Genomic DNA, 288358 nt, shown 5'->3' with positions numbered 1-288358 from the left:
AAGGTCTTCCACTAGTTTATTATACATATTTTTTGGAAAATTTGCCATATAAAACAGCTTCAGTCTATGTGCGATCATCCTGAAAAAATAGATTAATTTAAAAACAAAACAAAGAACAGATGGGACCGTCTCAATTACTATATTTCGAATCGTTTAGCTAAAGAACAGGTCTTTCATTCAGGCTCAGCGTAAAGCCCTGCTGGCTGGACAATGCTGCTTTTACTTTATGGCTAAGCGCAATCTGTTGTGCCTTTTAAATTTTTTTTAACATACTTTATTAAAATGTAGGTTGATAATCAGTGGGAGACACACTATGCACTTTGAAAATCATCCACCACTAGTGCAGGCGCATTGACTGGACATCAGAGGTTGCAATTGTACAACGGCAGTGAAACCCTGTCTATTCCTCACCTCTCTCAGGCACAGCAAATGTGCCTGTGTGGCCACCTGGTTAGGTTGATAGCACCATTGATTCAAATTTTTGTTCTGGTTACTATAAGTCCAGACCTGTTAAATTAGTTGACTGTTTTACCAGGTTTGCAGGTGAATGCATGTGTGAACAGGGTTTGTGTTTGTCACTATCTCATCTTCTGTCTCAGTTAACTTTATAGCTAAGGATGAAACCCTGAGGTCCAGACAGGTTGTTGTTGCTGACCACATGCTAGATGGATTTCTGCACATTGGCTATTTTTTCTTCTAAAATTGGCCTAATGTTTTGGTGCATTATTTTTCATAATGAAAACGATTTCCTCAGGGTTTAATCTGGTACGCTGATGTTTACCTACACATGATCTGGACTTTGGCTTGCATTAGCAGTTTAGGTCGTAATTGTACAGCGGCAGTGAAACCCTGTCAGTTCTCCACCTCTCTCAAGCACAGCTAATTGTGCCTGTTTAGATGCCCAGTTAGGTTAATAGCTCCACTGATTCAAATTTTAGTTCTGCTTACTATAAGTCCAGATCCAGTAAATGAATGCACATTTTGGCCTACACATTTTTCACTCTGCCTTGCACTTCTGCCCATTAGTTGACTATTTTACCAGATTTGAAGGTGAATGCATGTGTGAACGGTGTTTGTGGCTGTCACCATCTCATCTCCTGTCTCAATTAACTCTAGCTAAGGATGAAACCCTGAGGTCCAGACAGGTTGTTGTTGCTGATCACATGCTAGACTGATTTCTGCACATTGGTTCATATTCTTTTTTTAAATTGGCCTATCGATAACCTTCCTGTCCAGCTGGATAGATATTTCAGTGCATCGTTTCCCCTAATTAAAAAAAACAAATTCCTCGTGGTTTAACCTGGTAAACTGATGTTTTCCTACACATGATTTGGACTTTGGCTTATATTAGCAGTTTAGACTAGAATTCATGTTTAAAAATGAGCTTTTAGTCCTAGTCTCTCTCTCTCTCTCTAATCTCTTGTCTCAGTCACTTTTGAAACACTGCTGTCCAATCTATGCAGCTTTATTATCTATTTTTAAGCTACCCATTAACAATTAAATTTGAGGCATTTAGCAGACGCTTTTTTCCAAAGCGACTTACAATTATGACTGAATACAATTTGAGCATTTGAGGATTAAGGGCCAGCAGTAGTGGGGCTTGAAGTGGCAAACTTCTGATTACTAGTCCAGTACCATAACCACTAAGCTACCACCTGTACTAACCATGGGCTGAGCAGGCTGTTTTAATTCTGCTGGAACAGTGGTATAAATAAATTGTCGCTCGTACATGTGGATAGTCCAAGGTTTGGGTTTGATTTATGTCTTAATGTAGTAGCTGCAGTCGCAGGTCTCAACCCAGTACATTAACTGCTTGAACTTAAATCCTACTATCGCTCACGTTTAATCCTGATCAAAGAGCACACGTCAAAGTGGATTTTGTACGTTCCTGGTCTATAGAGATGGTTTTATTACAGGCCGTGTAAAAGGGGTTCTTTCTCCATCTTATCTTTTTAAGACCTTTGAAAAATGAGGACGCATGAGTTCAGCCATAAGGTTTTCATTTCAGTTCCCTTTTTTTGTGATTCATTCATTTGTATTTGTTTCAATAATGGTTTAATTGGTTTCCATTTGAAATTATACAATGGTAGGAAGTCTAGGTTGATCATTTGAGATCACAAAAACAATAAAACAGTCTTTGAATCATAAGGAAAATGAATGTTTGAAAGGGATGTCTGATTTGATACAAAAAAACTCCTCCAGGATGACGTAGAAACCCTTCGATTCGATTGACACCGATTCCTCTTCTTTTTCTAGCCAATAACAGGCCTTCAGAACCTGCCTTCACTTTTCCTAAAACACATTTAGTTGTTAAAATTGGAATGTAATCCGGTTCAAGTGTTGACAGCATTCTGTCGTCCTGCTGACAATTCTGGTCTTGGATAATTTTTCCACTCGTTTACTGGGTCTGGTCTTGACCCAGTGAAATGTGGCTTCGTTCTACCTGGGGTGTTCACATTAAGCTCCTGCACCATATATTACTGTACTAAATGACCTTGAAGTTCATTCCTATTCCAAATGTGCATTTGTTTAACTAGTTAGCAAATCTGACAGGACAATGGATGATTTTTTTTTCTCCTCTTTCTTCTCCGGCTCTTTATGATCTTCGCTGCTGAAAGCTGTTGCTTTTTACAATTTTTTTTTTTTTTTTACTATTTTTCTTTTAAATCATTTTAAATGTTAGGGGACACAATTTAACACACGTCTGACAAAATGTATACATAGTGTAGATACAGATACATAAACGCACAAACGTGTATATAAGCTCTTTTCATAGTATGCATGAGTTTATATGTGTGTGTATGTGTTTATGTATGTGTATATATTGTATGTATATATTTTATAAAGTGTCAGAAATTTCAAAATTGTGTAATTTTTTATCTTATTTGTATGACATTTATTTTGCTTTCCAGTGACAACTAGATTGTGTAGGGTTTTTTATTAGATTTACCCAGTGCTAAAAATTTTATTTAGGTGTGATTATAAGGGTGTACAGCCAGATGTTACACAGACAGCATTTTCGTTTTCAGCTTTTACGTGTATAAGCAGTGTATGAGTGTTTTCTTTTCTCTGTATTGCTATTGCAGTCTTAGACAAAACCAGCTCTTTTCTCACCAGTATGAGTAGGTGCACGTTTTGGAGTAAAACATAATGTACACACCAATAAATACAGGTTGTAGTTCTTGCTGTGTGTTGACTAGCATCTGTTTAGTACTGTCCCTTGTTTATCAATAAAAAGTCAATCTTTTCTCATTACCATTGTACACTGATGGTACAGTGTCTGCTTGACTCAATAAACTCTCTGCATTTCATATACTTCTGCCAAAACAGATATCTCCTACATACCGAAATCTAAAAGTCATCACACCAGGTTGTTCCACTCCAAATGAGCCATATAATCAAGCCTTTTTGTCTGAGGTATAAAAGTACACTAAAAGTAATCAACATTAGCTTGCTGCATTTTTCCTGATGAAAATTTCTAAGCCGAGTGCGTCAGCGATCCAACAACGTGTGAATCATGTCTACGTCAGTCACAGAATAATTTAACATTCAGTACAGAGAAAAATTAAAACAAACAAGCTGCTGTAGCAGGTAAAGGTGCATAGTTCAGTTTGCATTGTGAGAAGAAACTAAAAATACTCAAATTCGCCGCTCAGGTGGCGCAGCGGTGAAAAGAGACGCGCTGCAACCAGGGCTGGACTCTGAGAAGCGTGGTATCGAATCCAGCCTTGCTTTACCGGTTCGAAGCTGAGTGGCTATATGAGCAACGATTGGCCGGTTGCTCATGTGGGGGGTGGGACAAAGAACCGGATGTGGGTCTCTCTGTCAGAATGCGATTGCGTTCTCTGCCGGCTGATTGGAGGCGCTTACACAGAGATGGGAGAGGGTGCCCTTAGGGTGTGTCTCTCCGCATGCAACGCTAGGTGGCGCCAAAACTCGTCAATGTGTGGGTGGCAAAGATGCATCTGGCTGCTGCTCGTGTTTCGGAGGGGATACGGGTTAGCTTCAATCACCTCCGTCAGGGCAGGGTTCGGCATAGACAGAGAGGAAGCACGATGCTAATTGAACAATTGGATGTGCTAAAAGGGGAGAAAAAGGGGTAAAAATTTAAAAATAAATATAAAAAAAAAAAAGAAAAATACTCAAATTCCCTTGAATGTCACTTTCAATTACCACACACAATGACTTGACTTTGGACTTATACACTGATCAGCCATAACATTAAAATCACCTCCTTGTTTCTACACTCACTGTCCACTTACCATATAGAAACACTTTGTAGTTCTACAATTACTGACTGTAGTCTGTCGGTTTCTCTACATACTTTTTAGCCTGCTTTCACCCTGTTTTTCAATGGTCAGGAGGCCCACAGAACCACTACAGAGCAGGTATTATTTAAGTGGTGGATCATTCTCACTGCAGTGACAATGACATGGTGGTGGTGTGTTAGTGTGTGTTGTTTGTTTGTTTCAAATACCGTGTCCACTCACTGTTCACTCTATTAGACACTCCTACCTAGTTGGTCCACCTGGTAGATTAGTCGGAGACGATCGCTCATCTATTGCTGCTGTTTGAGTTGGTCATCATCTAGACCCATGGGGTGCTGTTGGCTGGATATTTTTGGTTGGTGGACTATTCTCAGTCCAGCAGTGGCAGTGAGGTGTTTAAAATCTTCAGCAGCGCTGCTGTGTCTGATCCACTCATACCAGCACCATGGCAGTGTCACTGCAGTGCTGAGAATGACCCACCACCCAAATAATACCTGCTCTGTTGTGGTCCTGGGAGAGTTCTGACCATTGAAGAACAGCATGAAAGGGGGCTAACAAAGCATGCAGAGAAACAGATGGAGTGCTTCTATATGGTAAAAGGAGCTGAAATAATGGACAGTGCGTGTAGAAACAAGGAGGTGGTTTTAATATTAGGGCTGATCGGTGTAAAATGGTGTTTGTGTGAAATGTCTATCTTATGTCACACCCCTCATCAATATAAATTGTTTCAGATTTATTTCCAGCTTTAATCCGATCTATAATCATAGAATACAGTTTAACTAAATAATGTGGTCACATAAGTGTACACCTGGGGGTGTGGTTGTGCACAGAATTAACCAATCACATTCAAACTCGACTTAAATCCTAGTCAGTGACACCTGCCATCAATTAAAGTGATTCTAATTTACCCCATATAAAGTTTGGCTTTTCTAGTAGGATCTTCCTGACATTTACTGAGTTGCATCTTGAAGTAAAAGCCACAGTCTGCAAAGAGCTTACGAAGTATCAAAGAGCTCTTATTGTTGAAAAGTGTACAAAGAATTTCCAAGGCATTACATATACCATATTATTCACTGCATTTCACGGCACAACAGTGACATTACCAAGAACTGGACGTCCCTCTGAAATTGACAAAAAGACAGGAAGAAAACTGGTCCGGAAGGCTGACAAGAGGCCTACAGTGACGTAAAAGGAGCTGCAGGAAATGCTGGTAAGTACCGCTTGTGTGCTACATATTACAACAATCTCTCATATTCTTCATATGTCTGGGCTGTGGGATAGGGTGGCAAGAAGAACGTCCAAACCCAGGTACATGTTTGCAAAAATCTAAATCAAGTCTGACTTATCTATCCAGATTGATAGTCAGACAGACCACAAATGTACTGTATAACCTTATATATAAGACCCTACCTAAAATCATGTCACAGACATGAAATGAGCCTTTTGCTGTGATAGTGAAATGTAAGGTTAGTGTTTAGCGATTTAACATTGCATAGTGTTTTAAATACAGTATAAAGTGCAATATGAGGCAGTCCTAGCAATCATACAGCAATTAAGTTAGTGTAACAGACTTTTGTGTGGTGTAGTGTGCTGACAATGTTTGATGTACTGTATGTGTTCACGTATTGAGTGCATTTTGTCACTTTGGGGATTCCATAGTCAAAGGAAAAGTTTGCTTCTCTACACATATGATCATCTCTGTGTAGTCTGTGCTGTGCCTCAAAAGAACAAGCCAGTAAAGTGTTATGTTCCTGATAGTTTGTCTATGTACAGTTTATTTCTTTCTTTATAAACTCGGCAAACTCTAGACATTTGGTTACACTAGTAAACGGTTTGACAAAATGTCCCAGATGTTGAAGTGTAAAGCAGCTAAAAACACGACTCGGGTAACTGTGTTTAAAAAAACTCCCACCCAATTTTGTGAATTTAGTAGGGCCCTATTTATTTATTCTGCATTATAATACTTGTTTACAATATTTTTGACATATACAGTAAGAAGTAATTGTAAGTTTGTTTCATTCCTCTTGCCAAATTGTTAATAATTTCCCAAGGTCACGGGGGTTCATTCAATAGACTCATTTATATATTGTACACTCTCCCCCACCTCCCACCCCCCCAATTTTTCTTCCCTAATCTAGTCTTGTCCAGTTACCCTGAATGCGTCCTCTGCGTCTGATATTTGCTGTAATTAAAAGACTGCATTACTGTGATAACAATTGCGGTAAAGTGATTACTGCTGTAATAAGTTACAGTAATGTGGAATTACTGTAATAAGAGCTACAATACTGTGATTATAACTAATAAATATTACAGTATTTTAGTTACTGTAATTAAATTTTGCAGTATGTGTACTGTAAAATGTATTACAGAAACTTAACGGCTAATTGCTGCCAGCAAGTTACTGTACATTAGTCTCCTCTTAACAGTGTACCTTTTAATACATAATAAAAAAAAGATTTTTATTCATGACTTCAATAGCATTTAAAGTATTCAGCATATCAATAACTTCAATAACTTTTAATATATGCATCCAATTGCTCCAAAAAAGCTGTATTTTATTAAGTGTAAACCACATTACAACTCATAAACTGACAATTTTATCCTGTTTTACATGATAAACTGATTTTTGTAGTCCATCTGTTTCTCTGCATGATTTTTTAACCTGCTTTCACCCTGTTTTTGGTCAGGACCCCCACAGGGCCACCACAGAGCAGGTATTATTTAGGTGGTGGATGATTCTTAGCACTGCAGTGACACTGACATGGTGGTGGTGTGTTAGTGTGTGTTGTGCTGGTATGAGTGGATCAGACACAGCAATGCTGCTGGAGTTTTTAAATACCGTGTCCACTCACTGTCCACTCTATTAGACACTCCTACCTAGTTGGTTCACCTTGTAGATGTAAAGTCAGAGATGATCGCTCATCTACAGTGGGGCCAAAAAGTATTTAGTCAGCCACTGATTGTGCAAGTTCTCCCACTTAGAAAGATGAGAGAGGTCTGTAATTTTCATCATAGGTACACTTCAACTATGAGAGACAAAATGAGAAAAAAAATCCAGGAAATCACATTGTAGGATTTTTAAAGAATTGATTTGTAAATTATGGTGGAAAATAAGTATTTGGTCACCCACAAACAAGCAAGATTTCTGGCTCTCACAGACCTGTAACTTCTTCTTTAAGAAGCTCTTCTGTCCTCCACTCGTTACCTGTATTAATGGCACCTATTTGACCTCGTTATCTGTATAAAAGACACCTGTCCACAGCCTCAAACAGTCAGACTCCAAACTCAACCATGGCCAAGACCAAAGAGCTGTCGAAGGACACCAGGAAGAAAATTGTAAACCTGCACCAGGCTGGGAAGAGTGAATCTACAATAGGCAAGCAGGTTGGTGTGAATAAATCAACTGTGGGAGCAATTGTAAGAAAATGGAAGACATACAAGACCATTGATAATCTCCCTCGATCTGGGGCCCCACGCAAGATCTCATCCCGTGGGGTCAAAATGATCATGAGAACGGTGAGCAAAAATCCCAGAACTACACGGAGGGACCTGATGAATGACCTGCAGAGAGCTGGGACCAAAGTAACAAAGGCCACCATCAGTAACACACTACGCCGAGAGGGACTCAAATCCTGCAGTGCCAGGTGTGTCCCCCTGCTTAAGCCAGTACATGTCCAGGCCCGTCTGAAGTTTGCCAGAGAGCATATGGATGATCCAGAAGAGGATTGGGAGAATATCATGTGGTCAGATGAAACCAAAATGGAACTTTTTGGTAAAAACTCAACTCGTCGTGTTTGGAGGAAGAAGAATGCTGAGTTGCATCCCAAGAACACCATACCTACTGTGAAGCATGGGGGTGGAAACATCATGCTTTGGGGCTGTTTTTCTGCAAAGGGGACAGGACGACTGATCCGTGTTAAGGGAAGAATGAATGGGGCCATGTATCGTGAGATTTTAAGCCAAAACCTCCTTCCATCAGTGAGAGCATTGAAGATGGAACGTGGCTGGGTCTTCCAGCACGACAATGATCCCAAACACACCGCTCGGGCAACGAAGGAGTGGCTCTGTAAAAAGCATTTCAAGGTCCTGGAGTGGCCTAGCCAGTCTCCAGACCTCAACCCCATAGAAAATTTGTGGAGGGAGTTGAAAGTCCATGTTGCCCAGCGACAGCCCCAAAACATCACTGCTCTAGAGGAGATCTGCATGGAGGAATGGGCCAAAATACCAGCTACAGTGTGTGCAAACCTGGTGAAGACTTACAGGAAACGTTTTACCTCTGTCATTGCCAACAAAGGTTATGTTACAAAGTATTGAGTTGAACTTTTGTTATTGACCAAATACTTATTTTCCACCATAATTTACAAATAAATTCTTTAAAAATCCTACAATGTGATTTCCTGGATTTTTTTTTTCTCATTTTGTCTCTCATAGTTGAAGTGTACCTATGATGAAAATTACAGACCTCCCTCATCTTTCTAAGTAGGAGAACTTGCACAATCAGTGGCCGACTAAATACTTTTTGGCCCCACTGTATAATAAGTCTGAGACCACTAGTCACCATGCTTTTGTTTTGCATTTTTCCTAATGTAATAGTGTTTTAAAGTGAACTCGAAGCACAAGCCATCTGAAAGAGCAGGTCATTGTACTTTGTACTTCTCCTCCTATATACAGCGGGGAAAATAAGTATTGAACGCATCAACATTTTTCTCAGTAAATATATTTCTGATGGGACTATTGACATGAAATTTTCACCAGATGTTGGTAACAACCCAAGTAATCCAAACATATAAAGAAGTCAAAACAAATAAGTCCATTAATTAAGTCATGTGTAATAAAGTGAAATGACACAGGGAAAAAGTATTGAACACGCTTACTGAAATGTATTTAATATTTAGTAGAAAAGGCTTTGTTGGTAATGACCGCTTCAAGACGCCTTCTGTATGGAGAAACTAGTCGCATGCATTGTTCAGGTGTGATTTTGGCCCATTCTTCCACACAAACTTCAGATCATGAAGGTTCCGGGGGCCTCTTCTATGAACTCTGATTTTCAGTTCTTTCCATAGATTTTCAATTGGATTTAAGTCAGGTGATGGACTGGGCCATTCTAGCAGCTTTATTTTCTTTCTTTGAAACCACTTGAGAGTTTCCTTGGCTGTGTGTTTGGGATCACTGTCTTGCTGAAATGTCCACCCTCGTTTCATCTTCAGCATCCTGGTGGATGGCAGCAGATTCTTATCAAGAATGTCTTGGTACATTTCTCCATTCATCCTTTCTTTAATTATATGAAGTCTGCCAGTACCATATGCTGAGAAACAGCCCCACACCATGATGTTCCCACCTCCAAACTTCACTGTTGGTATGGTGTTTTTGGGGTGATGTGCAGTGCCTTTTTTTCCTCCAAACATGGTGTGTGCTATGACATCCAAAGAGTTCAATTTTGGTCTCATCTGACCAGACTATATTCTCCCAGTATTTTCTAGGCCTGTCCAAATGCTGTGTAGCAAACTTTAAACGAGCTTTAACATGCTTTTTCTTCAGAAATGGAGTCTTGCGCGGTGAGCGTACATAAAGGCCATGGCAGTTGAGTGCATTACTTATAGTTTTCTTTGAAACAACTGTACCTGCTAATTCCAGGTCTTTCTGAAGCTCTCGGCGAGTGGTCCTTGGCTCTTGGACAACTCTTCTGATTATTCTTTTGACTCCTCTGTCAGAAATATTGCGAGGAGCACCTGGCCGTGGCCGGTTTATGGTGAAATGATGTTCTTTCCACTTCCGGATAATGGCCCCAACGGTGCTCACTGGAACATTCAGAAGTTTAGAAATACGTCTGTAACCAATACCATCAGTATGTTTTGCAAAAATAAGGTTGCGAAGGTCTTGAGAGAGCTCTTTGCTTTTACCCATCACGAGATGCTTCTTGTATGACACCTTGGTAATAAGAAACCTTTTTGTAAGCCATCAATTAGGACTAAACCAGCTGATATGTGCTTTCTAAATACTGACAGATTTCAGCTGGTGTTTTAGCTTTCCATGCCTTTTTGCACCTCCTTCTCTTCATGTGTTCAATACTTTTTCCCTGTGTTATTTCACTTTATTACACATAACTTAATTTTTGGACTTATTTGTTTTGATAGATGTTATCGCTGTCTAAGTAGTGCGTTCGAATAACCTGCCTTATGGGTCGATGACTTGGATGAATTGGAATCCTCTCTACTGAGGCAGCTGCCTATGTAGAGAGTAAGACAGGAAGGCAGCTCCCTAGGTTTTCAAACACACCCATTGTATAATGTTCTTGGGATAATTGTGCGTAAGTATTATTAAGACTTAGGGTGTGTTCAAAAACCTAGGGAGCTGCCTTGCTGTCTTACTGCCTACATAGGCAGCTGCCTCAGTAAAGAGGATTCTAATAAGTCAATGACTTATAAGTCAGGTTATTCGAACACGCTACTTAGACAGCAATTTCATGGGGATTTGCTAACTAAATTTACAGTTAGCATCTTGCCATTCAAACCAATGGGATGGGGTGGCACAGCGTGCTAGCATGTCAACAAACATCTCCCTTCATGTACCGAAAATAGTAAAATTTGCTGACAAGCCCGAACTTGCAAAACGACACTTGTGCAAGTTAAAGTTAAAAATCAATAATAATTTATTTACGTTTGAAAATAACTCACTTTCTCCGCACCGTCAGCCATGTTTTTTTTTTTTTTTTCTGTGAGAGAAGAGCTGCCGCACTGAATGCTGGGATTGCCTTGATCACTAAGGACGCTTCCGATGCTTACTTGTTCTTGAGTAAAAATAATATGGAACTGTTAAGATGCCTAACAAGACAGCTTATTAAGGCATCTAGGATTTTGAATCCTTTTGGGGGGGTATCAGCACATGGGACTCAAAATGCCACTGGGCAAAAATGGACCACCTGTTAATAAGGTCCTAATGCCAAAGCATATTTGGTTTATGTTTTTATTTACTTTCTGTTTTCTCAGCATTCAGAAGTTCTTCAGCCCAGGTTGCTTGTGCCAAATACATCTGAATCACTAGGTGGCATCTGTAACTCTGAGAAGCTGAAAATCTTCATGCAGCTGCCTGTGGTTAACAGCTGAATTAGGTGGGGAGGCCTCGGTCGATAGAACAGCTCAAATTGCAACACGTTTGCATGATTCATTCTGTAGAGCTGCTGAAAGTAACTTAGTATAAATCACCCAAATGGTGGAAAGCAATTTTTGCATTGCATGCTCCACTTTATTTCTAACAAATGTTCCTATTACGTTTCCACCTGAAGAGATGTCGAGAAAAGTACCTCCTAATTAAACTTGGATAGAACTTTTTATATCAGCACCTTTTGGTATTTTAAAAAAGTATGTAGCCCCCCAGTACCCCTTACTTCCACATAAATTATGCAACATTCTGGAATTTGAACAAGTTTGACTTTTTAATCAGCCACTTTTTACGTCTTCTTACTGACAAAAGAGCACACTTTCTTTAGTACAGGTCTGTGATAAAGCATTTGTCTTTTTATTTTTGCATGTCTAAGACCACAAAGGAACATGTTTCTATTTTGCATTTTATTTTAATTGAATACAATTTTTTTTTATTATTATTCCCAATCATCTAATTATTTATATGATTAAAAGTAAAAAATTATTCCTGGAAAAATACATAGTTACACCCAGGTGGTGCAGCGGTATATTCCGAGATTCTGAACTCCTCGGTTTGAAATTTGGCGTTGCCACCGGTCGGCTGGGTGCCATCTAGCGGGCATAATTGGCAGTGCCTGCAGCAGACACTAATTGGCTACCGTGTCTGCTGGGGGGGGATGACCGGACTATGTGGGTGGATGACCGGACTATGTGGGTGGGGTGTTCAAACGCTGTGCAAGGACCCTGATTAGCAGATAGAGGCATCTGTGCAGAATGCAAGGGGTCCGCTAGGACTGCGCAGGTGTTGGAGGAGGCTTGAGCAACAACATCCCCTCCTTGAATGCAATCAGGGATCCACAGCAGCGGAAGACAGATTGACTAGGCTAAATCAGGAGAAAATAGAAGAAAATGAATAAATAAATAGAAAAAAAATACATAGTTACAATTAGAAACATTGGCCGCTCAGGTGGCGCTCAGAGTTGGGGTTTCAAATACATCGTATCGAATCTCAGCTCTGCCTTTCCGACTGGGCTGGGCGGCTGCATGAACAATGATTGGCTGTTGTTTATAGGGCTAGGGGTAAAAAGTCGGATCATAGGTCCTCATAACTGGTGCAACTGCAGCCCCTGCTGGCTGTCTGATGGAGCCTGCACAGGGTTGAGGAATAATGCTGATGGGAGTGTGGCCCTCCATACACAGTGCCCATTGGTGTATGAACTCGACTCGTGCAGGTGGAAAATGCAGTCTGTACTAACTGTACGTGCCGGAGGGGGCGTATGTCAGTTGAGTTGCGTCCTCAGTCAGCGGTGAAGGGTCGAATCAGTATAGAGGACGCATTCAGGGTAATTAGACACGACTAGATTGGCAAAAAAAAAAACCATAATAATAATTCATAGCTGTTAACGTTTCTGTTTCAGCCAAGCCAAACTTAAGAAAGTCCACATTAGTTCAAATATACATTTGGTATTTTAGATTAGCAGGGTATTTTGCAAGGTGAAAAATCATAAAACATTTTTTCAAGTACTTATAAGATTTTATAAAATGCTTTAAGACTAATAACAGGGAAGGTAAAACGTTGAAGGATGACCTGAAAAGATCAGGAACAATTGTTACAAAGAGAACAACAAGCGAGAGAGAACTGCATCATTCACTGCATTTCCATTCCTACAACTGATGTAAAAATTATTTCTAAAAAAGATGAACCATTTAAACAAATCAGAAAAATGGAAATAACTTGGCCCATCCTGGCTGGAAAATGAAAGATCATGAGAACACCAAACTTAAAGTGAAGTGTGGTAGGAGCATCATGATATGGGGCTGCTTCTTTCCAAACAGCACTAGTGCATTACATACCATAGAAGTGATGTATTGGAAAATATTGCAGAAAAATAATATTCTGGGTATTTCAGCAATGCAACAATCTTGAAAATGAAGCCACTTGGCCCAGCCAATGTCCTTTTGAAGGAGCCTTATTCCCTCAGGAAATTATAAACAAACTTTTTTTGCTTAAATTTTGAAAGTACATCGATAAGCCATAACATAACAACTATCAGCCTAATATGCTGTCAAAACGGCTCCAAACTGCTGAGCAAGGACTCCACAAGACGTCTGAAGGAGTCCTGTGATATCTGGTACCAGGTATATAGTGAGATGGATTTTCAGGCTGTACATTGTTGCCCTCTGTTCCGTGGGTAAATGATGTATACATGCTTTGTCATTCTCTTTACCATAGGGACAACAGGATTAGTTTAATCAGTTGGTCTTCTTTTTATTGCTACGCTGCCCAGTTTTGATACCTTTGAACATGTAGGTTCTTTAGATTGTAGTCAGAAATTAGCATGAGCACTTGGGCCTACAACAAATGCCAAGTTCACACTACATGACTGGATCTCTTGCACTCAGGAATCTTTTCAGTCGTTGTAGTTTTCGCTGATCAGCGATAGGGGGTTTCACACTACACAATCTACCATGAGGAGGAATCACAGGCGAGTCTGTCTGGTCTCCCAAACTACTGTACATTTTGTCACGAAAACAAATGCGAGAAGTGATGAGAGGTTTAACTATTCTACAGCCAAAAATGCTCGTCAGCAATAAGCGAGCAGTCAAAGTTGTTTGTGTGCTGATGTGCAGCGTAAAATTTAGGAGAAAAAATAAATGAATCTGAGTGGATTTGGCTACACGAACAGCATGGATTGTTCTGTACATTTACAGCATTTAGCAGATGCTTTTATCCAAAGCAACTTACAGTACTGTGACAGTATACAGTCTAAGCAATTAAGGATTAAGGGCCTTGCTCAAGGGGCCAACAGTGCCAACCTGGCAGTGGTGGGGCTTGAACCAGTGACCTTTCGATTACTAGTCCAGTACCTTAACCACTAGGCTACAGTGTCCCTGTAGTGTTCTGTAGTGAGTTGGAGGTTAATAAATATTTTTTGCAATGCAACTTTGGTATTGTCTTTTGTCGATAAGGTCAGAAATACTGTAAAACGTGTGTGTGCCAATGTATTCTGATAGAAACTATATTATGCCCTCGGATCGAGTTGTTGAACAGTTCACACGTAGCGATCGAGAGCCAAGTTTCGATCACCGAGCGAACACTGAGTTGCCTCTGAGCCGGCAAATCTAGCAGTGACCAGTCAGAGAGCAAAAATCAGGGCAAAAATTATGTAGTGTGAATTCGGCATAAGCAGCCACATACACATAAGGCTTCAATATGCTGTGTGTTGGAACACTTAACTTATTAAGATTAAATTTATACACAATTTTAGCCCCAGTACCATTTCTGCTGGATGCCAGACAACTTTATGTCCTGTGGCATTAGTGAGTCTTGACTGCCCAGCAACCTTTCGGTGGTTTATGATTTATCCCAGCTCAGACCGCCTCTTACTGTTTTAGAAATACTTCAACCTAGTCATCTGGTTATAACGATTTGACCCTTATCAAAGTCACTCAGGTCTTAATGTTGATCAGATCTGCTGCATTCAACACTAGAACTACGAGGGTTCTTCAAAAAGTTTCCACACTTATTTAAACTCTATTTATTAAGAATTTTAACCCTTTGATGCACAAGCTAAGCAAACCCCTTCTAATGCACAACATGGGTCAAAAATGACCCATATTCATCCATTCAAGAATATTTTCATATGCACATTTGTCAGTTATTCATGTATTTGCTGTCTTAGCTAATAAAAGCTATCTATACTAGAATATGTAAACAGCTAGCAAGCAAATAGTATTGGACATATTCAAGATTCAAGAGCCTAATCTTTGGTTGTCTTTCAAAAGATCAGTAAATATGTTTTTGACTACAAACACTTACAAATGTCAGTAGTTTCTGTGAAATTCCATAGTAAATACATAAGGGTCATTTTTGACCCATGTTGTGCATTAGAAGGGTAGTGATACAAAATGATTTTTATTAAAAAAGTAAAAAATATAAAACTGAAATAAGGATTTGTGATGATCAAAAACAAGTTAACTGAGGAATTCATGGAAGCTTGAATGACGAAATAAATTTATTGCAAAGATATAGAAAATAAAAACTCAGTTGGGTCACTTTTGACCCAGGTTGTGCATCAAAGGGTTAAAAACAAATTAGATCACTTTTCTACATAGTCACCTTCTGATGCATTTTTTGCCAGTCATACCATTTTTTTAATGCCATCAGCAAAAAAGACACTTCTGCTTTCACATCATCTTCAGATAAATCCTCTTCCCCTTAAAGCTTCTTTAAGCATCCAAGAAGGTGTTTCCAATGAACTGTTCCCAATGAAAATATAAAAGTGCGGAAACTTTTTGAAGATCCCCTGTAGAAGTAACTACAATCAACCCAACATTTAACATCTCTGTCTAACAGGTAAAAAAAAAAGCAAAGATTATTTGTTGTGTTCCAGATCTTGATACTATGAAGTACACAAACACAAAGGCTGTGAGAGAAGAAAGTTGCCTTCATTTTCTATTATATTGACCACTTTCCGCGTAAGTAGCTCTGGTTTGCACTTCAGAAAGTGCTGGTATCCTGTTGGTATGGATGTCAGGGCTGAGTTGCCCAAGATGGCCAAAGTTTAAACTCACTTATAGCCTACATACACTTAGCCATTCTAGCGAGAAATGCATTATCATGTGCACTCTATCTTCCTCCAGGCTCTTATACGGCAGAGTGGGGGCAGCAAGTCGAACGCAGAGTGAAATATGAAATATTGGTCTGGACCAGCAGCTATGTAAGAGGGTCAATCAATGCTTTAAAATGAGAATGAATGGGCTCGTTTGTGTAGTCCTCAATTCCCTTTGTCCATTCCTTAGGCGTGAGGAGTTGGAAAAGTACCGAGGGAGGGGAAAAAAAGGAAGATGAATGTGGGTGAAATTTGCAAAGAGTTGAACTTTGTGTTTCTGGGTTTGGTAGGCCCTCTGTTCTTCTGATTTAACTAGTGAACTACAGTACGGACAGCCCTTTTAAATACTCAAATGAGCTATTTTAGCCACAATCTTCACTTACAGGTCAAGCATAGAGGCACATTTTGGCGTATGATGGGTCATACACTACATAGCCAAAATATTTGGACCCTAACCATGAGCTTGTTGGACATCTCATTCCAAAACCATTACCAATGAGACCGAGTTACATTCTACAAGATTAAATCGTTAAAAGAAACTTGTACCCATTCAGCATTTACGTTGGTATTCATTGGGGTTAAGGTCATGGCTCAAAACCTACTGCAGTTGCTCCACAACAAATTCTTCAGTCCAGTGTCACTGGCCTTGACGGACACTCAACAGACATGATTGGGCCTGTCTGAGAAAAGGAAGGACACATGCTGAATTCTAGGGGGTTTTCCTCTGAAAATTCCAACCTTCACAACAACTGTCACAACACAGCTGTTAGTAAGGTCAGACTACAGAGAATATAAAAAGTCTACACGCCCGACTAGACTAGAACGGCACAGACATGCTTCAAGATCTTCATGATCTTGTGGAAAGCCTTCCCAAAAAAGTGAAGACAGTCATTGCCGTAAAGGGGGAACAACCCCATTTAAAGGCCATGTTTTGGAATGGGATGTCCAACAAGCTCATGGTCAGGTGTCCACATACTTCTAAACATATTTTGTATATTAAGTGTCAGTGGTTGTAGCTGTCTTCTTATACAGTACATTGTAGAAATGAGGATGGTGCACCATCCTATTGCTGTGCTTTTTCAGATCCAATTCAGACCCGGTTTGATCAACCATGCAAAATATTAATTAAAGGAAATTTGACTTGGCAGTTGTTAAATGTCACATGGCATGAGTTTAGTGTAATGAGTGTAATGTTCAGATCATACAGCTGAATGCTTGGTAGTTTGAGCAGATGGCAGGCTCCATAATGATGCTGTTCATCTGTAACGAAAGTGCTTGTCTGAGATAGAGGTTTTCCCCAAAACTTAAGTGTTAAAGGTGCATGTGATTTTAAATTTAAGCTCTAGTAATTACAAGGTAGCAGTAATGCCGAGATAAAGGTTCAAATCTCAGCAGTGTTTTCGGTCACTTGGGCACTGACATGACTACTACACACTAAACTAAACTAAACTAATACACACACTTTACAAATATCAGACATAACATTAAAACCACCTCCTTGTTTCTACACTCCATACTATGTAATTTTTATCAGCTCCACCTACCATATATAAGCACTTTGTAGTTCTACAATTACTGACTGTAATCCATTTGTTTCTCTACATTTTTTTAACCTGCTTTCACCCTGTTCTTCAATGGTCAGGACCACTACAGGACCACCACAGAGCAGGTATTATTTGAGTGGTGGATCATTCTCAGCACTGCAGTGACAATGACGTGGTGGTGGTGTGTTAGTGTGTGTTGTGCTGGTATGAGTGGATCAGACACAGCAGCGCTGCTGGAATTTTTAAATACTGTGTCCACTCACTGTCCACTCTATTAGACACTCCTACCTAGTTGGTCCACCTTGTAGATGTAAAGTCAGAAACGATCGCTCATCTATTGCTGCTGTTTGAGTTGGTCCTCTTCTAGACCTTCATCAGTGGTCACAGGATGCTGCCCACGTGGCGTTGTTGGCTGGATATTTTTTGGTTGGTGGACTATTCTCAGTCCAGCAGTGACAGTGAGGTGTTTAAAAACTCCATTAGCGCTGCTGTGTCTGATCCACTCATACCAGCACAACACACACTAACACACCACCACCATGTCAGTGTCACTGCAGTGCTGTGATGGTCCTGTGGGGGTCCTGACCATTGAAGAACAGCATGAAAGGGGGCTAACAAAGCATGCAGAGAAACAGATGGACTACATTCAGTAATTGTAGAACTACAAAGTGCTTGTATATGGTAATTGGAGATGATAAAATGGACAGTGAGTGTAGAAACAAGGAGGTGCTTTTAATGTACAGGTGCTGGTCATAAAATTAGAATATCATGAAAAAGTTGATTTATTTCAGTAATTCCATTCAAAAAGTGAAACTTGTATATTATATTCATTCATTACACACAGACTGATATATTTCAAATGTTTATTTCTTTTAATGTTGATGATTATAACTGACAACTAATGAAAACCCCAAATTCAGTATCTCAGAAAATTAGAATATTGTGACAAGGTACAATATTGAAGACACCTGGTGCCACACTCTAATCAGCTAATTAACTCAAAACACCTGCAAAGGCATTTAAATGGTCTCTCAGTCTAGTTCTGTAGGCTACACAATCATGGGGAAGACTGCTGACTTGACAGTTGTCCAAAAGACAAGAACCCTGAGAACTATAGGATACATGGCATCATGGAGTCCATGAAGTACCGGGAGAATTTACCTACTCTGTTATAAAGTTAAATCTGGATCAATGCTAGAACTTCCATCTGGATAGTGTTCCAAAATGTACATCCAAATTTGCACAAATCTGTTCAGTTTTTTATTAATAAATGCATTTATTGATTAATTTAAAATGACTTTACTGAAGGGACGACAGGATGTTTTGGAGACAAAGTTAGGGAGGCCAGATTGATAAGGTTTGGACATGTGCAGAGGAGAAAAGAGAGTTCTATGGCTGGAGCCTCCAGACAGGAGGAGGAAAGGAAGGCCAAAGAGGAGGTTTATGGATGTGGTGAGGGACACTAGACAAAAGGTAGGAAACACCCTGGATAGTTCGCTTGTCCATCACAGGACACACACATTCACACTTGGGGCAATTTTAGTAACACCAATTAACCTGACTTCATGTCTTTGAACTGAGCAAGGAAACCAGAGCACATGAAGGAAACCCACACAGACACTGGGAGAACATGCAAACTTCCGAATGGGTAACAGGAGAATAAAAATAATAATATAAATTATATACCTCCAACTTTATGGCAACAAGTAGGTAATGTATTTTCCTGTTTCAGCATGACTTAACCCCTGTGGACAACAAGCTCATGGTCAGGTGTACACGTAACATACAGAGGCAAGTCTTGGACAATTTACACAACCTGCGAGAGGAACATTGATTTTCTTATGTGATGCTATTAATGACGACATAAAAGTGATTTAAACATGTTTGTGAACACATTTATTTACATTTAAAATGCCACTCAGGGCTCAATGTCTCTCTATACACAGCTTTGTGTGGGAAAGGTGTCGGAAAGGGGAATGTAGTGATCCAGAGCTCCTTGATTTAGTGATTGTGCAAATCTACACTATACAACCAAAGAACTTTATGTCGAAAAATATTTGGACACCTGACCATGAGCTTGTTGGACATCCCATTTAAAAACAGATGGTATTAAAACTGAGTGGGACAAAAGCCACTCTTCTGAGAAGGCTTCTCACAAGACTTTGAAGTATGTCTGTGGAAATTTGTGCCCCTACAGTCAAAAGAGAAATTGTATGGCTGGGTACTGATGTTGGTCAAAAAAGCCTCAATTGATGTTCCAGTTCATTTCAAAGCTGTTCGGTGGGGCCGAGGTCAGGGCTCTGTGCAGGACACTTGAGTTTTCTTAAACCAAGCTTTTATTTATGTCTTTATAGAGCTAGCTTTGTGCCCAGGGGAAGAGTCATGCTGGAACAGGAAAGGGCCTTTCCTAAACTGTTGCTGCTAAATTGGAAGCATATAGTTTCTATTAGATGACTGATTTATTATACTTGGTAGCAAATGTTGTAGTTAAAAAGCATGACTTCAAGTATTGTAAAATGTCCCAATACTTTTGTCCACGTCATCTATATACATATTTTACACACATACACAGTCATGCTGGAAAAGGTCATTTCGAAAATATAATGGACAACAGTAAAATTAAAAACTATAAGTTTATTGAAACTTATAGTTTCAATATATATATTGAAAGGTGTACGGACACCTGATTCTGACCTTGTTGGACACCCCATTCCAAAACCATAAATATAAATGAATATATAAATATTATCAACATGCAGTTGCTCCCCTTTTTGTTGCTGCAGCAGCCTCTACTTGTCTGGGAATGCGTTGCACAGTATTTTGGAGAGCGTTTATGGGAATTTGTGCCTTTTTAGTCAGTGGTAGCCTAGTGGGTAGAGCTTTGTGCTATCAATCGGAAGACTGTCGGTTCGAATCCTGACTTTGCTATGCATCCACTGTTGTGCCCTTGAGCAAGGCCCTTAACCCTGTCTGCTCCAGGAGCGCCGTACAATTGCTGACCCTGTGCTCTGACCCCAGCTTCCAAACAAGCTGGGATATGCGGAAAAACAATTTTGTTGTACTGTACTTGAGTATATATACTGTATATATGACAAATAATGGCATTCTTCTAACACAGCATTTGTGAAATCAGACACAGATAGTGGACAAGAAGGCATGGCTCGCAACTGACATTCCAATTCAACCCAAAGGTATGCAGTAGGGTTAAAAATGGGGTTTTGTGTAGACCAGTTTGCTTTGTGCACGGGGCACAGTCCTGCTGGGACAGGAAATTGTATTTTTATACAACCCCAAATCAGAAAAAGTTTTGAATAAAAAAAAAAACCAACTGAAATTACTCCCGATTCCTTGAATCGTTTAATGATATTATGCACTGTAGAAGGAACCTTGCACCACTGCTGAATTTTCTAGGTTTACATTCAACTATTAAGAGAGGCTGTGATGTGTATTGTAGCTTACATTTGTTCTATTGTTTAATTTATGAGTGTAATTTAATGACTCTTAAAATTAATAAAAATCTGTGAAATCTGATTTTTGAAAAGCGAGGTCTGTGAAATTAAGCACATTTTCCCATGAATTTAGTAGGGCCCTAAATATAATACACCTGTCAGCAATGGGTGTGGCTGAAACACAAAATAATAACGTATATACGTTTGACCATATAGTGTGCTTCAAAAACTCGTATTTGCAACCCGCAGTAGAAGCAGTGGGGTCAGCCTGAAAGCCCCTAGTTTAATCGGAGATCTGCAAATACCCTCCCTAGATGGAGCACTTAGCTCATTGCTTAGTAAACGTGCATAAATGCCTTAATCATCAATGCTTTAATAACTTAAGTGGCCAGGAAGGCCATTGTTGTCCCTAGCTTAGGATTGCTATATGTTTTTTTTATTCCCTCTTTATTACTCCCATTATTATATCATTTCTAAATATCTAGAAAAGACAGTTAAAGACCTTTGGGATGTTGTAAAGCAGCTTTAAATAAAAAGAGCACCTCGTGAATCTTAATGCACTATCAGAGCATTGTGAGAATGGACAGGGTGGAGTGGGGTGCTGATGAAGCAGAGAAATTGAGTGCGTGGGCAGCAGGGGAGTCCATTAGCGAATGTGGAAAGCGCAGAGAGTTCTTATGGGATAGCAAGCAAAAGAAAAGTGTGTGTTTATTTCTCTGAAGGGTAGAAAGCGGTTGGGGATGTGTTCGTGAGTGCATGTACGGCCGTGACAGCTGCATTAGCATAGCGTATGAAATACGGGTGTCTTATTAGCATCTCTTCTTCAAAGGTTGCGCCTGTTTGCAGGCTGGAGAATTTGTTCCACACCACTGCCTTTTCCAATTTAATTAAATGTTGTGAGAAGGGCTTACCTATCGCTGGACTTCCTGCTCTCGCTCGTTTTCTTCCATCTGTAAATGAAATTTGAATAAAGAAGTCTGGCTAATGGCGCCATTCCTCAAATTATTGAACGTTTTCTCATTAGAATTTGCATAAGCAAACCTTAATGCTTTCTAATCAGACACGACATTTTAACCCGCACTCGGTGGTAGTCTTGCGTGGCCAAACTTTTACCTTGTCTAGAGAAGTCTAGAGAAGTCTAGAGAATGATTTTGACCTAAAGACAGGTGGGAATTAAGATTATTAAGGATAAAACAAACTCATTTTGCTCTTTATAAACCTCCCGAAAATTCACCTCAAAAAAAAAAAATGCACCTCGCATGCTACTGTGCTAAATAGTATGTTAAATCAGTGCACTTCGAATGCTTTATTTACACACAAGCATGCAGCCAGGAAATCACTCATAAACAGTGGTAGTATTGCAGTATTGCCAAATCTCATTAAGAGAATGCTGACTGACCTGGTGAGACTGTAAAGGTCCAGAGAGAGTTTGGAACACCAAGAACGCCAGCATTATAACTTCTTGTTCTTCTTCCTCGGCCTTTGTCCCATTCAGTTGCGGGGTCGGCTCTCGGCGGATCATGATCAGCATTGATTTGGCACAATATTTACGTCAGATGCCCTTCCTGAACCAACCCTCCCTATTTTATCCGGGCTTGGGACCTGCACTTCAATGCACTGGTTTGTGCATCTAGCGGCTAGGTATCTATAGGACAGTTCAGTGTTTCCAATTAGCCTGGTGGCATGTTTTTGGACTGTGGGAGGAAACCGGAGCACCCGGAGGAAACCCACACGGACACTAGGAGAACATGCAAACTGCGCACAGAAAGGACCCAGACCACCCCACCTGGGGATCGAACCAAGGACCTTCTTGAACGCAAGCATTATAACTATATATCTATAATATTTATAATGATATAAATATTTGTGTGTGTTATAAAAAAGTATTGTCATAAGTGTTGTTACTATTATTAGTAGCAGCAGTACAACCCCAGATCAGTTGGGACAGTATGGAAAATGCAAATAATATAAAAACACAGAGTTTCTTACATTTACTTTAACTTTTATTTGATAGCAGACAGGATGAACCTGATATATTTCATGTTTTATTTGGTCAACTTCATTTCATTTATTAATAAACATCCATTCCTGCATTTAGGCCTTCAACACATTCAACTTCAACATTTACCACTTTGTAATGTTGCCATTCCTTTTCACCACACGTTTTGGCACTGAGGATACCAAGTGATTTAGTGTTTCATCTATTTTGTCCAATTCTTCCTGCAAACACGTCTTAAGATGTGCAACAGTACGGGGTCGTTGTTGTCGCATTATTCGTTTCAATTCGTTCTCCACACATTCTCTATTGGGGACAGGTCAGGACTGCAGGCAGGCCAGTTCAGTACCCATACTCTCTTCCTCTGCAGTCATGCCTTTGTAATGTGTGCAGCATGTGGTTTTGCAAGGCAAGGCAAGGCAAGTTTATTTGTATAGCACCTTTCATACACAGTGGCAATTCAAAGTGCTTTACATAAGGAAAAAAATAATTAAAAGCATTAAAACATTTCTGAGCTCTAGAACCTCAGAAAGACTTCTTGCAAACATTTAGTTACAATTAAGACAACATAAAATTCAAACGAGAGATAAAAAATTAAGGACATGAAAAATTAAAATAAAATATTGTAAAATATAACCTACAATTTAGGGAATATGAAATTAAAACAAGAGATAAAAAATTAAGAACATGAAAACTAAAAGAAAATATAGTAAAATATACACTACAATTTTTAGAAGAGCATGAAAAACTAAAAGAAATATGGTAAAATGAGGGTAATAGCAAAAATTTCAAGCTCAATCATAGGCACAAGAAAAAAGAAAAGTTTTTAACCTGGATTTAAAGATTTCTACATTTAAGGAACATCTAATATTTCCTGGCAGTCTGTTCCAGTTATATGCAGCCCAACAGCTAAATGCTGCTTCACCATGTTTAGTTTGGACTCTGGGCTCAACTAGCTGACCTGAGTCCATCGATCTAAGAGATCTACTGGGTTTATATTCTCTAAACATTTCTGAGATGTATTCTGGGCCGAACCCATTCAGTGATTTATAGACCTGTTGAAAAATGCATTGACAAGATGATGTCTTGAAGGCAGCACATGTTGCTCTAAGATCTCAATGTACTTTTCTGCATTAATGCTGCCATCACAGAAGTGTAAATTACCTTTACAAAGGGCACTGACACAGCCCCATACCATGACAGACCCTGGCTTTTGGACTTGTTGCTGATAAAAGTCTGGATGGTCCTTTTCGTCTTTGGTCCGGAGCACACGGCGTCCATTTTTTCCAAAAAGGCCTGGAATGCTGATTCATCTGACCACAATACACGTATCCAGTGTGTGATGGTCCATCCTAGATGCCTCCGAGCCCAGAGAAGTCGACACTGCTCCTGGACATGGTTAACATGAGGCTTCTTTTTTGCACAGTAAAGTTTTAAGTGGAATTTGTGCATGTAACTCTGTATTGTAGTGCTTGACAAAGGTTTGCCAAAGTAATCCCTCACCCATGTGGTTATATCAGCTATTGTTGAGTGGTGGTTCATGATGCAGTGCCGTCTGAGGGATTGAAGATCACGGGCGTTCAGCTTAAGCCTTTACGCACTAAAATTCCTCCCGATTCTCTGAATCGTTTAATGATATTATGCACTGTAGAGGGAGAAATATGCAAATCCCTTCCAATCTTTCTTTGAGGTACATTGTTTTTATACATTTGAATAATTTTTTCACACATTTGTTGACAAACTGGAGATCCTCTGATCATCTTTGCTCATCTTTACTCAGCCTTTCCTGGATGCTGTTTTTGTAACAAACCATGATTACAATCACCTGTTGACATCACCTGTTTGGAATCACATCATTAATTAATTTTTTTACCTCATTACTAGCCTTAAACTGTCCTCGTCCCAACTTTTTTTGGAATGTGTTGCAGGCCTGAAATGCAGGAATGGAGGTATATTAACAAATGAAATGAAGTTGAGCAGATAAAACATGAAATATATTGGGTTCAAACTGTCTGCAATCAAATAAGTCAAAGTAAATGTAAGGAACACTGTGTTTTTATTTTATTTGCATTTTCCATACTGTCCCAACTTATTCTGATTTGGGGTTGTAATTATTATTGATTTGTTATTGTTATTGTTATTATTATCATTATCATTACCATTTTTATTATTATTATTATTAGTAGTAGTAGTAGTATCATTATAATCATTGTTATTAGCAGTTTTAATAAAATAATAACAGTGATGATGATAGTAATATAATCATTATTATTCTTATTATTACTATTATTATTAGTAGTAGTAGTAATTATTATTATTGTTATTATTATTATTAGTAGTAGTATACTTTTTTATTATTATCTTTATATATTATCATTATTATTAATAGTAGTAGTTTTAATAAAACTAATAATAATAACTATGATGATGATCAATTATATAAATTATCATTATTATTATTATAATCACTATTATTATCATTAATTAGTAGTTGTATACTTTTTATTATTATCTTAATAATAATCATGATAATAATATAAAGATAATAATAAATCGTATACTACTACTACTGTTAGTAATAATGACTACTACTACTACTAATAATAGTGATAATAATAATCATGATAATAATATAAAGATAATAATAAAAAGTATACTACTACTACTACTGTTAGTAATAATGACTACTACCAATAATAATAATAGTGATGATAATAATAATAATGATGATAATAATATAATCATTTAGTAGTAGTAGTAGTAGTAGTAGTAGTAGTAGTAGTAGTAGTAGTAGTAGTATTACTATTAATTTTAGTATTCTTATCATCACCATTATTTTTATTATTATATCTGAAAGACTGGCGAATCTACCTTTTCTCATTTCTTGAATGTGAAAGAGACCTGAGTTCTTAGAGAAAACCCAACTTAATACCTTAAGTAACCCAGAGGCCTGAACTTGTGGTGGATTGGTTACACTACATTACCCCTAGGTGTGAGTACAAGTGTGTTACACCTTGCAGTGGACTGACACTGCTTAGGTTTTTTTACATCTTGCACCCTGTGTTTTTGGGATAGGTTTCAGAGCTGTCGTAATCCTCAACAGCTTAATGCATTCCTGAAGATGAAAGAATGACTGTAAGGTGTATTCTTCTCCTTAATGAATTTACTGTTCAAAGCAACAACTTGTAATGCAAAGCTGTCATTACTCCACACTGTCCCCACCTGCATTTTTTGCTCCTTACTGATGTGCCGACCAGGGTGAAAATATACTTTAATCGCAATTTAAAGTCCTGCATCTGAAACTCTCAGACACACTGCTAGATTTCCTGTCTAACCACAGCATCTCTATCAGACTAGGGTCAGAACTTTCACCAGACCACTCTAAAAGCTTTACCTGCTTGTTTAAGCTATTTAGATAATGTCCTGCTTCATAATGTGTTACTTCAGCTCACGGACAGATAACTTTACATTCTGGACAGGAATTTTCTGGAAGAGAGGCCTTTATTATTCTTTAAGTGATGGCAATTTAACAAAGTCCTGACACAGCAAAATACCCTCTAACCTTCACAATACCACCACTATGTTGGTGTAAAGTTCTCAATATGACATGATGTGTTGGCTTTTTGCCAAAACTACAAGATTCTTGTTGTCCAAATGCAAAATGAATATGGGCAGTTTTTCTTGTTAAGCAGTGTTATCTTACAATATGAGCATTGAGTTATAAGCATTGACCTTAGATAGGGCTATCATTTTATGATGCCACTCCTAGGTACAGTATATCCACATTCATTTAATGTTCCTGCATAATAGATACCAAGAGATCAATAATGTTCCCCAAACCTCATTAAGAGAAGGCCGAACTCCAGGTGTCCAAGAGAAGTTTGAAACAGCAGGAATGCATGCTTTATAACTATATACAGTATCTATAACTATTACTACTTATAATTATATCATTGTGAATATTAAAGTATTTATAATGTATACTATTATTATTATATACAGTAGATATCTTATAGATATAAGAATAAGAATAATTAAATCAATAATAATGACAATAATGATGATGGTAATGATAATAGTAATACTACTACAATAATAATAATAAGTCATAATATTGATAATAAAATAAAGATAATAATAATAATCATGATACTAAAATAATGATGATACCTATGATATATAATAAAATATAATAATAATATAACAATATTAATAATAATAGTAATAATGAGGATGTTGATGATGATGGTGATGATGGTAAAAATAATAGTAATACTACTACTATAATAATAATAATAATATAAAGATAATAATAATAATCATGATGATACTAAAATAATGATGATACCTGTAATAATGATGATATATAATAAAATATAATAATAATAATATAATAAATATTAATAATAATAGTAATAATGATGATGATGGTGATGATGAGGGTAAAAAATAATAGTATTACTACTACTATAATAATTATAATAATGATAATAATATAAAGATAATAATAATAATCATGATGGTGATATTAAAATAATGATGATACCTATAATGATGATACAAATTATTATTATTATTATTAGTAATAGTAAGAAAAATAATAATGATGGTGATGATGATGATAAAAATAATAGTAATACTACTACTATAATCATAATGATAATACAAAAAATAATGATGATATAAAAATATAATAAATATTATTATTAATAGTAATACTAATAAGAATAATGATTATTTATGTTGATGATAAAATAATAGTAATACTACTACTGTAATAATAATCATGATGATAATGATACTAAAAATGATTATATTAATTATTATTATTGATAGTTATAATAACCATAATAATAATAATAAATAATGATGATGTGATGATGATAAAAAATAATAGTAATACTAAACCTACTACTACTACTGTAATAATAATATTGGTGATGATAATAATAATAATATTACTCATAATATAAAGATAATGATGATAATGATAATAGTTTACACTATAAATACTTTAACTATTACTACTTATGATTATAACTATATCATTATTAATATTATAGATATATAAAGCATGCATTCCTGGTGTTCCAAACTCCCCTTGGACACCTACAGTCTCACCCGGCCAGTCAGCATTTTCTTAATGAGGTTTGGAGCACATTATCTTATTATTATTATTATTATTATTATTATTATTATTATTATTATGTATTTTTATTATAGATGCCAAGAGATAAGATAATGTTACCTCAAGTTCATTCACACCAAAGCCATTAAAGCCATCTCTAGACGGGTCTCACTTTGCTGGAACAAGAAAGTGCCTTTCTCAAACTGCTGCTACAAAGTTGTAGGTATATAATGAATATTATACCCCTGTAAAATGGGTGTGGCTTTAGTGGTGGTAACACAAGGAAGCAGTGGATAGGTTGTAACACTGGTCCTAATTTTCTTCTTTAAGCAACCAGGTTAACAGAACTACAACAAAAATTGCAGTTTTCAAGGGTCAGGACTCTCTGATCAAGTCATTTAAATTGATTTATTTGCTCCATCATCTCTCATAACCTTCATAGAAAAAACAACAAAAAATAACTGTACACTCAGAAAATCATTTCATACATCCACCACTTTGAATTATGTATAGTCTATATTGGCATATTTCCCGACTGGGTACTGACTGAAGTCCTCCTATTCCGTATGAATAATTGGAATAAAAGTCCATACGCCATGAAACCAGTGGATTAGAAAATGTATCCAATCGGACTCACAGAACAGGAGCTGATGGTCGAAATCATCAAGGTGACCACACACAGATGCACATGAAAAAACCCTTATGAGTAGATGAGCTTACTAGCTCCTCAAAAGGGTGTATCAACAGGCTATAAGGCTAGGCCTCCTGCTTTTTAATCACAAATTCTTGATTGTTTAAAAGTTCTTTTAGGAACAAAACTTCACCTCAAACATTGCCACATTTGTGAAGGCCTCACCAAACAATTGATCCCCCCTGCCCATTACTCCTTCTCTCTTTAGGTACAGCAGAGAAATAGAAACCTCTATGCCCCCTATAGGCTTGGAGAGGCTTTGCAACCTTTCATAAGCTAAGGTAGGGCCTACTACTGTGACAGAGTCTATTCTGTTACAAGGTCACTTATGCAGATAATCCATCCTGAAGAAGGATGAATGTCCCATTAAGGTTGTGTTCATAATGTTCCATCAGTGTGATGGGGAAGAATCTTTGACTAATATGACCTTAACACGGTTGCTTAGGTAAGACTAAGCAATTTTAAGCAGGTTGAAGAAACAGTACCTTCAGGGAAATCTGTTGTTTAATTTAGAAACAGATTTTACTGTAAGGCAGCAGATGTAAAATAAATGTTTGATGTTTTTTTTTCTTTAATGCTTTCCCTGATGAGACTGAGTTGCTAGCAGGGGCCAAACTGTGCAATTATCACCACCCAGCTGCTGGTGATTCAGCCTGGTTCTACCTCATGTGTGCATGCATTTATTTTCAGTGGTGTTTCACTAGTAAGCATCCTTGTCCACAGGGACATTCCAGAATTTGGATGGTCATTATATAATTAGAGCCTTCACCTCCTATGTCCACCTCCAGGGAGTTTGTGGACTTCTCACACTGAGTGTGTTTGACATCCCATTCCAAACCCATGAGCATTAATAAGAAATTATACAGTTTTGTGACTGTAACAGCCTTTACTCTTCTTAGAAGGCTTTTAAGTTCGTTCTGGAGTGTTTTGTGTGGGAATTTGTGACGTCAGCCACTAATGGTGGACATTAGTTTTACATTGACATTTTCAGCATTTAGCAGACACTTGTAAGTGACTTACAGTACTGTGACAGTATATTGTCTAAGCAATTGAGGGTTAAGGGCTCTTCTCAATGCCCAAACAGTGTCAACATGGCAGTGGTGGGGCTTGAACCAGCAACCTTATCATTACTAGTCCAGTACCTTAACCACTAGGCTACAACTGCCAAGAAGGCCTGGCCTGCAATCGACATTCCAGTTCATCCAAAAGATGGTTAGTGGACCTTGCTTTATGGACCTTGCTGTGCGCACAGGGATACAGTCATGCTGGAACAAGAAAGGAGCCACAAAGTTGGAAGCATTTTATTTATATTAAAGAATTGATTTTATATACAGTACCTGTAAGCAATAGGTGTGACCTGAACTAAAAAAGGACATTGGAACACAAAAATATATATAACAGGGTCAGTGTGAACTTCTGTGAGTGCACACAAACAGGAGGCAGTCGATATTGGATAAATACAGTTCTTTAAAGCCACACAGTTGTGCTCATTCTGCTTGTTAAAGTCCTGAAATAGATATCAGAAGGTCACTGGTTCTGGATCTCACCACTGCTACTTTGCAGACCCTTGATCCTCAGATGCTTGGGCTGCTTCAGATAAGTGTCTGGTAATTTCCATTGAAAATGCAAATAAAATAAAAATGCAGTGTTCATTACATTTACTTTGACTTGTATTTGATTACAGACAGTTTGAATCCAAGATATTTCATGCTTTATCTGCTCAACTTTATTTCATTTGTTAATACACCTCCATTCCTGCATTTCAGTCCTGCAACACATTCCAAAAACAGTTGGGACAGGGACAATTCAGGGCTAGTAATGAGGTGAAAAAACTTAATAATGATGTGATTTCAAACAGGTGATGTCAACAGGTGATTGTAATCATGGTTTGGTACAAAAGCAGCATCCAGGAAAGGCTAAGTCTTTGATGAGCAAAGATGATCAGAGGATCTCCAGTTTATCAACAAATGTGTGAGAAAATGATTGAAATGTTTAAAAACAATGAACCTCAAAGAAAGATTGGAAGGGATTTGCATATTTCTCCCTCTACAGTGCATAATATCATTAAACAATTCAAGGAATCGGGAGGAATTTCAGTGCATAAAGGCCAAGGGCGCAAGCTTAAGCTGAACACCTGTGATCTTCGATCCCTCAGACGGCACTGCATCATGAACCACCACTCAACAATAGCTGATATAACCACATGGGTGAGGGATTACTTTGGCAAACCTTTGTCAAGCACTACAATATAGAGTTACATGCACAAATGCCACTTAAAACTTTACTGTGCAAAACAGAAGCCTTATGTTAACCATGTCCAGAAGCGGCGTCGACTTCTCTGGGCTCGGAGGCATCTAGGATGGACCATCACACAGTGGAAAAGTGTATTGTGGTCAGATGAATCAGCATTCCAGGTCTTTTTTGGAGAGAATAGATGCCGTGTGCTGTGGACCAAAGACGAAAAGGACCATCCAGACTGTTATCAGCAACAAGCAGGCCTGAAATGCAGGAATGGATGTTTATTAACAAATGAAATGAAGTTGACCAGACAAAACATGAAATATCTCAGGTTCATCCTGTCTGCGATGAATTAAAGTCAAAGTAAATGTAAGTAACTCTGTGTTTTTTTTGTTTTGTTTTGTTTTTTGCATTTTTCATGCTGTCCCAACTTTTTCTATGCCATCACATTCAATTGAAATACAGAAATTTGGTATTTACCCCAAAAAGAATCTTATTTAAGTGGTCAAAAATAAGTAAATGGTAGGAACATGTGGGTTGTTCCAGAGTGTCCAGAGAATCAGTGTGTTGGACAGAAAGATGCAGATATGAAAGAAGCATTTATCTTTTTCTTCTTTGATGCAGTTTCTCTTGGGCAGATCTTTTGTTTGCTGCTGATTAAGCTTCCAGCAGGATCCAAACTCAGCAATTATTAACTTCCAGGATCCTGGAATTGCCTCATTTGTCCATGCAGTTGCTGTCAAGTGTTAGTGAGGGCAGCAGGTAGTAATAGCAAGGTAGTAGTGAAGGCCCTTCAACAGCCATTTGACAGCCAGCTCCTTTTTATGTGCATGGTTTTAAATGGGGGCACAAAATGTAGGGGTGTCAATATCTTATGGGTCATGGTGTTTCTGCACCAAGTTTTCAGGTGGTGTTTGGACAATTTTTGGGGATATTAGTCTAGTTAATCTAGTGTTTAAACAACACAAGATATTTACTCATTAACTACTAAAAACTACCTAAAACTGATTGTTTAATACAACACATAAGCAGGGCTGCACTTCAAATAGGTGAGTAATCAAACTGTCATCCAAAAAAGCAAAACCAAGAACAAAGAGAACTGTGACTGAGAGGAGAGACAATTAATCTATTACAATTGCTGAATTACAACCCCAAATCAGAAAAAGTTGGGACGGCATGAAAAATGCAAATAATAAAAAAAAACACAGTTTCTTACATTTATTTTGACTTTTATTTGATTGCAGACAGGATGAACCTGATATATTTCATGTTTTATCTGCTCAACTTCATTTCATTTATTAATAAACATCCTTTTCTGCATTTTAGGCCTGCAACACATTCCAAAAAAGTTGGGACAGTCAACCATTTACCACTTTGTAATGTTGCTATTCCTTTTCATCACACTTAAAAGACTTTTTTGGCACCGAGGAGACCAAGTGATTTAGTGTTTCAGCTTTTATTTTGTCTCATTCTTCCTGCAAACACGTCTTAAGTTGTGCAACACTTCGGGGTCGTCGTTGCATTTTTCATTTAAAAATTCTCCACACATTCTCCATTGGGGACAGGTCAGGACTGCAGGATGGTCCATCCTAGATGCCTCCGAGCCCAGAGAAATCGGCGCCGCTTCTGGACATGGTTAACATAAGGCTTCTTTTTTGCACATTAATGTTTTAAGTGGCATTTGTGCATGTAACTCCATATTGTATACTTGACAAAGGTTTGTTAAAGTAATCCCTTACCCATGAGGTTATATCAGTTATATCCAGATTCCTTGAATTGTTTGATGATAATAGGCACTGTAGAGGGAGAAATATGCAAATTACTTCCAATCTTTAATTGAGGTACATTGTTTTTAAACATTTCAATAATTTGCTCATGAAAGACTCAGCCTTTCCTGGATGCTGCTTTTGTACCAAACCATGATTACAATCACCTGTTGACATCACCTGTTTGGAATCACATCATTATTTAGTTTTTTCACCTCATTACTAGCCCTAAATTGCTCCTGTCCCAACTGTTTTTAGAATGTGTTGCAGGCCTGAAATGCATGAATGAAGGTATGTTAACAAATGAAATGAAGTTAAGCAGACAAAACATGAAATATCTCAGGTTCAAACTGTCTGCAATCAAATAAAAGTTAAAGTAAATGTAATGAACACTGCATTTTTATTTTATTTGCATTTTCCATACTGTCCCAACTTTTTTTTTATTTGGGGTTGTAATTTAGCACACTGTTTAGTAAATAGTGAGACATTTGGGACACAGCAGCTATCATCTTCTGCTTATTATGCACATGTGCCTTGATACAGTAAGGAAAATGTTTAGTAAAAAAAAAACCCAAACAATTATTTAAATTAGGTTTAGCGATTAGGAGGTCCATAGGCTAGCATCCGGCCAGACGCATCTTTAAACCAACGCTTCATGCCAACACCTCGATTCTGATTCTAATTTTGATTCTGTTTCTCTTTCAGCCTTGCCTCCTGGGACTCACTGGTCCGTAGGCTACCTTATTACTTTCTACTCTCTCTAGCCCCCCACCTTCCCTTTCTCAATGGAAATCGTCCTGAATTAGAAATACCAGACTTTGTGTATGGTTGTCTCTCACTACAGGTCGTTCCTCACCTCTTATGTCTCCAGAGAGTGCTGCTGTTTGCATGGCTGGATCCTTGTTAACTTTTGTCAGCAGGCACAAAAACAAACACCAGCAGTTACATACACCTATTTTAGGCTCAGATGCCATGAAGACTGTACTCATGCTGTTCGATTTAACCACCAGTCTATCAATGACAAGTGTTATAAAAAGAATGTAGTTTTATTTTATTTTCATTGGGAATTGTATGATAGTGCCGACTGTTTCTAGGCAAATCAGTGGGTTGGATAAAATGGTAGACGGTGGTGGGCTGCAGATGTGAGAGCCGCAATTGTCATTTTTCGTCTTTGATGCTTAACCTGGCATGCAGCCTGCTCTTGATCGAGTTGCCAGCGAGGCCCGAACAGTGCAATTATCGCTGTGCAGATGCAGTTGATTGGACTTGGCTCTGTCTTGGGTGCACATGCATTTGTTTTCATTGGTGTTTGTGTGGATAAGCACATGGTCCATAAGCCAGTAATGAAGGTCTTTTACCACCTATTTGTGGCCTCCTCTGACCCAAAGCACCTGGTCTCAGAGATGCACTATATGGAGCAAAGTATTGGATTATTGACTTCTGGCGTTTCACTCATTGCCACAGATTGTATTTGTGTTGTGTTATGGAGTAGTGGAGGTAGTTAGGAACCACAGCAATTCAACCTCATTGGCAGACCATGTAAAGTTAAAGAGCGGGGTCGCCGCATAGTGCATAAAAGTTGTCAACGCTCTGCTGACTCAGTAACTACAAAGTTCAAAACCTTCTCTGTTATTAACATCAGCACAAAACTGTGTGCCAGGAGCTTTACAGCATGGGATTTTATGGCCAGGCAGCTGCATCCAAGCCTTACATCACCAAGCGTATTGGGGGTGGTGTAAAGCATACCACCACTGGACTCTGGAGCCATAGAAACAAGGTCTGTAGAGTCATAAATCACACTTTTCTATCTGGCAGCTTCACAGCATAGACTTTTATGGCCAGGCAGCTGCATCCAAGCCTTACATCACCAAGCACAATGGAGTGGTGTAAAGCATGCCACCACTGGACTCTAAAGCTGTGGAAATGTGTTCTGTAGAGTGATGAATCACGCGTTTCTAACTGGCAGTCTGATAGATAAGTCTAGGTTTGGTGAATGCCAGGAGAACGTTACCTGTCTGACTGCATTGTGCCAACTGTAAAATTTGGTGGAGGATGGATACTGTTATAGGGTTGTTTTTCAGGGACTGGTCTAGGTCTCTAAGTTCCAGTGAAGGGAAGTCTTAATACTTCAGCATACCAAGACATTGTGGACAACTGTATGCTTTCAAATTTGTGGGAACAGTTTGGGAAGGCCCTTTTCTAGTCCAGCATGACTGTGCCAAAGTGCACAAAGCAAGGTTCAAAAGTCCAACGAGAGCCCTGATCTCAACTCCATCAAACACCTTTGGGATGAACTAGAGCGGAGTTTACCAGGCCTTCTTGTGTAATATTAGTGTCTAACCTCACAAATGGGCAAAAAAAAAAAAAAAAAACACTCCAAAATCTTGTTCTTCAAAGTTCCCTGAAGAGTGGAAGCTGTAATAGCTGCAAAAAATGAATCAACCTCAATGACTATAGATTTAGAATGAGGTGTCATAAAAGCTTCTGTACATGTAATGTGTAGGAGTATCCATACTTTTGGCCATATAGTGTATGTATCTGTCTGATGGGGGTCAATGCTAATGTCTGCGGGCAAAAACACAAATAGGTGGCAGAATATAGACCTAGCCACACGTGCCAGCAAGGTTGTGGTCATGCTACTTCCATTTTTCAACGGTTTGGTGTGGCACGGTCAATAACAAGTGTTACCACAAACACTCAAGACACAAAAATTAAGTTTCAGGCTCAAAGGCAGCTGTGGAAAATAAAATGTTAATTTTGTGATTATACAACCCCAAATCAGAAGAAGTTGGGACAGTATGGAAAATGCTAATAAAAAAAAAATTCAGAGTTCATTACATTTACTTTGACTTTTATTTCATTGCAGACCCAAGATATTTCATGTTTTGTCTGCTCAACTTCATTTCATTTTTTAATGAACATCCATTCCTGCATTTGTCCTGCAACACATTCCAAAAACAGTTGGGACAGGGGCAGTTTAGGGCTAGTAATGAGGTGAAAAACTAAATAATGATGTAATTTCAAACAGGTGATGACAACAGGTGATTGTAATCATGGTTTGGTACAAAAGCAGCATCCAGGAAAGACTAAAGATGAGCAAAGATGATCAGAGGATCTCCAGTTTGTCCACAAATGTGTGAGAAAATTATTAAAATGTTTAAAAACAATGTACCTCAAAGAAAGATTGGAAGGGATTTGCATATTTCTCCCTTTACAGTGCATAATATCATCAAACCATTCAAGGAATCGGGAGGAATTTCAGTGCGTAAAGGGCAAGGGCGCAAGCTTAAGCTGAACGCCTGTGATCTTCGATCCCTCAGACGGCACTGCATCAAGAACCACCACTCAACAATAGCTGATATAACCACATGGGTGAGGGATTACTTTGGCAAACCTTTGTCAAGCACTACAGTACAGAGTTACATGCACAAATGCCACTTAAAAGTTTATTGTGCAAAAAAAAAGCCTTATGTTAACCATGTCCAGAAGCGGCGTCGACTTCTCTGGGCTCGGAGGCATCTAGGATGGACCATCACACAGTGGAAACATGTATTGTGGTCAGATGAATCAGCATTCCAGGTCTTTTGTGGAAAAAATGGACGCCGTGTGCGCCGGACCAAAGACAAAAAGGACCATCCAGACTTATCAGCAACAAGTCCAAAAGCCAGGGTCTGTCATGGTATGGGGCTGTGTCAGTGCCCTTGGCAAAGGTCATTTACACTTCTGTGATAGCAGCATTAATGCAGAAAAGTACATTGAGATCTTAGAGCAACATATGCTGCCTTCAAGATGTCATCTTTTCCAGGGACGTCCATGCATTTTTCAACAAGACAATGCAAAACCACATGCTGCACACATTACAAAGGCATGGCTGAGGAAGAAGAGGGTACGAGTACTGGACTGGCCTGCCTGCAGTCCTGACCTGTCCCCAATAGAGAATGTGTGGAGAATTTTAAAACAAAAAATGCGACAACGACGACCCCGTACTGTTGCACATCTTAAGACGTGTTTGCAGGAAGAATGACACAAAATAAAAGCTGAAACACTAAATCACTTGGTATCCTCGGTGCCAAAACGTCTTTTAATTGTTGTCCACCACTGCATAAAGTAATGCAACCTTAAACCATATTAGACAAAGACAAAGCCAAACATAATTTCTTTGACGAGACACCACCAAGTTCTCTAGGCCCAAGCTCATCTCAGATGGACCTAAAGATGCTGTGGTCAGATGAGTCCATGTTTTAGCTTGTTTTTAAGAAAAAAGGGGGCATCAGGTACTCCATGCCAAAGATGTACAGGACCATGTAGATTGCTATTAGTAAAAGGTGCAAAAGCCAACAAAGATTGAATCAAAGGGTGGATCTGAGGTCACAATGATTAGCTATGTAGTTAAATACACTAAGTAGGTAAATGTATGAGGACAATCTTGTTGGGCATTTTTACAGAGTGGCTTCAGAAGGTAAAACTATTCAATTGTTCCTAAACTATAAAATAAATGAAAAAAAAGCCTAAAGGTAAAATACTCTATTAAGCTATAAAATCCTTTTAAATGAGATGAAACATTCATTTTTAATGCTGTGCGAGTCTATAGTCACTTAATTGCCAAAAGGAAGTATTGATGTCTCTGCTCAGAAAGAGATATTTCTATTATTTTAGGAACAAAAAGAAATGTGGTTCCTCTTTTAGTACAGTAGACTATAAAATGACTATAAAATGTTTAAAAGACTGTAAGATTCGTGCCAGTAGACAGCTATGGCACATAACTTGTCGTCTGGGTTAGATGTAGTGACACATTTTGGTTGGGGTCAGGGTGGCAGGAAGGGTAAGAATTTCCTTTAAAAATATGTAATACCCTGGTGCATTGACTAGTGGATAAAGCTGAAAACCACTACTGAATGCTTACTGAATGTGTGTGAGCTTTAATCTGTCACTATACACTGTTCATCCCTGCATCCACAAATACAAGTGAAGACATACAGTATGAACACATACACTGATCAGGCATAACATTATGATCACCTTCCTAATATTGTGTTGGTTCCCCTTTTGCTGCCAAAACAGCCCTGACCCGTCGAGGCATGGACTCCACTAGACCCCTGAAGGTGTGTTGTGGTATCTGGCACCAAGATGTTAGCAGAAGATCCTTTAACTCCTGTAAGTTGTGAGGTGGGGCCTTCGTGGATCTGACTTGTTTGTCCAGCACATCCCACAGATGCTCGATTGGATTGAGATCTGGGGAATTTGGCCAAGTCAACACCCCAAACTCATTGTTGTGCTCCTCAAACCATTCCTGAAGCATTTTTGCTTTGTGGCAGGGCGCATTATCCTGCTGAAAGAGGCCACAGCCATCAGGGAATAGCGTTTCCATGGAAGGGTGTACGTGGTCTGCATTAATGCTTAGGTAGGTGGTCCGCATCAAAGTAATATCCACGTGGATGGTAGGTCCCAAGGTTTCCCAGCAGAACGTTGCCCAAAGCATCACATTGCCTCCGCCGGCTTGCTTTCTTCCCATAGTGCATTCTGGTGAAATGTGTTCCCCAGGTAAGTGACACACACGCACCTGGCCATCCACGTGATGTAAAAGAAAACAAGATTCATCAGACCAGGCCACCTTCTTCCATTGCAGCATGGGCACCCTGACTGGTCTGCAGCTTTAGCTTCTTCGGCAATTTGAGCTACAGTAGCTCGTTTGTTGGATCGGACCACACTGGCCAGCCTTTGCTCCCCACGTGCATCAATGAGCCTTGGCCGCCCATGACCCTGTCGCCGGTTTATCACTGTTCCTTCCTTGGACCACTTTTGATAGATACTGACCACTGCGTGGTATGGTTTGGGAACTGAGGACAATAATTGTTACAGTTTTGCAAGTGTACAGTTCAGCTGTATTTATGACAATTTATCATATGTATGACAGTAGCAAGACGGTTGTCTGCAGTGTTGTCTGAGGGCTCAAGGGTCACATACATTCAACAGTGGTTTCCGGCTTTGCTCTACACAGACCGAGATCTCTACAGATTCCGTGATTCTTTTTACAATATTATGAACAGTAGATGGTAATAGACTAGATTATTTGCAATCTTGTATTAAAAAATATTCTTGTTGAACCCATTGGCAATTCTCTCACAAAATTGTTAGCCACAACGCATCATTCCTTTTAAAGACCTTTGGTGGCGGACCCTTTGTACCCAATCACGATTCCCTCACCTAAATTTACATGTTTATTGTGGAACGATAATATTTTTACTTCTATCAGTCAAATAAAGATTTAAGAGATTAACAAATCACAGATTCTTCTTTTTTGTGTTTTACAAAATGCCCCAACCTTTATGGAAATGGGGTTTATATAATGGGCATGATATTTTCTGAGCCATTGACTAGAAGGACTACTTATGGTATTGCCAGTCATAATGTCAGGGTCTGGCACAATATGGGGGTGTATTAGTGCTCATGGCATGGGTAACTACCGTCTTTCCAATAAAATTTGGAGAACTGGCTGCTCAGGTGGCGCAGCGGTAACAACACGCTAGCACACCAGAGCTGGGATTTCAAATACATCGTATCGAATCACAGCTCTGCCATCCGACTGGGCTGGGCAGCCACATGAACAATGATTGCCTGTTGTTCAGGGTGGGATAAGCCGGACCAGGGTTTCTCATAACTGGTGCAATTATGACCTCTGCTGGCTGATTGATGGTGCCTGTGCAGAGTTGGGGAATAATGCTGATCAGGGTGTGGCTCTCCTGGACAAGGCTGATCCGCATATGAACTCGCCTCATGCAGGTGAAAAGAGGCAGTCGGTACTGAGTGGGGTGTGCAAAGCTCCTCAGTCAGCAGTGGAGGGTTGTATCGGTAGAGGTGAAGCGTAACATAATCAGAGTAATTGGATATGACTAGATTAGGGAAGAAAATTGGGGGGAAATTCAGAGAAAAAGAGAAAAAACAATAAAAACTATGAAACCCAGTGTAAGACATTAAAGACCTAACATGGCAAATATTGTCAATGCTTAATGTGTTGTTGACCTAAGTGTTTCTCACACTGCCCTAATTTTTCTGGAATGTAGGTTTGTGCATGGTCATACAGTTGTAACATAACATTGTGAACCATAAGTAAGCCTATTATGTGTGGGTACCATATAGCAGTATGGTTCTGAAAGGAGGTTTGCATGTTCTCTGGTGCTCTGGTTTCCACCCACCTCCAAAAACTATAGACATTGTAGATTGACCACTTTAAATTCCCCATAGGTGCTGGTCAGAAAACTAATGTATAAATGTTGATGCCCTGTATTGAATTTTAAACCTGTCTAGAGTGTATTTCATTTTTAGCTTGTGGCAGGGTTTCAGGTGACACCTGAGCCACAGTGACCCTGACTATCAGCACAATGTTTAGATCATGTGATTTTATACACCTGTTGGCAATGACTGTGGCTGAAACACCTAAAGTCAATAATTAGAAGGGGTGTCCACACTTAGGCATAAAGTGATTAGTCTATCAAAGTGATTTAAAAAGAGGGCTCATTATTGGGGCAAAGATGGCAGGAGCTTTAATCACAAAGCTTGCTTGCTTAGCCAGTGTTTTATTTGGATCAGTAACTAAAGTAACATCTGCATTTAGCTTAATATATAAATGTGTTTATGAATATCTATAGTAAAAAGCAGTATTTACAGGCAATTGGGACCAGGGTTTAAACCTCACTTTAGGTTACTGGTGGTGAGGAGTTTGGAATATTCTGACAACTGGTTTCTTCACGCTTTAAGTGTAGGTGTAAGTGAGTGAGTAATAAGAAGCATCATGAGGTGATAAGAAGCGGCTGCAGACTGTACAGGTGTCGGGGAAGGGGGGTGATCCGGCTCTCATTGATGAGATCAAGGGTTGTGTAATCAGCAGCAGATTCACAGTCAGGAACTGGAAATTATTAAATTAGGAGATAATTGGAAAAATTCATTTATTCCAAATTCAATATTTCATTTTTGCAGTTTTGAGGTTCAATTTTAACTCGTTTCTCTTGGCAAATTATTTTCAGGTCCCGAATGGTATGTAGGGACGTTTCACCTCACCTGGTTTTAACCAGTTCATCAGCAGTGCATGTTTTTTTCCAGACATACTGGTTGCTGTTCTGCCCAAACAGTTCAATTTTCATCCACACAGGCCAGTGAATCTTTTTCCTTTAAACTGGGAAAAGATTCACTGGAAAACTCCAAGCTGGTTGTCATATGCCTTTGTAACAGGTCAATTACCTTTGTCCGCTCCGCCTCATGGCTGGAAGCTTAAATTGGCCCATGGTAGTCCCAAACAGACTATAAATCCCAGGAGATGTAGTGCTAATGAGCACTAATGCACCACACCTGATTCTGGGGCTATTTAAGGACACCTCAGAGATCAGTCGCAGTGCTGAGTCATTATCCAAGCTCGTTGGTAAGGTAGTTAGCCAGTGTGTGTTCTTTCTAATTATTAATTCAAAGAGATATCTCTGTTCTTAGCCATCCTAGGCATTAGCGAACATTTTCCCCAGCTTTCACTGTTTTGGAAGACATTTTTTATGCCCCAGCAGAATCAGTTCCAAGAACCGACTCATAGTCTGTTATCTCTTTCTCTTTTTTGAGAGGGAGGTATTGGGACTTTGACCATGTGTCAGTTGGCTGGTAAACCAAGTAATTGCCAAAAGTTAGCAGGTTAGCTGGCCGTGGTCATGGTTCCACCTAGTGCTCTTTTCCATTAGCTGTTACTCAATCAGCAATCTACTTTCTCTCAGTCGAGCAAACAGGGAGCTGGGCTGCTCTGTAGCTCAGACTGTAGAGTGTTTATCATTAGTGATCTATAATTAAGTATTAAATCCTGCCTCAGATGGTCAGTATTATTATTATTGTTATCATTCATTCATTCAATGTCTGTTTTACTACAGTACAGCTTTATTCTGTTTAGGATTGCAGTGGGTCTGATATATTGGGTAAAAGGCAGGAAACATTGGTCGCCAGTCCACTACAGGGATTGTTGTTGTTGTTATTATTATTATTATTATTATTATTATTATTAGTAGTAGTAGTAGTAGTAGTAGTATTATTATTATTATTAGTATTATTATTAATATTAATATTAATATTATTAATATTATTATTATTAGTATTATTAGTATTATTATTAATCATCATCATTATTTCATTGTCTGTTTTACCACCACATTATCCTGGTTAGGGTTGTGGTTGGTCTGATATATCGGGTGAAAGGCAGGAAACATTCAAGACAGGTTGCCAGTCCATCAGAGGGATTATTATTATTATTATTATTATTATTCATTTATTCATTCATTGTCTGTTTTACAACCGCTTTCTCCTGGTTAGGGTTGCGGTGGGTCTGATATATTGGGCGGAAGGCGGAAAACATTCGGGATGGGTTTCTAGTCCATCACAGGGATTATTATAATTATTATTATCATTTAAATATTGTCTGTTTTACCAGCACTTTCCCTTGGTTAGGGTTGCACGGGGTCTGATATGTTGGGCGAAAGGCAGAACAGGTTGCCAGTCCATCACAGGGATTATTATTAATATTATTTTTATTCTCATTCATTCATTGTCTGTTTTACCACCTCTTTATTCTGGTTAGGGTTGAGGTGGGTGTGATATATTGGGTGAAAGGCAGGAAATATTTGGATGAGTTGCCAGTCCATCATGAGGATTATTATTATAATTTTTTATTATTATTAATTCATTGTCTGTTTACCACTGCATTATCCTGGCTAGGGTTGAGGTGGGTGTGATATAGAAGGCAGGAACTATTTGGGATGGGTTGCCAGTCCATCACAGAGATTTTTTTTTTTTTTAATCTCATTCGTTCATTCATTGTCTATTTTACTAGTGCTTTCTCCTGGTTAGAGTTGCTGAGGGTCTGATATATTGGGCGAAAGGCAGGAAACATTTGGGATGGGTTGCCAGTCCATCACAGGGACTATTATTTTCATTCATTCATTCATTGTCTGTTTTACCAGCGCTTTATCCTGGTTAGGGTTGAGGTGGGTGTGATCTATTGGGAAAAAGGCAGGAAACATTTGGGATGGGTTGCCAGTCCATCACAGAGATTATTTACTTTTTTTTTTTTTATTATCATTCATTCCTTCATTGGTCTGTTTTACTAGTGCTTTCTCCTGGTTAGGGTTGTGGTGGGCCTGATATATTGGTCGAAAGGCAGGAAACATTTGGGATGGGTTGCCAGTCCATCACAGGGATTATTATTTTCATTCATTCATTCATTGTCTGTTTTACCAGCACTTTATCCTGGTTAGGGTTGAGGTGGGTGTGATATATTGGGTGAAAAGGCAGGAAACATTTGGGACGGGTTGCCAGTCCATCACAGAGATTTTTTTTTTTTTTTTTTTAATCTCATTAATTCATTCATTGTCTCTTTTACTAGTGCTTTCTCCTTGTTAGGGCTGCGGAGAGTCTGATATATTGGGTGAAAGGAAGGAAACATTTGGGATGGGTTGCTAGTCCATCACAGAGATTATTGTTATTATTTTTATTATTCTCTTTCATTTGTTCATTGTCTGTTTTACCATCGTATTATCCTGGTTACGGTTGCGGTAAGTCTGATATATTGGGTGAAAGGCAGGAAACATTCGGGACGGGTTGCTAGTTCATCACAGGGATTATTATTATTAGCATTTCATTTTGTCATATTTGTCTTCCATTTAATTAAATTTTTAAAGCCTCCCTCCTTCCATCCTAAATCTGTCTAGCATCTGCATTTGGGACCAGAATCAGTCTGGTGGTGAGTCCCCTTCTGTTGTTCTCACCACCTCGTTACATCCTTTTACACAACAGTGGCTTCCACCTTGCCACTCGGCCATAAAGGCCTGATTTATAGACTGCTGCCGAGGTGGATGCCCTTCAAACAGTTTCTCCAGTCTTTGCACAGGACTTTCGGAACTCTTTTAGAGTGACCATTTGGTTCTCTCTTGCATTTCTGACCTAGGCTGTTTTTGCCTGGATGCTCAGTTTATGCCACACTTGTCCTAGGACCCCAGTGGCTTCAACAGTTTTAAAATGGAGCAACTCAAAGCCTTAGATACTGTTTTATATCCTTGCCCTGACCTATGTTTGCCATAGTTTAATTGCAGAGGTTTGCAGACAGTTCCTTAGACTTTATGGCTTTATGTCCTGACAATGAAAGGTAATTGCCGGCCCTTACTGTCCTAGGTGTGTGGATATCTAAACTATGTTTAATGAATTAAAATGGTGACCGGTGAACTCCAGTTAAGTTGTAGACACATCTTAAGGATAATTAAAGCAAACAGATTTGGGGTGCAACAGAAAGGGGTCTGAATACCTTTGTGAAAAGACTCAACCATAACATTAAAACCACCTCCTTGTTTCTACACTCACTGTCCATTTGATTAGCTCCACTTAACATATAGAAGCACTTTGTAGTTCTACAATTACTGACTGTTGTCCATCTGTTTTTCTACATACTTTTTTAGCCTGCTTTCACCCTGTTCATCAATGGTCAGGACCCCCACAGGACCACTACAGAGCAGGTATTATTTAGGTGGTGGATGATTCTCAGCACTGCACTGACACTGACATGGTGGTGGTGTGTTAGTGTGTGTTGTGCTGGTATGAGTGGATCAGACACAGCAGCACTGCTGGAGTTTTTAAATGCCGGTCCACTCACTGTCCACTCTATTAGACACTCCTACCTAATGGAAGCAGATGGACTACCGTCAGTAATTGTAGAACTACAAAATGCTTCTATGTGGTAAGTGGTGCAAAATCTAGGGGGTCCGAATACTTTCTGATTTTATTGTATGTGTAAAGGTGGATAAATGTAATGAAATTGTATTAAATAGCAAAAATAACAAGGGCAGAAGTTGAATACTTTTTCCTTTCACTGTTTTTGTCTAGAAATGTTTGAATTAGTCCTGTCCAGCTTCTGGCCATCCAAGCAATGTCATTTTTATGGGATTCACTAAAATAGACTACTTTTGGCAAAGTCTTTCCATTGTGCCACAGTCTGGGTATATGACAGTCCTTGATGTCTGACCTTTTGTTTCTGGTGTTCTGCTTCTGCTGGCTGTCCACTAATTCAAACCATAATGAAGTCTGGAATTTTTAATTAATAGGCTCATGTTTCCAAAGCAGACCAGATTGTAAGTTGGGCAGCTGGAATTTCTTTGGTTTGGACACACTTTTATCCTAATATTAACATTTATTGTTTGTGTAGACACCTCATTATAATGACTTCTGGCATTTCAGCCAGACTACCTGCCTATAATGTAAAGTCAACAAAGATAGTAAAATCAGTGACTGTGTTTGTGTGCACCAAGCAAGAAGCATTAAGACAAGGGTTCGATCCCCAGGTGGGGCGGTTTGGGTCCTTTCTGTGTGGAGCTTGCATGTTCTCCCTGTGTCTGAGTGGGTTTCCTCCCACAGTCCAAAGACATGCAAGTGAGGTGAATTGGAGACACAAAAACTGTCCATGACTGTGTTTGACATTAAACTTGTGAACTGATGAATCTTGTGTAACCAGTAATTACCTGTTCTGTCATGAATGTAACCGAGGTGTGAAAGACATGACATTAAAATCCTAATAAATAAATAAATAAACATCTCAAAAGGTGTTCTTCCGCCAATCAGGGTCCTTACATAGCGTATGAAGTCCCACCCACACATAGTCCGGTCCCCACCCTGCAGATACGATGGCCAATTAGTATCTGCTGCAGGCACTGCCAATTATGCCCGCCAGATGGTGGCAACACAGAGTTTTGAACCGAGGAGTTCAGAAACTCAGTGCTGGTGCGCCACCTGGGCGCCAGAATTAGCTTTTTTAGAAGAGTCTAAAACGCTTATCATAAATAAAAAAAAAATGTGACTGTATTAAAAGAACGACACAGAAACACGAAACCTCTCTTAATTATTACTGATTAATTATAAGAAAACAATAAAGAAGTAAAAGTAAAGTGCGGGTTTTATTGATTTTTAATTGTTTTTAATTGTATAAGTGTCAAAAACAACCTCATTGTTTAAAATTAGCCTAAAATATATGAAGTTCCACAGGACCATGGAACGCATTAACAGGCTTCCTATATATGGGAAAAAAATACCTTAAAACTCAACTCCTTTTAAACTCAATGCCACTCCCAGAACCAATTGATGTGGAGTATTAAGGCACCACTGTAGTCTAGAATACTTGTGTGAAGTTACTCCCCAAAATCGGTGCTGGGCATGCACTATGTGCCACTTACAGAAAACGCTTCCACCCAGCGGAGTGATAAAAAATAAAAGTATTGTCTGTGTACTCCACGGTTGGCATGGTAACTGCTGTCTTTGCTTTTTATCATGTGCCTGTCTATATATTCCCAGTGCTTTATGGATGAAGCTAACCTTTTCCCTTGACAAAAAGAACAAAGGGTCTATTCACCCTCCATCCGTCCTTCTTTGAGCCTCCAGTCTCTCTAACCTTTTATGACGAGCAGAACTCATCTCCCACCACTAACTCTCTTATTGTTCTCATTTTGTCAAGGGTATTTTTTCTCTGCCAATGCAGGCCTATGTTCCTAACTTCTGTCTCTTGTCTTTTTCCGCTGTTGTTTCACAGCCAGTTCTGAAAAGCCTCTTATGAGAGTCTTATGTCACAGCTCTTGACATTGACCTTTCTTTTTATGCATTTCACCATTCATGCCTCTGAATCAGTGTGTGGTTAAAAGTAAATGTTGGACATTCATTTTTTAAACTATGGCCATCGTCAGGGCTCTGTGCAAGCTACTGGAGTTCCTCCACACCAAACTCAAATACATCTATACAGACCTCACTAGTAACACAAGTTGGGACGGCATTGAAAATGCAAATAATAATAAAACACAGAGTTTCTTACATTTACTTTGACTTTTAATTGATTACAGACAGGATGAACCTGAGATATTTCATGTTTTATCTGCTCAACTTCATTTCATTTATTAATAAACATCCATTCCTGCATTTCAGGCCTGCAACACATTCCAAAAAAAGTTGAGATAGTAAATCATTTACCACTTTGTAATGTTGTCATTCCTTTTCAACACACTTAAAAGACGTTTTGGCACAGAGAATACCAAGTGATTTAGTGTTTCAGATTTTATTTTGTCTCAATCTTCCTGCAAACACGTCTTGATGTGTAACAGTACGGGGTCGTCGTTGCCGCATTTTTCAATTTAGAATTCTTCACACATTCTCTATTGTGGACAGGTCAGGACTCCAGACAGGCCAGTCCAGTACCCGTACTCTCTTCTTCCGCAGCCATGCCTTTATAATGTGTGCAGCATGTGGTTTTGCATTGTCTTCTTGAAAAATGCATGAACCTCCCTGGAAAAGATGACGTCTTTAAGGCAGCACATGTTGCTCTAAGATCTCAATGTACTTTTCTGCATTAATGCTGCCATCACAGAAGAGTAAATGACCTTTGCCAAGGGCACTGACACAATCCCATACCATGACAGACCCTGGCTTTTGGACTTGTTGCTGATAACAGTCTGGATGGTCCTTTTCGTCTTTGGTCTGGAGCACACGGCATCCATTTATTTAAAAAAAGACCTGGAATGCTGATTCATCTGACCACAATACACATTTCCACTGTGTGATGGTCCATCCTAGATGCCTCTGTGTCCAGAGAAGTCAATGCTGCTTCTGGACATGGTTAACATAATGCTTCTTTTTTGCACAGTAAAGTTTTAAGTGGCATTTGTGCATGTAACTCTGTATTGTAGTGCTTGACAAAGGTTCGCCAAAGTAATTCCTCGCCCATGTGGTTATATCAGTTATTGTTGAGGGCGGTTCTTGATGCAGTGCCGTCTGAGGGATCGAAGATCACGGGCGTTCAGCTTAAACTTGTGCCCTTGGCCTTTAAGCAGTGAAATTCCTCCTGATTCCATGAATCGTTTAATGATATTATGCACTGTAGAGGGAGAAATATGCAAAACCCTTCCAATCTTTCTTTGAGGTATATTGTTTTTAAACATTTCAATCATTTTCTCACACATTTGTGGACAAACTGGAGATCCTCTGATCATCTTTGCTCATTAAAGACTCAGCCTTTCCTGGATGCCGCTTTTGTACCAAACCATGATTACAATCACCTGTTTGGTATCACATCATTATTTAGTTTTTTCACTTCATTACTAGCCCTAAACTGCCCCTGTCCCAACTTTTTTTGGAATGGGTTGCAGGCCTAAAATGCAGGAATGGAGGTATATTAACAACTGAAATGAAGTTGAGCAGACAAAACATGACAAAGCATTTTCCATACTGTCCCAACTTTTTCTGATTTGGGGTTGTTAAACAGGAAAGGGCCTTTCCCAAACTCTTGACATAGTGTTGGAGGCATATTATTTATTTTATATTATTTAGGTAATTTTATACACCTTGTAACAACGACTGACCAGATTTTCCAAAGTGATGTGTTATGAGTGTGGTCCTACAAGTTGGATGAGCAAGCATAATACAGTTGAGGCCAAACACAGTTTAACACTGATAGAGAAAATGTACGTCATGGCTATTTTAAGATTTCAATAATTTCTTAATGTAAATTATTAGATCATACAATTCCTTCATCTAAAAACATTTACAAATTCAAAAGAATCTGCTGAGTCAAAAAAATCAATACAGCAGCTTATTGATTCGGTGGTGAGGAACATTCTAGTGTTTCATTTAATTTTATGGTTTCATAATTGCTTGATACTGATTATGACTGACTACAGCTGCTGACTTCTCTGTGCCTATATGAACAAAGCCCATTTGACTGGACTCATTAATCCACAAGCATTACAGTTTGAAAGAAGTTTTGGACATAGCTTAAAATAAGGATTAAAGAAGTGATGGATGCAATTTTAGGTCCCATGATCCTCTGTACCAACAGTTATAAAAGTTGATCTGGGTTTTTTTTTTTCTACCAATGTGTGCAAGGACTAATAACTGTTACCATACACTATACATTTTTTGAGAAGGTAATATGGCAAATATTCCACTAAGCTTAGCTTGAAAACATAAATAAAATGAAGCAATTGGATTTGGAACACACCATGTAAAGGCTGCTGTGCAAATATAAAGGACCATGCTTAACAATCGGCACCTTTTTTGCACCACAGACCGGTTTCATATAAGATATACTTTCACGGACCGACAGGGGCGAGAGGATTTAAAATAGAATAACTGTACAATGGAAAATCAGTGTGAATCCTGAGCTTTTTTTACTGCAACAAGACGCTGCTCTCACCTAGTGGTGATTTGGGACAAAAACACCCGAAGAGTGTTAAAAATTGAATTGCTCCTGTGGCGATCTCTAATTATTTATTCTTTCTGTGCGGCCCGGTAATAAATGAATAAACCTGTACCGGTCAGCGGCCTGGTGGTTGGGGACCACTGCTCTAAGACCTTACCAACATTTGTTGCTGATCAGAAAGACAAAAACCAAAAGCACAGCGGCCTCTAAGCCCATAGTTTGATTATATTTTTTGTGGACCATAGTATACCATAGTATAATTGAGGGACAGTTCAGGTATTTAATCACAGAGAAGCACACTTTTGTGAAGGATACAAAATCTTTTTAAAAGCATTTAGCATACTTTAAAGCTCAGGTTAAAACACAAAACTACAACCACACTACTTAGGTCAGGCCCTCCCTCTTTACAAGTTTAAAAGGTATTTGGTAGTCTCGGTCCCAGTAGGCATTCTAAATTGCAAATGCCTGTTGCTGCAACTGAAGATGATTATCCTAGATCAACTATATGCTAGCATCATGTTATAGTGCTATATTCCAGCAGCTACAAAACAACATGGTGTATAGGAAGATTATTGTTCAAATTTTTATTTGTTTCCATTTAAAAGTTGTTTCCAGTCAAACATATCAGGTTGAGACAATCATTAACATGGAAAAATGGCTTGGGGTGAATTTTCGTGGTTTTATTGTCTGTTTTACCACCACTTTATACTGGTCTGGGTTGCAGTGGGTGCAATTCACTGGGCGAAAGGCAGAAAACACCCCAGATAGGTCACCAGTCCATCACAGGGCAAACACACACACACTCACACACCCACCCACCTATACCTAGGGCACACATATACCTAACTCCACACAGAAAGGACCCAGACCATTTCACCTGTGAATCGAACCCAGGAGCTTGCTGTTAGGCGATAGTGCTATCCAGCCAGCCACCGTGCAGTCTACAATGTTGTTACAACCACTAATTTTGACATATGCAAAATTGTATTTATGTAGTTCAAAATTCAAACTTTGAAAAACTTTTAGAGGTTTGAACAACATTGTTTTGCAGCCTTATATAATAACCATCCAACAACACTTTTGCAACATTCTAGTTCTTCAGCACACTGCAAGTGGAAAAATTAAATTTAAAAATTGACAGAGAAAATTTTGCATGACACTTTAATCACCAGAGCATTAAAATTACCTAGATATTACACCATATAATTTGTTAGATATGTCAACACTAACCCAAAGCTTCACCTGCACATCTGTAACACTTACTGTCTTTAGTTTCTAAACAGGTGTTCAGCAGAGCATCACTGAGATCCAGATTTGAATTTCAGCATTGCTATTGGCCGGCTGTGTCTACACAGGAGCTCCGGTTTCCTCCCACAGTCTAAAAACATGCAAGTGAGGTGAATTGGAGATACAAAATTGTACATGACTGTGTTTGACATTAAAAACTTGAACTGATGAATCTTGTGTAATGAGTAACTACCGTTTCTGTCATGGATGTAACCAAAGTGTGTAAAACATGATGTTAAAAATCGTAATAAATAATAATAATAAATAAATAGGAAAGGGGAGGTAACACAGTGGTGTACATGCCTCTGTCCCACTCTGTTTGAGTGTGTTGCAGGCATCAAATACTAAATTTGTTTATACTTTTACAATAAAATCAATTTGGTTAGTGAAACATTGAATTTCTTTGTACTTTACATTTTTGGCATTTAGCAGACACCTTTATCCAAAGCGACTTACAGTACTGTGACAGTATACAGTCTAAGCAATTGAGGGTTAAGAGCCTTGCTCAGGGACCCAACAGCAGCAACCTCGCAATGGTGAGACTTGAACAAGTGACCTTCTGATTACTAGTCCGTTATCTTAACCACTAGGCTACAACGTCCCTAAACTTCACATAAACTACTGGCCTTGCAGGGGGATGCAATTTGTGTGCCTTAGTAAAAAAGGGGAACATAGGTTGGTTCATTTATATGAACCGCATGCAGAGTTGCAAGATTAGTCTATTTCCACCCAACAGATTTATTTCCCATTCAGCCGCAACAAAAAAACAGCCTCCGGCTAATAGCTATAATTAAGTCTAGGTGTAATTTGGTTTCAGTTCGTGCTGGTTTATAGTGAATCGGGTAGAAAATAGTCAATCCAAAGTGGCAGCCCTGCACTATAGTCGCCCATGGTAATGCATCAAGCCTCTGGTGCAGATAGATGTTCTGTCATATAAAATATATCGAACGTATGAGCTAGACAACAACGGAGCTTTTAACTCTCGGGTTGTGGTTCATTCTTCACTGGTGTGAAAGCAATCAGTGACCACAGCGAACACCGGAGACACAACGGCTAGCCATTTACATTAGCAGCTCTCTTTCTTTCTGTCTTCTTTTCTTTCTTTTGCATCGTCCGAGCTTATCTCTGATTTCCAGGACATCCTGGGATGATATTAGATTTACACTGATGGGATAACCAGGCTTTTTCCATTTGTGTGTGCAAAAGGAACACCACCTGCACTTAATGATAGCCTTAAGATGTGGTCACACTAGCTTTTCGTCAGCACAGTTTCAATTAAAGTAGATTTACTTCAGTGGAATTGGACAGAATCAGCAGTTTAGCACCACAGACCTCCCATACCAATAAACTTTGCATGACATTTTAACTTGGGAACTTGGTAGAACTTTGATGTTGGTGGCCATTACCACATCTGCTGTGCTTTTTAACTTAAACCTGTAGTAATTTGTGTTGCAACACAATAGACCGCTTTTTATTTATTATTATTTATTCTTCTTCTTCTTTTTTTGCATTGTCCTATGTTGGACATACCCAGTTCCCCTAGCCCATCCTTGTTGCTCTATATGGCCATGAATTGGCACACTTTTTTACACCAGTCGTCTGCACTCTTCTTCTAATGGAGAGCTTTTAACACTTACAAGGACCTTGCTATATCCTTTGCCTTAAATAGACAGTCTCAGTAGTTTCAGTGACCGCTTTAATGTCAAAAAGGTGATTCCTCATCCACCAATGCCTTCTTCAGGCATGAGTGGTTGCATTTCTCGACAGGGTTGGTCGCACTGCAGAGACTTGAAGTCATGTATTCTGCAGTGGTGGGTTAGTACATTAGATTTTGGTCTCAGGAGAGCACCAACTGTAAATTATTATTATTTTTTAAATAGTCTGCATGGTCTGTTAAGATGCTGGGTGACATGAGTGATTTGCATATGTGTGAAGGTACCAATGACGCTGAGGCGTTTATTGGAATTTAGGTAAGACCTATGCTTGAAGACAATCTGTGTAGACACAAAGTACATGTACTCCACTGGCTTGCCTGCAGTCCAATCAGTCTCTTATTAAAAATGTAAGGCACATCATAAAGAAGAGAATCAGACAACAGCAACCATGGACTGTTGAACAGATGTCTTGTATCAAGCAAGAATGGGCAAAAGTTCCACTTGCAAATCTTTAGTTCCTAAATGATTACAAATTGAATTAATAGGAACGGGGATGCAACACAAAGTGCACACATAGCATTATTAAATGTGTTGCAGAAGGGCGCTCAGGTGGCGCAGTGGTAAAACACGCTAGCACACCAGAGCCGACATTTCAAACTTGTCAGTTCTAAGCTCTACTCTGTGCCTACATGAACAACGATTGGCTGTTGCTCATACAGGGTGGGACCCGGGAACTTCTCATAACTGAAGCAATAACGACCTCTGCTGGCTGATTGATGGCGCCTGCACAGAGTCAAGGAATAATCAGGGTTCCGTACACAAAGCTGATCCACATATACACTGATCAGCCATAACATTAAAACCACCTCCTTGTTTCTACACTCACTGTCCATTTTATCAGCTCCACTTACTGTATAGGAGCACTTTGTAGTTCTACAATTACTGACTGTAGTCCATCTGTTTTTCTGCATGCTTTGTTAGCCCCCTTTCATGCTGATCTTTAATGGTCAGGACCCCCACAGAGCAGGTATTATTTAAGTGGTGGATCCTTCTCAGCACTGCAGTGACACTGACATGGTGGTGGTGTTTTAGTGTGTGTTGTGCTGGTATGAGTGGATCAGACACAGCAGTGCTGCTGGAGTTTTTAAACACCTCACTGTCACTGCTGGACTGAGAATAGTCCACCAACCAAAAATATCCAGCCAACAGCGCCCCGTGGGCAGCGTCTTGTGACCACTGATGAAGGTCTAGAAGATGACCAACTCAAACAGCAGCAATAGATGAGCGATCGTCTCTGACTTTACATCTACAAGGTGGACCAAATAGGTAGGAGCGTCTAATAGAGTGGACAGTGAGTGGACACGGTATTTAAAAACTCACTTAAATCACTCCACACCACCACCATGTCAGTGTCACTGCAGTACTGAGAATCATCCACCACCTAAATAATACCTGCTCTAAATCTGGGATTTAAATATTGTAGCATCTTACAAAATGTCCCAACCTTTCCAGAAATTTTGTTTGTATTTGTGACAGAAAACTAACAAGTAATGTATCCAGTCTAAATAGAGAAATAATGTAAAACTGTGAAGAGATGCACAGTACAAACATTTCTCATTTGTGGTGTAGAGCAGAAATGGACAACCACACATGAAATTTTGAGATGCTACCTAAATAAAAAAATAGAGTTTTCCATTATCTGATTACTGAGGTGAAAGTGAACCTACTGTAATCAGATGAACTGGGTTTTATATGTGGAATGTTCTCTAAATTGGACACTATGGTGGCACAGCTGGTAGAGATGGTGCTGCACAGCAACATTGGACCTGGACACCGGGATTGAATCCTCACCTTCAGTGTCTGTCTTTGAGAACTTCTATATGTTCTTCACATGTCTGTGTAGGTCTCTTCTGTGTATTTCAATAATAATAATAATAATAATAATAATAATAATAATAATAATAATAATAATAATAAATAATTAATAATAATAAAGCATTATTATGATAACAAAAGCCAGTTGACCTCAGGCCTTGCATTTTGTCTCATATTTTTGCTTGCTATTCACATGTTCACTATTTCATACTCTGGTTCTCTTTCATTACCCAAAAACATGTCAGTAGGTAAACTGGTTACTTTAGATTGCTACTAGTTGTAAGTGAAAAAGTAAGTAAGTGAGTGTAAGGTGTGTGAAAAGGGATTCTTGTCCAAAGCGTATTCCTGCCTTGCACTCTGGGTTTTCAGGTGGCACCACATCCACAACAACCCTGACCAGGATGAATTTGTTAGTTTAAATTAATAATTAAATATGAAAAAAGTGATTGAATTAATATGGATGATGTTTTTGGCCTATTGTTTATTTGTACATATGCCAGGAAAGAATGTCATTGTACTGTACACCTGTATATGTATATATGACAAATAAAGGCATTCTATTCTATTCTATTCTATTCTATTCTATTCTTTTTTTGCAATACAACTGCAAAGAATGCCTTAGGATCTTGGGTTCAAGCCTGTCAAGTCATACAATTACTTGTGTCCATGTGGGCATTCTCCAGGTGCTTGTGTTTCCTTACTTTTTCAAAAACCATGCAGAAGTTGGCTTGGCTGCTTTTTGTGGCAGCTCTGTGTAAATGACTGAGTGTGAATACTTGTGTTAGGCCTAGTGTTTCTGTGTGGTGCTAAAGCCACTACAATCAGAATGAAGAATAAGGACAAGGACACGCATTTCATGGGGAATAGATCCATTATAGGTCCTCAATTTCCTTTGGGATCAATAAAGTATCTATCTATCTATCTTTTTTATATATATATATATATATATATGTATGTATATATATATATACAGTGTATCACAAAAGTGAGTACACCCCTCACATTTCTGCAGATATTTAAGTATATCTTTTCATGGGACAACACTGACAAAATGACACTTTGACACAATGAAAAGTAGTCTGTGTGCAGCTTATATAACAGTGTAAATTTATTCTTCCCTCAAAATAACTCAAGATACAGCCATTAATGTCTAAACCACCGGCAACAAAAGTGAGTACACCCCTTAGTGAAAGTTCCTGAAGTGTCAATATTTTGTGTGGCCACCATTATTTCCCAGAACTGCCTTAACTCTCCTGGGCATGGAGTTTACCAAAGCTTCACAGGTTGCCACTGGAATGCTTTTCCACTCCTCCATGACGACATCACGGAGCTGGCGGATATTCGAGACTTTGCACTCCTCCACCTTCCGCTTGAGGATGCCCCAAAGATGTTCGATTGGGTTTAGGTCTGGAGACATGCTTGGCCAGTCCATCACCTTTACCCTCAGCCTCTTCAATAAAGCAGTGGTCGTCTTAGAGGTGTGTTTGGGGTCATTATCATGCTGGAACACTGCCCTGCGACCCAGTTTCCGCAGGGAGGGGATCATGCTCTGCTCAGTATTTCACAGTACATATTGGAGTTCATGTGTCCCTCAATGAAATGTAACTCCCCAACACCTGCTGCACTCATGCAGCCCCAGACCATGGCATTCCCACCACCATGCTTGACTGTAGGCATGACACACTTATCTTTGTACTCCTCACCTGATTGCCGCCACACATGCTTGAGACCATCTGAACCAAACAAATTAATCTTGGTCTCATCAGACCATAGGACATGGTTCCAGTAATCCATGTCCTTTGTTGACATGTCTTCAGCAAACCGTTTGCAGGCTTTCTTGTGTAGAGACTTCAGAAGAGGCTTCCTTCTGGGGTGACAGCCATGCAGACCAATTTGATGTAGTGTGCGGCGTATGGTCTGAGCACTGACAGGCTGACCCCCCACCTTTTCAATCTCTGCAGCAATGCTGACAGCACTCCTGCGCCTATCTTTCAAAGACAGCAGTTGGATGTGACGCTGAGCACGTGCACTCAGCTTCTTTGGACGACCAACGCGAGGTCTGTTCTGAGTGGACCCTGCTCTTTTAAAACGCTGGATGATCTTGGCCACTGTGCTGCAGCTCAGTTTCAGGGTGTTGGCAATCTTCTTGTAGCCTTGGCCATCTTCATGTAGCGCAACAATTCGTCTTTTAAGATCCTCAGAGAGTTCTTTGCCATGAGGTGCCATGTTGGAACTTTCAGTGACCAGTATGAGAGAGTGTGAGAGCTGTACTACTAAATTGAACACACCTGCTCCCTATGCACACCTGAGACCTAGTAACACTAACAAATCACATGACATTTTGGAGGGAAAATGACAAGCAGTGCTCAATTTGGACATTTAGGGGTGTAGTCTCTTAGGGGTGTACTCACTTTTGTTGCCGGTGGTTTAGACATTAATGGCTGTATATTGAGTTATTTTGAGGGAAGAATAAATTTACACTGTTATATAAGCTGCACACAGACTACTTTTCATTGTGTCAAAGTGTCATTTTGTCAGTGTTGTCCCATGAAAAGATATACTTAAATATCTGCAGAAATGTGAGGGGTGTACTCACTTTTGTGATACACTGTATATATATATATATATATATATATACACAGTGTATCACAAAAGTGAGTACACCCCTCACATTTCTGCAAATATTTCATTATATCTTTTCATGGGACAACACTATAGACATGAAACTTGGATATAACTTAGAGTAGTCAGTGTACAGCTTGTATAGCAGTGTAGATTTACTGTCTTCTGAAAATAACTCAACACACAGCCATTAATGTCTAAATAGCTGGCAACATAAGTGAGTACACCCCACAGTGAACATGTCCAAATTGTGCCCAAATTAGTCGTTGTCCCTCCCTGGTGTCATGTGTCAAGGTTCCAGGTGTAAATGGGGAGCAGGGCTGTTAAATTTGGTGTTTTGGGTACAATTCTCTCATACTGGCCACTGGATATTCAACATGGCACCTCATGGCAAAGAACTCTCTGAGGATGTGAGAAATAGAATTGTTGCTCTCCACAAAGATGGCCTGGGCTATAAGAAGATTGCTAACACCCTGAAACTGAGCTACAGCATGGTGGCCAAGGTCATACAGCGGTTTTCCAGGACAGGTTCCACTCGGAACAGGCTTCGCCAGGGTCGACCAAAGAAGTTGAGTCCACGTGTTCGGCGTCATATCCAGAGGTTGGCTTTAAAAAATAGACACATGAGTGCTGCCAGCATTGCTGCAGAGGTTGAAGACGTGGGAGGTCAGCCTGTCAGTGCTCAGACCATACGCCGCACACTGCATCAACTCGGTCTGCATGGTCGTCCTCCCAGAAGGAAGCTGACGCAGAAGAAAGCCCGCAAACAGTTTGCTGAAGACAAGCAGTCCAAGAACATGGATTACTGGAATGCCCTGTGGTCTGACGAGACCAAGATAAACTTGTTTGGCTCAGATGGTGTCCAGCATGTGTGGCGGCGCCCTGGTGAGAAGTACCAAGACAACTGTATCTTGCCTACAGTCAAGCATGGTGGTGGTAGCATCATGGTTTTGGGCTGCATGAGTGTTGCTGGCACTGGGGAGCTGCAGTTCATTGAGGGAAACATGAATTCCAACATGTACTGTGACATTCTGAAACAGAGCATGATCCCCTCCCTTCGAAAACTGGGCCTCATGGCAGTTTTCCAACAGGATAACGACCCCAAACACAACCTCCAAGATGACAACTGCCTTGCTGAGGAAGCTGAAGGTAAAGGTGATGGACTAAACCCAATTGAGCACCTGTGGCGCATCCTCAAGTGGAAGGTGGAGGAGTTCAAGGTGTCTAACATCCACCAGCTCCGTGATGTCATCATGGAGGAGTGGAAGAGGATTCCAGTAGCAACCTGTGCAGCTCTGGTGAATTCCATGCCCAGGAGGGTTAAGGCAGTGCTGGATAATAATGGTGGTCACACAAAATATTGACACTTTGGGCACAATTTGGACATGTTCACTGTGGGGTGTACTCACTTATGTTGCCAGCTATTTAGACATTAATGGCTGTGTGTTGAGTTATTTTCAGAAGACAGTAAATCTACACTGCTATACAAGCTGTACACTGACTACTCTAAGTTATATCCAAGTTTCATGTCTATAGTGTTGTCCCATGAAAAGATATAATGAAATATTTGCAGAAATGTGAGGAGTGTACTCACTTTTGTGATACACTGTATATATATATACAGTGTATCACAAAAGTGAGTACACCCCTCACATTTCTGCAGATATTTAAGTATATCTTTTCATGGGACAACACTGACAAAATGACACTTTGACACAATGAAAAGTAGTCTGTGTGCAGCTTATATAACAGTGTAAATTTATTCTTCCCTCAAAATAACTCAATATACAGCCATTAATGTCTAAACCACCGGCAACAAAAGTGAGTACACCCCTTAGTGAAAGTTCCTGAAGTGTCAATATTTTGTGTGGCCACCATTATTTCCCAGAACTGCCTTAACTCTCATGGGCATGGAGTTCACCAGAGCTTCACAGGTTGCCACTGGAATGCTTTTCCACTCCTCCATGACGACGTCACGGAGCTGGCGGATATTCGAGACTTTGCTCTCCTCCACCTTCCGCTTGAGGATGCCCCAAAGATGTTCTATTGGGTTTAGGTCTGGAGACATGCTTGGCCAGTCCATCACCTTTACCCTCAGCCTCTTCAATAAAGCAGTGGTCGTCTTAGAGGTGTGTTTGGGGTCATTATCATGCTGGAACACTGCCCTGCGACCCAGTTTCCGGAGGGAGGGGATCATGCTCTGCTTCAGTATTTCACAGTACATATTGGAGTTCATGTGTCCCTCAATTAAATGTAACTCCCCAACACCTGCTGCACTCATGCAGCCCCAGACCATGGCATTCCCACCACCATGCTTGACTGTAGGCATGACACACTTATCTTTGTACTCCTCACCTGATTGCTGCCACACATGCTTGAGACCATCTGAACCAAACAAATTAATCTTGGTCTCATCAGACCATAGGACATGGTTCCAGTAATCCATGTCCTTTGTTGACATGTCTTCAGCAAACTGTTTGCGGGCTTTCTTGTGTAGAGACTTCAGAAGAGGCTTCCTTCTGGGGTGACAGCCATGCAGACCAATTTGATGTAGTGTGCGGCGTATGGTCTGAGCACTGACAGGCTGACCCCCCACCTTTTCAATCTCTGCAGCAATGCTGACAGCACTCCTGCGCCTATCTTTCAAAGACAGCATTTGGATGTGACGCTGAGCACGTGCACTCAGCTTCTTTGGACGACCAACGCGAGGTCTGTTCTGAGTGGACCCTGCTCTTTTAAAACGCTGGATGATCTTGGCCACTGTGCTGCAGCCCAGTTTCAGGGTGTTGGCAATCTTCTTGTAGCCTTGGCCATCTTCATGTAGCGCAACAATTCGTCTTTTAAGATCCTCAGAGAGTTCTTTGCCATGAGGTGCCATGTTGGAACTTTCAGTGACCAGTATGAGAGAGTGTGAGAGCTGTACTACTAAATTGAACACACCTGCTCCCTATGCACACCTGAGACCTAGTAACACTAACAAATCACATGACATTTTGGAGTGAAAATGACAAGCAGTGCTCAATTTGGACATTTAGGGGTGTAGTCTCTTAGGGGTGTACTCACTTTTGTTGCCGGTGGTTTAGACATTAATGGCTGTATATTGAGTTATTTTGAGGGAAGAATAAATTTACACTGTTATATAAGCTGCACACAGACTACTTTTCATTGTGTCAAAGTGTCATTTTGTCAGTGTTGTCCCATGAAAAGATATACTTAAAAATCTGCAGAAATGTGAGGGGTGTACTCACTTTTGTGATACACTGTATATATATATATATATATATATATATATATACAGTGTATCACAAAAGTGAGTACACCCCTCACATTTCTGCAAATATTTTATTATATCTTTTCATGGGACAACACTATATAAATAAAACTTGGATATAACTTAGAGTAGTCAGTGTACAGCTTGTATCCACGATTTTCCTGAACTTTGGCCTTTCCCGTGATTCGTAGCTGAAGCCGGTTTTTGACTTCCGGTTACAGTGTTTACGTTCTGAACGACAGAAGTAGTGGTCATTCGTAACTGTTTTTTTTTTAACAAACATGGCCAAAAACGCTATGTGGTTGAATAGTAAGTGTAGAGCAACTGTTTATGTATGCATTTTGTTAGACGAGTGCACTTTTGAAGTGTGTACCCTTATTCCCTCCTCTCGGTGTGTTGTTGGAACGCACTCTGCTCACTCGCATGTTCTGCGTCTCTGCAAGCTGATGCTACGAACAATAAAGCAGTTTTGTTTTAGTTAAAACTGAGTCCTTTCTTAATTCCTAGCACTTGACAGTAAGGATGTTTTAGGAAGCTGTGGTGACCGTGTTCTGACAGTGTCCCACCCTTCCACGCTTACAGAGTGGGTAGATGACATGAGGTTAGCTATGTTGATAATAATTAACCATTTCGTCTTCCGAAGCTGTATACGGTGAGGAGCTACAGAAGTATAAAAGCACAGAGGCATACATGCATGGGAATTGCTGAAGGTAAACATCAGGCGTGGGTAATGCTGAGGGAAAGTGGAGTAGTGGAGACGGTGGGTTGCTCGTGCATTGCAGGGTTATGGTATGGATGAGCCGAGGAACATTCTAACTGCTGTGAAACACTGAAAATAATAAACGATGTATAACGACTAATTTTTTTTTTTTTTTTTTTACTTCTACAACAGTGTATAACTGTACTTGGTTCATGAGTGGATGTAAAGCAGGAAAGGGGAGCTGAAGGGACAGAATAAAATGCGTTTCGTTGTTTAATTTACTAAAACAATAAACTGGGAACAACAAACGGTATTTACACCCGTTCAGGATTCACTTGGACTGTCTGGGTGTCCGGATTTGATTGTTATTTGTCCTATTTCTATACAAAGTGAAACTGCATTATACGATATTATAAATTTTTTATTATTATTTAATTAATAAATATTATTATATTATTAACATAATTAATATGATTATTATTATATTATTATGGACTGTAACGCATAAGGCGCAGGGCACGGACAGTGTTTACAAATCCGCTGGTGTTCAAAGCACGAACTTTCCAATGACAGCTTCAATTTCTTTCAGTTGTTGTGGCACCCGAGAGCGGCACACGTCGAGCCCGAGCGCATATTTGAACCATGCAACTACCAAAAGTAGTTTAATAATGTTGTAGTTAGTACTACAGCAAATCTAATGCAACCGGAAACGAAAAACCGGCAAACGGAAATAGGGAGGTGTCATGGCAGCCCCCATAGTGTTGCCAGGAAAATCGTGGATAGCAGTGTAGATTTACTGTCTTCTGAAAATAACTCAACACACAGCCATTAATGTCTAAATAGCTGGCAACATAAGTGAGTACACCCCACAGTGAACATGTCCAAATTGTGCCCAAATGTGTCGTTGTCCCTCCCTGGTGTCATGTGTCAAGGTCCCAGGTGTAAATGGGGAGCAGGGCTGTTAAATTTGGTGTTTTGGGTACAATTCTCTCATACTGGCCACTGGATATTCAACATGGCACCTCATGGCAAAGAACTCTCTGAGGATGTGAGAAATAGAATTGTTGCTCTCCACAAAGATGGCCTGGGCTATAAGAAGATTGCTAACACCCTGAAACTGAGCTACAGCATGGTGGCCAAGGTCATACAGCGGTTTTCCAGGACAGGTTCCACTCGGAACAGGCTTCGCCAGGGTCGACCAAAGAAGTTGAGTCCACGTGTTCGGCGTCATATCCAGAAGTTGGCTTTAAAAAATAGACACATGAGTGCTGCCAGCATTGCTGCAGAGGTTGAAGACGTGGGAGGTCAGCCTGTCAGTGCTCAGACCATACGCCGCACACTGCATCAACTCGTTCTGCATGGTCGTCATCCCAGAAGGAAGCTGACGCACAAGAAAGCCCGCAAACAGTTTGCTGAAGACAAGCAGTCCAAGAACATGGATTGCTGGAATGCCCTGTGGTCTGACGAGACCAAGATAAACTTGTTTGGCTCAGATGGTGTCCAGCATGTGTGGCGGCGCCCTGGTGAGAAGTATTAAGACAACTGTATCTTGCCTACAGTCAAGCATGGTGGTGGTAGCATCATGGTCTTGGGCTGCATGAGTGTTGCTGGCACTGGGGAGCTGCAGTTCATTGAGGGAAACATGAATTCCAACATGTACTGTGACATTCTGAAACAGAGCATGATCCCCTCCCTTCGAAAACTGGGCCTCATGGCAGTTTTCCAACAGGATAACGACCCCAAACACAACCTCCAAGATGACAACTGCCTTGCTGAGGAAGCTGAAGGTAAAGGTGATGGACTAAACCCAATTGAGCACCTGTGGCGCATCCTCAAGTGGAAGGTGGAGGAGTTCAAGGTGTCTAACATCCACCAGCTCTGTGATGTCATCATGGAGGAGTGGAAGAGGATTCCAGTAGCAACCTGTGCAGCTCTGGTGAATTCCATGCCCAGGAGGGTTAAGGCAGTGCTGGATAATAATGGTCACACAATATATTGACACTTTGGGCACAATTTGGACATGTTCACTGTGGGGTGTACTCACTTATGTTGCCAGCTATTTAGACATTAATGGCTGTGTGTTGAGTTATTTTCAGAAGACAGTAAATCTACACTGCTATACAAGTTGTACACTGACTACTCTAAGTTATATCCAAGTTTTATTTCTATAGTGTTGTCCCATGAAAAGATATAATAAAATATTTGCAGAAATGTGAGGGGTGTACTCACTTTTGTGATACACTGTATATACGTATAATCAACCATAACATTGCAGTGATACTGACATGGTGATTGTGTGTTAGTGTGTGTTGTGCTGGTATGAGTGGATAAGACACAGCAGCATTGCTGGAATTTCCACTCACTGTCCACTCTATTAGACATTCCAACCTAGTTGGTCCACCTTGTAGATGTAAAGTCAGAGACGATTACCGATTACTCATCTACTGCTGCTGTTTGGGTTGGTCATCTTCTAGATCTTCATCAGTGGTTACAGAACGCTGCCCACAGGGCGCTTTTGGCTGGATATATTTTTGGTTGGTGGACTATTCTCAGTCCAGCAGTGACCGTGAGGTGTTTAAAAACCTCACAATCGCATGCAGAAGGTGGATTGACTACTCTGAAAGACCTGTTGTGTTCGTGAATCAGTTTCTGGATTTTTGTTTATACTTTTTGACACATGCACACACACACACACACACAGAGTGTGTGCAGGACAAGAGGTGGATTTGTTTCTCTAACTTGCTTTTAGGTGTGAGTGATTAAGTAAGTAAATGGAAATGTCCCTCTGGAATGAATTGTCACCCTGTTTTAGGCTGTTTTGTGTTTCCATTTGACGCCAGCCCCACCTCGACCCTGGTCAGGATGAAACTCTTTCGTATTAATAAATGAATGAATGAATTTGGATTCTGATGTAGTCATTGTTGATTTCACTCAGCTGGGTTTGTCCAATCAGAGACAGAGGGCGGGACCGGGGGTGGAGCCCGAAGTTCAGAGAGACGGAGAGAGAGAGAGAGAGAGAGAGGGAGCGCGCGCACTCTGATTGAATGAGCGTGTGGTGCGCGCGCGAGGGAGTCTGACAGCCAGAGGAAAAGCGACGGTTGAGAAAAAATGGTTGTTTGCACTTGTTCTACAAACCGACAGTGTTGCCTGCTTTGGTTTGTTTGTTGACACTTGTTGACCCAAGCTTTCGAATTAAGCCGCGAAGTGTGACTCTAAAACGTGTTTATTATGTAGTCTTCAGCGTCTCCTGTTTTATTTTGTAATGTTTTTAGTTTTTCTGTTTTCGGAACTGAGGTAAAATATGAAGCTAACATCTTAAACGGAGGAGCCGCTTTAAAAAAAAAAAACGGATTACATCACCTCCAAACGAGTAAATGTATTTAAAACAAGCGAACTGAGCAGACCGAGACAGAAATATAAAGTCTCTCGAAGAAAAACGTCAAGAAAAGACGGCATGTTCGTAACAACATGAAAAAGAAAAAGTGCGGAGGACTGTTGTGAAGCGGGGAGACCGAGACAGTCGGAGGAGAGGTGAGTGAGCCTCAAGAAATCTCATAACTGTTTGCCTATTTACTGTAATCCTCACTGAACACAGTATACAGTTGACATTTATCACCAGTCAGACCAGTTTTGGGGGGTTTGAGCACTCTTGAGCACTCTAGGTTGGTGAGTAATACCCACTGATTTTGGGCAGCATCGATGTGACAGAGATTGCTGGAAGGAGAGAGGGAGGAGAAGACAGGAAAAGAAGGGTTGGAGTGACAGGGTTCTAGTTTAGCTCAGTAGATTAGGTCCTAATCATTAAACCCAGTATTAACTCCAAGCCTACACACCAAGACTGGTTGGAGACTGTTATCTGAGCAGTAGAAATCTGATCTGAAACCAGTCCAGTGTTTTTAGGCAAGTATTAGCTTTACATTTGCTTTTTTGGCAGTACAGCTGTGATCAAATACACTCCAAGCAACTGAGAGTTAATGGCTATAATCAGGGTCCAAACAGTGGCATCCTGGCTGTGGTAGGGCTTGAACCAGTGACTTTCGCATACTTGTCCATTACCTAGACCATTGAGCTATTGCTGCTTTGGTGTAGGTTTCTTTCAGGGCAATTGATTTCCTAAACAAGCTCTACCAACTGCCTACCTTTTCCCTCCTCTTCCACCTTCTGCTCATTATTCCAGTTTTTAGTCTTATTTAAGCATTTTTCAATTTGGTACACATTCTGGGTATCTGGGTATGTATTGAAACTATTCAGGGTATCTGTTCAGGGTAGTAGCAGTGTGACAGAGATTACTGGAAAGAGAGAGGGAGGACACAAAAAGAGGAACATAAAGTGACAGGTGGGATTCAGATGGTTCATCGGTTTTCTTCACATGACGCCCAGGCCAGATAGTTTAGCTCAATGTGATGTATTACCAGTGCCTAATATATCCAGCATTGCATAAAATTAAGCCTAAATTATAGGTCCTTTAATCCAACCCTGAGCAAGCTCAAGCTCCATCTTAACAAAGGGTTAAGACTGGCTGGACACTGACCTCTGTGCAGTATAAATCTGATCCATGATCAATCCAGAGTTTGATACTAATACGTAATGTTGCAGGGGTTTATTTTTATACAAGACGCTGTTTCAGACAGGTAAACAAACTTTCTTCTTTCATCCTCCTGTCCTTACCTAGGATTGATTTACCTTTATATGCATGACTCAACTTGACAAGTCAATTTTTACAATGTTTTGCTTTTGTGATTTGCGCTCACTTTAGGTTGATGAATAATATCCAAATATTTAGGGTATCATTGGTGAAATGAAGATTGCTGGAGGGAGTGGGAGAATGATTGGAAAGGGAATAGAATGACCGAGGGGTCACTGAGAAATTCAGCAGTTCTTATTAACCTTTTAATGTGCTGTTTATGTAGTTTAGCTGAATATGATGTATTTCCTACGTATCCATGTGCCTTCTTTTCCTAGTCTGAAAACCTAAGTCTTGCTCAATTCTTAATCATTAACCAGTTTTTGCTCTTAACTCTGGCCTTAAGAAAAGCCCAATAAAGGCTTAAAAATAAAAACAATAAGCACTCAGGATCTTTTAGTCACATTGTTACACATTGTTCAGTGTGATATATGTTTGTGGATCATATTGGAAATCAGATTTAAGCATTATTAATTCATTTTAAATGGGTACATCTTTATTTTAGTCACTTTTCATCAATTATCTTTAGCTTATAGTTTATTCGTTTTTTTAAAACACTGTTTAGGTGGGTGAATTATAACCACACACTCAGGGCATTAACAGTGTGACAGATTGCTAGAAGGAAAGAGGGATGAGAAGACTAACAGGTTAAAGTGTCAAGTGGATCCTTGGGGGGTTTTAGAGGTTCATAATTTTTCTTAGCTTGATGTGCTGTCAATATGGTCAACATGATGTGTAGTTTGTGATTAAGCTTTACACATACACTTAAATTTAAGTACTGCCTGCCTAACTGTCAAGCCTAGTCTTTTTCCTTAACCCTTACAAGCTCGGGCTTATGCAACAAAATTGGTTTTAAGACTAGAGATCTTCCAATTTAATGTTTCCGTTGTTGATCTGATAACAAGTATCGACCAATATCTAAGACGATAATGATTTCCCAGCAGTAATTCAGACCTTATATGTTTTTAAGTCAATCTTATTGGGAAATTTGATCTAATTAAGTTCAGTTTATATATTGCTTTTCGGAAAGTTGATCTGACTAATTTGATTAGCTGAGTGTTTATGTTAGGTAAGGTGAGATTATTGATGAATACCCGTTGATTCTGGTAGCACTGGTGTCACCTATAATGCTAGAATAAAAGAGAAATGAGTCGATTAAGGGGTTGAAGTGACAAATAGATCCTTGAGGGATTTAGTGATTTAGATAGTGAGCAATATGATCTTTTATGAGGGTTTAATTTAGTCATAAATGTGAGTATAGTCCTTGGTACATCAATTGAAGCCTTGCCTGAATCGAACTTATTAAACCAGTTCTGACTCTCCGAGCAAGCCCGAGCTTAAGCTTTTGGACCAGTTAGATTTTAAACATTTAATTTTGTAACATTATATCTATATACCTAATAGTGGTCTGATACTGGTATTCTTATAGTAGCTGAACGGACACTAAGAGCAGGGTGTAATTGTGGTACGCTTTTATATTAATGTGGGTGATGGAAGATGTGTCAGTCATTATTAAGCTAATTTATTTAAGACATTTTGTGGTACTAAGGCTCATACTCTTTTGGTCCAGGATCAGCCTTAGTACCGGTACTTAATGGATTGGGAGATCCTAGTTGTATACACTGAATTTTCTAACAAATTTAACAACTGAATTTTCTCTTGTTCCAACCATCCTCCCACTCTCTTCCTCAGACTCATTTCCCTCTTAGGCATCTCTCAAGGTGACACTCTTTGCCCCACACTCAGAATCAGAATTACATTTCAACTCCTTGCATCCATTTGCCTCAGGCAAGATTAAACCTGTCTTTCCATCTTTCTTTCACACTGTCTTAACAGAGTCAAGCAGGAGAACACACCCAAACCCACCGGAGTTTGCCATGGATCCCCCTCCCTCTTTGAGCTTGGCCCTTCTCGCTGGGAGTGAGGAAGAAGATCAAGTTACGTCCCACCCTCTGAGTGGTATCTCCCACACATCTCTATCCAGCAACTACCCGGGTAGCAACCACTCTAACCATACAGGTGGGACCAGCAGTCTGGAGAGACTCAACAGAACACCTTCTCCCACCGGTCCGAACCTTCCGCCCATCTCCCTGCCCAAGCTTCCGTTGGTCACAACTCCACAACTTCCAGCACCGATTCCCAATGCACTTCACCCCACTAGCACACCGCTCTCATCCTGTTTGGGCAGCCAGCACAGCCTGAGCGGCGACACATCGCCCATCTACAACGCTCTCTTCTATTCATCTCATTCGCCCACGGGCGAGCGGGAACGAGATCGGGAACGGGAACGAGGCAAACATAGGCAAGCAAGTCCGTTGGTGCACCGGAGGGACAGCAACCCGTTCACAGAGATTGCCATGAGCTCGTGCAAGTACACTGGTGGTGTGATGAAGCCACTTAGTCGCCTCAGTGCCTCGCGCAGAAACCTTATTGAATCTGACAGTGGTAGTGACAGCAAGGAGGGTGGGGCCGCCACTGGACAGGGGACAATACCCTCTTCTTCATCCTCAACCTCGGCACCACAAAACCCACCCGAGATCGTCATCTCCTCTAAAGAGGATCCACCCTACGGACATGTCTATGAGCTGGAACAGTCACCCAATCAGATGTCTATCTATCACCAGAACCACACCTTGTCTGAGAGCAGGAGCAATCTGGGTGGGACGGGAAGCGGGGGCAACGGACCTCAAGGTGGGGCCGGTGGAGCGGCCGGGAGGACAGCCTCCAAAGCTCAAAAGCGCAAAAACCAGAACATCGGCTACAAACTGGGCCACCGGAGAGCACTGTTCGAGAAGAGGAAGAGACTTAGTGATTACGCGCTCATCTTTGGCATGTTTGGCATCGTCGTCATGGTGATCGAGACTGAGCTGTCTTGGGGTGTCTATAGTAAGGTGAGTGATCAGCTCATTTGGTCTTAAGAACTCGATTGGAAAAGTGCCCGCTTTTGTTAGTGTGGGTGCCTGTCGTGCCTGTTTGTGCATGTGCGTACGTGTTTGAGGCTAAGTGAGGAGCCTAATGTAAATACATGCCATCTTGAGTTAGTGCGCCTGGCATTTGAGGCAGATATGGTTGGTGTGGCATTTTAAAGAGAGTGACATTGATCAGCAAACAAGCAAATAGCTTTTGGTCTCTTGGTAGAGAGGAAATATGGACAGCTGTAAAAGAGCTCTTGTGTGTGTGTGTGTGTGTGTGTGTGTGTGCGTGTGCGGATGTATGTGTGTGGATCTCACTACACATAATCATTTGATTGGTAAATATTAACAGTTACTGATCCATTGCTTGAGTATTAGATCATTTTTAGAAATAGCATATAATTAACACCACGGTCTACACTATGATGCATAGTACAATGCAAATGCTTGTAATGTTGAAGTCAAAAGTAAATGTAGATACACAGTCGAGTCATATTATTATGACCAACCTCTTAATTTTGACGGTGAGCTGGCTTGGTGGGCATATAAGGTGTGTGATAGGCTGTCTTCACATACAGTATATCCCTCGTTGCTGTACTATGGGTAAAATTGTCTTCCCAGGGGCAGATGGGATCTTCCAGCAAGACAATGCGACAAATCACACGGCTAGAAATGTCCGACACTGGTTGGAAGAGCATGACCAAGACTTCCAAGTACTACCCTGGCCCCCTAATTCCCCAGACTTGAACTTAATCGAGCATCCGTGGGACCATCTCGATCAACATGTTCACTTTATGGATCCTCCCCCACACCCCCTCCAGCAGCTGTGGGATGCACTGCAGTCAGCATGGCTCCAGATACCTGTGACAATTTACCAGGACTTTTATTGAGTCACTCCCAACCCGTCTAGCTGCTGTTTGTGCTGCACATGCCGGTTACTCTGGATATTAGCTGGTGGTCATAATAATGTGACCGACTGTGTAAAAAATATCTAGCATTCTAATTATTTAGACCTGTCGGCGACTCCAAATCCTGTAGTATGAAAAGTGTTGCAACCAGGTTGTGACTAGCAATGAATGCTGTGTTGACCTACAGCCAATGAGAACGCAAGATAGAGAGTGAAATGTCTGCAAAATGTAGTTTTTATCAGAATACATTGACATACACACAAGCTTTACAGTATTTGTAACCTTAGCATTCATGCATAACCATAATACTTAACATTTTTAGTGTAAAATATTTATTTACCTTTAACTCTCCGATTAGAAAAGACAATCCCTGTTAGCTACGTACTCCAATCCACTTCCTTAACCATATTCTTTTCTTTTTCCCTTTGTTTTTTCACTGCATATCAGCACACAAACAACTTGGGTAATTTATTATAAGGAAAAAATGTGCTCTCACTAATGATATTGCACCCCCCCCCCCCCCCCCCCTCTTTTCGCGTGTGTTTTCTTGTTGTTATTTCCTTTTTATTGGGAAAAGTCTTTTAAAAGAAAGAAAAGCAATTACAAAACTACTTTGTAACAAAGTCCAGTGTCTTAATTAATGTTCCAAATATTGTAAAACAAGAGTACAATTCCTGTTACAAACAAAATACACAATTAAGGTAAATTATTACAAAACACTAAGACACTAGTGTGAATGGAGAGGATTACTTTTTAAATAGAAAGAGAAAGAAGAGGGTGGGGAGGTCAATAAAGTCTAAATGAAATCTGGTCGCTGGGGTCTTATATAATCTAACCATTTAGACCAAATCTGATAAAATTTGTCCTTCTGAATTCTTAAGGAATAAGTTAGCTTTTCCATAATAAAAATTTCGTAAACAATGTCAATCCACTCGTATTTGAGGAGGTTCAATAGACAACCATTTTCCAGGGTGATTTCTTTCTTACTTGCAGCCAACAATATTGAGCATAATTTTTGGTCATTGTGACACATATCGACAGAGAGGTTTCCCAGATATAGAAAATCAAAGTCAAATGGTATATTTGTCTGGAATATAGTACAGACAGCCTGGTGGATAGCCTTCCAATACCTCAACAGGATAGTACACCCCCAAAAAATAGGGTTATGACCTGCACCGTCCGAACCACACATTCTTCAACACCCGGATCCTGAACCTTGATACCGTTTCTGTGTCGGTGTAATAAAAAAATCTAAGGATGTTTTCCAGCAGAATTCTCTCCAGGTTATACAACTTGTTGTGGCTCACTAAAACTGACATTTTTTCCCAATTGTCCTCGGAGAGTGATATTTTCCCCCCTTTCTCCCATTTTTTCTTAATATAAAGCATGTTTACAAAGTCTTGATATAATTTTAGGGCAAGTATCTGATTTAATAGCTGACCAAATATATTTCTCAGGCGATTCGTCCTGGTTAAAGATCGTGTTTCATGTGTGACCCCCTTTCTCTGATCAGACATGTGTTGTGCAAACCACAACGACTTTAAGATTTGTGATTACAAGAGATCAAGTTGTGTAGTGTAAATAGTACAACAATCTACAGACTTTAAAAGTCATATTCCCACAGATAATCTGTATTTGACTTGTGATGGGCGATTTAACCCCAAAATGTGCTGTTAGGTGTAAATCTGTAATAATCCTATTGCAAAGGGTGTTCCTGCCTTGCATCACTGACCAGGATAAAGTAGTTACTGATTAATTACAGCCTTCATCGCAAAGATAAATGACATTAGAATACTTCACCACCAAATTATTCATTCAGGTTGCTGCATGTATAGTCAACGTATTTCATCCTGCAAGAAAATATTAATTGATATTATCAACTGCCTTGTCCTGGTCAGGCTTGCGGCAGGTACAGTTTCACGAGGAAACACTGAGCGCAATGCAGGAATGCCCTGGACTGCCCTCAGACATAGCCAGTCATGCCTGTGATTTTTTTTTTTTTTTCCGGCATTTTTAGCAGACGCCTTTATCCAAAGCAGTTTACGTTACAGTATACAGTCTGAGCAATTGAGGGTTAAGGGCTTTGCTCAAGGGCCCAACAGCAGCAAACTGGCAGTTGTGGGGCTTGAACCAGCGACCTTTTGATTATTAGTCAAGTACCTTAACCACTAGGCTACGGCTTGCCCTAGTGATGTTGTCCAGCGGCTCGATCTGGGTTTAAATCTCAACAGTGGCAGGCTAGATGAACTTCATTGTGATACACTGGAGGCAGTAAACCTAGCAAGCTACACAAAGAGGTTAAAATCAATACATTTCATTAGGCAGGCACAGAAACACTAAGGTGCTTCACCTAATATTTAAGTTGCATGGAAATCCCTGAAGCTACTTTGACTTTTGTAGAGGAACTCTTAAATTCTCTATGCCAGCGGTATTCAAACAGTAGATTATTGGTCCTTTTTTTTACTACATGCTTGGTGTGAGGACAATGTGACCAACTGATTAGATTCATCGTTAATTACTAGCCAATTAAATAAACATAAACCAGATTTAAATTCAAATTTTAAGTCCTAACGCATGTTTTGGGAGATAAGAAAAAGACCAAGTGCCCTGAGAAAACCCACGTTGACCAAGGAACAGCATGTGATTAATTTATCTTAGTTTGCTTGCATTTTCAGTTGTTCCTGTTGTTTCTTGTTCTCCCTTTAAATTGTAAGTCAGTTGTGATGACCAAAAGTGGCCGAACATTTGAATTAAGTGTTTAGTTAACCAGTATTACTGAACAATTCTGGGCCAGATTTGGATTCGAGGAGATGTTAATAACTAACCGGTTAACTGATAATTAACAAATCAAGAATTGCTTGATTTGAACTGAGAACGGAGATTCAGTGAGAGTAGGGCTGTCACGGTGAAATGCGATATGCGGTATTAGCGCCATTTTTTTTAAATTTTTTTTATTTTTTTATTTTTTTATAATTACTTAATTTATCTGGATTTTAGAGCTATATAAACAAGCTTTATTGTTAGGCTATAATTCAGTATATTATTGCTTTTTAAATGACAAAGATAAGACAGCTTTAAGACAAATCAAATGCGTGTTTATTGTTAATACAGAACAAAGAAGAGCAAGGATGCGCAATAAGAATGCACGGCTTTTCTCTATTAAAAAAAGGTTTAAATTTAGCTTCTAGCCTAGGCTAGATATACACTGTGAAACGAAAAAAAAGCAATCTGTTTAGGCTAAATATTTTAAGTGCACATCTAATCAAAATATGGTAAAAAAATAAAAAATAAAACGAAACCGTTTGTTTAGAATAAAGAATAAAGTCTATAAGACCTTAAACCTGCGTTATAATGTCCTTGTTGCGCGCTAGAAAAACCAACATGTTCACCTTATGTGGTTTCAGAGAGGATCTGAGTGGGGTAGCGATGTTCCCGGCGGCACTAAAAACTCTCTCTGATGGTGTGCTCGTTGCACAAATACACATGTACTTGCATGTGACTTTAGAGAGCAGAGGAAATCTAGCCTGGTTGTCGCGCCACCAGGCGAGTGGATCTGCGTTGGAGTCTACGGGCTCCTCTTGCAGGTAGCGCGTGATCTCAGTATCTCAATATCTGCTCATTTTCATAGTGAATTTATTTAACTTTTATTACGCCCGAATGTAAGAGTAAAACAAGCTGGACCCTGCAAAAAAAAACAAAAAAAAACCGTGAACATCGCGGTTGTGACGGTTGCTTGGCATGCCCTGCGGTTGGCTGGTCTAGAGCGCGATATTGCAAAATTGCGGTTACCGCCACAGCCCTAAGTGAAAGTTCAGACTGTTGCTTTAAGACTTACTCTAAGTGTGCATGAACCAACTAATTGTTCACACACATTCAGAGAAAGTGCTGCCATTCTAATCAGACCAAAAAAAAGAACCATTTATGTATTAATTTAATGAATTCATTATTACATTTATGTATTAATGAAATGATGAATAATGGCACCATTAAAGATTAAAATCTCAAACAGATGCTGTTTAGTATTATTATGGAGTCAGTGAGTTAAACTCGCGCATGTGGATCTGTGTGTGACATTATTATTCATTTACAAAAATGTCATCTTATACTGCAACTTTATTCATTATAAATTAATTGTCATTAGCATGTGTAGTTAGGGGGCACTCAGGTGGTGCAGCGTGAATTACGCAAGCTCACTACTTCTGGGATCCAGGCTTTGAATTCCTAGCTGTGTTATCAGTCAGTTGGGTGTCTACATACATACATGATCGTCTGTGTCTGTGTCTGGGGGTGGGGGTGGCAAGGTCCTATGATAGATTGGTGTCCCCTCCACGGTGTTATAAGGCAAACCGTACAGACCCTACATGACCCTGGTTAGGATAAAGCAGTAAAATTGACATTCACTGACAGTCTTTATGTTCATCTTACTGTTTTACACCACCTCCATGTTAATAATAAGCTTGCTAATCATTGGTTTACCTTCAACCAATGGTGGTCAATTTGCATCCATAGTTTATGCATAAATTGTTATTTTTACATACATTTTGTTTTAAAAGTATTTCTTTTTCACACAATTTTCTCTCAGAGCATTTTTTGGGAGTGGACTGGAGATGAGTTTTTTTTTTTTTAAACTGTTGTTCAAGCTGTTTTTAGGTTATCCTGCAAGTCTGCTGATCTAATCCTACCTTATTATGAATTGAAGAGCATGTGGTCAAACCCTAAGTGGCAAAAAAGTGGTGAAACTGAGCCCGCCTCAACCCTGATCAGGATAACGCGGTTGATGAAAATTAAATGAAATTAACAACAAAAAAACCTTATTAAAGCATTTGCTTTGAAAGGAAGACAGTCTAAGTAGGGATCACCAAATAAACTAGATAGTCAAAAGTATGTGGACAAATAAACATATAAGACATTGCACATTAAACCATGGGCAATAATGCCTCCCCTTTCCCCTGTGTCTGTAACAGGCTTTATTTATTTGAGAAGGATTTCTACAAGATTATGGAGTGTGTCTATGGGAATTTGTACCCATCCAGTCAAACGAGCATGAGACCAGGTACTGATGTTAGACAAGAATGCCTAGCTCATGTTACAGTTCACCCCAAAGCTTTTCATTGAAGTTAATGTCAGGATTATTCACTGGAACATCAGAAGTGCATCAGAAGTGACATCAGATTTGAAAACCATTTCAGGAAAATTGGTGACTAAGCTAGACTATTAAAAGAAAGGTTAAAAGTTCAAGCCAATGTTGAGTTGCTTTGGATAAAAGCCTCTGCCAAATGCAAATGTAAATATGCCATTCTGCCGAATTAGTGCAATTTCTGTCCCGAGGACATTATATGTATAAATGTATATGAAAATTAACTTTAAATTGAGCAAAGTGTCCTGCACATTGATCTCATTGCAAATTTAGGATATATTAGTTAAAATGTTTATAAAAACTCCTTATAACACTGGAAAAATAGTATTTTTTTCATGTCCCCACTCTCTAACACTACACTTTACAATGGAATATAATGAGTATAATCCTTTTTTCCTTTGCATTGTTTGGTGACTCCATATCCCATCTATGTTTTTAATATTTATATTCCATAAGAGATTTACACCGACAAGGCATAACATTATGACCACTGACAGGTGAAGTGAATACCACTGATTAGCTCTTCATCGTGACACCTGTTAGTGGGTGGGCTATATTACGCAGCAAGTGAACATTTTATCCTCAAAGTTGGACAAGCGTAAGGATTTGAGCGAAATTGTGATGGCTAGACGACTGGATCAGAGTATCTCCAAAATTGCAGCTCTTGTGTGGTGTTCCCTGTCTGCAGTGGTCAGTATCTATCAAAAGTGGTCCAAGTAAGGAACAGTAAGAAACAGTGGTAAACCGGTGACAGGGTCATGGGTCGCCAAGGATCATTGATGCACGTGGTGAGAGAAGGCTGGCCTGTGTGGTCCGATCCAACAGACGAGCTACTGTAGCTCAAATTGCTGAAGAAGTTAATGCTGGTTCTGATAGAAAGGTGTCAGAATACACAGTGCATCGCAGTTGCAGGGCTGTTTTTGCAGCAAAAGGGGGACCAACACGATATTAGGAATATATTATTTCATGTATTTGCTAATTCTGTTTTAAAAACTCAGTCCTGTTACTTTGTCCTGTTACTCATATACAACCATCTTCCACTTAGAAACCTTGTAAAAATTAAACAAAGTTGCCTGAGATTGGCCGATTTTGAGTAGTTACGTATGTATGTTACTAGATTCAGTGCTGAACAAAGATAAAAAATGTAATTTAATTTCGGCGAGTTACTACACGCAAATTGCACCCATTCTGTGGAATTGCCCAAATATAATTTAGAACATACTGTATCTCAAACACATTCCAAAGATGACTCTTTAGTAAATGGGCTTTATGTCCGTAAGGAGAACCTTAATGGTTCGCTTGGTAAAACGGATCCACCTGATTTGTTGTCGCATCTCACATTGGACGCAAATGTCATGTTGCACTGAAATAGCATCTACCCACTCCAGATATCATATTGGTACAAAAGAGCTTCAGGTCTCAGCATTATGATGCGTAAGTGACTCAGTGGAGGCTCTGGGAGCTCCTGCTGTGGGTGGATTCAGCGTCAGAAATTCCACTTCATATTTTCACGTGTATTTACTGGAACACATGGGGCGACCTAAACTCGAGTGGGGCGAGTGTAAGCTTTGAACTGACCTCCACTTCATGATTTCTTAACATTTTAGATGCAGGTATTTTCCCACTGCAGGCTCTTAATACATTATATGACCGAATGTATATCAACACCTCTCCTAACTTCATATTGATCTCAGGTGTTTCAGTTACACCTATTGCTTAAAGATGTATAAAATAATCCATTTATTCATTTATACCATTGCTTGGTCACAATGAGTCCACTTACCCCAGCAACACTCCCTGGACAGGACCCCAATCCATAATAGTGCCTTGGCCATCCCCTTTCAGACAAGACATAGCAGAATTTACCGCTGCACCACTTGAGTGCCCTGCATACAATCAGTTTTATAAAATAAATGTTATGCTTCCAACTTTGGCCTTTCCCTGTTCCAGCATGACTGGGTTCCTGTGCACAAAGCAAAGTCCACAAGGGCATGATTATATAAGTATGGTGTGTAGGAACTTCAGCCCCACTGAGCACGTTTGGAATTAATTGGAGCACGGACTAAGCAGTGGCCGTCTAAGATCTGACAGATCCTCTTCTAACTAAAAAGGCACAAATTCCCACAGACACACTTGAAAATCTAGTGGAACTATTTGCCAAAGCGGGGAGGCGATTTTTTTTTTTTTTTTTAATAGACGATTATGGAATGGAATGGCTAACAAGCTCATAGTCAGGTGTCCACCTACTTTTGGCCACATATTGCAGATCAGATCTGATCACTAAAACTGATAAGTTATGCTTTTAATACAGAACAGAACATATACAGCTAATTCAGAAAGCACCTGCATACCTGGTCTTTAATCTACCCAAGCTTATCCATGTTACCCCACTGTTGCACTCCCTCTACTGGCTACCTATAACTGCTTGCATTAAATTCGAAACAATAATGCTTACTGACTAAGCTAGAAATGAGCCAACCCCGACCTACCTTAAATCACAAATCAAACCTTGTTCAGTTCTCTGTCTGAGCCGCAATTCTGCCTCATCTTGATCCACCCCTCAGAACTCAAGGAAAACAGGCATCAAGGCTCTTCTTTATACTAGAACTCAGGGGGTGGAATGCACTTCTCCTGCCTGAGACATTGACATTTTACAGCTGAGACATTGACATTTTAAGCTGATTTTCACATTATAATCGTTTTGCACTTGTTCACTGTAAGATTGGGCACATGTTGTTGCTTATTGCAGAGTTTAAGTCTTTCCCGTGATGCGCAGCAAAATCGCTTCGTGCTGGCTGTGCCAATGAGTGCCAAGCTTGTAAACAATCCAGAATGTTGACTGACAGTATTGACAGTTTATTCACATGTGGTTTTGTATGAAATGTATTTTTGTTTGTGAAAGTCAGAAAGGCTTAAAAACTATGAATGCAACCTAATGTTGTTATTATAATTATTATTTTATATGTTTTACACATTTTAATGTCAGACAATTTAGTATTTCCAATTCACCATATAGGAGCACTTTGTAGTTCTACAATTACTGACTGTAGTCCTTACATGTTAGCCCCCTTTCATGCTGTTCTTCAATGGTCAGGACCCCCACAGGACCACCACAGAGTAGGTATTATTTGGGTGGTGGGTCATTCTCAGCATTGCAGTGACAATGACATGGTGGTGGTGTGTTAGTGTGTGTTGTGCTGGTACGAGTGGATAAGACACAGCAGCGCTGCTGGAGTTTTTAAACACCTCACTGTCACTGCTGGACTGAGAATAGTCCACCAACCAAAAATATATCCAGCCAACAGTGCCCTGTGAGCAGCGTCCTGTGACCACTGATGAAGGTCTAGAAGATGACCAACTCAAACAGCAGCAATAGATGAGCGATCGTCTCTGACTTTACATCTACAAGGTGGACCAACTAGGTAGGAGTGTCTAATAGAGTGGACAGTGAGTGTACACGGTATTTAAAAACTCCAGCAGCGCTGCTGTGTCTGATCCTCTCATACCAGCACAACACACACTAACACACCACCACAATGTCAGTGTCACTGCAGTGCTGAGAATGATCCACCACCCAAATAATACCTGTTCTGTACTCCTGTGGGCCTCCTGACTATTGAAGAACAGGGTGAAAGCAGGCTAAAACAGTATGCAAAGAAACAGATGGACTACAGTCAGTAGTTGTAGAACTACAAAGTGCTTCTATATGGTAAGTGGAGCTGATAAAATGGACAGTGAGTGTAGAAACAAGGAGGTGGTTTTAATGTTATGGCTGTTTGGTGTATGCTTGACAGTTAACGTTTAATCATCGGCTAATGGCTGTCAGTAATCGGTTACATGAATATGGCAAAATTTGCATCCTACTGACACAATTCTTACTGTCAAGTCTTAGCTGTTTACTTCAGACATAACTCTGAAGTACTCCTTAGAGGGCCAATTTTGACAAAACCCATGCTGATGTGAAGCTTATGTACCTTTTACCAGTTAAATTTGTTTTTTTGTGGTTCATTGTGTGATTGCGTCTGATCTTCAGGATTACATTACAGCAGTAGTGATGTAGAGATTTACTAATGCTGTACTACACCTTACAAATAATAAGATTTATTTCACTGTAATGTTCTTACTTAGAAGACTTTACAGACTTTAACAGCTGACTTTTTACTCTTGCAAATATTGTTCCTATTTTTTGGTTGCATCCCAAACTGCATCTTGTGTGCAACTTTAACATTTGTAGTGCACTATTTTTGGTGACACTATCCATATGGTTGCCAGGTGTCTGACTTGACTCGACGACACTTATTAATCATTAGTAGTAATTACACATACGTGTGCTCGGGTGGCGCAGTGGTAAATCATGCTAGCCCATGGGGGTGCTATCGGCAGGTGGAGCGTCAACATACAGACATGATTGGCTGTGTCTGGGTGCGGGTGGCTGAGGCCATATGATAGGTTGGTGTCCTGTCCTTGACATGTTACTGCATTTGTCCAGTGATTTCGGAGACCATGACTTTAATATGCTGGTAAAACATGAAAATGAAATGACATGTATTAATGCCACAATTACACATATGGCAAAATTTATGTAGTTCAGGTGTTTTGGCCGCACCTATTGGTGTGTAAAATCGATAACATGCTTTCCATTTTGTTACTGTGTGAGTTGTTTTCAACTCCCATTGTAGTTGTAAACCAGATGTTCTGGCCAGGAAGAGTCACAGACTTACCATGCCTCCCCTCTGACATGCTTTGTACCACCTGCCAGTGGCGGAAGTACACGGCAAGGAAGTACACGGACAATTATGCCTGTTGGCAATGAACTGGCAAACTCGAACACCCTGTCGTGATGTGTGCCAGAGTGTTAGACTGCTGTGCCACTTGAGTGCCCAGTTTGACGAGTTTTGTCAGGAAATTGCAGCATCTCATTGTGAATATGATCATTGTGAATATGTGAATGTACACCGATCAGCCATAACATTAAAACCACCTCCTTGTTTCTACACACATTGTCCATTTTATTAGCTCCACTTACCATATAGAAGCACTTTGTAGTTCTACAATTACTGACTGTAGTCCATCTGTTTCTCTGCATGCTTTGTTAGCCCCCTTTCATGCTGTTCTTCACCACAGAGCAGATAGTATTTGGGTGGTGGGTCATTCTCAGCACTGCAGTGACACTGACATGGTGGTGGTGTGTTAGTGTGTGTTGTGGTATGAGTGGATAAGACACAGCAATGCTGATGAAGTTTTTAAACACCTCTTTAAATAATACCTGCTCTGTGGTGGTCCTGTGGGGGTCCTGACCATTGAAGAACAGGGTGAAAGCAGGCTAAAAAGGTATGTAAAAAAAAAACAGATGGACTACAGTCAGTAATTGTAGAACTACAAAGTGCTTCTATATGGTAAGTGGAGCTAATAAAATGGACAGTGAGTGTAGAAACAAGGAGGGGGTTTAAATGTTATGGCTGATCGGTGTATTTTGAATATGATCAGTTTATGATTGTGAAGCTTAGATAATAATACCATGTTTAAAATGATGTTGCACCTCCTTGATTCTGTATTTGTCGGAAATGCCAAGGTCCATATTTTAAATAGAAAATGTGGTTAATTTGACACCATTCTGCGTATATCCATTGGCTACACCTATCTGGTACATTACTGATTATTTTAGCTACACCTACCGTACAGATAAACATCGCATAATGTGTGTTATTCTTCCTCTAGTCATATATCAATGGACAGTGGACGCTGTTGGGTTTATATTTTTGGTTGAAGCATTATTCTCCCCCCCTGCACCTGATACACTCCTACCAGTACAACTCGCACTAACATGTTTTATCATGTTACTGGCATTGCGGTGCTGAGAATGATCCACCAACCAAATAACATTTGGTCTGTGGGGGTCCCATGGGGCTACAAAGAGGGCGGTGACAAAGTGTACAGAGCAGCAGATGAGCTACAGTTAATAATTGTACAGCCACAAAGTTTGTCCATATGGTAGGTGTATCTTAAATAATATTCAATAGATATACCAGATTGGTGTACCTAATAAAATGCTCATTGAGTCATAATAAAGTTGTTGTACGTGCTTTGTTGTGTGTGCCTATGATTGAGCTCAAAATGTTTGCACTCTATCAGTACTGCTCTTTAGCCTTGATGTTTTAAAATCTTTATTATAAAACGAATAGTTCCGGTCCTAAAATCTGATTGGCTGAGCCGCGTTCGAAGCCGTTGTAAAATCCCCGATATACGCACACCCAGAGCCGTAGATAGAGAGAGTTGCGACACTCCTTGATCTCGCCGCCACGCGGTCACGTGGTTCATGTAACCCTCCGATAGTTCCAAACAAACCCGGCGCTGTCATGTTCTCATATGGGACAGGCAGCAGTGAATGAAATATTAAACAGTAAATAATAAACATTTGTACAATTTCTGGGTATTTTCACCTGCCTTTACATTTACTGCATCTGCTTTAATGCCAATTTGGTATATGAAGTGGAGAATTGATGTTTATAATGACTTAATAGGTCGTTCTTGTTAACACACAGTACATACATTATATTAGCATACATTACATAATGCGATATCATTAAGTAGTTTAAACAGTTTTTTATGTTTTGTTTTTTACATAAACTAATCTCCCTTCACTTTCCTGAGGATTCATAATAATAATCATTTTGGTTAAACACTAAGTCATGTGCTGGATTCATAAGGTTTACCTGCACTAAATGAACAGGTTTATAAACACACTACCGTACCTTTAACATTATAGTGCAGGTACATGAAATAACATTCATTCATCTATTTCATGAGTAAGTAATAATTTATTTCTACATGTAATACATGAATTAATTCATAATTAATATGCACTAGTTCATTTTGTCTAATGTATGTGGTGGACAAGGTACACAAACCATGTAGCTGAGTTGAAGTAGAGATATCCAAGGTAAAATATTACTCCAGTAAAAGTAGTAGTAAAAGTAAAAATACCTCCACTAAAGTACTCAACTAAATTTACCTTCAAATGTACTTAAGTATGAAAGTAAAAGTAGCATGATTTATTATGGCTCTGATGTTTTATTGTCATTTCTGTAACAAGACTCTTGATTGATCAACTTTTAATTAATCAATTTTAGGTGAAAAGACTCTAGTGTCAATAATTTAGCTTAGCTGAGTAAGCTAAATTCAGTTATACCTATTAATTAAGATAAACATGTAACATTTAGTGCTGAGCAAATGCTAAACAATAACAGTATTAAGTATATTAATGACATTAAATTCATATTTTTTTTAAAACAAAGCAACAAACAGCTAAAAATGCTTGATAAGTAGTAAAAATGAATGGGGCTCTATGGGACATTTGGAACTATACAGAGCTCCACAACCCGGAAGCTACACAGAAAATATGTCCCGCCCCCTTTCCAACGGTTCCCTATGGGAGTGTCGCCACTCTGTTCTCTCTACCGCTCTGCGCACACCTATGACCACCTCACATCATTCCATATTAATACACCACTGAAAAGAAAAAGTACAAACTTGGTTAAACACTATTTCAAGTCATGTACTATACATGGAAATATCCAGATTAATATAAACAGTAATCCTAATCATTATGCGGGTGTTTCGTCCAAGAAATAGTGTAATAGTGTTTGTGGAGGAATGTTTATTGCGAATGTTATTTTCGCCTTCATGTTCCCTAGCAACACTGTTAACGGACTACCTGATTTCGTGGAAGAATGCTTTTTGTAAGTGTTTTTGTAAATAAAAACATTTATAAATTGAACATTGTTGTATTTTATTATATTTTATGTTGATCGCCATTTTATAAAAGCAATAAGCCACTCGAGACCGTGCGTTACTGCTATGATTTTATCATGGGGAAAGACGTGGAAAACAGCTTTCCCTGTGATAAAATCGCAGTAACGCACGGTCTCTCGTGGCTTATTGCTTTATTTTAAAATCTGTATTTTTATGTTTCATGAACTCTTATTGCACTTACTTCTTATAAGGTATTTTACTATATTTTATTTTACTTTTTCATGTTCTTAATTTTTAAAGCACTTTATCTCTCTTGTTTTAATTCCTCTCAGCTTTTTAAGTTTACTGATCTTTATTTCTGTTCAGCGATCGTAATTAATTAAAACCCTCTTGACCCGCTGGCAATAGTAGTCCTACATTTCTCTTTCTTGCAACCATTAACTGCACTGTGTGAAAGGCTTGGCCATTTATATCTGTAATAAAATTCTTTAAATTAAAGGATACAATGACAAGATGTTTCAATCAACTTTTCGTATCTAAATGCTTATTGTAAACGTATTGGCTTTAACATGTTTCGAAAAAAGCCTGGAAAGGAGCATGTTTACCAGTGTGTTACATCACAACATTCTGTAGTTGTTCGCAAATTAAGAAGAAACCCATTGTTGTCTTGTCTAGAAAAGAGGAATTTTAGCTCGATTATAACCCTACATTCAGACCGGCAGCGATGCAACACGACAGAACGACCGGCTGTCATTCGTTTTCAATTAGAGCTGGATATTTTCAGTCACAGGAGGCAGCGCAAACATTGCCAATGAGAAGTGGGTGGAGTCTGCAACATAAAGTTCCAAGTTCAACTTTATGCAAATTAGGAGCAAAGCAATTTGGCAATTAACAAGAGGAATTGGGCTTTAAATGAAACGGTTTGCACATCTCCTACTGTAAAACGGTATGCTACGTTTTTGGCTCCTACATAATAGTTCTACATAATCTCTTTGTTGGGGTGTCAAACTTCCACATATAGACAGCAGCAATCACAAAGAGCAAACACAGTTTTATTGTCATGTTGACTGCACAGGCAGTGACGCACTACATAGGGATCAAAATTATAGACGAGGGGTTTTCCTTTAGGTTTTAAATTATAGTGGGAACACGTCTGATTTGTGATTTATTTATTTTTATGCATTTTCTCCCTTTGTCTTCTGATTTTAGCGTAGCCAGTCAGGCTTTTGTTGCTGGGAATCTTAATTGTGTTTGAGGTGGGTATATTTGCCTGCTCCACACCCCCTCCGACTCATGTGCAGTCCTTCAACCCCTTCTTTTTCGCCCGTGCCTCATCCACTTCTGCACAGGTCTGCTAACCAGGGTCGTTGCACAGCTTTTGAAGACCCCACTCACTTAGTCCGGTCTCAGACTCGGTGGACAATTTTGTCTGCTGCAGGCACTGCCAATTGTGCCCGCTAGATAGCACCCAGCCAACCGGTAGCAGAGCCGAGCTTCAAATCAAGGTGTTCAGAATCTCAGTGCAGGTGTGCTAGCGGAACATTCAGCTGCGCCGCCTGGGCGTTTTGTAATTTAATTGTCTTTTCTATACACTCTGTAGACACTTAACAGTAAAGTACACTGTACTGCAATGGCATTTGCTTTTTTTTTTGCTTGGTGTCAGCTAAACCAGTGGTTCCCAACCACCGGGCTGTAGACCGGTACTGGTCCGTGGGTCATTTATTACCGGGCCGTACAGGAAGAATTAGAGATCGCTACATCAGCAATGAAAACACTGCTTCTATTTCCAGCAGGTGTTTATCATCTCATATCACCCCCAGGTGGAAGCAGCGTCTCGTTGCAATGACAAAAGCTCATTTATGAGTAGTACAGTCCCTGACAGAAGTTCTGTCGCTTATCCATGTTGTGGAAACAAAAGCTTATAACCTGACTTTAACTTCATCCATTGGTTTTAGAAATGACTCATATGAAAGCTGAAACCCTCCCAAATGAGGTTTAATTTACGAAAATAAATTTGCTTCACTGCAGAAATATTGATCATTTAATGAACACAGAAAGGTCAGATTTTGGCAAGACAAAAGTTTTGTCTCCTTGTCATATAATGCACCCAATCCTAGTTTACAGCCTCACCTGTGCGCACTAATTGATCGGTTAATTAGTGGGTGTGTATAAAAAGAACCCCAGCACCCCAGACCTTCACTTGAACTGCAACTTCACCTCTGACAACATGCCAAAAATCCACCCTGCGACCAAAGCCTTGATTATCAAGAGGCTGAAGACCAGATCCACTGCAGAGGTGGCTGGCACCTTTAATGTGTCTCAGCGTCAAGTACAAAGAATTAAAAAAAGATTTGAAGAGACTGGAGATGTTTTTGACAAGCCCAGGTCCGGCAGACCCCGCAAGACAACTGCTAAGGAGGAACGTTTGTTGGTTAGAAAATCCAAAGCCAGCCCCTCTTCCACTGCAGCAGAGCTCCACCAGGCCTGGTCACCTCAAGTCCCTGTGTCAACTAGAACAGTTTGTAGGATTCTGTCTCGAAATGGCCTCCATGGTCGAATTAGTGCCCAGAAGCCAGCACTAAACAAAAGGCAATTAAAAAACCGTGTGGCATTTGCCAAGGCCCACAGCCTGCTAAATGGATGGACGCTGGAAAAGTGGCAGAAGGTGGATTTCTCAGATGAATCTTCAGTTGAATTACACCACAGCTGCCGCAAATACTGCAGGAGACCTACTGGAGCCCATATGGATCCAAGATTCACCCAGAAAACTGTTAAGTTTGGTGGTGGAAAGATCATGGTCTGGGGTTACATTCAGTATGGGGGTGTGCGAAACATTTGCAAGGTGGAAGGCAATATCAATAGCCTAAAATATCAAGAAGTATTAGCTACCTCTTACATTCCCAATCATAAAAGGGGTCAAATTTTGCAGCAGGATGGTGCTCCATCTCATACATCCATCTCTACATCAAAGTTCCTTAAGGCGAAGAAGATCAAGGTGCTCCAGGACTGGCCAGCCCAGTCACCAGACATGAACATCATTGAGCATGTTTGGGGTAGGATGAAAGAGGAAGCTTGGAAGACAAAACCAAAGAATCTTGATGAACTCTGGGAGGCATGTAAGACTGCATTCTTTGCTATTCCTGATGACTTCATCAATTGTATGAATCATTGTCGAACCGCATGGATGCAGTCCTTAAAGCTCATGGAAGTCACACAAAATATTAAATATGGCTCTAATAGCACCACAACTTCATTCACCAATGTTATGAAACATATCTTTGTATTTGAAGTAAATTATTTGTTTGATTTTCACATTACTTTCTGTGGGCGACAAAACTTTTGTCTTGCCAAAATCTGACCTTTCTGTGTTCATTAAATGATCAATATTTCTGCAGTGAAGCAAATTTATTTTCGTAAATTAAACCTCATTTGGGAGGGTTTCAGCTTTCATATGAGTCATTTCTAAAACCAATGGATGAATTTAAAGTCAGGTTATAAGCTTTTGTTTCCACAACATGGATAAGCGACAGAACTTCTGTCAGGGACTGTATAGTTATTCTATACTACTGTAAAATTTTATTTTATGTTAAACCGGTCCGTGGTGCAAACAAGGTTGGGGAGCGCTGAGCTAAACCGCGAGTCTTCGTTGTTGTTTATTGTGATTTATAATGCACCACACAGTAGGGGGAGCCACATGCTCTTGGCTATTGCCCTAAAGCTCTAGCTCATTACCGCTGAGGTCCTAGTTTGAATTTCAGCTGTGCAATCGACCAGCCTGACATCCACACACGGGCACGACTGGCTGTGCCTGTAAAAGAGGGAAAATGTCTCAAATTAATTGTGATTGCTGCAGTACAATAGCGGCCTCTGCTCAAGGCCTCAAAGTCTGGTCAAGGTGCCTGCGCTAGCAAGGGATGATCTAAAGAGCATAACATGTCTCTCTAAATGTGATGCAGCTCTCTCTGAGTACACGCATGATAGTCTCAGCCCTCCTCGGCCAGTTTAGGGGGCACTGCTAGCGGCATGATTCCAGTGTGAATCGGAGATGACTGGATTGGGGAAAAAATGGGGGGGTGGGGGGTTATCTCACTCGCAGCATCCTGTCTGTCCAAGCTGATTCGTTTCTCTATAAAATTTCTTTCTAATGCTTTCTTTTTCCTTTCTCACCCACTCATTTTTACTTCTGATTTTTTTCTTTTCTCTTAATAATTATTTTCAGTCTCAGTCTCTCTGTATCTTTTAGACATACAACCCTATGTTAGTTGTCTTTTCTCTTGCAACCCTTTTTAAAAATTCTCTCTCCCTCTCATTTTTTTCCCCTCTCTGTTATTCTAGTGGGCGGCGGACAGAGGAGTGTTATTGGAGAGCTAGAGAGAGAGCGCGAAGAGAGATAAAATGAAAGGCTGTAATAAAATCTCTTTATTTAAGATGGAAAACAGCAAAGTGAGTCAAGCTCGTCCGCTAAATACCGGCCACCCTGATTGTATACCATTATAGCCATTATGAACCAACACAAAAGGGTGTCGTTAGAGGCACGTCCTCTCTCGCGGCAATTAAAGGGCTTTGGCGCAGTTCATTACAGCCGAGCATCCTCACGCACAACAACGGCCGGTGATGAAACGCTGATGGGGCCTGATAAAAACAGGGTAGAGCGAGTGAAGGAGGGAGAGAAAGGCATTGATGGCTAATAGATTGATATAGCAGTGGGTTTCTTTAATGCCTGTCATACCCATAGGAGAGAGAGGCTCAATTTCCTCTATTGATTATTGATAATCATCCACCCACACACGCTGCCCTCTGAAACACTTCAGTGCTAGATGAGCACTTTTATTGCACAGCTGCGCTGATGGGAATATGAGCGTGTGAGTGTGCGCAGGCTCTGCACGTTCGGTGTGAATGTCAAAAGCTTTCGGAGAAAAGAATACAGGAAATTCCTGTTAAGAATACCTAATGCATGTAAGAGTATCCTAACTTCTCCTCTCGCTCACCCACTCTGACTCCTTCACTCTCACTTACCAGTTTTACTATTAGATCTGACAGTGGTTGCACTGTCTGCAAGGAGATTCCCATATTGACATGCACGACCTGATCCTTCGGTCCTGAAATATACAGGTAAAACCCAACAGACTTCAGATAGGTTGAGTGACTCAGTGAAAGGGTCTAAATGACATCAAATTATTAAGCGGCTACTTTGAATTACAAGGGGGCGAAGAAAAGTATAAATGACAGTCGTATCATCCTCTGCAGCTTGCAGAGTTCGCATTTGCAGCAGCAAAAAGAACCAATGTCCACCTCCCTCCCTCAGGTACTCACAACTGTGCCTGTTAGACACCCAGCCATATTGATAGCACAACTGACATTTTTGCGAATGTAGGTTAGACCAATTGACTACTGTGCAACTCAAGAAGCTGTACAAGAATTCCTTTATTATTTCATTTTAATTTCATTTCCATCAACCTATCTTTTATCTCTTTTATCCCTGTCAACCTCACTCCCTCAGGCACTCACAACTGTGCCTGTTAGACCCAGCCAGGTTGATAGTACAGCTGAGATTTCAGCAATGGTAGGTTAGACCACTTGACCACTGTGAAACTCAAGAAGCTGTACAAGAATTCCTTTATTATTTCATTTTCATTTTATTTTCATCAACCTATCTTTTATCTCTTTTATCCCCGTCAACCTCACTCCCTCAGGCACTCACAGCTGTGCCTGTTAGACACCTGGTCATGTTGATAGAACAGCTGAGATTTTTGGGACGGCTGGTTAGACCACTTGACTACTGTGCAACTCAAGAAGCCCTACAAGAATTCCTTTATTATTTTATTTTCATTTTATTTCCATCAACCTATCTTTTATCTCTTTTATCCCCGTCAACCTCACTCCCTCAGGCACTCACAACCGTGCCTGTTAGACAACCAGCCAGGTCGATAGCACAGCTGAGATTTCAGCAATATTAGGTTAGACCAACAGACCACTGTGCAACTCAAGGAGCCCTACATTTCATCAACTTTTTTTTATCCTGGACAGGGTTATGGTTGGGCTGGTTTACCCGGAATCACTGGACACAATGCAGGATACCTTGGATCACAGGGGTTCATCTCTGTTATACCCGGCCAGCCAGTAGCACAGCAGGGGTGGCCTAGCTTAATAAACTGCTGTCACCCAAGCGCCTCAAATTCTTTTGTTTTTACAGTTAAATGTTAAACACGTTTTTGCAATTAGGTCTTTAATTGCACTGTACACTTTGTGCACATCCTTGTCCATCAAACGACCAAAATACCCAGAAGAGAAAGAAAATAATTCAGTCCTGTACCACATGTTGTTGTTTGAGTTTTAGCAGCTTGGGAAAAAGAAAATGAGCATGCTGATCGATTTGAGAATAATCAGGACTAAACATAAAGAGATTAGTTTAGTTTTATAATTCTCATATTGCTTCTTAAAATGAATGTACACCACTTTTTTATTTAGCTGCTTTTGCTGATGACTGTAAATACTTTAATAAATATAAATGTGACTCCTTTGAACATGTTTATATTTAATGAACTTTATTTGCAGTTTTAAAAGGCATTTAGCAGATGCTTTTATCCAAAGTGACTTACAATTATGACCGAATGCAATGCAATGCAAGTAATTAAGAGATAATGGTCTTGCTCAGAGGCCCAACAGCAACTTGTTTTTTTCTGCCCGGGAAATGAAACTGGGCTATGACACTAAGAGCACCGAATCCCCACCACCCGACAAACCAGGGACTGTATAATGTGTCAGATGACACTGGCACATTATACACCACAACACCGTATCAAGCCTGGTCATGAACATGTGTGAACCAGGCAGGTCTGAAGCTAATAGACTCGTCTGTAAAGCTTAAAAAATAAAAAAGTGGTGACTGCTATATTTGTTTATGGACTTCCACATTAGCTGTGTGGTGTCCTCTCGGTTTTCCAGTCATGCATTCATTTCTTTTATTAAATTTTTATCAACCACTTTATCCTGGTCGGGGTAGCAGTAGGTTCTTTTTCCCTGGGAAACACTGGGTGCAAGCGGGAATATCATGGACAGGGTGCCAATTTACATTTTCGGCATTTAGACTTACATTACTGTGACAGTATACAATCTAAGCAATTGAGGGTTAAGGGCCTTGCTCAAGGGCCCAACAGTGGCAACCTGGCAGTGCTGAGGCTTGAACCGGCAACCTTCTGATTACTGGTCCAGTACCTTAACCACTAGGCTACAGCTGCCCTTTATTTATTTATTGCAGGACTTTTTCCACCTGCCTGAGACATAGCCAATCATGACTGTGTAGGCGCCCGACCAGTAGTGGGCTTGCATAATTATAGACCACTGCGTTACCCGAGCACCTGTCAGTGTCTGGGTCTGGAGAAATACCCCCCTTTTCCCGGCATTAATGATTGTCACTACCTAGAATTTTTTGCTATGTCGCCAAAAACCTGTAAATGCCTCTTTTAACAGTTCCTGTTCCAGCGAGACATGGCTTTGCAAGCTCTGACCTTAAGCCCATCGTCCGGCTTCTGGATTAATTGAAACATCGATTGCTAGGCACCGTCAGTGTCTGACCTTGGAAATGCTCTTTTGACTAAATAAACATAAATTCTCACAGACACATTCTTAAATCTTGCATGAAGGACGAAAGACTGTTGTAGTGGTGATTGGGTTTTGTCCGGTCCATAATAACCTCCTCATTCCTCATTTTTTTTCTGGGTTTTATAACTCGACAGGAGGTTTTACTTTGTCACACTCACTTTTAGACACTCCAACACAACTCTGTTTTTCTACTGGTTGGTCAAAGACATTGAGAATTTTTTTTAAGCTTCTTGAAAAAAGACCCGAAGATGGCAGCTGTTGAGAAAGAAGCTTGTCGCCTCCGTGACTGAACAAAACATGCATTTTTATCTATTAATGTGCACATATAACCAAAGTGTTTTAGAAATTATGTATTTTTAGAAGTTTTTTGTAATGATTGGTAACAATATAAGTGATGAATATGTATTTACACATACTTAAATTTTGAGCAAATGTTTTATGTCCAGCCAGCTGGACATTTGGATTTAATGTATTGAATGTTGTTTAGTTTGTCATGCTAACTATGAATTAGAAGACGTGCATCAGTATTACTTTTTGCATTTTTCGTGCTGTACATATCTTTTTCGTGTATGTTAAGGGCTGACAGTAGATGAGGTGCTTAAATTACTACATGATAGTAATAGACTGCAGTGTTGAGAGTAGTGAGGATGAATATCAACAGGATAGTGATAGGGAGTCAAGTGATTCTAAGCCAAGATGTTAGATGCAGTGGGGCAGAGCACTTGCCAGTGGTGGGTAGTAATAGCACCAGCTTTCAGAGGTGCAGAAACCCTGGCTGCACCAAAAAATCAAGCATAAGATGTTTAAAATGTAATGTATTTCTTTGCATTCAAGTTGAACTAAACTGCTTTTATGAGTTCCACACAAGGTCCCGTTAAAAAAAAGAAAAGAAAAACTCAAAGCTGAATTGCAAAAGGTTTTGATTTGAATAATTTAGATATCATTTATTTTCAAAATATTTATATTGAAAGATAGATATGTGGATAATTTAAAATTTAAAATCAATATTGACAAACTGAATATTCTGTTTTATAGTTTGTTTATAAGAAAAGGGGAAATGAACAAAGCTAAATGTTTTAATTAAAAAGTTTGTTAGAGTAAATTAAAAGTTTTAAATTAAATATTTAAAATATTTATATAAATAATCAAAATGTTAATTTTAACTTCTGTATAAACTAGTATATGCTTTTTAATATTATAAACATGTATTACATTATGCCATAAATGTACGTACAATACTTGATATGTCACATGTTATAATGGTAATAATAATATGTAAATTTTTTCAGAATCTTGCACGTTTCATGCTCTTAATTCCAAATGTCCAGTATATTGGACACTGAATAACTCACAGTCCCCATGCAAAATTTCTTATTTTTTTTGTATAATGTCATTTAAAAGGCTGAAATGAAAAAGTGTTGTTACAGGATATTGTTTGTTTTTAAAGTGTCCAATCTCGGGAGTGAGGAGGTTAATGCACATAGTTTTACGGTGAGATGTCCAAGATCTTAGCAGTTTGACTACAATTTTTAGTAGACTGTGTAGGCGCTCGACTGGTAGTGGGCTAGCATAATTATAGACCACTGCTTCACCTGAGCACCTCTCAAGTCATGTGTTTAAATATTATCTGTTGTCTGTATGCATCAGCTTTCTCATCCATCCATCCATCCATCCATCCATCCATCCATCCAATCCAATCCAATCCAATCCAATCCAATCCAATCCATCCATCCGAAGCACTTTGTAGTTCTACAATTACTGACTGTAGTCCACCTGTTTCTCTGCATACTTTGTTAGCCCCCTTAATGCTGTTCTTCAATGGTCAGGACCACTACAGAGCAGGTATTATTTGGGTGGTGGATGATCTCAGCACTGCAGTGACACTGACATGGTGGTGGTATGCTAGTGAGTGTTGTGCTGGTATGAGTGGATCAGACACAGCAGCGCTGCTGGAGTTTTTAAATACCGTGTCCACTCACTGTCCACTCTATTAGACACTCCTACCTAGTTGGTCCACCTTGTAGATGTAAATTCAGAGACGATCGCTCATCTATTGCTGCTGTTTGAGTTGGTCATCTTTGAGATAATCAGTGGTCACAGGACGCTGCCCACAGGGCGCTATTGGCTGGATATTTTTGGTTGGTGGACTATTCTCAGTCCAGCAGTGACTGTGAGGTGTTTAAAAACTCCATCAGCGCTGCTGTGTCTGATCCACTCATACCAGCACAACACACACTAACACACCACCACCATGTCATTGTCACTGCAGTGCTAAGAATGATCCACCACCTAAATAATACCTGTTCTGTAGTGGTTCTGGGAGAGTCCTGACCATTTAAGAACAGCTTGAACAGGGGCTAACAAAGTATGCAGAGAAACAGATGGACTACAGTCAGTAATTGTAGAACTACAACGTGCTTCTATATGGTAAGTGGAGCTGATAAAATGGACAGTGAGGTGGTTTTAATGTTATGACATCAGTGTATATAGAGATGTAACGGACTAAAAGGGGGATGCACTAGTCCGATATGAATGTAAGTACATATGAACAACGTAAATAGATATGTAAATAAGTAATGTTAAATAAATAATAAATAAATAAATGTTTAAATCGTTGTTCTGTACTACTGTGGAGTTTTGTTTTGTTTCATATTTCTTCGTTTTCCACTTTCTTAAGAAGTTTAAACTTTTCAGCAATACCTAGATGCACCCTCTTTCACTAACCACTTCCCTTGTCTTTCAAAGCCAGAACAAAGCGCTAGAACTTTGCAATTTGGCATAAAACTGAGAAAAAGGGCGAGAACAAAGCGAACCTCCCAGCAAACCAGACCCAGAGTGCCTGACAGAACAAATTTTAAACTCAAATATGATTATAAAAGTTTTATATTTTCAGTGTGAAATGTGCTCTAACCATTCATGTGTGTTTAGACCCTCACACATATACTGTAGGTAAGCGGTTAAACTGTACTGCAAAACATGTGCAAACTAGGTGTCGTGGAACTATAGACAAATCCACGGGGACCTCTCTCTGCCCCCATTTCTACAGCTTCATTATCCCAAGGACAGCTAAAACCAATTTCCTAATTAAGGGGCGTGGTTGATTTCAATCACTCAACATGAAAAGCAAGCTAATTCAATTAGAACCCAAACAATACATGAACGAACCAAATCAATATGTTACATGAAATGAATTAAAAATGTATCGATTGCATTTCAACACGTACCTATTTGTGTCAAGTCTGGCTTTCCAGCAGCCACTATGAGAGCCTGGAACACATGATGGACTCATGTGTCACTGTTCTGTCGGAAATCAATACGTTATTTTCACAGGCATGGCTGCCCTGGGGAGTTGTGTGTGTGTGTGTGTGTGTGTGTGTGTGTGTGTGTGTGTGTGTGTGTGTGTGTGTGTGTGTGTGTGTGCATGCATGTAAAAATGCTCAGGTGCTCACACAACCACCTGTGTGCCAGACTTCAGGGGTTCAGAAGTGTGTGTATGTGTGTCTGTGGTCCCCTGGAAAAATACCCCCCTTCTCCCACGTTAATGATTGTCACGACCTAGAATTTTTGCCGTGTGGCCACAAACCTGTGAACGCCTTTTGTAACAGGTGTATAAAATCAATTTTACTTTTTAAAAATACATTTTATTTTTCTGACTTTCTGGCAACAGTTTGGGGAATAGAATAGAATAGAATGCCTTTATTTGTCATATATACACATATACACATGGACAGTACAATGAAATTCTTTCTTCGCGTATCCCAGCTTGTTTGGAAGCTGGGGTCAGAGCGCAGGGTCAGTCATCGTTTGGCGCCCCTGGAGCAGAAAGGGTTAGAGGCCTTGCTCAAGGGCCCAACAGTGGCTGCCTGGCTAAGCTGGTATTCGAACTCTCAACCTTTCAGTTGATAGCCCAAAGCTCGACCCACTAGGGTACCACTGTATAAAGGGCCCTGTCCTGTTCCAACCAGACATGGCTTTGCGAGCTCTGACCTTAAGCCCATCGTCCAGCTTCTGGATTAATCGGAACTGCGATTGCAAGTCACTGTCAGTGTCTGACCGTAGAAATTCTCTTTTGACTGAATAAACATAAATTCTCACAGACACATTCTTAAATCTTGTGTGAAGGATGGAAGGCTGTTGTAGCCGTGATTGGGTTTTGTCAGGTCCATATTAATGCACATGGTTTTACAGTGAGATGTCCAAGAAGTTCTTGGACATGTGCAGTAGTGTACAGCAGTTTGACTAGAATGTTTGAAGTCGTTTATCAAAATTGGATTTAAAAACAGAAATGGTAACTATTCATAAGTAATCAACCCCTTGTTCTGTACCTGATTGAGCTTAGTGGCCCTTTGAAAGCCAGCAGTGATTTTGGATAGCTGTTCTTTAAGTTTTGCCAGGTTTGTTGGGAAGTGGCGGTGTACAGCAGTGTTTTTCATACCCTGGGTCATGACCCTTGGGTGGGTCAGAAGCCAAAAAAAATGGGTCGCAGAGATAAACACTCTCTCACTTTCTTAACCGCTTATCCAATTAGGGTCGCGGGGGTGGGGGTGCTGGAGCCTATCCCAGCTTTTCAATGGGCGCAAGGCACACAGTAACACCCTGGATGGGGCGCCAGTCCATAGCACGGCAGACACATTCACCTATAGGGCAATTCAGTGTCTCCAATTAACCTGACTGCACCTTTTTGGTCTGTGAGAGGAAACCCACACAGACACGGGGAGAACATGCAAACTCCGCACAGAAAGGACCCAACCCAGGACCTTCTTGCTGTGAGGCGACAGTGCTACCCACCGAGCCACCATGAGCCACCATGAGCCACCATGAGAGCCACCCAGAGAAAAACAGTAATAATTAAATAAACAAACATTAAGAAGCACAAAAACACAAAACGAAATTGTACACAAACACCTAGGGCTGCACGATATTGGAAAAAACTGACATTGTGATTTTTTTTTTCCTGCGATATAAAGTACATTGTGATATTAAAAAATGCAGGAATTTTCACCACATTATTAATAATATTAATAATGCGTGTATCTTACTCTAAATAAGGGGCTCATCTGTGAAAAAGGGTGGTGCCTACAAGGGATACGAAAGATTATGACAAGCATTAAACTAAGAAAGCTTCAATATCACATGAGGGAATTAACAGGATTGACAAAATGGGTCATTTCATATTTTATTTCACTATCAAAACCTCTTCAAGTAGTAAACATTATTTTTAAAAAATACTATACAAACAAAAGAGCAGCTTTACACCTGTTCGAAATCCGAGATGCCTTACTAAGCTCACTACTGAGGCATCTTAATATTTCAATGTTATTGAGAATCGGAAGCGTCCTTAGTGATTAAGGCAATCCCAGAATTCATTGCGGCATCTCTTCTCTCGCAGAAAAATAAACATGGCTGACGGTGCGGACAAAGTTATTTTCAAACGTAAATAAATAATTATTGATTTTTAACGACTTTATTGATTTTTATTGATGTTTTTATTTGCAAGTTTGGGCTTGTCAGCAAATGTAACAGTTTTCTGTACACGAATCGAGATGTTATATTGACATGTTAGCGCTGTCCCACCTCATTCCATTGGTTTTAATGGCAAGATGCTAAATGCTAAACCCGATGGAATCGCTAAGTAGCGCGTTCGAATAATCTGCCTTATAAAAGTTAATGACTTATTAGAATCCTCTCTACTGAGGCAGCTGCCTATGTAGGTAGTAAGACAGCGAGGCAGCTCACTAGGTTTTCGAACACACTGGTAGATATGTCATGGAAAATGAGAACGGTGTGAATTTCCGTTTTGTGTCAAGCAGCAAAAAAGTTGTAGCATGACGTATTTGATTTAATTAGCAATAAGTGACATCGCACGTCCTGCGATGTGACTATTGCGCATGCACACATTGCGATGACGATGCTGAACTGATATATCGTGCAACCCTACAAACACCCCTTGTGGATGCTTTACGTTATATCTTGTAAACCACAGTGGGACCAGATTGCCACTGTTTTTAATAATTAAACGTTTTTGAAAAATGTATGCATGGACAAAATGTTGAGATCTTGCTATATATGTTTGATAAGTTTAAAATCAATGCATAAATGTTATTATTTAAATCTGGTACAGTATTACCATGGTTGTGTGCTTTGGGTTGTTTTATTGGTGAAAGACAAACTTGGACTTTTGCCTTTTATTATCCAAATTAATTGAGTCATGTATAGGGCTCTCCTAAATTCACAGGAGAATGTGCTTCAAATTTCACTCATAATAAATTACACTCATATATTAAATGATAGAATAATTGGAAGATACAATATACAGCACAGCCTACCATAATAGTTTAATGTAAACCTAAAGCATTCAGTGATGGTGCGAGACTCATCCGTGTTTTGACACTCCCCTCTGTGTCCACAGAATTGGTTGGGAGTTTTCCAAACTCAGTTACTTGAGTCGTGTTTTTAGCTGCTTTACACTTTGACATCTTGGACATTTTGACTAAGTGATTGCTAACTGAATTGCCGTAGAATTGCTAGGACCGCCTCATAGTGCAGATTAACCAGTAAACGTGAGACAGAATGCTATGCGAATGAAAATTGTTAAATCGCTAATCACAAACCTTAAAGTTCGCATATTAAAATGGGATTTTCACAGCTGTGAATTAAGTGCCTTCTTGTCCAATCTGCGTCCGCTTCTTATCACCTGCCAGGGTCAAGTTCCCACACAGAGCTGTATCGTGTACAGAGAGCCGTGCTAGCCGTGCACCCGGACCAGTCCTGAATATCGCATATCCCCGTCCGACCTCCCCTCCCTCAACCACGGTGGCTCTGCTGAGATTCAAACACATGAGTTCGAACACTAGCACGTTAGACCACTGTGCCACCCGAGCTCCCTGAGGTGGTCTTTTATGTTTCTTCAGTGCTCCAGATCTTTGCTTTGAACCGTAACATTTCATGGACAGGTCTGTACCATACTAAAAGACCTATAAAGAGTTGTACTATTTGTCCTTGTAAAATCATTAAAACAGCGGATCCCTTCATTTCTTTTACCTTGCTGTCCATTAACAAACGAGTCAGCAAGGTGATATTTGCTAGGCTGTGCCTGCACAAGTATGTATTTCCACTAGTCCAACTTCAAATGTGAACCATAATTGGGTTTTCAGAAGTGCAATGGCGTATGTCAGGGTGTAATCAAGTGCTCGTGTACGTGTCAGTCAAAGTTTAATTGAGCTTAACATTGCAAGGTGTGTGTGTCTCTCTCTGTGTGTGTGTGTGTGTGTGTGTGTGTGTGTGTGTGTGTGTGTGTGTGTGTGTGCGCACGTTTCTGTGGCGTTAATGAAATGTAAATGAAGTTGAAAGGCTGTGATTTGAGACAGACAGTTAAAAAGCAGCTTGGTGAGAACTTTCCTTTCTCTTTATATGTTGTGGTTTCTTTTCACTGAGGTATAAAAGCAGACAGATAAAGAAGACACACAAAAATAAATTGTAAAATCAATAGTGCAGGGCTTTCCAGTGCTTGTTTACACTTTTATTTTTTTAAAGTCAAACACCACTCTCATCCTTGATCTCCAACAAGACAAATTATGTGGATTAAAGGCTGGAAAAAAGAGATACAAGTAAACAGGGATGACTGGATACTTCTTAAGCCAGGGAAATGTGTGTGTAATAAACTCTTAATAGAAACTAAATAATCAAACAAGCCGGAATATTGCATTATTTTCAAGCTGTATGATTTTTTTAAATTTATTTTTATTTTTTTAAATAATTTAGCGCGTCCAATTTTCATCCCATCAGTCAATCTCTCATTATACCGTCTTATCACCCACACTTGACGAGTGGAGCGCGTCAGAGTACTGTGCACGGAGGATCACACACTCCGCCACACCCCCTCCCGTCTCCATGCAGGCGCCCCCAACCAGCCAGCAGAGGGCGCCACCGCCCCATTCCTGAGAGAGTATCCCCTCCGGTCTAAAGTCCCGCCCCCCCACCTGAACAACAGGCCAATTTGTTGTTCATATAGCCGCCCAGCCTTTCGACCGGTGAAGGCAGAGCTGGATTCGAAACGACGCTCTTTCGACATCCAGCTCTGGTTGCAGCGCGTGTTTTTACCGCTGCGGCACCTGAGCGGCCTGCTCTCCCTTTTTTTTATGCATTTTCTCCCTATTTTTCTACCGATTTAGCGCATTCAATTTTGTCTTCCGCTGCTGAGGGATACCCAATTGCATCCGAGGAGAGTGTAAAAGCCAATCAGGGTTTTTACACAGCGTATGAAGACCCACCGACCCACACATAGTCCGGTCCCCACCCTGCAGATACGGTGACCAGTTAGTATCTACTGCAGGCACTGACAATTATGCCTGCCAGATGGCGCCCAGCCGACCGGTGGCAACACCAAGTTTTGACCCGAGGAGTTCAGAATCTTGGTGCTGGTGTGCTAGCGGAATATCCCGCTGTGCCACCTGGGTGCTAGCTCTCCCTTAAACTAATAAAACGACGTTGGCAGTCTCCTATTCACCAGTGCATAGTTATACCGTTATACTGATGTACACTGATTAGCCATAACATTAAAACCACCTCCTTGTTTCTACACTCACTGTCCATTTTATCAGCTCCACGTACCATATAGAAGCACTCTGTAGTTCTACAATTACTGACTGTAGTCCATTTGTTTCTTGGTTGCTAGTGACTGTGAGGTGTTTAAAAATTCCATCAGCGCTGCTGTTTCTTATCCACTCATACCAGCACGACACACACTATCACACAACCACCATGTCAGTGTCACTGCTGTGCTGAGAATGATCCACCACCCAAATAATACCTGCTTCTGTGGTGGTCCTGTGGGGGTCCTGACCATTGAACAACAGCCAACTAAACTAAACTGCCAACACTGATCATTTCTTTGCTGTTTTTGTTTATTTTTTCCACCATATCAAGAAAACCTCTTTCATCTGTTATGCTAACGCTACCTGGTTAACAAGTGAGCTGTACACCGGTCTGCACAACACTACATAGCGCTTTTAGCGGCGAACAATATTATATAATTTTCTGCCTATTGAAGCTTACAGCTGTTGTATTAACTGTGCTACGGTATGGCGGTATATGAAAAATCCATACTTTACGAGGATACCGAATGTACTGTCATACCGCCCAGCTCTAAGCTGTATTAACCAGCAACTACATAGACACTGCAGAGTCAATTTAGAACAATATTAAATAGTTTCAGTAAATAAAGAATGAATTAAGATATTAAGATGCTTAATAGATTTTTGCTCCACTTACAATCCTCCTCACTGAGCATGCTGAGGAGCTTTATTCTTGCTCTGGTTGTGCAGTTGTAGCTCTTATAATTAACTTTTTGTTTCATTGGTGTATTCTTTTTTTTTTTTCTTCCTTTTTTGATAAGTGACTAAAGAAAGTTGGCCTCTGTTTTACCTCATATTTATACCCATGTAAAACCTTACGTTATCAATAATTGCACAAGCAGTCAGGTGAACCCAAAATATCTATGTGGAAGCATGCATATTTTACATTTTATTCATACATACGGCCAATCAAGTGCAGCGTTAACAGCCATTAAATTTTTGGGAAGGCTTTCCACAAGCCTCTGGAGTGTTTCTGTGGGAATCTATGTCCATTCAGTCAAAAAAATAGCATTGTGACCTCATGTACTGACATTAGACTAGATGACCTGCAATCTAGCTTCCAATTCATCATTTTTGTTCTCTGTGCAGACTGTTGAAGTTGCTCTGAACCACACGTATTAAACTATGTCTTTATGGACCTCGTTTTGTCCACAGGAACACAGCATATCATTTATGATATGTAAAGACGTTCTAGTGATGCACACTAAAGTGCCAGAAAACTGGTACACCAGTCTGATACTTGGGTACGTAGGTTCCCTCACGGGAGCATAGGACTGCAGAAATATAGGGCATGGACCTCACAAACTTGCAGAAATATTTTGTAGGCAGTGAACACCCCTGGAAAAATACCCCCCTTCCCCCACATTAGTGATTAGATTTACATTTTCTGCATTTAGCAGACACTTTTATCCAAAGCGACTTACAGTACTGTGACAGTATATTGTCTAAGCAATTGAGGGATAAGGGCCTTGCTCAAGGGCCCAACAGTGACAACGTGGCAGTGGTGGGGCTTGAACCAGCAACCTTTTGATTACTAGTCCAGTACCTTAACCACTAAGCTACAACTTTTGCAATGTGACCAAAAACATGTAAACACCTTTTCTAACAGGTGTATAAAATCAATTCCAAAAAATACATTTTGTTTTTCTAACTTTCTGGCAACAGTCTGGGAAAGGTCCATGACTGAAACAGCATGGTTATGCCAATTCATTACATGACTGACATGGCTTTGCAAGCTTTAGCCTTTAACCTATTGTCCAACTTCTGGAAGACTCCACAAGCTTGCGGAAATATTCTGTAATGCCAGGTTCACACTACACGACTTTCCAAGTCGTCAGGTCGCTGTACAGTTCACACTACACAACTGGATCTCTTGTAATCAGGAGTCTTTCAAGTCGTGGTTTTCACACTACACGACTGATCGGCGATAGGGGGTTTCACACTACACGATCTATCACTAACTGGAATCACAGGCGAGCTCCTCTAATCTTCCAAACTCCGTTTTGTCATGAAAACAAACACGAAAAGTGAAGAGGAGTTTAATGATACCACGTCCAAAAATGCACATCAACAAGTTGCGAGTGATCAGAGTTGTTTGTGCGCTGATGTGCAGCGTAAAATGAAAGAGAAAAATACATGGATCTGAGTGGATTTGGCAATAGTTTGAAAGAGGCCAACCCCATTAGTATGTTTGTAGACGTACCAGGGGTCCAAACCAAACAAACCCCATACCATTATAGAAGCCTTGCAAATGTTGCCCTTTTTAATCGAACATTGACTGTTGTTTGTCAACAATTGTGCAGTTTGCATTTTTTGGCATCTGCCAACCCCAGATACATTTGATTTTGAACTACTACACAGTTCAGTGTTGTGGGCGGCACGGTGGCTAAGTGGGTAGCACTGTCGCCTCACAGCATGAAGGTCCTGAGTTCGATCCCCGGGTGGGGCGGTCCGGGTTCTATCTGTGTGGATTTTGCATGTTCTCCCCGTGTCTGCATGGGTTTACTCCGGGTGCTCCGGTTTCCTCCCACAGTCCAAAGACATGCAAGTGAGGTGAATTGGAGATACAAAATTGTCCATGACTGTGTTCAATATAAACTTGTGAACTGATGAACCGTAACACAATACTACCCAAACTTTTAGCATTGCACATGGTGATCTTAGGCTTGTGGCTGTTCAGTCATGAAAATCTAAGTCATGTAGCTTCAAATGAACAGCAGAAACCTTTTTGCTTCTAGGTGTTTTACATCACAACTTGGAAAAGCCTTTTTTATGCATTTTTCCCCTTTTTTCTCCCAATTTAGCATAGCCAATCCGCTGCTGGGGACCCTAATGGCGTCCAAGGAGGGATTATGTTTGCCTGACATACACTCCCTTTGATGTGTACGCAGTCCACCAATCCCTTTTTATTTTCCCATTCTTTCGGTGGATTTAAGCGTGAGGTCGGCTTCACGTGCGCAGAGCCACGCCCCGATGTCTTTCTATACATACACCCTGGGCAACCAAGGTCCTTAAACAGTGTTGATAACCCCACCCCTTAGTTCAGTTTTTCCCACCCATCAGACTGAAGGCCAATTTTGTCTGCTGCAGGCATTAGCCACGCCCCGATCTCTGCACTCCTAACTTTCTGTACAGGCGCCCTGGGCAACCAAGGTCCTTGCACAGCATTGATAACCCCACCCCTTAGTCCGGTCTTTCCCTCACATCAGACTGGAGGCCAATTTTGCCTGCTGCAGGGATTAGCCAATTATGCCTGCTAGAGGACGCCCAGCCAACCGGTAGCAGAGCTGAGATTTGAACCCGGGAGCTCAGAATCTCGGTGCTGGTGGGCTAGTGGATTATTCTGCTGGAAAGGCTTTTGAATCACTTTTTGGAATAATGATATCCTGTAAAAGGTTATGCTTTGATGATCTTGATGCTCGTAGGTGTTGCCACTTCACAGTAAAAGCAATGGTTCTAGCAAAAAAATTTTTTTGATTGACTTCGTGTAAGGGTGGCATGTCATGACGGTGCCACTTTGACAGTCAGTATGTGGAAATGGGCCTGACACTAAATATGAAGAAGACAAAAATACTGGCCAAAAACAGCAGGGATGAATTTGAGATAGATGGGGAAACCATTGAAATAGTCAATGATTTCACCTTGCTCGGATCAATCGTAAACAACAAGACCTCGAATACAGAAGAAATCAGATGAAGAATCGCTATAGGCAAGACAGCACAAAGATATGGACAAAGTATGGAAATGCAAAGACATCAGACTTAGAACCAAGGTACGACTAGTAAACTGTCTGGTGCTTCCAACTATGATATATGGATGTGAAAGCTGGACAATCAAGAAGACTGATTGGAAGAAGATAGACAGTTTTGAGATGTGGTGTTGGAGAAGGATTCTCCGAGTGCCAGGGACAGCCAGGAGAATTAATCAATCGATACTGGACGAAATTAAACCCGAAATGAGATTATGAGCAAAAGTAGCAAAGATACGACTATCTTACTTTGGACATATTGCTAGACACCAAACACTGGAGAAAGATATAATGCTCGGCAAAGTTAGTGGAAAACGCGGATGTGGAAGACCTGCAACACGATGGATTGACAACATCACAGAGACAATGAACACTACAATATCAACGTTAATCAAAATGGCTGAAGACAGAAGGATGTACAGAGCTACTATCCACCGTGTCGCCATGGATCATCAATGATCACGAAGGCCGGGAAGAAGAAGAAGAATGTGTTTACAACCCATTCTACTGCCAGTGGGGGTCTAGACTGCTAGCTGGATGCATGACCAAACACAGGGGTGTTCATTTTTGCAGACAAAGTGATATTTTTTGTGAAAACTTTTGTCTGTGTAGGTTTTATTTGTTTGTGTGTGTGTGTGTGTGTGTGTGTAGAGGAGGGAGTGCTGTTGTCAGTAGATAACAGAATGCATGAAGCGTGTGATTAGTTTGGTGTATATGGCTGCTCTGCTGGATTCAGCTTGACTGTGCACGATGAGCTAGTAGACATTAAATCAAGCATCAACAACCTGCACGTTTTACTAAAACCGAGTTTATGAGAGGCTGAGCACAGAAGCCAACGCTAAAATGAAAAGGAAATAATTCAATAAGAATCTAGACTATTTTAGGAATGTGTGTTTGCATACTGGTGTAGAAGATAGGTATACAGATGAGGCAAAATATTAGTACCACCCCACAAAAACATTCATGCCAATGAATATTGCGTAACAATTATTCAGATCATGGTCAGAGATACTAAATGTTCGGCTGATGGTAGGTACTCATAGTTCATGTCTTGAATGCAGCAGATATGATCAGCATAAAGACCAGAGTGCCTTTGATAAGGGCTAAATCATTTTGGCCAGGCAACTGGGTTGAAGTATCTGGAACAGCAAGGACCATCGACAGTGGTTCATGGAAGGACAGGTTTTTTAGGCAACCAAGACAGGACATTAAGGCTGTGGCATCCAGTATAGAAGAGCTACTGTGGCTCAATGTGGTGAAGTGTGTCACAAAACACAGTGCATCAAACTCTTCTGTGTATTTCTTTATTTGTATAAAGAAAAGAATAAACAAGCAATTGGAGTTTTTTATTATTCAGTCCAGTCTGTCATAAAGTCAGTAGTGTGTTCTGGACATTTTCGATGCTTCACGCCAGGTGTCCGTCACATCTAGCAGGAGCAGCATTGTTGGCACAGCAGTCTTGACCTGCAGGCTTCAACCTCAGGTAGGTAAACAGGTTTCCGCCAGAACCACCTCAAGGTAAAAAACAGAAAATGTAGTTTAAATGTGAAATCATTCAGAGTAAAATGTCAGTTTTGCAAAGAGTAGCATGAGACCCTGGCACCCCTAATTATTATGTTTGTTTGTTTGTTTATTAGGATTTTAACGTCATGTTTTACACTTTGGTTACAATCATGACAGGAACGGTAGTTACTCATTACACAAGGTTCATCAGTTCACACGGTTATATCGAACATAGTCATGGACAATTTAGTGTCTCCAATTCACCTCACTTGCATGTCTTTGGTCTGTGGGAGGAAACCGGGGCACCCGGAGGAAACCCACGCGGACACGGGGAGAACATGCAAACTCCACAAAGGACCCGGACCGCCCCGCCTGGGGATCGAACCCAGGACCTTCTTGCTGTGAGACGACAGTGCTACCCACTGAGCCACCGTGCCGCCCTAATTATTATGTAATTGCAGGCCAGTCAAAGAGCCCATGCTGCTCTGTGGTGGTCCTGTAGGAGTCCTGACCATTGAAGAACAGGGTGAAAGCAGGTTAAAAAGGTATGTAGAGAAACAGATGGACTACAGTCAGTAATTGTAAAACTACAAAGTGCTTCTATATGGTAAGTGGAGCTGATAAAATGGACAGTGAGTGTAGAAACAAGGGGGTGGTTTTAATGTTATGGCTGATCAGTGTAAATGTCTGTGTTTGATTCTACTTGAAGTACATAGAATATAAAGCATTTTAATTTCACCATGTATGTAATGGTTTTGAGTACTATAAGCTTTGCTTGGTCCCACAAAATGACGTACGTGTGAAACAGTTGCAACAAATACAGTTTTTATTGTTTATTTAATATTTAAGTATTATACAATTACCCTTAAATAACACTGAAATAACGACTTACATGAAGTATTTTCGCCCTGTAAGACATACCTAAAATCCACTGTTTTAATTATTGCTCTGAAAGCTTCTTTCTCGACTGTCTATAGAGGAATCATGTTCTTGCATATGTGGATTGTTACTGCATTCGTAATGTCGTTGTTTGCAACAGTCGTGGCTCGACAGTTGTACAGTATATAGTGTTTTAGTCGAAACTCTAGTTCTAAACTGCTGACACACCTTATTTCTTTGGCAGATTCTTCCGGTGCATATTTGGTCTTCCTTTCTTTATCCTTCACCTGTTTTTGTTTATTGTTTTTTCACCATATTGAGAAAACTCTCATCTGAGCTGTGTCTAATCTGCACGGCGCTCTATATCGCTTTTAGCTGCGAACAATATTATATGATTTGCTGCCTACTCAAGTTTACAGCTGTTGTATTAACTATGTTACGGTATGGCGGTATTAGAAAAATCCATACAGTATGAGGAATCAAAGATCGCCCAGCCCTAGTTTCCTTTAAAATATCAATGCTCTGTCAATCTGAGTTTTTTATTTAATAGTTGGAGGACTTTGACTGATTGCACTGGAAAACTTTTTGATATTTGATGTGCAATCAGAGAGTGAGATGTAGAGAAGGATTTAAATATATTTCCATTGCGACGCACGTGCTGAATGACAGATGAGTCGGCTGTTCATATGCAGATGTCACAGCAGATTTAGTGAATGGCGATCAGACGAGGCAGACAGAGTGAGGGTGGCAGACGAGGAAAACCAGAGACGGCATACGTGTTTCTGTCAGCTCGCTGTGAACTGATAGAGCTCGAAATGCCGATCAGTTCCGCTCTGCGTTCATCAAAGTCTGGATCAATATCCACTAATCTATCCATGACTTCCTCTCACCCGCACCACACATCATGCTCACTCATGCTAAAAATACCTGAAACTCTTAAGGTGAAATGCGCTCGGGTGGCCTTGCGCTTATTTCGCTAACCATTTACTGCCAGGATCCAGATTTGAATCTCAGGGATGCTATGGCCTGACCAGTGTCTACACAGACATGATTGGCTGTGTCTCTCTTGCCTAAAATCAGGTAATATGTTGGTGCTCTGTCCAGGATGTTTTTTTTCTCTCACAATGGAACCAGACCCACCGTGTCCCTGATCAGGATAACACTGCTGATGGAAGTGAAAAATGCAAAGGACTCTTTAAGGTGCACGAAAAAGTCCGATCACATTTCGTCCTGAATGAAAGTTAGAGAAGACAAATGACCTGGTCTGGTAGAAGGGGAAAGAAAGCAGGAATGAATGAATGGATGGATGTGAAGAAAAGAAGACGCTGAAGCTCTTAGGCTGAGTGCCAGAGCTTTGGCAGGACCTTCAGACTTTTCATCGTCTGGTAATGCTGCCAGGTTTCTGACAGGAGATCCAATACATCAGTTAAAGAATTCATCATGTTTAACCTTTTGCTGCTTTATAGTTCGAAAGGTTATCTTTTTGATGACATCACATGTTTTAGTTTAACTATTAGCACTCCTGAGCACAGTTTGGAGTGCTCTAGCAACGTGTCTGAATACTTTTGGAAACTAAATATTAAATTTTTAATGAACTTTAAACACATCAAATATAAGGGTAAGTTTCTGCACTTTTTTTTTTTTACTCTAATAAAATTTTTCTTTTTAACTTTACTTAAAAATTTCAAAAACAATATACATTACTTTTCTACATAGTCACTTTCTGATGCATTTTTCCCAGCGTCGTACCAACTTTTTAATGCCATCAGCAAAAAATGTTTTTGGTTGAGTGTGTAGCCACTGAGGCACCACTTCTTTCACATTATCATCACATGAAAATCTTCTTCTCCTTAAAGCTTCTTTAAACTGTCCAAAAAGGTGAAAATCAGATAGCGCTAAATCCGGACTATAAGCTCTCTCTCAGTCTCTCAGACACGACCAATTCCCGCCCTAACAGTTTCCAATGACAATATAAAAGTGCAGAAACTTTTTGAAGATCCCTCATATGTCTTCACTTCATCTTTACTTGATTAAGTATTAGGGATGTCCCGATCCGATCTCAAAGATCGGAATCGGGCCGATCAAGGCATTTTTTAACTGATCGGTATCGGCTTTACTGAACATGAACTTAAGCCCGATCCTTTGTTTTACGTCAGCGGTCACACAGGTGTCTTAAACGAAGAGCACAGTTTGTGGCAGGACGTGGCTATAATGTCTGCTGTGTGGAAATACTTTAAATTGGAAAGCGAAACAAGTCCAACAGCGAAGTGTAATGTCTGCAATGCAAGCGTACTTTTATTTTGTAAAAATAAAAGAACATTAAGCAATAGCTTGGACGCAGGCAATTTTTTCCTAAAGCACTGCAGAGCTATTCAGTTGTTAAACATATACATTGGATTAATTTGAATAACTGTAATGTATTTATTATACTTATACAGTATTATCTAGTTCTTATCTAGACAATATCTAGAAAATAGAAGTAGCGGTTTGATACTCGATATCGGAAGACGCTCAAAATTGATGACTCGGATCGGGATCAGGAACAAAAAAACTTGATCGGGACATCCCTATTAAGTATAGTTTGATGGGTAAAACTGCAATAGTGGGTGTGTTCGAAAACCTAGTGAGCTCTTTACGGGCGCTCCCAGGAAGAGGCTGTTCGAATTCTTAGATGCCTTAAAATGCTGTCTACTGAGGCACCTTAAATCTGAACGGTATTTTGACAGAATAATGAGGTGAAGGCAATCCCAGCATTCAGGGCGGAACAACAATGCTAGCGCATGAGGCTAACTGTGTTAGCTTAGTAAGTGAAAACTGATGGAATCACTGTCTAAGTAGTGTGTTCGAATAACCTGCCTTACAAGTCGATGACGTATTAGAATCCTCTCTAGTTAGGCAGCTGCCTATGTAGACAGTAAGACAGCAAGAAAGCTCACTAAGTTTTCGAACACACCCTATATTTAATTCAAATCCTCAATACTAAGTGTGCAAAAGCCAAGAGGTCTGAAAATTTTCTGAACTGCCCAATGCCTTAAATAAATCTAAATTTCTGGGTAAAAAATAGTGGCAGTATGAGTGGAAAATGAACAACCATGGATAATTAATGAATGAATGGAATGAATGGATGAATTAATGGATGAATTAATGAAACAATGGTAAATGAATGGACTGAATCCAGTAATAGATGGATTACTGGATTGGATGGAGTGTGAATGGATTGATAAATGAACAGATAGATTTTTTATTTAAAGCGACTTACATTCATTGCAAGCGATTGAAAATTAAGGGCCTTGCTCAAGGGCCCAACGGTGGCAACCTGGCAGATATGGGGTTTGAACCAGCAACCTTCTGTTTACTAGCCCACTATCTAAACTGCTGAGCTGCCACTGCCTGTTGAATGAACCATTTGTTGAATAGATAAATAAATTGATGGATAGTAGGAACAAAACTATGCATAAATAAGATAATTAATGGTGCAATTATTAAAAGGATTTATTAGATAATATGGATATTTAGACTGGAGGCACATGCACATAGTGGGGATGTACACTGGAGGTCAAAGCTTAAATAGATTTGTAGGAACGATGATGGTGCTTGGATGGCACAGAAGGTGAAAGAAGTTGTTGTGGTCTAATGAATCAGGTTTTCTTACATCATGTGGACAGAATGAATGTTGCTTACTTGGAATATACCTGACGCCAGGATTCATTATACCCCCTTATGGTGATGCTAGTGGGCCTTTTTCAGCAGGATTATGCACCGTGCTCAAGGCGTTAATTTGTCCTCAATATTCCCCAGATCTCAATCCGATTAAGCATCTGTGGGATGTGCTGGACAAATTAGTTCGATCCTTGGAGGACCCACCTTGCAACTTACAGGCTTAAAGGTTTAACTGCTCATGTCTTGGTTCCAGATTCCACAGCACACCTCAGAGGTCCCGTGAAGTCCTTGCCTCGATGGGTCAGAGCAGTCTTGGCATTCTCACTGTGCATGTCATGCCAGTTTTAAAATTTTACTGATTTTTGCAACTTTGTTTTTTTGTGACATGTTTTTCTTGGAACACACAGTTCTTTGTAGGCACTCGGGTGGTGCAACCTTAAATTCCAGTAGCCCACAACTGCTGGGATTTTGGGTTTTGACCTCTAGTGGTTGTATGTGGCTGTGTCTAATGGGGGTACGTACTCAAACCTTTTGGATCTTGAAAGTCAAGCAGGTCGGACTTGCTCAGTACGTGGTTGATTATGAGTTTAAATATTTTAAATTGGTCTTCAGTAAAGTATACTATATGACAAAAAGTATGTGGACACGACAATAATATTGCTTGACATCTCATTTCAAAACCATTGCCATTAACATGCAGTTGTCTACCTACTAGCTAAAACAGCCTACACTTATCTGGAAGGGCTTTTTTCAAGATTTTTGAGTTTTTGTGCCTACAGTCTGACACTAATGTTAAACGAAATGGCCTGGCTTGCGTTCAAACTGATGTTGCTTTTCATCCCAAAGCTGTCCAATAGATTTAAGGTTAGGGCTCTGTGTATGTCATGTCATGTCGTTCCAGTCAGTCTCTCTCAAACTGTCGCCACAAAATTGGAAGCATAGCATTGTTTTTTTCTTTTCTTTTTTCTTTTTAAAAAATTTCCCCCCCTTTTTCTTCCCCTTTAGCGCATCCAATTGTTCAGTTTGCATCGTGCTTCCTCTCTGTCTATGCCGAACCCTGCCCTGACCGAGGAGATCGAAGCTTACCCATATCCACTCCGAAACATGAGCAGCAGCCGGATGCTTTTTTGCCACCCACACATTGATGAATTTCGCGCCACCTAGCGTTGCATGCGGAGAGACACACCCTAAGGGCACTCTTCCTCATCTCTTGTGCAGGCGCCTCTAATCAGCCGGCAGAGGTCGTAATCGCATTCTGACAGAGAGAGACCCACATCCGGTTCTTTGTCCCACCCCCCAACTGAGCAACCGGCCAATCGTTGCTCATACAGCCGCCCAGCCTTGAACCGGTGAAGCAGAGCTGGATTTGATACGAGGTACTCAGAATCCAGCCCTGGTAGCAGCGTGTGTTTTTACCGCTGCGCCACCTGAGCGGCTCATTTTCTTTAATTAATATCATACATGGGTGCTCAAGTGGTGCAGGGGTAAATTACACTAACCCACTACTGCTGGGATCCAGGGTTCAGGGTTCAGCTGTGGGTTCAGCTGTGGGTTCAACTGTGTCTTCGGCATGCAGACATAAGGTGGGGGTGGCTGAGGCCCTACAACTGTAGAATTGGCATCTTGTCTAGGGTGTGATACTGCATAGTGCCCAGTCATTCTGGGAAAGACAGAGCCACCGTGACTATGAACAGGATTAAGCAGTGGTAAAAAACCATAAACATGAATAAATAAAGGAGTGGGGTGGGGTAATATGGGTATTTGTTTACAGCATTGTAACAACATTGTTTAGGCCATCCATTTACTGTATTTTAAATGGAGTGCATTTCCATATTAAGTAATGCCGCCGACAGTGCATTTGAATAAAATTAATAACATTTAGTCTAAAAATACTAATCCACTTATAGATGCAATTAATTTTCAATCTTTGTAAGGCTATAAATACTGCACAAATGAAACTCACTAAATATAAATGTAGAAATGTGTGTCTATTAGAGGAGGATCAAAGTGTTTTTTAAGTCGCATAGAAGTTCAAATATTTTATTTATGCATTTTTATTGCTTTTCATTTTATTTCATTTTTTGCTTTATCCTGGTCAGGGTTGCAGGCCCTGGGCAGGAACACCCTTGACACCCTAGACAGGGCGCCGATCCAGTGCAACTCTTCCTGCATGGCTACCTCCTATCAGATATAGTCAATCATGGGGCTGGCCGATTGCTTTACTCAACAATAGTGTCAGACTATGGACACAAATTCCCACAGGCGTTCTCCCATACTATTGTGGATTTGCACATGAGGTCAGTTTTGAGCCTGGAGAGCCACGCACCTGCACTCCTCCACTTCTGCACAGGCGCCCTGGGCAACCAAGGTCCTTACACAGCGTTGATAACCCCACCACTTATTAGTCCGGTCTTTTCCCACATGGCAGACTTTTTCCCCTTTTTTCCCGATTTTTAGCGCATCCAATTTTTACCCAATTTTCTTCTTTGCTGGTGCTGACCCCCACCCCGATTGAGGAGAGCGAATTGACACACTCCCCCTCCGACACATGTGCAGTAGCTGACTGCATCTTTTCACCTGCATGAAGCGAGTTCATATGCGGATCAGCTTTGTGTACGAAGAGCCACACCCTGAACGACGCATTATCCCTCAACTCTGTGCAGACGCCATCAATCAGCCAGCGGAGGTCGTAATTGCATCAGTTAAGAGGTGTCCCTATCTGGCTATTCCCTCCCTGTATGAACAACAAGCCAATAGACCACTGAAGTCCTGCGTCATTCTGTAGTTCTCCTTATGCCCCCCATATTTGGAGACCCAGGTCTAAGCCCGATTTCCTATTGGAAAAATGAACGGGGTTTTCAAAAAATCGGTTCTAACGCATCCTGTGCTAAATAAACATGTTCAAAACCCTATACTGTTTGTCCTATGTACATTTTTCTCCTGTACATCACTGGATCCTCTGAATTACAAGGTTGTTAAAGGGTCATAATACTAATAATGCTACACGAAAGCTAATGCTACTGCGCATTAATTAGACGTCACTGAACTACACCGATCGAATTGACGGAATGAGCAGCCCGCTTTTGTTGAGTACAACCAAAGGCGTAACACCCAACCATCATTGCTTTCTACTTTAATGTACGTAGCTAGCTACTAAAAATATTAACCAAATATGGGCATAACAACATGGCGCCACTGACGACACGACTTCAGTGGTCTGTTGTTGTTCATATAGCTGCCCAGCCCTGAGCTGAGTTTCAAACCGACGACCCACCCAGCAGACTTGAGGCCAATTTTGTCTGCTGCAGGCACTTGCCAATTGTGCCTGCTAGTGGGTGCCAACTCATAGCATAGCTGAAATTCGAACTCTGGGGAGTTCAGAATCCCAGCGCTGGTGTGCTAGCGGAATATCCTGCTGTGCCACCTGGGCGGCTTCGATTCGTATTATTGATCGTTAAACTTGTGGACACTGCGCTGTCTGCTGGACATTGTCATGCTGAAACAGGAAGGGTTTTCTCTAAATAGCATTAAAATTTCTTAGAACCATGTGAAACAGCTTTAGACCATTATCCTTCCTCCACTATACTTTACATTTAGCACTTTATCACACTGTAGTGCTTTTTACTGGTTTCGTCAAACTATATTTTTCCGTCAGGCTGCCCACATGGGTGCACATGTCAAACCCAGCACTGACAAACTGAGAGGAAAATCAACAGAATGTGGAACTCCAGCTTGCTTTTGTGGTTAAAGCAAGGCTGAGTGATTAGAGGTTGTCGATTTTCTCAGAACTTTCATTCTGATCCAGTCCTACCAGATCATTCTTGCACACCAGAAATCCCTCATCTTGGAAATGAGATTTGCTTGGATGTTTTTTCTATTTGTGATGATCTCACACAATGTCACTTAAGGAGAAATAGAATTTTGGATAGACGACATTCTATAGTCACAGCAGGAGCACAACACACAAGCTGGGAGATTTAAACAGGGTACATTATCATCACCCATTCAGTAAGAAAATAATGACTTGAGGTTGTTCTGAGGCTCATGATTAACACATACACTGAGCTAAAGTATATGGACACCCATTTTAATTTTTGTGTTTAGGTGTTTTTCGCCACGCCAATTGCAAACAGGTGTATGAAAGGAATGTAAACTGTAACAAAAAGTAAGGACCAGAGGGATTCCTTTTTGCTGCTGCAGTTGTGACTTCTTATGTTAAAAGATTAACGTGGTTTAATGTACTAAAAGAATGACTCAGGAAAACTAAGCTTATCTTCGTTATTACTGCTCATAAGTTCTCTCCACTGATAAAATTCATTGGTCGTTGTTTTAGTACAATAAGTCACGTTAAGCTTTGTTCATGTTAGGCATTGTTTGTGCTGATTGAGTCGCTTTCACTACGTCATATCAAACAGTTCGTCTTATTGGAGGCGATTTAAAAAGGTCAGCGGCAAACTGGGTCAAAGTTCAATCAGGTAAACTTTGAGCACCGCGGCAAGCTCAGAAAATGTGGGCAAAAGTCAGGAAACAATGGCACAGCCGGCGCAAAAGTGGTTTTGCTGCTTTTCATGTGAATGCGCCCTAATAGAGAGCAGTGCATGACTCTCTATACGTGATAATGGTCCCTTTGGCAGAATATGACTTGTACTTGAAACTCGACGTCAGTTGGTTTTGGGAGTGGCGTTGAGTTTAAAAGGCGTTGAGTTTCAAGGTATTTTTTTTTTCCTATAAGGATGTATGGGAAACCTGTTAATGCGTTCCATGGTCCCGTTGGAACTGCATACACCGATCAGCCATAACATTAAAACCACCTCTTGTTTCAACACTCACTGTCCATTTTATCAGCTCCACTTACCATATAGAAGCACTTTGTAGTTCTACAATTACTGACTGTAGTCCATCTGTTTCTCTACATACCTTTTTAGCCTGTTATCACCCTGTTGTGGATGATTCTCAGCACTGCAGTGACATTGACATGGTGGTGGTGTGTTAGTGTGTGTTGTGCTGGTATGAGTGGATCAGACACAGCAGCGCTGCTGGAGTTTTTAAATACCGTGTCCACTCACTGTCCACTTTATTAGACACTCCTGCCTAGTTGGTCCACCTTGTAGATGTAAAGTCAGAGACGATCGCTCATCTGTTGCTGCTGTTTGAGTTGGTCATCTTCTAGACTTTCATCAGTGGTCACAGGACGCTGCCCCCAGGGTGCTGTTGGCTGGATGTTTTTGGTTGGTGGACTATTCTCAGTCCAGCAGTGACAGTGAGGTGTTTAACAACTCCATGAGCGTTGCTGTGTCTGATCCGCTCATACCAGCACAACACACACTAACACACCACCACCTATCAAACACCGATCCCTTCTTATTCCCCCCTTAGTTTGGTATTTCTCACCCAGCAGACAAGAGGCCCACCCCTTAGCCCCACCCCTTAGCCCCACACCTTTGTCCCACCCCTTAGCCTGGTCTTTCTCACCCAGCAGACTAGAGGCCCACCCCTTAGTCTCACCTCTTAGTCTGGTCTTTCCCACCCAGCAGACTGGAGGATCACCCCTTAGTCCCACCTCTTAGTCTGGTCTTTCCCACACAGCAGACTGGAGGATCACCCCTTAGTCCCACCTCTTAGTCTGGTCTTTCCCACCCAGCAGACTGGAGGATCACCCCTTAGTCCCACCTGTTAGTTTGGTCTTTCCCACCCAGCAGACTGGAGGATCACCCCTTAGTCCCACCTCTTAGTCTGGTCTTTCCCACACAGCAGACTGGAGGATCACCCCTTAGTCCCACCTCTTAGTCTGGTCTTTCCCACCCAGCAGACTGGAGGATCACCCCTTAGTCCCACCTCTTAGTTTGGTCTTTCCCACCCAGCAGACTGGAGGATCACCCCTTAGTCCCACCTCTTAGCCTGGTCTTTCCCACCCAGCAGACTGGAGGCCCACCCCTTAGTCCCACCCCTTAGTCTGGTCTTTTTCATCCAGCAGACTAGAGGCCCACCCCTTAGTCCCACCCCTTAGTCTGGTCTTTCTCACCCAGCAGACTAGAGGCCCACCTCTTAGTCCCACCCCTTAGTCTGGTCTTTTTCACACAGCAGACTAGAGGCCCACCCCTTAGTCCCACCCCTTAGTCCCACCCCTTAGTCTGGTCTTTCTTACCCAGCGGACCGGAGGCCCACCCTTTAGTCCCACCCCTTAGTCTGGTCTTTTTCACCCAGCAGACTAGAGGCCCACCCCTTAGTCCCACCCCTTAGTCTGGTCTTTCTCACTCAGCAGACTAGAGGCCCACCCCTTAGTCTGGTCTTTCTCACCGAGCAGACTAGAGGCCCACCCCTTACTCCCACCCCTTAGTCTGGTCTTTCTCACCCAGCAGACGGGGGGCCCACCCATTAGTCCCACCACTTAGTCCGGTCTTTCTCACTCAGCAGACTAGAGGCCCACCCCTTAGTCTGGTCTTTCTCACCGAGCAGACTAGAGGCCCACCCCTTACTCCCACCCCTTAGTCTGGTCTTTTTCACCCAGCAGACTAGAGGCCCACTCCTTAGTCCCACCCCTTAGTCTGTCTTTTTCACCCAGCAGACTAGAGGCCCACCCCTTAGTCCCACCTCTTAGTTTGGTCTTTCCCACCCAGCAGACTGGAGGATCACCCCTTAGTCCCACCTCTTAGTCTGGTCTTTCCCACCCAGCAGACTGGAGGATCATCCCTTAGTCCCACCTCTTAGTCTGGTCTTTCCCACCCAGCAGACTGGAGGCCAATTTTGTCTGCTGCAGGCATTGGTCAGTTATGTCTGCCAGAGGGCACTTAGCTGACCAGTAGCAGAGCCGAGATTCGAACCCGGGAGCCCAGAATCCGCTGGCGTGCTAGCAGATTATCCTGCTGCGCCAACTGGGCACCCTATAGCTTTGTTTGAACTAAGATTCTCACACTAACATCTGCTCAGTTAAGTTCATCCGGTGTTGCTGATGAAGCCAGCCAGCAGTCGGCATTCACAGCACCACAACCAACAAACCATCAAACCGAGAAATGCATTCTGGGGTTTAGGGGAACCCAAGCAGGAACAAAATGACTGCAAACTTTGCAGATTCACCTGATCTCTTAATTAACAGCCTTGCTATCAGATGCTGCTGATCTGTCCCAGTTTTCTGTCCCAGTCTACTCTTTTGGCATTGCAGTTTCCATAGCAACATCATACATGTCAGTTTGCTTTGTTTCGTCTTTATCTCCCCACACTGACTAACTCCCTAATGTGTTCACCTGATGTTTGTTTTCCCTTTTGATTAGCGTTTGTAGTTTAACCCTAAGTGTGTGTTTGTTCTCTGCAAACGCGTCACCATGCCGCTGCTTCAGTATTCACTGTCTTGTTTATTCTGAGTTTCTTGTTTAATGGTTTTCCCAGTCTTACCCGTGCCTGCTACGTTTGCTTTTGATTATGCATTGTCCTGCTATTTCATTGCCTGCTTTTGTTCTGACCCATTCTATGGATGTTGATTATGATTCTTGGACATATCCCAAGAAAATGCTCGCTTTAGAAATCACACTTACGCTTTGCCTCATCTCGCCAGACTTCACAATGTCACATCCACAATTCACAGTTGCATTGTTATTATGCATTGTTACGACTCTTCACACAGATCATGGGTTTAACCAATAGTAAGTCAGCCAGAATGGTCCTAATCATTGGCTTATCCTTGTTAAAGTGGTGGCGGCCCCAGTGTCATCGAAAAAACTGGGAATTCCCTGGTGCCAATCCATTGTAATGCTTTGGCCAACCACCCCCATGTATAAAACCCCAAATCAGAAAGAGTTGAGACTGTATAGAAAATTCAAATAAATAAAGAATGCAGAGTTTCTTACATTGACTTTGACTTTTATTTCATTGCAGACAGTATAAACCCAAGATATTTCATGTTTTGTCGGTTCAACTTAATTTCATTTGTTAATATACATCTATTCCCACATTACATTCCAAAAAAAGTTGGGACGGTAAAGCATTTACCAAGTGATTTAGTGTTTCAGCTTTTATTTTGTCTCATTCTTCCTGCAAACACGTCTTAAAGTGTGCAACAGTACGGGGTCGTCGTTGCATTGTTAGTTTCAAAATTCTCCACACATTCTCTGTTGGGGACAGGTCAGGACTGCAGGCAGGCCAGTCTAGTACCCGTACCATCTTCTTCCTCAGCCATGCCTTTGTAATGTGTGCAGCATGTGGTTTTGCATTGTCTTGTTGAAAAATGCATGAACGTTCCTGGAAAAGATGACGTCTTGAAGGCAGCACATGTTGCTCCAAGATCTCAATGTACTTTTCTGCATAAATGCCGCCATTACAGAAGTGTAAATGACCTTTGCCAAGGGCACTGACACAATCCCATACCATGACAGACCCTGGCTTTTGGACTTGTTGCTAATAACAGTCTGGATGGTCCTTTTTGTCTTTGGTCCGGAGCACACGGCGTCCATTTTTCACAAAAAAGACCTGGAATGCTGATTAATCTGACCACAATACACAATTCCACTGTGTGGTGGTCTGTCCCAGATATCTCCAAGCCCAGAGAAGTTGATGCCGCTTCTGGACATGGTTAACATAAGGCTTCTTTTTTGCACAGTAAAGTTTTAAGTGGCATTTGTGCATGTAACTCTGTATTGTAGTGCTTGACAAAGGTTTACCAAAGTAATCCCTCACCCATGTGGTTATATCAGCTATTGTTGAGTGGTGGTTCGTGATGCAGTGCCATCTGAGGGATCAGAGATCACAAGCGTTCAGCTTATGGTTGCACCCTGAACAGTATCTTTTTCAGTTTCCTTAAATAGTTGATATTATGCACTGTAGAGGGAGAAATATACAAATCCTTTCCAATCTTTCTTTGAGGTACATTGTTTTTAAACATTTTAATAATTTTCTCACACATTTGTTCTCACACATCTTTGCTCATCAAATACTCAGGCTTTCCTGGATGCTGCTTTTGTACCAAACCATGATTACAATCACCTGTTGACATCACCTGTTTGGAATCACATTATTGTTTAGTTTTTTCACCTCATTACTAGCCCTAAATTGCCCACGTCCCAACTTGTTTTGGAATGTCTTGCAAGCCTGAAATGCAGGAAAAGTCAAAGTAAGTGTAATGAACACTGCATTTTTATTTTATTTGCAATTTTCATACTGTCCCAACTTTTTTTCTGATTTGTAGTTGTAAGAAACAATGTGTTCTCTTTTTTAATTACATTTTCTATTTAGCCCCGACTTTTTTTTATAATACAGGGTTATAGATATACAGTTTAACCAATTTCCAGGTCTTTAAACGTGCTGCAATATTTTATCTTAACTGCTTTTATCCTTTGAATAAATTTGTTCATTAAATACAGTGTCAGAGTCAAAGATGCAAAATTACAATAAGTCGAGGACAGTTTACTCTGAGTTGTGTAGTTTGGCTTCATTTAGCTAAAGAAAGCTAGACATCCACTATTTTAAAGTCTTATCAGTAGAACAATGTAAGGACATGTTTTACTGTTAGATAATATTAAAAAAGAACAAAACAGAAGGACTACAAGGGACCCATAAAAAGTCACACCTGTAAAGGGAGCTGTGAAGGAGAATCGATTTCAGATATTAGCATTAAAGGTCAGATTGCTGAAAGAGGATTTATACAATTGGCTAAAGAATAAATGTACTGTTCTGAAAGCATTCAGTAGTGTATTTTACTACAGTGCATAAACAGAGTGAAGGATTGGGTAATGTCATTAGCCGTGGTAGTATTGGTGAGTCCCAGGAGGCTTGTTTGCAGGTAACGATTTGCTCTTGATGCACAGAGCAGAGCACTTACACTGAGCTTTAAAGGCAGGTTTATCTGTTGCTAAGACATCAGCATTTATATTCCCTTATTTTAGGTTCATAATATTATCACTAAAATGTCTTTTTATTTCATTATTATCAACCATTTTATCCTGGTCAGGGTCACAATGTGTCCAGTTCCATACAGAATCATTGGGCGCCACCCTGAACAGGATGCCAGTACATCGAAGGGCAATCAGGTCTGTGTGGACACCTAACTGACTTATAGGTGGGCTACTGTATTAGGCCCCGGCGGCACCCGAGCGCCGTCGGTTAAAAGGTCTTTTAATTTTATTTCCACCAGCTGTCGCTTCACTTCAACTGAGAGCGCTGCTACAATCTGACGTTTAGTACTGTGCAAAAGTCTTAGGCCGCCACTGGCTTTGTTGTTGTTTTAGTTTTTTCTCCCATTTTCTCCCAATTTAGCGTAGTCAGTTTGTCTTCCGCTGCTGGGGGATCCCCGATTGCAATCGAGGTGGGTATATTGCTGCTCACGCCTCCTCTGACCTGCGTGCAGCCCTCAGCGGAACCCTTTTTCACCCATGCATTCTGCACAGGCGCCTCTCTATCTGCTAATTCAGGGTCCTTACACAGCGTTTGAAGACCCCGCCCACATAGTCCGGTCATCCCTCCCTGCAGGCACTGCCAATTATGCTAGATGGCACCCAGCCGACCGGTGGCAACTCCGAGTTTAGAATCTCGGTGCCGGTGTGCTAACGGAATGTCCCGCTGCGCCACCTAGATGCCTAGCAAAGTTTTTTTTTGTTTGTTTGTTTATGCATTTTCTCCCCTTTTTCTCCCAAATTAAGCGCATTCAATTACCCAATTTCATTATGCTTTCTCTCTACTGATGCTGATCCCCGCCCCGACTGAGGAGAGCGAGACTGACACACACACCCTCCGACACGTGCAGTAGCCGACTGCATCTTTTCACCTGCACGAGGCGAGTTCATATGCAGCTCAGCTTTGTGTACGGAGAGCCACACCCTGATCAACACATTATTTCTCGACTCGATGAGGTCCCTATTCAGCTCCCTTCTGTACGAACAACAGCCAATCATTGTTTATGTAGGTGCCCAGCCCAGCCGGATGGCAGAGCTGAGTTTCAAACCCACGATTTTGAAATGCCTGCTCTGGTGTTTTAGTGTGTTTTACCACTAAGTTTTTATGACCATCTATATTTATATCTGTCTCTTTTTTAAGATACAAACAGAAAATACAGGACATATGTACACAAAATGAAAAAACACACTCCAAAATGGCTTCTGGAGGCAAAAGTCAGTGTTTAGTTTGATCTGTTTGGGCACTAAGCACATCTTGAACTCGTTTAGGAAGACCAGCCTGAACTTTTCTGAAGTAATTGTCTGGTACATTATATAATATACATCGGCTTCTTTAGATGTAGACTGTAGTTCTCCTACTGCCTCTGTAATATTCATCTCAGGTTTATTCCCATCTTTTTGAGCTTTAGCATATCTTAACCTTTTCACCCTGTTCCCCTTCCATAAAAGTGGTTTCTTGGTCGCTGCCCTTCCCAAAAGACTCTGTCTCTGTTCACGCTTCTTCAGACTGTAATAGGAAGGGTCATTTTGGCATTCCAATGAAGATGCTAAATGCTGAGCTTTCTTTTGGCCTTTTAAACTTCGAGAAACTTTTTTTCCCTCAGTTTTTCTCCCAATCTAGTTGTATCTAATTACCCGACTACATTTAGCTTCCTCTCTACTGATGCTGACTTTTATTCTGACCGTTGGGAGCTGTGATTAACACACTCCCCCTCAGACACGTGTGCAATAGCCGACTGCTTTTTTTCATGGGCACAAGGCAGGTGCACTCGGGGTTCAGAGTCATGCACTGATCTACATTATCCTTCGTCTCCTTGCAGGCGCCATCGATCAGCCAGCAGAGGTTGTAATTGCATTAACACGGCGGACAAGCCAATCACTGTCTGTATAGGCACCCAGCCTGCCGGTAGCAGAGCTGAGATTCAAACTCACGAGTTCCAAATGCCAGCTCTGGTGTTCTAGCATGTTTTACCGCTTTTTTCATCAGATTTTAAAAGTTCTCTTGGCCTTCCATTTTTTTTGCTTGAATACCACATCTTGAGTATCCAGTTTGATTGCTGATTCCCATTAAGTGACCTTGTTTATGTGAAATTATGGTTTAATGTCTGTCAAATTCTGTGATCTTTGGCATTTTGAACAACATACAATGAAAGTTGTATGTAATACAATACAAGATGTGTATGTAACGCTCAAGCATGTCTTGCACAAGCCTGTGCTGCGTCTGTAATTGCATACTTAAACAAGACGTACTAAATTTGAGAACGCTTGGCCGGTAAAGCAGTAAGCACTTTTAGTATGCAAGTGTGCAGTATGCATGCAGCCACGGACATACTACGTTGGCGATCTTACCAACGTCACGTGATGCATGACGTCACACCGCCACAGTTATAACAATTTTAAAATCAGACAATTAATTCTGTGGCTCTCCACAAAGCTACTTATAACGTTATTCAGGGTTGTACTTAATCATAACATGTTTAATTTACTTACACTTGTAAACAGCCGACTCTCCACCTCTCTCTATCTTTCTTCTTTTGTTTCGAACGCCTTTGCAGCTCCAGTTGAATTATGGGATAGGTTATCGGACCTCAGTGGTCCGTGTTTGCATTCTGTTGGCCGCCCATGCAGTAGGTCATCTGGGTACTTTTCGCGTACTGTTTAATGAATACTACGTATTTGGACACACTACCCACTCTCGCATACTGCTTTTGCATACTGTTCAGTATGGAAGTATGCAATTTCGGACGCAGTGCTGGTGTAACAGACCTTTTTTCCCAGCAGTCAGTTTGACATAAAATAGTAGGACATATATAGATTTTAGCAATTACATTAATTAGGGTTACATTCCATTAAGGTGTGAGAACCAGGTACCTGCTATTGCTCATGTGTAAGGGGAGGTCTCACTAAATGCTTGCCACCTCAGCCTATAGAAGCTGTTTTTTTATATATACTGCTTACAAATTTTCTGTATTGTATTTTCTGGTTGTATTATAATAAAGTCACTTAGAAATAATTATATGTGGTCATTATACCATTGCTAAAACAACAAATCTAATAGTGGCCTAAGACTTTGGCACGTCTGATGCAGAAACCAGGCTAGATAGTCGCTATCTGGCAGGAGAACTTTACAGTCAGTTTGCATACCTGCATCTGTAGCCAGAATTTTAAAACAGATGATGTTTGTGAGTCAGGGTCCGAGACAGGATGACGACTGTAAAAGAAGGGAGAGGTTCTGGTGCAGTTCAAGTGGAACAGTTTCTCCATCCCATAAATCTAATGGTGGTCTAAGCTCCCCCACTGTGATACTTGGAGAATACCTCTTTCTATCAAACACATACTGACTGAATGTACTGAATGTACAAAATACCCACAGGAATGACAATCTCTAGCAATATCAAAGCAATGACAAAACCAAGCTAAAATGAAAACAATCTTTAATTTCTTTACAAAATTGGTATAAAAGAGCGTGTTTAAAGAACATAATAAGAACAGCACTTGACAAGGATGATAGACTAAATAAATTATGTGCTCTTCCTTCTGTGATTTTAACCATAGTGTAAGCATGGCGTAAAACAACTGAATAAATAAATAAACAATGGTGGCCTAATGCCTTGTTCAAACTACATGATTTTTGTCCTGATCTACGCTCGCTGACTGGTCGGCGCTAGATGTGGCAGCTTGGAGCAAATCGGCGTTGGCTCGGGGATCGAAAATCGGCTCTCGATCGCTATGTGTAAACTGTTCAACAACTCGACAACAACTGTTAAATATCTGAACCAGTCGCCGACTCAAAATCGTGTAGGTGTGAAAGGTGTTGCGAGCAAGTTGCGAGCAGCGGCGAGTGCTATGTCGAACTACAGCCAATGAGAACGCAAGATACGGGGTGAGGGGAAACCCGGGGGAGGACTGTAAAAACGTGGGACGGGGCATAATATGTTTTCTATCAGAATACATCGGCACACACACAAGCTTTACGATATTTTGTGATCTTATCGTCCATGCCAAACTATAATACCCACGCTGCATTGCTAAAAATATTTATTAACCTCCAACTCACTGCAGAACAGACAATCCCTGCTGGTCGTGTAGCCAAATCCTCTCAGATTCATTTATTTTTCCTACTTGCTCATAAACAACTTTGATCGCTCGCTTATTGTTGAGTGTGTTTTCAAGACAAAACATAGTTTTGGAGACCAGACTGACTCATCTGAGATTCCCCCCGGTGATAGATAGTGTAGTGTGTGACCCCCTATCGCCAATCAGTCATGTAGTGTGAAATACACAACGACTTAAAAGACTCCCGATTGCAAGAGATCCAGTTGTGAAGTGAGAACTGTACAGCAGTCTGACGACTTAAAAAGTCGTGTAGTGTGAACTTGGCATAAGACTTTTGCAGAGTACTGTATATTTGCCTCAGGCTTTTGCCTTAAACTTTAGACAATATATCATAAGTGCTGTGCTGTGTGGTATTTATAATACAGTGTAATAAATATCAGCAAGACTCCAGTGTTGAGGAGCAGCAGGGGTCGAATGTCACTGCAAAGGCTTTTCACTCAAGAATCATGATCATTATCAATATCACGGGTCAGATAACAGACAGACAAGGTTATTGCAGCCAGATCAATACTAAAGAGTCCCAAACAAAGCCAGCTCTGCAAAGACAAACCAAGAAATACGCAAATAGGAACTAGACTACATAGACAGAACAAATAACCTGATGAAACTTAAAGAAATATTAGGGTGGCCTCACAGCAAGAAGGACTTGGGTTTGATTGCTAGGTGGAGAAGTCTGGGTCCTTTCTGTGTGGAGTTTGCATGTTCTCCGGTTTTCTCCCACAGTACAAAGACATGCGAGTGAGGTGAATTGGAGATACAAAATTGTCCATGACTGTGTTTGATGAATCTTGTATAACGAGTAACTACCTGTCCTGTCATGAATGTAACCAAAGTGTGTAAAACATGACGTTAAAATCCTAATAAATGCAGCTGCTCGGCCATGGAAACCCATTCCATGAAGCTCTCTACACACTGTTCTTGAGCTAATCTGAAGGCCACATGAAGTTTGGAGGTCTGTAGCGATTGACTCTGCAGAAACTTGGCGACCTCTGTGGCTCAGCATCCGCTGACCCTGCTCTGTCGTTTTACGTGGCCTACCACTTGGTGGCTGATTTGCTGTCATTCCCAGTCGCTTCAATTTTGTTATAATAGCACTGACAGTCGACTGTGGAATGTTTAGTAACAAGGAAATTTCACGACTGGACTTGTTGCACAGGTGGCATCATATCACGGTACCACTCTGGAATTCACTGAGCTCCTAAGAGCGACCCATTCTTTCACTAATGTTTGTTGATGCAGTCTGCATGCCTAGGTGCTTGGTTTTATATACCTGTGGCCATGCAAGTAATTCAATGATTTCGATGGGTGAGTGAATACTTTTGGCAATATGACCACAGTGAGCCAGCAGAGATCTCAATTGCCTGCATGCACATGGGGGTGCTGACATATGTCAGGTAAAAATTTCAGTTTAATCACTTCCGCAATCACAAATCGAGAGGCTTATTCTGAAGCAGCAGTTTGGCATTCACCTCTTTGCTGGCTCAGAAAAAGACATTTGTTATGATGTCAGGATATGCTGTCCAGGAGACTTAGATTAGAAAGAGATGTACTGAAATGAGATACGCTCACAGACATGTTCACCTGTCTGAAATTTAATGGCCAATTAATAAAACTTGTTGCTAATGTCTGGACATGTCAGCCTGGGCAAGTCTTGCAGTGAGCGAGTTAAAAACGCCATAGCAACTGTTGAAATGGCTGACTGACTCGCTATGCAAAAGAGTGTGTGTGTATAGCCTATTGCAGCAGCAGTGGGAAATCCCTCAGATTGCCTCCCTTAGACATATCCGACCAAGTCTGTGGCTGGCCGATAACAGATCTGAGATTGGAACAAGACAACTCAAGCTTTCAGTTGTAGTAAGCTAGATCGTTTTAGCGCTGCACCACCCGAGTGACTGTAATTATTGATTTTTATGTTTATGATTTTATTGCAGCACTTGGGTGGCAGAGTGGAATATCATGCTAGTTCACCCTGGCTGAGAGCCTCAATTCACAGCGGTGCTATAGGCTAGCTCAGTTGTGAGTAAAGGATTGGCAGCGTGAGAAAAGCAATTTAGTCTCAGACATCCCAAGTCTCCCGGAAGTCCTGGGAGTCTCCCGCATATACATAGCGTCTCCCTGATGCCCGCAAGTCATCAAGATAAAATCTCCCGGAATCTAGAACGAGCGGCCAAGAGCGCGCACAAGCACACACAGGCGACACAGACTTTTCCCCCGATCGCGTATTAAATCCGTTATCTGATATACAATCTAGTGCACTGTGTAGGGAACATAAATCAATTGTCTGACATACAATCTAGTGCACTATGTAGGGAACATAAATCCGTTATCTGATATACAATCTAGTGCACTGTGTAGGGAACATAAATCAATTGTCTGATATACAATCTAGTGCACTATGTAGGGAACATAAATCTGTTATCTGATATACAATCTAGTGCACAATGTAGGGAACATAAATCCGTTATCTGATATACAATCTAGTGCACAATGTAGGGAACATAAATCCGTTATCTGATATACAATCTAGCGCACTGTGTAGGGAACATAAATCAATTGTCTGATGTACAATCTATTGCACAATGTAGGGAACATAAATCCGTTATCTGATATACAATCTAGTGCACTGTGTAGGGAACAAATCAATTGTCTGATATACAATCTAGTGCACTGTGTAGGGAACATAAATCAATTGTCTGATATACAATCTAGTGCACTGTGTAGGGAACATAAATCAATTGTCTGATATACAATCTAGTGCACTATGTAGGGAACATAAATCCGTTATCTGATATACAATCTAGTGCACTATGTAGGGAACATAAATCAATTGTCTGATATACAATCTAGTGCACTGTGTAGGGAACATAAATCCGTTTTCTGATATACAATCTAGTGCACTGTGTAGGGAACAAATCAATTGTCTGATATACAATCTAGTGCACTGTGTAGGGAACATAAATCCGTTTTCTGATATACAATCTAGTGCACTGTGTAGGGAACAAATCAATTGTCTGATATACAATCTAGTGCACTGTGTAGGGAACATAAATCAATTGTCTGATATACAATCTAGTGCACTATGTAGGGAACATAAATCCGTTATCTGATATACAATTTAGTGCACTATGTAGGGAACATAATTAATTATGTAATACACTATCTAGTGCACTATGTAAGGAACACAAATCATCATCTAGTTGTACTTTCTAGTGCACTGTGTAGGGAACATAAATCCGTTATCTGATATACAATTTAGTGCACTATGTAGGGAACATAAACCAATTGTCTGATATACAATCTAGTGCACTGTGTAGGGAACATAAACCAATTGTCTAATTCACTATCTAGTGCACTACGTAGGGAACATAAATTCATATCTAAAATACTATCTAGTGCACTATGTAGGGAACATAAATCCATTATCTGACATACAATTTAGTGCACTATGTAGAGAACCTAAATCCGTTAACTAATACGCTATAAGCATTATGTAAGAAACATAAGTCTATTTTGTAGTACACTATCTAGTGCACATAAAGTAAGGAACATTAATTCTTTTCTAATATACAATCTAGTGCACTATGTAGGGAACATCAATCTATTATCTTTCACACTATTTAGTGCACTATGTAGTACACATTAATGTGTTTGTGACACGAACAGTTAGTTTAGTAGCTCAGTTAGCAGCTCCTAAAAGTTCTGTTATCATCCATATCCTTTGGTGTGTGCGAGAGGTTTTTTAGCTTTTTTTTTTTGGGCTTGGGGGGTCGGGGTCGAGGTCCGGGGGTACCTCCATGAAATTAGTTTTTGCAACTTGGGATGTCTGTAGTCTGGTGAGATTTTTTTTAAGAAGAACAGCAAGCACTGGCAAAAAACCCAGCAAGTGTTCTTCAGGGGTTCAGCCAAAGCCTAGACCTAAACCTGTGGACAGACTACATTCGTAGATGCTTATGAAAGGATTTGCCATGAAGAATGGGATAAACTGCCAAAAATCCAGGTAGGCAAAGCTTGTACACAGGGACAGTGGTAGCCTAAAGGGTAAAGCTTCAGGCAATCGAAAGGTTGAGCGGTCGAATCTCAGCTCTACCATGCAACCACTGTTGGGTCCTTGAGCAAGGCCCTTAAGCCTCTCGGCTCCAGGGGTGCCGTACAAACACTCTGACCCCAGCTTCCAGACAAACTGGGATATGCAGGAAATGTTTTTTCACTGTACACCTGTATACACAGACTAGGCATAACATTATGACCACCTTCCTAATATTGTGTTGGTCCCCCTTTTGCTGCCAAAACAGCCCCGACCCGTCGAGGGCATGGACTCCACTAGACCCCTGAAGGTGTGCTGTGGTATCCGGCACCAAGATGTTAGCAGCAGATCCTTTAACTCCTGTAAGTTGTGAGGTCGGGCCTCCATGGATCGGACTTGTTTGTCCAGCACGTCCCACAGATGCTCGATTGGATTGAGATCTGGGGAATTTGGAGGCCAAGTCAACACCTCAAACTCGTTGTTTTGCTCCTCAAACCATTCCTGAAGCATTTTTGCTTTGTGGCAGGGCGCATTATCCTTCTGAAAGAGGCCACAGCCATCAGGGAATAGCGTTTCCATGAAGGCCACCTTCTTCCATTGCTCCGTGGTCCAGTTCCGATTCTCACTTGCCCATTGTTGGCGCTTTCGGCGGTGGACAGGGGTCAGCATGGGCACCCTGACTGGTCTGCCCACCCTGACTGGTATGCAGCCACATACGCAACAAACTGTGATGCACTGTGTATTCTGACACCTTTCTATCAGAACCAGCATTAACTTCTTCAGCAATTTGAGCTACAGTAGCTCGTCTGTTGAATCGGACCACGCGGGCCAGCCTTCGCTCCCCATGTGCATCAATGAGCCTTGGCCACCCATGACCCTGTCGCCGGTTTACCACTGTTCCTTCCTTGGACCACTTTTAATAGATACTGACCACTGCAGACCGGGAACACCCCACAAGAGCTGAAGTTTTGGAGATACTCTGACCCAGTCGTCTAGCCATCACAATTTGGCTCTTGTCAAACTCGCTCAAATCCTTACGCTTGCTCATTTTTCCTGCTTCTAACACATCAACTCTGAGGATAAAATGTTCACTCGCTGCCTAATATATCCCACCCACTAACAGGTGCCGTAATAAAGGGGTCTGGATACTTTGTGAATCAACTGTGCAGTAGGTGGGTTGGTTGCTCCTGGGTTTGAGTGACTGAGCTAGTGGATGACTGTAGGTTGCCCTGTAATTGACTGGCTCTGAATCCCTTATTTCTGGAGGTGCCAGATGCACTGTGACCCTGATTAGGAAGAGTAAATTGTTTGCTGTTTACTACTCTGTGTGCTCAAAATGATATGTGGTATTTTTAATGACTTTATTTCTTTAGATGTTTATTGCAGTCTAGTGACGACTGGGTTTAAAACTTTAAAACCTGAGTTGTGGGCATTGGCACGGCGGTTTGTGAAATGAGAAATTGCTTTGGGGTTTGAGACGGCCGTATCGATCCAGCATTTCAGGAATTGCATTAAACTAATTAAGACGCGAGAACAGCGCTGATGAATTTCAGCAACTAAAACCCAGTGGTCAGAAAGACACGTAAATAAATCAAAACACCAACATTAACCCCATAACAGTAAATGTTCTTTCATAAAATCAATACACACTATATGACCAGGCAGCCAGTCTATTTACGCTATCGGCTGGCCAGGTGTCAACTCAGACATGATTAGTTCTGTCAGATAGGAAGGGATGGCTGAAGCCCTGTGATGGATTGGTTTCTTGTCCAGGATGTTTCGACCTTGTGCCTAGTATATCCCGGTGGAACCAGACCCACCGCAACACTGACCTCGATCAAGCAGAAAATGAAAAAAACCTTTATGGCCAAAAGTATGTGAACACCTCTTCTAACTTAATTGTTTCAGCAAACATACTTGTTTGAGGCCACTCAGGTGGCGCAGCGGTAAAAAAGCACACGCTGGAACCAGAGCTGGGATCTCGAATACATCGTATCGAACATTACCAACAGTTGGCTTGTTGTTTAGATATGGGCAGGACTAAGCCGGATGGAGTCTCTCTCCCATGACTGGTGCAATTATGACCTCTGCTGACTGATTGATGGCACCTGCACAGAGATGATAAAAGAGGGCTGTCAGGGTGTGTCTCTTTGTACACAGTGCTGAGATCTGCACTGCACTCGTCAAAGTGTGGGTGATAAGAGGCATACGGCATGCTGCCCACGTGTCGGAGGGGGCATGGGTTAGCTTCGTTCTCCTCAATCAGAGCAGGGATCGGCATTGTTGGAGAGGAAGCATGATGCAATTGGGCAGTTGGACGCCCTAAAAGGGAGAAAAAAGTGGAGAAAATGCATAAGGAAAATATAAAAAAAAAAACTTGTTTGTTTGTTTTATTAGGATTTTAACGTCATGTTTGACACCCTTCGGTTACATCCACGACATCAACGGTAGTTACTCGTTACACAAGATTCATCAGTATGCAAGGTTATATCGAACACAGTCATGGACAATTTTGTATCTCCAATTCACCTCACTTGCATGTCTTTGGACTGTGGGAGGAAACCGGAGCACCCGGAGTAAACCCATGCAGACACGGGGGGAACATGCAAACTCCACACAGAAAGGACCCGGACCGCCCCACCTGGTGCTGCCCATTGAGTCACTGTGCCACCCCAGCAAACAAGCATGCACAATCAATTATATGTAAGGCCCTACCTAATTCATGACATAAAAATTGTGTCACGGATCGTAAAACAAGCCGTTTCCCGTGTAATATGCAATTTGCTGTGAAATTCAAACTGTATGGTTTGTGTTTTGTGATTTAAACTATTTCACACAGTGGGTGTGTTCGAAAACCTAGGGAGCTTCCTTGCTGTCTTACTGTCTACTTAGGCAGCTGCCTCAGTAGAGAGGATTCTAATAAGTCAATGACTTATAAGTAGAGATGGAAGGATCGATCGGCTATGTATCGAAATCGGCCGATTTTTAATCAAAATATGTGATCGGCGATCGGTCGATATTTCCTAAATTCAGCAGATACGATCGCGTGATATATAAAGATCACCTCCATGTTAAGCTTAACAGCTCAGTGGATTGATCCAGACTTTGAGCTACAAAGCGCCAACCATTGCATCACCATTCGTCACCCATCGCATTTCACAACCTAAAATAGCGTAATTAACGTTGTGCATCATACATACGATGCAATTTTGCTGATTGAAATATTTACTTTGAAAAGATAATTCAACCCGATCCCATCTGAGTCGATTCTATGAGCACATTATATAAATTCGTGGTTCACTTTGGTAAATCGTAATCGGTTCTTGCTTTTGATGTAGATGAGAATAGAAAACGTTACAGAGCCAATCAGAGGCAAAAGTTTATTAATTACTAAATTCGTTAGTTCAGGATCATCTGCTCTGACTGACAGAAAACTTTTAGCTCCACAGGCAGAACGAGTCTGTTAGCGAGTCGGTTACCGTTCTGTGGTAATAGCAGTTTAATTAAGCTTTTTAATGAAGCTTTTTAATGTAAGAGAGTCACACAAAATGTTCTGTAGTAGCTGGTGTTTATTTAAAACCACGACATTAATTAATAACGGTAAACACGGAGAGATAACTGAGAAGAGAAACTTACGCTTCACATAAAATGAATCGACTCCTGAATCACTTATATCGATACTGTGAACAGAGCGTCTCTCTTAAAGACACAAACACGCCGTTGCTTTTGTCACCGGTTTATCTTCACTGTTAGACCCATTTTTAAGGTTTTTTCAGACTGAACTGGATAACATAAACCTGTGTGTGTGTGTGTGTGGTCAGTTAGACTAATGAAATATGTCTCCTGTGGGTGAAAAAATGAATTGCTTTAGTTTTAGAAGTAAACACCCCCCCCCCCCCCCCCCCCCGATCGGAATCGGCTATCGGCCGATCGCACTGAAAGGAGATCGGAGATCGAAATCGGTGCCAAAAACCCAGATCGGTACATCTCTACTTATAAGTCAGGTTATTCGAACGCGCTACTTAGACAGCGCTTCCATCGGGTTGTGGGTTTCGCGTTTAGCATTTAGCATCTTGCCATTAAAACCAATGAACTGAGGTAGCACAGCACGCTAACATCAATATAACACCTCCCTTCATGTACCGATAACGGTTACATTGCCTTACAAGCTCGAACTTGCAAATAGAAACACTCGGTACAAGTTTATACAAGTTAAAAATCAGTAATATTTTATTTACGTTTGAAAATAACTCCATTCGTTTCTCCACCCCGTCAGCCATGTTTATTTTTCTGTGAGAGAAGAGCACCCGACCCGCAATGAATGCTGGGATATCCTTGATCACTAAGGCAGCGTCGGATGCTCACTCGTTCTTGAGTGAAAATAACATTGAAATATTAAGATACCTCAGTAGTGAGGGTATTAAGGCATCTAGGATTTCGAACAGCCTCCTTCTCGGGAGCGCGCACAGGATGACGTAAAACGCTGCCTATGTAAACAGCACACTAGCTTTTCGAACACACCCAGTTTCTCACGTTTAAAGGACGCTCAGGTGGCGCAGCGGTAAAGTACGCTAGCTCGCCAGAGTTGGGGTTTCGAATACATCGTATCGAATCTCAGCTCTGCCTTTCCGACTGGGCTGGGCGGCTGTATGAACAACGATTGGCTGTTGTTCAGGGTTAGTGGGTAAGAAAGTCGGATCATAGGTCCTCATAACTGGTGCGACTGCGGCCCCTGCTGGCTGACTAATGGCGCCTGCACAAGGCTGAGGAATAATGCTGATGGGGGTGTGGCCCTCCGTACACAGTGCCCGTCAAGTGTATGAACTCGACTCGTGCAGGTGAAAAATGCAGTCTGTACTGACTGTGCTTACCGGAGGGGGCGTATGTCAGTTGAGAGGCGTCCTCAGTCAGCGAAGGGTCGAATCAGCATAGAGGACGCAATCAGGGTAATTGGACACGACTAGATTAGGGCAGAAAAAAAGTTTCTCACATTTAGTGGTTATTTTGCACCATGAGGCGGTCCTAGCATTCCAACGGCATTTCAGTTAGCAATCACTTAGTCAAAATGTCCAAGATGTGGAAGTATAAAGCAGCTAAAAACATGACTCGGGTAACTAAGTTTGAAAAACTCCCAACCAATTCTGTGGACACAGAGGGGGGCGTGTCAAAACACAGATGAGTATTTTTGTATTTGAGACAACATGAAGCCTCGCACCATCGCTGGATGTTCTAGGTAGGATGTTCTAGTAACTACTGTTTCTGTTATGAATGTAACCAAAGGGTATAAAACATGATGTTAAAATTTTAATAAACAAACAAAGTAGGACCCTAATTATATGTAATAAATGATATGCCTCCAACAAATGGAGCTCATATGGAGATCCAGATCACACTCGGAGATTCACGCACCAATCTCCATTATCCCTCGTCTCTATGCAGGCACCATCGATCAGCCAGCAGAGGTCGTAATTGCAGCAGTCATTAGGAATCCTCTCCGGCACTCCCTTTGTTCAGACGAGCCAATCACTGTCTGTATAGGTGCCCGGCCTGCTGGTAGCAGGGCTAGGATTCAAACTCGAAATGTCTGCACTCGTTCATAGTTATGGAACATTTATTCAAGCCAGAGGCTGATCGAGCCAGAACTCCATAATAATCCTCCTGGTTTTGGATTGGGATGTCTGATATGCTTTCGTGCATGCAGTGTTGTGTTTGTTTGTCTTGCACATCGAATTTGTTCATCAAGGAAAGGAAATGCAGTTATTTGTTGCTGGAATCGCATTCAGTTAGCTTGCAGGCTAATTAATAGTTCAGTAGGTAATCAGATGAAATGTGGACAAGTTGTGTCACTGATGGGTACAAGTTGGATATTTGATGTTTGATGCTATGAACTGTTGGAATCAATGGCATTTTAATGTTCTTTATCATTTTCACCCATCAATAGTTCAAGTTACCGTGTCTTATACAGTAGCTATTTATTTTGCATTTATGATAATTTAACCAACTTCTTTATCCTGGTTCCACCGAGAAACACTGGGCAGCAGTCAGAAATACCAATCCATTACAGGGCATCCCCCCTTAGACATAGCCAATGTGTCTGTGTAGACGTTGGGTCAGCCAAATAGCACAGCTGAGATTCAAACCCGGATCTTTGCAGTAGCGGGCTTGGGTAATAGACCACGACGCCAACTGAACGCCTAGCTATTTATTGTTGATGTTATTTAGCACTATGGCTCGGTGTGTAGCACTGTCTGCTCACGTCAGGAAGATCCTGGATTCGTTTCCCAGGTGGAGCGGTACCATCCTTTCTGTGTGGAGTTTGCATGTTCTCCCCGTGTCTGCGTGGGTTTCCTCCAGTTTTCTTCCCACAGTCCAAAGACATAAGTCAGGTTAATTGGAGATACACAATTATCCAAAACTGAGTTTGACATTAAACTTGAACTGATGAATCTTCTGTAACGAGTATTTACCTGTTCTGTCATGAATGTAACCAAAGTGTAAAACTATGATGTTAAAATCCTAATAAAATAAAAATAAACAAAATTTAGCACTACTAGGGGTGTTAGTTTTTAACCTGTTGTTTTTCCTGTAAAAACTGTAACGGTTTTCGCTGTAAACAGAACTGGCACGTGGGCACTGGGGGTGAAAGGGTGAGTCTCAGTTTAGCACACTATTGTCCTCAGAGATCTAAATCTCAGCTTTGATCAGAAATCGAGTGTCAGCTGTTGAAAAGAAATTTTCTTTCTGTTATTTTCTTTTTTGCACGTCCCTCCCTTGTGCCTGTTAGATGCACTATCAGGTTGGTAGTACAGAGCTCGAAAACCCAGGTACTGAGCTTGTGCATTAGTGTTGGCATTTTTATCCCACAATTTTAAATAAACAGTAATTAATTAGCAGATAAATGACCATGAAGTCAATCATTTACGTCCTTACTCCTATCCAAGATGATCTAGATCAAGGGTCGGCAACCCGCGGCTCATTCATCCTTATACTGCGGCTCCGCGTGGCTTGGGAAAATAAATTATAAGTATGTAATTGAAGTGTATTTTATTTGTGTTAGTTCTTTTTTTAAATTGTAGTTCTAAATTGGAAGATTATTGTGATCTTAAATAGTAAAATAAAATTATATTTTATTATTTTTCGTCGCTCAAATAACCGTCACACTCTCGGAAGCCGGTATACCCGCCAAAACGCTGTGCATTTATCGAGATATTTATGCAGATATTTTGCAAACATTTATTTTTCATTGTTTAGTGGCATAGTGTTTTTTTTTCCAATTTATTTTTTAAATTCAGGTCAAGACTCCGCTACACGCTCCGAAAGCCCAAAGGCGATATAAGGATGACGGCTCACGGCATTTTTTGTTTGCTACATGGATAATTAAAGTTCAGCTTTTTAATTCATTTGAAAGAGACCTTCAACTCGGCGTGTTTTTTTTATTATTATTTTTTTAAGAGTTCAAAATGTGTTCATTACATAAATAAAATTTAATTTTCTCTGTAGCACTTCATGGATTTCATAAGCAACACACTATAGTTGTTTATACAAAGCATAAAGGTAAAAAAACAATATATACTGCGTTATCTTCATTTTAGATGTCAAAAAGTATTTGCGGCTCCCAGTGTTTTCTTTTCCGTGGAAACCGGGTCCAAATGGCTCTTTGGGTGTTAAAGGTTGCCGACCCCTGATCTAGATACATGTGCAAAATAACTAAGCGCATTATACATTTTCACTTACACTATTAAATATATGCGCTCGGGTGGTGCAGCAGTCTACTACACTAGCCCACCACTGCTAAGATCAGAGTTAAAATCTTAGCACTGGCTGTTATAAGCTGACCGTGTCTGAGGGGGTGGCCGAAGCCTTTTGATGGATTCCCACCCTGCTTTGCGCCCAGTGTTTCCTTGTGGAACTGGACTTACTGCAACCCTGACCAGGATAAAGCAATCAATAAAAATGAAATGTAATTATGGACTGTAATGTAACAGAGTGAGACATTACAACATGTTATATTAAAATGATTGTTTTAATTTTTCATTTTATGCATATCACTCAGTTTGGGACTCTTTTATCTAAAGCAACTTACAGTTATGGGGCGGCACGGTGGCTAAGTGGGTAGCACTGTCGCCTCACAGCAAGAAGGTCCTGGGTTCGATCCCCAGGAGGGGCGGTCCGGGTCCTTTCTCTGTGGAGTTTGCATGTTCTCCCCGTGTCTGCGTGGGTTTCCTCTGGGGGCTCCGGTTTCCTCCCACAGTCCAAAGATGTGCAAGTGAGGTAAATTGGAGATACTAAATTGTCCATGAGTGTGTTCAATATAACCTTGTGAACTGATGAACCTTGTGTGATGAGTAACTACCGTTCCTGTCATGAATGTGACCAAAGTGTAAAACATGACGTTAAAATCCTAATAAACAAACAAAGCTTACAGTTATGACTGAGTAAACTGCAAGCAATTGAGGGTTAAGGACCTTGCTCAGGGGCCCATCTGTGGCAGTTTGGTAGGAGTGAGGATTAAACCTGTAACCTTATAAAGATTATTAGTCCAGTACCTTAACCACTGAGTGGCTCTGATAGCTCTAGTATTTAATATAAATATGCATTTTGTAGGATTTTAACATCATGTTTTACACACTTTGGTTACATTCATGACAGGAACGGTAGTTCGTGTTCATCAGTTCAAGGTTTTTTTGGGGGTTTTTTTTAAATACATTTTCTCCCCTTTTTCTCCCCCTTTTTAGCGCGTCCAATTGCCCAATTTTGCATCACGCCCTCCTCTCTGCCTCTGCCGATCCCTGCCCTGACCGAGGAGATCGAAGCTAACCCACATCCCCTCCGACACGTGAGCAGCAAGCCGTATGCATCTTGCCATCCACACATTGATGAGCGTTGCGCCACCTAGCATTGCGTGCTGAGAGACACACCCTAAGAGCACTCCTTCCTCATCTCCATGTAGGCGCCTCTAATCAGCCAGCAGAGGTCGTAATTGCACCATTCTGACAGAGAGAGACCCACTTCCGACCTTAGTCCCGCCCACCTGAACAACAGGCCAATCGCTGTTCATATAGCCGCTCAGCCTCGGCCGGTAAGGCAGAGCTGAGATTCGATACGACGTATATTCGAGATCCCAGCTCTGGTTGCAGCGTTTGTTTTTACTGCTGCGCCACCTGAGCGGTCAGTTCAAGTTTTTAATGTCAAATGGATAATTTAGTATCTCCAATTGACCTCACTTGCATGTCTTTGGACTGTGGGTGGAAACCGGAGCGCTTGGAGGAAACCCACACAGACACAGGGGGGAACATGCATACTCCTGACAGAAAGGACCCGGACCTCTCCACCAGGGAATCGAACCCAGGACCTTCTTGCTGTGAGGTGACAGTGCTACTCATCAAGCCAGCGTGTCACCCGATAGCTCTAATATACTAACTCTATAGTTATAGTGTCATTCTGCAACAAATACAATATCTTTCTGTGTTTAGCTCCCGTTCAGTGGTGTTATGGTGCAGACATACAAAAGTCCAAATAATTGTGGCCGTATCTTTTCCTGAGGTTCATTAAGACAATCAAATGAATTCTCAAGCAAAAGTGACACAGCACACGCACACCGGTCAGTTCACATCCCTAACTGGGAAAAAAATGACTCCCAATAGAGAGGAACATTATAAATATCATTGACCTGTCAAGTGTGGAGCCAAAGATGAGAAAGGAGGAAGGTTGATGACAAATGAAAGCCCTGGGGAGGATGGGAGGGGTACTTTCACAGCCAATGTAGCCGGAGGAGTTTGAGGAGTCCGTGCGCTTCGTGGATGAGTGGGGGCGGTGGTGTGGTGGCAGAGGAAGTGGTGGGGTGTCTACAGTAATGGCTTTTGTACCAAGCTTTAAATTAGACCCACAGGTGGCCATTCTAATATTATCCTGAGTTCAGCTAGAGAGCTTTAGGCTTGGGGCAGGAAGTGATAGATCACCTTGGCTTCTGTCAGAAGGACTGATGCTAGATGGCCCAATCAGTGTGTTACTGTGTGTGTGTATGTGTGTATTATGTGTGGGTGTGTGGGGATTCTCGCTGATATGTGGTGCAGACAGCACTGTAGCATTTATCAAGTATGAGCGTGGGGTAATCATTCAGGCTATTAGAGTAACCACAGGATGCCGAGTGTGTGTGTGTGTGTGTGTGTGTGTTTTATAGTGTACATGTTTAACAGTGTGTGTGTGTGTGTGTGTGTTTTATAGTGTACATGTTTAACAGTGTGTGTGTGTGTGATTTGTTTTTGCAGAGCTCCATGTATTCCCTGGCGCTAAAGTGTCTTATCAGTCTGTCCACTATCATCCTCCTCGGCCTCATCATCGCTTACCATGCTCGAGAGGTGCAGGTAAATACGTGCATACACTTACACTCACATAAACAAGCTTCTGCTTACACAATTCCAAAAGAGTTGGGACAGACGGAAAGTGTACATTCAAAACAAGACAGGAATGATTTGGAAATTCAGTGGAGAACATGTCAGAGACAAGATGTGCAAGCTTTTATTTCAGGGGTTTGTCCATGATTATTTGTTTGCATCCCCCCTCCCCCCCTCCAATTTTTCCCAATCTAATCGTATCCAATTTCCCGGTTGCATTACGCTTCCTCTCTACTGATGTTGATCCCCACTCTGACCGAGGAGAGCCATGACTAACACGCCCCCTCCCACACGTGTGCAGTAGCCGACCGAACCGTTCACCTACATGAGGCGAGTTCATATGTGGATCAACTTTGCGCATGGAGAGTCACACACTGATCCCATTATACTCGTCTCTGTGAAGGCACCGTCAATCAGCCAGTAGAGGTCGTAATGGCATCAGTTATGAGGTCCCTTTCGGCACCCTCTCTAAACAACAAGCCAATCATTGTTACATTTACATTTTCTGCATTTAGCAGACCCTTTTATCCAAAGCGACTAACAGTACTGTGACAGTAAACTGTCTAAGCAATTGAGGGTTGAGGGCGACGACCTGGCAGTGGTGGGGCTTGAACCGGCAAACTTTTGATTATTAGTCCAGTACCTTAACCACTGGGCTACAACTGCCCTAGTTGTTCGTGTAGGCATCCAGCCTGCCGGTAGCAGAGCTGAGATTGGAACAGACGAGTTCGAAATGTCAGCTCTGGTGTGCTAGTGTGTTTTTCCACTGTGCCACCTGAGCACATTTGTCCGTGATTTTTACTGCGACCCAGGCAACACAAACAATGCATCAAAACAAACACATAACAAAATATACTTAATTAATGAAAATAGTGACAATCTGGTCTCACTGTGGTTTACGAGATGGAATGTAAAAGCCTCCACATGGGGCGTTTGTGGACATGTTAATTTTATGTTTATGTGCCTGTTAAAATTCGTTTATTTAATTATTATTATTTTTCTCTGGGTTTAGAAAACTCAGTTTTTATAACATAGTTTGTTTATTGTATATACACGCTCATTCAAATTTTGATGGCTGCAAGACACATGAAAGGGGCGTGGTTACCACGGTTACATCACCGTTTCTTTTACCAGCATTTTGTAATTGGTTGGCATTTGAACCATTTCTGCTTGATGAACATTCAGCTACTCAGCATTTTGGGTCTCCATTCTGGTATATTGGGCTACTGCAGCCAGACATACTGCAGCCAGACCAGTCTAGCACCTGCACTGTCTTACTGCAAAGCCATGCTGAATGTGGCTTGATGCTGTATTGCAAAAACAAGCAATAGAATCACATGCTCGTACCCCTCAGCATGAATGGTGATGAATACCCTATGTGGCCAAAGTATGCAGACACGCCTACTTTTTATTGACTTCAGCTGAACAAAGCCCAAATCTTAACAGCACCGAACACGTTAGGGATAAATTGGAATGTTGACTGTGACTTTTGTCCTACAGAAATGCTTTTGTGAATCGATGAGAGACGCTCCAGTATCTCATTAAAAGCTTTCCAGAAGAGAGAAGGCTGTTATGGTCAACTCCATATTAATGCCTGTGGATTTGGAGTAGAAAGTCCAACAAGCTCATGGTCATGTGTCCACATATATTTGACAGTTATTTACAGAATATACACCGATTAGGCATAACATTATGACCACCGTCAAAACAGCTCTGACCCGTCGAGGCATGGACTCCACTAGACCCCTGAAGGTGTGCTGTGGTATCTGGCACCAAGATGTCAGCAGCAGATCCTTTAACTCCTGTAAGTTGTGAGGTGGGGCCTCCATGGATCGGACTTGTTTGTCCAGCACATCCCACAGATGCTCGATTGGATTGAGATCTGGGGAATTTGGAGGCCAAGTCAGCACCTCAAACTCGTTGTTGTGCTCCTCAAACCATCCCTGAAGCATTTTTGCTTTGTGGCAGGGCGCATTATCCTGCTGAAAGAGACCACAGCCATCAGGGAATACCGTCTCCATGAAAGGGTGTACGTGGTCTGCATTAATGCTTAGGTAGGTGGTATGTGTCAAACTAACATCCACATGGATAGCAGAACACTGCTCAAAGCATCACACTGCCTCCGCTGGCTTGCTTTTTTCCCATAGTGCATCCTGGTGCCATGTGTTCCCCAGGTAAGCGACTCACACGCACCCGGACATCCACGTGATGTAAAAGAAAACATGATTCATCAGACCAGACCACCTTCTTCCATTGCTCCGTGGTCCAGTTCTGATGCTCACTTGTTGGCACCTGTTGGCCCATTGTTACTTTCGGCTGTAGACAGGGCTCAGCATGAGCACCCTGACTGGTCTGCAGCCATGCAGCCCCATACGCAACAAACTGTGCACTGTGTATTCTGACTCCTTTGTATCAGAACCAGCATTAACTTGACATTTTGACATTTTTTGACATTTTCATTTGACATTTTCAGCATTTAGCAGACGCTTTTATCCAAAGCGACTTACACGATGAGCAATTGAGGGTTAAGGGCCTTGCTCATGGACCCAACAGTGGCAACTTGGTGGTGGTGGGGCTTGAACCGGCAATCTTCTGCTTACTAGCCCAGTACCTTAACCACTGAGCTATCACTGGCCCTCTTCAGCAATTTGAGCTACAGTAGCTCGTCTGTTGATGAAGATAATAATCAGTGTTATTCGTGTCACCTGTCAGTAGTCATAACGTTATGCCTGGTAATGAGTTAAATATTCAAATGATTCTTGTCTGATATACTGTACTTTCAGGAGTCAGAAACAAGCACCGGAACCCCTCCAAAACGTCCTGGCTGGCAAACTCTAAAGCTGAGCATTTACTTTGCAGTAGCCTTAGGAATCTGGATGAAAATAAAAGAAGGAAATGTTGCCTGTAGTTCTTAATTTTCTCACTGGTGGCAGCTGCTTATCGCTAGTACTACCTACACTCCAGGACTTTTCCTTTCATTTGGACACTCATAACTCATAGCAGCATGGGAAAATATCAAACAGAATCGAATGAACATGTTATTACAGCGAATTCTAACAGACACGTCTTTTTTATTTATGGGCGCACTGCTTCACTGTTATTGGATGCCTTGGCTACCAGCAAACTGTACATTTATTGATGCCTCAGGAGAAATGAGTTTGACACTTAGACTTATGATCTAAAACGTAATAAAAAGGGGCTTCAAGTTTCCAAATAGCAGTCGGATTGCTGTGTAAATGAAATTTTTCACTCGGAGGTCATAACGTTCCAGTTCTAATCTCGAGGAACGGAAAACTAGAAACTACAAACACTAAATAATAGAAATCAAAGCAAACTAGGGAACAGTACAAACCGACTGTGTATTCTGGTACGTGAGCACTCAAAAGTGTCACGAGGCCCAAGAAAAACACTAAACACTACATTAAAAAGTATATGGACAGCTCACCATGAGCGTGTTTGAAAATGCGTCGTCATTAAGTCGAAAGGTGGTTCCCAGTGATCTTCAGTGGGATTGAGATCAAAGCTCTGTGTAGGCCATTGAAGTTCCACCATACCAAGCTCAGTCATGTCCTTACAGACCTCACTTGGTGCACAGGGGTACTTTCCTAAACTGTTTACACATACTTGTAGCAATAGAGTGTCTATAAAAATTATAGGTGCTCAGTAGCGTAGCAGTAAACCACACCCACTGCTGGGGAGATCTGGGGTTCGAATCTTAGCAGTGCTGTCAGCCAGTTGTGCTTCTACACAGACATTATTGGCTATATATGTGATTGTGCTATATTGGAGTGGCTGACAAACCAAGCCATCGGGAGATGCACTCATCAGTGCTGGTCCCAAGCCCAGATAGAATAAGTAGGGTTGTGTCAGGAAGGGTGTAAAGCTGTGCCAAGTCAGGTATGCGGAGCAGAAAGATCCACTGTGCCAACCCATAAATACGGGACAGGGTGACTAGGTGGCAGCTGGCCTGACTATGTCTGTGATTTTTTTAGTAACTGAATTAAGAGTAAAAGAATCAACAAGAAATAGCCAAAATAAATTGAAAAAAAGTCATGTGATCTTTCATTCCTAATACAAATATCTCTATTTGTTGGATTAGGTCAGGTCAGGTCAGGTTAGAATTCTACCAGTGTTTTAAGACAGTTTCAGCGTAAAAAAAAACTGTCTAGTACAGTGAAACCTTGATTTAACAGACCTCTATTTAATGGATTTCGGATGTAACGGACAAAATCTGGAAAACCGAGACCTGGTACCAAGACCAGTTGTTCAGTAATTGTTCGCTAGCTGGCCCACGTCTTTCCGTTTACACGAGTAAGAGGCTTTATTTTGTAGGGAGGCTCACTTTGTTCTCGCCTTTTTCTCTGTGTTTTATGTTTTAGTGCTTAGTTATGCTCCAGCACTGCAGACTCAGAATAATAGATACTATTTACACTATACGATCACAGTAAAAAACACCTCCTCCACCACACAAGGTGAATGAAATTTCTCCCCAGTAGTACATTACAGCAATTTGAATATTTATTTACAGGTTGTACATGACATATTTACATATCTATTTACAATGTTCTTTTTACTGTTTATCATATGTGCATGTTTAGCACTTTTGTGGACATTAGTGCTGTGTTTTCAAATACGCCGATCAGCCATAACATTAAAACCACCTCCTTGTTTTTACACTCACTGTCCATTTTATCAGCTCCACTTACCATATAGAAGCACTTTGTAGTTCTACAATTACTGACTGTAGTCCATCTGTTTCTCTGCATGCTTTGTTAGCCCCCTTTCACCCTGTTCTTCAATGGTCAGGACCCCCACAGGACCACTACAGAGTAGGTATTATTTGGATGGTGGATCATTCTCAGCACTGCATGGTGGTGGTGTGTTAGTGTGTGTTGTGCTGGTATGAGTGGATCAGACACAGCAGCGCTGATGGAGTTTTTAAATACCTCACTGTCACTGCTGGATTGAGAATAGTGAAGTCAAGTCAACTTTATTTATATAGCGCTTTTTACAATAGACATTGTCTCAAAGCAATTTTACAAAATCCAGGACCAACAGATACAAAAAACCCCTGTTGAGCAAGCCGAGGGCGACTGTGGCAAGGAAAAACTCCCTGAAAATTACAGGAAGAAACCTTGAGAGGAACCAGACTCAGCAGGGACCCATCCTTCTTGGGTGGCCTGGAGGATACTTTAAATAAATACACGATTTACACAGAGCATACGAACACAGAATTAAATGATCTAAAAGTTATAACTGGTAATAAATAGATAAATAGATAAATAGATAAATAATAATAGAGTTGTTCTTCGCTCTAGTCTTCAATAAAGTCTGTAGTGATTTCTTGTCATTCTTGGTGCAATTACGCCAGACCCGTCACATCCGGCAGGAGCAGCATAGTTGTCACGGCAGTCTCGACTTTAATCCTTAACCTCGGCGGGTAAACAGGTTTCCATCAGAATGCCTTTGGAGTAAAACAACAAAGAATGTAGTTAATAATGTACAATGCTAGTTGAGTAAAACAGTTTTACAGAGTTTTAGACTCCGGCAGCCCTAATTATTACAGCATAACTAAAAGGGAGAGCGAGCAGGTAACAAGGTCATGAAGGCTTTCACAGGACCTCAGCGCCCACCTCTCCTACCCAAACCGGAGTGATCGGACAAGAGAGGCAGAACGACAGCAACCCAACATCCCTGATCACCACAAGTTTCTATGACCAAGAACCCCCAAGCTCTGCGCCTTTGTCTATATTTAGAGCTTTAGAGCCAACAAGTAAAACCTCTGTTTTATCTGAATTAAGTAAAAGAAAATTACACGACATCCAGTTTTTTATGTTGTTTACACAATCTTCTATCTTACTGATTGTGTCAGTATCATTTGGTTTGGCTGATATATACAGCTGTGTGTCATCTGCATAGCAGTGAAATTTTATGCCATGTTTATGAATAATTTCACCTAGTGGAAGCATATAGAGTGTAAATAATAGCGGTCCAAGTACCGACCCCTGTGGAACACCACACTTTACTTTTGTAGTTTCCGAGCATTTATTATTTACATAAACAAATTGCAAGCGGTCAGTCAGATATGATTTAAACCAAGAGAGTGCGAGTCCTTTAACACCTACTGTATTTTCTAGCCTATCCAGTAAAATGTTATGATCGACCGTATCAAACGCTGCGCTAAGATCTAATAGAACACGAAAAGAGACGCATCCATTATCAGAAGACATTAACAACTCGTTAACTAATGCGGTTTCGGTACTATGATTGGGTCTAAATCCTGATTGAAATTTTTCATGAATACAATTTTCATTCAAATAAGAACATAATTGTTTGGAAACTACTTTTTCTAATATTTTAGAGACAAAAGGAAGGTTTGAAATTGGCCTATAATTAGCTAGTACATGTGGATCAAGATTAGGTTTTTTAATCAGGGGTTTAATAACAGCACTTTTAAACAATTTAGGTACATACCCAAGGCTAAGGGATGCATTGATTAATGTAAGCAGGGGCTCTACAATAGCTGGGAGTAAATCTTTAAGTAAACGAGTTGGAACAGGATCAAGTATACAAGATGATGACTTAGATGATTTAATCAACACAGTTAGTTCATTTTGGGAGATTGGATTAAAGGAATTTAGTTGGATTAACTCGTTACTATTATCACCAATGCTGCTCGGAGTGAGTCCATACTTAACATTGACAGGTGACACACTCTGACTCTGAAGTCGTATTTTTTCTATCTTGTCATTAAAGAATTTTAAAAAATCATCGCTGGTACAGTCAGGCGGTATATTAGATTCAGTTTCATTAACGTTTTTAGTTAATTTGGACACTTTCTCGAAAAGGAATCTGGGATTGTTTTTATTTTTCTCTATTAGGGACGAATAATATAAAGATTTAGCTTTTATAAGTGCATGTTTATACTCAGTTAGAGCATCTTTCCAAGCAATCTTATACACCTCCAGTGTAGTGTGACGCCACTTGCGTTCTAATTTCCGTGCTTCTTGTTTAAGTGCGCATGTGTGGTCATTGTACCATGGAGCAAGTTTTTTCTCCCTAATCAGTTTAGTTTTGAGTGGGGCTACGTTGTCTAAGGTTGTGCGCAGTACGGTCTCTAGGTTTTGAGTTGCCTGATCTAGTTCTTTAGGTTCTGATGCTGATATATTTGGTAATTCTGGTAGGCAGTTTATGAACGCTGCTGCAGTTGCAGATGTAATAGTGTGCTTACATTTAAAACGATGTGGTTGCTGTATATTATTGGACAGGGACACTTCATAAATTAGTAGGGAGTGATCAGAAATTACGTCATTCTGTGGTACAATTTCCAGGTTGTCTATGTTTATACCATAAGTAAGTATTAAATCTAAGGTATGTTTACAGCGGTGAGTGGGTCCTGTTACATTTTGGGTGATGCCTAAGGATTCTAAAATAGAATCAAACGCAATTTTGAGTGGATTACACTTATCCTCATAATGAATATTAAAGTCACCAACCATTAAAGCTTTCTTAGTTGATAAGACTAATTTAGAAAGAAAATCGGCAAATTCGTTAAGAAATTCTGAGTAAGGACCAGGAGGTCGATAAACAGTGACCAGTTTAAACATACTAGTTTTATCAGATGAACATTTATTGGTTATGTCAGAGATAAGAACTTCAAACGAGTTTGTTATGGGAGATGATTTTACAGTGAGACCTATGTCTTTATCATAAATTGTGGCTATTCCTCCACCACGACCGCTAAGACGTGGCTTATGTTCATAACTGTAACCCGGAGGAGATGCTTCATTTAAACTTAGATACTCATCAGGTCTAGCCCAGGTCTCGGTTAAACAAAGTGCACTAAGACAATTATCTGTAATTATTTCATTTGCAATGACTGTTTTGCATGCAAGTGACCTGATGTTTAGAAGTCCTAACTTTAGTTTAGCCTTACTAGGGTTTTCATGATGCTATTAGTTATTATGACATACTTTTTGATTTTGTTTTGGCTTACACCTGCCACGGTAAACAGACACAGTCTCAATGGTTTGTGACCTAAGGATTCCGGGTGACGTCCGATGGCGACTCGCAGACAGTCGGTTAGGCCTGTTTGTCTGCTGCCTGGTCTTGGCTCTGGATAGTCATTTAACACTATCTGCCGCTACACTAACGCGGTGGTAAAGCCTGTCACCTATGCTGCAAGAAATGCGAGCAGCACCCTCCCACGTGGGGTGGACACCATCCCGCTTCAAAAGACCAGGCCTTCCCTCAAAGGTGGACCAGTTATCTACAAAATCAATGCAGTTTTCTGAGCACCATTTAGACATCCAGCGGTTCAGCGACAACAACCTGCTGTAGGTTTCGCCACTGGGTCGAATCGGTAAGGGGCCAGAGCACACTACAACCCCTGGCAAAAATTATGGAATCACCACTCTTGGAAGATGTTCTGTCAATTGTTTAATTTTGTAGAAAAAAAAGAAATCACAGACATGCCACAAAACTATCATTTTTCAAAATGTCAACCTTCTGGCATTACGAAACAATAAAAAAAAGAAACAAATATAATAGTTGTGGTCAGTCACAATTGCTTTTTTTAGATCAAGTAGAGGAAAAAAATATGGAATCACTCAAATCTGAGGAAAAAAATATGGAATCACTCTGTAATTTGCAGTTTAAAAACAAAACATCTGCAGCAGATTAGATTTGCTAATTATTCTTCAGTTTAAAAAGAGTGCTCACACCTCGGAGAGCTGTTGCACAAAGCAGATTGTCATGAATCATGGTTCCAACACAAGATATGTCAGTTGAAACAAATGAGAGGATTATAAAACTCCTTCAAGAAGATAAATCATTGTGGAATGTCGCAAAAGATGTTGGTTGTTCCCAGTAAGCTGTGTTTAAAATCTGGACCAAGTACAAACAAAATGGGAAGGTTGTAAAAGGGAAGCATACTGGTAGACCAAGTAAGACATCAAAGCATCAAGATAGAAAACAAAGCAATATGTCTTGAAAACAGAAAATGCACAACAAAACAAATGAGAAACAAGTGGCCGGAAAGTGGAGTCAATGTCTGTGACTGAACTGTAAGAAATCACCTAAAAGAAATGGGATTTACATACAGAAAAGCCAAACAAAAGCCATCATTAACACCTAAAAAGAAAAGAACAAGGTTAAAGTAGGCTAAAGAAAAGCAATCGTGGACTGTGGGTGACTGGATAAAAGTGATCTTCAGTGATGAATCGCGAATCTGCATTGGGCAAGGTGATGATGCTGGAACTTTTGTTTGGTGTCTGTCCAATGAAATTTATGAAGATAACTGCCTAAAGAAAACATGTTAATTTCCACAGTTGTTGATGATATGGGCCTGCATGTCGGGTAAAGGCACAGGGGAGATGGTCTTCAATAAATGCCAAAGTCCACATTGAAATTTTGGACGCTTTTCTTATTCCATCAGTTGAAAGGATGTTTGGTGATGATGACTTCATTTTTCAAGATGATAATGCATCTTGCCATAGGGCAAAGGATGTGAAAACTTTCCTTCAAGAAAACATATAATGTCAATGGCATGGCCTGCAAATAGTCCGGATCTCAATCCATTTGAAAATCTCTGGTGGAAATTGAAGAAAATGGTCAATGACAAGGTTCCAACCTGCAAAGCTGATCTGGCAACAGCAAGAGACAGTTGAAGGCAGATTGATGAAGAATACTGTTTGTCATTAGTTAACTCCATGCCTCATAGAGTTTAAACCATTATAAAAGCCAGAGGTGGTGCAACAAAGTAATAATGGTGCAGTGTTTTCTAATGATTCCATAATTTTTTCCTCAGATTTGAGTGATTCCATATTTTTTTCCTCTACTTGATCTAAAAAAAAGCAATTGTGACTGACCACAACTATTATATTTGTTTCTTTTTTTATTGTTTCTTAATGCCAGAGGGTTGACAGTTTGAGAAATGATAGTTTTGTGGCATGTCTGTGATTTCTTTTTTTTCTACAAAATTAAACAATTGAAAGAACATCTTCCAAGAGTGGTGATTCCATAATTTTTGCCAGGGGTTGTACTGCCTCAGACATTGACTTAGCTAACTCACACACCTCTTTAACATTACTCTTAGTAACCTCAGACTGCCGTAAGCGAACATCATTAGTGCCGACGTGGATAACAATCTTCGAAAATCTACGATTAGCATTAGCCAGCACTTTTAGATTTGCTCTGATGTCAGGCGCCCTGGCCCCCGGAATACAGGTGACTATGGTTGCTGGTGTCTCTATGGGGGTTGCAATACGCACGTGTCGGAGCTGAGAATCTCCTATAACCAGAGCACTTACATTAACAGGCTTCTCAGCGGGTGGCTCACTGAGTGGGGAAAACCTGTTGGACACGTGCAACTGAGATGGTCGGTGCTTTGCCCTACGACTATGTCGCCGAGACGTCACCCAGTCGCCCCGCTGTGAGGGCTCTAATGCCGGAGTCTGGGGTTCTGTACTTGAACTGCTGGCATTCGGGACTGCTACAGCTGAATCTAAGCACTCACTAGTAGTAGTCTGTTCTAACGCCCGAATGCGCCCTTCTACCACTGAGATCTTCTCCGTCAGGCTAACAACTAATCTATACTTATCACATATAAAGTTATCACTAAACACGGAGAAGGAATAACTGAACATGTTGCAGTCGGAACAGGGATATAAAGCTCCTGCTGGGGCCATAATAACAGTACTTAGCTTTAAAAGATGAGTTGAAGTTGATGAGTTGATGTTTATGTTGGTTTCACCGGCGCTTCTGCTGGTAGTCACAGAAAAACGGCTTTAATTCCGAAACAGGCGTTGATAAGCTGAAATACAAAAACCAACAACCAAACAACACAAACGCGCTTCGTTCGGATAAAACGGCTGTAATTCTAAAGGAAAACGGTGTTTATGCGCTGGTGTACAAAACAAATAAACAAAATGCGGTTCCTACAGACAGAAAACGGATTTAACTCCCCACAAAACAAAGGTGTTTAAGCGCTGAAGTACAAAAACAAACAAACACAAACGCGCTTTGTTTCCGACAAAACCGGCTGTAATTCTAAAGGAAAACGGTGTTTATGTGCTGGTGTACAAAACAAATAAACAGAGCGCGCTTCCTACGAACAGAAAACGGCTTTAACTCTCCACAAAGCAAATATGTTTAAGCGCTAAAATACAAAAACAAACAAACACAAACGCGCTTCGTGCGGACAGAAAGCGGTTTTAATTCTGGATGAATAATATGTTTATGCGCTGAATTACAAAACACACTAAAACCGGCTTCGTTCGGATGCCGGTAGCAGAAGTTTTCACAAGCATGGATTTACGTTAGTAAACAAGCGTAAACACAAGCGCTTTTTTACGATAGACAAAACAACACTCTATATCAACTACGCGCGAAAGATTAACGTTTAAAACATACGTATACAAAAAGTTATTTAGCTAATGGCTACAAACAAACAAACAACTAGGCTACAGTCTCAGCGTGCGTACCACCGGAAAACCCGGTGGTTGGTGGAATAGTCCACCAACCAAAAATATATCCAGTCAATAGCGCCCCGTAGGCAGCGTCCTGTGACCACTGATGAAGGTCTAGAACAGGAGTCATCAACTCGCCCGCAGGGACCACGTGAGTCAACCGCAGGGCATGTTCTAAAACAGCACTAGTGACTATAGAGCTCCGTCTAAAAATTGTATTTGTGTTGCTGTTCTTTTTTAATCAATAGCACGATTTGCATTGATGTAGATTTGAAAATGATAAAACTGAATATAAAATTTTAAAAACAAAAATGTTTGATGTTTATATGAGCTCTGATCTTGTCTTGGTACGGAGTTTAATATCGTACGCATAACGCTGAGACGAGAGCTACGCATGCGCAGCTACGATAAGGAGCGAGACGCGGGTTTTACCATGAAAAAATACTTATGAAAAAACATTACAAGTACAAACAGGACATTATTTGAAGATGTGACTATTAATGATTTCCTTAAAAAAATGCTACAGTAGTGATAATTTGTGGAAAAAAAGGTGTGATTTTGATCAAAATGCTACAAATGTGCTCATTCATACAAAACTGTCAAGAAAGATATTTACAAAAATATCAGTTGTGAGTTGTGATAGCTCTGACTCAAATATTGAAACAGATTTAGATTAATAGAGATAAATAATGTTACATGTTGAAATATATCTGTTTCCTACCATGGTAAATTGTTGTTAATAGTTTTTCTGAGGAATATTTAACATTAACGTATGATCAGACAGTCTTTTCATATACAGTGGTATGTAAAAGTTTGGGCACCCCTGATATTTTTCATGATTTTCCTTTATAAATCATTGGTTGTTCGGATCAGCAATTTCAGTTAAATATATCATATAGCAGACGAACACAGTGATATTTGAGAAGTGAAATGAAGTTCATAGGATTTACAGAAAGTGTGCAATAATTATTTAAACAAAATTAGGCAGGTGCATAATTTTGGGCACCCCAACAGAAAAATTACATCAATATTTAGTACATCCTCCTTTTGCAGAAATAACAGCCTCTAAACGCTTCCTATAGCTTCCAATGAGAGTCTGGATTCTGGTTGAAGGTATTTTGGACCATTCTTCTTTACAACACATCTCCAGTTCAGTCAGGTTTGATGGTTTCCGAGCATGGACAGCCTGCTTTAAGTCACACCACAGATTTTCAATAATATTCAGGTCTGGAGACTGAGATGGCCATTCCAGAACATTGTACTTGTTCCTCTGCATGAATGCCTTAGTAGATTTTGAGCAGTGTTTAGGGTCGTTGTCTTGTTGAAGTATCCAGCCCCGGCGCAACTTCAACGTTGTCACTGATTCTTGAACATTGTTCTCAAGAATCTGCTGATATTGACTGGAATCCATGCGACCCTCAACTTTAACAAGATTCCCAGTACCTGCACTGGCCACACAGCCCCACAGCATGATGGAACCGCCACCAAATTTTACTGTGGGTAGCAAGTGTTTGTCTTGGAATGCTGTGTTCTTTTTCCGCCATGCATACCGCCCCTTGTTATGTCCAAATAACTCAATTTTAGTTTCATCAGTCCACAGCACCTTATTCCAAAATGAAGCTGGCTTGTCCAAATGTGCTTTAGCATAACTCAAGCGACTCTGTTTGTGGCGTGTGCGCAGAAAAGGCTTCTTCTGCATTACTCTCCCATACAACCTCTCCTTGTGCAAAGTGCGCTGAATAGTTGAACGATGCACAGTGACACCATCTGCAGCAAGATGATGTTGTAGGTCTTTGGAGCTGGTCTGTGGGTTGACTATGACTGTTCTCACCATCCTTCGCCTCTGCCTATCTGAGATTTTTCTTGGCCTGCCACTTCGGGCCTTAACTTGAACTGTGCCTGTGGTCTTCCATTTCCTCACTATGTTCCTCACAGTGGAAACTGACAGCTGAAATCTCTGAGATAGCTTTTTGTATCCTTCCCCTAAACCATGATGTTGAACAATCTTTGTTTTCAGGTCATTTGAGAGTTGTTTTGAGGCTCCCATGTTGCCACTCTTCAGAGAAGATGCAAAGAGGAGAAACACTTGCAATTGGCCACCTTAACCCTGTCTCATAATTGGATTCACCTGTGTATGTAGGTCAAGGGTCAATGAGCTTACAAAACAAATTATGTGTTCCAATAATTAGTGCTAAAGGTATTCAAATCAATAAAACGACAAGGGTGCCCAAAATTATGCACCTGCCTAATTTTGTTTAAATAATTATTGCACACTTTCTGTAAATCCTATAAACTTCATTTCACTTCTCAAATATCACTGTGTTCGTCTGCTATATGATATATTTAACTGAAATTGCTGATCCAAACAACCAATGATTTATAAAGGAAAATCATGAAAAATATCAGGGGTGCCCAAACTTTTACATACCACTGTATATGAATATTGATAATAATAATAATAATATCATTAAAGGTGAACCGTGCAACTTTATGTTATTCAGGAAGTTTGTATCAATCAAGTAGCCCTTCGTATTAATCAGTACCCTTGAAGTAGCTCTTGGTCTCGAAAAGGTTGGTGACCCCTGGTCTAGAAGATGACCAACTCCAACAGCAGCAATAGATAAGCGATCGTCTCTGACTTTACATCTACAAGGTGGATTAACTAGGTAGGAGTGTGTAATAGAGTGGACAGTGAGTGGACACGATATTTTAAAACTCCAGCAGCGCTGCTGTGTCTTATCCACTCATACCAGCACAACACACACTAACACACCACCACCATGTCATTGTCACTGCAGTGCTGAGAATCATCCACCACCTACATTTGGCCCAGTGCCCTATTGCTGGTGTCGTCCTGGAATAGAAATGCCAGCACAAACTGTGACATGTGGTTGTCCAGACCTGTTATACTGCTTCACTATGGACGCATCTATTCGAGGAAGATTTCACTAACCAAAGGACTAACTTCACTGTAGCCGAAAGCTCTCAGAACATGAGAACTTGCCTGCAAAACACCTCTGGATGTAGAGTTATATGAGGCTTTTCGTTAATCAGTAATCTTTATCATGAAAGGAACAGCTGTAACCCAGTGCAGGGAGCCTTTAGGCCACTTTTGCTAAGATGTTTTGTATTGAGCTGTGAACCAATGTCTCTTTGGTCAATTCTGCTCCAAATATTTGAGGTCTGCAGTTTCCCTGGTTCATGCAGTTCTTTGCTAGCTGCTTGCAGTAATTTCCTAAATTACTCCTAAGTGTATGCAAATAAGCTAAGGACTGTCCTAGTGTTTCCTTTATGAGCCCCGGACCCACTATCACTGTGATTAAAATGAGTGTTTATGGATAATGAAAAATTAACATGTTGAAGAAAATGAGAACCTCGTAAAAAGGGTTTATTGTTGTCCTGAATTGTCTCACATTATGGGAATACAGTATACCCCCTGTGTACTCATAAACAGCCATTATTTGTGTACACAGCATAATGGCACAGCGCTGTGAAATTGCAACAGTGGCAGTTAAGCTCCCATCGACTGGCTTTAAAAGATCAAATGATCTAATCATATGGAACACTTGTCTGAAGTCATTTCCTCACAGCTCCAACTTTTTACAGTGTTTGGCTTCTATTTATTACGTGTAAAAGACATAAACAACTTTTTAATGGCAAAAGTAACACTGCACTATGAGCAAACACTATACAGTCGGAAGTACGTTGATTAGCCCTCCTAGTTATTGCATACAGTGGCACCTTGTAACTCAACGTCCCCTAAACTCAAAATCTTTGAAACTCAACGCCCTTCGTCGAGCAATTTGTACCCTTAAACTCAACGTTTCCCTTAAACTCAGCCAAAAACAGCCACTTTGTTCAGCGATACATTAAAATGTCAGCAAAGTGTGCATATGAGACGAATCTGCATTTGTGTGGAATCAGGTTTGCTCCGAAAGCGTCCACATGTATCTGTGTTTAGCTGGATTTTGTGATACATCTTGGGGTTCTGATACGTAAGAATCAGCTTTTTATTTCAGTGCTTTTATATTACATTTGTGTTATTTTCAGTGTATAAACAAACTCAACACCTTTTAAACTCAACGCCAGTTCCAGAACTGATTAACGTTGAGTTTCAAGGTACCACTGTATAAGCATTTTAGCTATAACAAAGGCTAATAGGTGTGTATAATTAATTATTTTAAATACATGAGATGCTTCTTACTTTGTGGAAACAGCTTAGGTAAGACCTGTCCCTCCTACAGCAGAACTGTACCCCTGTACACAGAACAGGGTCCATAAAGACGCGGTTTAAAGAGTTTTTAAAGTGAAGGAACTCCAGTAGTTGGCATTTCTAAGTTTCTTGGGACTATACCAACAACAAACAATTAATATTTGTTTACTAGTGCACTCAGTATGTTAATGAGCATAAAAATGATGCAGCTCTCATGGATTATTTTTCAGCTGCTAGTTTTAAGTTAACATATAGGTTAGAACAGGGGTTTTCCAGCTGTGGAATACCTGTCCAGGGGGGTGTGACATTACAAGGTTGTTTTTTTACTTCTAAAACTAAAGCAATTCATTTTTCACCCACAGGAGACATATTTGATTAGTCTCGCTGATCACACACACCTGTACACTTAATGTTATCCAGTTCAGTCTAAAAAAAAAAAAAAAAGGTCCGTTGGCTAGCAAAACTTAAAAATAGGGCTAACTGAAGATAAATCGGTGACAAAAACAATGACTGCTGTTATAGGACATGTGTGTGTCTTTAAGAGAGGCCACCCAAAGAGGATGGGTCCCTGCTTAGTCTGGTTCCTCTCAAGGTTTCTTCCTGTAATTTTAAGGGAGTTTTTCTTTGTCACTGTTGCCCTCGGCTTGTTCAACATGGGTTTTGGTCTGTTGGTCCTGGAGTCTGTAACGTTGCTTTGAGACAATGTCCATTGTAAAAAGTGCTATACAAATAAATTTGACTTGACTTGACGTGTATAGTGGAAGATGCTCTGTTCACAGTATTGCTCTGAGTGATTTAGGAGTCGATTCGTATGAAGCGAAGCTTGTGCACATTTTGAGTTTCTCTCCATTTTTACTGTTATTAATGAATGCTGCGATATCAAATAAACACCAGCTACTGGAGCATTTTGTGTGACTTACTTTCCTTACTTGCCGGCGGCTTTATTAAACTGGCTATAACCACAGAGTGGTAGCCAAGTCAGACTTGTTCTGACACCTGAGTTTTCTTTCAGTCAAAGCAAGTGGCATGGAGGCTCGGTGGGTAGCACTGTCGCCTCACAGCAAGAAGGTCCTCGGTTTGATCCCCAGGTGGGGCGGTCTGGGTCCTTTCTGTGTGGAGTTTGCATGTTCTCCCCGTGTCTGCGTGGGTTTCCTCCGGGAGCTCCGGTTTCCTCCCACAGTCCAAAAACATGCAAGTGAGGTGAATTGGAGATACAAAATTGCCCATGACTGTGTTTGATTTAACCTTGTGAACTGAGGAACCTGTCATGAATGTAACCAAAGTGTAAAACATGATGTTAAAATCCTAATAAACATAAACAAACAGTTAAAGCAGAGTACCCTGAACCAGCGAACTTAGCAATTATGTACTTGCCTCTACTTGGCTCTGTGAAGTAACGTTTTCTGCTCTCATCTACATTAAAAGCAAGTACTGCTTACGATTTACAACTAGCTGTAACTGATATTGAACCACGTATTTCTATAATGTGCTCGCACAAACAGGCTCAACCGGCGCATTGAATAAGATCGAGATGTATTATCTTTTTATTTTTATTTTTTTTTATAATTTTTTTTTTTACCCCTTTTTCTCCCCTTTTAGCGCATCCAATTGTTCAATTAGCATCATGCTTCCTCTCTGTCTATGCCGAACCCTGCCCTGACCGAGGTGATTGAAGCTAACCCGTATCCCCTCCGAAACACGAGCAGCAGCCAGATGCATCTTTGCCACCCACACATTGACGAGTTTGGCACCACCTAGCGTTGCATGCGGAGAGACACACCCTAAGGGCACCCTCTCCCATCTCTGTGTAAGCGCCTCCAATCAGCCGGCAGAGAACGCAATCGCATTCTGACAGAGAGACCCACATCCGGTTCTTTGTCCCACCCCCCACATGAGCAACCGGCCAATCGTTGCTCATATAGCCACTCAGCTTCGAACCGGTAAAGCAAGGCTGGATTCGATACCACGCTTCTCAGAATCCAGCTCTGGTTGCAGCGCGTTTCTTTTTACCGCTGCGCCACCTGAGCGGCATGTATTATCTTTTTGAAGTAAATATTTCAATCGGCAAAATTGCATCGTTAATTATATCATTTTATTTTATAATATAATAATACTATATTGTTCATATTATTTTAGCTTGTCAAGCGGGCGCAAGTTCAAGGTCGGCACACGGAAGGGGGCGCATGTCAACCAAGGAGTAGATATGGCCCAACAAGCTTATTTAAATACAGCTCATTTTTACCCAAATATTTTGACTCAAAGTAAGCTCAGAATCTTAAAGGGTTAAACACCTATTTAAAATGAGCTGGAGTGCTTACTGACCAATGTCCATAAACATTTGGTAACTTGTCCTTCTCCTCTGACATCTGTTACATCACATATGTTCATTTCAGTTACAGCTAACCACAGCACCTGTTTTAACAGGTTTTGTTGCCCCTTCAAATGTGAACAACCCCAACACCCCTAACCATTAACTTAGTTTTGGGCCATGCTTGTAAATAATTCTCTTTGTGCTCTACCATTAAAAGTTTGGACTTTCTCACATACACCTGTTCTCTCCCTCCTTCATACAATAAACTGGAAGCTTACTCTGACTGCCTGTGTGTAATGATACTCTTCCTGTGTGCACTGAGGTTTTGCAGGGATCTTTCTCTAAAACTCATAGCAGTAAATGACACTGGAGTAGAGGATCTGAGCACCAAGATTTCTTGATGTTCTTACACCTCACAAATGCATTTTCGACTGAATGCCCACAATCTGGTGGAAAGACGTCCTAAAGGGACTAGGTGCTGTTTGGAATGTGATGCTGAGAAAGCTAGTGAATCACTTGGTTTACTGTGTACAAGCTTTTCTTGGTTAGTGCACACCCTTGAGCGACAACAGGATTCCATTCTACGTGCCATTAAGAAGACAAAACATGAGCGACCATCAGCGATTCGTCACCAAGGAACTTTTCAAAGAGGACAGAGAACACCAGCCTTTTTACAGACACAAACCTGAGCACAATTAATGACCTATGGATGGGAGTTTACCTCTATGAGCTATAGCAAGAAATGCTAATTGGAGCCTATAATATAAAACCATCAAATATGAATGGAATTCTAAATGTTAACTGATTATTAATTTAAGCCTGTGTTCTGGAGATAAGTTGGTTGTAGCACAGGAGACAAAAGCAGTGCTTATTTTAGCACATAGTCTTCTAAAAAGTTTCATTTTGGTGGCTGTCAGGGCTGAATACCCAGCCTAATACAAGCATGTAGAGGAAAAGGTCAACAGTATCTTTAACGACATGAAATCAACCCGGTACCGCACTGCCCCCAATTGGCAGCATTCGCCAGGTCATTATTATTATATTACAATATTGTAGCGGCGATATTTACATTTACATTTTCGGCATTTGGCAGACGCTCTTATCCAGAGCGACTTACAGAAGTGCTTCCATAGTGAACATTACCTTACTCTACAAGTAAACAACAGTCCAAGAACACAAATCTGCTAAAACCTGTTAGAACCAAATTGTTTTTTTGTTTTTTTTAAGAAATGGAAAAGTGTGTTAGTAAGTAAGTACAAGTCAGCTTAAGTGCGTAATAAAGAGGTGGGTTTTTAATCGTTTTTTAAAGACAGCAAGAGACTCAGATGTTCGGACAGACAGAGGAAGTTCGTTCCACCACTTGGGTGCCAGTACAGAGAAGAGCCTTAATGCTTGTCTTCCTCGAGTCCTGGGTGGAGGATCAAGCCGGGCGAGACTAGTGGCTCGGAGGTTGCGTTGTACAGAGCGAGGTTTTATTAGACCACAAAGGTAGCTTGCGGCTGGTCCATTTTTTGCTTTGTAGGCGAGCATCAGTGTTTTAAACTGGATGCATGCAGCTACAGGGAGCCAGTGAAGAGAACGCAGCAGTGGGGTGAGTGTGAGTGTGAGTGACATTCAGCTCAGCCAGTCAGAATGCAGCACCCGGTTTATACATGTGCGTTCGGACGTTCTGCAGTTAGTTTTGTATATGAGACTCGCCGTAAGGCTCCAGCATTGAACTCAATAGGTAGTTCGGGGGCTGGAGCTAGGCAGTCTAAAGTGTTGCAACGCTCACTGAAGTCCTGACTAAACAGTTAAAGTGAACTCTACCTTGTCGTGTGCCTTTATTCCCACACCTCCACCAACGCACGCAGCAAAAGACCCGTAGCATCTCCGCCGGACAAGCAGCATTCGCAGCGGCTAGGTGAGCCGACCTTCACAGTAGCAAGTGGCTAATGCTAGCAGTAAAGTGCGGTGATATCGAAAGTAAAAACACGACAATATTTTTGTTAAGTAAAATATTAAAAAACTAAAAGTCAGTGAAATATCAGAATACATGTAATCAAAATATACAGTGAGTGCACAGCAATCTGTGTAACCTGCTTAACGTTACTAGACCTATATGTGTGTGTATGTGTGTGTGTGTGTGTGTGTGTGTGTGTGTGTGTGTGTGTGTGTGTGTGTGTGTGTGTGTGTGTGAGATTTGTTGAGGGGGACCAATTTTTGGGGGCCCATGAGCTCCTAGTTAAGCCTCTGCATTTGTGAGTGTTTACCAAAACTTAAACTTGTTACTAAATTAAGAGTAGTCTGATCCATTCGTAACTCACTAAGTACTTCTTCAGTTTGCATGCACAAAACGATAAATGCAACTAATTTGCCTTCAAAAAAACTAAAACTCAAAACTATATACAGTGTATCACAAAAGTGAGTACACCCCTCACATTTCTGCAGATATTTAAGTATATCTTTTCATGGGACAACACTGACAAAATGACACTGACACAATGAAAAGTAGTCTGTGTGCAGCTTATATAACAGTCTAAATTTATTCTTCCCTCAAAATAACTCAATATACAGCCATTAATGTCTAAACCACCGGCAACAAAAGTGAGTACACCCCTAAGAGACTACACCCCTAAATGTCCAAATTGAGCACTGCTTGTCATTTTCCCTCCAAAATGTCATGTGATTTGTTAGTGTTACTAGGTCTCAGGTGTGCATAGGGAGCAGGTGTGTTCAATTTAGTAGTACAGCTCTCACACTCTCTCATACTGGTCACTGAAAGTTCCAACATGGCACCTCATGGCAAAGAACTCTCTGAGGATCTTAAAAGACGAATTGTTGCGCTACATGAAGATGGCCAAGGCTACAAGAAGATTGCCAACACCCTAAAACTGAGCTGCACCAGCGTTTTAAAAGAGCAGGGTCCACTCAGAACAGACCTCGCGTTGGTCGTTCAAAGAAGCTGAGTGCACGTGCTCAGCATCACATCCAACTGCTGTCTTTGAAAGATAGGCGCAGGAGTGCTGTCAGCATTGCTGCAGAGATTGAAAAGGTGGGGGGTCAGCCTGTCAGTGCTCAGACCATACGCCGCACACTACATCAAATTGGTCTGCATGGCTGTCACCCCAGAAGGAAGCCTCTTCTGAAGTCTCTACACAAGAAAGCCCGCAAACAGTTTGCTGAAGACATGTCAACAAAGGACATGGATTACTGGAACCATGTCCTATGGTCTGATGAGACCAAGATTAATTTGTTTGGTTCAGATGGTCTCAAGCATGTGTGGCGGCAATCAGGTGAGGAGTACAAAGATAAGTGTGTCATGCCTACAGTCAAGCATGGTGGTGGGAATGCCATGGTCTGGGGCTGCATGAGTGCAGCAGGTGTTGGGGAGTTACATTTCATTGAGGGACACATGAACTCCAATATGTACTGTGAAATACTGAAGCAGAGCATGATCCCCTCCCTCCGGAAACTGGGTCGCAGGGCAGTGTTCCAGCATGATAATGACCCCAAACACACCTCTAAGACGACCACTGCTTTATTGAAGAGGCTGAGGGTAAAGGTGATGGACTGGCCAAGCATGTCTCCAGACCTAAACCCAATAGAACATCTTTGGGGCATCCTCAAGCGGAAGGTGGAAGAGCGCAAAGTCTCGAATATCCGCCAGCTCCGTGATGTCGTCATGGAGGAGTGGAAAAGCATTCCAGTGGCAACCTGTGAAGCTCTGGTAAACTCCATGCCCAGGAGAGTTAAGGCAGTTCTGGGAAATAATGGTGGCCACACAAAATATTGACACTTCAGGAACTTTCACTAAGGGGTGTACTCACTTTTGTTGCCGGTGGTTTAGACATTAATGGCTGTATATTGAGTTATTTTGAGGGAAGAATAAATTTACACTGTTATATAAGCTGCACACAGATTACTTTTCATTGTGTCAAAGTGTCATTTTGTCAGTGTTGTCCCATGAAAAGATATACTTAAATATCTGCAGAAATGTGAGGGGTGTACTCACTTTTGTGATACACTGTATATACTGTATATATACAGGGGTTGGACAAAATAACTGAAACACCTGGTTTTAGACCACAATAATTTATTAGTATGGTGTAGGGCCTCCTTTTGTGGCCAATACAGCGTCAATTCGTCTTGGAAATGACATATACAAGTCCTGCACAGTGGTCAGAGGGATTTTAAGCCATTCTTCTTGCAGGATAGTGGCCAGGTCACTACGTGATGCTGGTGGAGGAAAACGTTTCCTGACTCGCTTCTCCAAAACGCCCCAAAGTGGCTCAATAATATTTAGATCTGGTGACTGTGCAGGCCATGGGAGATGTTTAACTTCACTTTCATGTTCATCAAACCAATCTTTCACCAGTCTTGCTGTGTGTATTGGTGCATTGTCATCCTGATACACGGCACCGCCATTGGATGCACATGGTCCTCCAGAATGGTTCGGTAGTCCTTGGCAGTGACGCGCCCATCTAGCACAAGTATTGGGCCAAGGGAATGCCATGATATGGCAGCCCAAACCATCACTGATCCACCCCCATGCTTCACTCTGGGCATGCAACAGTCTGGGTGGTACGCTTCTTTGGGGCTTCTCCACACCGTAACTCTCCCGGATGTGGGGAAAACAGTAAAGGTGGACTCATCAGAGAACAATACATGTTTCACATTGTCCACAGCCCAAGATTTGCGCTCCTTGCACCATTGAAACCGACGTTTGGCATTGGCACGAGTGACCAAAGGTTTGGCTATAGCAGCCCGGCCGTGTATATTGACCCTGTGGAGCTCCCGACGGACAGTTCTGGTGGAAACAGGAGAGTTGAGGTGCACATTTAATTCTGTCGAGATTTGGGCAGCCGTGGTTTTATGTTTTTTGGATACAATCCGGGTTAGCACCCGAACATCCCTTTCAGACAGCTTCCTCTTGCGTCCACAGTTAATCCTGTTGGATGTGGTTTGTCCTTCTTGGTGGTATGCTGACATTACCCTGGATACCGTGGCTCTTGATACATCACAAAGACTTGCTGTCTTGGTCACAGATGCGCCAGCAAGACGTGCACCAACAATTTGTCCTCTTTTGAACTCTGGTATGTCACCCATAATGTTGTGTGCATTGCAATATTTTGAGCAAAACTGTGCTCTTACCCTGCTAATTGAACCTTCACACTCTGCTCTTACTGGTGCAATGTGCAATTAATGAAGATTGGCCACCAGACTGGTCCAATTTAGCCATGAAACCTCCCACACTAAAATGACAGGTGTTTCAGTTATTTTGTCCAACCCCTGTATATACAGTGTATCACAAAAGTGAGTACACCCCTCACATTTCTGCAGATATTTAAGTATATCTTTTCATGGGACAACACTGACAAAATGACACTTTGACACAGTGAAAAGTAGTCTGTGTGCAGCTTAAATAACAGTGTAAATTTATTCTTCCCTCAAAATAACTCAATATACAGCCATTAATGTCTAAACCACCGGCAACAAAAGTGAGTACACCCCTAAGAGACTACACCCCTAAATGTCCAAATTGAGCACTGCTTGTCATTTTTCCTCCAAAATGTCATGTGATTTGTTAGTGTTACTAGGTCTCAGGTGTGCATAGGGAGCAGGTGTGTTCAATTTAGTAGTACAGCTCTCACACTCTCTCATACTGGTCACTGAAAGTTCCAACATGGCACCTCATGGCAAAGAACTCTCTGAGGATCTTAAAAGACGAATTGTTGCGCTACATGAAGATGGCCAAGGCTACAAGAAGATTGCCAACACCCTGAAACTGAGCTGCAGCACAGTGGCCAAGATCATCCAGCGTTTTAAAAGAGCAGGGTCCACTCAGAACAGACCTCGCGTTGGTCGTCCAAAGAAGCTGAGTGCACGTGCTCAGCGTCACATCCAACTGCTGTCTTTGGAAGATAGGCGCAGGAGTGCTGTCAGCATTGCTGCAGAGATTGAAAAGGTGGGGGGTCAGCCTGTCAGTGCTCAGACCATACGCCGCACACTACATCAAATTGGTCTGCATGGCTGTCACCCCAGAAGGAAGCCTCTTCTGAAGTCTCTACACAAGAAAGCCCGCAAACAGTTTGCTGAAGACATGTCAACAAAGGACATGGATTACTGGAACCATGTCCTATGGTCTGATGAGACCAAGATTAATTTGTTTGGTTCAGATGGTCTCAAGCATGTGTGGCGGCAATCAGGTGAGGAGTACAAAGATAAGTGTGTCATGCCTACAGTCAAACATGGTGGTGGGAATGCCATGGTCTGGGGCTGCATGAGTGCAGCAGGTGTTGGGGAGTTACATTTCATTGAGGGACACATGAACTCCAATATGTACTGTAAAATACTGAAGCAGAGCATGATCCCCTGCCTCCGGAAACTGGGTCGCAGGGCAGTGTTCCAGCATGATAATGACCCCAAACACACCTCTAAGACGACCACTGCTTTATTGAAGAGGCTGAGGGTAAAGGTGATGGACTGGCCAAGCATGTCTCCAGACCTAAACCCAATAGAACATCTTTGGGGCATCCTCAAGCGGAAGGTGGAGGAGCGCAAAGTCTTGAATATCTGCCAGCTCCGTGATGTCATCATGGAGGAGTGGAAAAGCATTCCAGTGGCAACCTGTGAAGCTCTGGTAAACTCCATGCCCAGGAGAGTTAAGGCAGTTCTGGGAAATAATGGTGGCCACACAAAATATTGACACTTCAGGAACTTTCACTAAGGGGTGTACTCACTTTTGTTGCCGGTGGTTTAGACATTAATGGCTGTATATTGAGTTATTTTGAGGGAAGAATAAATTTACACTGTTATATAAGCTGCACACAGACTACTTTTCATTGTGTCAAAGTGTCATTTTGTCAGTGTTGTCCCATGAAAAGATATACTTAAATATCTGCAGAAATGTGAGGGGTGTACTCACTTTTGTGATACACTGTATATATGAGTGAAAGACGAATAGGGTGTTCCAAGTACCAAAAAAATAAAATGGTTAAATTGTATACTTTTTTTATTTAATATTGTGCACAAATATGTCACCTATGTAAATATGTTTTTTTTTTCTCAGCATTTTGCTAATTTGATAATTTTAGTGTTGTTGACACACAACAAGGGCACAAAAATTTCATTCAGTGCAACGACTAATTTATGACAAAATACACACACAAGGAACAATCTTAGCCACTTCAAATTTATAAGTTTAGTATATCTCTTACAAAAGATTTAAAACCTCAGAAGAAACTGTACTTACTCTGTTTTGAATTTTCTGTGCATTGTTTGTACTCTAATGCGTCTTGGGATTTTGTTTATTTGTATACAAGACGTTTTTACACATTCTATTCTATTTGAAACCTAATCAAACTCTGTTTTCTATGAAGCAGGCCTGGATTCTCTTGCATTCACATGAAAAAAATAAATAATAATTATTTGTTACAGTTTTTTTAAGCAAATGTTTTTGTTGCACTGTATGATGATTTTATGTTGCACTGAATGACATACTCCAAATTATCCTGTTACATCAGAATATTCATGACTTAATTTGTTTTTAAGTTCTTTATTGATTAAAGTAGCAGTAGTAGAATGAAAATATGCCACACCAGTGGCAAGTATGTGTTATAATATTACTACATCATGAGTTTGCATGTTCTCCCCGTGTCTGCGTGGGTTTACTCCGGGAGCTCCGGTTTCCTCCCACAGTCCAAAAACATGCAAGTGAGGTGAATTGGACACACTAAATTGTCCATGACTGTGTTTGATAAAGCTAATGAACCTTGTGTGAAGATAAAGTACCGTTTCCTGTCATGAATGTAACCGAAAGTGTAAAACATGACGTTAAAATCCTAATAAACAAACAAACAAACTACATCATGAAAAAAGTAAGGCAATCAAAAACGTAAACTTTATTCTGAAATAAAACAAGAAACTTGCATAAAAGTGATGTAACATAAGATCATTTGAAGTCCTGTCATAGCATGAAAAAATGGTTGCTGTTAAAGCATTTCAATATATTCATAAAGCATTTTAATATTAAAACATAGCTAATGAAGCCATCATAACAACTTGTAAGGCGCCAGAACAGTGTGGAAGTGTGGAATTTGTGTCATAACACGTGAAAAATTTGCTGCAGTAAATCTAAATTCATTCAGCAGTGCTGTACATGGCTTTGGTTCTGCGATTATGATTTTGACATCAGACTTAAGGTAGTAAATTTCATCAGGTGGATTTGGCCACACAAAGGAATTTCTGTTTCAATTTTGTTTAAAAAAATAATTTTAAAACATTATAAAGTCAGTATAACAATGTCATTGTCAATTTAGTGCAACAGCGAAATTCTGTTGCACTGAATGACTGTTGTTGTACTGAATGACAGAAATGTTACTTTAGCACATTTTACAGTTATCCCAGTGGTTAGCCAAAGCTAACATTGACCTTAGCTCAAAGACATTTCTACACATATTCACATTTAAATGTTAATAACCTTGTTTGTTTACAAGAAGTTTCTGTGTTGTACTGAATGACACTCAGTTTTGTTCTTTAATGTACTATGTCAGTAAAAAGACATTTTTATCAAATAATGTTAAAATGCATTGACCTCGTGTGTGTGCTGAAGGGTCCCCAGGAGTCTTCTTTTGTTGTTATAATTGGTCACATGACTGCAGTAACTTGATCAAATATTACAATAAGGCTTTTTTTTTACGTTGTACTGAATGACAACTGAAGATTGGGAAAATGGGGACTGAAAGTATCCTGAATATTATTAATATTAAAAAAACACATCTAATTGAATATTATTTAATATGTCACACATGACATTTGTACAATTATGCCAAAGCAGTAAATTTTAAGTTTTACTTGAGATTAATTAGTTTTTTCTTAATGTTTTATTACTTAAAGAGGTAGGGGGACCGTTGCACTGAATTACATTTTGGGGGTTTCAAGGGTTTATTTTTTCAAAAATCATACATTTTCTGTAAAAATTACTTTAAGTTTCAGTAAAGATGTACAAATGGAGTAGATTGAAGGTATATCCACTTATATTAATATAATTGTATATTATTTATCAAGTGGGGACACTAAAAAGTTACGTCTCGTCTTTGACCCATATACAGTGTATCACAAAAGTGAGTACACCCCTCACATTTCTGCAGATATTTAAGTATATCTTTTCATGGGACAACACTGACAAAATGACTTTTTGACACAATGAAAAGTAGTCTGTGTGCAGCTTATATAACAGTGTACATTTATTCTTTCCTCAAAATAACTCAATATACAGCCATTAATGTCTAAACCACCGGCAACAAAAGTGAGTACACCCCTAAGAGACTACACCCCTAAATGTCCAAATTGAGCACTGCTTATCATTTTCCCTCCAAAATGTCATGTGATTTGTTAGTGTTACTAGGTCTCAGGTGTGCATAGGGAGCAGGTGTGTTCAATTTAGTAGTACAGCTCTCACACTCTCTCATACTGGTCACTGAAAGTTCCAACATGGCACCTCATGGCAAAGAACTCTCTGAGGATCTTAAAAGACGAATTGTTGCGCTACATGAAGATGGCCAAGGCTACAAGAAGATTGCCAACACCCTGAAACTGAGCTGCAGCACAGTGGCCAAGATTATCCAGCGTTTTAAAAGAGCAGGGTCCACTCAGAACAGACCTCGCGTTGGTCGTCCAAAGAAGCTGAGTGCACGTGCTCAGCGTCACATCCAACTGCTGTCTTTGAAAGACAGGCGCAGGAGTGCTGTCAGCATTGCTGCAGAGATTGAAAAGGTGGGGGGTCAGCCTGTCAGTGCTCAGACCATACGCCGCACACTACATCAAATTGGTCTGCATGGCTGTCACCCCAGAAGGAAGCCTCTTCTGAAGTCTCTACACAAGAAAGCCCGCAAACAGTTTGCTGAAGACATGTCAACAAAGGACATGGATTACTGGAACCATGTCCTATGGTCTGATGAGACCAAGATTAATTTGTTTGGTTCAGATGGTCTCAAGCATGTGTGGCGGCAATCAGGTGAGGAGTACAAAGATAAGTGTGTCATGCCTACAGTCAAGCATGGTGGTGGGAATGCAATGGTCTGGGGCTGCATGAGTGCAGCAGGTGTTGGGGAGTTACATTTCATTGAGGGACACATGAACTCCAATATGTACTGTGAAATACTGAAGCAGAGCATGATCCCCTCCCTCCGGAAACTGGGTCGCAGGGCAGTGTTCCAGCATGATAATGACCCCAAACACACCTCTAAGACGACCACTGCTTTATTGAAGAGGCTGAGGGTAAAGGTGATGGACTGGCAAAGCATGTCTCCAGACCTAAACCCAATAGAACATCTTTGGGGCATCCTCAAGCGGAAGGTGGAGGAGCGCGAAGTCTCGAATATCCGCCAGCTCCGTGATGTCGTCATGGAGGAGTGGAAAAGCATTCCAGTGGCAACCTGTGAAGCTCTGGTAAACTCCATGCCCAGGAAAGTTAAGGCAGTTCTGGGAAATAATGGTGGCCACACAAAATATTGACACTTCAGGGACTTTCACTAAGGGGTGTACTCACTTTTGTTGCCGGTGGTTTAGACATTAATGGCTGTATATTGAGTTATTTTGAGGGAAGAATAAATTTACACTGTTATACAAGCTGCACACAGACTACTTTTCATTGTGTCAAAGTGTCATTTTGTCAGTGGTGTCCCATGAAAAGATATACTTAAATATCTGCAGAAATGTGAGGGGTGTACTCACTTTTGTGATACACTGTATGTATATATATATATATATATGTGAGGAAAATAAGTATTTTATCCCCTGCTGATTTTGTACGTTTACCCCCTTACAAAGACTTGAACAGTCTATAATTTTTATGGAAGGTTTATATAAAAGTTATAAATTAATTTGTATTTAATTAAGGGAAATAAGTATTTGATCCCCTACCAACCAGCAAGAATTCTGACCCCCACAGACCGGTTATGTGCCCATGAGGCACACAAATTAGTCCTGTCCCTGTATAAAAGACTCCTGTCACAGAATCAGTTTCTTCCGTTCAAATCTCTCGACCACCATGGGCAAGACCAAAGAGCTATCAAAGGACGTCAGGGACAAGATTGTAGACCTGCACAAGGCTGGAATGGGCTACAAGACCATCAGCAAGAAGCTTGGTGAGAAAGAGACCACTGTTGGTGCGATAATTCGAAAATGGAAGAAATACAAGATCACAATCACCCTCTCTCTGGAGCTCCATGCAAGATCTCACCTGGTGGGGTAAGAATGATTCTGAGAAAGGTTAGGTCAGTCCAGAATTACACGGGAGGAGCTTGTCAATGATCTCAAGGGAGCTGGGAGCAGAGAAATGCTGGATATGACCCCAAGAACACCATCCCCACCGGGCATTTCTCTGCCTCCAAACACGACGAGTGGAGTTGATGCCAAAGAGCTCAATTTTGGTCTCATCTGACCATATCACATTCTCCCAAGCTTTCTCTGAATCATTCAGGTGTAAATTGGCAAACTTCAGACGGGCCTGTACATGAGCCTTCTTGAGCAAAGGGACTTTGCGGGCACTGCAGGATCTCAATCCATTACGGCGAAGTGTGTTACTAATGGTTTTTTTGGTGACTGTTCTCCCAGCTCCCTTGAGATCATTGACAAGCTCCTCCCGTGTAATTCTGAACTGACCTCACCTTTCTCAGAATCATTCTTACCCCACCAGGTGAGATCTTGCATGGAGCTCCAGAGTGAGGGTGCTTGACTGTGATCTTGTATTTCTTCCATTTTCGAATTATCGCACCAACAGTGGTCTCTTTCTCACCAAGCGTCTTGCTGATGGTCTTGTAGCCCATTCCAGCCTTGTGCAGGTCTACAATCTTGTCCCTGACGTCCTTTGATAGCTCTTTGGTCTTGCTCATGGTGGTCGAGAGATTTGAATGGAAGAAACTGATTCTGTTACAGGAGTCTTTTATACAGGGACAGGACTCATTTGTGTGCCTTTTGTGCACATAACCGGTCTGTGGGGGTCAGAATTCTTGCTGGTTGGTAGGGGATCAAATACTTATTTCCCTTAATTAAATACAATTTAATTTATAACTTTTATTTAATGTTTTTTTTCTGGATTTTTTGTTGATATTCTGATATAACTTACAAAATCAACACACACACTAATTTATACTCAGCATTGAATTATACTTGAATTATGCGTTGCTACTATATACACCGTATATACATTGTGTCCATAAAGTGAGCCCCATAAAAATGGCTTTTTACGTTTGGTGAGTAGGAACTCCCTGTGCTACCAGGCTTCTTTTACGCCAGTCTGCACTTGGACCATGATGGTGGACATTTGAATTAGCTTTTAAAGTGAAAAGCCTGATGTCTAGGGCAGGTTTTGAATGACTTGGAAGTCTCTAATCAATTGCAGCTGAGATTGAGTAGCAGTTGCCTTGACAGACCACTGTGTGACTAGGCGGCTCTATATAGGAATCACTACTCACCCCAAAAGTGATGTCACAATGCTTGAATGGGCTAGTATAATGAGATTTGGAGTGGTGTGCTTGGTGGACATGATGTTGGCCAATTAAATAGTCAATGTAAGAGGTATAATCTTTTCACTCACAGTGCTGAACATTTACATTACATTACGCCTTTTTCTAAAGCGACTTACGTTTATCAGTGAATACATTTTAAGCCACTCAGGGTTATGGGCCTTGCTCAGGGGCCCAACAGTGGCAACTTGCCGATGGTGAAGCTTGAACCGGCAACCTCATGATTACTAGTCCAATACTTTAACCGCTGAGCTACCACATGACCTGACTATAACCAACACATGGATGCACCTGGGTTCAAACCCCCAACTTTTAATTGATCACATGGGGCCCAATGACATTAGAAATGTTTGCACAACCCGGGCAGGGCAACATCATTTGGCAGTGGCACTGGCAAAAATCTACAAACACAATTTTCAGAAAAGTTGGGACATCATGTACAGTGTATCACAAAAGTGAGTACACCCCTCACATTTCTGCAGATATTTAAGTATATCTTTTCATGGGACAACACTGACAAAATGACACTTTGACACAATGAAAAGTAGTCTGTGTGCAGCTTATATAACAGTGTAAATTTATTCTTCCCTCAAAATAACTCAATATACAGCCATTAATGTCTAAACCACCGGCAACAGAAGTGAGTACACCCCTAAGTGAAAGTTCCTGAAGTGTCAATATTTTGTGTGGCCACCATTATTTCCCAGAACTGCCTTAACTCTCCTGGGCATGGAGTTTACCAGAGCTTCACAGGTTGCCACTGGAATGCTTTTCCACTCCTCCATGACGACATCACGGAGCTGGCGGATATTCGAGACTTTGCGCTCCTCCACCTTCTGTTTGAGGATGCCCCAAAGATGTTCTATTGGGTTTAGGTCTGGAGACATGCTTGGCCAGTCAATCACCTTTACCCTCAGCCTCTTCAATAAAGCAGTGGTCGTCTTAGAGGTGTGTTTGGGGTCATTATCATGCTGGAACACTGCCCTGCGACCCAGTTTCCGGAGGGAGGGGATCATGCTTTGCTTCAGTATTTCACAGTACATATTGGAGTTCATGAGTCCCTCAATGAAATGTAACTCCCCAACACCTGCTGCACTCATGCAGCCCCAGACCATGGCATTCCCACCACCATGCTTGACTGTAGGCATGACACACTTATCTTTGTACTCCTCACCTGATTGCCGCCACACATGCTTGAGACCATCTGAACCAAACAAATTAATCTTGGTCTCATCAGACCATAGGACATGGTTCCAGTAATCCATGTCCTTTGTTGACATGTCTTCAGCAAACTGTTTGTGGGCTTTCTTGTGTAGAGACTTCAGAAGAGGCTTCCTTTTGGGGTGACAGCCATGCAGACCAATATGATGTAGTGTGCGGCGTATGGTCTGAGCACTGACAGGCTGACCCCCCACCTTTTCAATCTCTGCAGCAATGCTGACAGCACTCCTGCGCCTATCTTTCAAAGACAGCAGTTGGATGTGACGCTGAGCACGTGCACTCAGCTTCTTTGGACGACCAACGCGAGGTCTGTTCTGAGTGGACCCTGCTCTTTTAAAACGCTGGATGATCTTGGCCACTGTGCTGCAGCTCAGTTTCAGGGTGTTGGCAATCTTCTTGTAGCCTTGGCCATCTTCATGTAGCGCAACAATTCATCTTTTAAGATCCTCAGAGAGTTCTTTGCCATGAGGTGCCATGTTGGAACTTTCAGTGACCAGTATGAGAGAGTGTGAGAGCTGTACTACTAAATTGAACACACCTGCTCCCTATGCACACTTGAGACCTAGTAACACTAACGAGTCACATGACATTTTGGAGGGAAAATGACAAGCATTGCTCAATTTGGACATTTAGTGGTGTAGTCTCTAAGGGGTGTACTCACTTTTGTTGCTGGTTGTTTAGACATTAATGGCTGTATATTGAGTTATTTTGAGGGAAGAATAAATTTACACTGTTATATAAGCTGCACACAGACTACTTTTCATTGTGTCAAAGTGTCATTTTGTCAGTGTTGTCCCATGAAAAGATATACTTAAATATCTGCAGAAATGTGAGGGGTGTACTCACTTTTGTGATACACTGTATAATGGAATCAAAAGAAATCCCTTTCCAATTGAAAACATATGGCTCATAATAAAGAGGTCGACCATGGACTGTTGAGACGCCGAAGTCTAGCATCAAGCAGGAATGGAGAAATATTCCACATGCAACAATTAGTCTTCTCAGTTTCCAAACCATTAAAAAGCCTCTTTAGTAGCAAAGGTGATGGAACAGGTGATGGTGATGTAACCCCACCGTCACGACTATTTTTTTAATGCATTTTTCCCTTTTTCTCCCGACTTTTTAGCGTATCCAATTACCCGATTGCATTACGCTTCGTCTCTACTGATGCCGATCCCCGCCCTGATTGAGGAGAGCGAGACCACAAACACCCCCTCTGACACGTGTGCAGTACCCGACTGCATCTTTGATCTGCACAAGGCGAGTTCATATGTGGATCAGCTTTGTGTACGGAGAGACACACCGTGATCAACGCATTATCCCTCGACTCCCTTGTGCAGGCGCCATCAATCAGCCAGCAGAGGTCGTAATTGCCTCAGTCCCTATCCGGCTCCCACCCTGTATGAACAACAGCCAGTCGTTGTTCATGTAGGCGCCCAGTCCAGAACCGTGTCCCGATTATTTTGAGTGTTTTGCAGGCATTAACAAATAACAGATTTTTCTATTTACTGCATTCTATAAAACGTCCCAACTTTTCCAAAAATGGGGTTTGTAGCCAAAATAGCAGTGCCAGGATTTGAAAAGATGAAAACAAACATGTATTCATCCAAGGCTGTAAATATTGTATCTGGTTGGCAGTTTAAGGGCAGACAGAAAGTCCTATGTTGTCACTGGGATAGATATATTGCCCGTACACAAGTCGAATCACCTTGTTTTCAATATCTGAGAAGTCATTCTCTTAAATGGCATACCACAGGGAAACGTTTAACCTTTCAGGCAATTGTCCCTTAATATCCTCTGCCATTTCGTCTTTTCTCTTTACTGTTATTGAGGGCAGCATGACCAACCTTGTTTTTGACAGCCTCCCCAAGGAGTTCCAGACGTACGCCTTTGGCTGCTGTAAGAATCCGTCTCTCCTCAATGTCAAAGTACTTTTGCTTTAGTAATGATATTCACCACATGGTACAAGACTTTCAGTGCAACAAATAGGCATTGCATTTAGTGGGTATGATTAAGATTCAAGCCAGAAATGTTGCCAGTTAAATCCTAGAATAGAAGAATAGAAGACATCTTGGACATTTTGACTAACCGATTAAATTGCTGTAGGACTGCTAGGACCATAACATTATGACCACCTCCTTGTTTCTACACCCACTGTCCATTTTATCAGCACCGTTTACCAGATAGAAGCATTTTGTAGTTCTACAATTACTGACTGTAGTAAATCTGTTTCTCTACATACTTTTCTAGCCTGCTTTCACCCTGTTCTTTAATGGTCAGGACCCCCACAGTACCACCACAGAGCAGGTATTATTTGGGTGGTGGATCATTCTGAGTACTGCAGTGACACTGACATGGTTGTGGTTTGTTAGTGTGTGTTGTGCTGGTATGAGTGGATCAGACACAGCAGTGCTGCTGGAGTTTTTAAACACCTCACTGTCACTGCTAGACTGAGAATAGTCCACCAACCAAAAATATATCCAGCCAACAGCACCCTGTGTGCAGTGTCCTGTGACCACTGATGAAGATCTAGAAGATGACCAACTCAAACAGCAGCAATGGATGAGAGATCGTCTCTGACTTTACATCTACAAGGTGGACCAACTAGGTAGGAGTGTCTAATAGAGTGGACAGTGAGTGGACACGGTATTTTAAAACTCCAGCAGCGCTGCTGTGTCTGATCCACTCATACCAGCACAACACACACTAACACACCACCACCATGTCAGTGTCACTGCAGTGCTGAGAATGATCCACCACCTAAATAATACCTACTCTGTGGTGGTCCTGACCATTGAAGAACAGGGTGAAAGCTGGTTTAAAAGGTACGTAGAGAAGCAGATGGACTACAGTCAGTAATTGTAGAACTTTAGAACAACTATTGTAGATTGTAGAATTGTAGAACAACTAACTTAAAGGGATCTTGAAGGGATCTTCAAAAAGTTTCTGCACTTTTATATTTTGGTTGGAAACAGTGAGGGTGGGAGGAGTAGTAATTGGTCGTGTCTGAGAGAATGAGAGAGAGAGCTTATAGTCTGGATTTAGCAGCGTCTGATTTCCACCTTTTTGGACGCTCAAAGAAGCTTTAAGGGGAAGAAGATTTTCATGTGGTGATGATGATGTGAAAGCAGCGGTGCAGCAGTGGCTACGAGCTCAACCAAAAACAAGAAGTTGGTAAGACGTGTGTGTTTACAACATTGTCCACATTATTATGCTCCTGGTGTATTACTTAATTAGCACATTCAATTCTAAATAAATATGCAAAACACAGATTAAAGCATCACTGTGAGATTTTCGTAGTATTATTCACATTAATACCCAGCGGTAATGAGCGTAGTTCAGCTAGACATGGCACTTCCACTGCGCTCATGTTTACCACAAATAAGTTATCACAACATGAATTATTACTCACATCATCATACAAACTGTGACATACAGCAGCACTATTTGAAATAGATTGGATTATTTGCTGTGGGATTAAAGACCTTCCTCTGTTATGTATCCGTGCATCCCATACAGACATGTCTAAATGGCTTTTGGAATCTTGCTTACACTGTCGCTAATGGCCAAGTTATAAATAAATAAACCAACTAATTCATAATTAAATTTGCTGTCAACTATTTTGATCATTGTTTTTTATTCACGTCTAAATGCACTACCAGAATGCTTATCTGTAAATACCCAAACAGCCTGAATGGTTACATAAACTGTCCACAGTCCAGTTTCAAACTTGCAGGTTGATGTCTCATTACTGGGCTATCAACAGCTTTTAATTCTTAAGCACTGAAATTGCTAGACTGTATTAATAAAATTGTTTTAGATAATGCAGTGTTTCGTAAATAGGAGGTCAGTCTTCAGTCGACAATCTTCCAACTGATAGCCCAAAGCTCTACCTACTACCTACAGGACCTTTGGTAATGACCACAAGAATAAAAGTACAAGCAGCATGCAGCAGTTTCTAATTTTTTTCATACAGCTAATTTCATTGTTCTGTTTAATTTGTGGCATGGCCTCCTTATTCATTGAAAGTTAAGATCGACTAAAGCTGGAAGCTTCTCTGTGCCCATATAAATATAGTTTTGTTGCCTAACCCTGCACCCATCTCAGAACGGTAAGATTCAATCCATGTTTTGAATCCGTTAAAGAGGCGGCAAGGTGGCTCGGTGGGTAGCACTGTCACCGCACAGCAAGAGGATCCTGGGTTCGATTCCCAAGTAGAGTGGCCTGGGTCCTTTCTGGAGTTTGGAGTTTGCATGTTCTCCCCATGTCTGCGTGGGTTTCCTTCGGGAGCTCCGGTTTCCTCCCACAGTCCACAGACATTCAAGTAAGGCGAATTGGCAATACTAAATTGTCCATGACTGTGTTTGACATTACAAGAGATGAATCGATGAATCTTGTGTAATCAGTAAACTACCTGTTCTGTAAAATCCTAATAAAATAAAAATACACCGACAAGGCATAACATTATGACCACTGACAGTGGAGTGAGTAACACTGATTATCTCTTCATCATGGCACCTGTTAGTGGGTGGGATATATTAGGCAGCAAGTGAACATTTTATCCTCAAAGTTGATGTGTTAGAAGCAGGAAAATGGACAAGCGTAAGGATTTGAGTGAGTTTGACAAGGGCCAAATTGTGATGGCTAGATGACTGGGTCAGAGCATCTCCAAAACTTCAGCTCTTGTGGGGTGTTCCCAGTCTGCAGTGGTCAGTATCTATCGAAAGTGGTATAAAGAAGGAACAGTGGTAAACCGGCGACAGGGTCATGGGCGGCCAAGGCTCACTGATGCACGTGGGGAGCGAAGGCTGGCCCGTGTGGTCCGATTTAACAGACGAGCTGCTGTAGCTTCAACTGCTGAAGAAGTTAATGCTGGTTCTGATAGAAAGGTGTCAGAATACACAGTGCATCACAGTTTGTTGAGTATAGGGCTGCATAGCCGCAGACCAGTCAGTTAGGAAGGTGGTCATAATGTTATGCTTGATCTGCTACAACTTTGCTGCTGGATCAATGCATCGAAATCAGCACTTTAATGCTTGATGAAAGTTAGTTTATAATTTTATGGACAAACAAAAAGTACAAGCAAAGGCTTTTTTCTTGACCAACAAAGCTTGCTTGGCTGTGAATCATTCACACAGCACACATTTGTTTCCTTTGTCAGGAATAGGACACATCCTACTGTAAGAAGACCAAGGGGCAGACCCAGGTCCTCTTGGTAGGATGACATCTTACATCCTGAGCCTGGTTAAGGGCTGGCTTGCAGTCATGGTTCCAAGTCATCTCATAGCTGTTTGTCTTGTAGTGTAGGGTTGAGGTCAGAGCTGTACACAGGTGATGGAAGTTCCCCCACACCAAACTTATCAGACCATGTCTTTATGCACCTTGCTTTTTGCAGTTGGAAGCATCTGATTGGTTTTACATAATTGATTTTACTGCACTTAGCAGTAGGTTTGACTGGGGTGTCTACATACTTTTGGTTGTAGTGTATAAACAGATGGGGTAGCAGAATATAATTAGTGTATGATGAAGATAACATTTCTCACCAGTAGCGTGTTGGCTTTTGTTTGAGCTGCTGTGTAGATAAAAGAGGAGAAAGAGGAAATGTAATTTACATATGAGCACAACATTCTCGGCATGTGGTTCACAGATTTTCACCTCACGGTCTCGGTCCACTGCTCTCTTTCTCTAGCTTCATGCTTTCTTGCTCTGTCTTTTTGTTTTCACATGCAAAAATTTGAGGTTAAATGATTTATTTTTTCTTAGGAATTGACTCCAGCTGCATTTCCCTGCACTGTATGGAAATTAGCTCTTGGCACCAAATTTGGGGAGGCTTTATTTTCCTGTGCACCCTTGTTTTCCACTTCTTTAAACTTTATATTATATGCTATTTATTTGTATTTATTTATTAGGATTTTAATGTCATGTTTTATACCCTTTGGTTACATTCATGACAGAAACGGTAGTTACTCATTACATGGACACTTTTGTATCTCCAATAAATCTGACTGCATGTATTTGGACTGTGGGAGGAAACCAGAGTTCCCAGAGGAAACCCACGCAGACAAGGGGGGAACATGCAAACTCCACACAGAAAGGACCCGGACCGCCCCACCTGGGGATCGAACCCAGGACTTTCTTGCTGTGAGGCGACAGTGCTACCCACTGAGCCACCGGGCTGTGTCTGATCCACTCATACCAGCACAGCACACACTAACACACCTCCACCATGTTAGTGTCACTGCAGTGCTGAGAATGATCCACCACCTGGTACTGTGGTGGTCCTGACCATTGAAGAACAGGGTAAAAGCAGGCTAAAAAAGTATGTAGAGAAACAGATGGACTACAGTCAGTAATAGTAGAACTACAAAGTGCTTCTATATGGTAAGTGAAGCTGATAAAATGGACAGTGAGTGTAGAAACAAGGAGGTGGTTTTAATGTTATGGCTGATCGGTGGATATATTTTTCTCCCATTTTTCCCCCAATTTAGTGTAGTCAATTTGTCTTCCGCTGATGGGGATCCCCGATTTTTTGCAGATTTTTTGCACATCATGGTGTATTCTTGCTTGATACACATGTCTATGAAGCCTTGCTGTTGTAGTGGGTTTTTTTTCTCTTTTTTTCCAATTTATTCTCTCAATTTTCTCCCCTAATCTAATTGTATTCAATTACCCCGATTGCGTTATGCTTCATTTCTACCGATACAACCCTCCACTGCTGACTGAGGAGCTTCACAACTGACACACGCCCCCTCCGACACGTGAGCAGTACCGACTGCATCTTTTCACCTGCATGAGGCGAGTCCATATGCGGATCAGCCTTGTGTACGGAGAGCCACACCCTGATCAGCATTATTCCCCAACTCTGCACAGGCACCATCAATCAGCCAGCAAAGGTCATAATTGTACCAGTTATGAGGGACCCTGATCCGGCTTATTCCACTTTGTGAACAAGAGCTAATCGTCGTTCATGTAGCCAACCAGCCCAGCCGGATGACAGAGCTGAGATTTGATACGATGTAGTCGAAATCCCAGCTCTGGTGTGCTAGCGTATTTTACCGCTGCACCACCTAAACGGCTGCTGTTGTAGTGTTTGCAGAATAAGGCCTGGCATTGTTATTGTCTTCGTCTTGAACTTTCCAGGAAAAGATGCTGCTTTGATGGCAGCATTTTTCTCACTCTATTTTTAGCATATAGTTTTATTTGTTGTTTTTTATTGTTTTGTGTGGGTAATAGCACACTACTCAGCTGCAGTATAAATCCTAAAGTTTGTTTTTTAATCAATATACAGTTGCAATGGAAACGATTCTGCATGCCACTCCTTAAAGGTATTATAGTTATATCAAGTCAAATTTATATGTATAGCGCTTTTCACAATAAACATAGTCTCAAAGTAACTTTACAGAATCTAGAACCAAAAACAAAAAAAACCCTGTTAGGCAAGCCAAGGGCAACAGTGACAAGGAAAAATTCCTGTTAGAACATCAAGAGATCTTTAAGAAATCTTGGTGCTCAGATTTTATACTCCAGTGTCATTTGCTGAGTCTGAGGGACTAAAAACCTCAATGTGCACAGGAAGAATCTCATCACACACAGACAGTCAGGGAGTAAGCTCCCAGTTTATTGTATGAAGCAGGGAGTTTAAATAGTTGGCTAAAGCAGGTGCACGTGAGAATGTCAGCCTACGTCCAAGCTAAGTGGGAGTTATTTACAAGCATGGCCCAAAATCAAGTTAATGGTTAGGGGTGTTGGGTTGTTATCCCGGATCCGTATTGAGTCCGATATTGACGTCATATACAGATCGGATATCTGACGGACGGGCCGAACTACTTACCGATCCAAATTTTCCAGTTCGCATCTTGTGCTAGACTTAACCTAGTGGTTAAGATACTGGACTAGTAACCAGAAGGTTGCTGGTTCAAGCCCCACCACTGCCAGGTTGCTGCTGTTGGGCCCTTGAGCAAGGCCCTTAACCCTCAATTGCTCAGACTGTATACTGAAACCGTAATGTAGCGTCTGCTAAATGCAGAAAATGTAAATGTAAATAATTGTAGAACTACAAAGTGCTTCTCTATGGTAAGTGGAACTGATAAAATGGGCAGTGAGTGTAGAAACAAGGAGGTGGTTTTAATGTTATGGCAGCTGTAGCCTAGTGGTTAGGGTACTGGTCCAGTAATCAGAAGGTTGCCGGTTCAAGCCTCACCACTGCTGCCACTGTTGGGCCCTTGAGCAAGGCCCTTAACCCTCATTTGCTTAGATGGTATACTGTCACAGTACTGTAAGTCGCTTTGGATAAAGGCGTCTGCTAAATGCAGAAAATGTAAATGTAAATGATCCAAGTTCCATTACACATCTTACCATGAACCCTAACACCTTCAGTCAGTAACAGGAAAAAATAACATTAGCTGCTTATTTTACTAAAATGTCTTTTGTATGGAAATATTTTAGTCTGGAAATGCAGAAAAGCAAAACAATCTACTTGCAATGTGTGCAAAGCTAGCGTGTCAAGGGGTGAAAGTAAGGTTTCGTCGTATAACACGACTAATTTATTTAAGCACCTGCAGAAGTTTCACATTCAGGCTAGCGGGACAGGAAAACACCACGAGGCAGCACGACTCTTGCTGATACTTTCGAAAAACGTGCTAAACTTCCAGCAGACAACCCGAAGGCTAATAATAATATTAAAGTATCGGTATCAGTATCGGCAGTTGTGTATCGGAATCGGATCAGAACTGAAAAACTGGATCAGCCCATCACTAGTTGTTACCATTCGGGGGGGGAATAAAATCTGTTGAAACAGGTGCTGTGGTTAGCTATAACTGAAATGAACACCTCTGTTGTAACATAGAGGTCAGAAAAGAAGGACACGTTACCAAAAGTTTATAGACACTTTGATATTTTATCCAACAATTCCCTTATAGAATTGATCTAAAAATATAAAGCACGGTCTCAGTAAACAGAGAAGTTTTGGGTTTAAATAAATAAAGTGGCTCAGTGTGTCTTTTCTGTGTGGAGTTTGCATGTTCTCCCTGTGTCTGCGTGGGTTTCCTCCGGACGCTCCGGTTTCCTCCTACAGTCCAAAAACATGCAAGTGAGGTGAATTGAAGATACTAAATTGTCCATGACTGTGTTTGACATTAAACTGGTGAACTGATGAATCTTGTGTAACGAGTAACTACCGTTTCTGTCATGAATGTAACCAAAGTGTGTAAAACATGACATTAAAATCCTAATAAATAAATAAAAACATCTAGTACTCTTGACAAATGTTCATGTGCACTGTTATTTAACCCCCAGTCTCAGTATTTGGTGGAACATCCTTTTGCCTTGACAGTTTCGGTTAGTGCTAACGAGCTTCTAACACCTCTTTTGTGGAATCGTCACCCATTCTGTTAGTTCAAAAGCTTTCATTTAAATGAGGGTTGAAGACTTTCAAGTTGCAATTGCTTTCTTTTAAGATTTGCTATGGGATTAAAATCTGAAGACTAAGAAGGCCCTGCCAGGATATTTCAGGACTGATGCTTAACCAAGCTCTGATTGACTTGGAATTGTGCTTGGAATAATTCCCTTACTGGAAAGTCTAATTGTCACCACTGTTTAATTTCATCATAGCAGGCATAATAACATTCCTCCTCAAAATGCCTTGGTATTTCTGTGAATTCATGATGCCAGTCAGACTGTCAAGATATGCCAGTTCCCACAGCAGAAAAACATCCCCATATCATCACTAAACCACCTCTATGCTTTTTCTCCCCCTTTAGCGCATCCAATTATTCAATTTTCATCGTGCTTCCTCTCTGTCTATGCCGAACCCTGCCCTGACAGAGGAGATTGAAGCTAACCCATATCCCCTCCGAAACATGAGCAGCAGCCAGATGCATCTTTGCCACCCACACATTGATGAGTTTGGCGCGAGTTTGGCGTTTGGAGACACACCCTAAGGGCACTCTTCCTCATCTCTTGTGCAGGCACCTCTAATCAGCCGGCAGAGAATATAATCGCATTCTGACAGAGAGAGACCCACATCCGGTTCTTTGTCCCACCCCCCCATATGAGCAACCGGCCAATGGTTGCTCATACAGCCACTCAGCTTCGAACCAGTGAAGCAAAGCTGGATTCGATACCACGTACTCAGAATCCAGCTCTGGTTGCAGCGCGTCTTTTTACTGCTGCGCCACCAGAGGGGCCACCGCTATGCTTTATTGTAGGGATAAGGGCGGCACGGTGGGGTCCTATTGCACTTGGGGAAGGGCGTTTCCGCTGGCGACATGATCATCTGCTGGCCATCGACCAGGCCAAGTGCCATAGACCACCACGGTGTGATGTAGGGCTGCAACTATTGATTATTTTTGTAATCGAGTATTCTATTGATTATTTTTGTAATCAAGTATTCTATCGATTATTCCAACGATTAATATGCCTCTTATATGCCTCCTATCAAGTAATCGGATAAGAAATATTTTTGCTTTAATAAAGAGCAAAAATAAATACATTTCAGATTAAATAAAACATGTTTCTTAAAACTGTAAATTTTTGTTCCTTGCATACAGGACAGTTTAAAGAGAACATTTTTGAACTGCAAAAACAAATACATCAAAAATAAATCAAACTACTTTTAAAATGTAAACAGGCAACCTAAAACTAAGTCATAAATAATAATAAACAATAAAACATAAACATTGTCTCTAATTTGTGCAGCTTTCAGAACTAAAAGCTACAGCTCACACAGAACATAAACCTTAATCATTTCAGCCCTAGTGTGATGTCACATTTGTAAGAGCTGGTGAACATCCCAAACCCAAGCCGAGAACTCAAGCAGGCCTCCTAGGCACAGCACATGACTGGCAACTGAGGGTGGACCTGGGCAAGCAACTTAAATTCCCAGAGAACATCATCAAAACCACTCTTAGGCCAGATATTGTGCTGGTTTTGGATATGTAAAAGCAGGTGGTCATACTGGAGCTGACAGTACCTTGGGAAGAACGAATGGAGGGGGCCAACGAAAGGAAGAGAGGCAAATACATGGAGCCTGGTGGAACATGGTGGGGGAGTGCTGCAGAAGGGATGGAGGGCACGGTCCTTCCCATTGAAGTAGGGGCGAGGGGCTTTGCATGCAGGTCACTTTGCAAAGCTTATAGCGTCCTGGGCAGCACTGGCACACAGAAAAGGAAAGCCATCAGACAAGCTTCCGAAGCAGCAGAGAAAGCTTCAAGATGGTTGTGGATTAGGAGGGACAAACCGTGGGCTATTGCTACTTGGACACAGGCTGGGAACTGATCACTCCCGGTCGGGTCGCCTGGGTGAGAGTGTCTGTAGTTGAAAGACCCGAAACACCCTATGACTCCAGGTACTATCGCTGATGATGTGTCCATGTGCATCACTAAATGTATCATGCAAAAAAAATACTGTGGGGATAAGGGCGGCACGGTGGCTCAGTGGGTAGCACTGTCACCTCACAGCAAAAAGGTTCGATTCCCGGGTGGAGCGGTCCGGGTCCTTCTGTGTGGAGTTTGCATGATCTCCCCGTGGGTTTACTCCCACAGTCCAAAGACATGCAAGTGAGGTGAATTGGAGATACAAAATTGTCCAAGATTGTGTTTGACATTAAAAATTGAGAACTGATGAATCTTGTATAACGAGTAACTACCGTTTCTGTTATGAATGTAACCAAAGTGTATAAAAAAACATGATGTTAAAATCCTAATAAATAAATAATAATACTCTGGGGATCATATTTTTCTGGTCATTAGCCTCACCTTTCCTGCACCAGACAAACCACTGATCCATTTGGCCGTACAGTTCCAGTTTACATTCGTCACTCCCTGGAACTGTGTCCCAGAACTCTGCAGTCCTATTCAACTTCCTTCTGGCGTATTCTAGATCACCCTCTCTGTGCATCTTGGTCAAGATTGATGTCCTTGGCTGTTAGGTGATTATCTTGTGGCTGCTACTGGCACATTTGTCACTGCCTTTATCTGGTCATACAGTAAGTTTTTTTGCAATAACTGGGGGGAACAGAGATTTTTCTTCACTGTCCTGATGAGATTAGAAGCTAAGCCTCTGGATTACATTTTGGGCTTTCACCAAGGGCCATCCAGGTTTGCTGCTCCAACTTAATTTTGGAACTTTTTAGAATTGTTCAGTGTGTAAAATTTGCTTAATTTCACAGACCTCGTATTTTAAAAATCACAGATTTGTAAATAGGAGTGCCACGTTGCATGGCAGTCATTACATTACACTCATAAATTGAATCATAGAATAAATAGAGCTACAATACACAGCACAGTGTACCTTACTGGTTGAATGAATGTAAACCCAAAACATCCAGCAACTTTGTGAGGCTCCATCTCGAATGCTAAAATACTCGTCCGTGTTTTGACACTTCCCCCCTCTCCGTCCACAGAATTGGTCGGGAGTTTTCCAAACTCAGTTACTTGAGTCGTATTATTAGCTGCTTTAGACTTCGACATCTGGGACATTTTGACTAAGCGATTACTAACTAAATTGCCGTAGAATTGTTAGGACCACCTCATAGTGCAAATGATTTTTTTTTTCCCCAATTTTTCCTCCCAATCTAGTCGTATTCAATTACCCGATTGCATTATGCTTCCTCTCTATTGATGCTGATCCCTACTGCTGATTGAGGAGAGCGAGACTGTCACACGCACCCTCCGACACGTGTGCAGTAGCCGACTGCATCTTTTCACCTTCACGAGGCGAGTTCATATGCGGATCAGCTTTGTGTATGAAGAGACACACCCTGATCAAGGCATTTTCCCCTCGACTCTGTGCAGGCGCCAGCAATCAGCCAGCAGAGGTCGTAATTGCATCAGTTATAAGGTCCTTCTTCGGCTTCCCACCCTGTATAAACAACAAGCCAATCATTGTTCATGTAGGCATCCAGCCCAGCCGGATGGCAGAGCTGAGTTTTGAACCGACGACTCATAGTGCAAGATTTAAGGCACTTAAATGCTATGCGAATGAAAAACGTTAAATCACTAAACACAAACCTTACATTTTTAATTTAACAGCAAATTGCATATTACAGGGTAAAAGGCTCATTTCACGGTCAATTAGATAAAGACTTAGTTATAACTTTTGCCCTTTCAGTGCAATGTAATGATCTACTCTCAGATTTTGTGAGCAACTCCTTAGTTCAGCTCCCACCACGGTTCCAACGCACCCTGAACACTTAAATCTCTAGTTGGTCTTTATACACCGATCAGCCATAACATTAAAACCACCTCCTTGTTTCTACACACACTGTCCATTTTATCAGATCCACTTACCATATAGAAGATGGACTGTGGTCCATCTGTTTCTCTGCATACTTTGTTAGCCCCATTTTACCTGCTCTGTGGTGGTCCTGTGGGGGTCCTGACCATTGAAGAACAGTGTAAAAAGCAGGCTAAAAAGTATGTAGAGAAACAGATCAGTACACTACAGTCAGTAATTGTAGAACTACAGAGTGCTTCTATATGGTAAGTGGAGCTGATAAAATGGACAGTGAGTGTAGAAACCAGGAGGCGGTTTTAATGTTATGGTTGATCGATGTATAACACATCCTAGCTAAAGCTAATGAAGGGTGGTTGTTGAGTTCCCAATGGGTTAATTATATTGGAACTGAACTTTAGGTCATACAGAATCAGCAATATTACATAGGGATTGAATGATTATGACATTACAGTTTTAACAAAATATCCTGCTAATATCAAATACTACCTCATTAATTTTTTTGTTCATTTGCTGTATTGATAAACTGATAAAGACTTCTGCAGAATAGTTCAAGTTATGAGTTAAAAATCCTTATTTTTTGACGGCCTGAATATTTCCAATTGCAGCTGCAGTTGGATTAAATTCACATTGCCGTCGGCTGTGTCATCTCATTAGAGAACAGCAGAGACACACAGCCGTCTTTACTATACCTATCAAGTCTCACTCATTAGGGACGGATCTCACACTACACCTTTCAAAGAGGCGTGTTTGGTGACAGCTTTGCTACGCCACTCGGTGTCTGGCAGCTAGCTTTCAAAATATGTTGATTGGTTCCGCTCATTAGTTTTATACCACTAGAGTTAATGATTTACATGGGCTTTGGGCATAAAAGATCAGGTGTCAAATGTTACACCTTAACCTTAACTCTTCTTGAAATCCACAAAGTTGAATCAGTTCATCTGGACACAGGTTTGTTGTAGCGATACGTTTCGTCACTCATCCAAGTGACTTCTTCAGTCTAAGCTGGTGGTGAATAATTCCAACCTTATATGCTGACGATTTGCATAAAGACCGATCACCGCCCATTAAATAACAATAAAACCGGTGATCAGGTCCATATGCAAATCACAATAACCATTAATTACAATGGCCATGTGTGCCTTTCACACATGATTGGGGTATAGCTCCTGTTACGACGTTGTAAGAGATGAGAGAGATGTACTCTCAGGCCCCCTCCTCGGTTCAGGGATGGTCGTTCCCTCTTCACATAGATGGCCTCTTTGACTCACCGTTCAAACCAGCGTTCCTCCTTGTCAAGGATCTGCACATCGTCATCATTAAATGATGCCCTCTTGAAAGGCTTTCCTAAAAATTTTGCAGAGTGTTTGTGGAAATTTGTGCAGTGAAGTCAGGCATTGATGTTGTTTAATCCCAAAGGTGTTCGCTGGGGTTGATGGGGGCTCTGTGCAGGCCTCACCAAACTTAATTCACCTTGTCTTTATAGACCTTGCTTTGTGCACATACTGTAGGTAACGACCATGGAGTAACGGGAAAAGCCTTTCTTAAATGGAAGCATTGTATTTGCATTTACATTCAAAGCATTTAGCAGACGCTTTGATCAGACTTGCTCAGGGAGCCAACAGTGGTGGTGGGGCTTAAACTGGCAACCTTCTGATTAATAGTCCAGTACCTTAACCACTGAGCTACTACTGCCCGGTCCTATTTATTATATTTGAACACTTACTCATGCCCCTAACTAGGGCTGGGCGGTATGACAAAAACTTTGTATCACTGTATTTCTTAAGATACTGACGGTTTCACAGTATATCAGCATGGTATGTTTTATTTTTTGTATGACTGGGACTTTTTACATATCTGTGGCTTATTTAACTGTTATAAGTACATAGAATATACAACGTTTTAATTTCACCATGTATATAATGAAGGTGTATATAATGAAGTGACTTACAGTACTGTGGCAGAACCAAAGACCTTTCGAATACTAGTCCAGTACCTTAACCACTATGCTAACTGTATTTCCTGTGGCCGAGGCCCTGCGATGGATTTGCGTTCTGATCGGGGTGTGTTACAGCTTTGCACCTAGTGATTCCACAGAAACCAGTCATACCACGACCCTGATCAGGATAAAACAAGGGGTGAAAAAAGGAAACATTAAATATTATGTGGAATCCACGCTCTTGTACAGTGATGTGCAGGAACAAAAAGCTCTTTATGCAGAGACTGAGGTCGTGGTGGGGTCAAATCCAACAGCATAGTATATCTAATGCTAAGGTGAAGACTGAGATGCTTCTATTATGCATCAGATTGAGTTATTAAGTGTGTGTGTGCAAGTGTGTACATTTGTGTAGCTGGAAGCTGGAGTTCCTGTGTGCGTCTCCGTGGTGATGAGTCTCTCTTCCTGGCTTCCACAGCGACTCAGCTAGCGCACTCCTGTAGGCAGTGTGTGTGTGTGTGTGTGTGTGTGTGTGTGTGTGTGTGTGTAAAAGACTTGACTGAATGGAATTGAAAGCACGGACGGCGAGAAAAGACAAATATCGAAATCGAGGAACAATTCATCAGCGGTGGGTGTGAGAAGCAGGCCACATAGATCATGGTGGATTGGGGGAAAGAGTTATGTGATTGGTTATTGATTATAGATCTGTTCCGTACAGACGGAATGTGTGCCAAACACACTTAGGGTTCATTCACATTAGAAGCGGCAGAACCGCGAACCTTGGCGCAATTTGCCCATTTGCTCACCGTTTGGAATGAGTGGTGCGGTAAAACATCATCAAAGTGACCTCCTGTTTCACTTTTAAACTTGTGTTATAGCTCAGGGTGCTAAGAAATTGTGAAAATCAGCTTTTCTGAGTGTCTAAAATGCTTATCAGGATAAACACCACTATCAGAATAGAATCTGTCCATTCATCCATCCATTTATCTGTCTGTCTGTCTGTCTGTCTATCTGTCCATCCGTCCATCTACAGTCATGCCGGAAAGTCTGCACACCCCTTTCACCTTCTCCACGTTTTATTACATTACAGACTCATTCTATAATAGATTTCTTTTTTTGCCTCAGACATCTACACACAATCACCAATAATTACGAAGTAAAAACAGGGTTTAGAAAATATGCTATTTTATTTTACTGACAAAAATGGTTTATTTAGGAGTTACACATCTGTACACACCCTTATCCTAATACTTGGTTGATGCACCTTTGGCAGCAATTACAGCTTCAAGGCAACTTGGGAAAGAAGCTACGAGCTTGGCACATTTGTTTCTGGACATTTTGCCCATTCCTCTTGGCATATCCTTGAAAGCTCCGTCAGGTTGGATAAGGGAGCGTCGGTACACAGTCATTTTCAGCTCCTTCCACAGATGTTTGATTGAATTCACATCTGGGCTCTGGCTGGTCCACTCATGGACATTCACAGACTTTCTCTGAAGCCACTCCTTCTCTTGGCTGTGTGCTTTGAGTCGTTGTCATAATAGAAGGTAAACCTTCGCCCCAGTCTGAGGTCCAGAGCGCTCTGGAGCAGGTTTTCTTCAAGGATCTCGGTGTACTTAGCTGCATTCATCTTTCCCTCTATCAGGACTAGTCACCCCGGTCCCGCTGCTGAAAAACATCCCCACATCATGATGCTGCCACCACAATGCTTCACTGTAGAAATGGCATTAGCCAGGTGATGAGCGGTGCCTGGATTCCTCCAGACGTGATGCTTGGTATTCAGGCCAAAAAGTTAAATTTTGCTTTCATCAGACCAGAGAATCTTGTTTCTCATGGTTTGAGAGTCTTCTAGGCCAAGCGGGCTGTCATGTGCCTTTACTAAGGAATGGCTTCTATCTGGCCACTCTACCATAAAGTCGTGATTTGTGGACTGCTGCCTGGCTGGTTGATCTTCTAATCTTCTGGTTCTCCCATCTCCACAAGGATACGCTGGAGCTCTGTCAGAGAGACCCTCGGGTTCCTGCTCACCTCCCTGGCCAAGGCCCGTCTTCCCCGATCGCTCAGTTTGGTCGGGCGGACAGGTCTAGGAACATATTTGGTGGTTTCAAACTTCCATTTATGAATGATGGTGGTCACTGTGCTCTTTGGGACCAGATTTTTTCTGTACCCTTCTTCAGATCTATGTCTTGACACAATCCTGCTTTTGAGGTCTGCAGATAATTCCTTTGACCCCATAGCTTGGAGTTTGCTCTGATATGCACTGTCAACTGTGGGACCTTATATAGGAAGGTGTTGGCAATCCCCAATCATGACCCAACCAATTAAATTTTAGAAACATCTCAAGTAGTATCAGTGAAAACAAAATGCACCTCATCTCACTTTTGGGTGTCATATCAAAGGGTGTTCACACTTGTGTACATGAGTCTGTAATGTAATAAAGCATGGAGACGGTGAAAGGGGTGTGCAGACTTTCCGGCTTGACTATCCGTCTGTCCGTCCGTCCGTCCGTCCGTCCGTCCGTCCATCCATCCATCCATCCATCCATCCATCCATCCATCCATCCATCCATCTATCTATCTATCTATCTATCTATCTATCTATCTATCTATCTATCTACATTAAATGTTGTTCGTACTGCCTGAGTAGCTTTTACAGCATCATATCAAACAGTTCGTCTCATTGGAGACGCTTTGAAAAGGTTGGCAGCAAACTGGGTCAAAGTTCAATCAGGTCAACTTTAAGCGCCGCTGCAAGAGCAAATATCTTGAGCCTAACGCAGCAAAACTGCCCGGTGCGTGTCGCTTAGGGACACTCCATAGGAAACAACATCACAGTCAGCCCAAAAGCGGTTTTGCAGCTTTTCATGTGAATGCGCTCTTAGTGTATGGGTCCTACAGGGGTCAGCACCTTTCTGTTCCACTTTACCGAGATCCACCCAAAGTGACACTAAAAGAGATTTATGGCTTCACAGTTCCACCGACCGCCTATTAAACAGCTCAGTGTGTCACTGCAGAAGCAAGAAGCCAATTCTGTAATTATCTTTAAGTGCAAGGTTAGGATTGGAAAAGCATTTTTGGAAGCTGTTCCTGTTGGAGATTTTTATGAGAGCTGTTTTCGGAAGTGGTGCAGCGCTTCCTGCTTCATCTTTATCATATCATTTCAAAAGTTACAGCCTTTGCTTCTAGTCTTGAGGGTTGTAAAGTGGAATCCAAGCAAACATCCCGGGGTGGATCTGTAACCGATTAAAATGTTCAACAGGACTTTGATTTACATTTTCATAAAACACTTTAACCTGGTGTGGGAAAAAAATGTTAATTTATACTAGAAGTGTTATTGAACCTTGGAACGTGTAGATATATTCAGGGCATGATTGCCAGTAGTCATATTCCAATATTACAAGAATACTGCTACAATGGAATGTTAGTGGATGTGTATGTGGTGTATGTGACAAAAAGTGCCCAGTTCTAGCTGGTTCAGACCAGTTTCTATGTTCTAGCTTGGAAATCTCTGTTAACAGTGGAATCTTCCACTGTTCTACAAGGTCACTGATGGGAGTATAAAGGGTGATTATTTTCTTTCTGTCTTATCACATTCACTGAGTCTCTATGTGTGACTTTGTCAGTGCGATCGTTCTCTGCAGACTAGAATAAAACTTTGTTCTACTTACAATCCAGTCTTTAAGGTATTTCATTATAGGTTTTAATGCCACACTGGTCAGGGCCGCTGGTCCAGTTTCCAGAAAGAAACAGTGGGCTCCAATCCATGGGGTGTCTGCCTCCTTTCTGTAGACATAGCCAAACATGGCTAGTCTGTAGATACCTGGCCAGCAAACAGCACCGCTTAGATTCAAACCCTAAGCTCAACAGTGGTGGGCTAGCATAATAGACCACTGTGCCACCCTAGGGTCACAATATTTTTGTATTGAGCTGCATTCAGTAGTCCCTCATAGAATGTTGCTTCTACCACTATGTTTCACTGCAGAGTTGGTATTAGCCGGGTGATGAGTAGTGCCCTAAAATTAGTGTATTAATAATACTAAATGCTAATTGCGCTCTTCTCAGTGTATTATGCATCATGTTTCATGATGGGAACTAAGGTCCTACGATAAAAAGGCACTGGATTATTAATAAGGTTGCTGGTACAAGCCTCACCGCTGCCACTGTTGGGCCCTTGAGCAAGGCTCTTACCCCTCAATTGCTTAGACGATATACTGTCACAGTACTGTAAGTCGCTTTGGATAAAGGCGTCTGCTAAATGCTGAAAATGTAAAATGTAAACGTACCTAATTCACGCCCGTCTTATCTTAGACCAGCCAGCAGATGTCGCATTTGAAGCGGAAATGAGCAACCTAGTCAACATCACTCTTTCAGGTCAACCTTCCTCTCACAGGTCGACCTGCTGTCCTCAGGCACCCAGCCAGGTTGATAGCAATATCAAGATCATTTTTTTTTCTATTTTATTTATGCATTTTCTCCCAATTTCCGCTTCTGGGAGATCCCTGATTGCAGTCGAGGTGGGTATATTTCTGCTCACGCCTCCTAGACCCGCGCGCAGTCCTTAGTAGCCCTTTGTCACCTATGCACTCTGCACAGGCGCCTCTCTATCGGCCAATTAGGGTCCTTACACGTTACAGCGTTTGAAGACCCCACCCACATAGTCCGGTCACCCCACCCACATAGTCCGGTCATCCCGCCCTAGCAGAACCGTGACTGCTGCAGGTGCTAGATGGCGCCCAGCCGACCGGTGGCAACGGAGGAGTTCAGAATCTCGGAGCTGGTGTGCTAGCGGAATCTTGGGCGCCTCGAGATCATTTTTTAAGGAATAAAATATGCATGGAGAAATTTGCACAATGGAATTTTAAGAGATGCCCAACAACCTTATGGTCAGTTTTTCTTATACTTGGCCATATAGTGCAGGACTTTAGTAGCTCAGTGGTTAAGGTACTGGACCCTGAGCAAGGCCCTTCATTCTCAGTTGCCTAGATAGTATTCAGATAGTGAATGCATTTTGCTAATGAAATGAATTAAATAATTATATTTTAATAACACATTTCATTTCAAAATGACACACATTAGCTTGTAATATTATGCATTTGTATATTTTTGTTTACACCCTCCCAGCTAGTGCAGCAAAATTGATTAAATAAAGCCTAGAATGTTAATTACGAGTTAATAAAATTCATTTGTGTTCTCACCCTCCAGCCCTAGATTTTTATTTAGCTAGGTTGACAGTCTTTGTGAATATTACTGAAAATCTATTTTACTACAGTGCTTCAAAATCATTTTTAAATAAAAATCTTTAGCTTTGTGGAGTGTCCTGAGTTTAGATTTGTGATGCCACTGCCCGAAATGCATCTGCTACTTAATCGAATACAAATATTAGATTAAGGTTGAGCCAGACTTCCAGCCAAAACACTGTGTCAAATATAAACTACATTGATTGCTGTGTTTGTAAGTGCATTAAAAAAAGATCAGCTCTGTCTCATCTTTTTAGGGGACTGTAGAAGTCTTTGTAGTCATTTGGGTGCACCGCAAGTCGCAGAAGAATATACACTGATCAGCCATAACATTAAAACCATTTTATCAGCTCCACTTACCATATAGAAGCACTTTGTAGTTCTACAATTACTGACTGTAGTCCATCTGTTTCTCTGCATGCTTTTTTTAACCTGCTTTCACCCTGTTCTTCAATGGTCAGGACCCCCACAGGACCTGACCCCCACAGGAGCAGGTATTATTTAGGTGGTGGATCATTCTCAGCACTGCAGTGACACTGACATGGTGGTGGTGTGTTAGTGTGTGTTGTGCTGGTATGAGTGGATCAGACACAGCAGCGCTGCTGGAGTTTTTAAATACCATGTCCACTCACTGTCCACTCTATTAGACACTCCTACCTAGTTGGCCCACCTTGTAGATGTAAAGTCAGAGACGATCGCTCATCTATTGCTGCTGTTTGAGTTGGTCTTCATCAGTGGTCACATGACACTGTCTATAGGGTGCTGTTGGCTGGATATATTTTTGGTTGGTGGACTATTCTCAGACCATCAGGGACAGTGAGGTGTTTAAAAACTCCATCAGCGCTGCTGTGTCTGATCCACTCATACCAGCACAACACACACTAACACACCACCACCATGTCAGTGTCACTGCAGTGCTGAGAATGATCCACCACCCAAATAATACCTGCTCTGTAGTGGTCCTGGGAGAGTCCTGACCATTGAAGAACGGCATGAAAGAGGGCTAACAAAGCATGCAGAGAAACAGATGGACTACAGTCAGTAATTGTAGAACTACAAAATTCTCCTATATGGTAAGTGGAGCTGATAAAATGGACAATGTGTGTAGAAACAAGGAGGTGGTTTTAATGTTATAGCTGATCGGTGTATATTAACATGATTAGAGTTAGTGCCGGAAGGGTTTGTGAGAGGAGATCAACTCTGAGCAGACTGAGCAGATGTTAAACTCTTTTTAATTATTTATAATAGGCGACATGGTGGCTCACAGCAAGAAGGTCCTGTGTTCGATTTCCATGTGGAGCGGCCCAGCGGCTCTGTGTGGAGTTTGCATGTTCTCCCCGTGTCTGTGTGGGTTTTCTCTGGGAGCTCTGGTTTTCTCCCACATTCCAAAGACATGCAAGTGATGTGTATTGGAGATACTAAATTGTCCATGACTGTGTTTGGTATTAAACTTGAATTGATTAATTTTGTGTAACGAGTAATTACCTGTCCTGTCATGAATGTAACCAAAGTTTAAAATATTAAGTTAAAAAATAATAGTAATAGTTATGTGTAATTACTAATATTTTAATGAATGCAAAATGTCAAATCTTGATCTAACAGACCAAAGAAGCTCTACATGAGATAGTCTGAAATATTCCAGGTCCATTAATTTTGATCCCGATCCGATACCGAGTCTCAAACCGATATTGTCTAGATTAGAACTGGATAATACTGTTCACACAGTGCACACTTCATGTACATTACAGTTATTCAAATTAATCCAGTGTATATGTTTAACAACTGAATAGCGCTGCAGTGCTGTAGGAAAAAAATTGCCTGCATTCAAGCTATTGCTTAGTGTTCTTTTATTTTTACAAAATAAAAGTAAACAAACTTAGTGCAGCATTGTAGTAGTAAAGCTGGAACACTCAAAATGTTGTGACAATGGTTTGATGGACGTTTCTAGGCGAAGTGAGTGTGTTTTGACCCTTTGGGGCTTCCATAGTGCATAGAATAACGTGCTTGGCTAATGCGATGACTCTAGCTGTCCCCTATTCGGTACCGTAACAGAAGAAATTAATAAAAGTGTTTTGCTCCCGACAATTAGTGAATATACCGTGTATTTATTTCTTTATTAAGCGAGTGCATCACTACGACGCTCGGTTACATAACTAAGCCAATCCGAGTGCTCGATACTGAGATGTCGTTCAGTCTTGTAACACGTAAACTCGTAAAAGCTGTATGTTATGGTCCTGAAGTTTTCATACTCGGATTAAAAGTTATTGTTTTGTAAACCGGAGTGATCCTTGACTCACACACCATATAAACAGTAAAATTCTACAGTAATGATGAAGCTCTGCTCCTACCGCCTCGTGAAACGCTCACATTGCAGACATTACACTTCACTGTTGGACTTGTTTCACTTTCCAATTTAAAGTATTTTCACAGAACGGACATGCTGACGTAAAACGAAGGATTGGCTTAGGATCGGCATTAGTAAAGCCGATACCGATCAGTTAAAAAATGCCTTGATCGGCCCCGACATCCCTAGTTTGATAGAAAAACATACACTGGAGTGCTGTAGGGCAAATAGCTTTTGACACCAAATTTGGGGATGCTATATTTTCCTGTGCACCCTTGCCCTCTACTTCTTTAAACTTTATTATATGCTGTACTATATACACTGTATACATGTGTCTCTACCATGGTGCCTGATAGCAGCTTAATTTATTCATCTCTCTCAATTAAATGTAAAACTACTCTGTTAGAGACTTGACCCTCAGTTCAATAATTTCATTAGGGGAAGAATGAATAAAGGTATTTTAATACGATACATGTCCTATTTTATATGACCTTCCAATGACTTTGACACATTTTACAGCTCAGGATTATGTATGAATGCAAATAACTGAACTGCTTTGCCCTGGACAAAAGGGGGGGGGAGGGGGGGGGTCTGGTGTCTCTGGGAAACACTTAGTGAAGGGCAGGAACACACTGGAAAGGGCGCCAATTCATGGCAGGGCTTTAGCCACTACTCTGTTAGAGACTTGACCCTCAGTTTAATCATTTTATTAGGGGAAGAATGAATAAAGGTATTTTAATACGGTACATGACCCATTTTATATGACCTTCTAATGACTTTGACTCAACTCAACTGGAAAGGGCGCTAATTCATGGCAGGACTTTCATCATCCCCCCTCAGACACAGCCAATCATGTCTTATATAGTTGCTTGGCAAGCCAGTATTAGATTAGATTTTATTCCTGTATTGTTTAAATTGGTCATTTGTCCTTAACTGCATTTGTTCTGTAGACATACACCGATCAGCCCTAACATTAAAACCACCTCCTTGTTTCTACACTCACTGTCCATTTTATCAGCTCCACTGACCATATAGAAGCACTTTGTAGTTCTACAATTACTGACTGTAGTCCATCTGTTTCTCTGCATGCTTTGTTAGCCCCCTTTCATGCTGTTCTTCAATGATCAGGACTCTCCCAGGACCACCACAGAGCAGATATTATTTGGGTGGTGGATCATTCTCAGCACTGCAGTGACACTGACATGGTGGTGGTGTGTTAGTGTGTGTTGTGCTGGTATGAGTGGATTAGACACAGCAGCGCTGATGTAGTTTTGAAACACCTCACTGTCACTGCTGGACTGAGAATAGTCCACCAACCAAAAATATCCAGCCAACAGCGCCCCGTGGGCAGCGTCCTGTGATCACTGATGAAGGTCTAGAAGATGACCAACTCAAACAGCAGCAATAGATGAGCGATCGTCTCTGACTTTACATCTACAAGGTGGACCAACTAGGTAGGAGTGTCTAATAGAGTGGACAGTGAGTTTAAAAACTCCAGCAGCGCTGCTGTGTCTTATCCACTCATACCAGCACAACACACACTAACACACCACCACCATGTCAGTGTCACTGCAGTGCTGAGAATCATTGAAGAATCAACCATTGAAGAACAGGGTGGAAGCAGGCTAAAAAAGTATGTAGAGAAATAGATGGACTACAGTCAGTAATTGTAGAACTTCAAAGTGCTTCTATATGATAAGTAAAGCTGATAAAATAGACAGTGATTGTAGAAACAAGGAGGTGGTTTTAATGTTATGGCTGATCAGTGTATTGTACCATACCGATAGACCTCATAAAACAGACTGTTTTCCTTGTAAAGTATTTAATCCACACAAGATTTTAGGTGTGTTTTGTGTCTATTTCAGATTCAGTTAAAAGAATTTAAGCAGTTGTGAGGTCAGGGGCCTGGCTCGCAGTTGACATTCCAATTCATCCCACCAAACTTGTTAAACCGTGTCTAAACGAACAAGGCTTTGTGCACAGAATCACAGTCTGTCACTGTTGCCCAATGCAAATAGATTATTTAATAAAATGTACTTTGTATTCCTCTTAGCAATCTGCAAGGCTGAATGCTAATGGGAACTCTTGTTCTCTCATGCTCTCTTCCTCGGTTTAATGATGGTAGAAGGTGGTACTGTCCAGTCATTCATGTTGACCGATTACCTTCCCTAATTAAATTTAATTATTTAACATCACAGTGAAAATTAAGCCCCCTCTCCAAAAAAAAAAATGCAGACAGGAAAGAGAGAGGGAGCGAGAGGGCATCGAGTACAGAAACTGGGATGAATTACTGTGCAGAGTAGAGACAGATGATGATGGACGATCTTCATTTGGTCTGATTCTTTTCCGTGCTCAGCATAGTTGGAAGTACATTAAATTTGCCAGAAATATGTTAACACCACTTTTAATTATTGAGTTCTGGTGATACAGTCACATCCATACAACAGGTATGGATGGTAATAAATGAGGCAACAGTTTGGAGAAGGTCCTTTCCTGTTCCAGCATGACTGTGCCTCTGTACACAAAGTAACATCCAGTGACCTGCACAGAGCCCTGACCTCAACTTTGTTGAACACTTTCTAAATGAACTGACACATTGTTTGCAAGCCAGGTGCTAGACTTGACAAATGGGCACTAATATTGGAGACTGGACATCTTCCTTTTATCTCCCATTCCCAATTTGTTTAGAAAAATTGGGTGCATTCACATGAGAAGCGTTTTGCAATTCGCTTACCAAGAGCCTCGGCGCAAACTGCCGCTTTGTTCAGCGCTTGGCTTAAGCGGTGCTGTAAAATGTCATCAAAGTATGAAAATGAGACGAATATGCATTTGTGTGGAACCATCAAATCCAGTCTATAAGTGTCCACATACAGTATATCTATGTTTAGCTGTATCTTTCTCACTGTTTCACTTTTAAACTTGTGTTATAGCTCAGGGTGCTGAGAAATTGGGAGAATCAGCTTTTCCAATAGAGTCGAAAATGCTTATCGTTAAAAAATGCCAAATGTGGTTTAATGTATTAAAAGAACGACACAGAAACACTAAACCTCTCTTTACATTTACATTTTTAGCATTTAGCAGATGCTTTTTATCCAAAGTGACTTACAGTACTGTATATTGTTAAGCAATTGAGGGTTAAGGGCCTTGCTCAAGGGCTCAACAGTGGCAACCTGGCAATGGCGGGGCTTGAACCAGCAATCTTTTGATAATTAGTCCAGTACCTTTAACTATTAGGCTACAACTGCCCTTTTAATTATTACTGCTCATAATGAAATTTCATAATGAAAAGTCACATTAAGCTTTGTTCACGTTAAGCATTGTTCATACTGATTGAGTTGCATTTACCGCGTCATATCAAACAGTTCGTCTCATAGGAGGTGCTTTAAATAGGTCAGCAGCGAACTCAATAGAAAACAACTTCACAGTTGGCACTAAAGCAGTTTTGCCACTTTTCATGTGAATGCTCCCTCCAACAATCTCATGGTTATGTGTCCATATACTTTTTTTTTTGTAAATGCACCCTCCCATTTTCCACCCAATTTAGCGCAGTCGGTTTGTCTTCCGCTACTGAAGGATATCCGATTGCATCCGAGTAGAGCACGTCGCCGCCCACGCCTCTTTCGGCACGTGCACAGTCCTCTGCATTCTGCACAGGCGTCTCTTCCGCCAATCAGGGTCCTTACACAGCGTATGAAGATCCCACCCACCCACACATAGTCCGGTTGTACTGCCCTAGCAGATACAGTGGCCAGTTAGTATCTGCTGCAGGCACTGCCAATTATGCCCGCCAGATGGCGCCCAGCCTACCGGTGGCAACACCGAGTTTCGAAGCGAGGAGTTCAGAATCTCGGCGATGGTGTGCTAGTGGGATTATCCACTCGCTACCTGGGCGCCGCCATATACTTTTAGCTATATAGTGTATTAGGACATACACTGCCAACAAAACAAAATCAAAACTTCAAGGAGCGGTAAAAACACCCGCTGGAACCAGAGCTGGGATCTCGAATACATCGTATCCAGTGCTGCTGGAGTTTTTAAATACCGTGTCCACTCACTGTCCACTCTATTAGACGAGTTGGTCCACCTTGTAAACGTAAAGTCAGAGACGGTCGCTCATCTGTTGCTGCTGTTCGAGTTGGTCATCTTCTAGACCTTCATCAGTGGTCACAGGACGCTGGATATTTGTGGTTGGTGGACTATTCTCAGTCTAGCAGTGAGGTGTTTAAAAACTACAGCAGCGCTGCTGTGTCTGATCCACTCATACCAGCACAACACACACTAATGAGAATGATCCACCACCTAAATAATACCTGCTCTGTGGTGGTCCTGTGGGGGTTCTGACTATTGGAGAACAGTATGAAAGGGGGCTAACAAAGCATGCAGAGAAACAGATGGACTACAGTCAGTAATTGTAGAACTACAAAGTGCTTCTATATGGTAAGTGGAGCTGATAAAATGGACAGTAAGTGTAGAAACAAGGAGGTGGTTTTAATGCAATGGCTGATCGGTGTATAATCATATCACTCTGTTTCGGTTTTGAAGAGTATGCTTTATTTATTTGGGGCCAGTGATAGCTTGGTTGTTAAGGTACTGGACTAGTAAGCAGAAGGTTGCCGGTTCAAGCCCCGCCACCACCAAGTTGCCACTGTTGGGTCCCTGAGCAAGGCCCTTAACCCTCAATTGCTCATCGTGTTCCGCTCATTGTGTAAGTCGCTTTGGATAAAAGCGTCTGTTAAATGCTGAAAATGTAAATGTAAATATTTATTGAGTTATTTATTATTTTTGTGGGTTTAGGCAAGTTACTGTGATTTTGGTGTTATGCACTGTTCAGTCTGGATTGCAGGTTATTAAAACCATGGTAACCGAACGTGGTTATCATCACTGACAGCTTGTTCCTTTTAATGCTGTTATTCGCTTCTTCACAGAGAATTTTAACAGCAGTCCGTGTTCTGTTTGGAAAAGCATGGGGTTCAGCTTGAAGATGCATAATACAGTCAGGAATAATTCAAATCCTTATGAATTTCATGAGGTAAAATTCCAACTGATTTTACCTCCTCTGTGCCACGTCTGCATTGGCATTGCTAGAACGAAAAATTTTACAACAGACCCCCATTAAAGCAAAGCAGACATTAATAGAACGTATGTTAATGCACAGGGCAGCCAGGCAGTACCAGAAATAACTGTGCCTGCGCAGACAATTTGATTTGGTTGATTTGATTTGGTTTGTATTGTTTTAAAGGTGCTACAGGATTCAATGATACCGACATGGCATTCTCAGTGTAAGGGCCTCTTCTTCCTCCTCTTCACTACTGGATGATATAATGTCAGTTGTTGTATCTAATATTTCTAATAATGAAACCCCTCATTAATAACATTGGTGGCTCAGTGTTATTGACACACTGTCTTGGTTCTTTCTGTGTGGTTTGCATGTTCTCCCTGTGTTTTTTTTTTAATACAATCTCAGGGTCACTTTACAGGAGAGGAAGGACAGAAACACTGTTCGAAATTAAAAGTCTTCAGGAGAGAAACAGTAGAGCAATTACACAGAGATTGAGGTAGAGAGTTCCAAAGCTTAGAATCTATAGCACTGAAAGATCTGCCACCCATTGTGGAGAGTCTAGTGAGAGGTGTAGAGAGGAACCTGCCACCACAGGACCTTAAAGAGCGAGAGGGAATGTGCGGATGTAAGAGCTCTCCAAGATCGGGTCAGGGCCAAACAATGCAGGGCTTCAAATGTAAGGAGCAGCATTTTGTACAGTGGTACCTTGAAACTCAACGTCAATTGGTTCTAAAAGTGGCGTTAAGTTAACAAGGCGTTGAGTTTCAAGGTATTTTTCCCCATTAGGATGTATGGGAAACCTGTTAATGTGTTCCATGGTCCTATGGAACTGCATATATTTTAGGGTAATGAAAAATAATGAGGTTGTTTTTGACACTAATACACTGAAAATAATAAAAATCAATAATAAATACAATAAAACCTGCACTTTACTTTTACTTCTTTATTGTTTCCTTATGCTTCTTAATCATGGAGATGCTTGATCTTGGAATACCGTATTCCGTTCAATAAGGGTGCATTCACATGAGAAGCGGCACAATAGGTTTTTCACCAGCTGTGCCTTTATTTCCTATGGAGTGTGGTGGTGCACAAAGCTTAACGTGACTTATTGTACTAAAACAATGAGCGAGAAATTTCATTAGTGGAGAGAACTTATAAGCAGTAATAATTTAATTTAGGGTTTAGTTTTCCTGTGTTGTTCTTTAAATGCATTAAGTCACATAAAGCTTTTTTTTATGATGAGTAAAAGCTGAAACACAAGTTTAAAAGTGAAACACGAGGAAAATCCAGGTAAACACAGATACATGTGGAGCTTTCAGAGTTCCACACAAATACAGATTCGTCTCATAGTCGCACTTTGATGACGTTTTACCGCACCGCTCAAGCCGAGCGCCGAACAAAGTGGCTGTTCATTGTTAATTTGAAAGTAATTACATTCTAAGGGTACAAATTTCTCCACGAAGGATGTCGAGTTTCAAAGATTTTGAGTTTAGGGGACGTTGAGTTACAAGGTACCACTGTATTTGATACCGGAAGCCAGTGCAGTTCATTAAGAATGCGGTGATGTGGGTTGATTTTGTGTTTCGACTGAGCTCTCTTACCGCAGAGTTTTGAATTTATCGCAACTTGATAGTTGATAGTTTTAGCAGAGAGACCCGAGTATAGAGAATTACAGTAATCAATGCGAGAGAAAATGAAGGCATTAACCAGTGTTTTGGAATCATTTAAGGAGAGTAAGGGTCACAGCTGTGACATGTTGCAAAGGTGAAAAAATGCAGATTTGGTTAGTGAACTGATGTGTGTGAATGTGTGTTTGCCCTGTGATAGACTGGCGAACCTATCCAGGGTGTTTCCTGTCATTGCCCCAGTGAACTGTGAATAGGATAAAGCGGTTCTAAAACAGACATTGGGTGTGTTTGAAAACATAGTGCGCTCTCTACATAGGCAGCATTTTACGTCATCCTACAGGCGCTCCCGAGAAGGAGGCTGTTCGAAATCCTAGATGCCTTAATATCCTCACTAGTAAGATATCTTAAAACTTCAACGGTATTTTGACTTAAGAACGAGAGAGCATTCCGATGCTGGCTTAGTGGTGAAGGATATCCCAGCATTCAGTGCGGCACAACTTGTCTCACAGAAAAATAACAAATATGGTGGACGATGCGAAGCAAAGTACGGAGTTATTTTCAAACAAAATAAATGATAATTGATTTTTAATTTGTATGAACTTGCACCAGTGTCATCTATTAGCAAATTCGGGCTTGTCAGCGAATTTAACCGTTTTTGGTACACGGAGGGAGATGTTAGTTGACATGCTAGCGCGTTGTGCCACCCCATCTCATTGCTTTGAATGGCATGAGGCTAGCGGTGTTAGCTTATGCGTAGTTCACACTACAAGATTTTTGCCCTGATTTTTGCTCGCCGACTGGTCTGTGCTAGATTTGCCGGCTCGGGAGCAACTCTGCGTTTGCTCGGCGATCTAAACTCGGCTCTCAATCGCTATGTGTGAACTACTCAACAACTCTATCCAAGTGGCTCGCCGAGCGCTTGCCAACCGAAGCGAGAGTTCTAGCATGTCGAATATCCGAATCTGAGTTGCCCGACTGGCAATGAGTGCTATGTGGAACAGCCAATGAGAACGCAAGATGCAGGGTTAGGGGAAACGCAGGGGAGGAGTTGTAAACAGGTGGGACAGGGGCATAATATAGTTTATATCAGAATACATCGGCAAACACACAAGTTTTACAGTATTTCTGACTTGATCGTTCTCTACAAAACATAACACCAACATTGCATTGCAAAAATATATTTATTAACCTCCAACTCACTATAGAACAATCCAAGCCAAATCCACTCAGAATCATTTATTTTTCCTCTTTGATTTTACACTGCACATCAACGCACAAACTTTGATCGCTCGTTACTTGTTGACATGCATTTTTGGATCATTAAACCTCATTAAACCTTTCGTCACCTCTCGCATTTGTTTTCATAAAAAACATAGTTTGGGAGACCAGAGAAGCTCACCACACCGGTGAAAACCACACCGACTTGAACGACTCCCGATTACAAGAGATCCAGCTGTGTAGTGTGAACTGTACAGCGACCTGACGACTTGGAAAGTCGTGTAGTGTGAACCTGGCATTAGTTGTCTAAGTAGTGCATTCGAATGACCTGACTTATAAGTCAATGACTTATTAAAATCCTCTCTACTTAGGCTGATGCCTATGTAGACAGTAAGACAGCAAGGCAGCTCACTAGGTTTTCGAACACACCCAATGAATGAACAAATTAACATCGCATTTTTATCATAGATTTGATCATAGATAAAATAATTAAAACAAAACTTTTAACCCACCGTCAGAGCTAATTGTGATTTGATTGTTTTTTTTTCTCCACTGTCATTAGTAATTTACTAACTTTATCTAGCTGAAATGTTCCCTTTGCCAGCCTGTAATATTCTCCGTGATCATGTGTATTATGCCCTGAGAAAGCTGCCAGTTTTCATTTCCCTCTAGGATTAAAAGTTAAAACTGGACATGGTGGCAATGTTTTCTCAGTCTTGTTGAGGACAAGGACTCGGGTGCCCCGAGGCTCATATTTCAGTAAAAAATTATGAACAGCATCTGTTCATCTTAAAGCAGAAGACATCCCTGGATGGGCAAAGAGCAATGGATTGTCATGTTGAACTTCACACTTCTCACACTTTGCCAAGCGTAGCTCCATAGCAGAGACCACCATTGGTTTTTAAAGAGCTGGCGTCTTTCGGGGTGGCACGGTGGCTCAGTGGGTAGCACTGTCGCCTCACAGCAATAAGGTCCTGGGTTTGATTCCTAGGTGGGGCGGTCCGGGTCCTTTCTGTGTGGAGTTGGCATGTTCTCCCCATGTCTGCGTGGGTTTCCTCCAAGAGCTCCTGTTTCCTCCGACAGTCCAAAGACATGCAAGTGAGGTGAATTGGAGATACAAAATTGTCCATGACTGTGTTTAACATTAACCTTGTGAACTGATGAATCTTGTGTATGATGAATAACTATCGTTTCTGTCATGAATGTGACCAAAGTGTAAAACATGACGTTAAAATCCTAATCTAAAACCTTTTTTCTCCCGATTTTAGCATGGCCAATTAGTCTTCTGCTGCTGGGGACCCCAATCGCATCCGAAGAGAGTATATCCGCCTGCCCCATTGCGTTCGACGCATGCGCAGTCTCGCTACCCCTTCTTATTCACCCACATTTTGGTGGATTCGAACACAAGGCTGGATATCGTGCATGAATAGATCTCCATGCTCCTCCACTTCTGTACCTATGCCTCGGCGTAGGGTTCTTACACAGCGTTGAAAACCCCACCTGGTTATTAGTCTGGTCTTTCAAACCCAGCAGACTAATGGCCAGTTTTGTCTGTTGCAGGCACTGCTAATTTTGCCTGCTAGGGGGCATCCAGTTGGCCAGTAGCAGAGCCGAGGATATCCTGCTGCACCACCAGGGCTCCTCTCAGTTTTCTTTTAACCACTGACAGGCACATGGCTGTATGTTCATATTGTGGTGTCTGGTCTCTTAATGCAACTACAGTTGCATGCACATATTGAAGACGATAACCTGGGCAAGTGCTGCTTGTATTAGGTCTAAGTAAGAATCAATTATTGAACATTCATTGTGTTTCCTCGTAGAAGTGAAGCTGTTGGACATCCTGGGTAAAGAGCTGTTGTTGTGGTGCACCTTGATTCTGCTTCTTTTGCAAAATCATTCCATCTAGCCAAGGGTTGTCTAAACTTTTCTTGGTGGGGGCCAGATGGAGTAAAAAAATATGCAAACACGGGTCACAGACTCTTTTGTAATAAAACAAATAAAAATATAATAAACCTACTAGATATTTAACTATTTTATTTGAGTGATTAATGATCTATCTTTGACAGTGTTGTGTAAACTAAGATTTTACCAAAAGATTAATATACAGTAGACATACAGTAGACACTTGAGTTATGAATTTAATTGGTTCCGAAGGGCTGTTCTTAAAAATGTAAAAATGTTCGTTAGTTAAACCTATTTTTCCCATAAGAAATAATGTAAATAGAATTAATCCGTGCCAGACCTCCCGTGCCAGACCTTACCTAACCTTTCTAATGTCTTAAATGGTCTTTTTGTTATAAATACAAGTATATTTTCCCTTAATCTTAAATTATAGAATAGACATTCCTGTAATAAACAATAATAAACAACACACAGTAGTACTGTACATAAAAAACACATCACGTGTTTCGCGAATTTCAGTTCGTAATCCGAAATTTGTTCGTACATTAAGTTGAAAAAGATCGTTCGTAACCCGAAATGTTCATATAGTAAACCGTTCGTAACTCAAGGGTCCACTGTACTTGACTAGATATTTTCCCAGCGCACCTGAAATCTTCTTCATTCGCTGCCTAGTTTGCGTTTCTTTGGAGCCTCTATGTTTATCCAAAACTTGGGAACAGTAATGTAGGTGTAACGTTAATGTTTTGAGTTGGGGGACAGAAGATGAAGCGTGTTTTAGGTTTGTTTTATGTGATAGCGACACATAAATATGTGTTCAAACGCTTCAAGCAGTTTTCTTTAAAACCTGCTTAACAGCGGATCCACATTCATTTTATTTATGAAATACCTCCTGGCACCCAGATATTTCACAAGCACACCAGCGCCAAGATTCTCAACACACCGGTTGGAATCTCGGCTCTGCTACTGATCAGCTTGGCGCCATCTAGCGGGCACAATTGGCAGGTCCTGTAGAGCAGCAGACATAAATTGGCCATCTGCTGGGTGGGGAAAATGACCGAACCAAGTGGGTGGGGTCTTCAAGGTCCCTGGTTAGCAGACCAAGGTGCCTGTGCAAGCACGGGCGTATAAGAAGGGGTCCGCTAGCGGCACGTGAGCAGCAAATATACCCTCCTTGAATGCAATCAGGGATCCACAGCATCGGAAGACAGATTGACTACGCTAAATCGGGAGAAAAAGGGAAAAAATGCATAAATAAATAGAAAATGGTAACGGGTCGCAAATGTATAGTGTAGTTTGGACATCCCTGGTAGGACATAGCCTGATAGACCTGCCTGAATCTTTTTTGCAGACTCCGGTTATGATTTCCATTAATTCTGGCATTTAATTCCACAATACTGTGCATTTTTTGAAGCGAATGACCCAGTTTGAGTGCCAGTGATGGAATGCGGTATGAGTTTGTCTGTTCATCTTATGCACAAACAGCTTTTACAGCTGATATGACATGAGGAAAGTTGGCAGAAATGATGAGGTCTGCCATTCTTATCAGTGGAGTCCGCTTTCTCGCGATTCTTCTGCTTCTTGGATATAGTCATGTTTACTCTGGGTCTGTCTGAAAACCTAGTGAGCTCTCCTGTGCACTCCAGAGAAGAGGCTATCTAAATTCTTAGATGCTTTAAAATGCTGCCTACTGAGGTGTCTTAATTCTAAGCGATAATCAGACTGAATAACAAGGGAGCATCCGATGCTTTCTTAGCGATGAAGACAATCCCAGCATTCAGTGCAGCACAACTTTTCTGACAAAAAATTACAAATATGACGGACAAATGCGAAGTAACAAACTGAGGTCTTTTCAAATGTAAATACATTTTCGTAGATTTTTAATTTGTATAAAGGTAAACAAGTGTTATTATTTGACAATTAAACTGTTTTCGGTACATGGAGAGCTTAGTAAGCAAAACTACTGTGAAATAATCACTGTCTGAGTAGTGTGTCTAAATAATCTGCTTTATAAGTCGATGTCTTGTTAGAATCATCTCTGCTTAGGCAGCTGCCTAGGTAGCCAGTAGGCAACAAGGTAGCTCACTAGGTTTTCAGACATACCCTCTGATCTGATCCAATTCCCCTAAGTTAATGTTCACCCAATTGCAAAATCCATCTGTCGTCTCTCACAATAACAAAGACTTCATCACAGGTCATGTGACAGGGCATATCCTTTAAGCCTTTACTCAAGTCGTGACTTATTGGTGTTTAGAGAGCACAGAAGGATTGTACTTGCTTTCTATTCCCTACAGATCCTTGATCATCACTTGGCTTAATGGTGCAGTTTGTCACATGTTTCTCTAATGATTTCTTTACAAACAGACATTGATTGTTTTTTTGTTTGTTTTTTTTGGCTTGGCCGATAACAAGCAACCGTTGTCCCAGACCTCCTCTGTATTGTGTTTAAAGTTTAATTGCTTTCGGAGTAGATCTAACAGCCATCGACTTGCCTTTACAATCTCAGTTTCATTTTTATGAACGGCGACTAGGTGTCTTGCACTTCTTCTGAATGTCTTTTGACAAAAAACCTTGGTATTTTTTGTCACATGTTTATTTATCTACAGCTGCTACAATGTAGGCTTCATCTCTGGGCCTTAGTTCGTCTCGGTTTGTTGCCAAATCTGAAAATCTGAAATTAAGGGGATTAAGGGGCATTAAGAGATTAACATTGTATTTGTTTACTTATTAATTTGTTCTGTACAGGTGGAGCACACCACCGACACCCCCGGCTAGACCAAACATGCTCACATTACTATTTTTTTTTTCCCCAATTTTTCCCCCCTAATCTAGTCGTGTTCAATTACCCTGATGGCGTCCTCTATACTGACTGGGGACGCCTCTCAACTGACATACACGTACATTCAGTACAGACTGCATTTTTCACCTGCATGAGTTGAGTTCATACACTTGACGGGCACTGTGTATGGAGGGCCACACCCCCATCTGCATTATTCCTCAGCCTTGTGCAGGCGCCATCAGTCAGCCAGCAGGGGCCGCAGTCGCACCAGCTATGAGGACCTATGATCCGACTTTCTTACCCTCTAATCCCTAAACAACAGCCAATCGTTGTTCATGCTGCAGCCCAGCCAAGTCGGAAAGGCAGAGCTGAGGTTCGATACGATGTATTCGAAACCCTAACTCTGGTGCGCTAGCGTACTTTACCGCTGCGCCACCTGAGCGGCTGCTCACTTGGAACAAAAAATTTTATTTAAACAATATACCAAACCGTTTTTTATGTCATCAAAGTGCGAATATGAGACAAATCTGCATTTGTGTGGAATAACCATCAAATTCACTCTGAAAGCGTCCACGTGTATCTGTGTTTAGCTGGATTTTTTTTCACTGTTTCACTTTTAAACTTGTGTTACAGCTTGGGGGGCTGAGAAATTGTGAGAATCAGCTTTTACGAGAGAATGTGGCTTAATGTACGACACAGGAACACTAAACCTCTCTTAATTATTACTGCTCTCTCCACTGCTAAAATTCCTTGCTCATTGTTTTAGTACAATAAGTCACATTAAGCTTTGTTCACGTTAAGCGTTGTTCATACTGACTGAGTCGCTTCTACTGCGTCATATCAAACAGTTTGTCTCATTGAATAGAATGAATGTAGAATGTCTTTATTTGTCATATATACATATACACTTGTACAGTACAATGAAAATTCTTTCTTTACATATCCCAGCTTGTTTGGAGACTGGGGTCAGAGCGCAGGGTCAGCCATTGTACAGCGCCCCTGGAGCAGAGAGGGTTAAGGGCCTTGCTCAAGGGCTCACCAGTGGCTGCATGGCAGAGCTGGGATTCAAACTCTGAACCTTTCAGTTGATAGTCCAAAGCTCTACCCACTAGGCTACCATTGTCCCATTGGAGAATTGTTAGTGGCAATCTGGGTCAAAATTTTATTCAGATAACCTTTAAACATCGCTTAGGAAAGCACAGCAGAATGCTACGCAGCACCACCACACTCCATATCAAACAGCATCACAGCTGGAGCAAAAGCGTTTTTTCCGCTTCTCATGTGAATGTGCCCTTAGAGTCTGAAAGCGCTGTTTTTCTGCTCAGTGCAGCTTCACTAGTGTGTACAATTTCAGATATGTACAATTACTGCTGTAATAATGACGTGATGCATTTAAGGTTGATGGAGAACAAAGGGTCTTAGAATGAAGCACAGTTTATAAAATATACAAATGTCTTTATAACAATATAGGTGTTTTTACAATTGGGGACTTGAGTGTATGTATCCGTTTGTAAAGATGTGCCCATTTTACTTTTTCCTGACATTTGTCCTTAAAATATAGAGAGTACATACATATCAAATATAGATGGGATATGGAGTCACCAAACAATGCAAGGAAAGTGTAGTGTTATAGAGTGAGGACATGAAAAACACACATTTCTTTCAGTGTCATAGGGAGTTTTTATTATTATTTTTTTTATTATATTTTCTTTATGAATTTTCTCCCTTTTTTCTCCCATTTTAGCACGTCCAATTGCCCGATTGCATCATGCTTTCTCTCCACCAATGCCGATCCCTGCTCTGATTGACGAGAACGAAGCTAACCCACGCCCGAGTGCAGTGCAGCTCAGCGTTGTGTACGGAGAGACACACCCTGAGAGCACTCTTTTCTCATCTCTGTGCAGGCACCATCAATCAGCCAGCAGAGGTCGTAATTGCATTAGTTATGAGAGAGACCCTATCCGGCTTAGTCCCGCCCATCTGAACAACAGGCCAATCGTTGTTCATGTGGCCGCTCAGCCTTAGACGATGTATTCGAGATCCAGCTCTGGTTCTAGCATGTGTTTTTACCGCTGCGCCACCTGAGCGGCCATAGGGAGTTTTTATTAACGTAAATTATATATCCTAAATTTGCAATTAGATCAATGTGCAGGACACTTTGCTCTACTAAAAATGCATTGTAAAGTTGTTTTTCATATACAGTGGTACCTTAAAACTCAACATCAATTGGTTCTGGGAGTGGTGTTGAGTTTAAAAGATGTTGAGTTTCAAGGTATCTTTTCCCATAAGGTTGTATGGGAAACCTGTTAATGCGTTCCATGGTCTTGCCTATATTTTAGGCTAATGTAAGATAATGGGGTTGTTTTTGACACTTATACACTGAAAATAACACAAATATGAAACACGTTGAGTTTAAGGGTACCAATTTCTCGACAAAGGGTGTTGAGTTTTAAAGATTTTGAGTTTAGGGGGCATTGAGTTACAAGGTACCACTGTACATTTATACATATAAGGATGGAAATGGCACAGATTCAGGGGAATGGCCCACATACACACACACACACATTCACATGCTCACACAGATAAACAGACTCAAGAGCATCACACTCACACTCTCAACTGACTGAGGACTACTAGTGCAGATGTTGAAAATACACATTCACAATTCATTGATCCGAACTCCTGCACACCCACACACTCAGAGTGAAAGAACATTCTCTTCCTCTCCACCCACATCCACACTCTCCCTCTCCCTCATATTCATGCCCTTCATCTCTCTCTTTCTCTCACATCCACTAATCCCTGTTGCACTCTTTCACCACTTACTAGCACTCTTACTATACCTCATTTTCTCTCTTTTCTCTTTTGCATTCATGTTTCTCTTACACTTCTCACCTGACTTTGTTTTCTCACCTGCCCTACTTCACGTTTTGCTACCTGTTGCAATCTGTTACTCTTCATCTAGTATTTTTTTCCTATTTGCACCTGCTAACTCTCTTTCCTCTCACACTATTTAAACTTCTTGCTTTCCTCTTGCACTATTTTACTATACAGTGGTACCTTGAACAGGTTCCCTATACATCCTTATGGGGAAAATACATTGAAACTCAACACCTTTAAAACACAACACCACTCCCAGAACCAACTGACGTCAAGTTTTAATATTAAAGGCGTTGAGTTTCAAGGTATTTTTCCCCAGTATTTAAAAACTCCAGCAGCGCTGCTGTGTCTGATCCACTCATACCAGCACAACACACACTAACACACCACCACCATGTCAGTGTCACTGCAGTGCTGAGAATGACCCACCACCCAAATAATACCTGCTCTGTGGTGGTCCTGTGGGGGTCCTGACCATTAAAGAACAGGGTGAAAGCAGGCTAAAAAGGTATGCAAAGAAACAGATGGACTACAGTCAGTAATTGTAGAACTACAAAGTGCTTCTATATGGTAAGTGGAGCTGATAAAATGGACAGTGGGTGTAGAAACAAGGCTGATCAGTGTATACTATCATTCATGCTTTTTTCTACACTGTGCCCCTCCATCGTTTTCTGTTTGTGTATCCTTCCACTCCTGCACTCCACTCCATGTTTTATTTTTACTTTGCTTGTTCTTGTACACATGCAATTATTCTGTCTTTCTTTTCTCCACTTTCGTTCCTTTCACACTTTCTCATTCTCACATTGAATCCCTTCATCACTCTTGGCTTTGCACTTCATGTTGTCCTGCTTTCTTGTTTCCTTTTGCATTCATTCTCATCATTTTCCCTCCCTCTCTCTCCTCCACTTTCCCTTTTCTTTTACACTCACGAGTCTTTCTGGTTCAAAAACTTTACTATACCACTCCTTTCTCTTCTTGTACATTCTTTCTTTGTACACTTCTACTATTCTTTACAATCCCTCTCTCCATCACTCCTGCATGCTTCATCTTTCATCTCACACTCTTTCACTATTCTTGATATTTTCTCTTTTAACCATTCACTTGCACACGCACATGCAATCATGTTACGTCATCTCCCCCCCCCGACACACACACACACACATACACAGAGTCATTTTTTTCTGTCTTACTGGGGACCCTAATTAAGCTTGGCTGCTCTTTGATGTTGTCGCCTAGGCAACAGTCACCATGACGAGGCTGGCTTTTCCAGAGAAGAAAAAACACAGAAATTTGCTGCCATGAAGCATGCACGGTGCTCTCATCACACACACACACACACACACACTACACATTTTTAGGGCGCTGTTAATTTTTTTGGCTTATCGGTGTATATCCATTTTAAATGCCTTATTTTTGTACCTATAAATAGAATATATATAATAAGATATATGTAATTAATTACATTAGTAGAAAAGTATTTGGACACTACAAATGAATCATATTGTGATATTTTGTTGCATAATCATTGCTGGCATATCAGCTGGAAACATCCATCATCTGTTTCTCTAATGGAACATTGTCTTTGATTCTCTAATGTTTCAAGGTTGGCTTCTCTCACCTCTCTCATCATAAGTCTGAGTGTACTGAAATCCTGCGTGGCCCGTCTATCTAGGGATGATTTCGAAGTCCCACTAAAATTCCATAGCGGATTGTCAAAACAATTGTACTGACAGGATTGTTTCTGCTGTTTGTAGGTGGTCTGTTTGTTCTTCTGTTTAAGTGTTGTTTAATATTTGATACGCTGAGATCTTTAGGAAGCTCCGTCACCTTCACCATGATTGCTACTTGTGGCCTGAAATCTTCCCCACCTTTAGAAATGTCTATTATAATGAGAACGAGATTTTTTTATTTGCAGCATTAGGGGCGGCACAGTGCTTCAGTGGGTAGCACTGTTGCCTCACAGCAAGAAGGTCCTGGGTTCGATCGAGTTTGCATGTTCTCCCCGTGCCTGTTCCGGTTTCCTCCCACAGTCCAGAGACGTGCAAGTGAGGTGAATTGGAGATACAAAATTCAAAACCTTGTGAACTGATGAATCTTGTGTACCCACTAACTACCTGTCCTCTCATGAATGTAACCAAAGTGTCTAAAAGAGAAGATATACTTTATTTGTCATATATACATATACAGGTGGTACAGTACAATGAAATTCTTTCTTCGCATATCCCAGCTTGTTTGGAAGCTGGGGTCAGAGCGCAGGGTCAGCCATCGTACGGCGCCCCTGAAGCAGAGAGGGTTAAGGGTCTTGCTCAAGGACCCAACTGTGGATGCATAGCAGAGCCTGGATTTGAACCGCCAATCTTCCGGTTGATAGCCCAAAGCTCTACCCACTAGGCTACCACTGTCCCATGACGTTAAAATCCTATTTTAAATATGGCCTAAATATAAATTGATAATAGTTTACTTGTGATTTGTGAGTGCTACTTTATCCTCTAGCACAGGATTTTTCAACCCCTGGGTCACAGAGAAAAATATTAAATATTAAATTAACTAATTTTAACAGGCACTGTTAAAATGAATTGTACACTAACGCCCCCTTGTGGAGGCTTTATGTTACATTTTGTAAACCAAAGTGGGACCAGATTCCATTTTGCTGCGTTGTTTGTGTTGCCTAGGTCGCTTAAAAAAAGTTTGAAAAAGTTGTTATTATTATTATTATTAATATGTTTGTGGGCAGTGGTAGTGGTAGTTTGTGGGCATTGGTAGTATGTTTGTGGGGCAGTGGTAGTTACCAATGAGTTGCCACTGTTGGGCAACCCTCAATTGCTTGCAAGGTATTCGGTCATTACTGTAAGTAGCTTTGGGGAAAAAAGGTCTGCTAAAAAGCTGACAAATGTAAATTAGTAATAATAATAGTGTTATAATAATAATGTTAATAATAATAATTTGTGTAATAATAGTAATTTAATTATTATTGTTATTGTTTTCATTATTATTGTTTTACTTATTAATAATGTATAGTTGTTGTTGAAATAATAATAAAAAGAATAAATAATAAATAAAAAAAACTGAGAAAATTTACCCTCGTATAGTTTGCAGACCTGTTGGCGGCCAAAGGTTAATCACATTTCACCAGCAGAACTAAATGTTGCATACAGACAACCGACATCCAGCCTGAAGTTGTTACATTTTAATCATACTTTATTCTTCATTTATAGCCTTTAATCCTAATCGCTACACTGCTACTAACCTACTTTAATATCAGTCAATTTATCAGTAAATTTGTTCCACTCATTTGTTAATGTCATCATTTTTATTTCATCATCTGCTTTATCCTGGTCTGGTTTCTTTGGGAAACACTAGGCTCAAGGCAGGGCCTCGAATCCCCACACATTCCCCTCCTTTCCAAGACATAACCAGTCATGTCTGTGTAGACACCCAGCCAGATGATAGCACATCCGAGAATTCAATCCCGTATCTCAGCAGTAATGACCTTATGTAATATACTGCTGCACCACTTGAGCACAATTATTTGTTAATAAATAACCAAAAATTTTATGTATTTACACCAATTTACACCAAGACCATTTTAATTCCACTACAAAATAGAAGAATGTAAACAAACAAGCTGCTCATATGAGTAAACAGTGAAGCTTGCAGGTTTAATGATTTAAAGAGACCTGGAGAAGAGTTTCATTATATTATATATAATACAATATATAATACACATAACATCTTGTAGGGTGGGTGCCTCATAACAACAAGACTCTTCGGGACCTGACTTCAGGAACCTTGCTACTTACAGGTCACGTTTCGAAGAAATTCACTAGGTTTTTTTATGATGTGTCTGCATTTATTGGCTCCGGGTTCAGCAGATTTCTTTACCTTCTCAAAATTGCTTCCAAATGGGAGAGTGAGTGAGAGAAACCTATGATACATTGGTGCCCAGTTCAGACTAGTGATGCGCCGTTCCACAGTTTTTCAGTTCCGATCCAATTCCGATACACAACTGCCGATACCGATACTGATACCGATACTTCATTATTATTATGATTGTTATTGTGTTAAGGGTTACATTATGAGGCTGAAACCACACAGAACCTTATATTAAAATAGCAAAAAAAATAACATTATCTTTTGCATTTTTTTTCTCTGTTAAGTTTCTGCAGGTGCTTGATTAAATAAGTCGTGTTATACGACGAAACCTTACTTCCACCCCTTGACTCTCTAGCTTTGCACACATTGCAAGTAGCTGTTTTTAAGTAAAATAAGCAGCTAATGTTATTTTTTCCTGTTACTGACTGAAGGTGTTAGGGTTCATGGTAAGATGTGTAATGGAACTTGGATCGGTGACGTGCCTCATGTTACATTATGTTAAGTTACGGCGGGTTTATGGTCCAGCACAAGATGCGGACTGGAGTTTGGATCGGTAAGTAGATCGGCCCGTCCATCAGATATCCGATCTGTATATGACGTCAATATACCGATACCGATCCGGGATGGGTGGCCAAGTGGGTATGACTGTCACCTCACAGCAAGAAGGTCCTGGGTTCAATCCCCAGGCGGGGAGGTCCGGGTCCTTTCTGTGTGGAGTTTGCATGTTCTCCACGTGTCTGTGTGGGTTTCCTCCGGGAACTCCGGTTTCCTCCCACAGTCCAAAGACGTGCAAGTGAGGTGAATTGGAGATACTAAATTGTCCATGACTGTGTGTTCGATATAACCTTGTGAACTGATGAACCTTGTGTGATGAGTAACTACTGTTCCTGTCATGAATGTAACCAAAGTGTAAAACATGACGTTAAAATCCTAATAAACAAACAAAATAAACAAACTAGTTTAAACTGCATCCCTACATGGCACCTAGTGTTTCTGAGTGATGCCAGACTCTAGACCTAGACCACAGTGTTTATGAAAATGAATGAACTAGATTTTCAAATATTGTAGATTTAAAGATGATTCTTATGATTTTTAAATGAAAATTGTTTCGACTTCGATCCTGTCCTGTTTAAAAGCCTCGTGAATCAATGTTTTTCTGGCATTTTCTGATGATAAAAAATCATGTGAAGACTGAAAGAGCTTACATTCTTTTCTGCCGTGTGCACGCACAGAGAACAGAGGGAAAAACCCTCGTCTCGCTCAGCACATCGGCTAAACAAACCACTTTACCACTTGCAATTACCGCTAAATGCAGCTGCTGCACCAGCCAATACGATTAGCTTCCCGTTCCATGGTTAGTGTGTGTCGATACAGCCTGAGGAAGAAATGAAAGCAAGAGAGAGAGAGCGAGTGAGAGAGAGAGAGAGAGAGAGAGAGTATATAGGCTCTGTCTCAGCGTATTAGAATAAAAGAATGAATGTTTGCATATTCCTCTGTCTGTTTGGCTTCACTAGGCAGATGAGGAAAGCCTGGAGACACTGCGCTCTCATGAATCTGCTTTATGTTTTTTTCTCTCCCTCTGCTACTACTCACACTAAGCTTTCTCTCATCTCATGAGCTTAACGAGTATTTTGGTTAGCCGAATTGAATTATTAATTCTACAATGGTGCTCGGGTGGCGCAGCGGTAAATGGTTAATTAATCTAGCCCACTACTGCTGGAATCCATGGTTTGAACTCCAAGCAGTGCTATCAGCCGGTTGGGTATCTACATATAGACATGATGGGCTATGTAAATGATGGATTGCTCTTAGTGATTCCAGGGAAACCAGACCCATTATAACCCTGACCTAGATAAAGCAGTGGTAAAACACGAAAATCAAATGAAAACAAGATACATGGCTGAACTAAAGACTCCAAAACCCCCACCTACCCCTTCTGCATACTCCGATTTGTATACTTATCACTTTAACTGGTTTCAGATCCTCAAACTAAGTCCAACGTGAGATCAGGACAACCAGTTTGGATACAGTGGTATCTTAAAACTCGATGTCAGTTGGTTCTGGGAGTTGCGTTGAGTTTCAAGGTATTGTTTCCCATAAGGACGTATGGGAAACCTGTTAATGTGTTTCATGGTCCTGTGGAACTGCATATATTTTAGGCTAATCTAAAATAATGGGCTTGTTTTTGACACTTACACACTGAAAATAACACAAATATAATATAAGACACTGAAATACAATTGAAAACAGTTAAAATAAAAAAAAATACAATAAAACCTGCTCTTTACTTTTACTTTTGTATTGTTTCCATATGCTTCTTAATCTTGGAGATGCTTGATCTTGGAATACTGTATTCCGTTCAGTAAAGGTGCATTCACATGAGAAGCAGTAAAACCGCTTTTCCTATGGAGTGTGGCGGAGCACAAAGCTTAACGTGACTTATTGTACTAAAACAACGAGTGAGGAATTTTATTAGTGGAGAGAACTTATGAGCAGTAATAATTAAGAGAGGTTTAGTGTTCCTATGTCATTCTTATAATACATTAAGTCACATCAAGCTTTTTTTAATGATAAGCATTTAAGACTCTCAGAAAAGCTGATTCTCACAATTTCTCAGCACCTTGAGTTGTAACACAAGTTTAAAAGTGAAACAGATTCATCTCATATTTGCACTTTGATGATGTTTTAGCGCACCGAACAAAATGACAGTCGCACACACGTCAAGTTTAAGGGTACAAATTTCTCAACGAAGGGTGTCGATTTTCGAAGATTTTAGAGTTTAGAGGATGTCAAGTTACAAGGTATCACTGTACGTCATCTACTGAATTGAAGAACAAAACGTTATGCTACTCCTATATCACCGATGCCATAAATAATTGCAAGCTCAAGACTCTTGTGGTACAACTAGATTTCTAGCAAAAGAAATTGGCTTTATTAAAGACAGCAATCAAAAAAAGCTGTGTGTTCTCGTGAATAACATTATGGCTTGGATTCGGTTGCCAAAGACACGTACCATTAATCATCATTAATCATCGTCATAATAACTGTGATAACTTATTGCTTTAATATAAGAATAAAAATAAGAGTCACAAATTGACTTGGCCAGATAGGTTGTTTATTAGGATTTTGTTATGTTTGGTTACATTCATGACAGGACAGGTTGTTCAGGTTACACAAGATTCATCAGTTCAAGTTCAATGTGTTCAGTGTGGCACTGTCGCCTCACAGCAAGAAGGTCCTGGGTTCGATTCCCAAGTGGAGCAGTCTGGGTCCTTTCTGTGTGGAGTGTTCTCCCTGAGTCTGCGTGGATTTCCTCCGGGAGCTCCGGTTTCCTCCCACAGTCCAAAGACGGGGTCCTTACACAGCGTTTGAAGACCCCACTCACATAGTCCGGTCATCCCGCCCTATCAGAAACGTTTCCGCTGCAGGCACCGCTAGAGGGTGCCCAGCCGACGGTTGGCAATGTCGAGTTTTAAACCGAGGAGTTCAGAATCTCAGCACTGGTGTGCTAGCGGAATATCCCACTGCGCCACTTGGGCGCCACACATGCCAACTTGATTTAAAGCTGGGCTCAGAGCGCAGGGTCAGCTATAGTACGGCGCCCCTGAAGCCGAGCAGGTTAAGGGCCTTGCTCAAGGGCTCAACAGTGGCTGTGTAGCAGGGCCAGGATTTGAACCCACGACCTTTTGATTGATAGTGCAAAGCTCTACCCACTAGGCTACCACTGTCACACTTAATTCATCGTCACGGTGGCTCTGGTTTACCCGGAATCACTGGGCGCAGTGCAGTTACACACGCCAATCTGAGTTGCCACTCAAACAAATTAATATTAATTTCATTTCATTTTCATCAACGGATTTCCCTAGTCAGGGTTGCTGTGGGTCTGGTACTGCTAGGAAGCACAGAAATACCCTGTACAGCAGCACAGACCAGTTTCATATCAGATATAATTTTACGGACCGGCGGGGGCGGGAGGATTTAAAATAGAATAACTATACAATGGAAAATCAGTGTGAATTCTGAGCTTTTTTTATTGATTGATTGATTGATTTACTTTATTGATCCCCGAAGGGAAATTGCGGTGTAGCAGCAGCAATTACAATTATAACAAACATCAAACAAACATCACACAATGACAAAATATATAAAAAAGAAAATAGAATATAATAATTTAAAAAATAAGAATATAAAACATCTAAAAGAACAAAAAATAAAAACTGAAAAGGAGGGAGCCTAGAGGTGCAGTTACATAAATTGTGCAATTAAAGCTGTGCAAATAAGATCATTACTACGTGTTTAATTATGCAACGAGACATTGCTCCCACCTAGTGGTGATTGGAGACAATAACACCTGAATAGTTTGGGAAATGTAATTGCTCTTGTAGCGATCTTTTGTATCAATCAATTGTAAGTCTTTAGCATACATGACATTAAATGATGTTCAGGTTTTGTGGGGATCATGTAAAATGTGTCGTAGGTTCAAAAGAGTACAAGGAATAAAGCTGCACTGCTGCTAGAGTGGGTGTTTTATTTTTGCATATTTATCACACTAAATGCTTTCAGGTCCTCATACAAAATAAAACATGAGATCAACTCACACGAGAGAACACAAAAGCATTTTAAATGATCATTTCATTTACAGAAGGGAAATAGAAAGGACAAGATATTCCTCCAGGCCCTGAAGCAGCAAAACATCAAAGCATCAAAATCATTTATGGCTCCATAAACCTTCCATTTGCAGATTATCAAACTAGTTGTTACCAGCTGACAGGGTTGTTTAAGGTGTTTGATATTAATCATCAAGCAAGCTTATTGTCAGGTGTCCAAATACTTTTGGCCATGTAGTGTATTATTTTTCAGTGAAGGGCTTTCCGTGCTTAGCAGTACACTGAGCTATCTTGTAACTTGTAAACGTAACACAACTTTTACCATGGTTTAAATTTTGAACAACACTTGTGTTGCCCGATTGCATCACGCTTCCTCTCCACCAATGCCGATCCCCGCTCTGATTGAGGAGAACGAAGCTAACCCACGCCCCCTCCGACACATGGGTAGCAGCCGTATGCATCTTATCACCTGCACTAGGCGAGTGCTAATGCGGATCAGCCCTGTGTACGGAGAGACACACCCTGATCAACGCACTTCTTCCCCGCCCCTGTGCAGGCGCCATCAATCAGCCAGCAGAGGTTTTAGTTGCATCAGTTACGAGGAGACCCTATCTGGCTTACTGCTACCCCACCCCGATATGAACACCAGGCCAATCGTTGTTCATGTGGCCGATCAGCCCAGTCGGATGGCAGAGCTGAGATTAAATACGATGTATTCGAGATCCCAGCTCCGGTGTGCTAGCGTGTGTTTTACCATTGTAAAACACCATTGTGCCATTGTGTGTCTCTTTTATCTTGAAATTGCTCTTTTGATCGATTCCGTTTTTTCAGCATCATCCTTAAATGAGCTTTGATGATTTGTCTCAGAATGCCATGGGCCACTCAAGGTCCCACAAACAACACTTTTACAGCACACAGTCTGTTTTTTTTGTTGAATAATTTCTTATGAATCTTACAAGTCTGACTCACTCTAAACACCTTGATTAGTCCACTAAGGTGCAGCCGAGTTTACAAACTTTACACTAGTTAGTTTTTGGTTAAATCTATTTCTTAAAAGTGCATGAAGCAGAACGCTGATTAAAATGCATTAAATGTTGTAATAGTTATACGATTAGTTATGCCTGTATTACAGAATTGAGTTCTATACGGTAAAAAAAATATTAACGTAAATGTTAATGTTGTGACGACGGTGATGTAAAATAATGTAAAATAAAAAAAAAGTCAAAATATTGGAGTGGGGGTTTAACGAGAAGGCTACTTTTAATGTCACACAAGCTCAGTGCAAAACAACGTAAGCACAGCCGGAGATGGTCGTTTCTGATGTCTTCCCTACACACTTGCTCCCTATGCCCTAGCACAGTACACTTAACATTCTTAAAGGGCCAGACAGTATATTTGTAATTCACATTACACGACAGGTGAGACGTTAGAAAACAACATTCTTTTTTCTTAGAATAGCTCTTTCTTTTTTTTTTTGGGAAAAACTACGGCAGACACAAAAGTCAGAACAGGGGATGCGGCGTAACGTTAATATAACTTTTTGTTGTCTTCTTATTAACACTTGTGCTCGATTTACACTGTTACACGCATGCACGCGCTTGTGTGTTTATTTCCAGTTGAACTGAAAATGTTGATTTTTATATGTTGAAATGTTGAAATACGATCCGTTTTTCAATTTTTGCCAGTTTGATATTTGATTTTTGATCTTAAAACAAATAACGACCCGTTTTCCCGTTTTTCAATATTGTTTTTTGAAACGAAAAACGACCCATTTTCTTGTTTTTCAACTTTGGGATTTGAAGTGAAAAATGAATGACCAAAGGTACACTGACCGTTCATCAAGGTTTGCTGGCTCCCCCTTTTCATTTGGAATGAATCCAAAATGCTGCCAAACTGCAGCAGTGGCATTTTTCTTCGGAACTAGCTCGCCCACCTCTCAGCTAACGCTAGCCATTGTGGATTTTTGCTTGTCTCTCTGTGTTATCACCTCAAACAGTGATCACCCCCACAACCAATCAGTGAGCTCCAACCACCTACCACTCCCACCCCACCCTTACTGTGGATGCGCGAATGTCTTAAAGTCTCAGTTTTCAAGGTAAACCTGAAGCAGAAATTTGGCGCTTTTCATTTTTAAGATACCATCACCATACTGCAATACCGTCATACCGCCCAACCCTACCGGGTACTTTTCGCGTACTGTTTAATGAATACTACATATTTGAACACACTACCCGCTTTCGCGTACTGTTCAGTATGGGAGTATGCAATTTAGGACGCAGCCCATGTCTGGTTTTACTTTAGCCATCCATGAATTGAATTGCAGTCTGACCAAAGCTAGACACTTGAATTTGGGAAAACATCACCTGGTCTAAAGGAATTTGTGAAGTTGTGCTGTCTGGTGCAGATAGTAGGGTTCGAATCTGGTGTAAAATGCATCAATCCATGGACCAACCAGCCTTGGCTTTGTATCAACAGATCTGGGTGGTGATATTGGAAATGTAATGGTGTCAGTAATGTGTTCTTGGTATCGATTAAATTCCACAGTGATCTGAGTGTGAACTGACTTCATGGCCATAAGTAACTCCAACTGGTTCCATAAACATGACCAGTTCAGTGTACTTCAAATGGCATAATCAGTCCCCCAGTCTGAATATAACAGAGCTTCTTTGGAATGTGGCAGCTAAAAGCTTGGAGAATTCCTGACACATAACAGGAAAGTGGTTTGGGGAGCAAATGGTGCCCCCCATGGTAAATGGCTACTAAGAACAGACCTCATTCATTCAAGTGCTCAGGATCTTTCTTTAAATGGCTGAAAATATAATAGAAATAAGACATTACTTTTGGCATTTGGGACCCAGCCGGGGTTCTTGCTTGTTATTTTGGTTGATGAGCTGAATCAGGTGTGTTGGAGCAGAAAAACACTAAATAAACAGTGCATTGTCACAGCTCTCCAGGGTGGCAGTAATCTCTGTAAACTCCTGCTGTCTGCAAAGCCTGATCAACTTCTGCTGATAGTATAACAAGCTTTAATATTTAATACTGACTTCAAATGTTTGAAGAACATTAAGGTCGCTGCACACCAGGGTCCAGAAGTCTGTGCTCTCTTCCGGGGACTGGCTTTAGTTCTATCAAAACATCAAATGCAAAATGCTTCTCCCTTTGTACTTATTTATAATACTTATTATATACTTATTATATATAACTATAGGGACAGTGGTAGCCTAGTGGGTTGGGCTTTGGGCTATCAACTAAAAGGTTGAGAGTTTGAATCCCAGCTCTGCCATGCAGCCACTGTTGGGTGCTTGAGCAAGGCACTTAACCCTCTCTGCTTCAGGGACGCCATACAATGGCTGACCCTGCGCTCTGACCCCAGCTTCCAAACAAGCTGGGATACGCAAAGAAAGAATTTCGTTGTACTGTAAAGCATGGTGGTGGCAGCATGCAAGAATAAAAAATGAACCCAATTTGCGCGATGCTTAACCAATGCAGAACAACACCGTAATGGAAACAAAGTATCAAAACCAAGAACACAAAAACATCCACAGCCCACAATGGAGAAAGTGAATAGAAATAGAAAAGGAACAGATCAGAACTGACAACTGACAACTCTAACCACCAGGGACAACTCAGTTCCTGAGAAAGAGGAAAGACAGGGAACCTTAAGACAAGCCAGGGATGGAGAAATATGAGTAAGACCACCACACCAAGTGCCGCAGCCCATGTCAGCTAGGGCTGCAACGATTAGTCGACATAATCGATAACGTCGACTATAAAAATTTGTCGACGTGGAATTTCATTGTCGACGCGTCGTTATTATTGCAACGCACTAAAGGAACTGCAGGGGGACGCAGCATCACTTCCATGGAGCAGCGGGGAGTTTATGAAGACAGAGAGGCAAAGATAAAGAGACCAAAAATTTTTTAAGTATTTCAGGAGCATTTCAGCCAAAATAACCCAAAGAAACGAGCTGAACGCAGATACTACAGAGCAGAGTTGTGGTTTTACGCCAGCACTACGGTGAAATGCGAGCACCCTGCACCCTGTTTGAAGACCCCACCCACTTAGTCCGGTCATTTCTCTACCCAGCAGACACGGTGGCCAATTTGTGTCTGCTGCAGGCATTGCCATTTGTGCCCACTAGTGGTGCCCAGTTGACAAGTAGCAGAGCCAAGATTAAAACCGGGGTGTTCAGAATCTCTGCGCTGGTGTGCTAGCGGAATTTCCCGCTGCGCCACCTGGGCACTCTAATTGCTAGCAAGTTTAACAGGGTGTGTAGACTTATTACTTACGTACTTTTTACTTTATTTTTACCCTTTCATTGGTGATATAGACGTTGCATGTCCTCGCAAATCCACATGAATTTACAAATGGACAGGATTGGCTGCTATCAATCAGTTTATGGAGAAAGGGAATTCCACCCTTGTCACCAAAAGGGCAAAGAGACTCACCTCCCAGCAGTACTAGTTGTAGCTTTGTGGTTAAGGTACTGTGCTAGTGGCCACTCAGGTGGCGCAGCGGTAAAAAACACACGCTGCAACCAGGCTGGGATCTCGAATACATCGTATCGAATCTCAGCTCTGCCTTGCCGGCTGAAGGCTGAGCGGCCGCATGAACAGCGATTGACCTGTTGTTCGGGTGGGCGGGACTAAGCCGGATATGGGTCTCTCTATGTCAGACTGGTGCAATTACGACCTCTGCTGGCTGATTAGAGGCGCCTGCACAGAGATGGGGAAGGAGTGCTCCTAGGGTGTGTCTCTCCGTACACGACACTAGGTGGCAAAACACTCGTCAATGTGTGGGTGATAAGATGCATGCGGCTTGCTGCCCACGTGTCGGAGGGGCACTTGAACTTGGGCAATTGAACGCTCTAAAGGGGGAGAAAATGCATTTAAAAAAAAGGTACTGTGCTAGTAAACAGAAGATTGCTGGTTCAAACCCAACCACTGCCAGGTTGCCACTGTTGGACTCTTGAGCAAATCCCTTAACTTTCAATTGCTTGGACTGTATACTGTAAGTTGCTTTGGGTAAAAGCATCTGCTAAATGCTGAAAATGTAAGTAATACTGCCTATTTTATACTGGTTTCCATCAACAATCCTACACAATTGCAGTTGGCACATTTCCATGTTATTTTTAAATTTATTGTTTTGAATTCGACAGTTAGCACCTTATACATATGGCCACAGTATTAATTCTCAGTATCTTCATCTGTCAGCATTAATTCCTTCTTTCTTTCCTCCAGCTGTTCCTTATAGATAACGGTGCGGATGACTGGCGCATCGCCATGACATTGGAGCGGGTGCTGCTGATCGCGCTGGAGCTGCTGGTCTCAGCTGTCCATCCGGTGCCCGGCGACTTCAAGTTCGTGTGGCGTGCTCGACTCGCCTTCACCTACATCCCCTCGCAGGCGGAGGCTGACCTGGACATGGTGCTGTCTGTGCCCATGTTCCTCCGACTCTACCTCATCGCCCGCGTCATGCTCCTCCACAGCAAGCTGTTTACCGACGCCTCATCCCGGAGCATAGGGGCCCTCAATAAGGTCAGCATTAACATTCATGTGCTATTTCTTTAGATCTTATAAAGGATTTATGTACAGGCCCTAAATCCGTGTTCTTTTTTTAACTGACAAAGGTAGAAAGACAAGATTTCTAATGTTTTAACTGATCATTGTATTTTGCAAAGAGAAACACATTTAAAACTGAATGCCTGCAGCACTCTCCAAAATAGATGGGACAGAGGCAATAAGAGTGATAGGATCAGCCTTTACAAGCAATAATGGGTTGTTGCTTACCACTTTAACATACAACGATCAGCCATAACATTAAAACCACCTCCTTGTTTCTACACTCACTGTCCATTTATCATATAGAAGCACTTTGTAGCTCTACAATTACTGACTGTAGTCTATCTATTTCTCTACATACCTTTTTAACCTGCTTTCACCCTGTTCTTTAATGGTCAGGACCACCACAGAGCAGGTATTATTTAGGTGGTGGATCATTCTCAGCACTGCAGTGACAATGACATGGTGGTGGTGTGTTAGTGTGTGTTGTGCTGGTATGAGTGGATCAGACACAGCAGCGCTGCTGGAGTTTTTAAATAGTGTCCACTCTATTAGACACTCCTACCTAGTGGGTCCACCTTGTAGATGTAAAGTCAGAGACGATCGCTCATCTATTGCTGCTGTTTGAGTTGGTCATCTTCTAGACCTTCATCAGTGGTCACAGGACGCTGCCCACAGGGCGCTGTTGGCTGGATATTTTTTGGGTTGGTGGACTATTCTCAGTCCAGCAGTGACAATGAGGTGTTTAAAAACTCCAGCAGCGCTGCTGTGTCTTATCCACTCATACCAGCACAACACACACTAACACACCACCACCATGTCAGTGTCATTGCAGTGCTGAGAATGATCCACCACCCAAATAATACCTGCTCTGTGGTGGTACTGTGGGGGTCCTGACCATTGAAGAACAGCATGAAAGGGGGCTAACAAAGCATGCAGAGAAACAGATGGACTACAGTCAGTAATTGTAGAACTACAAAGTGCTTCTATATGGTAAGTGGGGCTGATAAAATGGACAATATGTGTAGAAACAAGGAGGTGGTTTTAATGTTTCTACACTGGAAGGGTCATTTCCTCCATAGCAGTTGGTATGGAATTCGGTTCACATCCATTCTGCATCTTTATAATACAAAAAGAAAGCTGTAGATCAGTTCTATGCAGAAACGCCTCAGAGTTCTCTGGGCTTAAGCTCATCATCAGATGGTTCAGAAAACAATGGAAATGTGTGCTGTGGTCAGATGAGTCCATGGTTCAGCTTGTTTAAGAAAATTGTTTGTCAGGTTCGCTTTGCCAAAGATGAAAAGGACCATCCAGACTGTTATCAGTAAAAGGTGCAAAAGCTAAGATCTGTCATAGTATGGGGATGCATCAGTAGGATGGCTTGCATATGTGAAGGTACCATTGAGGTGTATATTGGGATTGTAGAGACACATGTGCTGCCATCAAGGCAAGTCTTTTCCCGGGCAGTCCATGATTATTTCAGCAAGACAATGCCAGGCCCAGCTTTGTAGACACAGAGTGTGTGTGCCGCACTGGATTGTTTGCAACCCAAATCTGTGTCCTATTGAAAATATAAGACACAGCATGAAGAGGGGAAGCAGATGACAGCGACCACGGACTGTCTTGTATCAAGCAAGAATGGAGAAATATTTGAATTGAATTGGTGTCCTCAGTCCCCAAACTATTGAAAAGTGTAATTCATAGGCAAGGTGATGGAACACATGGGTAAATGTGCCTCTTTCCCCCACCTTTGAACATGGTACACTGTCAGTTAGGAGGCTGGATGAAATGGTGTTAACATTTACATTTGTGCTATTTATTACTAAAGGTTGTCAAGTTGGCTCAGCTTGGTAATTACTGACCCAATGTATGAAACTAAGCCGGTGGCTGACCACTGCACGCTTAAATCCTACATTTCTAGCCTGACCCCATTTTATTTTATGCGTTTTCCCCCTTTGTCTCCCAAATTAGCATAGCTAATACACTGCTGGAGACCCCAAGGGTGCATATTCGCCTGACACACTCCCTCCGATGTGTGCGCAATCCACCAATCCCTTCTTATTCTCCCATACGTTAGTGGATTTGCGCGTGAGGTCGGCCACGCACTGATCTCTGGGTGCACAGCGTCGATAACCCAACCCCTTAGTCCGGTCTTTCCAACCCAGCAGACTGGAGGCCAATTTTGGCTGCTGCAGGCATTAGGCAATTGTGCAGAGGATAATCCCACTGCACCACCCTAAAATCACCATTATAATAGCATTGTTACACCTTTTAGTAGAGATTCTACCTGCTGAGATCCTGGAAAGAGATGGGGGGGGGGGGGGGGGTACGTGTGACAGGGAATAAAAGTAAAAAATGCGTCAGATAGGGCATCTGGTGTAAACACTGTGCCAAGTCTGCTGTGCGGACCAGAATGTATTTATATAAAGCTGGTGTATACTATACATGCTCTTGACCTAGTGTAATAACAGTTAGTTGCTAGTCTTTGACTTCATCTTCTACTGGCTGCTCCTGTTAGGCAGTGGTACCTTGAAACTCAATGTCAATTGATTCTGTTAGTGGCGTCGAGTTTAAAAAGCATTTGAGTTGAGTTTCAAGGTACTTTTTCCCATAAGGACGTATGGGAAACATGTTAATGTGTTTCATGGTCTTGTGGAACTGCATATATTTTAGGCTAATCTAAAATAATGGGGTTGTTTTTGACACTTATACACCGAAAATAACACATATATAATCTAAAAACACTGAAATACAGTAAAACCTGCTCTTTACCTTGACTTCTTTATTGTTTTTTATGCTTCCTAATTGCGGAGATACTTGATCTTGGAATACCGTATTCCTTAGCGAGTTTAGTAAGGGCGCATTCACATGAGAAGCTGCATAATCGCTTTTGTGCTGCTGTGTCCTAATTTCCTATGGAGTGTGGTGGTGCACAAAGCTTAACAACTTATTGAACTAAAACAACCAGTAAGGAATTTCATTAGTGGTTTTAGTGTTTCTATGTCGATCTTTTAATACATTAAGTCACATTAAGCTTTTTTTTTAACGATAGGTGTTTTAGACTCTCTCTGAAAAGCTGATTCTCAATACTTTTCAGCACCCCGAGCTATAACACAAGTCTAAATATGAAACAGGAGAAAAATCCAGCTAAACACAGATACATGTGAAGCTTTCAGAGTGAATTTGATGGTTATTCCACACAAATGCAGATTCGTCTCATATTCGCACTTTGATGACTTTTTACCGCACCGCTCAAGCCAAACGCTGAACAAAGCGCACACACGTCAAGTTTAAGGAAAACGTCAAGATTAAGGGTACAAATATCTTGTTGAAGGGCGTCGAGTTTCAAAGATTTTGAGTTTAGGGGACATTGAGTTACAAGGCACCATTGTTCTCTTCTTTGCTGGTCAAGGAGGACCACCAGTGGCATCTATACATCGCCCAGTGACAAATTCTTACATGTAGCCTCAACACTTACTGAGAACCATGCTACTTGAGCAAAAAGCTGATTCCTCCTGTTCCTGGCCAGGTCAAGGTTAAGCAAAGTGCCACCTTAGCACCCAAACAGCTGATATATATGAGCACAGAGAGGTGATATCATAGTTAGTAATGAGGAATAAGGAGGCCATGCTACAGAGGTTAATTAAGCAAAACAACTGGAAAGGAATTTTCATGAATAAAAGAATGGCCGTGATTATATTGCTCTATTATTTATAAAAACAAGACCTTAATTGTTGAATTGCTTTAATGCAACGGTTTGCTAAGTAAAAGGAAAGAACGCAAAGAAGCCACAAGATTTAAAATTTCTTGTCCGGCTGTTCCACAAATATAGTTGTTGAAGTAAATTAGTAAATGAAGTAAATAAGTTAAATAAAAGGCAGGACAGTAAGGCTGGAACCCTCCGAAAGCAAGATTCCTCTTTAAAGTCTACAGTTAAGTCCTGGTTAAACCTCATCACCCTGTGGCACCCAAAAAAATCAAGCTTTTACCATGGTCAACCCTGTTTCCTAACCTAAACTCCAAGGGAATGAGCTGGACAAAAAGAAACACAAGCTTGGACCTCGGAATGTAAAGTATCTGTGAAAACTCTCAGATCCCAGACCCATCCCTTGTGTTCTGTATCAGAATCAGAAAAAGTTGGGACAGTATGGAAAATGCAAATAAAATAAAAATGCAGAGTTCCTTACATTTACTTTGACTTTTATTTGATTGCAGAAGTTTGAACCCAAGATATTTCATGTTTTATCTGCTATTCATTTAATTTGTTAATATACCTCCATTCCTGCATTTCAGTCCTGCAACATATTCCAAACAGGTGATGTCAACATGTGATTGTAATCATGGTTTGGTACAAAAGCAGCATCCAGGAAAAGCTGAGTCTTTGATAAGCAAAGATGATCAGAGGATCTCCAGTTTGTCAACAAATGTGAGAAAATAATTGAAATGTATAGAAACAGTGAACCTCAAATAAAGATTGGAAGGGATTTGCATATTTCTCCCTCTACTGTGCATAATATTATTAAACCATTCAAGGAATCATGAGGAATTTCAGTGTGTGAAGGCCAAGGGTGCAAGCTTAAGCTGAACACCCGTGATCTTCGATCCCTCAGACGGCACTGCATCAAGAACCAGCACTCAACAATAGCTGATATAACCACATGGGTGAGGGATTACTTTGGCAAACCTTTGTCAAGCACTACAATACAGAGTTACATGCACAAATGCCACTTAAAACTTTACTGTGCAAAAAAGAGCCTTATGTTAACCATGTCCAGAAGCGGCGTCGACTTCTCTGGGCTCAGAGGCATCTTTCTGATTTGGGATTGTAGTAAAAAAAACTTGACAGGCTGCACAAAGCACTAAAATGAATTGCTTTCTTTAATTCCATTCTTTTCTACATTTTTCTTCTTTCTTTTGAACCTTGGCTTTCATTTTGGTGTCTTATTTTTTCAGAAATCCAGCCTATGCTGACTAAGTCTCTCGCTCTTATTGATGTTGCATGTTTGAATAGGGGCAGAATTTGAGCTCTGCTTAGCTGAAGAAAAAATTTATTTAGTGTTGCAGGGTGCTGAGGAGGAAGTCAAGTAATCAGTTTCCATTTTTATGACTGAAAAGCAGAGGAAGTAGACAGTTTGGGTTTGGACTGTGGTGTACGGAGGGATTTAGTTTAGATATTGGATTTAGTTATCATGAGATTAGTTTTTGCTGCATGTTTATATAATACTTTGAATATGAAATTATAATGTCAGTATTATAGACTCGAGCAGTTGTAGCTTAGTGGTTAAGGTATTGGACTACTAATCTGAAAGTCGGTTCAAGCCCCACCACTGTTGCCAATGTTGGGCCCTTGAGCAAGGCCTTTAACTCTTAATTGCTCAGATTGAATACTGTCACAACTGAAAATCACTTTGGACAAAAGCGTCTGCTAAATGCTGTAAATGTAAATGTTTTTGCCTAGAAGTGTTTCAACAGTGTGTTATAGACTACTGATGGCTTATTGGGGCGACACAGTGGTTAGGTGTCGCCTGACAGCAAGATTCTGAAGTGGGGCGGGTCCGGGGTCCTTTCTGTGTGGAGTTTGCATGTTCTCCCCATGTTTGTGTTTCCTTCGGGAGCTCCGGTTTCCTCCCACAGTCCAAAGATATTCAAGTGAGGTAAATTGGAGATACAGTGGTATCTTGAAACTCGAACTCAATTGGTTCTTGGAGTGGTGTTGAGTTTAAAAGGAGTTGAGTTTTAAGGTATTATTTCCCTTAAGGATGTATGGGAAACCTGTTAATGCGTTCCATGGTCCCGTGGAACTGCATATATTTTAGGCTAATGTAAAATAAAGAGGTGGTTTTTGACACTTATACACTGAAAATAACACAAATATTACATGAAAAACAGTTAAATACAATAAAACCTGCTTTAATTTAACCTTTTTTTAATTGTTTTCTTATGTTTCTTAATCGTGATGATGCTTGATATTGGAATACCATATTCCGTTCAGTAAGGGTGCATTAACATACAGTAGCTTTTGCGCTGCTGTGCCATTATTTCCTATGGAGTGTGGTGGTGCACAAAGCTTAACGTGACTTATTGTACTAAAACAACGAGCGAGGAATTTCATTAGTGGAGAAAACTTATGAGCAGTAATAATTAGGAGAGGTTTAGTGCTTCTGTGTTAATCTTTTAATACATTGTCACATTAAGCTTTTTTTTTTAATGATAAGCGTTTTAGACTCTCTTGGAACACTTGATTCTCATAATTTCTCAGCACCCCGAGCTATAACACAAGTTTAAAAGTGAAACAGTGAAGAAAATCCAGCTAAACACAGATACATGTCGAGCTTTCAGAGTGAATCTGATAGTTATTCAACACAAATGCAGATTCGTCTCAGATTCACACTTAGATGACGTTTTACCGCACAGTTCAAGCCAAACGCTGAACAAAGCGACAGTCACACACATGTCAAGTTTAAGGGAAACGTTGAGTTTAAGGGTACAAACTTCTCGACGAAGGACGTCAAGTTTCAAAAATGTTGAGTTTTGTTTGACATTGAACTTGAACTGATGAATCTTGTGTAACCAGTAATTACTTGTCCTGTCATGAATGTAACTAAAGTGTGTAAAACATGACGTTAAAATCCTAATTTAATGAATAAACTGACAGCTCAGTTCAGTGCGGAACAGCATTAAAAATATCTGCAAAATTAACTGAGCACCTTTTTGACCCAGTCTCAAGCTTCAAAAAGCTGAAAGAAACCTAACAGTTACCTTAAGCAGGGGTTTTCAACCTTTTTGGACATGCGCCCCCTTTCCATTTGCCAACCTCAAACTTCTTCTATAGTAGCAGCCATTTGATACTGGTTAAAACGGAGCGCTGACTGAGGAGAGAAACTCAGAACGTGCACACGCTTCGCTTCATACGAATCGACTCCTGACTCACTTACAGTATAGTGATATTGTGAACAGAGCATCTCCCACTATACACCTGTCTTAAAGACACACACACCCATGTCCTATAACAGCAGTCACTGTTTTTGTCATCAATTTATCTTCACTGTTAGCCCTATTTTTAAGTTTTGCTAGCCACAGTCCTTTTTTTAGACTGAGCTGGATAACATTAGACGTGTATGTGTGTGCGTGGTCTGCTGTGGGTAAAAAATGAATTGCTTTAGTTTTAAAAGTAAAACAAATCAGCCGCTCAGGTGGCGCAGCGGTAAAAGACACGCGCTGCAACCAGAGCTGGATTTCGAAGGAGCGTCGTTTCGAATCCAGCTCTGCCTTCACGGTCGAGGCTGGGCGGCTATAGACAACGATTGGCCTGTTGTCCGGGTGGGGGGCGGGACTTGAGACCGTAGGGGATGCTCTCTCAGGAACGGGGCGGTTGCGCCCTCTGCTGGCTGGTTGGTGGCGCCTGTATGGAGACGGGAGGGGGTGTGGCGGAGTGTGTGATCCTCCGTGCACAGTACTCTGCCACGCTGCACTCGTCAAGTGTGGGTGATAAGACAGTCGATTGGCTGTGCACGTTTCGGAGGAGGCATGGAACGGCCTCGTCAGCCCCAATCAGGAGCAGGAATCCGCACTAATGAGAGGATGATAGATGGGACGAAATTGGACGTGCTAAATTTTTAAATAAAAAAAAATTATAAAATTAATAACATTAAAAAAAAAAAGGAAAACAAATCTTGTAATGCCACGCCCCCCCTGGACAGGTATGCCTCACAGGTTGAAAACCCCTGACCTAAGGCATGATAATATACAATGTCATAAAGCAAATATCATTTTGGGAACTTCATCATCAGACTTGAAAAGCATTTCTTTGTACTTGTGTCAGTTAAATAAAGGTTCAAGAGAATTACATTTTACAAAGTGTCCCAATTTTTCTGGAAATAGGGCAGTTATGAGAGGAGGAAAACTTGCACTCAGCTTTCTGTGAGTGTCCAGACCGACGTGGAAGATGAAACAGATGAAGAATGTTGTCCTCAGTATAAGAAAAACATTCTATGACAAGGCTACTGACGAGCTGACATTTCTATTTTGTTTATTTGCGCTTTCTCCCTAGGTGCACTTTAACACACGCTTCGTGATGAAGACCCTGATGACGATCTGCCCCGGCACGGTGCTGCTAGTCTTCAGCATCTCCCTGTGGATAATCGCCGCCTGGACCGTACGAGTTTGCGAGAGGTGAGAGAGAGTATAGGACAGAGATTGAGAGAGCGAGAGTGCTCTTTGACATCACCTCTGATGGCAGCTACATATGCGTCTCAGCTTGCCGTCAGCCAACCCGTCGTGTGCCCTGTTTCAACACATTCGCCCCGTTGGCTCTTCGAAAGGTCGCGGGCCGCGCCAAGTACTTAGGCCACAGAACGGGCATCCCTGCCTCTGCCTGGGCTGTTGCCATGGTAACAGAGCCTGTGACGCAGGCTGGGTGAATTCATTAGAAAAAAGGGTTTCCCCGGGTTGAAGCAGTGGTTTGCAATGTGTTGATAGGCGACGCGTTCCAATTTCCACATTCAATCTGCACCTCCCATCGATTTAGCATATTTAATTTGTAAAAGCATATTCTGATCATTATAGTCTTTATATTTTGTAATATTTCAATATTTTTACATATTAAAGCTGTATTGTATGAATACTGACAAATTTTATATCAAAGAAATTATAATCACTTTATACTGACCCTTTTTTTTAGATAAATGAGCATAAAAAACATGGCACCAGAATACAAAGAAAAGAAATACAAAAGCTTATATTAACATTGTGTTCTGGCTGCTCAGGTGGCTAGCACACCGGAGCTGGGATCTCGAATACATCATATCGAATCTCAGCTCTGCCATCCAACGATTGGCTGGGTGTTCATATAGGAGTGGGGTAGTAGTAAGCCGGATAGGGTCTCCTAGTAACTGATGCAACTACGACCTCTGCTGGCTGATTGATGGCGCCTGCATAGGGGCGGAGAAGGAGTGCGTTAATCAGGGTGTGTCTCTCCGTACACAGGGCTGATCCGCATTAGCACTCGCCTAGTGCAGGTGAGATGCATATGGCTGCTGCCCACTTGTCGGAGGGGGTGTGGGTTAGCTTCGTTCTCCTCAAATCAGAGCTGGGATTAACATTAGTTGAGAGGAAGCGTGATGCAATCGGGCGATTGGGCATACTAAGAGAGAAAAAAGAATAAAGGGGAAACAATGCGTAAACAAAATACATAAAAAAAATATTGTGTTCTTCAAAATGAGATCAAATTTATGTGTGGTGTTGTTGTTGTTCCATTAGAAATATATATATAAAAAAAAGCAACTAAATCGATAGTTCAGCCTTAGAAATGGTCCTGCGCATCACCATACAAGTTTTGTTTGCAATTTAGTGGAATATACAGGGTCTGTCTGAAAACCTAGTGAGCTGCCTTGCTGCCTACTGCCTACCTAGGCAGCTGCCTAAGCAGAAATGATTCTAATGAGACATCAAACTCATAAGGCAGATTGTTTAGACGCACTACTAACTCATTTTCACCGAGGGCCACATCTGCATTACGGTGGCCCTCAAAGGGCTGATAGTAACGTATCCTGCTGTGATTGCAGTCTGCTTTTTAAGTCTTAGACAATTTGTTGTTTTTCTTGGAGGCTAAATTCTGTGTTTGGTGTCAAAATGCCAAATTTATACTGCATATCTATAATGTATATTTACATTATATTGTACTCCTTTACCACAGACACGGACTCATAACACAAGAGACATACCGGTTTCTCTTCCCTGAAGCACAAACTTGTATTCACTTTCCCATCTTACATTAAATTACCTCCTTCTGCTTTAATTTTCTCTTCTTGTACATTTTGGGATTATTTGTAAATATTTCTCAACATCACTTGCCATCTAGTGGTGGGATGCGGTCACTTTGCGGGTCACAAAATCGGCATGCATCGTAGGAGATGCAGTTTATGTAGGATTTTACAGTGTATTTTAAGACAATCATATGTCTTTTAAGCTCTGGCGGGCCACATAAAATGAGGTGGCGGGCCGGATATAGCCCGCGGGCCTTGAGTTTGACACATGTGACTTAGACAATGATTACATCACTAAAGTTTTCGCCTTACTAAGATAACACAGTTAGTCTCAGGCCATTCAAACCAAGGGGCTAAGGCGGCAAAACCCGCCAGCTAACCTCTCCCTCTGTGCACCGAAAATAGTTAAATTTAAAGTTAAAATTAAAGTTTAAATAGTTAAAGTTGTGCCACACTAAATGCTGGGATTGCCTTCACCGCTAAAGAAGCGTCAGTTGCTCCCTCAGTATTCAGTCTGATTATCGCTTAGGAATAAGGCACCTCAGTAGGCAGCATTTTAAGGTATCTTAAGAATTTAGACAGCCTTCTTCTTGGGAGCGTGTGTAGGATGACGTAAAATGCTGTTTATGTAGAGAGTTTACTAGGTTTCCAGACAGACCCGTAGACAAGTGAGCAGAGTTCAAAACACGACAGTCATGTCCATGCAGATCTGCAGCTGGCACAGCGGGCGGAACTTGTCATAACATTTAGAGGGACGATATGATTGGTCAGTTTTATTGTCATTTGAATTTGGGGTCTCATTGAATTGAATTGCTTCAACTTCTGAAAATGTATAGCTGGACCACCAACCAGCATGAGCAGGGGTGGGTTTCTTTAATTTAACCTTTCACATTTCAACACAAATTGAATATGCAGCTATGAAGGATTAATTTGCTTTGATTTGTACTTAGATTTGTACTATTATTATACATATACATATTATATTAATTTTAGAATATCTTAGGCCCTCTCTAAGTGCCTAGAGACCCTGACGGTTCCCCTGCACCTCCCAATGCCTGGGCTGTTCGACCACAAACCCAGACAATACGCCAATCTATTGCGGGGCCTTGCCAAAATCAATCCCAGACAAAGTAAATCGCTCATCAATACTGAGATTCAAACCCTGAATCTCAGCGCTATGGGGTTAGTGTATTTTACTGCTGCACCACCTTAGCGCCTTTTAACCAGCCTTATTATGTTACAAAATTAAGATCAACAGCAATAAGCCTTTATCCCCAATCTATATTTAATTTGTACCGTACACGGTATACTTGGAACTGCACCTCCATGCACCTTCATTTATTCCAATTCAATTCAGGTTACTTTCAATCTTGGTTTTTTTGTTTGTGCTGTTTTTTTATTATCTATACTTTTGAATTTTATGGTGTGTACCTTTATTGCTGTATAATGCTACTGGGACTTTAATTTCCTTTAGGATCAATAAAGTATCTAGTTATCTATCTATCCATCCCTCCCTCCCTCCCTCCATCCATCCATCCATCCATCCATCCATCCATCCATCCATCCATCCATCGTCCATCCATCCATCCATCCATCCATCCATCCACCCATCTATCTATCTATCTATCTATCTATCTATCTATCTATCTATCTATCTATCTATCTATCTATTCATCTGTCTATCCATCCATCCCTATCTATCTGTCTGTCTGTCTGTCTGTCGATCCATCCCTCCGTCCGTCCGTCTGTCCATCCAACCATCCATCCATCTATCTGTCTATATATCCCTCCATCCATCTGTCTATCCATCCATCTGTCTATTCATCCATCCATCTATTCGTCTATCTGTCTATCTATCCCTCCATCCGTCCGTCCATCCATCTGTTTATCTATCCATGACCCCATCCATTTGTCTATCTGTCTATCCATCCATTCATTAGTCTATCTGTCGATCCATCCATCCATCTATTCATCTATCTATCCATCCATCCATCAATCTATCTATCTACAAACCAGTTGGGCATCTACATACAGACATTACTGGCTATGTACTGACTGTGTTACTGGCTAGTATGTTTAGAACATGACAACATTGCACCTGATAACAGGCATGAAAAGCTTAATACCCCCATCCCTCTGACTTTGCGAGGCTGTTATGTACACAGGCCTACTCACGACTGCTCCCTTTGATATTCAGCTTCAGTAATTACTCATTCCAAGCACTCTGAAAGAAGTGTATCCAAATAAAGCCTATCCATCAAGAGCCTACTGATTTATAAGTGCTCTCTCTCTCTCTCTCTCTCTCTCTCTCTCTCTCTCTCCCTCTCTCTCACTCTCACTCTCACTCATGCTTTCTTGAACTCTCTGTTACAGGTACCATGATGCCCAGGATGTGACTAGTAACTTCCTGGGAGCCATGTGGCTCATCTCCATCACTTTTCTGTCCATCGGCTATGGGGACATGGTGCCTCACACCTACTGTGGAAAGGGAGTGTGTCTTCTGACAGGCATTATGGTAAGCAGGCATGCACACTCACCAAGACCAACTTGCTACTACGAGGGTTCTTCAAAAAGTTTCTGCACTTTTTTAACTCTATTTAATAAGAATTTCAAAAACGAATTACATCACTTTTCTACATAGTCACCTTATGATACATTTTCCCCAGCGTCGTACTAAGTTTTTAATGCCATCAGCAAAAATGGTTTTGGTTGAGTGTGTAGCCACTGATGCACTGCTGCTTTCACATCACCATCACATGAAAATCTTCTTCCCCTTAAAGATTCTTTGAGCGTCCAAACAGGTGGAAATCAGATGACGCTAAATCCAGACTATAAGCTCTCTCTCAGTCTCTCAGACACGACCAATTACTACTCCTCCCACCCTCACCGTTTCCAACCAAAATATGAAATGCAGAAACTTTTTGAAGATCCCTCGTATAAGAACTGACTTGCCAACACAAACACACATCACACACTGTATGACCAAATGTATATGGACACCTCACTATAAGTCTGTTGGGGATTTTTTTCCCATACTTATTAATGTGCAGCTGTTACAGGCTTTCAGAAAAGTGTTCCAATTCATCCCAAAGTGGTTTCATCGGGTTGAGGTCAGGGCTCTGTGCAGGTCACAAGAGTTATTTCAAACTAAACTTGTCAATCTATTGTTTTTATGGTTCTTGTTTTGTCCACAGGGCACAGCTAAAACAGGACAGGTCCTTTGCTGAACTGATTTCACAGCGTGTCTGTGGGAATTTGGGATCATTTAGTTAAAAAAGCTGAAATGTTTGCCTGTTCTCAGATTTTATGAACATGTTAGCACTTGGAACAACGGTAGCTCTGCAGTTAAGGTACTGGACTAGCAATCAGAAGGTTGCAGGTTCAAGCCTCACTACTGTTGGGCCCCTAAGCAAGGTCCTTAACCCTCAATGGCTCAAACTGTATTCAGTCAGAATTGTAAGTCGACTTTGGACAAAAGCATCAGCTAACTTCTGAAAATGAATTGAATGAAAATGAACAGTTTCTTTCCCACCTCAATCACTTTAGTGAACACTACACTACACCGTTAATACCACCAACACCCTGGACTACACACTGGACCTATTATTTATTATTTATCATTTGCACCTGCACTTTACATACACTGTCTACATATCTGCACAATTATTTACCCATATATATATACATTCTTATTCATATACTTATTATTATTATTATCTATCCATCCATCCATCCATCCTCTATCTATCTATCTATCTATCTATCTATCTATCTATCTATCTATCTATCTATCTATCTATCTATCTATCTATCTATCTATCTATCTATCTATCCATCCATCCATCCATCCATCCATCCATCCATCCATCCATCCATCCATCCATCCATCCATCCATCCATCCATCCATCCTCTATCTATCCATCCATCCATCCATCCATCCATCCATCCTCTATCCATACATCCATCCAGCCATCCATCCTCTATCTATCTATCTATCTGTCTGTCTGTCTGTCTGTCTGTCTGTCTGTCTGTCTGTCTGTCTATCTATCTATCATCCATCCATCCATCCTCTATCTATCTATCTATCTATCTATCTATCTATCTATCTATCTATCTATCTATCTATCTATCTATCTATCCGTCCTCTATCTATCTGTCTGTCTGTCTGTCTATCCATCCATCCATCCATCCATCCATCCATCCATCTATCTATCTGTCTATCTATCTGTTGTAGCTAAAATATCAAAACCCATTCATTCAAATGAATGTCCATGTAGTTTTGGCCATGCATTGTACATTATTCAGTGACTTATTGGTAAATGTCTAACATTCCAGTGCAATCTGGTTTTTTAAAGCACTCACACACTTCCACTGGCAGTATCATTTTGCTCCAGATTGAAGTGAATGGATTTGTGAATGTGAGCTCTGTGCTGCTTTCTTTCTCTCTATTATTCTTCATTATATGGCTAAAAGTATGTGAAAACGTTACCATGATCTTGTTAAACATCCCCGTCCAATAAAAATGGGAAATAATATAGAGTTGATCACCACGTTGCAGCTATACCAGACTTTCCTTTTGTAAGAAAGCTTTGGATTAGATTTTGAAGATGAAGATGAATACATTTATGACAAATATTGCTGTTTAAAAAGTGTTCATACTTCAGTGTGTACGACTAGCTTCAATCTCAGGAGACACACATCTTGCCAAAACCTTGTAATAAATTTCTGGATCAGTAGATTTGTCTGCTTAAGATCCATCAGTGTGGTAGAGACTGTTAACAGAACAGATAAAAATTAGGGCTGTCAAACGATTAAAAAATTTAATCGTGATTAATCTCAGAATTTTATATAGTTAATCGCGATTAATCGCATTAAAAAAATCTGTGTAAATGTTATAGAAAACAAGGATTTTTAAGTGAAATGTTAACATTAAAATGGTGAACACATTTTATGCTATATGCACTTATGTTAAAAACTGCTGGGACAAGAGAAAATTGTAAAGGGAGTTTTATTCACTCACATACTAGGCAGTAAATGTCAGATTGTAGGTTAAAATTTCTCCATCAGCAAACATTGTAGATCAGCGGTGCTTTAGGTGGGATAAGGCGTAGTTATTGTAACAGACTTTTCTGTGCTTGTATTGTGACAATGGTTTGATGGACGTTTCTACACGAAGTGAGTGTGTTTTGACCCTTTTGGGCTTCCATAGTTCATGGACTAACGTGCTTGACTCAGCTTTCCGGTATTTGGTACCGTAACAGAATAAGTAAAAAAAAAAAGTATTCTGCTCCCGACAACTTGTAAATATAGCGTGTATTTATTTCTTTATTAAGCAAGTGCATCCCTACAACGCTCGGTTACATTATGATAACAAACCGCAAATGAAAAACGGTGGCAAGTCCGACATTAAAACGTTGGTTCTACCAGTCAAGTTTCAACATGAACTAGAATTTGCGTTAACGGCACTATTTTTTTTAATCGCGTTAAATTGAAATCGTGTTAATGCGTTATTATCGCGTTAACTTCGACAGCCCTAATAAAAATATAAAGTCTCTCTTGCAATCCGCAATCAGTGTTCCAATGCATCTCAAAAGTGTTTAAACGGGTTAAAAGAACCAAAACCAAACTTGTCAATCCATTGCTTTTATGGTTCTTGTTTTGTGCATAGGGCACAGTCATGCTAAAACAGGACAGGGCCTATCCTGAACTGATTTCACAAAGTTTAAAGCATATAATTTAATTAATATGATTAATTTTACACTGAGGGGCTTGGGTGGCACATCGTTTTTTAAGACTAACCCACTACCTCTGAATACCGTTTGTATAATCAATTTCCCTGTGCACTTCAGCGACCTCTGTCAGGTTGCACAACGATCGAGATGAGTCTCCGGCGAGCTCATGTTTTCTCCGGCACAGTAACCAGTAACCACCTGACCTTGCCTTACTCACACATAGCCAATTGTGTCTGTTGAGCAAGACTCGAACCCGAGACTTGGGATTTTTTTATAATGAAACTTCCCTTAATTGTGCAGGAATTGAATTGATTTGTTATAAAACAATTTTAATCGTTAAATAGAATGTTTCTAGACAAATATTTAGTATTTTCTCCCAGTTTAGCGTAGCCAATCCGCTATTGAGGACCCCGATGGTGTCCAAGAGGGTTGCATATTCGCCTAACACACACTCCCTCCGACGTGTGCACAGTTCACCAATCCCCTCATATTCCCCCATACTACGGTGGATTTGCACATGAAGTCGACTTTCCATACGGAGAGCCACGCCCCGAACTCTGCACTTCTCCACTTTCTGTACAGACACCCTGTGCAACCAAGGTCCTTACACAGCATTAATAACCCCACCCCTTAGTCCGGTCTTTCCCACCCAGCAAACCGGAAGCCAATTTTTTCTGCTGCAGTCATTATCCAATTGTACCTGCTAGAGGGCGCCCAGCCAACCGGTAGCAGAGCCAAGATTTGAACCCAGGTTCTGGTGTGCTAATGGAATTTCTCACTACACTACCTGGGCTAAGATGCATTTTTCACAGTGATGCAGAGGGCTAAGTGGGGCTGTGGTGGGGTGGTGAAAATTCATTTAAATTGCAGTCATTGGCCAAAATGTTTGAATGTTAAGAATGTCTGACTTTTTTCAGATTTTATGAACGTTAGCACCTGTTGTAGCTAAAAAAGCAAAACCTATTTATTCAAACAAATGTCCATTTACTTTTTACCATGCAACGTATGTCATTCAGTGACTTATTGGTAAATGTCTAGCATTCCAGTGCAATCTGTTTTCTAAAGCACTCACACTTCCACTGGCAGTATTATTTTGCTCCAGATTGAAGTAAATGGATTTGTGAATGTGAGCTCTGTGCTGTTTTCCCTCTCTATATAATTGTACATTATATGACCAAAAATATGTGGACACGTCACCATGATCTTGTTGAACATCCCCCTCCAATAACTATGGAAAATAATATAGAGTTAATCACCACTTTGCAGCTATACCAGACTTTTCTTTTGTAAGAAAGCTTTGGATTATATTTTAGGGAATTTGGGTTTGTTTGGTTAAAAGAACATTCATAAGGTCAGGCACTAATGCTGAAAAGCTTGTCTGTTTTAGTTCATCCCAAAGGTGTTTAATAGGGTTGATTGTTTGGTCATGGCTCTGTGCAGGCCACTGCAGTTCCTCCACACAAGTCTTGTCAAATTATGTTAGTATATCCAGGTAGTTCCAGACCCTGATCATCCTGATTAATACATTTATAACAAAAAGTATTCATACTTCAGTGTGTATGAATCTCAGGGGACACACATCTTGCCAAAACCGCGTTATAAATTTCGCCAGTTTATCTCAGACATAGCCAGTCATGTGTAGACGTCTGGCTTGTTGATAGCACTGCTGAGATTTGAACCCAGATAAGCATGATAAAATTGTCTTTTAGAGGTATTTATTTATATTTAATATTTTATCTACTTCACTTCATATATTTTTATTAAAAAAAAAAACATGCTAATATCTAATTCTTGCAACACATTCCAAAAAAATTGGGACAGGGTCAAATAAAGACCAGGTAAGCTATAAAATGTTAAAAACAACATCAAATATGGTGATTTATGATTTGGTATTAAAGGAGAATTAGGACAATTTCAGGGCTTATCTGACATCAGACTGATGCACAGTGGAAACATGCTGTGCTTCCACATAGACGTCTTTTCCAGGGACATCCTTTGCTTGTGTTACAATAGTGTAATTTGGTAGTAAGAGAGTACAGGTGCTAGACTGGCTTGTAAAGTGGTACCTTGTAACTTGATGTCCCCTAAACTCGACATCTTTAAAACTCGACGCCCTTCGTCGAGAAATTTGTACCCTTAAACTCAACATGTGTGTGACTGTCGTTTTGCTCAGCACTCAGTTTGAGCGGTGTGGTAAAACATCATCAAAGTGCGAATATGAGACGAATCTGCATTTGTGTGGAATAACCGTCAAATTTACTCTAAAAGCTCCACGTCTCCTGTTTCACTTTTAAACTTGTGTTATAGCCCAGGGTTCTGAGAAATTGTGAGCATCAGCATTTCCGAGTCTAAAACACTTATTGTAAAAAAAAATAGCTTAATGTGACCATGTATTAAAAGAACGACATAGAAAAACTAAACCTCTCTTAATTATTACTGCTCATAATTTCTCTCCACTAATAAAAATTCCTCGCTCGTTGTTTTAGTATAATAAGTCACGTTAAGCTTTGTGCACCACCACACTCCATAGGAAATAAAGGCACAGCAGCGCAAAAGCAATTGTGCTGCTTTGAATGTGCCATTACTGAACTCGCTAAGGAATACGGTATTTCAAGATCAAGCTTCTTCACGATAAAGGAGGACCATGAAACGCATTAACAAGTTTCTCATACATCCTTATGGGAGAAAATACCTTAAAACTCGACGCCAAAAAGTCGACGCCACTCCCAGAACCAATTGACGTTGAGTTTCAAGGTACCACTGTATGTGGACCTGGGTAAAGCACAATATCAGACAATGGACAAAAGTGTTAAATTAGGCAAGAATTAAAAAAAACAACAGCGTCTTTTCTAGGAACATCCTGTGCTCATGTTACAACAGTGTGATTTGGTAGTAAGAGAGTGCAGGTGCTAGAAGCTTTTTTTTTTGGTGAGACCATTAAAGGGTTAAGGTATTTCAAAATCCCAACAACACTGCTGCATCAGTGAACTTTATACCAGTACAAAATGCACTCATGTTATTACCACAGTAATCTCATTATAGTGCTGAGAATGATCCACCACCCAAGTAACATCTGGTCAGTGGGGGTCCTTGACAAGTGTACAGAGCAACAGAAGGACTACAGTCAGTGCTTGTTTACACAAATAGTTCATCTATATAGTAGGTGTAGCTCATAAAATGGTCAATGAACGTGCATCCAAAACTAGCATTTCTATCAAGTGCCCTGTGAGTTCGCATACACACTCGAATACACACTTACATTATACTGGGCATTCACAAATATTCTCATGTGCCTCCACACACACGTAGCACGCACACCTCTCTCCCACACACACACACACAAATGCACGTACACAGAACGCAAACGCACACAGAACCCATCCAGATATGGACTCTGTATTTAACTCTGCCGAACTCCCACACATCCACGGACCTACAAAATCGTTTTCCATGACGGCCGTGCGGCCCATCCGTGCGATTTTATAAAGGTGTAAGGAAGAGAGGCGACTGCAGGGGGGGGAAACACTTCGCTAGAATGAGAGATGGGATTTCTTTCAGAAAATTTGAAGAATGTGATTTCCTGTTGGCAGTGATTGTAATGACTTTCTATAGGTGGAATTATTGGACTTGTTGCTATGACAACACTGAAGGCCAACTGGGTTGGAATATACCACTGCCCTAAAGGGGTGAGAGATTTGATGTGTGTGTAAGAGGGCCTGGTGGGAGTGTTGGGGTTAGACTGGCACTTGGATTTGGATGCCAGGATGAGGGTGGTGTCAGGACGATCTGTTGTTTTCAAGCTGCTATTGCTCTATCTGCTTCTGTGTTAGGCGCCTTTGTTTTATACATTCATCCTTTATAGACACTCAACAAATGATTAGTATAGATTGTTGTTTTACAGTTATTAATGTAGTCTAATTTATAGTTATTAATAGTAAACTGGACAGTTGTAACTAGAGATGGACCGATCAGGGTTTTTGGCACCGATTCCGATCTCCGATCTCCTTTCAGGGACATCGGCCGATAGCCGATTCCGATCGGGGAGGGGGGGGGGGGGATTAGCAGTAAATAAACTTAAAAAGAGCCTCACAGTAAAGATAAACCGGAGCAGCGCGCGCGCGTGTGTGTTTGTGTGTGTTTGTGCCTTTAGAAGATACGCTTTGTTCACAGTATCGCTATAAGTGATTCATTGATTCATGAGTTGATTCGTTTTTATGTGAAGCGTAAGTTTCTCTTCTCAGTTATCTCTCCGTGTTTACTGTTATTAATTAAATGTCGTGGTTTTAAATAAACACCAGCTACTACAGAACATTTTGTGTGACTCTCTTACATTAAAAAGCTTCATTAAACTGCTATTACCACAGATCTGTAACCGAGTCAGACTCGTTCCGTCTAAGGAGCTAAAAGTTTTCTAAAAGTTCAGCAGATGATCCTGAACTAACGAATTTGGTAATGAATAAACTTTTGCCTCGGATTGGCTCTGTAATGTCTTCTGTTCTCATCTACATCACAAGTAAGAACCACTTACGATTTACCAAAGTGAACCAGGAGTTTATATAACGTGCTGATAGAATCGACTCAGATGTGACCGGGTTGAATTATCTTTTTAAAGTAAATATTACAATCAGCAAAATTACATCGTAAGAGCTTTCACGATGGTTTCTGTACGATTGTTGATGAATGGTGATGTGATGGTTGGTGCTTCGTAGCTCAAAGTCTGGATCAATCCACTGAGCTGTTAACTTAACGTGATCTTTATATATCACACGATCGGATCGGCTACTTTTAGGAAATATCGCCGATAGCATATTTTGATTAAAAATCGGCCGATACCGATTCGTAGCCGATCGATCGTCCCATCTCTAGTTGTAACCTAATGGTTAAGCTGCTGGATTAGTAATCACAATGTCACTGGGTAAAGCCTCAACACTGCTGTTGGGTCCTTAAGCAAGGCCCTTAACCCTCAGTTTCTTAGAAAGTCGCTTTGGATAAAAGCGTCTGCTAAGTGCTGAAAATGTAAGGAAATACAACCCCAAATCAGAAAAAGTTGGGACAGCATGGAAAATGAGTCTTACATTTACTTTGACTTTTATTTGATTGCAGACAGGATGAACCTGAGATATTTCATGTTTTGTCTGCTCAACTTCGTTTTATTTATTAATATACATCCATTGCTGCATTTCAGGCCTGCAACACATTCCAAAAATGTAATGTTGCCATTCATTTTCACCACATTTAAAAGACGTTTTGGCACCGAGGATACCAAGTGATTTAGTGTTTCAGCTTTTATTTTGTCTCATTCTTCCTGCAAACACGTCTTAAGATGTACAACAGTACGGGGTCGTTGTTGTCACATTTTTTGTTTCAAAATTCTCCCCACATTCTCTATTGGGGACAGGTCAGGACTGCAGGCAGGCCAGTCCAGTACCCGTACCCTCTTCTTCCTTAGCCATGCCTTTGTAATGTGTGCAGCATGTGGTTTTGCATTGTCTTGTTGAAAAATGCATGAACGTCCCTGGAAAAAATGTACTTGATGAATGATCTCAATGTACTTTTCTGCATTAATGCTGCCATCACGGAAGTGTAAATGACCTTTGCCAAAGGCACTGACACAGCCCCATACCATGACAGACCCTGGCTATTGGACTTGTTGCTGATAACAGTCTGGATGGTCCTTTTCGTCTTTGGTCCGGAGCACACGATGTCTATTTTTTCCAAAAAAGACCTGGAATGCTGATTCATCTGACCACAATACACGTTTCCACTGTGTGATGGTCCATCCTAGATGCCTCTGAGTCCAGAGAAGTCGACGCCGCTTCTGGACATGGTTTTGCACAGTAAAGTTTTAAGTGGCATTTGTGCATGTAACTCTGTATTGTAGTGCTTGACAAAGGTTCGCCAAAGTAATCCCTTGTCCATGTGGTTATATCAGCTATTGTTGAGTGGCGGTTCTTGATGCAGTGCCGTCTTAGGGATCACAGATCACGGGTGATTCCTTGAATTATTTAACAAATCCCTTCCAATTTTTCTTTGAGGTACATTGTTTTTAAACATTTCAATAATTTTCAATAATTGCAGTTAAATTTTTACAGCAACATATGTTGAAAGTAGAGACTTCATGATTTTTTTTATGCTTTCATGCGACAAAAAGTGGACGCTTTGTTTTGTATTTATACATTTAGTGGTTTTCGGTTGGAGAGTCTTTGTGTTCTTCATCCATTAGCCACCCAGGCTGTACGTTTGTGCTCACACGCACACACACACACACACACACACACACACACATTGACACACACAGTGTGAGTACAGAGTGTACTGGTTCGTTTCATTAGCCCATTCTTAATCCAAATTCATTTAGCAGCTCGACAACCTTATTACCACCCTACTGTTTGTTTTTGTCCTTTACCAAGTCATTTTCTTTTTCTCCCTCTCCATATCTGAGTGTCTTCATCTCCCTCTATTTGCTGCTGCTTCTGTCCATTAGAAAAAATTGACGTTTGCATACAGACATAATGAACTGTAGAGCATGTCACAGTCAGAGATTTATTAGATGATGTGCTGATGGTTGTTCCCCATAGTACATGTGTTGAATGCAGCGTAAACACAGGTGTTAAAACCTGACTGATGATCGCACAACTTTCTCGAAGTATATCTGGAACAGTAAGGAACGTGAAGTGCTCATGGGCAGCCGCTGTCTCTGAACCCTAAAAGATTACAAGAAAATAATTGTGTGACACAATGGTAGTCACAATATGAAAGGCTGCTCCGACTTTCAGCAACAACCCAGAACAATCTCAGAACCAGCCAGGACCAACAATGCACAAGCGGCACCCCAACCACACCAACACTGACTGACTGAGTTCCAAGAAAGAAACAAGTGTGCTGGCATCACACACCAGCTGAAAACTAGAACTGACTGAGCAGCCCAGTATCATGGCTTCAGAGGAATTGCAGGTTTACCAACAAAGGAGCTGGCAAGTATGAGGAGGAGAAATAGAATCTTGGTGGGTAGCACTCACAGCAAGAAGATCCTGGGTTCGATTCCCCGGAGTTTGCATGTTCTTCCCCTGTCTGCGTGGGTTTCCTCCCGGAGCTCCAGTTTCCTCACACAGTCCAAAAACATGCAGTCAGGTTAATTAGAGACACTAAATTGCCCTATAGGTGAATGGGTGTGTGTGTGTCTGCCCTGCGATACACTGGTGCCCCGTCCAGGGTGTTACTGTGTGCCTTGCACCCATTGAAAAGTGAGTTTGACAAGGGTCAAATTGTGATGGCTAGACGACTGGGTCAGAGCATCTCCAAAACTGCAGCTCTTGTGGGGTGTTCCCGGTCTGCAGTGGTCAGTATCTGTCAAAAGTGGTCCAAGGAAGGAACAGTGGTAAACCAGCGACAGGGTCATGGACGGCCAAGGCTCATTGATGCACGTGGGGAGCGAAGGCTGGCCCGTGTGGTCTGATCCAACAGACGAGCTACTGTAGCTCAAATTGCTGAAGAAGTTAATGCTGGTTCTGATATGAAGGTGTCAGAATACACAGTGCATCACAGTTTGTTGTGTATGGGGCTGCATAACCGCAGACCAGTCAGGGTGCCCATGCTGACCCCTGTCCACCACCGAAAGCACCAACAATGGGCATGTGAGCATTGGTAGCACGCACGTCCTGATATTGCAGAGTGAGATGTGGCCCTGGGTCAACAGGGGAGGTGCTTAAATTGAAATCGTTCAACCAATCACAAACTAACCACCGCTATGACATCACCACATTTGCCGGGCCTTTCGCGTTTGTCTCCTTTTTTTGTATTTTTTTCATTTTTTAACCTCAACCAGAGAAAAAGCTCCGTGCCACGCACGCACTGAATCCCCTTGTTATAATACATGCTTAACATGTAGTAGTACCATTTTTTTTTTGCTTACACAGAATAATATTTTACATGTTGTAGCTAGCCTTGGCTTGGCTGATCTGTCATAGCTTTTTGCTATGCTAGCTAGTAGTAGATAAGCTAGCTGGCTAACCTAATGTTAAATCTGAGAAATTTATTTCATGCTTTGCACAGTGTTAATATTTTGCTTGGAACAATGATTTCCAACATTCTTTCAAATACTGAAAGTAACACAGTTGCCGGATCTTTTAGCTTGCATACTTATTACCTAGCTAGGATTAGCTAGCCCCGGCAAATGTGGTGATGTCGTAGCAGCAGCTAGTTTGTGATTGGTCGAACGATTTCGATTGAAGCACCTCCCCTGTTGACCCAGGGCCACATCTCACTCTGCAATATCAGGTTGTGCTTGGTAGCACTGTCGCCTCACAGCAAGAAGGTCCTGGGTTCGATTCCCAGATGGAGCGGTCCGGGTCCTTTCTGTGTGGAGTTTGCATGTTCTCCCCATGTCTGCGTGGGTTTCTTCCGGGAGCTCCGGTTTTCTCCCACAATTCAAAAACATGCAGTCAGGTGTGTGTGTCTGTGTCTGTGTCTGTGTGTGTCTGTCTGTCGCGCGATAGACTGGCGCTCCGTCCAGGGTGTTACTGTGTGCCTTGTGCCCATTGAAAAGCTGGGATAGGCTCCAGGATCCCCCCGTGACCCTAATTGGATAAAGCGGTTAAGAGAGTGAGTGAGTGAGGAATCGGTTGGCTGCACTTCGGTCTTCTGTGTTCATCATTTCATGGAGCTTTTCTCTGATTCTGCTTTCTCCTTTAAAGAACCCGAATCATTTAGCCACAACAAGTGATTCCAGGTTTAGGAAACTTGCTATCTAAAATGCAAACCCAGACTCCAAGTTCAGTTTACTAGTGTTCATGTCGTATTTTTTCTGACAGTGTTGTGTTAAATAAAACAGTTCAGGGTTTTGTTAAACAGTGAGAATCAGTATCTCTTTGTCATGTCTGTGCGGTGCTTCTGTCTGCATCATATAAACAAGCTGTCTCATTGATGGTGACAAGAACAGAGGCAAACTGGGTCAAAGTTCAGTAAAATAGAAATCAGGTAGAAACCGAGCATCAAAACGAATTGCAAATCTGTGCGGTATGGCAGCGACAAGGAGTGCAGCACCGCCTCACTTCATACGAAACAATAACACAGTAGGCGCAAAAACGCTTTTGTCACTTATCATGTGAAGCCTGACATGGATTGTCAGAACGCTTGTATAATCCACCTCTTCATGCCTAATAAAGGACATAAATCTATTTTTTATGGAATGATTTACATTTATAGAAGATTCTCCCGGACTCCCTGACACACGTCATGCCTCTCATTTTAAAACCAGAGCTCTATTCTTCTCATTTTGGTCCTCAAACTTCTATTAATTTTTTTAATCTGTGTCTTTCAGGGGGCAGGATGCACAGCGCTGGTTGTTGCCGTGGTAGCAAGAAAGCTGGAGCTGACCAAGGCCGAGAAGCATGTACACAACTTCATGATGGACACGCAGCTCACCAAACGGGTACACAATAGATCACAATCACTGTCGTATGCCATCCTTTCAAATATTTACAGTCAACTGCAGAAGTATTTGCAGCCTTGGTATAGATTGGTAAAACAGCTTGTGTATTTTATATACACTAATCAGCCATAACATTAAAACCACCTCTTTGTTTCTACACTCACTGTCCATTTAATCAGCTCCACTTACCATATAGAAGCACTTTGTAAAAGTTGATGTGTTAGAAGCAGGAAAAATGAACAAGCGTAAGGATTTGAGTGAGTTTGACAAGTGGGGTGGTTCCGGTCTGCAGCGGTCAGTATCTATCAAAAGTGGTTCAAAGAAGGAAGAGTGGTAAACCGGTGACAGGGTCATGGGCAGCCAAGGCTCACTGATGCACGTGGAGCGCGAAGGCTGGCCCGTGTGGTCCGATCCAACAGACGAGCTACTAGAAAGCTACTAGCTAGAAATGTGTCAGAATATACAGTGCATCACAGTTTGTTGCGTATGGGGCTGCATAGCCACAGACCAGTCAGGGTGCCCATGCCGACCCCTGTCCACTGCCGAAAGCGCCAACAATGTGCACGAGAGCATCGGAACTGGACCACGGAGCAATGGAAGAAGGTGGCCTTGCCTGGTGAATCACGTTTTCTTTTACATCACGTGGATGGTCGGATGTGTGTGTGTCGCTTACCTGGGAAACACATGGCACCAGGATGCGCTATGGGAAGAAGGCAAGCTGGCGGAGGCAGTGTGATGGTGTGGGCAATGTTCTGCTGGGAAACCTTGGGTCCTGCCATCCATGTGGATGTTACTTTGACATGGCTTTTGAGTTACAGTATAGTTTTGCCTTGATTATGTGTCCTGCAGTTGTGTTCATATATTACAGGGCTTTACCCTTTACCCTTTGTATGTGTATGTCAGATTTTAACTTCCAACTGCAGGTACTGGTTCTGCTCCTGCAGTGTTGTTATTTAGTGATTAATTATGTTGTTTAATTAAAAACTCAAAGCAAAATACACTCAGGTACCAAAATCTATAATTTCAGGATGTGTAATTATCCTGCCATTGAACCACTGAGGTTCCAGAATGTCCCAACATTCTTCAGGTGATTCCCAGTCAGCGAGCATTATGAGTTCAAATCCTTAGGAGACCAAAGCAGAGTCAAAGAGTTCAGAATCGTCTTTGCTTTCTGAGTTGGAAGGATGTCCTATTCTCCTCCCTGTACGGATAAGTGTGGTGCCAGCCAGTACACGTGCCTGTCTGTTCATGTAAACAAAATAGAATGGTTAAGGGCTTTCTTCCAACATGCCCAGCTGGCCTATGACAGCCTGATATGTCTCGAAGGAAGCAAGTGTTAGTCACCGCGCCAGATTGGTAGCTCTTGTACAATAGTGGAAGACCTAGATACACAGGTGGAAACTGCCAACAAGTAAGATGAATAAATATTCCTCGATGCTGTTTAATTTCAGACATATAAAAAATATATACTAGTGTAAAACAGCTTGTGATCAGATCACAAACAAATTGCATAGGTAAGACGTGTCAATTAGTATCATCTACAAAGGAGCTCTGAATGTGAACATAATTCTATTTGAAGTAGGCCAGCCATATAGTGGTTGTCCCCCAATTTTCCTCTCAATCTAGTTGTATCCAAGTGCCTGATTGCATAACGATTCCTCTGTACTGATGCTGACTTCCATCCCTGACCGAGGAGAGCCGTGACTTACACACACCCCTCCGACAAGTGTGCAGTAGCCGAGTGCACCTACACCAGGCGAGTCCATATGGGGCTCACGGACAGTCTCCATTATCCCCTGTCTCTGTGCAGGCACCATCAATCAGCCAGCAGAGGTCCTAATTGCATTAGTTATGAGTAATCGCCTTCGGCATCCTCCCTGCATACGAGCCAATCATTGTTCATGTAGATGCCCAGCCTGCCGGTAGCAGAGCTGAGATTCAAACTCACTAGTTCAAGATAGCGTGTTTTACGGCTGCGCCACCTGAGCGCCATGACTTAGTGGGTGTTTTCGAAAACCTAGTGAGCTACCTTGTTCTCCTAATGCCTACATAGGCAGCTGCCTCAGTAGAGAGGATTCTAGTAAGTCATGGACTTACAGTGGTGTTCAAAATAATAGCAGTCCAACACCATTAACCTGATAAATCACTGTTTTTAGTAGAAGTGATATTTCTACATAGCAAAAAATTGACTTGAAAGTGTAGTAGAGTAATGAAAACAAAACAAACCCAACAATTAGGACATGCATGCCACTCATTCTCAGTAATCGAAGCATTAATTGAAAGGGGGTTGTTCAAAATAATAGCAGTGAGGAGTTCAATTGGTGAAGTCATTCATTCTGCAGAGGAACGGGTGTCAATTTTAGCCCTTATTTAAGGTAGGAGGGTGGCAAATGTTGCACAGGTTGGTCATAGCACATTTCCTTCTGAAGTACTGGGTAAAATGGGTTGTTCCAGACATTGTTCTGATGAACAGCATACTTTGATTAAAAAGTTGATTGTAGAGGGAAAAACATACAGAGAAGTGCAGCAAATTATAGTCTGCTCAGCTAAAATGATCTCAGATGCTTTGAAGTGAAAACCAAAACCTGAAAGATGCAGAAGGAAGCGTGGAACTACTGTTCGAAAGGATCGAAGAAAAGCCAGAATGGCAAAGGCTCAGCCAATGATCACCTCCAGAAAGTTCAAGGAACATCTAAATTTACCAGTACAGAAGATGATTAAGTGAAGCCAATTTACCAGCAAGAACTCCTTGCAAAGTCCCGTTGTTAAGAAAAAGACACGTCCTGAATGGGTTACAATTTGCCAAAGAACACATTGACTGGTCCAAAGAGAAATGGCTCAACATTTTGTGGACTGGTGAAAGCAAAATTGTTCTTTTTGGGTCTAGTGGCCGTAGACAGTATGTCAGACGACCCCCAAGCACTGAATTCAAGCCAGAGTACACTGTGAAGACAGTAAAGCATGGTGGTACAAAATGATGATATGAGGATGTTTTTCATACCATGGTGTTACGTCTATTTATCACATACCAGGGATCATGGATCAGTTTAAATATATCAGAATACTTGAGGAGATCATGTTTCCCTATGTCGAAGAAGAAATGTGCTTAAAATTGGTGTTTCAACATGACAATGACCCAAAACATCTTGGTTACAGACAAACAAGATTGAGGTAATAGAGTGGCCAGCTCAACCCCCTGACTTCAATCCCAGAGAGAACTTGTGGGCTGATAGCTGAAACTTGCTTTTTTGAGGCAAAACCAAAATTGCAGAAGAACTGTGGAATGTAGTGTAATTATCCTGGACTGGAATACCTGTTCAGAGGTGCCAGAAGTTGGTCGACTCCATGCAACACAGATCTCAGAAACAATTGTTATGCCACTAAATATTAGTTTAGTAATTTAAAGTAAAGTGGAACCTTAAAATTTTTTTACGTTTTTAAAGAAAACTGCTGGCACTGCTATTATTTTGAACAGCCTAATATTTATTTTTCTTAACTTTCTGTAAAGGATTAACACAAAAAGATTTAGAATTAAAAGTGTAGTATTTTCAGTGCATTTGCATTTATGGAAATAAAAGTTATTATAATGATTTTGTGCTTTATTCGCTTTTTTTAAATCAATTTTTTTGAACACTACTGTATAAGTCAGGTTAATCGAACATACTACTTAGAGAGCGATAACATCGGGATTCGCTTACACAGTTAGCATCATGTCATTCAAACCAATGGGATGAAGTGGCACAAAGTGCTAGCATGTCAAAGAAAGAAAAAGAAAAGTCGTGCCGCATTGAATGCTGGGATTGCCTTCGCCACTAAGGCAGCATCGGATGCTTCCTTGTTCTGCAGGCAAAATACAGTTGAAATTTTAAGATATCTTACTAGACAGCACATTAAGGCATCTAGGATTTCGAACAGCCTACTTCTCGGGAGCGCCCGTAGATTAAAGTAAAATGCTGTCTATGTAGAGAGCGCACTAGGTTTTCAAACACACCCACTGTTAGGTGTCAGAGCAGTGTCAAAAATGGACAGCCTGCATCAGCAAAGTGGAACATTTTTAAGTCGAAGCTCAATTACAGGATAGCTGCTAATCCGATCTAGGGCAGCACAGTGGCTCAGTGGGTAGCACTGTCGCCTCACAGCAAGAGGGTTTGATCCCCAGGTGGTGCGAGTCCTTTCTGTGTGGAGTTTGCATGTTCTCTCCAACTCTGCGTGGGTTTCCTCCCACAGTCCAAAGACATGCAGGTAAGGTGAATTAGAGATACAAAATTGTCCATGACTGTGTTTGACATTAAAAACTTGTGAACTGATGAATCTTGTGTAACGAGTAATTGTCCTGTCATGAATGTTACCAATGTGTGTAAAACATGACATTAAAATCCTAATAAATAAATAAATCTGACCTAAATTAGACCGAACTGTGCAAGTAGTAGCAGGCCCACCTTGCAATATGGCTGGCAGAGTGGGCATGAAGGTGCTGATGAATGATGTGTCAGTTCCATTAAACTAGCAGTCGCCTGCGCCTCATTAAGCATTAATTCACTTCAGGTGAAAGAGTTTTTTTTTTATCACGGTTTATTCTTCACCGATTTGCCATCCCCCCTGTTGGCAACCTGTTGCTGGGTTTGGTCCGGTCCAGTTTTCTGCCAACTCAGACTCTGGCACCCTTTAATTTTTGCTGGGAATCCAGCCAGTGTCACAGCGCTTTTTGGCCCTCAAAATAGAACCACCATGATATAAACAAGCTGCCTCAGAGGAGGGGGTGATAGCCTATTCTCAAGCAGACCCCACAGTTGTGTCGTCATCCCTTGGTTGTTCTGGGTTTCCTTTTATTTAAGAACTTGTTTGTTGCAGGTGCGGTGAGCAGCTTGACATATTGTGACAACCAGTTTTTATTTCTGCACTATCTACGTTATGTTTTCATCATTTAGTAGACGCTTTTTATCCAAAGTGACTTACAGTACTGTGACAGTATACACCAATCAGCCATAACATTAAAACCACCTCCTTGTTTCTACACTCACTGTCCACTTACCATATAGAAGCACTTTTGTTGTTCTACTATTACTGACTGTAGTTAATCTGTTTCTCTACATACTTTGTTAGCCCCCTTTCATGCTGTTCTTCAATGGTCAGGACTCTCACAGGACCACCACAGAGCAGGTATTATTTGGGTGGTGGATCATTCTCAGCACTGCAGTGACACTGACATGGTGGTGGTGTGTTAGTGTGTGTTGTGCTGGTATGAGTGGATAAAACACAGCAATGCTGATGGAGTTTTTGAACACCTCATTGTCACTGCTGGACTGAAAATAGTCTACCAACCAAAAATATCCAACCAACAGCGCCCTGTGGGCAGCGTCCTGTGTCCACTGATGAAGGTCTACTGTAGAAGATGACCAACTCAAACAGCAGCAATAGATGAGCGATCATCTCTGACTTTACATCTACAAGGTGGACCAACTAGGTAGGAGTGTCTAATAGAGTGGACAGTGAGTGGACACGGTATTTAAAACTCCAGCAGCGCTGCTGTGTCTGATCCACTCATACCAGCACAACACACACTAACACCACCATTATGTCAGTGTCACTGCAGTGCTGAGAATGATCCACCACCTAAATAATACCTGCTCTGTAGTGGTCCTTTGGAGGTCCTGACCATTGAAGAATGGGGTGAAAGCAGGCTAAAAGGTATGTAGAGAAACAGATGGACTACAGTCAGTGATTGTAGAACTACAAAGTGCTTCTATATGGTAAATGGAGCTGATATCTCTGTTGTGGGCTGTGGATGTTTTGTATCTTGAATTTTTTTTATTATGGCCACCTCCTTCATTGTTTTGCTTTGATTAAGCATCTTGCATCTTGCAGGGTTCATTTTCAATTCATGAAGCACCATTACTGGAGTTCTTTTCTTCACTACATGTTGGATCGTTTAATAAATACAAGCTGACTAGCACTGGTAGCCGATTTGGTGTCCCCAGTGATCTGCACGGTTACTGATGATCGCAAATTGATGAAGGAACTCTACTAAAATGCAGATATTATTTTATTAGAAAGATGACATTGAAAGTGAAACAATACCAGTACAGACCTTTGAATCTCTACATTGACTATTCAGTTTGAGTATTCTATAGAACAGAGTTATAATTGTTTGTATTTGTTAGTCTCGTATGATTTATGAGCTTATTTTTCTACTCCGACTGCTTTTCTGATAGATGTCTGGTAGTGTGGGCTGGTTTCTGTCAGACTCCTTAATGAGGCAAATGATTGATGTTCTTCATTGTTACGCATGCTTGTACAAAGTCTTTAATTTAGTATTGATGATAAATGACTGCTTCATCCAGTAGTGCTTGTTGTAATAGGGCAGGCCTTTATGTTCATTGTGTTGTTTTGCTATTCAGTAATAAAAATGCCCCTGTACATTCTGCTGAAATTGTTAGTGGTGTGATAAACAACCAGATGAAGGCGCAGAGCCCTGATCTTAACCTTAACCTTCCTTTGGGAGGAATTGGAATGTCAATTGCGAGTCAGGTGAGTCTGACCTCTCAAATGCTATTTTAATACCCAAAAACACACCATAAAAGAACAGATCGGCCAAGCATAGTCCCAAATGGACTACAAATCCCAGGATCTGTAGCACTAATGAGCACTAATGCACCGCACCTGATTAGTGAACGATGAGTTAGGCTTAGTCTAGTGTTTAGCTCTCACATTCCTCGAGCTCTACAGCTGAGTATTGAATAACACTATGGGCAGTTGTTATTTTCTTAACTATTTTGCTCTGCCTTTCTTTCTCATTTAGTTATACTTCTATATATACATACACCCAGATATTTAAATAAACTCCCTTTTTACATTCTGATTCTGTCCAGCACTTGCACTTGGGACCGGAATCAGTCTGATGGTTGACCCTTTTACGAAACTGCAAAGTCCTTTGCTGAACCAGATAATGAAATGAAAAATAGAGCACATAAGAATTCAGATTATCATTTTTTTAAAGGAGGAGAGTTCCATGAGTGATCCTAGAAACACTATACCCACAGTAAAGTATGGCAGTGGGATTATGATATGGGTCTGCTGCTCTGCTAACAGGACTGAGACATTACACATCATTGGAGTAAATATGAATGATGCATGATTATGAACACAAGTGCAGGGAACTTAACCAAGAGACAAAAGAATGACTAGATAAATGAAATGAGAAACCCCCTCAAACCGTAATCAATGAAACAATCAAATCAACAAATAAGCAGCTTGAAGCAGGACTGTGCTTGGGTGGTTCAGCGGTCTATTAACTTCACCCACTACCACTGAAATCCAGGTTTCAATCTTAGCAGTACAGTAGGATGGCTGGGCGTCTACACTTGATTGACTGTGTTTGAGAAAGGGGATGCCCGAAGCCCTGCGATGCATTGGCTCCCTGTCCAGGTTATTTCTGACTTGCGCCCAAAGTTTCCTGTTAAAACCAAACCTGCCGTAACCCTGACCATGATAAAGTGGTTGATTAAATTAAATGAAAATATAAAATGTGAGCCGGATAGCAGAAAACACTTTGGAAAAGTCAAAGACTTGGATGGAACTCAACAAGCTACTCAGTCCACCGGCAAGTTAAACCCAAAGGCTTACTAATAAAAGAAACAGTTTTAACCTACCTCACAGCCATAAAATGAAAATACAGACCAGATACAATAAGCAGACTCAAACATAATACCAGTCATGCCATAAAATGACACAAATGTGTTAAACATGATGTTAAAATTCAAACAAACAAAAATACAAAGAAAAGAAAACAGAAGAACTCAAGAAACTGCCATGTTTTGAGTTTTTTTGTCTCGAGTTTACGTCTGGCTGCCATGGCAGCATTTTGAGTTAGTTCTCTTTTTCTTCCTCACAACTTAAGGAACCAAAAAGCCACTACCGTTTTCCAACTGAGTTTTTTTTATGGGGGCTAGAAAAACACCTACACATTAACCTTCACCTATCCCCCACCACCTTCTACCTGCTGTCTGGTGTAGGCAAGACAGGTCAAGACGTTACAGATACAAGACCTGAAAGTTATAACTAACTGGATTGACTGGATTGACACGATTGACTATGGTCCTACTTAATTCACCGCTGTGAAAATTACCTCACGGACCTAAAATGAGCCATTTCCCATGTAATATGCAATTTGCTGTGAAATTCAAAAATTTCAAAAAGGTTTGTGTTGCAATTTAACATTTTTCATTCGTGTAGCATATCATCGCTGTCCGAGGAAAAACACGTATCTCCAAAAACCCAACTTTTCACCTGACTATAACGGTGCAAACAAACCACAGATGGCAACGTTTAGATACAATTCAGCACAGAAATAAAAGTATATCTTTATCAGGTCGTCAGTCCGAATAACCTGAATAAACTGTATAGATCAAACATTATGCATTTCCCAACAGTATCAGAGAGGAAGGAAGAGGAGATATGCGGTTTTGATGGACAGGTATAGCAGCCAACGGAGATACTCGGTAAAGAGATTGCGTGATTTTTCATCTTTTCCTTGGTCATTTTGATATTCACTGCTATGGACAGACAGATTTATACCCACAATCAACACATGTAAAAAAGTGAAAACTGCTAAAAGTGGAGATACGTGTTTTTCATCGGACAGCGACGATATGAAATATGAGGCGCAATATGAGATGGTCCTAGCAATCATATGTCTATTAAGTTCGTGTAAGAGACTTTCCTGTTGTGTTGTGTGCTGACAATGTTTGATGTGTGTGTGTGTTTATGTATGGGGTGCATTTTGTTCCTTTACAGATTTTATAGTCAAAGGGAAAGTGTGCTTCTCTACACACATGATCATCTCTTTGTAATCTGTGCTTTTCTCAAAAGAACAAGCCAGTAAAGTATTATGCTCCTGATAAATTGTCTATGTACAGTTTACTTCTTTCTTTATAAACTCAGCAAACTCTAAAGATGCTCGGTTACATTAGCAATCGGTTACACAAAATGATCAAGATGACGAAGTGTAAAGCAGCTAAAAGCACTAGTCGGGTAACTGAGCTTGGAAAAATCGTAACCAACAATGTGGACGCAGAGAGGGGTGTGTCAAAACACGGACATCATTAAATTTATGAGTGTTATTTAATGACTGCCGTTTTCTTTAAAAATCCATGACATGAATTCTGTGATATTTTATGTCTAAAAGGAGGAAAAGTCCAACGGATTCCTTGTTGTTGCTGAAATTGTGGCCTCTACCGGCTGGTCAAGGCAACTGCATAAAAGATAGTTGATTCACTGATTACTCTCTGTACATAATACTGCACTCGGCAAATGTGTGGGTGTCGGAGGAGGTGAATTGTGGTTTACCGGTCTCTTTAGCCAGACTTTGGAAGCTACAACTAGGGAGTTGGATATAACTGGATTATGACTACTTATAACACTCGCTGCACTGTATATGATATCTTGTGTATCTTACATGTGTATATACAGACACACAGAAGCATTTCAGCCCCCCTGCAAGAAGAGCAGCATGTAAAGTGTTGTGAAGACAACAGCCCGAGTCTGTGTTTCAGTTAGATCACAGCATTGCATAACAGTCGCTAGCACTCTCGCCCTCTCTACCAAACACCCCTCACCCCTCTCCCTCACCCTCGTTCCCTTCCTTCCTCCCTTCAGGTCCTGTTTAATTTTTCATCTACTTGAAAGTCCCACGCTTCAGAAATAGCTCCCACTATCAAATATGTAGGTTTCATCATGGCCTGTTCAAATGAGGAGAGCCAGTGATCAATAACTGTAATACTGTGGATGAAAAATAGACCGGGAAAGCTAAATGCCCCGAACGCTGTTACAGACAGAACGGCAGACAGAGAGTGAGACGGCTAGAGCGTGGGAAACGAACCCGGTTTTTTGAAAAGTTCATTATTTTACACTAACCCGTTTAACATTTCAGCTCTGCCAAATGTTAGGTAAATTAATACCGCAGGAGTCTGAGGTCAATAGACGCTGAAGCATTTCTGTTCGTGAAAAATCTGTCATGCGGCGAGTCGCATAGTCGCTACTATGGTTACAGTTTGATGAAAAAAGAAAAGATGACCAGAAGTTTGAATAAACCAATGATTACATCACAGTGCAGTTGCCCGGGAGATGGTGTTTGCCTTGAACTGGATGAGAAAATAGTGGGTGTTTCCTTCCACTCTTATCTTTAAGATTAACATGTAGCACATTTAAAAGCAATTAGCATAGCTGCCTAGTTGTAGATAACAGCCCACACGCACATAAATACACAAAAACACATGTATTACACGTTATACAGTATGTATTTATTCTCACAAACTGCTTGTTTTTGGTCCTCGGCCTTCCGAAAAGCTTCAGGAACACCCTGGACAGGACGTTTATTCACATCAGGATGTCGCACACTAAACCATTGTGGAATAACCATCAAATTCACTCTGAAAGCGTCCACATGTATCTGTGTTTAGCTGGATTTTCCTCCTGTTTCACTTTTAAACTTGTTATAGCTCGGGGTGCTGAGAAATTTGTAAGAATCAGCTTCTCAGAGAGTTTAAAACGCTCATCGAATGTGACCTAATGTATTAAAAGGACACAGGAACACTACACCTCTCTAAATTGTTGCTGCTCATAAGTTCTCTCCACTAATCAAATTCTTTGCTCGTTGTTTTAGTACAATAAGTCACGTTAAGCTTTGTGCACCGTCACACTCCATAGGAAATAACGGCACAGCAGCGCAAAAGCGGTTTGGCCGCTTCTCATGTGAATGCGCCTTTACTGAACTCACTAAGGAATACGGTATTCCAAGATCAAGCATCTTCATGATCAAGAAGCATAAGGAAACAATAAAGAAGTAAAGTGCTGGTTTTATTGTTTTTTTTTATTTTTTATTTCAGTGTTTTTTTATATTATATTTGTGTTATTTCAGTGTATAAGTGTCAAAACAACCCCATTATTTTACATTAGCCTAAAATATTTGCAGATTAACGGGACCACGGAACAGGTTTTCCATACATCCTTATGAAAAAAAATACCTCGAAACTCAACGCCTTTTAAACTTGACGCCACTTCCAGAACCAAGTGACGTCGAGTTCCGAGGTACCACTGTATGTGTATAGATGAAATTCAGAGGGTTTCCCTGGCTCACATGCTGGCATTCTGTAAACCTTTATGATGAACTCAAACACACTGGATGGGTTAGGGTTTGGGGTTAGGGTTAGGGTTGTTCTTTGTAGGCTAGGCTGTTCTTTGGAATTGCCGCTTGGTGTATACTGAGCTCCTCTCTTTTTAATCTCTTTTTTCCCCGAAATAAGAGTTATCTAGCACCAGTGGAAAGTGTTTCTAGTGCTGTGATAACACAGTTTTCACCTTTGTTCTTATTACTTTCTACTTTCCTCTGTGGTCAAGTAGGCTTATGTTTCTGTGGGGCGATCATCCCTTTTCTTTTCTGGCCAGGCATTTGGAGTGGGACTTCCCGGTAGGTACAACCTACAGTAGCGAGGAATTCCCGCATTACAGTGGAACACACACCCATCTATTACATGCAAGTTAAAGTAGCCAATTATCCTTTTGTCTGTTTTGGAATGTGTGCCTGGAATACAAACATTGGGTCGGTCAGAAAACCAAGTGAGCTGGCTTGCTGCCTACTTCTTACCTAGGCAGCTGCCTAAGTAGAGAGGATTTTAATAGGACATCGAACCCATAAGGCAGATTATTCAGACACACTACTTATGACACACTATGTAGAGTGCTCACTAGGTTTTCAAACAGACCCGTAGTAACCTCCTAACTCCTAATAGACAGTGACTGAATGTTAGGAACAAACCAGCTATGCCACAGTGCTTGCCTTTAATCCACTGTACACTCTGAAATGTTTACACCACAACTGTGGTGCAGCTGATAGAGTGGGTTCTGCATAGCTACAATATATTGCCAAAAGTATTCACTCACCCATCCAAATCATTGAATTCAGGTGTTCCAATCACTTCCATGGCCACAGGTGTATAAAACCAAGCACATAGGCATGCTGACTGCATCTACAAACATTTGTGAAAGAATGGGTCCCTCTCAGGAGCTCAGTGAATTCCAGTGTGGTACCGTGATAGGATGCCACCTGTGCAACAAGTGCAGTCATGAAATTTCCTCACTACTAAATATTCCACAGTCGACTGTCAGTGGTATTATAACAAAGTGGAAGTGATTGGGAACGACAGCAACTCAGCCACGAACTGTTAGGCCACGTAAAATGACAGAGCGGGGTCAGCGGATGCTGAGGTGCATAGTGCGCAGAGGTCACCAACTTTCTGCAGTCAATCACTACAGACCTCCAAACTTCATGTGGCCTTCAGATTAGCTCAAGAACAGTGTGTAGAGAGCTTCATGGAATGGGTTTCCATGGCCGAGCAGCTGCATCCAAGCCTTACCTTGCGCCGGATGCAGTGGTGTAAAGCACGCCGCCACTGGACTCTAGAGCAGTGGAGACGTGTTCTCTAGAGTGACGAATCACGCTTCTCCGTCTGGCAATCCGATGGATGAGTCTGGGTTTGGTGGTTGCCAGGAGAACGGTACTTGTCTGACTGCATTGTGCCAAGTGTAAAGTTTGGTGGAGGGGGGATTACGGTGTGGGTTGTTTTTCAGGCTCGGCCCCTTAGTTCCAGTGAAAGGAACTCTTAATGCTTCAGCATACCAAGAGATTTTAGACAATTTCATGCGCCCAACTTTGTGGGAACAGTTTGAGGATGGCCCCTTCCTGTTCCAACATGACTGCACACCAGTGCACAAAGCAAGGTCCATAAAGACATGGATGAGCGAGTTTGGTGTGGAAGAACTTGACTAGCCTGCACAGAGTCCTGACCTCAACCCGATAGAACACCTTTGGGATGAATTAGAGCGGAGACTGCGAGCCAGGCCTTCTCGTCCAACATCAGTGTCTGACCTCACAAATGCGCTTCTGGAAGAATGGTCAAAAATTCCCATAAACACACTCCTAAACCTTCTGGAAAGCCTTCCCAGAAGAGTTGAAGCTGTTATAGCTGCAATGGGTGGGCCGACATCATATTAAACCCTGTGGATTAAGAATGGGACGTCACTCAAGTTCATATGCGTGTGAAGGCAGACGAGTGTATACTTTTGGCAATATAGTGTACATGGGTTCTGGGAAGCTGGGTCTGAACTGTTCTGAGCATCCCTCATAGAGATTATAGGCAACTCTAGTTTCAGCCTACTATCCAGAGAGTTGCAGAGGGTTGATTGGCTGCTCTAAATTGCTCTTTGGTGTGGGTATGTGTTGCCCTGGGCTGATTGCAGCCCTGTTCTGGGTGTTCCTGCTTTGTCTTCTTAGGTGGTGGACCATGGGAAGGTTGAAGTAGTTTGAAGTAGCAGTCAAGAATCCCTCTTCACAAACACTTCCCTACCAGAAGCAAAGCCTATTCAGGTGTCTGGATTTTTTTCAAATGTTTATCTATAGCTTGCTATAGAAAGAACATGCGAAACTTCTATCCATGCCAATAACCCAGGAATTCTCCCACATCCTACTCGGAACCCAGCAGGGTGCCTACAAGTGTGATGCCAGGAAATTACCATACCCCGTCACTCTGACTAGGAAACCTCTCAAGTACACGCACAGAGAAAGCAAACCTGGGTAAAAATGGAAGAGTTTAAAGGAAACAGAACAAATGTGACTGGAAATAAAAATAAAATGAGGCTTCTCACAGCGGGTAACATTCGTAAGTGCAGTCCCGACGTCAGCAAATGATCCAACAGATAAGAAGATATTTTCCCAACTGGATATTGTTAGGATTTTATGTTTTACCTTCAACAGTGCATAACAACATCAAAAGATTTAGGGATTTTAAAACCTTCAAAAGCCAGGGTATGGGGTCATGGTGTGGGGTTATATAAGCACCCATGACATGGGTAACTTGCACTGTGAAGGCACTGAAATAGTCAACAACATCATCATCATCTGTTCCTCTTATCCATTCAGGGTCACGGTGGCAACAGTGCAAGCAAAGAGTCCCAGGCATCTCTCTCCCCTGCCGCTTCTACCAGCTCCTCTGGTAGGATCCCCAGGCATTCCCATACCTCCAAAGGGAGGCGTCCAAGAGGCATCCTTATCAGATGCTCGAACCACCTCAACTGGCTCCTCTCCATGCGAAGGAGCAGCGGTTCTACTCCGAGCTCCTCCCGTATTACTGAGCTCCTCACCCGCCAGAGAAAGCTCATTTCGGCCCCTTGTATCCGCAACACAGGTAACAAATAAAAGATGCCGCTTTTTAAAGCATCCCTGCTTGTTTCCTCAGGACAAAAGCCACATTCGGCACCTGTTACAATAGCATAGCTTTAGAAAATAGAGTAACACAGTAACACCCTGGACGGGGCGTCAGTCCATCGCAAGGCAGACACACACATAGACACACCCATTCACCTATAGGGCAATTCAGTGTCTCCAATTAACCTGACTGCATGTTTTTGGACTGTGGGAGGAAACCGGAGCTCCCAGAGGAAACCCACGCAGACACGGTGAGAACATGCAAACTCCGCACAAAAAGGACCCGGACCATCCCGGCTGGGGATCGAACCCAGGACCTTCTTGCTTTGAGGCGACAGTGCTAGTGCAGGTGACAGACTGATCCAGACTTGTCACTTGGTGCCTTGCGTTTAAATCTGATCATGTATGCAACACAGTGGTAAACATGCTCCTCTTCTAGCTTTTTCAGAAATTTGTATTAGTGTATGTTTATAAAGAGGTATTATTTTATTGTCACTGACTTAAGATTTTATTTATTTATTAAGTAAATACATCTATTTAAGAAATTACCACACAGTTATTGTACTGATCATTAAAATGAACATCATCCACTTTAGATTTTACAGGAAACTAAACAAATATTTCTCCTTAATGTATATAAATGTCAAGAATATTCTGTAATAGTTTGGAAACCATTAACAGTGCTACAGCTATTTTATGGCAGAGCAGTAAATCCATATATAATCCACACAGCAGTGCGGTTATGTGCATTCCAATTATTCACTACATGAGGCAGCCAGCAGGAGTTAATACAATTGCTTTTACCTGCTGCCAAATAAAAACAGTGCTGTTTGCTATATCCAGTTTGTATTTATGCCATTAGACTGGAAACCCTGTTGTGAAGTAGCCCCACTTCTCTTCTAACTACAAACTTTAGACTTCTTGCCTGATTCCAAAATCTAATCTAATTTTAAGTCCAAATAAACAGTAAATATATTGAGAACACATGGCTTTTTGCACACTGTTGTGTCACAGATTGTGTAGAATTGATTTTGAGTGGCTATAATTGGCATTTTACCCATTTATTCAGACTGAATATTTTCTTCTTCAAAAATATCATTGCTGTGGCAACTCAAATTGTGGTCAGGTACATTTTGCTAGCTTTAGTTATCCTTGAGATATGCCTAGAAGGCAGATGTTAAAATCTGAATCGATTGAACACAGCTTGGAAAGGCAGTTCTGTAAGAAGCTACTATGAGGGTTCTTCAAACATTTTCTGCACTTTTTTTTACTCTATTTATTAAGAATTTCAGAAACAATTTACATCACTTTCCTACATAGTCATCTTCTGATACATTTTTCCCAGCGTGGTTGAGTGCGTAGCTACTGATGCACCGCTGCATTCACATCATCATCACATGAAAATCTTCTTCTCCTTAAAGCTTCTTTGAGCGTCCAAAAAGATGGAAATCAGATGACGCTAAATCCGGACCATAAGCTCTCTCTCAGTCTCTCAGACACGACCAATTACTACTCCTCCCACCCTCACCGTTTCCAACCAAAATATAAAAGTGTGGAAACTTTATGAAGATCCCTTGTATTTACACCTCACAGTCAGGACAAAACCCAAGCCATGAAGTCCAGTCAACTGTCTGTGAATCTCCATGGTCAGAGTTGTAGATCAGGGCAAGGATATAAGTATAAGTGATATATAAGGCTTTGAGTGTGCCCAGTGCAACAGTGGCCTCAATAATTTTCAATTGGCAGAAGCTTGGCACAACCCTGAACCTTTGTAGAGTTGGCTGTCCAGCCAAATTCGGCATCCATTCAGACAGGTTAGAAAGAACCCAACAGACACTCTAAAGAGGTCCAGAAGTCCTGGATGAACAGCTATCTCTATATTACTGCATAAATCAAGTCTTTATGACCTGACTGTTAAGTAAAAGACATAGCCTTGAACTCTAGGCAGAACATTATGTTGAAAGACTGGCCACTCAAGGACATTCAGGGACTTGTCTCAAGCCAATTGTGTTGTGTAAGGAGTCTTGTTCCTATTTTGGGCATGGAGGCGCAGTAGCATGTGATCTGTCAATCACCTGTGCCTTGTTAAGGCTGCCGCATACTAACATCGAAACTGAGTTCGCGAGCATCGCACGAAGCCGAACGCACCTTTGCGAGCTTACAAGCTGGCATACTTCTAGCGGTCTGGTTTTGCCTGTCGCGTATGCTCCACAGCTGCAATGTTAAGTTCCATGACTACCGAAAAACGATGGCTGCGTCCAGAATCACACAGTTAAACTGTACGTACTAAATTAGAGGCGGTGCGCACTGCTTGGCCGGTACAGAAGCTCTTTCAGTACGCAAGTGTGCTGTGTTTGCATACACAAAAATGCTGCCTAAGCAGTAGATTATCCGGGTACTTTTCGCATACTGTTTAATGAGTACTACGTATTCTGACACACTACCCGCTACTGTGTACTGTTCAGTTTCATACTTTCATAGTAGCGAATTCGGACGTAGCCGATGATCACAGTTGAGACGCTCCTCAAAATCCATGTTTGTTTTCATGGCGCACACTTTTTTTAACCGACCAATCACAGGCGTTGTCGCGGAGTGACGTCGTCCGCGGAGTTCGCCCAGCTTCCATGTGCGCGACAAGGCGAGCGAAGCCTCCGCGCGACGTCCGTGGTTGTTCGCTTTCTCCGCTATTACGTCACATTGGTCGCCGAAGCCAGGCGAACGCCGTCTCCGCATGAAGTATGCTGAGGCCTTTAGTGTTGACAAGCTCCAGGTGGAAGTCCCCCTATATATCACAGCTTCTCCCTGTCATTCTAGCCAGCTTCTTTTGTATGCTCACTTGCTTTTCTCAAAAGTCATGATGCCAGTTTTTCACTGACATGGGATGTTAGCATTCTTTTTGGTTTTTTCAAACTGCCCCTGTCCTTGTGGCATTCTGGGCCTTGTAATGAAGAGATAGGGGAACGTATTGCCCCAGTGGTGGCACATGTCCATGGGGCAGCTCCATGGTAATGCTTTTGGTTTTGAAAAGGTATGCCCAACAAGCTTATAGTTGGTGACTATATACCTTTGGCCTAATAGTGCATTTATTGCTCATTTGATTTTTTTGTTGTATGGTTAGAATAATCATATTCAAATATTATTTATTTATGTCTTATTGTGAGAAAATATCACCCAGTAGCTTCTGACAATAAAGTCTGTTCTGAATCATTTATTTGATTTTTATTTTGCTCTCAGTGAATGCAGAGCTGGCTGGCACTGATACAGCGCTATGCAAACTGTTTATTTTTTATTCACCGTCATGTAATAATTTCCTGTCAGCCTGATTCCATTAAAAGAATGGCACACCCCTGCTGGAAGCCAATTTAGCGGAGGAGCTTTGCGGTATGTTTGATTTGCTCTGCACCCTCTTTAAATAACATCGCACTGGAAAACCACGCCACTCAAATGACTTTGATTGAAATGATATGTTTCGTTCGGATCTGACAGCAGCGTCGCAGTGTAACTAGCTGGAACATAAAGCGAGTGTGTTTAATAGACTCAGTCTGGAGTTAAATGGCTTTGTGATTAGGAGAATCTGACAGCTGACAGACGAACATAATCAAGTCATGCTAATTTACAAAAAAAAATAAAAATAGATTTATTCTTAAATTACAAATCATTTGATGAGCTTTCTGAAACGTTTAGAAGCTCTAAATTGGCATGTGGGTCTGATTTATAAAGGACTTTGCATTCATTGTACGATAAGAAAGAATCGTCTTTTTAATTAGAATATGTAATATGTAAGGCACAGTGGTAAATTACTCTAGCCCACTTTTGCTGGGATCCAGGGATTCCAGAATGATTGCAATTATGGCAAGTTGTCTAGGCTCTGATGCAGCAAAGCATCCTCACACTTTCATTACAATCAATATGTTAAACAGTTGTGTGATGTTCTAATTGTAGAATGCTGTGTTAGCTTTACACAACATGTAACAGAACCTATCATTTGAAAAATTGTCCTCTTTTGAAGCATCAATCCACAAGACATTTTTACAAAAGGCTTGGTGGTCATCAGGTCATCAAGTGTTTGTATGTGTCGAGGCTTATTGTTGTTTCCGGCTAGCGGTGGTTTTTCCTTTGTAGCTTTTCCATGGACACAATTTTGGTCTAGTCTCTTTCTAATGGTCACCTCTGGGAAAATGCACCACTGTTGCAAGTTTTTCTCCATATCCGGTCTGGGATGTCACAGCCAATAAGTATTTTACTATCTGCCATTATCCTGAACGCTGTCATTGTTTTTAGTTGTTCTGCTCCCTCTTACTAGAATTTTCTCTTGTGCAGTCATCAGCTGTTGCTTGTTGTAAGGCCTGCAACTAATCTCTGGAGACCTTACATTACACAGTAATATGGCCAAAGACGTAATGTGGTGGACTCCATGTAAGGAGTTTTATCCCTATTTTGGGCATGGGGGCACAGTTAATCTCTCCTAATTGCTTCTCTCATCTGTACCTTGTTTTCCTCTGCTCTGCCTAGTTTGGCTGGCAGATGAGGCACAGAGGTGATGTTTTAATTGTAGAATGCTATGTTAGCTTTACACTACATGTAACAGAACCTATGATTTGAAAAACGTTCTCTTTTAACTCATCAATCCACAAGACATTATTAAAAAAAAGCCCTGGTGGTCATCAAGGGTTTGGTTTTTTTTTAAATGTGATACGAGGCTTATTGTTGTTTCCAGGTTAGCAGTGTTTTTTACCTTGCAGTTTTCCCGTAGACACAATTTGGGCCTAGTCTCTTTGTAATGGTGAAATCATGAAAGTGATAGATCAGACACTTCTGAGAAAATGCACCATTGTTGCAAATTTTCTCCATATCCGGTCTGGGATGTTTTGTTTTTTGCAAACTGCCCCTGTCCTTGTGGTGTTTTGTGCCTTCTGAAATAGGAGAAAAAATTGCCCCAGTGGTGGCGCAGTGTCCCTGTCCCTTCTCTGTAGCGAACCCATCCATAAGAACATTTAATAAATGGGTGGCACCAATTGGTGGGGTAGGAGTTTTGTCCATGCAGGGCTGAGCCAGCGGGTTCTAATATTCCCCTGTCTGGTCTATTTCTGAGAGCGGCATTTCATATTGGGACACCCAGTCCTTCTTGCACTATCTCTATTCTATCCACTTTCTCCATTGTGGGTTGCCTCACAGCAAGAAGGTCCTGGGTTTGATTCCCAGGTGGAGTGGTCCAGGTCCTTCCTATGTGAAATTTGCATGTTCTTCCTGTGTCTGTGTGGGTTTCTGCCAGGAGCTCCAGTTTTCTCCCTCAGTCCAAAGTCATGCAAGTGAAGTGAATTGGAGATACAAAATTGAATGGGACTGTGTTTGACATTAAAAACTTGAACTGATGAATCTTGTGTTTCCAGTAACTACCTGTTTTGTCCTTAATAAATAAATAAATACTAATTTTGCTGCATATTTACTCGCGATTTTACACTTTTTGTAGTACCTTTTTACATCTATTGATCTACCTTGATTAAATCTTTGCAAGTCAGTTTTGTTTGCAACATTGTCATTTTCATGCCTGTACCACTGTGCACAAAGCTTTGTGATGTGCCACACATTTTCACAAGGGACAGATGTGCAGGTTACACACGCCATGGGTCCCAAATACACCCCCACACCACGTCTGACCCTGGATTTGGAATGTTTCTCTTTTCTAGCTCAGAGAACACAATGTCTAAAATGTCAGTTTGTTAAAACTTTGTATACTTTTGTACATTGCAGCAACAGTCCACTTCTAGGACTAGAAGGCTAGTCCTTAGTCCTGGTGCATCCTTTTTCTTAGGTTAAATTTTACTTCACCTCTCTTTGTCCAGGCAAAGGCTGTGCTGCTGCCCCCTCACCCACCCAACAAGCAACACCCAAGAAGCTTGCACGAATGTTGAGACGGAGTGGTGGCTCAGTGGTTAAGATACTAGACTAGTAATCATAAAGTTGCCGATTCAACCCTTACCACCACGACTGTTGGGCCCCTGAGCATGGTCTTTCAGTTGCTCAAACTGTATTCAGTCATAATTGTAAGTCACTTTGGATAAAACGTGTCTGCTAAATGCTCAAAATGTAAATGACAACATTTCTCGTCCATGTTTGACACGTGGGCAGCATGCCGTATGCATCTTATCACCTGCACTTTGACGAGTGCAGTGCAGCTCAGCGTTGTGTATGGAGAGACACACCCTGACAGCACTCTTTTATCATCTCTGTGCAGGCACCATCAGTCAGCCAGCAAAGGTCGTAATTGCACCAGTCATGGGAGGGAGACCCCATATGGCTTTGTCCCGCCCATATCTGAACAACAGGCCAATCGGTGTTCATGTGGCCACTCAGCCTTAGCCAGCAGGCAGAGCTGAGATTCGATACGATGTATTCGAGAGTCCAGCTCCGGTTCAAGTGTGTGTTTTTACCGCTGCACCACCTGAGCAGCAAAAGGCTCATTTAATAATGGTTCCTGACGCAATTTCCGGTCGTGAATTTGGTAGGGCCTATAATAAGGGCATGATAAGTCAAAATACCATGTTGTTGGAGGCTTCTGGGTTGTGACAAACCTGATTTTTGCATAGGCTTTTCCTGGATGCTCATTTTATGCCTAAGCACGATTGCATCACCTGTTTAGGATGTTTTTTGAACATTTTACAGTGTTCCTACTTTTAAATTGTCCCGACCTATCCTGACATTTATAACATGTTGTAGACATACAAGGTAAAACTATAAATATCATATCCTCATGACTGGCATGAATGGCACTGGGACGTCAGTCTGGAAGGTTTCAACAATAGCTGTATATCCGGCCATGCTGATTAGCACCACTCGAGTATTAATTTGGACTTGATGACTTTGGAATGTCTCCTGCTCTTTTTCAAATTTGATTTGTGCTGAGGCTGGGGCTGAACTTGCGCACTCATTTCATTAAAAACACTAACCTCCACTCTTTAATCAAAGCGCTGTCATGCTAAATTTGGAGCCAATAAATGCACCGCCCCATGCCTCCCAGTGTCTAGTGGAGCACTGGCAAATTAAGAACTTATTAAAAATGGCATGCCTCTGTTTTACCTTCGCTGCCCAAGGAGGACGTAATTCAGTGAGCCGTACCCCTTTGAAGTCTCCTCAGTCATTTTCCTTGATTCTCATTCCAATCTCGTTTGTTCATCTCACTTGTTTCTCATTCAAATCTTGTCCTTCCTACTTTGTTTTTGTCAAACCGTGTTTAAATTTAGCAAGGAATTTATGCTTTTATCTGCTTAAAGAGGTCATTAAGCACTCCGATTTAGGGTCAAGGTGGGTACAAATTACCAGGCAAAAAGTATAGACAAGTTGCCAGTCCATCACATGCCAAACACACACATTTACACCCAAAGCAGTCTATTTCCATTTAGCCTAAATGCATGTCTTTGGACTGTGGGAGGAACACAAGGAGAACATGCAAACTCCATACAGAAACACCCTGGACTGCTCCACCTGGGAATCGAACCAAAGACCTTTTTGCTTCGAGGCAACAGTGCTACCCACCAAGCCACCCTTCAAATGTGTCATGTCAGTGCCTTTAGCCTACCAAAGATACTGTTGGACCAGTATGGACTGGTAAAACTCAGTCAAGTTCTGACATCTTACTTGTAATAACAAGCCTAAATGCATGTCTTTGGACTGTGGGAGGAAACCAGAGCACACAAGGAGAACATGCAAACTCCATACAGAAACTCCCTGGACTGCTCCACCTGGGAATCGAACCCAAGACCTTTTTGCTTCGAGGCGACAGTGCTACCCACCAAGCCACCTTTCAAATTTGTCATGTCAGTGCCTTTAGCCTACCAAAGATACTGCTGGACCAGTATGGACTGGTAAAACTCAGTCAAGTTCTGACATCTGACTGGAATAACAAGTGGAACTTTAATGTAGGGAATAATTTATGTTCTTTATTCCATTCGTATCATAATCTGTAAAGGTGCATCTGGCAATTCGGCACATCTGTCCTAATAAAATTTTTACTACCTTTACTGTGAAACTTTTCACTGAAGTTTTGTTTTTAAAGATCATTATAACCTCCCTTTGCCAACAGAACAGCATTAAGTCTACTCCTACATTTTTTTATGAAATTATAGAATCCAGAGCAGCCTTTCTCAAGAGCCTCAAGACTCCTGGGTCATCTGGGTAATTTCTTGTGGACTCTTTTGTTTGCCACACAGCCTGCTCATTTCAAAATCTTCGATTCCTTGGCTTGGGGACAACTGTTTGTGTGTGTATATATACACCGATCAGCCATAAAATTAAAACCACCTCCTTGTTTCTACACACATTGTCCATTTTATCAGCTCCACTTACCATATACAAGCACTTTACTGACTGTAGTCCATCTCTTTCTCTGCATGCTTTGTTAGCCCCCTTTCATGCTGTTCTTTAATGGTCAGGACCCCCACAGGACCACTACAGAGCAGGTAATATTTGGGTGGTGGGTCATTCTCAGCACTGCAGTGACACTGACCTGGTGGTGGTATGTTAGTGTGTGCTGTGCTGGTATGAGTGGATAAGACACAGCAATGCTGCTGGAGTTTTTAAACACCTCACTGTCACTGCTGGACTGAGAATAGTCCACCAAGCAAACATATCCAGCCAACAGTGCCCCATGGGCAGCGTCCTGTGACCACTGATGAAGGTCTAGAAGATGACAAACTTAAACAGCAGCAATAGATGAGTGATCGTCTCTGATTATACATCTACAAGGTGGACCAACTAGGTAGGAGTGTCTAATAGAGTGGACAGTGAGTGGACATGGTATTTAAAAACAATAATACCTGCTCTGTGGTGGTCCAGTGGGTCCTGACCATTGAAGAACAGGGTGAAAGCAGGCTAAAAAGTATGTAGAGAAACAGATGGACTACAGTCAGTAATTGTAGAACTACAAAGTGCTCCTATATGGTAAGTGGAGCTGATAAAATGGACAGTGAGTGTAAAAACAAGGAGGTGGTTTTAATGTTATGGCTGATCGGAGTTTGTGTATGTGTGTGTGTTGACCAGATGATGCTTGGGTGGGCCATTCGCAATCGCTGCACTGCCATGACACTAACATGGTAATTACCTGGTAGTGTGTGTCACTGCTGCACCTGCTAAACTCATAGCAAAACCATGTTACTGCCATGTTAGTCTCACTGCAGTGCTGAGAACTGCCAAATAACATCTGGTCAGTGGGGATCCTATTTTTTTCAGTGGGGGTGCCTTTTTATTGTAATTGTAAACGCACAACAGTCTGCTGGTTGAGATATTTACATGACGTCTTTTACCAATCTTTACCAAGGCTGCCAGACATCTTGCTACTCTTTTGGCTTTGTGAGGGTGTGTATTTGTATCAGGAGTTTATGTACCCAGACCTCTACATGAGGTCATCCTGTACTTGAATGCGAGCTGTTGCTAATGGAGTTGTTATGGCATCATGTCCCTACAGATAAAGAACGCAGCTGCCAACGTTCTCCGGGAAACCTGGCTGATCTACAAACACACCAAGCTGATGAAGAAGATCGACCACTCGCGTGTGCGCAAGCATCAGAGGCAGTTCCTGCAAGCCATCCACCAGTGAGCAAATCCAACATACACACATTATGCACAACTGAACCCAAAATTTTATCCTTAAAGAAAAGGAAGGGTGTAGATATTTCCGGTCCTATAGTGTTCCTGTTTATATTCTAAACAGCTGGAGGACCAATGCTGTACCTGCTATTAGACACATGGGGTCTGTCTGAAAACCTAGTGAGCTCTCTACATAAACAGCATTTTACGTCATTTACATTTTTGCCATTTAGCAGACACTTTTATCCAAAGCGACTTTCAGTACTGTGACAGTATATTGATTAAGCAACCCAGGGTTAAGGGCCTTGCTCAAGGGCCCAACAGTGACAACCTGCCAGCGACCTTTCAATAACTAGTCCAGTACCTTAACTGCTAGGCTACAACTGCCTACTTTAAATTTACATTTTTGGCATTTAGCAGATGCTTTTATCTAAAGCGACTTGCAGTCTAAACAATTGAGGGTTAAGGGCCCAACAGTGGCAACCTGGCAGTAGTGGGATTTGAACCAGTGACCTTCTGCTTACTAGTCCAGTACCTTAGCCATAAGGCTACAACTGCCTACTTTACATTTACATGTAAAGCATGTAAGCAACTGAGGGTTAAGGGCCTTGCTCAAGGGCCCAACAGTGGCAACCTGGCAGTAGTGGGATTTGAACCAGTGACCTTCTGCTTACTAGTCCAGTACCTTAACCATGAGGCTACAACTGCCCATCATCCTACGAGCTCCCGAGAGGAAGGCTGTCTAAATTCTTAGACGTCTTAAAATGCTGCCTACTGAGGTGCCTTATTTCAAAGCTGAATAATGAGGCAGCATCCGATGCTCCCTTAGTGGTGAAGGCAATCCCAGCATTCAGTGCGGGGTTTCTCACAAACTCTGTTTAAGTAGTGCATCTAAATAATCAGCCTTACAACTTCAATGTCTTATTAGAATCCTCTCTATTTAGGAAGCTGCCTAGATAGACATTAGGCAGCAAGGCAGCTCACTAGGTATCGCACAAATAATGTAGCACCACTTGGTAGCAGAAGCTCTCAGCATGTTACTACAACTGCCTACTTTACATTTACATTTTCGGCATTTGGCAGACGCTTTTATCTAAAACGACTTACAGTCTAAGCAATTGAGGGTTAAGGGCCTTGCTCAAGGGCCCAACAGTGGCAACCTGGCAGTAGTGGGATTTGAACCAGCGACCTTCTGCCCATCATCCTATGAGCTCCCGAGAGGAAGGCTGTCTAAATTCTTAGACGTCTTAAAATGCTGCCTACTGAGGTGCCTTATTTCAGAGCTGAATAATGAAGCAGCATCCGATGCTCCCTTAGTGGTGAAGGCAATCCCAGCATTCAGTGCGGCACAACTTTTCTCACAAAAAATCACAAATATGGCTGACGAATGCAGATGTAAATAAATTATCATTGATTTTTAATTGTATAAAGGTGAACAAGTGTGATTTATTTGCAAATTCAGGCTTGTCATTGACAATTTAAGCGTTGTCGGTACACGGAGGGAGATGTTAGCTGAAATGCTAGCGGGTTGTGTCGCCTCAGCCAATTGGTTTAAATGACCTGAGGCTAACTATGTTAGCTTAGTAAGCAAAAACTGCAGGGACGTAATCGCTAAGTAGTTCATCTAAATAATCAGCCTTATAACTTCAATGTCTTATTAGAATCCTCTCTATTTAGGAAGCAGCCTAGATAGACATTAGGCAGCAAGGCAGCTCACTAGGTATCGCACAAATAATGTAGCACCATTTGGTAGCAGAAGCTCTCAGCATGTTACTACAGGAACAAAATGTACCTTTCTAAACCCTGTCCCTAGATGTATTTTTTGAGACATATGCTTTGCCTTTCTTATGCTCATACAGCATCTGCTATTACACCCCCTGCTTTGCTAATAGATTGTTCATCTAAGAAAGCACTTACAATTGCAGTGCCCTTTTTGCCACGTCAACCTCTCATGCTGTTAGCCTTGTGCGGAATCCAGATTCCTAGGGCTTTCAATCTCCTAGATGGACAATCAGCATGTTTTCTTTGTAGAATGTAGAGGAAACATGTGGTCTCACAGTTTCTGATTGGTTAGCTAGTAAGAAGGTTTCCATCATGGAAAGTCTGGTCAGTGGCACAGCGGTCTATTATGCCAGCCCACCACCGCTAAGATTCGAACCTGGGCTATTGGCCAGCTGGGCGTTTACACAGACAAAATTGGCCGTCTCTGAGGAGGGATGGCTGTGACGGATTGGCACATTACATTTAAATTTTTGGCATTTAGGAGACACTTTTATCCAAAGAGACTTACACTACTGTGACAGTATACTGTCAAAGCAATTGAGGGTTAAGGGCCTTGCTCAAGGGCCCAACAGTGGCAACCTGGCATTAGTGGGACCTGAACCAGCGACATTTCGATTACTAGTCCAGTGCCTTAACCACTAGGATACAACTGCCCTGTCCAGGCTGTGTTCCCGCCCTGCACCCAATGATTCCAAACCCAGTAAAACCAGACCCACCGTGGTCCTGACCAGGACAAAGTGGATGATAAAATTTAATGATATCAAGCTGAGAATAGAAACATTCCAATAATGTGACAGTTCAATCTGCACACTGCAATTATAAGATTTTAAACTGTATTCAAATTGTGGGGAAATGTAAACAAACAAGCTGCTCCTGGATTTTTTTTATTATTTTTTTCCCCCAATAAAGACATCCCACAAATAAATACATTATATGATTTACCTAAACAGTGCACAAGGTTTTTTTCCTCATTTAATTTTTACGTTTTACCACGTCATTATCCTGATCAGGATTGCAACGTGTACAGTTTCCCTGTAATCACTGGGCACAATGCAGTAACACACTCTGAAAAGGATGCCAATTCATTACAGAGCCTTGGCCATTCTTTTGTTCCCCAAACATAGCCAATCAGTCTGTATGTAGATGCCTGAATGGCCAACAGCACTGCTGAGTATTCGAACCCTGGATTTCAGCAGTAGAGAACCTGGTTAATATACACTGATCAGCCATAACATTAAAACCACCTCCTTGTTTCTACACACACTGTCCATGTTATGAGCTCCACTTACCATATAGAAGCACTTTGTAGTTCTACAATTACTGACTGTAGTCCATCCGTTTCTCTACATTTTTGTAGCCTGCTTTCACCCTGTTCTTCAATGGTCAGGACTCTCCCAGGACCACCACAGAGCAGGTATTATTTAGGTGGTGGGTCATTCTCAGCACTGCAGTGACAATGACATGGTGGTGGTGTGTTAGTGTGTGTTGTGCTGGTATGAGTGGATAAGACACAGCAATGCTGATAGAGTTTTTAAACATCTCACTGTCACTGCTGGACTGAGATAGTCCACCAATCAAAAATATCCAGCCAACAGCGCCCTGTGGGCAGCGTACTGTGACCGCTGATGAAGGTCTAGAAGATGACCAACTCAAACAGCAGCAATAGCTGAGCGATCGTCTCTGACTTTACATTTACAAGGTGGACCAACTAGGTAGGAGTGTCTAATAGAGTGGACAGTGACTGCTGTGTCTGATCTACTCATACCAGCACAACACACACTAACACACCACCACCATGTCAGTGTCACTGCAGTGCTGAGAATGATCCACCACCTAAATAATACCTGCTCTGTAATGGTCCTGGGAGAGTCCTGACCATTGAAGAACAGCATGAAAGGGGGCTAACAAAGCATGCAGAGAAACAGATGGACTACAGTCAGTAAACGTAGAACTACAAAGTGCTTTTATATGGTAAGTGAAGCTGATAAAATGGACAATGTGTGTAGAAACAAGGAGGTGGTTTTAATGTTATGGCCGATCGGTGAGTATATACAGTGTATCACAAAAGTGAGTACACCCCTCACATTTCTGCAGATATTTAAGTATATCTTTTCATGGGACAACACTGACAAAATGACACTTTGACACAATGAAAAGTAGTCTGTGTGCAGCTTATATAACAGTGTAAATTTATTCTTCCCTCAAAATAACTCAATATACAGCCATTAATGTCTAAACCACCGGCAACAAAAGTGAGTACACCCCTTAGTGAAAGTTCCTGAAGTGTCAATATTTTGTGTGGCCACCATTATTTCCCAGAACTGCCTTAACTCTCCTGGGCATGGAGTTTACCAGAGCTTCACAGGTTGCCACTGGAATGCTTTTCCACTCCTCCATGACGACATCACGGAGCTGGCGGATATTCGAGACTTTGCACTCCTCCACCTTCCGCTTGAGGATGCCCCAAAGATGTTCTATTGGGTTTAGGTCTGGAGACATGCTTGGCCAGTCCATCACCTTTACCCTCAGCCTCTTCAATAAAGCAGTGGTTGTCTTAGAGGTGTGTTTGGGGTCATTATCATGCTGGAACACTGCCCTGCGACCCAGTTTCCGGAGGGAGGGGATCATGCTTTGCTTCAGTATTTCACAGTACATATTGGAGTTCATGTGTCCCTCAATGAAATGTAACTCCCCAACACCTGCTGCACCCATGCAGCCCCAGACCATGGCATTCCCACCACCATGCTTGACTGTAGGCATGACACACTTATCTTTGTACTCCTCACCTGATTGCCGCCACACATGCTTGAGACCATCTGAACCAAACAAATTAATCTTGGTCTCATCAGACCATAGGACATGGTTCCAGTAATCCATGTCCTTTGTTGACATGTCTTCAGCAAACTGTTTGCGGGCTTTCTTGTGTAGAGACTTCAGAAGAGGCTTCCTTCTGGGGTGACAGCCATGCAGACGTAGTGTGCGGCGTATGGTCTGAGCACTGACAGGCTGACCCCCCACCTTTTCAATCTCTGCAGCAATGCTGACAGCACTCCTGCACCTATCTTTCAAAGACAGCAGTTGGATGTGACGCTGAGCACGTGCACTCAGCTTCTTTGGACGACCAACGCGAGGTCTGTTCTGAGTGGACCCTGCTCTTTTAAAACGCTGGATGATCTTGGCCACTGTGCTGCAGCTCAGTTTCAGGGTGTTGGCAATCTTCTTGTAGCCTTGGCCATCTTCATGTAGCGCAACAATTCGTCTTTTAAGATCCTCAGAGAGTTCTTTGCCATGAGGTGCCATGTTGGAACTTTCAGTGACCAGTATGAGAGAGTGTGAGAGCTGTACTACTAAATTGAACACACCTGCTCCCTATGCACACCTGAGACCTAGTAACACTAACAAATCACATGACATTTTGGAGGGAAAATGACAAGCAGTGCTCAATTTGGACATTTAGGGGTGTAGTCTCTTAGGGGTGTACTCACTTTTGTTGCCGGTGGTTTAGACATTAATGGCTGTATATTGAGTTATTTTGAGGGAAGAATAAATTTACACTGTTATATAAGCTGCACACAGACTACTTTTCATTGTGTCAAAGTGTCATTTTGTCAGTGTTGTCCCATGAAAAGATATACTTAAATATCTGCAGAAATGTGAGGGGTGTACTCACTTTTGTGATACACTGTATATATATATATATATACATATATATATATATATATATATATATATATATGCATGTCTTAAAATAAAGGATGTGTATTACATGTTTTACTTATGAGGGCTGGGTTTTGGTCATTGGTACATGAATATGGCATTTGCATAGCATTGTGTTTTAAAAGAAACACAGCGTTTTTCATTTTAAATGACATGTATAATGTACGGAATTGTGTCTAGTGTTGTGGTGCTTATGGTTTTTCAAACATCACAAGCTGAATAAAATGGGTGGCAGAGAAAAATAATAACAAGGCTTTATGTTACATCTTGATAACCACAGAGAGTAAGAGGCATTGCTTGTGTTGCCTGGGTCACATAAAAAATCATGGACAAAATGTGGGTCGCTTGAAAAATAATTTGAAAACCCCTTGTTTAGTGTACCAGGTCAATGGATAAGCTAAATGAGTGTGTGGTTTCCAAACTGATGCTACAAGTACCAGTTTTTGGGTCATAGCGACTGCAACGACTGAAATGTATTATGTCCACACATATGTGTATACACTTTGATGTGTGTGTGTGTTTTCGCAGGCTTCGAAGTGTAAAAATGGAGCAAAGAAAGTTGAGTGACCAGGCCAACACACTAGTGGACCTGTCAAAGGTGAGAACCCACAGGAACACAACTGCAAACCCCATTTCCAACAAAGTTCTAAATGCTCACACTCAAAATGTGTTAATATTTACATAATTTAATAAACGTGATCAGATAAATATTAGATAAATATTCAAAAGAATTAACAAGTCGCGCTCAGGTGGCACAGTGGTAAAACACGCTAGCACACCAGAGCTGACATCTCAAACTCGCCGGTTCGAATCTCAGCTCTGCAAACTGGCAGGCTGGGCGCCTACACGAACAACGATTGGCTTGTTGTTCAAGGGCAGGGTGCCGGAGGGGACCTCATAACTGATGCAATTACGACCTCTGCTGGCTGATTGATGACGTCTGCACAGAGTTGAGGAATCATGCTGATCAGGGTGTGGCTCTCTGTACACAAAGCTGATCCACATATGAACTCACCTTGTGCAGGTGAAAAGATGCAGTCGGCTACTGCACACGTGTCGGAGGGGGCATGTGTTAGTCACGGCTGTCCTCAGTCAGAGTGGAGGTCAACATCAGTAGAGAGAAAGCGTAATGCAATCGGGTGATTGCGTACAACTTGATTGGGAGGAAAGGGGGAAAATGCATATACAGTGTATCACAAAAGTGAGTACACCCCTCACATTTCTGCAAATATTTCATTATATCTTTTCATGGGACAACACTATAGACATGAAACTTGGATATAACTTAGAGTAGTCAGTGTACAGCTTGTATAGCAGTGTAGATTTACTGTCTTCTGAAAATAACTCAACACACAGCCATTAATGTCTAAATAGCTGGCAACATAAGTGAGTACACCCCACAGTGAACATGTCCAAATTGTGCCCAAATGTGTCGTTGTCCCTCCCTGGTGTCATGTGTCAAGGTCCCAGGTGTAAATGGGGAGCAGGGCTGTTAAATTTGGTGTTTTGGGTACAATTCTCTCATACTGGCCACTGGATATTCAACATGGCACCTCATGGCAAAGAACTCTCTGAGGATGTGAGAAATAGAATTGTTGCTCTCCACAAAGATGGCCTGGGCTATAAGAAGATTGCTAACACCCTGAAACTGAGCTACAGCATGGTGGCCAAGGTCATACAGCGGTTTTCCAGGACAGGTTCCACTCGGAACAGGCTTCGCCAGGGTCGACCAAAGAAGTTGAGTCCACGTGTTCGGCATCATATCCAGAGGTTGGCTTTAAAAAATAGACACATGAGTGCTGCCAGCATTGCTGCAGAGGTTGAAGGCGTGGGAGGTCAGCCTGTCAGTGCTCAGACCATACGCCGCACACTGCATCAACTCGGTCTGCATGGTCGTCATCCCAGAAGGAAGCTGACACACAAGAAAGCCCGCAAACAGTTTGCTGAAGACAAGCAGTCCAAGAACATGGATTACTGGAATGCCCTGTGGTCTGACGAGACTAAGATTAACTTGTTTGGCTCAGATGGTGTCCAGCATGTGTGGCGGCACCCTGGTGAGAAGTACCAAGACAACTGTATCTTGCCTACAGTCAAGCATGGTGGTGGTAGCATCATGGTCTTGGGCTGCATGAGTGTTGCTGGCACTGGGGAGCTGCAGTTCATTGAGGGAAACATGAATTCCAACATGTACTGTGACATTCTGAAACAGAGCATGATCCCCTCCCTTCGAAAACTGGGCCTCATGGCAGTTTTCCAACAGGATAACGACCCCAAACACAACCTCCAAGATGACAACTGCCTTGCTGAGGAAGCTGAAGGTAAAGGTGATGGACTAAACCCAATTGAGCACCTGTGGCGCATCCTCAAGTGGAAGGTGGAGGAGTTCAAGGTGTCTAACATCCACCAGCTCCGTGATGTCATCATGGAGGAGTGGAAAAGGATTCCAGTAGCAACCTGTGCAGCTCTGGTGAATTCCATGCCCAGGAGGGTTAAGGCAGTGCTGGATAATAATGGTGGTCACACAAAATATCGACACTTTGGGCACAATTTGGACATGTTCACTGTTGGGTGTACTCACTTATGTTGCCAGCCATTTAGACATTAATGGCTGTGTGTTGAGTTATTTTCAGAAGACAGTAAATCTACACTGCTATACAAGTTGTACACTGACTACTCTTAAGTTATATCCAAGTTTCATGTCTATAGTGTTGTCCCATGAAAAGATATAATGAAATATTTGCAGAAATGTGAGGGGTGTACTCACTTTTGTGATACACTGTACATGGATTGTGCATAAACATGGGTCCTTATTTTCTTAGGTCTAAATAAGTTGTATTAATAATGTCAAATGCAAATGTACAGGTAGGAATTGTTTACAATAATTATGGTTAGTTTGCATCTTGAAGAGAAAAGCAGATGCCACAAACTACAGGTCCCATCATGCTCTGCACACCACATCACCTAATTATGACCCCTCAGCTGATTCCTACCCTTCTAATACCTCCTTCTTACATGGACTGTTGGCACAGCATTGTGCTTCTACCATGTGCTCTTGTTTTTATGTAGTATTTAGCATTAGCATAGCATTAGCTTAGTTTTAGGTTTAGCCTGTATTGGTCGTTGTCAGTCACGTGTGTTAAGTGCCTGAGATGTCATCGACACAACATTTTGGAGGTATTGTTTTAGTCAGCGGTACAGTGCAAGTAACAGTACACAGCAAAGACACTTTCATAGAGTCTTTCATAGCAGTTAAAGTTGGAGAAATAGAAGTGAAATGAGCGGATAGCATAACAAGACAAACTTAGCAAGGATGCCTGGGACAGTTATTTGAATAAATGATCAATACTGTTAATATGTCTATTAACTGCATTGATAAGCTAATTTGCATGTGAGTGGGTGGAACAGTGATGGTGTTGCCTCTTGTAGTGTGAAATGTGTGTATTGTTGATGCTGCTTGTACTTAGTTTTGTCTGTGTTTACTTACAAGTGCAAAGAAAGTACAGATATTTACATTTTATTGCTGTACTTCATTACTGTCCACGGGTGGCTCTGTGGGTAGCACTGTCGCCTCACAGCAAGAAGGTCCTGGGTTTGATCCCCAGACGGGGCGGTCCAGGTCCTTTCTGTGCGAAGTTTGCATGTTCTCCCCATGTCTGCGTGGGTTTCCTCCGGGAGCTCTGGTTTCCTCCCACAGTCCACTAACATGCAGTCAGGTTAATGGAAACACTGAATTACCCTATAGGTGAATGGGTGTGTGTGTGTGTGATTACTGTCGACCACTGATTTGCACATAGCCTTACAAACTATGGTTCTTCAGTCAAGACAGTGGTTTATTTGCATGCTTAACTGGTTTCTTGCATCATATAATGGTTCCTCGATTAATGGTTAATGTGCTGTAAATTAAAACGGTTCTACATAGCACCTAAAAGGGTTCAGTTATTGTTACGGTGTAACAACTGATTTCGATACTTTATCTAACAAAAAGGTAGCAATTCAGAACGTATGAAAAATGTGATTATACATACTTTATTGTTCATGCAAGGCTGGGTCAAAAGCAGCTCTATTTAAAAAAAATAGTTATAAAACATCTAGTTATAAAACTAGATGAAGCATCAGCACACAGTGTTACTCTTAAACTGTAGGTGGACACAATAACCTTAGCGCTATAAAAATCCTTCACTTTGGTAATTATATTTTTGTATTAATGTTAGAGCTGTATTAATGTCAATGTTTCATTTGAATGCTGTAGCTGTTTAGTATTTAAGAATAATTGTACCATTTGATCAAAACAAAGCGAACAAAAGTAAAATGCTTAGGGGTTCAATACAGAACAGACTTGCTCACTGAATACCTCCAAAATGGCGGTTTACCTACAATCCACTTTGGTTTTGAATCAACTGTCAAAGACCTATAGAGTTTTTGTTAGTATTAACATAGCTTTAGTGCTTTGAATGGCTTAGTCTAGTATTCCCTTGCCGTTCCTTGCTCCAATGATGTCCAAGTGTTGCCTTGATCTTGTACACAGTCAAGTCACATTATTATGACCACTTCCTACTTTCGACGGCGCATTGCTCATGAAAGAAGGCATGTTTGGTGAGCTGGCTTGGTGGGTATATAAGGTGTGTGATAGGCTGTCTGCACATATATTCCTCGTTGCTTTAATGGGTAAAAGTATCATGGGTAAAACTGTCATCCAGGGGGCAGATGTGATCTTCATATCACATGGCTAGAAATGTCTGACATTGGTTGGAAGAGCATGACCATGACTTTCAAGTACTACTCTGGCCCCCTAATTCCCCAGACTTGAACTCAATTGAGCATCTGTGGGACCATCTCGATCGTCATGTTTGCTTTATGGATCCTCCCCCATGCCCCCTGCAGCAGCTGTCGGATGCACTGCAGTCAGCATGGCTCCAGATACCTGTGACAACCTACCAGGACCTTATTGAGCCACTCCCTGCCTGTCTGGGCGGTGTAATGATATGGGGAGCATTTTCTTTATGCACACTGGGTCACCTAATACCAATCCAGTATTGTGCATATTCACCATAGCAGCTTCCAGCCTGATAATGCACTCTATACAAACCTTTGTACTTTAATAGCTTCAGTAGTCACCTGAGCTAAATCCATCAAAGGATGATTTTGGATGTGGTAGAGAAGAAGATTCACAGCATAAATGTGCAGCTGACATACCTGCAGCTCAGACATTATACATCGCTGTCAACAGGGACCAAAATCTCAAAGGAATGTTTCCAACACCTTGTGATGCCCTGTATAAGTACTGTGTTTATGTTTTTCAGTCGTGACCAGGTGACCAGGCATCTTTTTCATCCCCTCTTCTTTTTCTTTCCAAGCTGGCACACAGTAAATACGTCAATACATACAGTAAAACACAACCTGGCACATGTTAATACCCAACCCCACACGAATCTCTGCCTGGCCAAATATATCCTAGCAATTCTGTTTCCATGTTGACCTGCTTGTTTCTGTGGCTTTACGTTTCCTAGCAACCAGAAGCAGTGTTAAAGCAGGGCTGGTGGTGGGAGTGTGTGGAGAGACAGACAGAGACCGAAGGAGAAAAAAATCCACTAAAATGTAGCAGGCTTTTATTGGTTTGTCCCGCAGCATCAAGAGTCCAAGGCGAAGGCAGACACAGAACGTGAACGGTGCACGTGAACGGTACACGGGTGCATCTGATGGAGAAGTGCTCTGACGTCTGGGATGCTTTGAATGCGTGAAATCCTTATCATTTTGTTGTAATTACTGTCTTGGACAGCGAAGTAATTACATCCTGTACTGTGTGTAGCACAGAGAGTGCTTCAGCTCTGCTTATGTAAACTCATCTGTTCCATTACTGTTGCTGTCGGGCACGTTGGCATTCCCTCATCAGTTCCCCTTTGGGGGAAATCCCTGTCACCATCCTAGGGTATGCTCCAGCATTCTAAGTTTGTCTGAAATACAAAAAGCAAATATGGCCAGAAGTATGCGGACGCCTCTCCTAATGACTGAGTTCTGGTGTTTCAGCCACACCCATTTCCAAAAGTCTATAATATCAGTTCTATAAACACTGACATGGTTTGGAGTTTGTGCCAACAGTATGGATGAAACCCCTGTCTGTTCCAGCTTGACATGGTTTGTTAAGTTCCACGGGTCCTACACAGAGCCCTGACCTCAATCCCATTTGTGGTAGCCTAGTGGGTAGATCTTTAACCTATCAACTGAAAGGTTGAGAGTTCGAATCTCAGCTCTGCCATGCAGCCACTGTTGCGACATGCAAGCAGTCACCAGTTGCACCTTTTAACCTGCCAGTGGCGGAGACTTACAGAAGACAGTATTCTGTAAACTCTGTGCAGGCACCTCAACTTGACACATCATAGTCGCATAGCGGCAGTGAAACCCATTTAACCTATCCCCCCTCAGGCACTGCAAACTGTGCCTGTTTAGGTGCCCAGCCAGGTTGAAAGCAACACTGGATTCAAATTCAAGAGCTCAAAATCTCATTTGAGATTGAAGATGTAGATACACTGAACAATCACTGGATTAGGAGCATTTCAAATCAAGGTTTATTTGTCACATACAGGTGGCAAATAAACCTGTATGTGACAAATTTGGCAGGTGGCATATGATCACCGATAATGTGCCCCCAAATGGTGGTTATATCTCAATCAGCTCTCATATAAGGTGCTGACCGGTCCACTGCACAGAAGAAGGCAACATTTACAAGCTATGGATAAACAGAGTGATTTGAGGGACTTTGACTGCAGACAGATAGTTGGAGCCCGGAGGTATGGGGCCAATGTTTCAGCAATAGCTACACTTGTGGGCTGTTCCGGTAGTACGGCATCATAGGTGTACCAAGAGCAGAGGAAGCATTAACAAACATCCAGCCGATGGTCACACAGCGGCCGGCCACGTGTGGTGGCCAAGAGGTGAGCGTTGTGTTGCAACTGGTATCGCAGCAACAACTTTGGTATACTTAAGAAACGTTAGTCATTGTACCACTATCCTTGAATGGTGAACGCTACAGGGACATGTTAGCTGACCATCTGCACCCATATCTTCAGTAGGTCTTTCCCGACAACAGAGCGGAAAATGCCCTGTGTTATCTGGCTTGTGTAATTTAGGAATGGTTGGAGGAACATGACAATTAATTCTTGATTGATTGATTACATCATTGATCCCCGAAGGGAAATTGCAGTGTTACAGCAGCAATCACCATCATCACAAGCATCCCACAACGACACGTCAATGTAGTGCAAGGAAATAAAATAAAATTAAAAAGTAATGTAATGCAGTGCCGCTCAGGTGGCGCAGCGGTAAAACACGCTAGCGTACCAGAGCTGACATTTTGAACTCTGAGCTCTGCCATCCGGCTGGGCTGGACGGCTATATGGCTTGTTGTTCATACAGGGTGGGTAAGCCGGAGCTGGGACCTCATAGGTCAAGGAATAATGTGGACAGGGTGTGGCTCTTCATACACAAAGCTGATCCACATATGAACTCGCCTCGTGCAGGTGAAAAGATGCCGTCCACACAGTATTCCTTCCACATGGAAGTATAATCAGATGGAGTGTTATTTCTGAAAAAATGAGTCTGAAAAACATTAAATAAATACAAAAAGGACCTGCTGTAACAGGTTGCCACTAGTGTGGCACCATCTTCAGACTGCCTTGGCCCCCAAACTCACCTGACTGCAACCCCATTTAACATGTTTGGGATGTGCTGGAATGGGCTATGCAATCTGCTCCCCCTAATCTGCAAAATGTCCACCAACTAACGAAGCTGCTGCAGCGGGCATGGGTCAAGTTGCGTATGGAGGATGTTCGCCACCTTGTGGGGTCTGCATGCGTTAATTAATCAAAAAGGTGGACCAACCCGTTATTAACCAGATGTTCCTAATCAAGTGATCATTCAGTGTAATTACACAGCAGTCAAACTGATAGACCCGACACACCACCATGTTATTACCATGTTAATATATAAATCACTGAGGGTCCTAAGGGGAGTCCCTTTCGATTATTAGAATTACATTATTAAGCAGAGCCACAGATGAGCTACAATCAGTAATTGTGTACCCACAAAGTCTATCTGTATTGTAGACATGGCTTAGAAAATGGCCAATGAATGTAGGTTCAAGACAGGTGTTTCTAGTAAAGTGCTCAATGAGTGTTGATGGGTTTGTCATAATATCTTACCCCTAATTTGCCTGAGGTGCACACTGGCACCCTGCTAGAGACTGTTGTTTTTTTATCCACATAAAAGAGTTTTAATGGACTGCTTTGTCTCCAAAGTTTGTTTCTGTTGTTTTGCACTTGGACTATGATGTTAAGTAGAGAAAATTTACAGGTGCCAGTTGGGCGTTGTCCAAACTACACACTTGGTCTGTCCGGAAAGCTAGTGAGCTGTCTTGCTGCCTACTGCCTACCTAGGCAGCTGCCTAAGTAGAGAGGATTCTACTAAGACATAGAACTTATGAGGCAGATTATTTAGACACACTACTCAGACAGCGATTATGTCACTGCAGTTTTGACTTACTAAGCTAACACAGTTCATCTCAGGCCATTCAAACCAATGGGCTGAGCTGACACAACATGCTAGCATATCAGCTAACATCTCCCTCTGTGTACCATTGTCACTGAAAAGCTCAAAGTTGCAAATAAATTACACTTGTACACCTTTATATAAATAAAAATCAATGAGAATTCCGTTCGTTGCTTCGCATTTCACCATATTTGAAATCTTTGGCGAGAAAAGTTGTGCTGCACTGAAAGCTGGGATTGCCTTCATCACTATCGCTTCGAAATAAGGCATCTCAGTAGCCAGCATGTTAAGACATGTACATTTACATTTTCGGCATTTAGCAGACGCTCTTATCCAGAGCGACTTACAGAAGTGCTTCCATAGTAAACATTACCTTACTCTAGTTTAAGTAAACAACAGTCCAAGAACACATCTGCTAAAACCTGTAAGAACCAAAGTTAGACCACCAAGGTAGCTTGGGGCTCATCCATTTTTGGCTTTTGTAGGCGAGCATCAGTGTTTTAAACTGAATGCGTGCAGCTACAGGAAGCCAGTGAAGAGAACGCAGCAGTGGGGTGGCAGTGTTTAGGTTGGTTAAAAACCAGGCGAGCAGCTGCATTCTGAATGAGCTGCAAGGGTTTAGTAGTAGACATGGGAGCTCCTGCCAGGAGGGAGTTGCAGTAGTCCAGTCGTGAGATTACAAGTGACTGGACCAGAATCTGGGTAGCTTCCATGGAGAGAAATGGTCGAATTTCCTGATGTTGTAGATGAGGAACCGGCATGATCTTGTCATGTTGGCTACATGAGGAGAGAGGGTCAGCTGGTTATCCAGGACTACACCAAGGCTTCTTACATTATCAGATGGTCTGATCTGGGAGTCATCAAGAGAGATGACTAGGTCCTGGGTTGGAGATTGGAAGACATCCAGGAAGACATCTAAGAATTTAGACAGCCTTCTTCTCGGGCGAGTGTAGGGTGGTGGAAAATGCATCTATGTAGAGAGTTCACTAGGTTTTTGGACAGACCTCATGTTAGACTAGGTGATACCATTTGTTTCCCTTGGCTCATAGCTCCTGTGGTTAGGTCAGTGGCCAAATTCTTAAAACTTTTAAGAATCCTCTCAGAGAGCTCCTAACTTAGAGCTTAAAAATTCTAGTTTGGGGTAATTGCTTAAGAGCAATTTAGGACCAATCCTAGAGCAACTTTGAGCAAGGAAAGGACAAAACCTTTATCTCAGTAAGGAGGCAGGGCTGACCCTATTACTAGGTATGACGCATCCTTTTGAAGAATGTGATTAGTCAGATTAGTAAGCCTCTAAATAATCAGATATAATAAGCCTATTTTACCCAGATCACACACACACACATACACACATATATATTTATTTACCTTATTTTAATTAGTTTCTTTACCATACATATAATTGTTTTGCTTTATCTATACGATATTAAATGGATAAAACGGTTCCACTCCCTTCAGTTACTGTGTTTGCTACAGGGTGTGAATGTCCAGTAGAAACAAAATGGACTATGATATAAAATCTGAAAGTGCTGTAATTGTTTGCGTGATCACTTCTTTGATGGAAGGATGTGACAAACTCAAGTCATCACTGCTGCATTATTCCCATTTGTCAAATATATTAGAGTTGTGATGACTTTCATTTAGGTGTTATGGCAGTTTTACGCTGGGTAGGAGATGTGACCGCATTAACCACAAACATTATTTCTGCACAATCTAATCTGTAGTGTTTTATTAACTTACTGTTACTCGTGTTTACTAGTGTTTGGAGCACATTAACTCTGCTTCTTCATCTTTCTGTTATTTTCTCCTCAGCTTCTTAAAAGTCCTGATTCCTACTCCTAACAGTTTTTCACCTTGGGAGCTCTTTTAAGGGTTAAGATGCTTTATGAGTAACTTTTATCTACTAGGATCTACTCTTTACTTTATGGGGGAATTAATGGGAACTACTGACAGTTCTAAGAATTCTTTTAGGATTTCATCACTAGGGGCAACTCTTTGCACTAGGAATCTTTATGAATACGGTCCCAAAAGTTTACATGCAAGGTATACATGTAAGAGCCTTGTGCTGTATATCATGGCAATCTCGAATTTCATCGATCTTTGCGACTGCTCTATTTCTCTGGCTTTTCTCTGCCAAAAGCCCCTTTTTTATGAGGTTTTTTTTGCCCTTTCTAAACATATGACAATATTCTTGGTTAAAGTATGCTTCTGTGGCTGCTCAGGTGGCGCAGCGGTAAAACACGCTAGCACACCAGAGCTGACTTTTGTTCATACAGAGAGGGAAAAGCCGGATAGGGACTCCTTATAACTGATGCAATTACGACCTCTACTGGCTGGTTGATGGGATAATGCGATCGGGGTGTGGCTCTCCGTGCACAGAGCTGATCCGCATATGAACTCGCCTCGTTCAGGTGAAAAGATGCAGTCGGCTACTACTCACGTGTCAGTTCACTCTTTTCAATCGAGACGGGGGTCAGCATCAGTAGAGAGGAAGCATAACGCAATTGGGTAAAAATTGGATGCACTAAAAATTGGGAGAAAAGGAGAGAAAATGCATTAAAAATATATATGTTCTTTCATTTTTCATAGCCATCAACAAGCATCTGGTACAACTTTGGTTGGCTCCTTGACCTTATTTCTTGGCAGCCTTTTCAATGGAGTCCACATAATCTGAATAGTTTGAAAGTTTGGATGTGTCTTTACGGTCTTCGTTCTATTATAACCTAGTTGAGTCCGCAATTCAACCTGCTGAACAACTAAAATTCATTATTCCAGGTATCATGGTGAAGTCATCAGGGACAAAACTATTAAAAATTTCTTCCTGCCTCTTCCCTCACATCTGTAGATGCAGAGCGTCATGTATGAGCTGATGTCCGAGCTTAACGACCGCAGCGAGGATCTGGAGCGACAGATGTTGAGCCTGGAGCAGCGAGTGGAGCAGCTCACGGCCGGTTTCAGAGCCCTGCCGGCTCACCTCTCTGCCACGCTGAACGCCCAACACGCCGTGCTCATCCGCCTGCTGCAGGACCGCGACGCCAAGACCCCGAGCCCAACCGTGCTCGTCCCTGCCCTGATCACTCCCACGCCCAACCAGACCAAGGAGAGAGAAGAGAGCCCCAAAACCAGCACGTCCAGCTGCTAAGACGTGGAGGCTCAGACGAGGATTATTCTAGGTGATGTAGGGAAGAGTCGGGCTGAATTTGGGTGTAAGATAAGAAGGGGCATGGGGCGTGCCCGAGAGTGAAGTCACGGAATAAGAGGCGAATGCTTTAATGGAATCTACACTGATTAGTGTGTGTGGGGGGGGGGGGGGGGGGAAAGCGGCTCTGCCTTCATCAGGAAACAAATCGCCATGGCTTATGAGGCATTTTCTACCTGACTGCTAATGGTGTATCAATGAGCATCCCTTTAATAAGAACTCCAATCAATACCATGACTAACCATGTAAACAGAAACCTATGCCAAGCCTTCCCTTACAATCCAAACACAGGAGCGAGAGGAAACACTGTGTCAGAGGTCTGCACACACACACACACACACATAGAGGTCTGCATTAAGCCAATTTGTGGCTCAGGGCTAATGGGTATGAAGCACGACGCATCGGTCATGTGTTATTTTATTGATTATTTTTTTATTATTTAATTATTATTTTTTATTATTATTATTTAATCATTTATATTCATTTTTACAGATATAATTTTTAGATATGCTGAATGCAGTTGCTGAACCAAGCACCATACTGCCAGGTTGCCACTGAGCAAGGCACTCAGCCCATAATTTCTTGGACTGTATTTGGTCACGAATGTAAGTCACATACACGTAAATGTAAATATCGCCAAATGTATGTGAATAGAAAGTTCCTCGGATGGCGCAGCGGTAAATTATGCCAGGGTTTTTTATTTATTTATGCATTTTCTCCCTTTTTCTCCCGATTTAGCTTAGCCAATTAGTCTTCCGCTGCTGGGGATCCCGATTGCGTTCGAGGAGGGTATATTTGCCTGCTCCACACCCCCTCTGACATGTGCGCAGTCCCTCAACCCCTGGTAGATTCAAACATGAGGCTCATCCACTTCTGCACAGGCGCCTCGGTCTGCTAACCAGGGTCCGTGCACAGCGTTTGAAGACCCTACCCACTTAGTCCGGTCTTTTTCCCACACGGCAGACTCAATTGTGCCCGCTAGATGATGCCCAGCCGACCGGTAGCAGAGCTGAGATTCGAACCGGGGTGTTTAGAATCTCAGCGCTGGTGTGCTAGCGGAATATCCCGCTGCGCCACCTGGGCGCCACTCCAGGGTTTTTCAAACTTTTTTGCAAGCGACCCATATTTTGTCCATGAGTTTTTACGTGACCCAGGCAACACAAGCAATGCATTTTACTCTCTACAATCTGGTCCCACTGTGGTTTACAAGATGTGACATAAAGCCTCCACAAGGGCGCATTTGCGCACAAGTTTATTTTATATTATTTATTTATTTTTTTATATTATTTTTATCATTTTTACCCATTTTTTCTCTCACTTTAGCGCATCCAATTTCGTCCCATCAATCATCCTCTCACTAATGCTGGTCCCTGCTCCTGATCGGGGCTGAGGAGGCTGCTCCACGCCTCCTCCGACACGTGCACAGCAATCGACCGTCTTTATCACCTACACTTGACGAGTGCTGCGCGTCACACACTCTGCCGCACTCCTTCCCATCTCCATGCAGGCGCCACCAACCAGCCAGCAGAGGGCATATTTGCACTAGTTTGAGAGAGAGTCCCTCTCCAGCTTTAAGTCCCGCCCCCTATCTGAACGTAGCCACTCAGCCTCGAGCCGGTAAGGCGGAGCTGGATTCGATACCATGTATCCGAGATCTCAGCTCTGGTGAACAGCGTGTGTTTTTACCGCTGCGCCACGTGAGCGGCAAAGTTTAATTTATTATTATTATTTTATCCTGCAACATTTCTGGCTTGTGACCACCCACCTGCCGCTGGGATTAAGCATTTTTGATTCTCCACGGGGCTGTCAACCAGTCTGGCATCTACAGTACATCTACATTCAGACAATTGTTTATGTCTGACAAAATGGGGTGACCATGACCCAGTGATGGATTGGCATCCTGTACAGCGTGTGTTACTGCATTGTGTTCAGCGACTTCGGTGAAACCATACCCACTGTGACACTGACCAGGTTAAAGCAGTGAGACAATGGGATGAAAAAAAGAAATTAAATGAACGTGAATAGCCCTCCTAATTATTAAGTTAAGACACATTTCCAGCTGTGTGACA

General features: G+C 41.3%; 2 protein-coding genes across 3 annotated transcripts; both read left to right on the top strand.

Annotated features, from left to right (window-relative positions):
- Window positions 1–63817: 63817 nt before the first annotated feature.
- On the top strand, window positions 63818–196156 carry LOC134310347 (small conductance calcium-activated potassium channel protein 3-like). 2 transcript variants are annotated; one of them, XM_062991907.1, is made up of 4 exons: window positions 63818–64016; window positions 67006–68060; window positions 136190–136285; window positions 196020–196156. In XM_062991907.1, the coding sequence occupies exons 2-4, from the start codon at window positions 67047–67049 to the stop codon at window positions 196095–196097; spliced, it is 1188 nt and encodes a 395-aa protein (XP_062847977.1). In that variant the 5' UTR covers window positions 63818–64016; window positions 67006–67046; the 3' UTR covers window positions 196098–196156. The 2 variants fall into 2 exon arrangements, with proteins under 2 accessions (XP_062847977.1, XP_062847978.1); XM_062991908.1 differs by lacking the exons at window positions 136190–136285; window positions 196020–196156 and adding an exon at window positions 86214–86282.
- Window positions 196157–217456: 21300 nt separating this feature from the next.
- Window positions 217457–286232, top strand: kcnn3 (potassium intermediate/small conductance calcium-activated channel, subfamily N, member 3). Its single transcript, XM_062991625.1, has 8 exons — window positions 217457–217471; window positions 219964–220260; window positions 228335–228456; window positions 232422–232563; window positions 245101–245211; window positions 268929–269056; window positions 275078–275147; window positions 285936–286232. Exons 1-8 carry the CDS (start codon window positions 217457–217459, stop codon window positions 286230–286232), a joined length of 1182 nt encoding a protein of 393 aa, XP_062847695.1.
- The last annotated feature ends 2126 nt before the right edge of the window (window positions 286233–288358 follow it).

This window comes from Trichomycterus rosablanca, chromosome 3, assembly GCF_030014385.1.
Source record: "Trichomycterus rosablanca isolate fTriRos1 chromosome 3, fTriRos1.hap1, whole genome shotgun sequence".
Lineage (NCBI taxonomy): Eukaryota > Metazoa > Chordata > Actinopteri > Siluriformes > Trichomycteridae > Trichomycterus > Trichomycterus rosablanca.
Note: the sequence above shows the minus strand (reverse complement) of the source record. Positions and strands in the feature narration are given on the sequence as shown.

Excerpts from the sequence above, each read along its gene's own strand:
- LOC134310347 (XM_062991907.1), top strand. The coding sequence starts at position 67,047 with ATGGATCCCCCTCCCTCTTTGAGCTTGGCCCTTCTCGCTGGGAGTGAG. Across the intron at positions 68,061-136,189 it reads CTTGGGGTGTCTATAGTAAG|AGCTCCATGTATTCCCTGGC; the intron begins GTGAGTGATCAG and ends TTGTTTTTGCAG. Across the intron at positions 136,286-196,019 it reads ACCATGCTCGAGAGGTGCAG|GTGCTACAGGATTCAATGAT; the intron begins GTAAATACGTGC and ends ATTGTTTTAAAG.
- kcnn3 (XM_062991625.1), top strand. Across the intron at positions 232,564-245,100 it reads GTCTTCTGACAGGCATTATG|GGGGCAGGATGCACAGCGCT; the intron begins GTAAGCAGGCAT and ends TGTGTCTTTCAG. Across the intron at positions 275,148-285,935 it reads CACTAGTGGACCTGTCAAAG|ATGCAGAGCGTCATGTATGA; the intron begins GTGAGAACCCAC and ends TCACATCTGTAG.